This window comes from Thunnus albacares, chromosome 17, assembly GCF_914725855.1.
Source record: "Thunnus albacares chromosome 17, fThuAlb1.1, whole genome shotgun sequence".
NCBI classification, from domain to species: Eukaryota; Metazoa; Chordata; class Actinopteri; order Scombriformes; family Scombridae; genus Thunnus; species Thunnus albacares.
In genome coordinates, this window is record NC_058122.1 from 27,541,039 (window position 1) to 27,809,738 (window position 268,700).

A 268,700-nucleotide genomic window follows, 5' to 3' on the forward strand; every position below is an offset into this window, starting at 1 on the left:
TTAACATTTCTGTGAGTGTACTGAGAAGTTACACTGCTGGTCTTGAAGAACTCAGAGACCCCTCGCGCTGATACACCGGAAGACTGTGAAGGGCCAGAGTGCATCTCATTTTCATGAACATTTTGTTCCTAGACTGAAAATGAAAAAGTAATAATTATTTCCTGGTTAAAAAAAGAGTTTTGTCCTTTCATCCCCATGTCCAAACTGTGTGACTGTCAGCATGTGTGTATGTAATACTGTACGTCAAGGCTGATAATTAGTGTGATTACTGCAAGCGATCACACTATTGTAGCAGCTCTCAACAGTAGAGTTGGCACATGTGCACCTGGACAGCGGTGTATGACTTTTTTTTTTTTCTCACCCATCTTCATCCAGTAAATCACCAGGTGAGTTCCTTTTTGCTTTGCTTGGTAGCATTGTCAAAATATATTACATTTCCAATCAGTTTGAATTGTGCTATATGCCCTTGCTTTTGTCATGATAACGATTTGGTACCGTGTCATCCGATCACAACATCAAACTAAAAGCTATTTTACTGGTATATTTTTTTTTCCTTAAGCCTGTGATCTATTCTTTGAGATTCTCTCCGACTTACTGACCTCTTGACGATTTTGAGTTTTTGTTCAAATTGTTTTCCTGAAGTGAATTTAATTCTGTTGAAATGTGAAAGGCATAGGACTGAAGATGCAGGAATTAAGTTTTGAAATCAGTCTTGCTAACTACTACATCTGTACTGTTGCTAAAATAATGTCTTGTTTCAGCAGCAAGTCAACATTTCTGAGAACAGAGCTGGACTTGTGATTCTGATGCTCCAAATTACACAGTGAGTTTCATTTTACTTTGTTTTATATGACAACATGCCCAAATAACTTAATTTTATGTTGATAATATCCCATCGCTGTCTGTGTAGTGTTGTGTACGTGTAGATTTATTACTCTAGTGGCCTATATGAAACACATCAGCAATTTGCAGCAGTATCCCAGTCCTTCAGTGTTGCATTCCTGGATGGATGCAACGCTGAAGTGTGCCATTTACACTTCTACTACTACTACAGTTTATGATACACATTGTTTTTGTTTTGCAGGTGGTTCACAGGGATAAACACTGAGAGGCAAGCCGTCCTTTCACTGGAGATGGAGAAAGATGACATCAGTCAACCCTTGTGTGTTCCTAAAGAAACTAATGGACTTTTGAATGGGACAGCGAACCCTCTCACCCACCCACACAATCAGTCTGTTAGCCACACTTTTCAGTTACTCACTGAGTTAGTCTTGGTTACTCATAGTGACTCAGTCACTCAGTCACTTTCTCAGTCAGTCATTCGCTCATTACAAACTTTTATAAACACACACTTGGACAATCTGGTTACAACTTGCATTAGAGGGACATTAATTAGGGTTTTTTAATGGAAAATGCCATTTTTAAAAAACAAACAGACACTGATATTAGATGCAGTTATTTGGTTACAATAATGTGGTGAGCATTAGTACATGGCAACAGTTACAGATCTACTGTACCAAACCATCAGATTCTTAGGCTACAGACAAACACCCAGTAAAGCTGTCCCATTGATCTTTAACCATATCATTTTTACAGTCCAGTCTTCCCAGCATTTTTTGACATGCAACAGTTAGAGGAGCATGTTGATATATTTTGTATTTAATTTGTGTACAATGTTCAGACAGACTACACTACTTGTTTGAATATTTACATTTTAAATGACTCGTTTAACTACCTGAATAAACTCCATGCTTTGTTCTATTACTTTATAATAGTGTACAAATGTTTAGCATCATTAATTTATAATGTTAATAAAGTGAGACATGGTTTGAAAGAAACACTTTGAAGTTGTATAATTTGTATTAACATTTGAAGTCACAATTCAAACAGCTGTTTATTCACTGTTGTAAATACTGTCTGAGTAATTATGTCAAGTAACAAGGTTTGTGGAAAAAATATTTAAAATTTAAACTCACCGTAGTCCTCGCTGTTAGCAGTCAGTTAGTTTAACACAGTGGTCCGAACTGACATTTCTGCTGCACTTATTTTATTGCTCTACTAGTGTCTTTGACAAAGCAAATCTACTCAACAGTGACCTGTTCCATCTTTGGTTAAAGCATGTCTCAGGTTAAAAAAACATAATTTCAATAATCATTACTTCATATAAACATTATTTGAAAGTAATTACAAGCAACTGTCTACAGATTTTTCCAATTAATGTATGAGATTTACTGTATGTAAATAGTATCTGACAGTAATTACAAGCAACTATCCAACATATCCGTCTGACACTCTTCTTCAGAGGGATATTTCTTATATATTGTGTGTACACTGCCATCATTCTTCAGAACCTGCCACTTATAGGGTGCTTGAGGCTAAGAGAGCTACTGTATTTAGGTCTTGATGCACAACATATTGGTGTTGGGGCTACGTATCAAATCAAATGGTGATAAAAATGTATGTTTGTTGTATCCTATGTTCCAGACTCCTTTAACTTGATGGTTGGGGTTCCTGGAACATACAATAGTTGTATAGAGGATTAGGGAAGATCCATGGAGTAAATTGCAGAGACCAGTCAATGCTGTGTGAAATTGGCATGTAGAACAGTTGGGATTTCTTGACAATAAGAAAACTATAGAAAATCAGCAGCCATATCTTTTAACTCACATTTAATGGCAAACAACTGGTTCAATCTAACCATGTGAGGTAGTGGAAAAAAAGAAGAAAGTTATGTGAGTGTGGACAATGTGAACAACGGCAAGGGTTAAATAATCTTGTTTGTTTAATCTGTACAAAAAATTAAATGTAAAAATGTCATGTTTTGTTTTTACAAGCAGTTATTTTCGGGCTCCAGGAGGTGACTTTGCCCGGCCAGGTTGGCCATTTCCTACAGCGACAATATTGAACCTGTTATGTTGATCTTTTGGTATAACGGCTACATAATGTTACACAAAAACCCTGCTGTTAAATTCTTATAATTATCTCATTTTCATTTCCCTACCAGGGACAAATAAAATTAATGAATTGAATTTATCTTCAGATAAATGGTGCTCTTGTTTTTATATAAAACCTGTTATTACAAAAAAAAATGCTATCTCTGTTACCTCAAGACATGAAACTGTTATCTGTACAAAATAAATAGTAGGCACTAGTTGTGAGAAAACACACAGTGAGGTGTTGTTTAAAGTAACAGGGATACTGTTTCTCTAAATGCAAGCTGTTTTAAGTATTTCCAAATGTGTTTTTAATGCTCTACACACCATAAATAAAATTCTTTTCACCTCCATTGTATTTTGATGGCAGCAGATGTTTCAGAGGTGAATATCTCAAAATAAAAATTTACCCATCACACAGCAATTTAAGTTTAAGATGACCAATTTATTTTCCAGGAGTAAGAAAATGCAAATGTCATTTCCTTTTTATACAAATATATAAAAACATATTTGAGCATACAAAATAAATCGGTTTAGTAACAGCTTGTAGAGCTCACATATAGCCCCCTGCACCATATCCAGGTTGGACTGGACGTGGTTTGATGGTACGAAGGATCTTGATTCGATTGGGGTCCCAGACACAATCCTCCTCCAAACCGCTCTTCACCATTCCACACCCGGGAGGTACCCAGGCGGTGTCAAACACCTGGCCGTATCTGGGGTCGTGCCAGTTCTTCTGACGTGGGTGGCCCTGATAATTGATGGCGATCACTCTCCCCACGTTGACGGAGACCTTAATGACGACTCTGTCATGCTCAGGGTGATCAATGGGGTAGCGGCTAGCTTTCTCCAGATCTCTGCTGAGGTAGATGCCCGGGCCGAGCATCCCACCCGTAGACTGGCGAAAACCTGAGGCCAGGATGGCCTGAGCACTTGCGCTGGTGGTGCCGTGGTACATGACATACTTTCTACCATCAACTGGTGCTGAGAGGCCCAGTTGACCTACCCCCTCAGGCAGAGTAAAATCATCTTCAGCCCACCGGAACCGTGTTTGCTGGTACATGTTGGTCTCAGAGTTACTGTAGGAAAGAGAAATGTAAGAGATGTAATTTCCTTTTCATACAAATATATAAAAATATATTTGACCATACAAAATAAATCAGTTTGGCAACAGCTCGTATTGCTCACATGTAGCCCCATGCACCATATCCAGGTTGGACTAGACGTGGTTTGATGGTACTAATGATTGTGATTCGATTGGGATCCCAGACACAATCCTCCTCCAAACCACTCGGCACCATTCCACACTTTGGAGGTACCCAAGCGGTGTCGTACACCTCGCCATATCTGGGGTCGTGCCAGGTCTTCTGACGTAGGTGGCCCTGATAACTGATGCGGATCACTTTCCCCACGTTGACGGAGACCTTAATGACGACTCTGTCATGCTCAGGGTGACCAATGGGGTAGCGGCTAGCTTTCTCCAGATCTCTGCTGAGGTAGACGCCCGGGCCGAGCATCCCATCTTTAGACTGGCGAAAACCTGAGGCCAGGATGGCCTGAGCATTCGCCCTGGTGGTGCCGTGGTACATGACATACTTTTTACCATCAGCTGGTGCTGAGAGGCCCAGTTGACCTACCCCCTCAGGCAGAGTAAAATCATCTTCAGCCCACTGGTACATGTTGGTCTCAGTGTTGCTGTAGGAAAGAGATTTATAAGTGTAAAGATTTCAGAGGGATTTTCAGATTTCATGCAAAGAAACTAAACATCACTGCAAATAAAAAATAATACAGGAAGGAAACAAGACAATTAGGACATTATTCAGACATATAATAATATTCAAGGTTAATTTGAAGTTACATTCTTCTTGACGATCTGTTTAGCCTGGCTTAGCACAAAAACTGGAACAAACAGAGGAAAACTGTTAGCTTAGCCGTGAAACAAAACTAAGAGAGAGGTAAATGCTAACGTTAGCATGTTAACATCATCACAATGTCAATGCTAACATGCTGATGTTTAATGGGTAGTTTAGTGTGTTTGTATGGCAAAATTTGCTAATTAGCACCAAACACAAAGTGCTTTTCCTCATTGACATTTTTGGTTTTTAGTGAAATGTCTCAACAACTATTGAATGGACTGCTACAAAATTTCATACAGATATTCATGGTGCCCAGATGATGAATCCTAAAGACTTTTTTGATCTCCTGACTTTTCCTCTGGTGCCACCATCAGGTCAGATTTAAAATTTTTCCAATACTTTGTGACTACTAAACATCAGCTTGTTAACATTGTCACTGTCAGCATAGCATGATGGTGTTAGCATGTAGTTCAAAGCACAGCTGGGCTTAAGTGCAGCCCATTGACTGTATATAAAGATCATGACATGACGTCATGACAGCTCCCCAGAAAAGAAGCCAAAACGGCGGCAGGAAGTGGAGACGAGTCATCCATCATTATATACAGTCAATGGTTCAGCCTCACAGAGCTGATAGCATGGCTGTAAACTCTTTGTCTTGTTATTCCAAGATACAGACCAAAATTCTGGTGTTGTGTTTACTGGGTCCAAAAGTCATGATACACAGATAAAATGGAAACTCTAAACTGTTTGTAGCTCTTATAGATCGGTGACCTGGTCAGGGGGTTTTTTTTCCAGTAGAATATTATCTCATGTCAAGTATAAAAAGTAGTCTTATTTGATGAATTAATGAATGATCAACTCTCACCATAACTAAAATGTTTTTTCCCATTATTTATAATTATGGAACTGCCACCCTTCACATTAAGAAATACTTTTCTCTTTATATGATGAAAGTTTTTTATGAAGTTTTTTCATAATATTAGGTGTTTTCATTGTGACAAATGCATCTGATGGACTCAGTTCTGATAGACTGTCTGCATACCGATAACAATCACATTCTGGTTGCTAAGTAAGAGCAGAATTTCAAGACTTGATCAGTTCATTCAAACATTCATGCACATCCTATTTTTATGAGCATCTTGTTATGATGACTTGTTTTTCTTGTTGTTTGAGATAACTTTTCTCATTATAGCGAGACAGTTTTCTCATTGTAACATGTTATAACAAAAAAGTTTTATAACAAAAAGGTTTTCTTGTTATATCGATAAACTGAGCAAATTTGTTTTTTGTTGTGGTGGCAGCAGTTCAGAAAAAGCTGCTTTCATCAGTCAAGAAGCTTTCAGTTGAGTCAGACTTGACAACATGATCTACTAATAAAAAAGAGGGGTTAAGACCACTCTGTCTGACACAGTATTTTTTGGACTTTCTGTAAAAACCCAGACTCTTTATGGAAAAAAAAACAAAGTGTGTGTTTCACGTACCTGTCTCCCGTCTTGTGTTGGTCCCTGAGTGCAGGTAGATTGTAAATGACTGTTCACTTGGAAGTGGCCTATATATGGAGCTTCTGCTTTGGGAGGAAATGCCATAAATTTGCATCTGTCTTCTTTCACTTTCGTTTCTTCTTCTTGCATTGCTGTATGACTTTCGTTTACAGTCAGGTAGGAAATATTTAAATGCTGTACACGGGTGTGGCCACTACAGCAGTGATGTGTTCTGTCCTGCCAGATAGTGGCATCAGAGGTTTTAGGGTCTTATATCCTACAGCATTTTTTAAGTGGGTGTTTAATAGTGTCTCAAGTCATGTCCTGAACATTATAAATACTAAATGTTCTTAGAACAGGCATCTTCCCATATGTTTTCAAAACAGCTGTTGTAAAACCTTTATTAAAGAAACCAAACATTGATAGAAAAGTACTGACTAACTATAGACCAATATCCAACCTTCCGTTCATCAGTAAGATACTTGAAAAGATAGTTTCAGTCCAAATAAGTTCCTTTCTCAAAGAAAACAATATCCTGGAGGAATTTCAGTTGGGCTTTTGAACAAACCACAGCACTGAAATTGCTCTCACAAAGATAATCAGCGACCTCAGACTGAGCTATGATGACATAAGATCTCAGTTCTTATCCTTTTAGACCTACTTACAGTTGCAGTCTGAGAAATATGACAATAGCTATCGAGTTGCACAAGGGAGCTGCTTTGGTCCATTATTATTCTCACTGTACATGCTGCCACTTGGTGATATCATCAGCGAGCACAATGTATCTTTCCATAGTTATGCAGATGACACACAACTGTACATCTCCACAGAATCAAATGATGCTGCAGCTATTAACTCCATCACCAACTGTCTATTAGCAATAAATAAATAGATGAGCAATAACTTCTTAAAGTTAAATGAGGATAAAACTAAATCCTAATAGTCGGCCCATTTATAAATCAAAAAGATGCTGAGAAGCTAATTCATGCCTTCGTCTCAAGCCGGCTTGACTACTGCCATGTACTTTTTACTGGCCTCCTGAAAAAAGCCACTGAGAGACTTCAGCTCATTCAAAACTCTGCAGTCTACTTACCAGAACCAAAAAGAGAGAGCACATTAGTCCAGTTTTATCTAATCTGTACTGGCCTCCTGTTACATTTAGAATTGACTTTAAGGTCCTCCTCCTTATATACAAAGCCCTAAACGTTCAAGGACCAAACTATATCGTCAAATCCCTTGTTAGCTATTTGCATTCTATGTATTTTAGTTTCACTTTATCAAGTGGGTTTCATTTTTATTTTTATTTTATTTTTCATCTTGTATTACATCAATGTTTTTACACGCTTTTATGTTCTTTTATGTCCTTTTCATGTAAAGCACCTGGTACATGTAATTACTTTTGTTGTGAGGACTTTAAGCTGCATAACTTGTATGAAAGGTGATATACAAATAAAGTTGTTATTATTATTATTATTATTATTATTATTATTATTATTATTATTATTATTATTATTATTATTAAGTTATTATCTGAGCATATTATCTCCTTCCAGGCCTCCCCAGTTATGTTTTTCCCACAAGAAAAAAGGAAAAAATAATAATGTTGCCCAGTTGCTAATATACAGTGACAGATGAGCTACGTAACAGTGGGAAACATTTAATCAAAGACATCACTAGCAAGAAGAAATGGGTTTGACAACTGAGAGAACACACCAGAATCACATTCCTGTCATATTCGCTTAGGTTTCCATTCTGCTGGAGCAGCTGCTTTTCATTTCCATGACATAAAGCAGCTTGTAAACTTTATTTGGTCCAGGTAATAAAGATAAGGGGGGCAAGGAGCAAGAAAGTGAATAGGAGTTGTTAAAGCTTTCAGTTAAAATTGATACTGAATTTTATGACATAGGCCTATTACTCATATTAGGCATAGACTAGCCTAAATGATTTTATGACGTTTTTAGTTTTAGAGGTTCACACATCAAACATCAGTCTGTGTATGAATAGCATACTTAGGACCTGCAACTTATCTAAGACAGAGGAGATAGCATTCCTTGACTTCAGTACCTTGCTTGATCTGTACCTGTTGTAAGTGGATGGAAAGCATTTAAGTCATATTAGATCCGTGCCTAATACAAACTATGAAGAGACAGATCTACTGTGTGCCAACTTGACCAAATAGCCATATTTTTGATTGATTTTACACCTATTGCTACTCTAAAAAATCATGACAAATAGATATTTTGGGGCCATTTAAAAAAAAAATCCTCCCACCCCCTAAACTTTCAAAATGAACAATATTTACATATTCATAGATTCTTGATTTTATTGAGGTAATTTCACTTTTTTGTGGAAAAAACATATAAGACACAAATAATCATTCACAGCAGAGTATTTTTTATATACAGCCGCAATTCACCGCAAAAAGTTAAACTATTCCCAACTTTTAGTGTGGCCACACTTCACCGCAGAGGGCAGGTATTCCATAGAGATTGCATGGCACGCACTTGTGTGGTTTCAGCATAATGACCCCAAACATACATCAAAAAGAACCCAAGAGTGGATGAGAAGAAAACATTGGACCGTTCTGAAGTGGCCCACTATGAGTCCTGATCTGAATTCCATTGAACATCGATGGAAAGAGCTAAAACTTGCAGTTGGGAGACGGCACCCATCAAACCTGAGAGAACTGGAGCAGTTTGCTCAAGAAAAGTGGGCCAAACTAATGGTGGAGAAGTGTAGAAACCTTATTCAGATTTACAGAAAGCGCTTAACTGCAGTTATTGCCTCCGAAGGCTGTGCTACAAAAATTTTGTGTTAAAGGTACCAATATTTTTGGCCATTTTCATTTGTTTTATTGTATTAAATAATATGTTAAGTTGTAAATCAAAAGCAAAGTTTCAGTTATATTCAATGTGAAATAAAGAATGATGGATACTATATACTTCTGTCAGTTTCAACTTATTACAGAAAAAAAAATAGTTTTTTTTAAAAAAGGAAGGGTACCAATATTGTCTTAACTATTACTTTAACTGTGTTTGTTGATTTGTGCTATATGTTATGTGGTTGTTTTGATTTTAGTCTTTCATTCTGTTTTTAGTGCCTGATTTTATTCTGTACAGAACTTTGGTCAACTTGCGTTGTTTTTAAATGTGCCCTATAAATAAGTGACTTGACTTGACTCACCCTGTTAGAAATAAAACACTCACTCTGAATAATGAGCATGAAATGAACAACTATCCTTAATGTGGTTTTACTTCTGCTTCAAGTAGTTTGTCTCAAAACACATCACACCCGAATTTAGTTTCTTAAGCATGAGATGTTACCTTAACTGAGTGAGGAATGTATGGAGAGAGAGGAAAATTTTGTGACTAATGCTGCATTCAGATTGAAATTAGACCATTATGCCCAAAAGTTCCAGTGTGTTTCACTCTTGTCAGATTACACAAGTAGCTCTAAGGGCTGGTACAAATCATTTAGGTTAGAGAATAGGTTCGGGTTTTTTCTGTCTGTCTTATTACAATACTAATGTGTTCATATATATGGGGAAATGGGTCTTGGTCGCTGTAACAATACTTATTCTCCATACTGACCCTGAAGATATTCTATCTGAACGAGAGTACACTGCAATCAGAATCAGATCCCCAAGGAGTAATTGGGTCGTTTTACAGTTGCTCACGTTCTACAATAGAAATATATATAAGCACAGAGAAAATATAAGTAAAATGGAAAATAAGAAAAACAATGTAAAAATATGTGCATCATACTACAATATACAGACAGGTGACAAATTAAAGGAAAAACCAACATAAAGTATCTTAGTAAGGTGTTGGGCCACCAGGTGCTGGCATTGATTCTACAGTCTCTGAGCTCTACTGGGTTCACTGGCTGCAACTCATCTTCAAATGTGTACATTTCAACTATCCTCATTACCTACAACAGTTTTTGGTACAATATTCCTCATTTTATCAATATAGACACTCTACATGATATTCCGCCTCCTTTCTTACAGTCAGAAAAACAATTGGAAAGAGAAATTTATGTTAAAGGTTCCTTCAGACTGCAATAACTTACCATCAAACATATGATCCTTGACATCATTTCACATGTTTAAAAATGGTTTGACTTCTTATTTTGAGATAAATATGTCTCAGATGATGCTATATCTATATTCAATATACAATACACTGTATATTCTTTATTCTCTGTTGTATTTTTGCTGGACAAGCATTTGTTCATGGCCTCTCTGTGGCCATCTAGTGGTTGTATTTACTCATGTACTCATCTCTCTAATGCTTTCTTCATAATGAAGGAACATGTCACCCAGTGCTGCAGTGTGACTTATTGATGTGTTTTTAATAGTTTTTGGAAAACAACACAGGCTCAGAGGAATAAGATATATCAGGCTTTGGGTGAACACATAATACTTGTTAGTAGATCAGTTCATTGTTGGTTTGGATCCAAAAATGAGATTTGTTGACAATAAGGAAGATATAGAAAATAACCAGACTCCTTTAACTTGATGGTTTAGGTTCCTGGAAGATATAATAGTTGCGTTACTGATTAGGAGAGATAGACGTAGATTATACTGCAGAGACCAGTCAATGCTGTGTGAAATTGGCATGTAGAACAGTTGAGATGTCTTGACAATAAGAAAACTATAGAAAATTGGCAGCCATATCCTTTAACTCACATTTAATGGCAAACAGCTAGTTCAATTTAACCATGTGAGGTAGTGGGAAAAAGGAGACAGTTATGTGTGTGTGGACAACATGATAAACCTGAGCAACAAAGGCTACAGATGATTGTTGTCACCCACTGCTTGAACTGAAAGATGAACACAAAACTACATAACCTACTTGTGTCACTGAATTTCCAGAGATGTACAATAACAAACTGGCCTTATATCGAGACTAAACAAAAAAGATGTTCTCTTCCACAAAATATCAGCCTGCAAATGCAACTACGAGATTTTTTACAGAAACACAGTTTGAGTCTGAATCATAGTGATCTACTGCTAGCAACATTAGCAGAATGCTATCTCAAGATATCAAACTGTTTTCTGTGCAAAATAAGTAGTAGGCACCATTTGTAAGGAAACACAACAAGGGGGATTGTTCAGAGTAACAGGGACACTGTTTCTTGAACAGCAAGATTCTTGTAAGTATTTGCAAATGTGTTTTTAATGCTCCACGCACCACAAATAAAATTCTTTTCACCTCCATTGTATTTTGATGGCAGCAGATGTTTCAGAGGTGAATATCTCAAAATAAAAATTTACCCATCACACAGCAATTTAAGGTTTAACATGACCAATTTATTTTCCAGGTTACAATGACAGAGTAACAAAATGCAAATGTCATCGCCTTTTTATACAAATATATAAAAATATATTTGAGCATACAAAATAAATCAGTTTGGTAACAGCTTGTAGAGCTCACATGTAGCCCCATGCACCATATCCAAGTTGGACTGGACGTGGTTTGATGGTACGAAGGATCTTGATTCGATTGGGGTCCCAGACACAATCCTCCTCCAAACCGCTCTTCACCATTCCACACCCGGGAGGTACCCAGGCGGTGTCAAACACCTGGCCGTATCTGGGGTCGTGCCAGTTCTTCTGACGTGGGTGGCCCTGATAATTGATGGCGATCACTTTCCCCACGTTGACGGAGACCTTAATGACGACTTTGTCATGCTCAGGGTGATCAATGGGATAGCGGCTAGCTTTCTCCAGATCTCTGCTGAGGTAGACGCCCGGGCCGAGCATCCCACCTGTAGACTGGCAAAAACCTGAGGCCAGGATGGCCTGAGCATTCGCCCTGGTGGTGCCGTGGTACATGACATACTTTTTACCATCAGCTGGTGCTGAGAGGCCCAGTCGACCTACCCCCTCAGGCAGAGTAAAATCATCTTCAGCCCACTGGTACATGTTGGTCTCAGTGTTACTGTAGGAAAGAGATTTATAAGTGTAAAGATTTCAGAGGGATTTCATGCAAAGAAATTAAACATCACCGCAAATAAAAATAATACAGGAATGGAACAAGACAAATAGGACATGATTCAGACACATATACCAATATTCAAGGATCATTTGAAGTTCTGTTCTTCTTGAGGATCTGTTTAGCCTAGCTAAGCACAAAAACTTGAACAAGCAGAGGAAAACTGTTAGCTTAGCTGTGAAACAACACTAAGAGAGAGCTAAATGCTAATGTCAGCATTCTAAAATGCTTACAGTGTCAATGCTGCCCTGCTGATGTTTAACAGGCAGTTTAGTGTGTTTGCATGGAAACATTTGCTAATTAGCACCAAACACAGAGTACTTTTCCTCCAGCGCTACCATGATGTTGACATTTTTGTTTTTTATTGAAATATCTTGACAACTATGGTGATCTCCTGACATTTCCTCCAGTGTCAGGTCGAACCTAGAACGCAAGTTAGGACCAACTTAGCTTAACCCTCGTGCCTCACAAGGGACCTAAAAGGCCTTTAATGTTTTATTTTGATTATTTTGACTGTGATTATGCTGTAGCCATGACTTTTGGTAAAGTGGGTATTTTTTATCCAATTTTGGAAATCAAACCACAGATCCTGTATTAAGTCTATAATACACTGCATAGAAACAATACTAACTTTCAGCATGTTAGGGCCCCTTTGAGGTCCCATTTAAACCCATTAAAACCACATTTTTTGATCCCATGACCATTATAGCATAAATTCATGCGTTTTGTTTTTATAAGACTTTCAAACTGAAGCCCTGACTTCAAAATTGTAGTTTTTCCTATTTTCCAGCTGATTGAGCAATTTTCTTCACACACATTAGCATTTCTCTCCACTAGGGGCTATGTCAGGGGCATTTCATGCATTATCAAGTTTTGCAGGACATTGAAGCAAATTTATTTATCTGAAAATTGTGTTGTGTTAGTATTGATATGGATGTCCAAGGATGGTGTATCTGTATGTATAGAAAAACTAGTGTGTGTGTGTGTGTGTGTGTGTGTGTGTGTGTGCAGCTAAAAAAGATGTAATTTATATTCAATTCAATTTTATGGACATAATGCCAAATCGTAACAAAAGTTATCTCAGGGCACTTTTCACATAGAGCAGGTCTGGACCATACTCTTTAATTTATATGGGCTGCAGCTTACATTACTCCTTTGTCCCTCTCTCTCTCTCACAGACACACACATAAACACCTTACCCCCCCCCCTCCCCCATGTGGGTGTGAAACAAGAGAGCAAGTGATTCCCATTGTTGTTGTTCGAGATAACTTTTTTCATTATAGCGAGACAGTTTTCTCGTTGTAACATGTTATAACAAAAAAGTTTTCTTGTTATATCGATAAACAGAACAAATTTGTTTTTTGTTGTGGTGGTAGCAGTCCAGAAAAAGGTGCATTCATCAGTCAGGAAGCTTTCAGTTGAGTCAGACTTGACAACATGATCTACTAATAAAAAGAGGGGTTAAGGCCACTCTGTCTAACACGGTATTTTTTTGACTTTCTGTAAAAACTCTCTCTCTTCTCTCTTCACAGAAAAAAAACAAAGTTTGTGTTTCACGTACCTGTCTCCCGTCTTGTGTTGGTCCCTGAGTGCAGGCAGATTGGAAATGACTGTTCACTTGGAAGTGACCTATATAAAGAGCTTCGGCTTTGGGAGGAAATGCCATAATTTTGCATCTGTCTTCTTTCACTTTCGTTTCTTCCTCTTGCATTGCTGTATGACTTTCGTTTACAGTTAAGTAGGGAACATTTAAACGCTGTACACGGGTGTGGCCACTACAGCACGTTGATGTGTTCTGTGCTGCCAGATAGTGGCATCAGAGGTTTTAGGGCCTTAAATCTGAGCAGGGAATTCCAGGGACTTTCCAGCCTCCCTGGTTATGTTTTTCCGACAAGAAAAAAATAATAATAATAATGTTGCCCAGTTTCTAATATACAGTGACAGATGAGCTGCATAACAGTAGGAAACATTTAATCAGCAACATCACTATCAAGAAGAAACAGGTTTGACAACTGAGAGAATAAACCACAATTACATTCCCGTCATATTTGCTTAGGTTTTCATTGTGACGGAGCAGCTGCTTTTTATTTCCAAGCAGCTTGTAAACTTTATTTGGGCCAAGTAATAAAGATGAGAAGGTGAATGAGCAGGAGCAGGTCCAGAAGGAGGAGAAAAAACAACAATCTGTGTCTGTGTTGATCATTTAATCTAATAATAATAGTAAAACACTTTTTTATATAACATGTTTCAAAACACCACTATAAAATGCTTTACAATAAAGCAGACCACAATAAAAAAACACACACACAAAAAGACCAAAACTAAATAAAACACTGTACAATAATTCACCAAAAAATATATATTTAAAAAGTGATTTAAAAGAAGAAACCTGATCTCTTCAGCCAAGTCACTGTAAAGTCTTTGTTGTCTAAATCTGGACTTTGGACACATTTCTGCGGCTCTACTGTATCTGCAAGCATGATTTGTGACATCACATCGAGTTTGGAGCCAATCACGGTCCAGTATGAAACTTACAAAAGTATGATGTGGAAACTTGAAGCCTCCAGTTCACAAACACTGAGAGTTTACAGTGAAGTTGGAGTTGGAGAAATAATCATTCAAAGCAGAGCATTTTTTATATACACTATCTTGAATTACAGGGAAATAAGAACACGCAACATAAAAACAGTAGCACATATGGTGAAATAACCAAACATTAAAGATAAAACATGAACCAGCAGCAGAAAAAACATAAAATCAAATGCATGAAAAACAGGAAAATAAAACCAAACGCAGTAAAACGCGCAGCATAAGACACATAAGAGACATAGAAAACAGGACTGATCCGGTGATTGAAGTTGTTTGCGTTAAGCTGAGTCACTCACAGTTCATTGTGTTCTGACATGTTTGAACAATAAGCAGAATAAATGTTACTTTACCTGTTCAACAAGCAGGTGAGGGTGCAGTTTAGTAAGAACTGAAACGGTTCCAGATCTGAGGATTATCAGTAATCCAGAAAGACGCTGAGGATGCTACGTCAGAGCTGTGAGGTTATCTGAGAATAATACACATCCTCCGGGCCAATCAGAATCAAGTATTCTCTGCAGCCGTGGTATAAATATATACAAACCCAACATAATTATCACTGAGACATATGGAAAATCCCCTCTGCCTGGTCTGTTCTGCTCCCTGAGTTTCATTTTTACTCAACAGTTTTAACTCTGAAAGTTATTTTGATGAATGATTTATAAGAATTAAAGCTCATAAATCAACTTATCACAGCTGTATTGATAACCGCTCATACTGTATGTCACCTCATATTACAAGAAACAGCAGTACAGAAAAGTGAGGACTTGTAGGACATCACATAGTTTGTCCTGTGCTGACAATTTTATTTTTCAGCTGTAAAATGTCCTGCTGTAATCTCCTCATTACAATTAAACCAGATTTAAACCTCTAATAACAGATTTTTTTGGCCACTTTGGGGAAACAAGCTGTTAGTTCTGGCATGTTACACTTTGAAGTTTGTTGAACATGTTTACAACTATTTACACATCCAGCACTCACAGAGAAACACTCATCTAGTTGTGTTTGTGTCCAACTGGTGAATATAAGTCCGTTATTTACTCTCTTTTAGCTCTGATTTGGCCTCCACCACCTCCTGAGAAATATATCTGTCTCTTTAGCTGCTACATTTTGCACATGTATCATGTGTGTAGCTGCCTTATAAACACAATTATTCACACTTTTGCGTGGTTGACGCCGTCTTCTTTCACTGAGCTGTGACTCACCCTGTTAGAAATGAGAAACACTCGTGAGTAACGAGCATGAAATGAACAACTAATCTTTAACGTGGTTTTACTTCTGCTTCAAGCTGTTTGGCTCAAAACAAAGTCTTTTAGTTTCTTAAGCATGAGATGTTTAACTGAGTGAGGAATGTATGGAGAGAGAAGAAAAAAGAGGGAGAAAGAAAGATAGAGAGAGAGAAAGAGAGAGCTGGTTTATGACTAATGCTGCATTCAGATTTTAATTAGACCATTATGCACAAAAGCTCAGGCGTGTTTCACTCTTGTCAGATTTGACAAGTAGCTCTGAGGGCTGGTCCAGATTATGTTGGTTAAAGGACAGGTTCAGGTTTTTACAAGTTTTGTCTTAATACAAGACTGATATGCTCATATATATGAGGAAATGGGTCCATACTGACTCTGAAGAATATTTATCTTGAGGAATATCTCCTAAGGACAGTCTGGTTCAAGGAATATCACCAACTCAATGACTTGTCTGTGAGGACAGAGGAGAAAAAGGCAGGAGTTCCAGTCTGATCTTTTATTATGGAATAGCTGAACCAGTTTATCTGATAACAGAAGAAAAGGCATAACAAAGGATATTAATCCAGACATAATAATTCCTAATTCAATAATTATTATTAATCCAACAAAGGTAATTTAACTTCAAACACAGTTCCTATGTAAATGTAGAGATATAGAGATAACTTTACCACAACTAATCAGTACAACAAATAAATCATAAATTAAAGCTGCAAGCAGCGTTGAACGGGCCTTCGCACCCTTGTGCACGTCGGGGCGCGGTGCAGACCACGGGCTTCTGTCACGGGCATGTAGATGTCTCCAAACCTGGGCTGACAGGTCTGACTTTACAAACATGTAAAGTTTGGTGCAGACTGGAGCATGTACAATAAATTTATAGCAACTTCCTCTGTCATGGTGAAACATCAGATCTCAACGGTGTGAGGATGAGAATTTTCTGCAGGGTGAGACATGTCTGCCTTGCTCACACCTGTGTCATCAAAATCATGCAAATTTTGGGCCCATTCACTTGAATTTCAATTAGTAAATTGAAAACGTTTGAGTGTAAAACATTACAAAATTAATTTCCTAATTTTCATCAAGTCTATTTTTTAGAAAAGTAAAGACTTTTAACCCACATGACCTGGTCAAAGTTTGATTGACATGTGTACTGTCAGGTGTGTAGAGACAATAAGTAACTGCAGCTGGACACAGAAAAATACTCATATATTTGAATGGAGAGTGTGAGTGAACCGCTTGGTGCTGGGTCCTAATAAAGGAAAAACTGCAGTACAGAGCTACAAATTTTAGTCACTAAACTCTCACCCTCACTCCATTTTTTCCCTTCCCCTCATAGGTCATCCCCACTACTGATTATACATATAAGACCTACAATTATTGTAAAATAAATGATAATAACCCTAAACTTCTAAAGTACATTATATACAAACTTTAGTTTGTATATAATGTACTGTATGTATATAGACCTTTCTGCTATATCCTATAAACTGAGTTACATTCAACTGTCACACCCATCCCCTCCTCCCTGTCAGACTGAGAGAAGGATTTCGGAGCAGTCTTCTAGTGGAAATATCTTCATAAATCCCATGACTTTGGTCAAATCTTACATTCAAAATCACATTTTAGTAGGAATTTTTGTCACGAATCCATTGATACAGGTTTGAAAGTGGTCAGACTTATAGTTTAGACGTCAGACGCCTCAGTTTGGCATAAAGTTCATGCCTAGAGATTGCCTCCCCATTGGTTTACATTGTAAGGTGTGATGTGGCACTGCAACTTTCGGGGCTTATAATATCTAAACTGTTCGAGTTATTGCAAAGCTTTTAATAACTTTTGTTCAGCACAGTGTGATAAGTCATGTATTAAAGTTTGAAGCTGATACCATTAACGCCTTAGGAGGAGATAGCGTTTATTCAGGGTCCAAAATTGGCACAAAGTCATACTTTGCTGGGTGTATTGTGGACTTCCTGTTGGTCAGGGGTGTCAGTGTATGATTTGTAGGTGTTGTTGAGATGAACAATTGAGTTTTGGTTCGATCTTTCTACGACATTCCTACGGGCTGTGGCCGCCATTTTAGATACATAGGTGGCGCTAGAGAGCACATTTTGACACTTTGGGGGTTAATTTTTACATTTTATCAAATTTTTCAGCAAACCGCATGTGCGTGCCAAATTTGGTGAGTTTTTTGGGCATGTTTAGGGGGTCAAATTTAGGTGGCGGATTAATAAAGAAAGAAGAAAGAAAGAAAGAAAGAAAGAAAGAAAGAAAGAAAGAAAGAAAGAAAGAAAGAAAGAGAACAGATACAAGAGGGTCTTCTCCCCTTTGGGGCTCAGGCCCTAATTACTGAAACTGCTGTAAGTGCATTTTAAACCAAAGGAAACTTACACATCATTTACACAGATCAAACTATTGGAGGGATGAGACATCCACGTGAGGCCAGCCACATTGTTTGTTCTCAAGAGTTTGACGCAGGTGAGCCGGCCGCCTGCATTGATTCTGAGGCTCCACCCATCCAGGAAGTAGCGAGGCGGGTAGAGGAAGGTTAGAGTGGGAGGGGATTTTCCACAGACCATGAAGATATTCCATCTGAACCAGACTACACTGTAATAAACACTTCAGCTGAAGCTAATATGATACTTTAGCAGTCTGAGTTAGTTAAACGGAATCAGTATCTTTCAAAGTTACGTTCTGTTCAGAACCAAATTCAGCTTTCGTTCCCCCAGAAACGTTCCTCGCTGAGCTGCAACGTTCTTGGTTGTTGTGTGTAAATTGGTTGTTGGTTTTGTGTTGAAGTTTCTTCTCCCCTCGAATAGTGTTTCCCTCTTGTTAGAATTGTGTTTCCTGCAGCACCACCTCTGCAATCAGGGTTAGGGCTTAGATGGTGGTTATGGTTCAGGTGCATGAGGTTGGGTGTAGGTTTCATTAAGGAGGGAAACATATGGTGAACGTATGCAATACGATGAATTTACATACAAGCATCATTAATTCATATGTCCCCATGTTCTGATTATTTATTTATGGTCACACAGATTTACATCTGGGTACTTAGATATTCAGAACAACATATATATAAGTCACAGACACATATGTTGTACAACCACAATACTGTGTCGCATTACACACACAATACAGTACATCATTACACTGGATAGATGAGAAATATATAAAAATATCCAACTGCATCAAGTTTTAAGTGGATTTCATCCCTGTGAGGAAAATAATGGAAACCAGTGGCTGCCTGGATCAAAAATCTGCTACTGCAGTAATATAACGTGTAATAAATGTGCTCAAACATGATCTCAATAACTTTGTCATTTAAAATCTCATGTTCTGTTTTTAGGAGTGACTTTTATAACCTCTTGGCTAACTCTCACGCATGTACAGCAATGTTTAATTATGTGCACCGTTCCTGTTAAATTCATCCTCTGGGGAATATGAACCATCCATCGATCCATTGAATAGCTAGGCGTCGAGATGTTTCAGCCGCGGCGCCATCATTGCTTAAAAATAAAGTAGAAGATGAAGAACAAGAGGAACGAGAAAGAGAGGGCGAATGAGCGAAAGGGGAAGTGTCTATTTTTAGATGTTCATTCATTTAGATCACTGGCACTTCTCTGCAATATGCATGAAATCAGACTAATCTGGTGGAAAGTGTATTCGAAGGCGAGCAGAGATGGAGCAGAGGAAGATTAATAGGGTTGTTGGAGTGTGCTGCATATATATATATGTGTGTGTGGTGTGATTACTGCATGACTGGAGACACATAATGTATGGAGAGGTAATCATTTCCTTAGGTTATATAGAGGAACTCTGTTTGTTTGCATACATAATGCATATATATGTGTGTGTGTGTGTGTGTGAGGAGGAGGAGACGTGGAAAGAAAGCTTATCATATTGAATTATACTTATATTTATTTTCATTGGGTATATCTTCCATTAGCTTGGACCCACTGCTGACTGGCTGCCTGCTCTGGTCAGATACATACGGAGACTGAACTTTAACATTTATTTGACATTTATTAACTCACATAATTTACTGGTTTATATACGTTTCATATGAGAGAGAAGTTCCTCCGTGAGCTGCTCATCCCTGCAGAAGCACTAGAGCTGAAACCATGAGTCGATTAATCCGCTACACAATTAATCGTCAACTATATCGAGTAATTTTTTTTTTTTTAGGGAAAAATTCTCTGGTTCCAGCTTCTCATGTGAATATTTTCTGGTGTCTTTAGTCTTTTGTGATAATAAATTGTGTATCTTTGGGTTGTGGACTGTTGGTCGTTTTCTGACATTTTATAGGCCGAACAATTAATCAACTAATCAAGAAAACAATCAACAGATTAATCGATAATGATGTAAAATGTAGTGGTACAACGTTTTCCTCTGAAGTGGAGGTAAACAGTCATAGATATATTTTTTTATTTTTAAGTGCTTTTGGGGCCTTTTAGAAGTTATTTCGGGGTACAATGAATTAGAATAGTAACATAATTCAATATTTTTCATATCTAAACATTAAATCTGTTTGGGGCCCTTTTATTTAGGGGCCCCAGGCAGTTGCCTACTCTGCTTAATAGTAAAGTCCATCCTGTCTTCTCTAGTCTGACGACTGAGTTGTATCATCATGAGAGTTTCTTCCTGATGCGTCTCTTCTTCTTCTCTGGTTTACAAAGTGCAGCGACGTAATTTGCTCTAAATGACAAAATCTTTTTTTTTTTTTTTTTTAAAGGTCTTTATTATACAAAATTTGAAAACATTCAAATGACATCAGTCAATCATAGCAAAATAAACAATATAAACAAAAATCTAGAGGACATTATTCATTAATACAAACACATTGTTATTGGAGGAGAAATTAGTTTTCATGTATTGCTTCATGTATTTCATTTTCAAATATAATAAATAAGAGTTTAGAGTTATTCAATTTGGATTTGCGGATATGAAATTTTGCTAAAATAATGATTAAGTTATTCATATAATATTCTTTGATTTTATTGCCATTACACAGACTCAATATTATCAATAATAAATCTACTCAAGTCCTTCCACAGCCTTTTGGTTCAGCGTCAAAACAAATGAACAAGTGTTTCTAGAAGTACATCACATATGATGATTTGCTGGGTAATAATCTGTGTATGATTTTACATGAGACGTATAAATGATAAATGCTTTGACTGAACTGTTGACTCTCTAATGGCCACATGAGGGCCTCTGAGTCCTCTCTGCTGCCTGCGAACCTCCAAACCTCTCTCCTCATTTCAAGCCTTTGCCAAAATCCCTCCTCCCTCTTCCCTCCTCCCTCCTCCTCCTCCTCCTCCTCCTCCTCTCTGCCTGCCAGTAGCCCCTCTCAGGCCGCGTAGGGGAGCATTCACACCCCGCTGTCGGCGTTTAGCGGATGGGGCTCTCAGCTTGAGCCGGAGGGAGGAGGAGGAGAACGATGAACGGTAACCCGTGTGCCCGCAGGCTGGCCCGGCGCTCCAAGTCCGCCCTGCTGGTGGCCGCTTTGGCCGTCCTGCTGGTCCAGACTCTCATCGTGTGGAACTTCAGCAGCCTGGACTCTACCGGCGGGGACGGAGGCGCCAGGAGTCGGGAGAAGAGAGACGAGCGAGCCGCGGGGCTCAACAAAGCCGACAGGGAGCACCCGCGGAGGGGGCTGCACAAGAGGGGCGACCCGCCGCCGCCGCTCGGAAAGGCGGCCGTCCGGCACAAGCTGCAGGCGGTATGTTTGAATCACATCTGCTTCATTATTCATGGGGAACCGGGTTGTGTGAGTTTAATTGATATTTCTACACGTGTGTCTCCTCTACTTCCCGGAAAATGAGCGTTTATCGCCGCGGGGAGCTGCAGAGAAGATGCTCCGGAGCGGCTGCAGCTGCTCGCCTGTTGTTTTGGCATTTGCATCAACACAGTTCCCCGCTTTGGTCCGTTGTGTGGAGAGATGGACCAGTAGGCCAAACTTAATTCAAAAACCCGGCAATTTAACGCGTTCATTAGTGGGCTGCAGGTCAGATACGTACACCCATTGTACCACAAACAAACTCTGAACTCTGAACCAGAATCAGTTTCTTTGATTCACCCAGTTTTACAAAACATACTCTGTAGAAGAGGACAATTATCTAGCGACATGAATGGAAAAAATACTGATGTTTGCTTAATAAATGGAGCTTTATGGTTTATATACACGCCGAATGGAAGAATGAGACGAGTATTTAGTTAAAATGTCTCCAGTCACGTTCTGCAGTAAATGTCAGGTTGCCGAAAAGAAAGTAAATATATAATCATCTAATTTATTAACGGAGTTTGGTGTGACATTTCTCCCCGCAGTGACAACAGTGTCTCGCTTTCTAATTTGTTAATTTTAATGTAGAAGATCAATATTCCTTTATTTTAAGCCTCAATTTCAGCCTCACATATTAAGATAAATGTGCACAGCATAAGTAACTTTAAGGATTAAAGCAGTCGAGTGAGTGGTTGTGTTTTAGGAGGTTAATTAAATCTTTCTCTTGGTGAAATCAAGGAACTTAACAGACCCTTTTAGTTCATATATTAAGAGGTGTGTGCATAAATTAGGAGAGGCTGTGGTGATTTTTATTTATAAGGGGAAAACATTATGAAGCCTGCAGGTCGGCGCTCGCCAAGTCACAGCAAAAAAAATGTCTGATTTTCTTCTCTCTATTTCTTCAACTTTCCCTACAAGAACAAATGTGTTTCTGTGCTTCCATTTACATCATTTTATTACCAACTGAAGCTCAGTATGTGCTCAGTAAATTCTCCAAGTCTGCATGTGTGTACAGTCAGAACTGGAAGCAGCAAACGCAGGAGGTGATGATCTGGACTCTGCAGGAGATTCAGAAAATTATGTTATGTGTGTGTGTGTGTGTGTGTGTGTGTTGTTTTACCTGGTGGGATCCAGGTGTTCTCTTGTGTAGTAAAGTGAGCGTACTGTAAATGCTGCTGTGTGTGTGTGTGTGAGAAAGAGAGAGAGAGAGAGAGAGACATTAGCTGTATTGTAGGGATCCATTTTTACGTCCTTTCATTACAGATAACTGGATGCCCTGTGATCTTCCCTTTTGAGTGTGTGTGTCAGTGTGAGTGTGTATGCGTGTGTGTGTGAGAGAGAGAGAGAGCGCGGTGATATGTCCTGACAGTTATTGGCTTTTAAAACCGTAGAGATACATGCCAGCGCTTTTTATAGGACGAGAGTTTGGAAGGTAAAGAGAGACAAGAGGGAGAAAGACGGAAAAAAAGGAGAGAAAACCGGATATAAGAAGGTGGATGTGAGAGTTAAACGAGTGATTTACAAAGATCCGAAGTCGTAGCCAAACAGGGAAATAAAGAACCGCAGTGTGTTTATGAGTCTGTGAGGAGAATACAAGACGAACTGGTGCTGGATTGGTGAATATCGTCTGAAGAATTACACTTAAAGAGCCGATTTAAGAGCAAAAAAAATAAGACAAGACACCTTTTATCAAGCGTGTAGGAGGAACCTTAAACTCTCAAGTGATCACATGATTAACCACATGTGCTCTGAGCAGGAAGACAAGCACAGACAGGCTTTACTCTACCTTATAGTTCATTCTTAAAAAATATCCTTACATTTTATTAAAAAATCAAATGTTGATTCGTATAAGCAAAAAGAACAAGCAGCTAATTCATTCATAATACATAAATATACAAATAGCAGTGAAATGATTAGAAACTGGCTTCAATGGAAACTAAAAGAGGAGAAGGAAAGAAATTCTGAGGTATGTTAAAGAAAATATTATGAGCAGAATTTAAAAGCTTTATTCTTATTGTTTGCAACCCTGATCAATGAAAAAAAAAACATTTAACAACGAAAAGCATCAAATTACCACATCTGAGAAGCTGAAACCAGTTAATTTTTGGCTTTTTTTGAGTTAAAATAACTGAAATGATTATTCAGTTTATCAAAATAGTTGCAGATTAGTTCTCTGTCATCAACTAATTGTGTAATTGCCTAATTGTTGCAGCGTTAGTGGCAGATTATTGCCGATTATTGTCTTGATCGATGGTTTTGTCTACAAAATGTCAGAAAATAGTGAAAAATTAGTGTTTTAGTCACTCAGAACCCAAATATATTCAGTCACTATCATATATGAGCATTAAATCATCATTACATTACATCATCACATTCGAGAAGGTGAAAACAGCAGATTTTTGGCGTTTTTTTTTGCGTAAAACGATCAATCGCTTATTAAAATAATAGTCCATTAAATTTCTGTTGATTAATTCTTTCAGCTCTAATCAAATGTTCCAATCAAATGTAAATAACAGGCTGAAATGAGTCTGTTCTCCGTTACACAGCACACACTGCTTCAGCTAATCTATTGTTTAGATTATTTAATAATCTACTTATCATGTACTTATCGTCTGCAGCTCTCTGACGTTTAACGGCAAGTTTAAGTCGTAAGAAATTTGCTAAATTGTTTTTATTCTTAAATTTGTGAGTAAAAGTGACTTTTATCTTTCACTTAAGTCCAAAATGTAACTTCTAGCAGTTTGATAAACAGACTGTTTGGATGTTTGTTCTTCTCTGAGCAGAATGATCAATGTGTTTGTTTGTTTTTTCATCTGCTGAAATCTCAGTTTAACATGCGTGACTACGAGCAGGATGTTGTGACATCACAACTAGTCTGGAGCCAATCATAGTCCAGTATTCAACTGACACACGTGTGATGTTTGAGACATTTTGTGTTCCAATGAGAAATATTTGTATGTTATATACAATATTTGTATGAAGGAGGAGATGTCATTTACAGGATGGAAAAAAAAATCATATCAGACTCAAATTATTATTCAAAACCAAGTATTTTTATGTCTTTAAACATGTCCATAGGGAATCTTTAAAAGATGCTGTTGTAGTTTCTCAGAGCTTATCCAAAAGATGTTAATTTAAATATCATTAAAAAAATGAAGAAACCATCAAACATGCACATTTCTGAAGCTGGAAACTGAATCTTTGGCTCAAAAAGTTGCTTAAAAAACATCTGAATTTTCTGTGAGCTGGTATCTGCTGCTTTAATCTGATTTATGTCACTGCAAGTTGAACATCTTTGGGTTTTGGACTGTCGGTTGAACACAATAAGATATTTGAAGGCATCACCTTTGAACTCTGTGTAATTATAGTGGAAACTTCACTATTTTCTCACATTATATAGACATAAAAATGATAATCCATGCATTAATTGATAATAATCCAGTGCAGCCTTAATAGGAGCATGTATATATTTCTGTTAGATTCGTTAGCAGCGATGTGACATTGAAGTGAACCAGTGAAGGTTGTGTGAAGGTGATAAACTGTGTGTGTGTGGAGGAGGAGGAGGAGGAGGGTCGTGTTTACTGACAGGATGAAGCATCGTATTTCCAATAAAAAAGACTGAACATCATCTGAAGACGCTCAATAAAAACTCAGACACCTCCTCATATATACTGAGTGTGAGACCTTGAGAGTGAGGACATTTTGGTCGGTCCTCACAAACCTTCAAAGGGCAGTTTGAAGGTCAAGACTTAGACTTAGAGTTCAGGTTAGGAGCGGGTTTATGTTCAGTTCAGGGTAAATGTTGGTATTATGTGTTTAGTTGTAATTGTTAAAGGAGACATATTTTGCTTTTTTTGGTTTTCTGTTAGAGCTGAAGTGAAACTGGAACTTCTCAACAGTATGTCATGTCGCTCACTTCATACGTATGTTTAGATAAGACAGTTTAATATCGTTGTTTAGTCAATATTCATGTTTTTTGCAGCCTTGAACGAACATCATTTCCCATAAGTCCTAGATGTTTGAGAGCTAAAAGTCACAGCTGGACAGAGAAAAGTTGAAAAATGACTTTAGAAGAAAGAGTTGGGGACAAAACCAAGTTATGGTGACATACATACCTGCTAGGGATGTGCAGAGGGACCAGTATTTGTATCTGTATTTGTTGAGACAGTAACATTATTTGTATTTGTATTCGTATTAAAGTGGAAAGAGGCTTAAAAATCCTGTTTTTGTTTTTATTATGCCTCTAATTGTAGAAAATTAAAGTGTTAGAATAAGTGAACAAACAGAGACAGCACAGCGTGTAACGTCTGCGTAGGGAAGAACTTCAGAGGTGATTATTGCTTTGCACTTTTCATTTATTGCTTTTTTTTTTTTTACAAACTAACTTTGTGGAAAAGAGAAGGGGAACAACAGGTTATGAAGTGTTCCCTTGGGAGCACGTCACTTGTGTCAGTAGTTCAGCTTTATCTCTGAGGAACACCCCCCAACTCCAGGAGTGACGTCCAAATTAGGAAATGTGCGTCATGTAGCAGGTGGATGTGACTCCCCTCACTGAGACCTGCTGATAGACGTCACAGCGGAGCAGAGGAGAGACACTGAGATAGTGATGTAACCAACCTGAGCGCTGGTATTTAATATGTTTTGTTTTTTTTTCTTCCCGAAAACAAATAATTTGTGCTTTACCAAATAATGTATTTGTATTCAGGCACACCCCTAGTACCTGCGCTGCCATGTATGTACTATTAATGCAGGTTGTAGTTTTGTCTGTGTGTGCAGTGAAAACGTTTACGGAAAGTAAAGTCCAGGAACACACTTCAGTTTTTTCAGAAAGACAGATAAAAGAAACACTGAGTGAAAGACTGTGTTAAGTTACAGACGCTAGTGGAACGAGGCTAGACAGGAAGTGCGTAGCTCACGACTTCGGCTCGCTATAATGTTTTTATGTCGGATGTTAAACGCGGTGAAAGTTCCAAAACTTGAAGTGAACGTATGAAGAAATGCTGCCTGAAAGATAGGAGCCAGGGTTCTTCAACCTGCTCTGAACGCTTAGTTTCCTCTGGAGGAAGCTTCCTGAAGCTGACCAATCAGAACAGAGTGGGCTCATCAGGAGGCGGGGCCTTAAAGAGACAGGAGCTGAAACGGCCTGTTTCAGACAGAGGCTGAACTGAGGGGCTGCATAAAGGACCAGTAGAAGATAAATAAGGACTTTTTAACTGGAAATCATGCAAAGATATTCCAGTAGAGCCCCAGAATATGAATATAGAGCTGGAAATATGCAGAATATGTCCTCTTTTAAGGATATATTCTGTCATATTCATATACATATTCATATTTAAGGTTTGGGTAAGGCGCTACGTATGTCAGCGATGGTCCTCACAAGGAGAGAAGGACAAACTTTCACTGCAGCCTCCACAGTCACACATTCACACTAAAGATTCATTAAAATACCAGCAGTGTTTAACTTTCCAGCAACCAAACTGCAGGAAGGGAGTGTTTACAGGTGTGTGTGTGTGTGTGTGCGTGCGTGCGTGTGTGCGTGCGTGTGTGTGTGTGTGTGTGCGCGCGCGTGCGTGCGTGCGTGCGTGTGTGTGTGTGTGTGCTGACTGTTGATGTCCAGTTAAGTGTGTTTACAGCAGTTGTGGACGGCGCCACAGTTGCACAACTCTCACATTCATCACACCTTTGAGGGGAAGGACGCACACACACACACACATGCATGCACACACACACACACACACACACACACACACACACACAGCTGATTCACTTCCTAACAGCCAGGTCAGATCAGATTAGAGGATTGGTTTGGATCAGGTTTCTCTGATGGGATTTATACTTTCTAATCTAGTTTAGATTGTCCAATAATCCCTAAATAGTGTGTGTGTGTGTGTGTGTGTGTGTGTGTGTGTGTGTGTGTGTGTGTGTGTGTGTGTGTTTGTGTGTGTGTGTGTGCTTTTATACCTCTAGCTCTGTGAGGATCAATTTTAGAGCTGGAAAGTGAGGAGCCACTTCTCCAAAGGCCAGTTTTAAGGTTAATACTTGGTTTTAGGGTGAAAGTTAGAATTCGATTTGTGGATCTTAAAGTTCCGGAAAATTACTTTAGAAAACTCATCAGCAGCGTCTCCGTCCTGATGTCTGTGTGTTATATTTCATGTGTTATATTTCATGTGTCATGAAGCACCAGGTCTGATATATATCAGAGCTTTCAGAAGTGTCTCATTTGTAATTACGACTTGAAAGTTGATGTGAGTGATGTTTACAAGTCAGAATCTTACTATTACCGTAATTCCAATATAGAGCTGCAACAATAATCAATCAGTTGCCAACTATTTTGATCATCAGTAATCGTTTTGAGTCATCTTTGAAGAAGAAAATTTCCAAATTCTCTGGTTCCAGCTTGTCAAATGTAATATTTCTTTAATGTTTCTTTAGTCCTTGATAAATGAAATGTCTTCATGTTGTGGACTGCCGGTCGGGACATTTGAGGACATCATGTTGGACTGTTTGGGGAAACAGACATAAATGACATTTTTCACCATTTTCCAACATTTTATAGACCAAACATCTGATGGATTAATCGAGAAGATAACCATCATATTAATGGATGATGAAAATAATGCAGTCAGGATATCTCTGCCTCTGTTGCATCGATTTCATCCTTTTTCTGATCATCATCAAGTTCCCTGATTTCAAGTAAGTGTAGATCACTTTAAATTCCATTCACCTCTGCTGTAATGGTCATCGGATTAGAGACAATTTAGAAACGTTTGTTTTTTGGGGGGGGGGGGTTTGGTAAATTTGGTAGAGGCATCATATGTGTGTGTGTGTGTGGTCTGACGGCGGTGCACACGATGACTGTTGAATGATTATGAAAACGATGTGGATGTGACGACTGATTGGAGCGAGTTGACGGGTTTGGATCAGCTGGTGTTGATTAATCGATGATCAGAATAGTTGCAGATGGGGCCGCAACTAACGATGCAACGATTATTTTCATTATCGATTAATCTGTCTCGAATAATCGATTAGATGTTTGGTCCATAAAATGTCAGAAAATGGTGATGATCAGTGTGTCTTAAAACCCAACATGACGTCTTCAAATGATTCGCTTTATTCACAACTCAAAGATATTCAGTTTAATGTCATAGAGACAAAAGAAACCAGAACATATTCACATTTAAGAAGCTGGAATCAGAGAATTTTGACTTTTTTTTTTTTTATTCCGTTGTAAAGTTTGTGCTTCTTCCTGACAAAGACTAAAAATCGATGCCATTTTGTGGGAACAGTCTTCATGTGTGGTCTGTCCAGTCTGTACTGGTTTCAGATCAGGCTGCAACCAGTGGTGGAAGAAATATTCAGATCCTTTACTTAAATAAAAGTAGCAATACCTGAATGTAAAAATACTCCATTACAAGTAAAAGTCCTGCATGAAAAATCCTACATAAGTAAAAGTACATAAGTATTATCAGCTAAATTAACAAAGCATTAAAAGTAAAAGTACTAGTTCTGTAGATATATTCAATATGTTTAATAAAGTACATTATTAATACTGATCAATCAATGTTTAAGCAGAATTTTACTGGTTACTTTGAACTACTTTATATACAGTTAGCTAGTTTAGTCCCGTGGTTCCCAACCTAGGGGTTGGGCCCCTCCGAAGGATCAGCAGATAAATCTGAGGGGTCATGAGATGATTAATGGGAGAGGAAAGAAGAAAAAACAAATCAAACACAAAAAGTTACATCTGTTGTTTCCCAAGTGCTGGAAAAGTGAAGGTGGTTAGCTCCAAAGTTAGCAACGATAGGTTAGCCTAACGGTGTCTGAGTTCACTGTGCACTAATCGATTAGTTGAAGATTATGTACGATTTCAGTCGACCAAGATTTTCTTTGGTTGGCCACAGCCCTAAGTCTTATTATTTATTATTTGATTATCAAAATTTTTGCAGAATAATTTTCTGTCTGATCAATTAATCAACTAATTGTTGCAGCTCCAGTCTTCAGGTCTGTCCACAGATGATGATGTAATCCTCGTTTAAGACAGAAATAAATATTTTGTGTGGAGAAAACACTAAAATCTGATGTATTTGTAAGATTTGGCTGATTTTATTACATGAAAAAAACACTTGAGCAGAGAATAATATCAATCTGGCAGCAGATGCTCGGTTTCAACCGTCTGTCTTGTTTAATTATTGTGTGAAATATATTTTGGTGTTTTGGAAGAACAGATAAATATGTGATTGATTTTTATTATTTCTCCTGTTGTCATGAAGCATCAGAGAGATGATGATTCCTGCTGGCATGTTAACGTCTCTATTAGCGACTGAGAACAACAACCAGAAAGCTGCTTTATGAGATAATTCTGGTTAAATCTGGTATAGATAGATTCAAATCCCCGCTGTAATCCCGGGTCATCCTGCGGGTGCCGGAGCTACTTCAGCCAGGTTTCACAGCACTTCCTGACAGTCCATCTAGCTTACTTTCCCTCCATCTGCCTCTGTTTTTTCCTTTTGTCCTCTCCGTCTATTTTCAGCTTTTCGTTCAGACGGATAGCTTCTATTAATTTCCTTTGGGAGACGAATGTTTTTCTCCTTCTCTTTTTTTTTCATTCTGGAGCAATTTTTGTGGTCCTGATTAGATTCTCTGTTGTTTTCTCTTGTTTCATCTTCAGATGAAGAGTGAGAGATGAAGGAGATGATGATCATACAGTTATAATGATGGTGTGAAGACAGACGTTGACTCATGTTGTTAATTAGTAAAATCATTTGAAGCCGCCGATGATGATGTGACAGTATCGTCTTGTCCTTTATTTATTCAGGACACTTTACTGTGTATTTGTGTTCAACGTTGTGGTTTTTTAGGGGACACTAATGGAGTGAAACTGTTTAGAGCTGCAACGATTAGTCAATTAATGAGTTAGTTTCCAAGTTTTGAATTAATCTGCAACTATCTTGGTCATCAATTAATCATTTGGAGTAATTAAGAGGAACAAATTCTGTGGTTCCAGCTTTTAAATGTTGATATCTTCTGGTTTATTTAGTTCTTTATGACAGTAAACTGAATATATTTGGGTTGTGGACTGTTGGTTGGGAAAAAACAAGATCGATTAATTGAGAAAATATCAACAGATTAATCAATAATGAAAATAATCATTAGTTGCAGCCCTAAAATCCTCATCACTGAGCTGAAATGATTAGATCAATCATTCAATCATTGTGTTTTATGTTGTTGTAAACTGAATATTTTTGAGGTTTGGAGTGTTGGTTGGACAAAAGAAAAGAAGTTTTAAGACGTCACCTGTGAGTTGCTCCCTGAAGTAAAGAGTCAAAGTTAAAACAGAGAATTATCAGAGACTCTGCAGCTTTACGGAGCTTTATAGTGAGTTTCAGCTCATTGTTTATCTGTTCTGGTTCACTCTCAGCGTCTCATAGCGTCGTTTTCAGAGAAAAAGCTGTAAAAAGCCGCTGTACACTACCTGCTCAGTACCAAACAGACACAGTTAGCTGTAGACTAGCTGGTGAACATAGTGGAGCATTTAGCAGCTAAAGAGCCAGATGTTTCCCTCAGGAGTTGGTAGAGAGCAGAAACAGAAGCTAAAAGAGAGTGAATATTGGACTTATATTCACCAGGTGGACAGAAACATGACTCCACGTGAATGATAATGTTGCTCCGTAACTGCTGGATGTGGAAGGTGATCATAGTAGCAAGCAAGCAAAGTTTATTTATGTAGCACCTTTCACAAACACCAGTTACAAAGTGGTTCACAGTCAAAGAAATAAAATAAAATAAAATAAAATCAGAATAAAGAAAAGCAAATATTCCAGATAAAATACACAAGTAGAGCAGATAATATGGAGAAGTTAATATAAAATATCACATGTCTGAACAAATGGGTTTTTAGCTGCTTTTTAAAAGAGTCTACATTATCCAAGGACCTTAAGCTTGTTGGAAGACTATTCTAAAGTGTAGGGGCTGCTGACTGGAAGGCATGATCCCCCTCGGGTCTTAAAATGTGTACGAGGTCCACTTAGAAAGCCCTGTGTGGAGGATCTAAGAGCTCGACTGCTGCTGTAGGGGTGCAGAAGGTCACTAATGTACTGTGGAGCCCCAAAATGTTAAAATGAATTCTAAAATTTACTGGAAGCCATTGCAGAGAGATTAAAATAGGAGTTGTATATGACCATCTGTTGGATAGTGTTAAAAGCTGAGCAGCAGCGTTTTGGACAGTTTGTAAACCTTGTATGGAAGATTTATTAAGACAGGTAAAAAGAGAGTTACAGTAATCCAAACGTGATGAGATAAAAGCATGAATTAACATCTTGATACCACAAAGACAGAGTTCGGCTGTTTCTCATGTGAAAGAAACATGGTTGAGTTAGCGTCTTAACATGCGCCTCAAAACTCAGTGAAACAGTGAAAGAGGTTTTCCTCGCTGTAATCATTCCTCCGGTTCATACTGGATATTAAAAGATCTTTCAAATGTGCTTTCAATGGAAGTGATGGAGGATTTACAGTCTTTTGTGTTTCCTCGGACAGTGTTTCCCTGTTGAGCTGCAGGTGGAAGTATAGTAACAAAAAGAGGAACTTTGGTACTAAGAAGACTGTAACGTTGAAAGATATCTACTTGATTTGACTCATTTGGACAAACTGTAGAGAATTAGGAACACATCCTTTTTTAAAAGCTGATGATACGTCACAACATGTTTCTGCTGGAAGTTAATAAATCAGTTATTGCAGGTTTAAGAAAACAATCTTCATCAGTGTGAAAATGGCCTCTAATCAACAGATGTCACAGCAACAGGTCTCTTCCCCTCGCTCTCTCTTCTCTCTCTCTCTCTCTATCTACTCTACTCTCTGTTAATGTTAATGTCTCTCGCCCCGGGCGCCTGAGGGGAACAGCCTCTCTTGTCTCTTTGCTGTCGCCTTTATCACGGAGCAGCAGGAGGTCTGAAAGCAGCGTAGACGACTTCAATAAGAACCTGCTGAGGAGGAGAGCAAACCGACTCACACGAGAACACAGTTAGCAAGAAAGCAGTGACTCGCTATGTGTGTGTGTGTGTGTGTGTGTGTGTGTGTGTGTGTGTGTTTTAAAGAATGATGTCTTTGTAGGTAAGCGGTGGTATTTTAGCTGTGGCCGGTCTCCATGGAAGGGAGGCTTCTGGGAAAAAACGCAGGGCTCTCTAGAAGGATCCGTGGAGGAGACAGAAACGCCAGCTTGTGTTTTTTTCTGTCAAACAAAATTACAGCCTGAATCGCTGGAGGACATTTTCACAGTATTCTGTGAGCACTCAGTGGTTTTATTTAAGAGGAGAAGTGAACGGTAATAACAGTACGAGGGCTGCAATTATTCATTATTCCGTCAAGTGTCTGCCGAGTATTTTTTGGTTCATCTAGATTAGTCTATAAAAATATAACTAAAAACATAAAGATGTGCAACTGAAAGATGGTCATGACCAAGATGGCGTCTTTATGTGTCTTGTTTTGTCCAAAAACCCCAAAGATGATTGATTTAAATTAGAGCTGCAACAATTAGTCGATCAACAGAAAATTAATTGGCAAGTATTCTAACGATAAAATAATCTTAAATATAGTAATTTTTCAAGCAAAAATGACAAAAATTCTCTGGCCAAGCTTCTCATATGTGATGATTTAAGTCTTTCTTTATCATACATGACAGGAAACTGATCATCTCTGAGCTCAGAACTGTTGGTTGAAAAAAAATGTATTTTTATGAAAACGTCACCCTTGAGACATTAAGATTAATCAACAATGAAAATAATCAACAAGAAGGAATTGTACGGAGTAAATCAAAGTGAAACTGTATCAGTCAAGTAAAACAGTCTTTTGTATTTAGCAGCAGGGTCTAAATTAGAGCTACAACAATTAACAGAAAATTAATCAGCAGCTGTTTTGATCATTAATTAATACTAGCCATTCTCTGTGTCCAGTTGCTGAAATAATAAACTGAATAAACTGAATATCTCTGGGTTTTGGACTGTTGTTTACATTAAACAAGCAGTCTGAATACCTGAACACCACACTGTTGCACTGGGTGACATGTTCCTTCTTTAAGTTCTTTGATTAATTAACAGTGTAGTATAAAGTCCAGAGGTTGGGATGTGAAGCACAACAAAAGCTGTTGAAACTGTAAACAGAACCGTGTTCCTGCACATGCTCAGTAGCGTCTGCCTTACACAGAACTACTCTCCAGAAACTGAAAACACAATGCTGTTATTAGTCTTAGGAGCCGTTTCTAAACATGAAAACTCTTCATGATGAAGGAACATGTCAGCCAGTGCAGCGCTGATATATCAGCTTTGATACACACACACAATACTAGTTAGTAGATCAGTTCATTGTTGGTTTGGCTCCAGTGTCCTAAATTAACGTTTGGACTCACCTGCTGAGGAAAAAATCCACCAGCCAAGCATATAATCATATTTTTTTAATGGTCAAAATAATAAATTTCCTTTTTGTGTCACATACACATTAGTTTCAGTGCATTCCATTGAGATATAAGTCATTAATAGCTATTTAATTAACGGCAGCTAGCAGCAGACCTGCCATGTCTCGTACGGTAAACGGTCTGTGGATGGCGCCTCTTCATCTCAGACCGTCTGGAGCGCTCCTACCGTTTCACAGCACTGTTTAATCGACGTAAAAAACTCATATGATGCATGTATCTACACTGCACTGCGACAAACATGAGCCATCATGCGAGATATTTTATTACATGACTGTTTCAGTACAAACATCTACTCACCAGTGTGGCGGATAGCCTTCCGAGATTTAATCGCCAAACGTTATTTTCGGACCCTCTTTGGCTCCAAACATGAGATTCGTTGACAATAAGAAAAATATAGAAAATTGGCAGCATTATCCTTTAACTAAACAAAACAAAAAGCTAGCAAAAGAAAATACTATGGAACGCTAACATAATCTACTAGTCTACAAATGTATATTATTGTGTCAGTCTGTCCATCCAACCACATAACTTACCGAGCACGTTCCTGCTCTCCACTGGATCAACCATTGTGAATTTAAAGTCCTCGTCGCCGTCCTTCTAGCGCCACCCGCAGGACAAACTTCACATTTTTAGCTCTACTATTAGTTTGGCTCTTAGAGCAGAAAATCCTCCGTATGTTACTGCGAGTCCTTGTAATTATCTCTCTCTGTACAGTGAAGGTTTTATTCCTGGTTTCCTCCATACTTGTACAGTCACAATAATAGCAGGACACACACACACACACACACACACACACACACACACACACACACACACATTCCTCTAAGCTGATATTACAGATGAGATAATGAAAGGTTGTTTGAGGAGCAGGTGGCAAGAGCTGATATTGCTGCTTTCCCACAGGCACTCTGATAGTGTGTGTGTGTGTGTGTGTGTGTGTGTGTGTGTGAGACTCATGTACAAACAAACAGACGCACACACACTCAAACACACTCTTTATCCCTGGAAAAGACAGATATAGGGCGATCTGTGGGATTAAAATACCCATCGAAGTCATGTGGCTTTGCTACTGAAACACACACACACACACATATAAATATCACCACCTGACTCTGGGAGGTCAACGCCACAGTTGTCTGTGTCTCAGGGGTCAAAGTTCAAGTTTGTACAAGTTTCCTCTTGTGTCTTTTCACTTCTCTGTTATTTTTTCCTAGAAAGTGAAAGCTGGTGAATCTGATGAACTCACTGCAAGAGGAAGTCAGAGATTATCTACAAATTGAGTGTTTTACTCAACAAAATAAATACTGTAGAACATAAAGAGCCGGACAATCGTGGATTAAATGAGAGAAACCATTTCTAATAAAGAAAAATTACAGCAGAATCTCCTTCTTGTGTCTGTAGGAAGTCGTCAGGTTTGGTGATGCAGTGTGTAAACGTGGTTGTATATCGTTGTAATACTCAGAGACAAACATTTGAAATGATTTGTGTAAAAATCATCTATGTTTGGAAAGATGTAGGAGGCTCAGCAGCTTGTCCTGATATACATCCAGGTTGAAATCAACCGGAATTATCCTTTAATTTGGGCTAAAAAAAGCACCTACCCATAAGGAACAAATATTTAGGAGTTGTTTAAAGTCTCCTATTATGCAGCAAAACATTGAAGTTGCATGAAACTGAAAGTCAAAAGTGCTTCTATCTGCGCTGAAAGTCCACACTGGAAGATGAAGAATCAGAGTCATAAATAGTCTCAACTGTCAACATCTGTTTTGTGTCTTTGTAGTCTTGAGCCGATAAATCATACAATCTTACAAATAGATAACAGCACACACTCTCAGACAGTCTCTCCCTGAAGGCGTTCCTGACGTTGCTCTCAGTTTTTCAAAAAAAATGTGTGACAGATGTGACAGAAATAGTTGTGTTAGGAATTAAAACACACCTGACCAATCACTGCCTGCGTTAGTGGAACAACTCAAGTTTCAACTCAGTTTCTAAAGCCGCGTTCAGACGAACCGACACATGGTCGTCTGGCAAAATACTCGAACCTGGCTCAACAAAAATAATTGTGTTAAACGCACAATATGTAATTTCAGCCGCCAGGGGTCTCAATCAAAACAATAACAAAAGACGAAGTGTGATGACGGTGTGAAGTAGCAAGGGATCATGGGAGTTGTTGTCTTCGTTGTTAAATAACCAGCTTCACCGGGATAGGATTACTCCAGTGTCCATCATTCAGGATGTTTTTACCGGCAGAGGTCTCCTCCTCTCCAGAACAAACGGACCTGGAGATTACAGGTAAAAACACTGAATAAAGCTGTTTCACCTAAAAAAAAATCAGTGTTTCTCCGACGATGTTCGGCGACCACCGGACGTCCGGTACGGGCTGTTAGCCGAACTGCTGCTAACACTTGTTCGGGTTATTTCTCTTTTAACTTTAGATCCAGACGTTCGGTCGGTTTCTCCCGGTAGCTGAATTATCCGCAGAGGTCTCCTCCTCTCCAAAAACACACGTACACGCAGATTAAAATCGTTAAAATGCTAATTAAAGCTGTTTCACCTAAAAAATCAATATTTCTCCGACGATGTTTGGCGACCACCGGACTTCCTGGAGGGGCTGTTAGCCGAGCTGCTGCTAACGTTTGTCCAGTTTATTTCTCTGATAACTTAAGATCCAGACGTCCAACGACTAAAATCCTTCTTCCAGTTAAAAGATATAGTTAAAAACCACCTAAATTTATCATGAAAATGTGGCTTAAAACTGAATGAAAGCCAATTTATAACAGTTTGTGTGGAACAACCACAACGCCGATGTATTATCTTGTATGTGTGTAAGTTACTCTTTGGTAGACGCCATTGTAGCGGACAAACACAGCGCCGCCGTATGCATCTGGTGCGTGTTTACTCTTTGGTAGAGGAGGTATGACGCCATTGACATGCGACCAAATGTAACGGACCGTTACTTTGATTAAATTACAGATTTGTCTGTTGTTTGTAGTTGTTTTTAGACATTTTAATGTGGAATAATTACATATTATACCTTTTAACTTTCCAGAATTGTGAAATCCTGTCTCGGTTTTGGCGTCTGATAAAGCTTCAAACTCTTGAATCTGTTATTCAAAGTGGATTTTCTGGATTGTGTTCTGTTGTCTCGATACCTGAAGCACTTCTTTTTGTCACAGGGTTGTTTTCAATCTGAACGCCCTGCTAATAGCCTCCAGTCTCTTATTAATCTACCGACTAAAAGATTTTTATTTATAAAACATAAGTTTAGTGCAGTTTAAGTGTTGGAAGAAATAAATAAATAAAAGGAAAACCTCAGTGTGAAATATTGAAAGCAAACGCATCTGAAGTTTAAGATAAAATGCTGCTCGACAAACTCGTTTTTTTATAAAAATCCACCTCAGCCGTCCCTCAGAACTGTCAACGGCTGAGGTCAAAGTTCAGCTCTCAGATATTTGTGTGTGTGTGTGTGTGTGTGTGTGTGTGTGTGTGTGTGTTTGTGTGTGTGTGTGTGTGTGAGCAGGTGGAGCTGCATTCCAAACTTTCAGCCTGAACTGTTATTGTGAAGCAGAGACACAACACTGTCATTCAGACCAGAATAAATAAAAAGACTCTTTCTCACACACACACACATCATATTATTATACTACTGTACTATTATACATGTACCTGCATGTTGGCAGTTTTAATGTTTTCTACAGACTAAGAGCTTCGTTTTCTCTGAAGTGGTTTAAGAGTCTTATTTAAAGGTTATTAGGATTCATTTTCTGGGCACTGTGAACAATAACTGTCGAGACATTTCACCCAAAAACAAAAATGTCGACCTCACCAAAGGCAGAGCGAGGCTAACGATGTTTAAGATCTTAGAAACATTATGTTTTCAATCAGCATTTTATAGGAAGGAAGTTGTGTGGACCAGACTACCGTAGATATCAATATCTTCTCTTTTGGAAGCATAGACTGTATAAAAATATGGACGTAGTTACCATGACGTCACCCTTTCGTTGGTTTCTGAAGAGCGGTTTTGAAGCTCAAAGCGAGCCGCTCCGGCCGTCGCCATCTTGGCAGTGTGTGACGCTGCCTAACTCCCAGCCAATCAAAAATGGGCAAAGAGGCGGGCCGAACGGCTGAAACAAGCCACCTAGCGGGTGGCGGACCTGTCACTCAAAGCAGCCATGTCCTTCATTATGCAGAACTTTACGGCTTAATAAATCCTTAAACGGGTGAGTTATAAAAAAATTCACCCCCCGTACAGTTGTCATGAAAGAGGAAATTAACTACAGAGACCAAAACCGTTGTTTGTACCAGACTGTAAACATGTTTATTTCTGCTGTAAAGTTGGACATTTTAACATGGGGGTCTATGGGGATTGACTCGCTTTTGGAGCCTCAAGTGGTCGTTCAAGGAACTGCAGTTTTTGGCACTTCCACATTGGCTTCATTTTTCAGCCCCAGAGGTTGCTGCTTGGTTGGAAGGTTTTTGTGATGTTATTGTTTGATTTTTGCTTTTCTCTGACAGGATGTTTATCACTCCCACCGCCCTAAAGAGAAACTTCACCTGGACAGCAACAACAATGAGAACTCCGTCCCCAAAGACTTCGACACCATCGACAGCAACAGCAACCTGGGAGCGCGATCCCAACGCCAACGTGTGCCGGTCGCAAACGCCAAACACAAACTGGATAAAGTCCAAGCGCAAGGTATGCTGGGAAAATCTGCAAACGAAGTCCTCAAGCACCCTCCCATCCAACCCAGAGGGACGGGACACAATCACAATCGCACCCACATCCGTAAACCCCACCCGCAGCTGCCCACCGTCCCGGCGCCGGCTCAGGGCTCCAATCAGGATCCGCCGTTCTACCCGTCGAAGAAGGCCGCCACGGCGCTGCCGCCCAGGCTGGAGCCGAGGAAGGAGCAGCCTCAGTGCGAGATTAACGGGAAGGAAGCCATCTCTGCTCTGTCCAGAGCAAAGACCCGCGAGTGTCGGCAGCAGATAGTGGAGGTCTACTGCAAACACAAAGACCGGGCGCTGATGCCCGAGAAAGTGCCGCGCTACTGCCCCGTCGAAGGTGAGATCAATACACACAATACACAGATAGAGATGATAAACATGACGTCATTTATGGACAAAACTTTGTGTCAAGTATCAAATTGGTTTCTCATAATGAAGAGAACATGTTTTTCCTTATTACGATACAGTTTTCTGATCATATCTTTCATCGTGACAAACATGGGTTCGGTGTCTCCGATAGCGACGCGGAGTGGACAACATCCATCAGAGAGTCTTTACGCTGATAAAAGACACAACTCTGCTGCTTTTGAAACCTGCTTCTCTCGTCATTTGTGGTGTTAAAGCAAAACAGAGCAACTGCAGGATTTCTTAATAACAGATATATTTGATTTTTAGAATTCAAACTGCATCTCATGGACATGAACCATCAAGATAAATGAGCTGTGTAAGCGGCGTGTATACTGTATGTAACCATGGAAACAGGCATGCACATCAGCACGTAACAATCAGGAAGTGAAAAGCAGTTAAAACAGCACTTTGCTGTGCTCGTGTCAGTCCTCATGAACACTGAGTGAAATGTAATGACCACATCATAATTATCCATATATATAAATATACATGTATAAATATATGGATATTTATAACTAAATGTATAGATTATACTGTAATAATAATAATTTCTTCATGAGACAAAATTAATCTGCAACTGTTTTGATAAACGATGAATCATTTCAGCCTCTCAGATGTGACGATTTTCAGTTTTTCTTCATCATATACGACATTAAACTGAACATCTTTTGGTTTTGAACTGTCAATCAAACAATAATCAAGCAAAATATAAAACATCACTGTGGCCTTGTGAACACCAAGCACACTAACTACATGATTAATATAGAAAATAATTGGCAGATTAATCAATCATGAAAATAATCTAAGTAGTTGCAGCTCGATTATTGATTTATTTTGTGTCTTTTTCCTCAAATTAAATTTCAAATTTCTTATAAAAAAAAATGACTCAAAACGACGATTATTCAAATAGTTCAAATAGGTGATTAATTTTCTGTCGATTTGGCTAAAAAGGAAGATGAATCTTCTTCTTCTAGCTTCTCAACTTTAAAGCGTCTCCAACGTTTCTTTGACGCTGCTGCAGTAAAAACTGAATATCTTTGGGTTTTGGACTGTTGGTCACCTCAGACTGTAGAGGAGCGTTTAGGTTAAATTCATAGAAAAAGGGCTGATCTTACATGATGATATATGATATTTCCAAGTTCCAGGCAGCCTGTAGTTATGGGAGTATTCCAGAGTATGAGCACGCAGAGTTAGCTTACATGTATTAACCTATGATTTAAGGACTTTTCTTGTGAACATGACCGATGACTGAGCCAGACGACAAATGAAAGGGTGACAAGCTGGAAGGCAGAAAGTCAAGGAATGGGGCAGCGGCTGCTTTAAAGTGGCAAGATTGCATTTTTTTTTTCTTCTTTTTCTTCCAAATTTACCCTTTTTTTTGAGAAACATTTTGAACTTGGCACGTGCCACAAGCCGTGGAGAGGCATCCCGTTGGCTGCCAGCTCTATTTTCAAGAACTGAAAGCATGAATGGACAGAGTGAGGCAGCTCGCCACGAGGATGATACTCCTCCTCAGCGTAATTACACCCTAATTAAACAAGCAGTTTGTAGTCTTATTTTTGGAATGGCTGACTAATGATTTACTTGTAGTCGTGCTCTCAGAACCACCCTGAGCCGTTTGAGGTTTAATTTATATGATTATAGGTTGCTTTGATGATACACTAGTCATTATATCCGCAGACTGAAGCAGAAACAGATGATTTGGTTCGTGTTGAGTTTGACTGACGTTTGCTCTCCGGCTTCACAAGAGGGTTTCTGAAGTAAACTTGGGTGTTTCTGAGCTCATGCAGGCCCCCCTCCCCCCCCCCCCCCCCCCCCGTCTCCTTGCCTGAGCCGCCAGATTACAGTTATTTCTCCTCAAACTCCCAATCCCAGCATGCCCCACGGCCCGGGACGGTCACTAATTAGGCCAAGCAGGCCTCAACCGGCGCCCTCTTTTAGAGCTAGCATGATGATGGAGAGGCATTAGGCTGTCAGAGGGTTTTTTGTATATACAAGAGGCAGATTTAGCTCTTAGACCGACCACAGGGGGGAAGATTTCCAGGAAAGACAGAAGTGAAGATGAAGGACGAGAGCGGAGAGTGACGCCGTCTTTCACCTGATGAGCTGGAGAGAATATGCAAGAACATTTTTCATATTCTTCTCCTAAAGCCGTCAGACTTCCTGTCAGGTTTGTAGTAAATCTCTGGTTTCAGCCTGATGAACGTCACCTGTTCATGAGGAGCTGAACCTTCCTGAGACACACACACACACGCACACACACACACAAACACTAGGGATGTGCCCGAACACAAATACATTATTCGGCAAAACACAAATTATGGGGAATATTTGTTTCATACAAATATTTTAAAAACATTTGTTAGTTAGAGGTCTGTGATCTGGGAGACTGCAGAGACCCGGTGTGGGGACCTCCTTTATAAGGTAGTTTATTTATGAACACTTATTGTAACGCGTAATAAAAACAAAAACAGGATTTTTAAGCCTCTTTCCACTTTCATTCGAATACAAATACAAATAATTCTGCTGCCTCAACAGATACAAATACTGGACCCTCTGCACATCTCTAACACACACACAGAGCGATAAATGACTTTAAATAATAACAGGAAGTGAGGAAACACCAGATAAAAGATTAGAAATAGATAAAAACTCAATGAAAAAAAAAACGTCCATATAAGGCGACCTGTTCTTCTCTGTTTCACCCAGAAAGATTGAAAAGAAGAATTTAAAACCAGCAGACACATTGATCAGCGTCAGTCGTCGTATTAAAGGAGCTGAAACTGTTAGAAAACATGAATCCATCAGAGCAGCTGTGACAGAAATAAAGAAGTTAGACGCTAAAAAAAACGTCTTTCTAAAGCAAAAACACACCAATGAGACTCATACGAGAGGCGTCATGTGACCATCAGAGATATTATAGAGAATATTACAGCTGATGCTACACTGTCAACATGATGCTGTTTATTACTGACAGAAACATCTGCACTTTGAAAAAAGGATGACGATGATATGGTGACCAGAATATTAATTTTAGTTGATTTCGGTATCATATGTAAACTTTGATTTAATTCGGATTAAGACATTATGATTTCAGGGTTTTTTTGTCTGTACATGACTCGTAGGTCAGCTTAAATCACTCGTACGTGACTCTTAAGAACAAATCTGTTGGTTCGACTGCTTCTTGCATGAGGCCTGTTGACACCCCCCCCCCCCCCCCCGGAAGTTTTCATGTTGGAGAGACTGTGTGTTCATATTGCTGGCTGTTGCTTCAGCAGGTGCGTCTTTATGGGAGAAACTCTTAAACTCTTAAAAAAAAAACAAAAAACCTGCACGACATCTCTAGCTGTTGCTAGAAAGCACGAGTGACTCTGAAGTCAGCTGGAAGAGGTTTCTGTCATTTAACAAGACCAAAACGCAGCTTTTTTTTTTTTTTTTTTTTTTTTTTGGCCTGCAGACTAAAAAGCGTGGTGGTGGCTGCAGCATCATGCTACGGGGATGTTCCTCCGCCGCTGGCGCTGAGAGGCTTGTGAGGGTAGAAGGAGAAATGAATGCAGGACATGTGAGAAACCTTGTCACTTGGGCCAAAGCCACACAAGAATGAGGAGTCCAGATCTCAGTACGATCCAGAGTTTGTGACAGAGCTTGAGCAGTTTTTTTGCAAAGAAGAACGAGGGAAAAATTGACCAGAGGTGCAGAGACGTGTCCGAACCGACTCGAGGCTGCTGCCAAAACTGTAGGATATATATTAAACACTGACTGAGAGGAGGTGAAGACTTCTGCAAACAAGTATTCTGTCTAGAATTTGTCATTAAATCTCCTTTTATTCAATGTTGAAATACAATAAAACATAAAAACTTGCAGGGGGTGATGAACACTTACTTCACTACATGAAAGCATGAATTAAGAATCACTTTGAAGGATGCTTTGTGTCTCATCAGCTGATACCTTCGTCTCCTCCTCCGTGCAGGTAAGACTAATGTGAACGTACCTTGGGATGAGGAGCCCTCCTCGGATTCCGCCGCTCGCCCGGCGCCGGTGCGGATCGCCTTCGTCCTCGTCATCCACGGCCGAGCCTCGCGTCAGTTCCGGCGTCTCTTCAAAGCCATCTACCACACCTCCCACTACTACTACATCCACGTAGACCAGGTCAGACTTTCACATATCGTTCTGTGTGAACAAGAACGTCTGCTGGGATGAGTTTCCGTTTAATTTCCATCATGTTCATGTTAGCTGTAACACAGGAAGAGCACTGATTGGTTCCTTGGTGTGCTATAATGTTAGCTGTTAGCTCTCAGTGGGATCAGCAGTACCATTCGATAAAGGCTGAGAAGATAATTGTACGATGTAACCTTCCTGTGTTTCCCTCTCAGAGGTCCAATTACCTCCACCGAGAGGTGTCGCTGCTGGCCAGCCAGTACCCGAACGTTCGGGTGACTTCCTGGCGGATGTCCACCATCTGGGGCGGGGCCAGCCTGTTGACCATGTACCTGCGCAGCATGGAAGACCTTCTCAAAATGTCCGACTGGTCCTGGGACTTCTTCATCAACCTCAGCGCTGCGGACTACCCCATCAGGTGAGAGACCGGGTCAGACAAGAGGAAGCAGGAAGTAAAGTTTAAACTGAGCAAATATTTCAGGTGAGATGTGTTTGATGTTGGTTGTCGGGAGAGCAGCTTTACAGAAGCTAAACGTGAGGAGCAGCTGTTGTTTCTAGAAGCCTAACAGGTAAAACTGTATCGGCCTAAATTTAACAAAAAGATGAAAAAGAGCTTTTTAAAGATACAACATACTTTCACACTGTTGGGAGATTCTGTTAATCCAAGCAGAAGAGAGTCTTCATGCTTCCATTAAAGCAGAACGTAACACACACACACACACACACACACACACACTCTCTCACCTGTCAGGCTGCTGGAAGCATCAACAACAATCTTTTGTCCAGCAGATATCATGTTTCTCTTTGTTGCATCATCTGTAGCAGCAGTAAGTTTTGGCTACTTGACAGATTTGTATTGTGTGTGTTCAGAAGCTGCTGCAGGTTAAACCGAGTGAACCGAACACTCTTAACAGACTCACTAAAAAACACACTGAAGAAACCTGCTAGCCTAGCAACATTAAGGCTATAAAACAACCCATAATGCAACACTCTTGGCTCTGTAGGAGCCTGTGCTACAGCTGTACTGTCTCCATTCAGAGAGAAGATCTGATGTTGTGATAATTTAATTGTCTCGTCTATGAACTCTCAGGATAAAACATCATCTTTAACAGAATTTCTCAGGTTTTGTTCTTTTGCTTAAAGACAAAAAAGGCAGAAATTGTCTCTGAAACGGACGCAGCTGAAAGGTTTTGTTTTATGTCCCTGTGGAAGAATGTAGGAGATTAACCAATGATGTCAACGTTCCTGCCAAAGCCACATTGATTTATTAAAACACTGTGTCAGCTAATGGCCACTAACCAGTGTCCTGGCAGCCCGGCGGGCCTTGTTTGGTTTGTTTAAGGTCTTATGGATCAGGTTACGTGGCCGATAGACCACAAGTGCATTGAGTGTGAATGGATCGGGGGGGGGGGGTCTATAGCTTTGAAGCAGAGCCCTTTTTTAATGGCTGTCTTGCTGCTTGGGGATTTGAGGGAAGCGGTATTTGTTGAGGAAAGAGCTCGGCTCGGTGATCAGCGGAGAGATATCGACCGATGATGGTTCGCAGTAAAGAAACGAGGTTACATACGGAGGTTCGTGTTCGGCTCGTCGGTCTGTTTTAATCGGTGCAGAGATGTTGAGGATGACGTCCAGCAGGTATCCTACTCAAAGCAGCTCTGGGCTTAAAACAGATCCACGTGCACCTGTAGGGCTGCAACTAACAATTATTTCCATTATCGATTTATTTGTAGATTATTTTCTGGATTAGTTGATCGGTCTAAAATGTTCATCACTGTTTCCCAAAGCCCGAGATGACGTCCTCAAATGTCCACAAGATATTTTTATTTAGTAATCGATTAATGGACTAAGACTATTAAATAAATAACACACAGACAGACATTACATAGTGTTACAGCAAGAAGAACACGTTTTCATTTGGGCTCCTTTAACCCTCCTGTTGTCTTCGGGTCAAATTTGACCCGTTTTCATATGTTTTTATATCAGAAATATGGATTTCTTTCATCTAATCGCCTGAAAATCACATGGATGGTTCCATACCACACACTTAACAAGTAAAAGTAATGATCACTACTTTATTAAAATTTATAGCATCTGTAGACGTTTGTCCTCCAGAGTAAAAACTGACCTGAGAGGATAAAAGTTTCGCAGTCGTCGGGACGACAACAGGAGGGTTAAAACAACCATCGCAACCAAACCAGAGATGAAACTTTAGCAGATGTTGAGCTTTGAGTTTTCATATTTCCTGCAGCTCTACAGGGGTTAAACTGGGTGTTTGGTTTAGAGCTGAACGTATTCATCGATTGGCAGGAAATTAATTGGCAACTATTACAATAAATCAAATAATCGTTTTTTTTTTAAGAAAGAATTCCAAATAGTGTTTTTGTTTCCTACTTTCATGCTTTTCTTTGTCAAACATGAACTGAAACTCTTCGGGTTTTGGACTGTCAGTGACGTCACTTTGGGCTTTTTTTCACTATTTTCTAACAATTTAAACACAAAACAGTCGACAGAGTGAGTCAGCAGATTAATCAATGATGAAAACAATCGTTAGTTACATCACTAAACCTCTGTGAGCAGCTTGTGTTGCTGCCTTGTTGAAATACGTTACTCATCCTGAACTCTTTCCCCAAAACTAAACCAGACTAACGTTTAACCTGAACCAGCGTCTGAGGAGGTTCAGACGGTGAAATGTTTGTATCTTCAGGGTTTTTCTTCATCTCTCTTACTCTTCATCGCTCTTCATAAGAATGGAAAAAAACAAACACACTGATCTTCTGCTGTCCTCTCTCTCATCAGAGCGACTGTTTGAACACGCTTCCAGCTAAAATCCATAGCAGAGCCGCAGCGTTAGCACAGCGCCGTCAATACATGACGTCACCGAGCCACAACATGGAGACTGAGTCAATGCATCTGTGTGTGTGTGTGTGTGTGTGTGTGTGTGTGTGTGTTTGTGTGTGTGTGCGTGTGTGTGCGTGTGCGTGTGTGTGTGTTAGTACTAGCTGTCAAGAGAAGGTCACAAAAACTTTTAAATGTCATAAACAGAACATCAACTGGATGATAATTCAATATCTGACAGGACGACGGACAATTTGTCAAACATTGATTCTTTATTTTCAGCTAAATGTGACTTTTTTTTGGCTTTTGAGCCTTAAAAATGAAGCAATATCCTCTTGTGACAGGTTGCAAGAAGATCAACTAAAAAGTGATTCTATGTTGTTTAATTCAGTTTTTAGAGGAAATCTGTTCAGTGTTTTACAATTTAAAAAAAAGGAGAATTGGAGAAAAGCTGTAATTTCTGTCGCAGAAATATGTTTCTTTTCTTCTTTTCTACCTTATTAATCATCTCACGATTCGTCAGATTTGTCTCACAACCACTGAGCTAAAAGAAAAGAGAAGATTCGTACTTTTACCTGAAAGCTGTAAAGACATTTATGAGTTAAATCATCCGTGGTATCAAAGCCTGCAGAACATAAGACGTTTAAGTTTTCTATTTCTGGAGGTGAAAATGTGAAACGTAGAGTCTGCAGCTCAGCTCTGACAGTCTGAAAGGTCATAATTTGCAGGGAGAAAAAAAAAAAAAAAGTCTTTAGATGAGAAACATTTTATGTGATACTTTAAACTTCTAGAAATTCAGCTTCCTTACATCCACCTCACAGTTCATTCTTTAAAAACATCATGCAGAAACATGAGTTTATGGCATTTGTGTGAAATCTTTAATATCTCCAGTAGACAGTAATCTTTTTATATTTACAGTATATAAACGGTGTTGCTGCTGAGAAACGAGCTACAAAATACAGATTAGAATGATGGAAAGTGACTGCAAACAATCAATGCGGCTTTTCTCTTGTTGTTTGCTGATGTATACAAAAAAAAAAGTTCAAATGAAATGTAAATAATAGGTTAAACTTTTATAATCCCCCCAAAACATGTCATCAAGAAGCTCTGTTTCTGCACCGCAGTAAGTCATTTGATAATTAGCTTTTATTTTGAAGTTTGCAATTAAGAATAAAAGAAGTTTCTCAGTTTGATGAATTCAGTTAGATGCACAACCAGCAGCAGCTCCAGTCAGACGTGACGCCTGCGCTTCGTCTCAACCACTGTAATCAAATGTAATCAGAGCGACGCGTGCGTCTGTCTGCCGTCCCGTCTCCTCGTTAGGACCGACACCAGAGCTGAGCCGTGTCGTGTCGTGTCGTGTCGTGTCGTGCGGCGTGTTCACACAGCCGCTGCCTCGGCTTCAGGGCCCGCACGCTGCAGATTAACCGTTTCCTCTCCAGCTTGGAAGAGGAAGCTTAAATAAACTCGGTCCAGCTGTGACACGGAGCGGCTCTGAATGGAAGAGAGACACGTTGCATCCTGGGTAGATGTGTATCAACAACCCTCCTTTTTAAACACTGTTTAAATAATGTGCATGAGTCCGTTTTATGTCTTTCTTCTTCTTCTTCTTCATGTGGCCAAACACAGACGACGGCACATTAAAGTCTGCGGTTCTTTTTTGTGTCTTGCGTCAGAGCCGGAGGTCTCATGTTGCACAGTGTCAATATGGACGAAGTAGATAAACACTCAATAAAAGTCAATAAAAGTCTCTGTTGATATTTCTGCTTTGTTGTTTGGATCTAAACGTGACGTAATAAATGGTTGACAGTGATCGTGTGAGATCAGATATGATTATTGATCAGCCATGCAAACAGCTCTGACAAGACAAACAACTACGACCCGCGAGGGAAGGGTCATGTGACCGACGGAGACGGTCGAAGGTGATAGGAGGCTCAGTAGATAATCTAAAATAACATTTATGGTCCCCGGAGGGAAATATGTCTGCTTATGTCAATCATAACCACACAAAGTCTGAACAACAGCCATCAAACATCTGGTGCAAAAGAACAAATCATACAAAGATAAAAGACGGACAAAATAAATAAATCAATAAATAAATAAATAAATCCAACCAGCAGCAGAGATATTGTACATGCTTGTGTAGTTGTAACTCAGTCAAAGAACAACAACACGACCGCTGCTGGAAAACGAGTAAAACCGCCGTAAAGAGAAACACGTCAGTCAGTCTGAGCACCGTCAGCCCGGCGGCGTGTTTTCCTGTGATGTCACATCTCCAGCTCGATCGATCAGATCAGGGTTTAGATCATCTGTGATGATTATTGGCTGAGTCGCGGATGATTGACGGCTGTCGTCTGTCTCTCCTCAGGACCAATGAACAGCTGGTGTCTTTTCTGTCCAAATACCCCAACATGAACTTCATCAAGTCTCACGGCAGAGACAACGCACGGTAGGAGAGTCCCCTTTTTCCTCTGATGATGATGATGATGATGATGATGATGGCTTATTCTCTCTAGTTTGGAAGTAGTATTAGTTTTTGCAGTTATTGTAGATAAATGATTGGTTCCCAGCCCTCTAGATTATTTTGATACTGCAAAAAATGCAAAAAAAAAACTTGAGATATTCAAAAATGTTCAATTTAAAGGGTTTCAATCCAAAAAAAGTTTGCTCTAAATGTGAAACATGGAGGTTAAATTATCCAGAAACTGATGTTGTCGCAGCTGAAAACATCAGCTTGTGTAGTTTTGGTGTGAAAGGAAACTAAATACCAGACACACAGATTCTTTTACAGTCCAACTGCCTTTAATGAACCACTGAAGCGTATGAATACAGACTCCAAGAGAAACACACTGAACAGTTCACACAAACACCTCCAGTACAGTCACACTTCTCTGTCTGCAGACGCCTGTTTCCTGCAAGATAATCGATAATATTTCCATACATGGAGTCAGTCACGTCCAGTTCTTGTATTTACTTCCCTTTTCCAACGATGGTTTCTGTAGAATCGGGGTCACCGCGTGTCAAACACTTCAGATAACCTTTTCTATTTCTCCTTTCATAACGGACGAGACGCTAACAAGGTTCAAGACATCCGACCTAAAACAGAACAGTGTGGTTACAACATGTGAAAGGTCAAAGCTGATCACATGTCTACACTGGATCATCAAACAGTTCACTTCTAATGTCATTTTTCCCTCCACACTCATTAAGCTTATCTCTTTTTTTTCTCTTTTTTTTAGATTTAGTATAATAATAATTCTATATTAGCAGAACTCCTTTTATACATACAATTTATTCCAAATATACAGACCAGTCCTCATACATGTACGGAGGATTTATGAAGACAAATAAAGAAAAACAAAAGTAAAGTTAAAAACTGAGCGTGAACGGAAGCTGTAGATGTTGTAGATGGTGTGTTTATATAAGAGAAGAAGAACGGTGGAGGACTAAAAAAAAGAAACTAAATAAATTATAATAATAATAGAAAAAAATCTAAATCTAAATGTTTTAGTCTGTGAAGTCAAAAAAAAATTAAACTGTTAAAGAAAAGAAAAAGAAAAAGAAAAGCTTCTTGATTATCAACTAAAGTGACTTTAAAAACTGTAAAACTATTTTACAATCATTAAAAATGACTGATGTACAACTCTAGATTTATAATATTTAAATCTGTTTAAGTCACAGATGATTCATCTGCTGCCTGTTATATGTTCTGGTTGTAGCTGCAGTTTGTTGGAGCTGCAGTATATTTAGATTTATTGGTTCAAATACGTCGTCAGGACGTCTTTTTCTCAGAGTAAAACTACGCCTGACTTCTCACATAAACTAATATTATATAATTTTGGTTTAGTCTTCATTGAGTTTCTCGTGTAATTTAGTTGCATCCAGTGAAATTAAATGTATTTTTAGGTTTAGACACAGATTTAGTCTTGAAGTTCCATTAACTGCACAGTCAACAGGTTTTAACAGCTTTACTTTAGTTGTTTTAGTTTGTTTTTTGTTCATTATTTATTTTAGTTAATTAACTGTTTTTCTCTCTATAGTTCAGCTGTAAATGTGTCTCTTTAAATGATTTTAATCATTCCCAACTGTCGGCTCAGTTTCATCCGTAAACAGGGTCTGGACCGTCTCTTCTACGAGTGTGACACCCACATGTGGCGCCTCGGGGACCGAAAGATCCCAGAGGGCATCGCGGTGGACGGAGGCTCTGATTGGTTCCTGCTCAACCGGGTCTTTGTGGATTATGTGGTGAACTCCCGAGACGAGCTGGTCAGCAGCATGAAGCGCTTCTACGCCTACACACTGCTGCCTGCCGAGGTGACACACACACACACACACACACACACACACACACGCAGGAACACACACAGACACACACACACACAGGAACACACACACACACTCACACACGCAGGAACACACACAGACACACACACACACAGGAACACACACACACACACTCACACACGCAGGAACACACACACACTCACACTCACACACACACACACACACACACACACACACACACACTCACACACATCCTCATACACACACACACAGGAACACACACACTCACACACACTCACACATACACACATCCTCACACACACACACACTCACACACACACACACACTTACACTTCAGTAACCCTTCAGTCGCTCCATGAAGATACAGAGAAAGTCTTGTTTCCACTTTAGTAAGAATTTAGCCAAATATAAATAAAATGCAGATATCAGATGTTTGCAGCTTCTGTCTCCGAGATGAAAACATTAATATCAACTGTAAAATCAAAGATAATCAATAGTTTTATTTATCTCTGGACCAGAAACAGGTTTATTTACTGTATAAAGGGTCAAAAACAGATATTTAGCATCAATAAAACAACACAGCTGAACTCGGTTTATTTCTTGCAAGTAAATATTGATTAGAGCCGATACAATCAGTCAAATAATTGATCCGAATGATCTGATCAACAAACATCTACTACACACTTGTCATTCTAAATGTATCCAGAGAAAAATAAATAAGATGAGACTCATTCATAAAGCTAAAAATCATAAAAGGCTTCACATTGAAAACATCAAACACACGTGATAGTAACAACAAAATACAAAACATAAATATTAATGTTTAATAGACTTATACACCTGTCTGATACAACAGCTCTGACATAAATTCTACTTTTATGAAGCTTATATATTTTTAGTTTTTGTTGACGTTGTCAGAAAGCTGATAGTTCTTTATTGTTGAGGTCATAGTGGGTGATGCTGGACTGGAGTGTATTATATTGAAAGGTGTTCTGAATATTTTGTCCATCTCATGTCAGCGGCGCCCAGAATGAGTCTGACGTTTCTGTACAACTAAAATATGAAATACATTCCCTCTCATCAGGGTGGCTCAGTGATCCGCCAGCTAGCGGCTAAAAAAGGTTCGACTGTAACCAACCAACCAGTCACTGAGACGACAAATTCATGCCCTATTAAAACAGAGCAACATACAAATAGACACACATATTGTAGCTGAAGCAGTGGTGGCAGCTGCAGCCACAGGGGTGATCTCCTCCTCCTCCTCCTCCTCCTCTCTCTCTCTCATTAAGAGCCAGTGGTGGTGGTGCTCTCTCTCCCACATCTGACAGCTCCACTGGCGATGACTCTGCAGGCTCAGGCTCGGTCACAAATCCAAGTTTGCTTTGCAGAAACTTTTTTTTTTTTAGCAGGTAGCTCATTCATTTTGTTAGCTAGCATGTTAGCTAGCTAGCCCGGTACCTATGTAACACACAGTAATCTAGCAAACACTTAATTCATAATCACATTTTATTGGATGTCAGATTGTGATTAGATTTAAAGATCCAACATGTTAGAATAGATTTACCGTAATACCTGGCTTAGACGTTACCACTTTATTACCATAACACCTGAAAGTGGAAGGACAAAAACCTCCAGTTGTCCCTCCTGTTCCAGCACCAGTTCCTCATATATGTTAAATATTAGGAACACTCCGCTCCAGTCCACCATCACTCACCAACACCTCAATCATAAACGTAAAGTAGAATTATCACCTTTCTGACAATGTCAACAAATATAATTAGATTGCACAGGTGTTCCTAATAAAGTGCTCTGTGAGGGTTTGTTGGCCAGAACACAAATAGTCTCCCAGCTACATGTGAGTCAGTGTGGGCTCTCCACCAGTCCAGAGGATAATGGTGGTGGTGGTGGTGCACCAGGAGAATCAATCAGGAGACAAATGTGTTTAAAACTTGTCTGTCTTTCTCTCCACCTACAGTCATTTTTCCACACCGTGCTGGAGAACAGCGCCCACTGTGAGTCCATGGTAGACAACAACCTGCGGCTCACCAACTGGAACCGCAAACTGGGATGTAAATGCCAGTACAAGCACATCGTGGACTGGTGCGGCTGCTCGCCCAACGACTTCAAGCCCTCCGATCTGCCGCGCTTCCAGGTGAGAAATGACTCAAAAACATGTTTCTTCTTGTTCCTTCAGTTGGATGTTTGTTCTTCTTCTCTGTGCAGAATGATTGAAGTTTCTCACCTGTAATCTGAGTTTAACACATGTACCTACGAGCAGGATTTGTGACATCACAACTAGTTTGGAGCCAATCGTGGTCCAGTATATCTGGTGTCCAGCAGGAAAGAGAAGAGAAGATATGGGTGTAATTTTAAAGCAGCTATATTCGATATTTTTTTATAATAACAGTCTGATGTGTCAGTGTGTAATGTGTTGGTTGTGGCTCGTAGTGATGAACCTACAGAGAATTATCAGAGACTCTGCAGCTTTACGGAGCTTTATATTTATGAGTTTCAGCTCATTGTTTATCTGTTCTGGTTCACTCTCAGCGTCTCATAGCGTCGTTTTCAGAGATAAAGCTGTAAAAAGCCGCTGTACACTACCTGCTCAGCACCAAACAGACACAGTTAGCTGTAGACTAGCTGGTGAACATAGTGGAGCATTTAGCAGCTAAAGAGCCAGATATTTCCCTCAGGAGTTGGTAGAGAGCAGAAACAGAAGCTAAAAGAGAGTGAATATTGGACTCACATTCACCAGGTGGACAGAAACATGACTCCACATGAATGATAATGTTGCTCCGTAACTGCTGGATGTGGAAATAAGCTTCAACATATCAGCTGAAAAGCTGATGATTTGTCAGTGTTGAGTTCACTACAAATGGATAAAACATCAGTTAATGTAGGTTTAAGAATTTTAACAATGTAATCAAACTGTCCATATCAGAAAATAACAGTATGTTGGATTTTTTTTCTTTAAAAAACATGATTACTTGCTTTTCCAACCACACTTGGCTACATAAATAATGTTCATCTCATTTGAACCTCTCAGTAGTCACGAAGCTTTCCACAGCTGATCATTTTGTGGATTTTTTTTTATGTAATATAGCTCTATAAGCCTGGCAGAGGACAGACAGATTACAGTCATCACGCTAGTAACTCTGGACCTTCATGCAGTCTACTACCCAGCCTCTCCTCTCGGGGCCACGGTGGCCTAGGACCAGAATAGCTTCGTATTCACAAATTAGCAGTGCTGCTTTCACGTACAGAAGGCGGTCCTTGGCTCCCTGTAACGGCAGACCTAAAGACAGCGTCTGTGGTCGAGCTACCGATGGTTTCTATAAGGACAACTAATCTTGGAAACAGCTGTAAGCTGAGGCGGAGAGTATTTTTAGAGCTTTGTAGCGAGTTGCCGCTGAGGTTTCTAACGTTGTCATTACCATAATGCCGGGGTTGGCCTGCTAGAAAGGCGGCTCAGAGTCCTGGAAGACAGAGTTCAGGGTCGCACATGTACAGTATGTATAGTACAGTGCACACACTACTGTTACATTATTTAACCAGTGAGACTCTGTGAGATTAGGAATTAGATATAGAAACGATCAGCTGATTAATCGATATGATATCTATGATGAGATAATCGATTACTCATCTTTTGGTCAAATGACAAAATGTAAATGTAATTATTTGTTTTCATCTTCTCAGATGTGAGTATTCACTGTTTTCACTGTCTTGTTGTGCTACATATCACAACTTTTATACGACATTGTAATATAACTTCAGTATAAAGTCCAGAGGTTGTGATATGAAGCACAACAAGCTAGTGAAGCTGTAAAGGGTTCCTGCACATGCTCAGTCGCGTCTGCCGTACACAGAACTACTCTCCAGAGACTGAAAACATGATGCTGTTATTAGTGTTTGGAGCCGTTTCTAAACAAACTAACGTGACCAAACTCTTCATGATGAAGGAACATGTCGCCCAGTGCAGCGCTGTGACTCACTGATGGGTTTTTAATCGTTTTTTTTTAATATATCAGGATATACACACACAATACTTGTTAGTAGATCAGTTCATTGTTGTTTAGATTTGTTGAGCCTCCTTTAACTTGATGGTTGGAAGATACAACAGTTGTATAGAGGTTTAGAGGAGATCCGTAGAGTAAACTGCAGAGATCAGTCAACGCTGTTTGACACTGACATGTAGAGCAGTTATCTTAGACCCTCGTCACAAGAACGTTCTTTGCTGTGGAACGTCTCCTGACCCCTAACGCTAACCTGAGAAACTCTCAAACCACAGAGCTTTACTGTTGCTTTACCATGACAACCAGCAGCTGCTGAGTTTTCATCAGCTGCGGCGTTACTGCATATGAAACGTTTATCAGAATCAGAAATCAGAAACAATAATATCACCGAGTAAGTTTGCACGTAAAAGGAACCGGTGTTGAGGTGCATAACAATCAAAAACTAGAAGGTAAGAGAAATATACAGTTAGCACAAAAGTCAGTGATCATAAATAATATGAATGAAGTTTTACAATAAAAATATGTTCCAGGAACGTGTTCAAGTATAAACAGTATAAACAGTTCATGTAATATGCAAATGTAGTAACTATGTTGGTGGGTTCACAGGTGTGCAGTTTATGACATTGTTATGTTAATATAACATGAGAGTCCGTGTCAGTGGGGGTCCCGGGCTAAGAAACTGTTCTTGTGTCATGAGGTTTTGGTTCTGATTGGCTGCAGCCTCTTGCCAGGAGGGACTGTTTATATTTAATTAATATAGTAATTTAAATATTTGGTACTTCTTCTACCTGAAACATTGTGACATTATATTAAAAATTTCAGCTGTAAACCACAGCTGTAGAAAGAGAAATGTTTCATATATGATTGTAAATTAAATGTTTTGCAGTTGAAAAGACAAACAAAGTAATAAGAGAACATCACTTTGGGAAAATGTGAGCAGCTGTTTTCACAATTTTCTAACTTTTTATAGACTAAATGTATAATCTGTCCATCAAAATATTATAAAAGATTAAGTTTCAGCTTTATAGTGAATGAAAAAGAAACCCAAACAGTCAAAAAAGAGACAGAATAAAGTCCAAATCAGCAGCTATTCAACCTGTTACATGCAGAACAGTGAAGGCGTTTTATATAAAGTCATTCCTGAACCTGTAACTAGTGGTTTCCTCTGTTGTCTTTAGCCGTGTAAGAGCTCAGAGCCAGCCTGCTCAGTCCTCATGGTCCTCATTAGTTCAGGGTTTCCTGGATCATTTCCTGGATCGCTGGTGCTGCCGTAGCCCACCGAGAGCCGGTTTGGTGGAGGTCACACCCTCCTGATGACATCATAAAGCACGCCCTTCCTTCCTCAAGGCTGCTGGGCCGCATGACGAGAGTGTGTGTGTGTGTGTGTGTGTGTGTGTGTGTGTGTGTGTGTGTGTGTACAGTCTTAACTCTTAACTCAGTTTGAATGTAGTAAAGGAGACTCTCAGATACACTTCATTTGAGTTTTTGTGTAAATGTAGAGACAGACAAAATGATGACGACACAACATCAGTAACACACAAAAACATAATTGTCTATGAAGTGAAAATAGACAATTCTGGGCTACCGTAGAAACATGGCGGTGCAACATGGAGGGCTTTATGGAAGAAGACCTGCTCCCTCTGTAGATATAAAGGCTCACTGTAAGGTAACAAAAACACAACGATTCTTATTTTCAGGTGATTATACACTAATTAAAACATACTTATGTCTGTTCTGCTAGATGCCACTAAATCCTACAAACTTCACCTTTAAGAACTCTAAGGAAGCTTTATCTGTGTCCACTCCACACCCGCATTAGCTCAAACACATCTTTGGCATTTCTATACCAACAATTATGTTATTTATCACCAAATATACAGCCTGCTCCGATATCAGACCAAAGGAAAGCCTGTTGGGACGTGAGATGATGAGACCAATTTGTTTCCGTTTATTAACAGTTGACTTCAAATTAATTTTTAATGATCCGTTTGTTTCTCTACTGACTTTGTGACCTGCTCTCTGTGATCATATACAGCCAGCATATAGACGACAGTATGAACCAGAAGTTATGAGACAAAACTGGAAACGGATTCACTACAGCGGTGGTTTAGTGTGTCAGATGTGTCTTTCGAGGGATTTTTGTGGGGTTTTTTTCTGCTTGTTGTTGATCAGCAGAGATTGTCAGTTCCAGTTTTTTTTTGTCTCCAAAGAGCTATTTCAGGAAATACGAGGAGAGCCGGTCTCCTTTGATATGCTGTGTGTGTGTGTGACTGTTGCCAGGGAGTTTGCTGTCGTTGCCATGGCATCACAAGGTTTGGAGCTAGTAAGAGATGATGAAAACTCAAATCATAGTTTTTCCTCTGTGTGCGCGTGCAGCATGTTGAGCTTGTATGTGAGACGTCTCGTACTGCAGCGACGGGTTTTAACACGTGTGTGAAACTACATGCAAGGTTATTTTTGGCTCAAACAGTGACCACAGGTCACACCAAACATGTAAAAGGTAGTTCAGCAGAGCTTTCTCCCTCCTTCTACTGCCTCCCACCACAACACTGAGTGACAAGGTGCCCAGGAGCAAGGAATTAAACCTGGTTTTAGATACAAACTTCATTTGAACTTTAAATGAGTCACGAGACTTTGACCTACAAATCTTGAATTTACATGTTTTTTCTATCTTTTATTGTTTTTGAGATATTAGAGTGTGAGTTTTAAAGTCTTTTCTTGCTCCTCCTGTGATTTTATAATGAGTGTGTATTGCGGAATGTTTCACAGCACTGAGGGAGTGACATCACCAGGAGCAGTTGGAGAGGAGGATTTTAGAGTACGCTTCTTGTGAAATCTCCTCATAAATCCCATGACTTTGGCCAAATCTAACATTAAAAACGAATTTTAGTAGGAAATTTCATGGCGAATCCATTGATACAGGTTTGAAAGTGGTCAGACTTATAGTTTAGACATCAGTAGCCTCTGTTTGACACAAAGTTCATGCCTCCCCATTGTTTTACATTGTAAGGTGTGATGTGGCACTGCAACTTTCAGGGCTTATAAAATCCAAACCGTTCGAGTTATTACGAAGTTTTTAACAAATTTTTTTCAGCACAGTATGATAAGTCATCTATTAAAGTTTGAAGCCGATACCATTAACCCCCTCGGAGGAGACAGCGTTTGTTCGGAGGCCAAAATTGGGGCAAAGTCTTATTTTTAAAGGCTGATTGCAGACTTCCTGTTGGATTTAGGTCAGGGGTGTCATGATTTGTAGGTCTTGATGAGACGAATAATTGAGTTTTGGTTTGATCTCTCTACGACATTCCTGCGGGCTGTGGCGGCCATTTTAGTTACATAGGTGGCGCTAGAGAGAACATTTTGGCACTTTTGGGGTTAATTTTTACATTTTATCAAATTTTTCACCAGACCTGATGTGCGTTCCAAATTTGGTGAGGTTTTGCGCATGTTTAGGGGGTCAAATTAAGGGTTTAAGTGGCGTAATAATAAAGAAAGAAACAAACAAACAAACACGAAAAACAATAGGGTCCTCGCCTTTTGGGCTCGGTCCCTAAAAAGCTCTTTTCTAGTCTGATCGACCACTCAGAGCTCTTAACAACACATGCCAGCATTCACTCATTCACACACACATTCATACACTGATAGCAGAGGCTGCCATGCAAGCTGCCGACCCGCTCAGCTTCCTATCCAGAGCGCCCCGCAGTGTTTCTATGCTCACCCATTCACACCGAGCAAGGACACTTCAACATGCGGGCTGGAGGAGCCGGGGATCGAACCACTGACCTTCTGATTGGTGGATGACCCGCTCTACCACCAGCACTGACTCATCAGACATGTAGACATGTGGTCCAGCAGGTATATCGGATGTAAACACAGGATAGTGAATAATAACTGCGATTCATAAACCAGTCCAGGAAGAGTTTTACCCACCACAGCGACTGTTGATGGAAATGACTGGAAACTGCTCAAAATCACACATATGTATCTTATTGCAGGTGTTTATTTCCCACCGTGTTGTGATTTTAACCTGTTGTTGTTGTTGTTGTTGTTGTTGTTTTTCTACTTTACAACTTATCTGTTTTATGATATCTTCTCTGTCTTCTATTTCCATTTTATCTTTCAATTTCCTTCTTCCAGTAAATTGCTTTGTAAAAGCTGGCTTGCTTATAGTTTATAAGTACTATAAAGTGATTTAAGCAAATTTATGATGTTTGATTGATTGAATTTGATGTTACAAGACAATCAGTAAAGTATTAATCAATTAAACATTAATTTTGGGATCAAACAACCTGTGTAAGCACCACAATAAGAGAGGAGACGTTCAGATATTATAGTTTGTGACTTGAATAGTGAAAATATTTGCTCCTATTACTTATTTAATATTTGTTATTATAATGTTTAGTGGGAATTATATACAGTATGTAATGTGTTATTCTGTTTCTTTAAGTGATTACAGTCATTAGCCTCCTAACTATGTCATTGAAATTACTGAATGTAGCAGTACAGAAAGTAATGAGATAATTGCTGTTTGCTGCAGATTTATTTTCACATTTGGCTCTTTGCTTTGTATGAAGTGGAACTCAGGTTTCCCATCTGGAAAAACAGAAATAAGCGTCACCACAAGCTGCATCAGTGCTGCCAGTGTTTCCACTCATATTTATTACATCGCAGTTTATTTCTCTCTCTTAGAGCTTCTGTAAATATAATGACTTAATTTTATTTTGTTTGGCATTTCCTTTGTGGCTTATTTCTTCTTCTAACTGTAATCATCCCTCCTTGTCTCCTTCTGACTACAGCAAGTGTCCAGACCCACCTTCTTCGCCCGGAAGTTCGAGGCCAGCGTCAGCCAGGAGATCATCAGCCAGTTGGACTCCTACCTGTTCGGAGCGTACGCCTCAGGCACGCCGGGCCTCCAGGCCTACTGGGAAAACGCTTATGAGCAGGAGACGGACGGCCCCGCCAGCCTGTCGGACTCCTCGCTCAGCCACTACCACGCCTTCGCTCGTATGGGACTGAGCCGCGCCGCCGGCTCGCTGCAGGGCCATCCCAACGACAACAGCTGCAGGTACGAACATGGATGTATTAACAGAGCTGGATATGGGGCGTGACAGACAGTCCTGCTGTTTTCTCAGAAACCAACAGCAGTACCAAAAAATAATACCATTTACCCCATTATGAGACCATACCATAGGAGGCAAACAAGACACCTCAAAGAGCAGAAAAAGTTAGTTTTAACCCATTTAAAAATGGTTCTGGAAGGGACAAAAGAGGCTATTACAGGATCCTAAAAGGTCTTAGAAGCACTTCTAGGGGTTGTTGAAGGGGCTCCAGGGTCCAATGGATTCTTGGATGTTATCAAGGGATGTTTGGAAAGCTTCCAGGGGTTCTTGATGGGTTCACATGTGCTTAAATTGATTACAGTTTGAACAATATCACTGTAATGATACCAGTGTTACAGCGCATAAGACCATCTCACCACTAAATCAACTAGAATCTGGCTCCCTGAGACATAACCTGTAATGTTGGTTGGGGAGATTATGCTTTCACACCCAAACCTGTTTGGTTCGGTTTGAACAAACGCTGGTGTGTTGGTCCGTTTGGTTCGGTTTGTTTAAGCTGGTTTGAAAGCTGTCAATCAAACTCTGGTGTGTAGTTTAGTCTGGTTGAATGGGACCCTGGTTTGTTCTCTTTACGATTAATTACGTCTAGTTGCAGTTTCAACTATTTATTTTCATAACCTGCTCCTTGTGACACCAGAGAAAAAAACGCGAGGAGTTGCTTGATGGTCTACGGTCATTTCCAAGAGAGTCTTCGGTTACAGTGTTTTTGGGAAACATTAAGAAGGTTCACAAGATGGATTTTAAGATAATTTTAGCCTTAAGATGTTTTTGGGAAACAAGATATAGAATTGAAAGACAACAATGCATCATGTTTTTCTTGGTCTGGACCAAATGAAGTGGAATACAGGCCTGAAAGTAAAGTCTGTACTAGAATTTGTCTTTATTAAAAACTACAATCGGCCTCATACAGGTATCAGTCCTCACTTAGTTATTGGATCTGTAAAGTTGCTTTTTGCTAAGAGAATGTGCACAGTTGGTGTAGAGAGACGAGGACTCTGGCAGATGAAATGTGTGTTTCCACTAAACTCACCACCACTGGTGTTTGTGTGTTCACCAGTCCAAATTAAATATGAAGATAACGCAAGCTTGTACTGAGGTACAATCAGGCTTCAGTTTCTGCACTGACTGGATTTTTCCAGCTGTGTGTGTGTGTGTATGTGTGTGTGTGTGTGTGTGTGTGTGTGTGTGTGTGTGTGTGGGGTGGAGACCAACAGTAGGTACAAGGAGGTTCTTGTTGTTGGACTTCGGGTGGGGATTGGTGGCTAGAATGGGTGGGGGCAGCAGAGTGTGTGTGTGTGTGTGTGTGTGTGTGTGTGTGTGTGTGTGTGTGAAGGGGGGAGGAGGGGAGTTAAAATAAGACTAGTCTGTTCCCTCCAACCTATGATTTCAGTCAAACAGCATCTCAGAGCACGTCCACGCTTCTGTCCACATGAGTACTGCGAGTACTCGTTTTCTCACAGATTGAAATCTCTTCTTCCTCCCACTCATTTGGTTTGGAAACAACAAAATTATGCATTAAAGCTATAAATTAATAAGATGTTATATGATTAACATTTTAACTAGAGCTGCAGCACTGAGTTGATCAACAGAATATTAAAGAACAGGTTTTTATTTTTCTCCTTGTCAACAAATCTCATGTTTGGATCCAAACCAACAATGAATGATCTACTAACAAGTATTGTGTGTGTGTCAAAGCCTGATATATCTTATTAAAAACACGTCAGTGAGTCACAGCGCTGCACTGGGTGACATGTTCCTTCATCATGAAGAGTTTGGTCACGTTAGTTTGATTAGAAACGGCTCCAAAGACTAATAACAGCATCACGTTTTCAGTCTCTGGAGAGTAGTTCTGTGTAAAAAACATCATGATTAAGCAAAATACAAAGAAAATAAAAGACAATAAGAAAAGCAAAATGAACAGATTTCAATCAGCAGACAATAATCATGTAAAAACAAATAATTACAATTATGAAAGATGAGAAAAAGAATTAGATATGACATTTTCTTTTGAAAGATGAAGGTTATCGACAGATGTTGCTAAAAGATGATGAGAGAGAAAATGGCACAAGCGAAGAAATAATTAATAATTCTACTTGAGTAAATGTGCTGAAATACTTTGCTGCATTGAGAAAAAAAAAAAAAAAGTCAAAATGTGAGAAATAAGATCATTGTGTGTGTTTCAGGTACGTGGCCATGAGCCACCCGGTGTCGGTCCACCTCTACTTCCTGTCCGACCAGTTCCAAGGATACCTGGTGCGTCACATGGCCACCAACAGAGCTTCCACCCAGCTGGAGAGCCTGGAGACCTGGGTGACACCCAGAGACCACTTCACCCTGGCCAGCCCCCCCTTCCCCAACAACCGCCTGCAGCACGTCCAGGTCAGACACACACACACACACACACACACACACACTTAACTGACCAACATGGCCTTTTGAAATCAGTTACTTGTTTCAATAGAAGCTGTCACTAGTTGATATTATCCGAGCATATTTAAATGTCATGTGCATTATATTTAGTTTTTTGTGACAAACTTGATTATTTTTTCATCAGTTTTACACCGTTAACGCAGAACCTCACAAGCATTTATTACACTTTTTCATGTTTTTTTTACGTTATTCAAAAAAATGTAACCCCTAAATTCCACCGGGTGCGTGTGCACCGCGTTCCGGCTCCGACGCGGCTGCCGGAGCTGATCGCGGCCGCTCTAGTCAATGTTTCTGATTCCACCGGGTGCGTCGCGGCGCATTTCAGAAGCGTCCCAGAAGCGGCTCTCCGCTCCGCTGCGCTAAAGATAGGCGCCTCGTTTATTTTTTTTTTTTCAAGCAGCACAGAGCAGATGGAGCTGGACAGGAAGTCAGACACAGAAACAGCATTGAGCATCCGGTCAATTTTCAAAATAAAACACACTGTGCAGACTCCTGGTCGTATTTCAACAATAAACACAATTAAAACAGACGAATAAAGAAACTATTTAACTACGAAGAAGCACAAAGATCAAGGAAAATGACCAAATCAATGAAAGCTGAGCAAGTTAACAAAATTGGACAGCTTAGTTGCCCTGCTACTGCAGTAATTACGGTAGCCTTAAGGCACTCTATAAGCTTTGACCAGGCTGCTGTAATTACTGTAGTAGGAGTGCAACTGACTTTAAACGGCGGAAGGCTTCCCCGCGGTGAAGACGCTCTGCTTCTGACACGCTCCCGGTGGAGTAGGGCGCTGTGCAGAGGACGGAGCAAAACCACGTCGGAGCCGGAACGCGGCGCACACGCGCCCGGTGGGATCCCAGGGTTAATGTATGAACATGAGCTTTTAGGAGAGATTGAAAGGAATTCACACAGCAGCAGGATGAGTTTCAACAGGAAGTCTGTTCAGAGTTTGAGAGCCTTTAGTTTTACGTTGTAGGATCTGAGGTTGAGTGTGTTTACGTTGCTGCTTTGAAAACAATAAGTAAAACCTAGAAATCAATTCTAAAATCAGCTGGAAGCCAATATACATATTTAAGTAAATGTTTCCAGACACCCCTGCAGCTTGAGACTAGAGCTGCAACGATTAGTCGATCAGTAGAGAACCTGTTTTGATAAATCAAGAAATCGTTAAGTCATTTTTCAGACAGAACTGCTAATCCTTTCATTGTTGAATATTTTGGGTTTGAACAAATCGTTGTGGGCATTTCTTTGTGTTTGCTGATGTTTTATAGACCAAACGATTAATTGAAACAATAATCAGCAGATTAATCGATGATAAAAAATCATTCTGAGTTGCAACCCGATTTGAGACCAGTAGAGAGATGCAGTCTGAGTCTCTTCCTGTTCTCCAGGTGGGGATGGACTGGGATCCTAAGGAGCGTCTCTTCAGGAACTGGGGTGGTTTGCTGGGACCGGAGGACGAGCCGGTGGCCGTGCAGCGCTGGAGCCGAGGCCAGAGCAACCTGACGGCCACCGTGGTGTGGATCGACCCCACCAACGTCATCGCGGCAACCTACGACATCCTGGTGGACGCCTCCGCCGAGGTCACCCACTACCGGCCACCGCTCACCTCGCCGCTGAGGCCCGGCGTGTGGACGCTGAGGGTGCTGCACCACTGGACCCCGCTGGGCCAGACCAGCTTCATCGTGGCTCCGCTGGAGTTCCACCGACAACAGCCGATACAGCAAGGTGAGCGAACCGAACACGAGAAACCAGATTACCAGCAGACGTCAGAGCGAGGCAGGAAATTGCAGAACATGTTCACCATTTCACTCCAGCATCAAGGAAATGGATCAATTCATCAAGTCAGTTATTATTTTATTTTATCTGTAAAGCCCAATATCACAAATTATCCTCAGGGGGCTTCACAATCTGTACAGCAATATAACATCCTCTGTCCTTAAACCCTCGATTCAAATAAGGAAAAACTCCCTAAAAAACCCTCTAACGGAAAAAAATGGAATAAACCTCGTGAAGAGCAACAGAGGATCCCTCTCCTAGGACGACAGATGTGTTATAATAGAAATATAATATATATGAAGAATGTGATCAATAGGACACCGAGCAACCTTCAGGTGCCGCCAAAACAAAATATGAGCTCAGCCACATGACCTCTGTCACCATGGAGACCTGAGAGGAGGACAGACCACACACACACACACTAGTGGAAACTCACGTCATCATCACGATACATGAGCAGTTTTTCTGGAAATTCATATGAGGAAGTGGTGAAACTTTAACCTCCTTAGTTAACATTTATAAGAAGTATATGAACGTTATGAAATAAACAGCAGATATAAGTGTATAAACAGATAATGAATGACAATATAGTAAAACAAAATATGTCTTCATAGTAGAGGTAATAATTGTTGACAAATACAGTACATTAATAAACACATATATGCTTATATCTACTTTATAACGTATTTAACGTCGCAGGTTGATTAAGTTGCATCTTTAACAGTAATCGATATTTTTCACCATTTTCTGACAAAGTGATTAATCGATAATGAAAATAATTGTTAAATACTTGCAGCTTAAATTTTATATACTGCTTATAAATGCTAAATTTGAAGAGTTATAATAAAGAAGAAACAAAAAAATTCTTACCACAATGTCCCTTCTTCTGGAGCTTTCAGCCACATTTCATGACGAGCCGGATCAGCTCTACCGGTAAAGACAGACTGAAAAGTTCAGACTAACAAAGGATCGAGCGGCTTCACCTGTAAACTCCTGCTGACATATCGCAGTTATTTTGCGGATGTATCTTATTGCATCTTAAAGTCTGCTAAACATAGGCACAAAGTTGGAGTATCAACCTTCAAACTCTGCACTGCAAACACCTGTTGAAATGATATTCAAAAGCTTCAGAGGGGTGACTGTAGTTCATATGTCAATAGCACATCTAATACTTGAATTACACACACACACATACATATACTCACAGAGCAGAGGCCCTGCTGTCACAGCTGTCAACACCATGGATCCATATATTTATAGTGTCAGTATCCAGTCACTCTCACTCAGCAGCACACAGGGTCACCTCTTTTCGAATTAGCCTCCCCTGGGTTAGCGTTTGATTTGTTTGACCTTCCCAGTCCTCCGTGTGTGTGTGTGTGTTTGTCATAAGCTACTTTTGGTGACAAATTTCAAAACACAAAGACCAGTTAATTGAGGACGGCTTGTCCAATTTGGGACAAATGCAGTGTCCCAAATCGGTAAAATGCTGATTTTTGGGTCAGTGGTTACGGTTAGGTTTAGAGTAAGTCTCCAGGAAATGAATGTAGGTCTGAGTGTGTGTGTGTGTGTGTGTGTGTGTACACACAAGGGATAACTGTAAAGTAAAGCCCAGTGCAGGAATAGACAGTGAGGTTTTTATGGGCTGGTGCTGTAATGTGAAGGTGGTATCTGATGTCATTCATGCCTGATCTATGTGTGTGTTTCTCTGTGTGTGTGTGTGTGTGTGTGTGTGTGTGTGTGTGTGTGTGTTTGTGTATCTTTGTGAGACCAATCCGAGTTTTTAACCTTGGCAGTGAGGACATTTTGTCTGCTCTTCACACTGGGACAAACCTTCCAACGACTGTTTGAGGGTTTTAGTTTTAAAGTTAAGGTTAGATTGGGTTTATGTTCAGTTTAGGGTTAGTGGTTGGAGTTAGGGGTCAGGGTTAGGGGTCAGGGTTAGGAGTTGGGTTTAGGATTGGGGTCAGGGTTAGCGGTTAGCGGTTAGGGATTAGGGTTAGGGGTCAGGGTTAGGAGTTGGGTTTAGGGTAAGGGGTTGGGTTAGGGTTAAGATTAGGGGGTAAGGGTTAGGAATTAGGGTTAGGGTTAAGGGGTAAGGGTTAGGGGTTGGAGTAAGGGTTGGGATTAGGGTAAGGGTTGGGATTAGGGTAAGGGTTGGGATTAGGGTAAGGGTTAGGGGTTGGGGTAAGGGTTAAGGGTCAGGGTAAGGGTTAGGGGGGTAGGGTAAGGGTTGGGATTAGGGTAAGGGTTGGGATTAGGGTAAGGGTTGGGGTAAGGGTTAGGGTTAAGGGGTAAGGGTTAGGGGTTGGGGTCAGGGTTAGGGGTTGGGGTTAGGGTTAACATTGGGGTTATATTATTCTTATTGTCATCAAATCTCATGTTTGGATCCAAACCAACAATGAACTAATCTACTAACTAGTATTGTGTGTGTGTGAATCAAAGCCTGATGTATCTTATTCCTCTGTTGTTGTTCCAGAAACTATTAAAAACACGTCAGTGAGTCACAGCGCTGCACTGGGTGACATGTTGCTTCATCATGAAGAGTTTGGTCACGTTAGTTTGTTTAGAAACGGCTCCAAAGACTAATAACAGCATCATGTTTTCAGTCTCTGGAGAGTAGTTCTGTGTAAGGTAGATGCTACTGAGCATGTGCAGGAACCCTTTACTATTTACAGCTTCACTAGCTTGTTGTGCTTCATATCACAACCTCTGGACTTTATACTGACGTTTTTTGAGAAGTTTACAACATAGTAGGGATTATTTTAATTATCGATTAATCTGCTAAATATTTATTAACTTGAAATGGAGTCATCATTTTATCTATAAAGTTAATGTCTGGGTTTTGGGGCTGCTGGTCGGACCAAACAAAAGACATTTAGTTTACTATCATAGAAGACAAAGAAAACATAAAAGCCTCACATTTGGTATTTTTGCTTAGAAAAAAAACAAACATTAATATTCTGTTCATTGATTAATTGAGTGATTGAGTTTATAAACTGTGCATAAATGCCAGTCAGGGGAACTTAAAGTAAAGTGTTACCAAGCAACACTATATGAGGCAAAATGACCTGATTTTCTTTTTCCAACGTTCTCGGTTCTGGTTCTGTTTTTTGTTGAATGGCTGAAGAGCTTTAAGTGTGAAAAGAGCTTTTAAAACTGATCTTAAAATTCTCCTTCTTTCCTCCCTTCATCTCCCTGCTCGTTATCCAGAAGCGTCTCTGCGGCTGCACGGCGGCCCGGCCAGGAACTCCTACATGGAGCAGAGTTTCCACGGTCTCAACCCGGTGCTGCAGCTGCCGGTGAGCCTGGGCGCCGTGGAGGAGGCCGAGGCCAACGCCAGCCTGACTGGGGCGCCGCTGCGTCGCTGGCTGGACCGTCTGCTGGAGGGCCACTGGTCCGCCGCGGACGTGTGCTCGACGGGCCCCAGCGCCTGTCCGGTCATGCAGCGATGCCGCCTCACCGCCTGGAGCTCCGCCAGCCCCGATCCCAAGTCTGAACTGACCCCGCCCAGAGAGAACGGACGGATCAGGTAGCAGACGGACGGACTGAGGGAGGAGAGGAACACATGAAGGAAGGCGTGGGGCTCGTGTCCTGTTTAGTGTCTGATATTTATTTATTTAAAAGTTTGTGAACGATGATGGTGAGGTGGGAGAGAAAGGAAACGACGGGACGAACTTTGGAGGCAGCGACGGGAAGAAGAGACTCAGATGTTGAGGGGAAGAAAAAAAAAAATCCTCCTTCAGTCTTCATTCAGTCTGCTGCTCTCACTGTTACGTGGGACTACAAAGCTGTATGTCAGAAGAACTTTATACCTCTTGTTGTACGAGTGTTTCCCTGGATCAGGACGTGTGTGTGTGTGTGAGTGTGAGTGTGAGTTTTACATGTTCAGATGCTGAAAACAAACGCGGTTGCTCATTTTTAGGCCTGTTATTTTGACAAAGCTTTGATCAGGGGTTAGTTGGGGTTCAGTTTCATGAGATAAATAGTTTTTTTTATTCTGCTTGTATTTTATTTACAGAAAAACTTTTCAAAACAAGATCACAGTTTAATCCACGGCTATGCGGTTTTCTCAGTCATAGTTCTCAAAACTCACAGAAACATCCTGGAAAATAATTAGTTGCCCTAGAAAACTTTTTATTTTTATTTTAAAAAAGGTGCAACAAAATGACATCGAGGTTGCACAAATGTTCATCCTCTAATATGTATTTTGTCAGGTGTCCTCAGTGTTTTCTGGCTCGTCTACTTGTGAATCCTCCTCATTGCTGGTTGTGACCATTTCAACCATAAAAACGACATCTTTCTTCATTTAAATTGAATCATTTTCTGATGTCTGAAGAGAGGTACGATTAATTATCAGTTCACAAGATAAAAAAAGCAAAGATTTGATGAGAGGAAAGACTTTTCCTGTTGTGTTCATCATCACATGACCTCCAGGTCAGGAACCGTTTCCTTAGTGAAGTCACCTGACACAAATTGGCAAAACTTTTAAAATTTATAATTGATGTTTTGTGTAGCTCACAATCTGTTTTCAATGTTATTATGTATGATTGTTCACCAGAAAAACATCCCAAACAAGTATTTGTTGAAGAGCAGAAACTATTATCTTATTTCCTTAAGATAACATTCTGTGTAACGACCTTTGTTTTGTTTTTTTTTTGCTCTGACGCCTCATCGGTTGAGAGTCAATTATCCAGAAATAATTCAAGGTTTGATATTTTGAGATAATATCCAGAAAGGTTGAGTCAAGAGTAACTGGTATATTTGAGATAATGCTGTAATTAAATCTCGGGGTTAACAAGCCTCGTTAGTTTCTTTGAGATAAGATTCCTCAGCTGTGATTCAGAGATAACGGGTCTAAAAAAAAAAAAAAAAAAAAAAAAAAAGCTATTAGCAACCACAGACCTTCTCATACGGAGCCGCGCTGGTGTCGGGGAGGAAAAAATTCACATAAATCATTCCTGTAAAATGACTCATTTCTGAGCTCAATATACTTATTTAATTCCTTCTAATTTGGTTATTTGTATGTTTGAATTAGAAAGTTAACTTTACCCTCAACAGAAAAGCTTTAGCAGCATGAACTTGTAAAAAAAAAAAAGGAATTAAAAAAACTTGTAGATTTGACTTTTTGAAAAGGTTTATAAGCTGTAATTAACAACTTTATTAATGTTTCTATTTCCAAACTTACAACATGTTTACAACTATTAACACTGACTATTAACAAGCTGCTTCATCAATAACTAATATTTCTATTAAGTCAACATGTCTGCAGTCATTAATTAAAGGGTTATTGGTTTCTTAACTGGCAACCCAGAAGATGTTCTTATCAATGAGTTTATAACTGATCTATAAAACTGGACTCATCTATTTATTAACAATTAATATATCCATTAATTACAGTTTATAATCTTTGTTTTATTAGAACATGGTCCCAAAATATGAATACATGAAGGTAAAAATACAAGTCCTGCATTCAAAATTTTATTCAAATTACCTTTTAAAGTACTTAAAGTACTTATTTTACAGAATGGATCCTTTTAGTATCAGTACATGTATTATATTATTGGATTATTATTATTATTATTATTATTATTGATGGAAGCAGCAAGTTAATGAAGCTCGTTGAGGCGGAGCTGACTTTAATCTACATCTATTCTGATAATCGATTAATCGTTTTAGTCATAAAGACCAACATTTGCATCATTGTTAATTGAATATTTTGGACAAAACAAAAACATTTGAAGACGTCACCTTCAACTGTCGGAACATTTCACTTATCTGACATTTTTATGAACTAAACGATGAATCGATAATGAGAATAACTGTGAGCTGCAGCCCTGAAAGAGCAGTATGTTTTACCAGCTGCTCCTCTTGTTTTGTATGTAAAATGTGAATCTGCAAAGCTGTCAGATAAATGTAGTGAAGTGCAATATTTTCTTCTGAATATAATATTTACAGTACTTGAGTAAATGCTCCACCAATCGAACTAATTAATTAATTAAGAAACGTTTCCTCCTCAACACCCCAACGGCTCTGTTCCCGTGTGTGTGTGTGTTTCTTTCTCGTTTTCTTTCTGTGCCATGTCTGAATCCTTCAGACCGCCTGAGACTTGAAGTGTGAGACGACGTCCGTTATGCTGGAACTCAGAAGACATTCACTTCCTTTTTTCCTTTTTAATTCATTATTCTTTTATCTTTTTTTTTTTTTTATTATTTTAAATCTGCTCTTTGCTGTAGGAACTGATGTGACTGCATCAGACTGTACAACTGCTGCGTGAGTTATTTATTCAGAAGTTTATTTAAAACAAATTAGTTTGTTTTTTTTTTTTTAGTCAGTGACTAATATTTTTAAAAATGCTGATATTTGGTGCAGCGGGTTAGATTTGTGTTTTTTGGATAAAAAAAAACGTCTGCCTTTGTTACTAAAGGCCTTCAGATGGTAAATGTTTGTATCGGTGGGTTTTTGGGTTAAAACGGCCTCCTCTCCTCTCTGCTCTTTGACTTTTCTACTTTTATTTCAGCTGCAGGTTTATTATCGACAGCACAGGAACATTTTTTTTTTTAAAAGCAAGAAGGTTTATTTAAGTTTTTCTTTCCCTTGTTTGGTTTGTTTTTCTTTTTTCCAGTCAGACATTTCTGAGGCTAATACAGTTATTATTTATTATCCATTAGTTATATTGTAGATGTCTAAAATATAATAGCAAAATACCCATCAGCATATTTATATAATACTATATATGTCTGAGTCTACTCAAAACCTCAATGGATGTTTAATTTATGATGATATGAAGCAGAGAAAAACAGAAAATATTCATATTTTTTAAGCTTTCAACAGCAAATTTATGGTTTATTACTTAAATTGATTGTAAAAAAAAAAAAAAAAAAAAAAATCTGAATCTACTAATTGGTGAGTCATTCAAGCTTTAAATTTTAGACATTACTGCAACATAACATTCATTAAGTATTTCTGTAATGAAAAACATTTGTGTGTATATTGCTGCATTAATTTATATGGAAGTTACGGAGAGCCAAATGTTTCACATTTCAATATTAAGGCATCATAGGGGGAAAAAAAAACTTAATACAGACAAAATAAATGCAACATAAATATATTCAATTTCACAATTTAATGGTTATATTTCATTTTGTCTGAACTTAATGATTTTATTCATAATGTCCTGTTTATTTGAGTCTCTATAGAGAATAACCAGAACTAGCTGTTGGGTAAGAAATTACTTTGATTAAACTTTTCTTAATTTTTTATATTTAAATATCATCATAATACATATATGTGTTAAGTTGATAATGTTTATGAATTTCTGTTTTCATATTAATCATTCAGTTTGGATGTAATAGTAGTGGAGGAGAGGCCACCCAAAACATTTAGATGCACCTTTTAGATTTCCATGCTGCTCAGTGACGGAAACATTAAACATTGTGCCAAAACAGCAAATATTCACTGAACCTGGGCTGCACCAGCGAGGATGAAGGTATTAAAGTTGCCCTGTGTAGATGTTTATGTGAGAGCAACAAACAGTTTGCAATAATGCAAACAGATAAGAAAACAAGGAAACAAAAACAGCTACAAGTATTTGCTGCATTACTTTAAAACTGTTTAAAATTGAATTTAGGTTCAGGTGTGTTTTGGAACAGATTGGGTTCTGAAATTTAAATGTTTTATATACGACACTCAGCCCCTCTAGATGTCGCACTATAGCACCATCATCTCAGACCAAAACAAATGAGCTCGTCATTTACTCAATAAAGTTTGGAAAAAAAGAAACAGACAGCTCAAACTAGGCAGAGCAGATCAACTACGGATCAATATTCTGTTACTGCGTTGCCTGTTTCTCCCCTCAAATGCTTTCAGAAACATATTGCAGTGAACCGATCAGCTGTAATATGAGAAAGTTTGTTACGTGGCGGCCATGTTGGAAACGGACTCGGGGAGGCCAGGGAGGGACAACAGGGAGGGACGCCGTTAATCCTCTATATCTTTACACGGCTGATAGTTGACGTCTAGCGGGGCTGAATGTTGTATGTTGCACCTTTTAACTTAACATAATTACTATGGATATCATTTTACAGTAATTACATGCTACACATTTATCTCAACCAAAACTGAATATGTCAAACATAATCACAGATTATCTAAATTTATTAATTGTAATTTAAAATGTAAATGCAGCAACATAATCTCCTAATCCTTAGTGGTGCAATCCATTGTTCATTACTATAAAAAAAATATTATTGAATTATTTAGAAATAAACATTTCCTGTGTGTTTGTGTTGTTGCCGTATGACAATATTATTGGGACCAAAACTGGAGGCCAGTGAGGTTTTCTGACCATGAGGGTGAATAAACTGTTATTCTGTGACAGTCAGCACTTAATGTAAAAGACACGAACGGTACGTCATATTTATTCTAAAATGATTGTGACTATTATATATATATATATATAATTTATTGTTATTTGAAATGATGGACGCACGTTGCAGATGTTACCAGATGTTTGGGTCGAAGGGTGAATACAGTCTGTAACGCACAGGACCAAAAACACGCTTAAAGATTAGTGACTTACTGCCACTAAATTAATGGATTAAAGTGAACGCATGAGGTGAGGTCAGATTATGTTTGATTTCAACATTAGAATGAAAGCATCAGAAACCAAAAAAAGATCCTCACTAATGGATTCTCTAAAGGGATTATTTAAGATACAGAATACTTTGGTGACAGGTGTTTGTCCCCCTTTACAGTAGCATCAGAACAAAATGACTGTTAGGTGTTTATTATTAACTTTACGGCCAAATAAAGTCTATATTTATTCAAGTATTCAACTGTAAAACACGAGAAGCTGTTATTTTGATGAGCTGTGAGGGTTTATCGGTCGATAAGAGGATGCAGTTTTCTTGTTTTTGTGCCGCGTTTTAAAAACTGTTTTTTTTTTGTTTCTGGTGCTTTCGTTTTAATGCTGAAATACAACGGTTAAAATTTCCCTGACCAGGTGAAATAAAACTATTATTTAAATTTTAAAAACACTAAAACATGTTTTAGTTTCAAATGAAGCCATCAAGTAATTTGATTTAAAGTTTGAATCCTTAAATTTCACCAAATTTTTCAAATTTTTTGACAGTCGTCATGACATTTAAACATCTGATCTATTTTTAGCAGTTATGGCAGTCTACGGCTTCCATATTTACGTGATAAAACAACAAATTCAGCTTTTATTTATTTATTTTCTGTTCCTCCTCGACGTTAATGCCATAGATTTGAAAAGTCAGAGCCATCTTATGTCCGATATGTATTTTTCATATGACGAGTGAGTCGATGTAAATCAGTATTTTGTTAAATTCATAATAGATGTATAGTTTTTAAGTTGAAGGTGTAGAAGCTCTCTGGACGCCTGCTGTGATGGTTTTTAAGAGGATTTTTAAAAAAAAAAAAAAATTGTTTGAAAGTGTTTTAGATGTTGATAAAGATTCTGGAGGATAATCTCAGCTGACAGGTTTGATCTTTCCAGACTTCTTGTTTTTGCCTCACTTTATTTGCTGTTTTATTCCTTTTCTATCAACCTGTTTTTGTTTTATCCCAGTGCCATTTCTTTGTCTTATCGACTGTTTTCTGTTATTTGCTTCTCTCTCTCTCTCTCTCTCTCTCTCTCTCTCTGGGGGTAGTGCTGTGCCTTAGTTGTACTCCTGTTTTAGGAAACCCTCTCTGAAAGCATCGAAAACTGTCTCAAATGTCCAAAAACCAAAAAAAAAAAAAAAAGAAAGAAAAATGTTGTGAATGCCTTATAAATGACCTTAGTGGTTTTGAAGTACATTTCTGAAAATAAAAAAGAATCTCCCTTTATGTTGTGGATTAATATACATGTGGATGTATCAGTGTTTCACAAACTGAGGTCGGGTTGAACTTTAACAGTCCTTAAAAAGGGGACATATTCTGCTTTTTGTGCTTTTCTGTCCTTTATATCCTGTTATGATGTCGGATGTTAAACATGATCAAAGGTTCAAAACATATTTTAAAAAAAATGTTGGCTTTAAGTCAAAAGTCAAGGCTTCAACCTGCTCTGTTTGCAAAGTTACCTCTACTTCCTCCTCACACCGACGTCAGATTGTTCACACATGCCCACAAACAGTCGTCCATTCTGTAGCCTCGGTTACTAAGGTGGTTGCTAAGGTGTTTCCATGTGGTTTTTCACTTTGTCCACTCTCATGTTTCGGACCAAATTTCAGCTCCAACATGTACGGATGTATTTGAGAAGTTGACATTTGGAGTAAAGAAGGAGAACAAGAAGTGAAATCCCGCTACTACGGAGCTGGAGGAAGCTTCCTGAAGCTGACCAATCAGAACATAGTGGGCTCATCAGGAGGCGGGGCCTTAAAGAGACAGGAACTAAAACGGCCTGTTTCAGACAGAGGCTGAACTGAGGGGCTGCATAAAGGACCAGTAGAAGATAAATAAGGAGTTTTTAACTGGAAATCATGTTAAGATATTCCAGTAGAGCCCCAGAATATAAATATAGAGGCTGGAGATGTGCAGAACAAGCAAGCACGCTCCCATTCTTTAGACATTAAAGCAGCTTTAATCAATATTTTTATAATATATGAGATGACAGTGTTTGATGTGTTGGACATGGCTCGTAGTTATAACCTACAGAGAATTAATACAATAAATATAAGTAAACACCTCTAAAATATATTTAAATTTAATTTAAAAAACACCCAGTAATTTCCTGAATCAGCTGGACACTGTAACTATTAACAAACAAACAGGAGGAAAAGCAATTTCGGGGACTATTTTCAGTGGCGGATTAATCCTAATTTAGTGTTAGTATTTGTGAAATGGTGTGACTCACTGATGTGTTTTTGGACATCAATGAGACCTCATCAGACTTGTCCTTTAATAGCTTTAATACACTTCAGAGTTTTCTTGGAGCAGCATCTAGTGGCTGTTAGAGGAACTGCAGCTTATTTAAAGTGCTGTTCTGGATTTTATCTATAAATTCAGGCCTTCGGTATAAATGATTACATCTATTGATTCACGTCTTCCCTGCCTTGTTTTTTTTTTTTGTTTTTTTTTACTGATTTTACTTAAAAATGTTCCTGAGTGATCGTTCACACAAGCTTCATGTGTGCAGTGAAGAGCAGCCACAGCCAGAGGTGATGGATCAATCATCAATACAGCTGATCGAAGGCAGGCAGCAGGACGGACAGAGTTAATTATCACGCAGCATGTGACACGCACCATAACTCAGATACAGAAGCTTTTGGTGTAATATTTTAATCACAAGTGTCAGAATTGTGTCTGCTTTTTTTTATTTATTATTGTAGCTTTGGTGGCGCTAGGCTAACAGTTTCCACCTGTTCCCAGTCTTTATGCTAAGCTACGCTACACACATCCTGGATTTACTGCGTCTCTGCACTGTGCAGGAGGTGAAACTGATATTTATTTTTAGCTGATTCTGGAAGTTTTACATAAGAATTTTTTTAAAAAGTCAGATCTCTCCTTTAATTCAGTCAAGTATTTAAATTATAAGTATTTAAACTGCATTTTTAGACCATCATGAGTCACTAAAATTATTGAAATGCAGGACAGCAACTAGAATAATGAACAGTGATCTCAGTAGAATCAGGTTAAAAGGTTTCCAGTAGATATTCAGTGTAGTGCAGGTGGGTTTTATTTATATTGACATCAGAAGTGCATTTAAATGTTGATCAGACACCAAATTAATTTATGTTTTAATCATTTGATTTGTCAGAGACTCTTTAATTATGTTTTCTGTCATTTTTTAGTAACATTTAGACTCAATATCTCTGCAACGCTGCAAGGAATAAAGCTCTGGTGGGGAAATACATAAATAAATTGTTTATTTTTCTATTTTCATCAGCCTAAAATCAGTCCAAACTTGAAAATATGAGGTTTACAAATACTGGAGTCATCATATTTTAAATAAAAGAAGAAAACCTCCAGGACAGACAACAGACAGGACCTCCCTGATTTTACATTTATTCTCTTGCATTATGTTTAAATATACGCTCATAATGAGAAAGTCTAATCCTGTTTACAGCAAAGATCTTAAACAAATGTCCCCAAACATAGAAACCTTCCATGTGTTTCTATCTGTGTTTACAGAGGACAGAAAAAAAGGTTCTTTCCAGCTCTTAGACAGTGTTTTAACTGATGGCTGACGGCATTTTTCAAATTAAAGCAGCATATACAGTATTTCTTCAAAAACACTAATGTAATTTATTTGTTTATTTATCTTTTTTGTTTTAATTATGCTCACTTTTTCCTCTATTAGCTTGCGACTGTATGAATCTGACTTGAAATATAAATATATAAAGAATATTTATTTATAACAATGGAGGCAGAGTCAGAGCTCTGCTGCCCCCTTCTGTTCATTATTACAGTTACATCAGTCCGTTGATCGATCACTTGTAATGTGCATATTGTTGCTGCACATTGTGATAATTAATTAATGTTAAGATATTAAATGTTTAAATTGGGGGTCGCGTACGTCATATTATATTCTATATGTTTTGCCTCATTTAGTTCTTTGGTTAAAAGAGTTTTAACAGTCAGAGATGTTTTGTCTTTTTTCTCTTACAGGTTGATCAGAGGAAATTTTGCTTTTTTAAAAGAAAGTGAAGCAAATCTTTACAGTTTACAGTGAAAATTATCTTATATCTATGTTAAATCAGGTTTTCTTACTAAATTACAAAAACTACTTTTAATCTTTTTTTTTTTTTTTTTTTAAATCTGTAACTTTACAATTCACATATAACGGCACTTTTGCTGCTCTTAATTTCCAACACAGATTCAATTCATAATTTTATGAGGCTATTAAGATGTTTAATGTTACATATTCACCCAAAGTAAAATATTAAAGGACGTGTTTGTGTCTTAAAACAACAGTCAGTGAAACCTGTTTTTCTTGCTGTAATCATTCCTCCTGTTCATACTGACCATTAGAAGATCCCTTCATAATGACCTTACAATGGAAGTGATGGAGGACAAAACCCACAGTCCTCCTCCTGTGCAAAAAATGTATTTAAAAGTTTATCTGAAGCTAATATGAAGCTTCAGCGTCCAAATGAGTCAAATCAAGTAGATATCTTTCAACGTTACAGTCTTTTTAGTGCCAAAGTTCCTCTTTTTATTACTATACTTCCACCTGCAGCTCAACAGGGAAACACTGTCCGAGGAAACACAAAGAGGGAATTTGATGCTAAAAAGACTGTAAATGTGTCAGATATTCACTTGATATGACTAACTCAGACTGCTGAAGCTGAATAGAAGCTTCACAGAGACTTTTAAACGACAAAACTGTGGATTTTATCCTCCATCACTTCCATTGAAAGCACATTTGAAGGATCTTTTAATATCCAGTATGAACAGGAGGAATGATTACAGCGAGGAAAAACCTCTTTCACTGTTACTATGGACACCTGACTGCTGGTTTAAGACACACTGGAACAATGTGAACTTGTCCTTTAATCTGCAGGTTAACTGTAAACTACCCTCACAATTCATTTGTAAATTAAACTCACCTGTTGTTTCACCTGCAGACGTCGGTTCATCCTCTGAAAATAAATGTTCCTTTTCTTCCTCACTTGGAATAAATTGATTTTATAAACTGTGGTGAAAAAGTCAAGAGTTTCTCCTACAACACATGAACCTTTCTCACAGCAGAAAAAGCTGAGGTGTAACTGACGTCATCATCATCATCATCAGTCTTTATTAGTGACACCTGTGTGACAACATGCATCCAACACATCTGCTGACATAAAGATGATTCAACTCTGACTGGTTATTTAGATAAAAGACACGTCAATTATTTACAAAAGGCAACACCAAAGGAAAAGGACTCAGTGTTTGAATCAGAAAATAAAGAATTAGTTAAAAATTTCAGATTTTTATCTTCTTGTAGCTAAAATATTTTAATTTTTGTTATAAGAGACTTTTGGAATCAGTTGATACTCATGAAAGAAGGAATCAGGACACATCTTTTTTTTTTTAATATATATTTTAAGAAAATACTGACAGATGATACTAATATTTATGTACATACAAGTTTTAATAACAGCAGGATTTTACTGGTTGAGGAGGAAATAGTATATACACAGCTGGAGTGGTTGACTGATGGGACAGATGTGGGCGTCTGTGGCTCCGCTTCTCACTTCTTGGACAACTTGGCTTGTTTGTTTTTGGGAGGAGCCCACTTCAAACACATGGTGTCCACTGCGAAAGAGACGAGAGACGACACACACACACACACACACACACACACACACACACACACACACACACACACACACACACACACACAGTCAGGTGATTCTCAGAGGACGACTGTACGACTGCTGCTGTGCAACATGTTCCAGATGAAAAGAAAACCAAAGAATCCTTCAAACTGTCCATCACGTGAAGCAAGTAAACTGATGCATGCACTGTTACTAGATGATTCACAAAACACAAACTCACTATAATAACTCGACGTTTTGGTCGTCAGACGTTGTGTTTGTACTGAGCAGGTAGTGATCAGCTGCCTGCTGCAGCCCAAAACGCTGCTACAAGAGCGCTGAGAGTGAAGCAGAGAGCAAAGTATTTGTATTCGAATAAAAGTGGAAAGAGGTTTAAAAATCCTGTTTCTCTTTTTGTTTTTATTACGCTTTTAATTTTAGAAAATTAAAGTGTTACAATAAGTGTTCATATGTGTCAGTAGTTCAGCTTTATCTCTGGGGAACACCCCCAACTCTGGGACTGATGTCCAAATGAGGAAATGTGCGTCATGTAGCAGGTGGATGTGACTCCCCTCACTGAGACCTGCTGATAGACGTCACAGCGGAGCAGAGGAGAGACACTGAGATAGTGATGTAACCGACCTGTGCGCTGATATTTAACATGTTTTTTTTCTTCCCGAAAACAAATAATTTCTAAAATATTTGTATGAGACAAATATTCGTTAAAAAAACCCCACTATTTGTGCTTTGCCGGATAATGTATTTGTATTCAGGCACATCCCTAGAAGCAGAACAGTAAACAATGACAGCAGCGATGCTGATGTGTTTTCACAGAGTCCAACAACACCAGGACCAGTAAAATAACTTAAAACTAGATATTTATATTCAGAGTCATGTGTGAGTTAATTTACAGGAGCTTCTGACAGCAGAAGGGTTGATATCTGTAGTTGTAATAAATATCAAAGAATGAAATGCCTCAACACAGAAAACATACATTATATTTATTGCACATAAATAATAAAAAACATAAAATACTGGATAACAAAACATAGAACATAATAACTGTCTCTCTACACTTCAAGCATTCAGAGTTCACTGTTTGTTTCCGTTGATGCTCAGACACAAACAGGAAGTCATTTCTGGTCCTCGTGTTCTAACTCTACCGTCTTTCTCTAAGAAGTCTGGTTCCCATTTGCTCACCAGTAACTCCAGTCAACGATGCAAGCTCACTATAAAGGAGCTGCAGAGTCATCAGTACGACCAACACATCAGACTGTGTTACTATCTATCTATCTATCTATATATGATATCTGCTTATTAAACGCCTGCACTCACCTGTGATTGGTGGTTTCTTGTACTGGGCGCTCTTCAGATGCTCCTCCACCAGTTTGGGCGTCACACAGATCACATGCTGACCTTTCCAGTATTTCACCATGTTGAGCGACTGCAGCGTGCTGATGATGTCACTCTGCGTGATGCTGGTCATCTGACTGGAGACAAACAGGAAGAGGAGGAGGTGCTGACATCAGCATCACAGTCTGACAGGATGAAGGTGGGTTGAAAAGAGAAGAGGAGGGCGGCTGGCGTCTGATGATGATGATGATGATGATGTAATGGGTTATCATGTGTCTACCTGAGGTCTTTGATGGACAACGTTCCTCTGAAGTCTCTGAGGATCTCCAGCAGGACCCAGGACCAGTAGCTTCTGTAACTCAGCTTCCCCAGATCAGACAGAGGCTTCTCTGGAGAACCGACGGCGCTCTCCAGCTTCGACAGCTCGTAACCTTCACAAACACACAAACACACACAAACACACACGGTTTACTGTCTGTCACACACACACATTCATGTTTCACATTTCTGTGCAGGTAAAAAAAACAACAACACACATTTACGCAAAAAAAAAAACTGTTGAGTGAGGAGAAGCTCTCTGAACTCGTCGACTTAACGAAGTAGAAAATATCAAACTGTTCTGATTGAAACCACAGAATGAAATAATATGAGACCCTGGTTAATCTACCAATTATTATTATTATTATTATTATTATGTTTTTGTCTATAAAATGTCAGAAAACAGTGAAAAATATTTGTTATAGTTTATAGTTTCTCTCATCCAATCATGTTTAGTCTAACAGTCAATAACCCAAAGACATTCAGTTTATCATCATGTCAAATTAAAAGCATTAAATCATCACATTTGAGAATATGAAAACAGCTTATTTTTTTAAATTCTATTCAATTTATCAACTGACTAATCTTTGCAGCTCTAACAAGTATTGTTAGTATCATTATTATTCATTAGTATCATTAGTATTAATTAGTATTAATTAGTATTGACTAGCTGTGGCTCCTGTCGTTCTCTCACTTACTGAACGCTATGAGGAACTTTCCGTAACCTCTGCGCTGGTACGGCGGCAGCGTGAGAATACACGCCACGTTATTCCCATCTGGAGACTCTTTCTCCTGCAAAACAAAACCAAACAGTTCAACAACAACAACAACAGTTCAGAGCAGCAGTGGTTGTGGTTTCAGTTAAATGCTGCTGAATTAAACCACAGCATCAGTGAACTGCTCACACATGTAAAGGATGATTTATGCAATTAAAATGTAACATGTTGAAATTATTCAAACACTACTGACACTATGGAGCTGTGTTTGAAGATCATCTTGCATCTTTTTTTTGAGCAACACGACATTTCACTGATTAGACAGCTGGTGGCAGTAATGAGTCAATGAACATATGGATGTAAACAATCAACAAACAGTTGTTTATTTCCACATCCAGCAGTTACGGAGCAACATTATCATTCATGTGGAGTCGTGTTTCTGTCCACCTGGTGAATGTAAGTCCAATATTCACTCTCTATTAGCTTCTGTTTTTACTCTCTACCAACTCCTGAGGGAAATATCTGGCTCTTTAGCTGCTAAATGCTCCACTATGTTCACCAGCTAGTCTACAGCTAACTGTGTCTGTTTGGTGCTGAGCAGGTAGTGTACAGTGGCTTTTTACAGCTTTTTCTTTGCAAACGACGCTATGAGAGCGCTGAGAGTGAACCAGAACAGATAAACAATGAGCTGAAACTCACTATAAAGCTCCGTAAAGCCGAGAGGAGCTGCAGAGTCACTGATAATTCTCTGTAGGTTCATTGAGAGAATCAAACACTGGCGAGTACGAGATTGATTCTGCAAATATTTTTCAATCTTCTCGCCTCAAAATCAAAACACCGAACCTCTCGAGTCGCAGCCGTCGATGCCAAGACTTACTTTGGAGAAGTAGCCGACGATGTGCGCCCCGTGTTTGTTGACTTCAGTGAGGATGTAGAAGATGAAGGGCTCCACGTCAAAATAAAGCGTCTTGTGGTCGAGAAACAGCTTCGCTAGTAGACAGAGATTCTGACAGTAGATCTGCAGACAGAACGTCAGTCGGTCACTACGAGATCATCACAGTTTAATGTCTCTCTTTACAGAACTGACTGAATGAATCTTTATTATTTAACATTAAACATCTTCGGGTTTGTTCACCTTGTGGTCCCGACCGTCCACTTCATACACGGAGATGTTGCTTCTTCTGTAGATCTCTTTGCCTGGAGGCTGCTTCCACTGACAGTGTGACTGGAGAGACAAAGGTCATCAGAGGTCAAACCTCGTGAACAAACATCACTTTGTGTTTCACAGGTAGACAATAAGACAGAATCAATAATAATATGATTAAACAGTTTTGGGACTTTTAGAGCCTGTTTACACCTGGTTTTAAAATGTGTTGGGACGGCTGAGACACGTCGCCGTTCCTTTCACGCGTCTCCATGGTGACCAGCTGACCGCTTGTGTTTCAGATTTCGTTCCTGCCTACATCACTTAAAAGGGCCCTGCGCACAGTTACTAACATCACTAGCTAACTGTCTTGTTGGTCATTTACACTTGTGATCCGCGTTTTAAAACCAAGTGTAAACAGGATCTTAGTTGCCATGTGAACATAAACCATATTATTTTGCTCTGAAGGCTGATATGTAACATGTGGCTTTGTTACTAGACCCAGTCTGAGCCTCTGATGTCCACTAGAGAAAATATCTTCTTTGTCTACACTGAAGTAGCATTTTAACACAAATCACAAGCTCAGACAAAGACGGCAAAGACTAAACTTCTTCCTGATTCCACGAGAGGCACAAACTGTGTCTACGACTTCCCTACGTCCTCAGAATGAAGTGAAAGCTGGACTGACCAGGTGATGCCTGAAGGTTTTCTCGTACTTCATGTATTTGAGACAGTACTCGCAGATCCACAGCTTGGGCTGCTTGCCGTAGTCCTCAGGAAACGGCGAGAAGTACCAGGCATCGATCTCAAAGTTTCCTATCTGGATCTTATCCACGTATTTTACTTTTGTGATCTGAGGGAGAGAGATGTGGAAGATGGTTTTTAATCACACGAATACATGAGCCAACTGAACTAAATGATGAATTCAAGGTTATATTTGTTTTCTTCTTTTGTATCTTTAAAAGAAACCGTCAAACGCGCCATCTTACCGCCTCATGTTCCTTCTCCAGGGCAGCTGTTGTCGGGTCCATCTCTGCATACGTCTGCAAATAAAAAGTCCGTTAGATAAACACCAACCAGTACAGGGAGTGACACCACACACACACTACTGAGTTATCAACAATGTCTCAACCTTCTGCACGTGGTTGATCTCGTCATGTTTGCGCTTCTGGTTGCGGGTGATCTTCCTCTCAGGCTGTTCACCCAGGTCTCCGACGCCTCCGATCTCCGTGCTCTTCCTCACCGCATCCTTCACCGTCTTGGTGAGCGCCAGACGGGCCTTACCCACCCACTCATCCAACCGTCTGTTGACTGCAGGCCGAAGAAAAGGAGATGAAGATGAATGCAGAGCGAGTGAGTAGAGACAGTATGAGGGATTTAAGACGGATATAAAGGGAAGGGGAATGAGGGTGGAGCAGGGATGATGGAGAAGAAACACAGGATATCAACTCTGATTATGTAAATATATAAGATTTAATTGTGTGCATTGCAGTCGTGAGTATAACAAACACTTACATCCTACATAATGAACGTAAAACTCCTCTCTGCCCTCCTGCTCATTCAGTCTGGACTGAATAACCTCTGCTGTGTCTGAAAAAGAGAGCAAGATCCATCAGTTAATGAGAGTTTTCACCAGTAATTAGTGCAATTAATGCACCAAACTCCATTTAAGATTTCTGCCACTTTAAAACCTCGTCGCTTATTAGCAAACATACTTACTGTTATTCGGCTGAAAAAATGTTGCTCAACATGTGTTGAAGCATGCTTTAAATTCGGGAATAGTATAATCTTCCAAACTGCAACTTTAGCCTGTTTACTGCAGTAAAATATCAACTTTTCAGAGTGAGCTAGCCTGTTGTTAGCACTGTTATGGTTTTATGATAAACGCCGAATTTTCCAGAAAGTCCAAAAGATCTTTCGCACGTTAAAATAGTTGAATGAATCGTTGGGTTTAACCGCCACTTACAATAGAATTAATTAGGCGTAAATTTTAAATGGAGTTTGGTGTAAAGTTCTCCCCAAAACAAAAGAGAACTGAAACAGGGGTGAAACACGCAGAACTGAGTCTTAACTCACGCCATGTCTTGTCGGCCCGTTGACATAAATACGTCTCTCCGATTTCTACCGACACCTCTTGCTCCCTGCCGCAGCCGAGCACCCCTCCTCGGTCCGGGGTGTGCTGACTACTACAGCCCCCGGCTTCTCTGGCGCGTCCAATGGCCTCCGTCTCGTCTTCCTCCCCGCCGCTGCCGTTAGAGGAGCACGCAGCCGGGATACTACCGTCCAGATCTCCCCGCTCGCTTTCCATATGACTCGAATCCATGTCTACGTCCATCCCGGACTCGGAGTCCTTGCTGTTGTTATTGTTGTTGTTGTAGCTCTTGTGGAACTCGGTCCCGCCAGTCATGGTCTCAGTCGTTTTGAAGACAACCGCACGCCCCTGCGACCCTGCGCAGATTACAGCGAGGGGCTGGTCCTCAACCTCAACAACAAACTGCCAAGATGGCGTCGGTGGTGCGTTTAGGTTCCGCCTCTGGAGCAGCGAAGACTACATATCCCATGAGTCTTAGCGCCAAAACCAACAACTAATATATAAAATAAACTGCAAACTTGCAAGAAGTATATTATAGTTATGGGTATATTTCTACTTTCTATTCTAGTTTTGGTTATTCTATTTATTTTTATATTAAAGTTAATCAATTTAGTTATTATATTATATCATTTAGCCTTTAATTGTATTTGTGTTTTACATTGTTTTATTTTGATTTATGTCAAATGGCTGCTATAACACTTTTATTTCCCTCTGGGATTAATACTCTATCTATCTATCTATCTATCTATCTATCTATCTATCTATCTAAATAAATAAATAAATAAATAAACAAATAAATAATGAATATTAAACCCAATAAAGAAAAATAGCACATAACATTTGCTTTATCTTCTTTACAATAAACTTTGATTTGTCAAATTTGCTGCCAAGTAGACAATTGTAATTCAATGCTGCTCTGATTCCTGTCTCTCCCTCTCTCTGTGCATTCAGTTGTGACTGTACTTATTAGAAATTATTATTCTGTTTGTGGTAAGCACAACTTTATTTAACGATATGTGCCATATAAGCACAAGATCAACTGAAATAATAAAGGTTTTAACACTTTCAGGACCCCCGACCAGATAGAACCTCAAGATTATGTAAAGTTAAAATAAACCTGCCTTTTATTTAATATAAATGTGCAGTGTTTGGTTTTTTACTCTTTATTTTGTCACATTTATACAATCTATATATTTTTTATTGTTAAGATGTTAAATGAATAACAAAAAACCCCACATATGTAACCTTCAGGCACCTGTAATTGCAGTTTACTTCATGCTTTTTGGTGCATATGAGTCTCATTTCGTTGACAAATTTTTAATTTATTTATTTTTTGATGGTGAACCCGGGGCTCTAGTTGCCTGTTTCTCTCAGCTACTGATCCAACTTTGTTTAAACGACAGTCTGGGTAAAAGCCTGTCAGCTCTCTGTCATTAAAACGTTAGAGCTTGCTGGTGATATTTGGTGGCATCCTTGAAAAGAAGAGTCAGGTCCCTACCAGGCAGTGTTTGTCTACTGTAGTGTTTATCTGCTGTATTGCCAGCTAACATTCCCTATAAAATTTCAGTTGCATCATATGTAGCGTCATTCTCAACAGGGCTGCAACTAACAATTGTTTTCTTTATCAATTAATCAGCCAATTATTTTCTCTCTTAATCATTTGGTCTTAAATTCAGGAAAAAGTGAAAAACGCCTGAAACAAAAAGACGTCTTCAGATGTCACACAGTCCAAAACACAAAGATACTGTTTACCATCATGTACGAAAAAGAACATTAAAATCTTCATATTTGAGACGTTAAAAACAGCAAATTTGCTTTAAAAAAAATGAGTGAAAAGATGAATCAGTTATCAAGATTGTTGCTGATTAATAGTTGCAGCTGTAAATTACAACACATGCTTTAAAAAAAATAAAAAAAGATATTAAAGCTGCAATAATAAAATAAAATCACAGGAAACACAAACACACCGTGACACTGACATCCAGAGACATTTTTAATTTGTAGTTCTTTCAAGTCATATTGCATCAGAACAAAAAACAACAACCATCTGTATCTGAGATTAGTGTGCGTGAAAGTGCATATCAGAGACCAGGAGAACGGCGGGAGAGTACGGCGGTCGTTTCTGCTGCAGGGCTGTAATCTACGCAAACCGATGATGGAGGCACACGTTCGTTTGTTCCCTCCTGTCGCCCTTTGTCATAGCACCTCCTCTCTCCCCCTCTCCCTCTCCACCGCTCTCTGTTGGTAGCCCCTGCCGTGACCCCGGCGGGGCCCGCCTCCTCTGCCGCACAGGTTATTGGCCCCTCCCCTGCTTCTGGAGGCTCGGCCGTCCCAGTGGTAGCGTGCGGGTGCACCGGGGGCCCCGGCGTGCGGGCCGGATCGATAAGGTCCCCTTCTCCTCCCGCGATGACCGTGACCGCCCGCGACGTCTTTTAGGCATTCGGTTTCCAGACTTTGTTCGTCTGGAGAAAGCTGCGTCTCTTGTTGCGCGTGGACTTCCTTCCCCGTCTTATTCCGACACGGTTCTGCGTCTCCTTGCGTCTGTTGGCCGTAGTCACCCTGAGGTTTGCCTCTCATCGGTCCGTCAGAGCAGTCTGAGGACAGAGAGAGTTTGTCCAGGTGTTCTGTGATCGGGGCGGCCCTCCAGTGTTGCGGTCTGGAGGACCCTCTGCCCCCTCTCCTCTGCCCCCTCGCCTGGCTCTGACGCCTCTGGCTCTGACCGCCTCTGCAGTGTGACGGTCCGGGAACCAACAGCTCCGCTCGGACGCCGGTTTCATCGGAGGAGACGTTAGAAGCGGAAGGTAGCGGAGAGCCGGGAGAGACGTCTGCGTCCACCGAGTTTCCGTTTTCAGGAGCTGACGGAGTCTGAAGATGTTGACACCTTGTTTAACATCTTCAGGCAGCAGATATACATGAATGTAGACATATAGTTATTGATTCATGCTCACCTCATTGATATGGATCAGAAAACGATTAGATTCCGCCTCCGGGTCGATGATCCCACCTTTACGCCGCTGTCTTTCCAAAAGCTTCTGAAGTTCAAACCACTTACGTTGAAAATCTGAACCGATGGCTGCTTCATCCAGCTGAGTGAAAAACCACAAAGTCTGTTAATGTCAAACGGCTCCAGAACGGCCACTAACAGACCTCCAGGTGAAACTGATCATCGGGAGCTGGTCTTACCTCGGGCAGCTGGGGAGCAGGAGAGCACAGGAGCTGATCTACGTCGTAGCTCAGAGGTTCCCGACACACCGGACACACCACGGTCAGCTCCTGTTACGAGAGACGACGTGAGTATTTAAAAACAGCTTTGTTGAAATACGAACAGAGCTGCTGATATCAGACCTGGTGGTCGTCTCTCTCTCTGGTCTTGTCCTCCTCCAACTCCTTCTCCCTCTGGCGGAGCTCCCTCTCAGAGTGGCGGACGTAGCGGCCGAGGCAGTGGGAGTGGAAGTAGTGGTAGCAGCTGGTCTTAGTGAACGTCTCTCCCTCCTGGAGAAACATGCAGCACACACGGATCCCGTCGCAGTTTCAGCTGATCACAGATGCAACATTACTGCTGTTTGAAGCAGCGTTAGTGGATGTTTTTTGGCCACTAGGGGGCAGCAGAACAAGTTTCAATCACAACAACTTCATATTATCACTTTATGAAGTTGTTTGCTTCCTATTTATCCTTATTATTTCCTGTTTGTAGTTGTGTCAGTTAGACTATTTTAGTGCTTTAATTATCAATTAATCAGTCGATTGTTTTCTCAATTAATCAATTAGTTGTTTGGTCTATAAAACGTTGATCACTGTTTCCCAAAATCCTAGATGATCATCCTCAAATGTCTTATATTGTCCACAACACAAATATGTTCAGTTTACTGTCATAGAGACGAAAGAAACTGAGAATTTTTACATGTTTTTCTTTTTAAAAAAATGACTCAAAAAGATTAATCAAATGTCAAAATAGTTGGCAACTAATCAATTAATAGTTGCAGCTCAGGACTCTTACAGAGAACATGATGCTATAAACATCTCAGAGAGTCTGGTCGTAGATGTTGAGGAGTGAAAAGTTAACAGGAGAATAATAATAATAATAATAATAATAATAATAATAATAATATCCAACATGTTTCTCCCCTTCATGGAGGTGAGAGAAGAAACACTTCATAATGTGACTGATGGGAAAATGTGTTGATTATTTTAAGAGACACATTTGGACTCAGCAGCGTACCTTAAACCCGTAGAGACAAATGACACAGTTTCCATGAGGAATATTACTTTCAGTCAGGATTTCTTTTGCTTTCTGTCGGAGAAAAAAAAGAAGGAAAACAGAAATATAAGAAGATATCAGGAGACTAACAGTATTAATGATCATATCATCTACTTATACTGTATCCTGGTTTGTAAATGGTTTGTGTTTTATTGTTGAGTTTATGTTTTAAAATGTAAATATAAATAAATGATAAACATTATATAAGTGACCTCAATGAGCTGATACAACACTGGTGAACCCAGACAGGACTGAGCCTCCAGCTGCAGACACTTCTGAACACTAAGAGAAAGAGGTTGAAAATGATTATTATTAAATATTATAAAGTATATAAAAGTAGTGATATTTATAAAATGAGACACATAATCAGTTGATCACCTGCTGAGCTTGTCATCAGAAAGCCCTCGCGGGTTGTGAATGGAGATGGCCGGAGAAGACGAAGGATACTGAAGATACAAGAAGAGGAAAAGACATGAATTATGTTCAGAAACGTTAATGTTGTGAGTCGTGGAATAAAAATGATGATTGATGATTGTAAATAAACCACAATGTGACGTTTGTATCTTTCATTTCATAGCATTAATACTTTTTGTCACAGTGTTTCTTGTGTTTTTAATCAGAGCGAGGTCGGAGGGCAGCGTACCTGCTGATCGAGGGTCAAAGTCAGCGTGAGCCGGACGAACTGGGAGACGGAGTCCTCGGCTGTGGAGGGATACAGGACCAGGCTCACCTCCCAGTCTCTGGAGGACACAAACACACCAGCAGCTTTAAACAACACTGAAGCTTTAAACACTCAAAACATCTGAGAACGTAAAAACACGACATTTACAAATTACTGATAATTAACTGAAAAGTTTCATTAGATGAAAAGATTTGTACATACAGTCAAAATAATCCGCAATGATTGATCATTTATTAATAGTTTGAGTCATGTTTTATCCATTAATGCCAAACATCCAGCTTTCTAAAGATCTGCTGGTTTTGTTTGTCTTATGTGATGAGAAAGTGAATATCTTTGAGTTTTGGACAAAAAGAATAATTATTCACTTTTGAATAATTGTGAGGCATTTTTCACTCCCAAACAATTAATTAAACAAGAAAATATTCAGCAGATTAATCGATTATGAACGTAATTGTTAGTTGCAGCCCTAAATGCATTTGAAAAAATGACTTATTATTATTCATTACTTAGTATTTGAATATTATATATTCATCTGTTAGCAAGAAAAGTCTAATTATTAACTGCCAATAAAGAATTATCCTCATTAAAAAGCTTAAATTATGTTGAAAGCTGGAATTTCACTTTACAGAAATGTGACCTGACAAACACTAGACATTCCTCCTGTTCATACTGGATATTAAAAGATCCTTCAAATGTGCTTTCAATGGAAGTGATGGAGGCCAAAATCCACAGTTTTGGCATTTAAAAGTCTGTGTGAAGCTTATATTCAGCTTCAGCAGTCTGAGTTAGTCATATCAAGTGGATATCTGACACATTTACAGTCTTTTTAGCATCAAATTCCCTCTTTGTGTTTCCTCGGACAGTGTTTCCCTGTTGAGCTGCAGGTGAAAGTATAGTAACAAAAAGAGGGACTTTGGCACTAAAAAGACTGTAACATTGAAAGATATCTACTTGATTTGACTCATTTGGACGCTGAAGCTTCATATTAGCTTCAGATAAACTTTTAAATACATTTTTGCACAGAAGGAGGACTGTGGATTTTGTCCTCCATCACTTCCATTGTAAGAGCATTATGAAGGGATCTTCTAATGGTCAGTATGAACAGGAGGAATGATTACAGCAAGAAAAACAGGTTTCACTGTTCATTTGGGCTCCTGACTGTTGTTTTAAGACACACTTGACAAACTGTGAACCTTTAACTCTACAAAATCATAATTTAAAGCCGAAGCTAATGAAGCAAAGTGCTGATATTTCAGCTGTCGACCCTCACCTGTCCTCCCTCCTGGTGACCAGCAGCTCATCCAGGTAGATTGACTGCAGCACCTCGATTTCAGACAACACACTGCGGAGGAAAAAGAATATAACATTAGTGAAGGTGTCTTCTTGCTGTGCTGCTTTCTAAACACACATCTAGCTAACGTTAGCTCGTCTTAGCTGCGGTGTTGTGATGCTAATTAGCTGCATCACAGCTGCGACATCCCGTCAGATTGAACTCAGAGCTCAGTCTCTGTCTCTGGAGGTATCAGCTGTGGTTACAACACGGTGGGTGTCATTAAATTTTAAGAGAAGAAATCAGACATGCTGTCAACAAACTCACTCGCTCTCCGCTGCCATGATGATATTTCTGTTAGCTGCTCCTTCTTCTTCTTTAGTGGTTATTGACGGTTGGCAAACAGGCTTAGAGGCGCATTACCGCCACCAGCCGGACTGGGGTGTAAAACAAGGAGACTATGCAAGAAATGAAAAAAAAAAAAAAACTCCAGATCTTTTTTTAAATTTTTTATTTATTCATTTTTTTTTTTTTTTAGGTAAATCAGTTTCTTTTAAAAACGTTTTTGTTAGCCTCTTCTTCTTCTTCTTCTTCTTCTTCTTCTGTTTCTTCTTCTTCTTCTTCTTCTTCTTCTTCTTCTTCTTCTTCTTCTTCTTCTTCTTCTTCTTCTTCTTCTTCTTCTTCTTCCTGTATTGCGGCGGTCGGCAGCCAGTTTAGTTTATTCGCGCATTACCGCCACCTTCTGCTCCGGAGTGTAAATCAAACAACAGATTTACAATGTATATTGCTTCAAAAACAATAACAAAACACACACACACACACACACACACACACACACTAAGTTATAAGTTATAAATTGAGGTTATAAGTTACATTTTATCCTCCATGCTTTACAACCTAGTCCTAAAATCTCCATGTGTGTCAGCCACCCTAACAGTACCCTGACTTGTGCTCTCTCATCCATGCTTAGTAATCCTTTTAATGTGAATATCTGCACCTCTAATTCCCTCAGATTATTCCTCATCATCATCTCTCTCTGTGTTTCATACCTCCTACAACTCAGAACTACATGCTCCACTAACTCCTCTTCCTGACATCCCACACACAAGCCTGGTTGGTGTTTTCCTACCATTTTCAGTGTTTTATTTAGTGCACAGTGCCCCAACCTTAACCTTATCAACTGATTTTCCTCTCTGTGTGTGTCCATTACCCATCCTAGTAACATCAACACCTTTTTGAATTTGATATAGATGTCTCCCTTGCCACTCTGTACACCACCTTTCTTGCCACATTTGGTTGTTTTTTTACTCCCAGGTTACACATTTAACCTCTGCCTTACTGATATTAATTTGCATTCGTGTCAGAACCCTTAAGTCCAGAAAAGTTATTATCTTATCCATGAACAAACGACCAAGTAGACCATTAGGATGTTTCGAGCCAAGCCAGGCTGACCATCCCAAAACCTCAATGATTATGAGTCACTAATAAACACTGATGATAACAGTATGCATCTGTACATTTTCTGTGACTAATATTTTATCTATTTGAAACTCAGTTTTTAATTGATTTTGTTGGGTAATCAACTGGTCTTTCAACAAAACAAGAAATTTACATTCTGTATGTGATAATTAATTATTACTATTTTATATTAATATCAATGTTGTGTTTTATTAAAACGGTGTTGCAGTTCCTCACTGTGACCACTGAAGGGCGGTTAAAAGTTAACCCAAATCAGAGGCGTGAAAGGTAAACAGACACAATATAAAAACACTTCAGGTAAAAACGTTAATCATAAAACCATAAAGCAACTCGAATGAGGAACTATAACTATCTATATGTGTGTGTTTTATTAACTGTTGGGGGGCAGTATTGAGCATTTTAGCATACAGTCTGCCACCGGAAACTCAAAGAAGAAGAAGAAGAAGTAAACCCGCGATAAGCAAGCAGGGAGCACTTAACGTTATTTCATATTTATAATTGAAAGATTAAACAAATATGGTAAAATATTCCTTTTTTACATCAATAACACCTTTCTAAGACATGATGCGCGCGCTCTTGTAGACGTTTTTTGACGTTACCACGAGACAAAACAGTTCAAAGTTTAAATGTTTCATCGACACAAGCTAGTTTTGTAGCTTCTGAACAGCCTAGAAAAGATGGAGGAAATTGTGATGGAATCGGACTCAGTCGAAATGTCGGGATCGATAAGTCAACCCGGGGTCGCTGAGGTTTGGGATACTGTCACTGCAGCTCTGGTGAGTTTGCTTTATAACCGGACACCTGTAGCTCAAACACACAGCAGACAACACGGAGTGAAACGATGTCGCCAAAGTCCGTTTAAAGATCTAATAATTTAATGTTTTGATGCTTTTAGTCATGTTTTAACCTGGTGGGAGGTGATCAGACACTGTTTATTAATCAGAAGGGTTATTCGGGGTACATGTCATCCTCTTTTCCTTTTCTCTTTGTGCTCCTGTTGGTCTTTTTCTGTCTCTGAGGCTTCTTCTACTTTTCACAAATCCACAGTAAATACTAATATAACACAATGCTCATTTAAATCTCTCTAAATATATAATTTGTGCTATCTGACCAGAACAGATTTGTGTCAATAACAACACTTCAGCTTCAGCCATGAATGAAGGAGGCTACTGTCTATTATGTTTGGATTATGCTTCACATACAACCCTGAAACTGTTTTATACAAACAAGAACATGTGTGTTCACTGTCTAAAACCAGCTCTAAAGTGTGTGCATGTGTTGTAAAGTGTCCTGTAGGTGAAATATTGTTGGCTTTGAATGCTTTAGTTTGCCACTGGAAATGATCAAATGAACCTTTTATGGGGCCCCAATTAGCCGTTGGGCCCCTTTGAAACCACCTCCTGTCCTGTATGAATTTGAGCAGAGCTGCAACAATTAATTTTGATAATCGATCAATTGTTTTAGTCATTTTTTAAAAGAAAAATGTCCAACATTTGCTGGTTGCAGCTTTGCGAATACGAGGATATGAAGCTTTTATATGAAAGCTGACTGTTGATCAGACAAAACAAGACATTTGAAGTCGTCGCATTTAACTCTAAGAAATTATAACGGGTGTTTTTCACTATTTTCTGACTTTTAAAGACCAAAAGACTAATTAATTAATCAAGAAAATAGTGAAAATAATCATTAGTTGCAGCCTTAGATTTGAGAAGTTTAGCTTATTTTTGTTAACGTGAAAATTTATAGAAAAATGTTTTGAATCTCAGCGAAGTCTGATACTGAAACATATGGTTTTGGTATCAGATTAACAATTAAACCTTTTGTAGATAAAGATCAAGATACTGCTGTGTGTCAGAACAGAATCATTGATCTCTTGTTTTGGCTCGGTGTTGTTCTCAGGTGTCTCCCGGCTGCTCGGTGTCGGAGCAGAGTCTCTCGGACTCGCTGGCCCTGCTGTGTGATCAGGGTCTGGGCCAGCTGCTGGGCGGCTGGCTGCTGGAGACTCTGCAGATGCATCTGTCCTCCTCCGTGGTGCCTGAGTTCTGGTCCGGACTCAAACAGCCGGAGAACGAGCTGGAGGAGCGAGACAGGGCCTGGGTTCTCCTCACCACCTTCCGGACTCTGTTGGAGCGACTGGAACCCTTCTTAGGCGAGTAGCAGAAACACTTTTCACGGTTCAGTACTGTGTGAAAGCATCAACAGTAACATCTACTCTCTCTCTCCTCCTAGTTGGTTTGGAGAGGCTCGGGACATGGCAGGACATGGGCCTCGGCGGTCTCCGTGGCCCGGGGCCCAGGGGCCTCCAGGAGCGGGCCTTCACCATCATCAGGGCCCTCCTGCTCTTCTCGCCGTCGCCTGTTCTCCAGGAGCGAGTGCTGGAGTTCTACAGCAGGACCTTCTCTGTGTATATAAACCAGGAGGGGGAGGCCGAGGACGGGGCCGAGGTCACCGACGGCCCCGAGGGAGGGGTCTGTCCTGGCTGTGGGGTCCCAACGCACCAGTGCTGGTGTCAGGAGGCCCTCAAACAACTGCAAGAGCTCAGCTACATACTGTGAGTATGTTCAGAGAGCTTCAATCCTCCTCCACCACGTTGTCCGCCTCACATCAAGACTGTCATAAAACATCTGACTGTTCGTATCTTTCCTGCGGTGGCAGATCCAAGCTGCAGCTGCTGGAGTGGGTCAGCTCCGAGGCCGTCACCTCCATCCTCCACAAGCTCATCGAGCAGCGGATGGAGCAGCACTGCAGGGGCGAGTACGAGCGCTCCTTCCTGCTGGAGTTCCAGGAGGTAAAACATCCGGTCTGGATGAAAACTCTGAATCAGCTGGTGAGTTTCTTCTTCATTTTTAAAACGTTGTGTTCTGTGTGAGCAGTGGTTGGAGCTGGTCCTGGGCTGGCTGAGCAAAGTGTTCGCCAGCGAGGCGGACGGAGACGCTCCGCTACCCGCTCTCACTTCTCCCAGCGCTCCCAGTACTCCCAGCATCCAGGCCGGCCAGTCTGCCAGCTCCGTGCTGAAGCAGTGGAGGTGCCACATGCACCAGTTCTTCTGCAGGATCTACGTCAACATGAGGATCGAAGAGCTCTTCAGCATCATCAGAGGTGAGACGGAAACAGAACTTCAGTTATTAAAGTTCATTTCTCTGTTTGACTGAAGAGTTTCTACACAGTTGTAGAAAACTGTATTTTATCAATCAACAAATCAAACTTTATTGCTACAGCAGCTCTTATACAGAAGTGCTTTACAGACAAACTGATAATAATACAGAACAAACTTGTCCTGTCATTCCTCCACGCTGGTGAATCTTCTACCTTTTTAAGTACCAACGTTAGTTTCACCAAGCTGAAGGCAAACACTACGCTAACTGCACCCTGCTGCTGCGCTGTCGATGGCTTCTGGGGATTTTTATGGTCCCATCTAGTAGATAAGAAGGAATAAAACCTTTTTTAAAAACAGGAAAGCCATAAAAACATCCTGATCAAAAGCCAAACGAATGAAGTTTTAACACTGTTCCACTATCTCGGAGCATAAAAACTAAAAGCTGCTTCACTAAAAGTGTTTCTGCTGCACTTTGGAACAAATAAAAGACTTCAGAGTCGTTCTGGTTCGTATATTAACAACATGTCAGACAAACAGGAAGAGCTTTAAAACCAGTGTAACCAGTGTTCTCTCCTTCTGGTCCCAGTCAGCACTCAAGCAGCAGAGTTAAGCTAACAGTTTCCCCCCGTTTCCAGTGTCTGTGCTAAGCTAAGCTAAGCTAACTACATTTGAACATCTTCTCATCGGACTCTCAGTACAACGGCTAACAAGTAGATTTCCCAAAACATCATATTTAGTTTTGTTTTTCTATTTTTCCTGCTTATTTCTGTTACAATTAATAATAAACATGAGAATAATCTGTTATTGTTCATTGCTTTGCTGCAGCTGCTGCAGCTGGAGAGCAACGTCAACATTTCTTTAGTTTATCAGAGTTTAACTGTAACTCAGCTGATGTCCGACTGAACCCATCATTACGTCTGTCGTCCAGATCAGACTATTCTAGTCGATCTATAAAGTATAGATTAATATGCACAGTTTCATATCATGTCTTTATTTCCACGTTTCTTTTAGATTTCCCAGAATCCAAAGCTGCCATTGAGGATCTGAAGTTTTGTTTGGAACGAACCAATCAGAGACAGCAGCTCCTCACGTCGCTCAAATCTGCCTTCGAGAGTCGTCTGCTGCACCCGGGTGAGGCGTTCAGACAGTAAACCTCATGAAACCTCAGCAAACACAGACGATATCTAATATTTTAGATATTTGAAGGTTTAGTGTTTATATTCTTCAGTATTTCTACCGTGAAAAGATTTTAAAATCATTTCAATTTATTTGAAGTCTTATTAAGTTTATTTCGTGCCGTCAGGTGTTCACACATCTGACATCCTCACCGTCTACATCTCGGCCATCAAGGCCCTCAGAGAGCTGGACCCCTCCATGGTCATCCTGCAGGTCGCCTGCCAACCCATCCGCAAATACCTCAGGTCCGTTCATTATACACATATTTATTTATTTATTTATTTATTTATAAGTTCATGTGGAGGGAAATGTTGTAATCTTGCTCGATATAAAGTTAAACTGCTTTAGGTTACAAAGAGTTTTACAGCAATAAAAAAACTAAATAAATGAATGAAAAATACAATATTAGACGTAGAAACACAACACAAGTAAATCAGATGAAATAAGGAAGCTGTTAGAGTCGAGTGGTGCGTTTCAGGACTCGGGAGGACACGGTGAGGCAGATCGTTGCCGGTCTGACCGGAGACGCCGAGGGCTGCACCGATCTGGCCTCCGAGCTGTCCAGAGGAGACCCGGTCACTCTGGAGATGCAGGACAGCGACGAGGAAGGCAACGACCCGGAGGACTGGACCCCAGACCCGACCGACGCCGTCCCCGGTCAGTGAATGCATCACGTGTTTAAAGTCACTGCCTCTGTCTGCTGTTTGGTCAAACCGAAGCAGCTCAGACGTATGATCCTGAAACGTGTATGAAATAGTTTTCTACATGGTTTAAACTTCATTTAAAGAGTCTGACGTGTGGTTGTTAACGTTTGTCAGATAAGACGGGTTCGAAGCGTCGTTCGTCAGACATCATCAGCCTGCTGGTCAGCATCTACGGCAGTAAAGACATCTTCATAGACGAGTACAGAGCCATCCTGGCTGACAGACTGCTGCACCAACTCAACTACAACACAGCCAGGTACCACGTCAGCAAACACACACCCGAGCAGCAACAACACACCCGAGCAGCGAACTGAGCAGCGTTGTGTTGGCGTGTGATGTGAAAATGAGACGCTGTGCTGAAAAACACTGAAAAAAGTCAAAGATACAAGACTCTAGTCCCAGAATGCTTTGCTGTAAGAAACATCCAATCAGAACGCTTTGAGTTAAAATCAAACAAATAAACACAAACAACAAGAAACACAAGCAGGGAGTCATAGAAGGACCTTTAACTGAATAATAAACATACAGAAATATGAGAGAAAACTAAAGTCACACTGTTAACAAGCTGTTTTTAAAGGATTTAAAGGATGAAAACATTAAACACAGTGAGAAGAGTGAGAAGAGTAGTTTGATATATTTGGACCTCTGGTTGTGAAGATGAAGAGCAGATGATTGTCCGGTTGAGTCGGAGTGAATCTGAGAGTTAGATTCAAAAATAAACCCTGAAATCATCTTGAATATTTCTCCTACTTGACATTATATCTTTATATATAAATATAAAAGTACAGATTAGACACACAGCTTCAGATTCTGATGTGTTTCTAACAGCATTAGATGGAACGATCGACGTGTTTATGACACGTGACCGTTTATCATCAGGAGATGTTTGCAGGGTTAAAAATGACATTTAATATCCATTTATAATATGAGTTTAATCACATTCGGCTGACGTGCGACAGCGTCCGTGTTTGGTTTGTTTTCAGGTGTATTATTAATTACCCAGTCAGATATATCAGATGTTGACATGAAACTAGTAAATACGATAACTCTGATGGGACATGAACGCAGCATTATAGCGTGTTTACATCATCAGACAGTTCAAGATGGATTTATGATTGAAGAGTTGGTGGTTTGAGGGTTAAATATAGTGTGTATTGATAATAAAGCACCGTACAGTTATTACAAGTTAAAACTGGAATTATGGAAACTAATGTTGTGAAGTTGGAGGTTGAGCTTCAATAACTTTATTAGAAAAATGATAAATTGATGAATTCTAAAGCAGCAGCAGCAGCTTTGTGGGAATATTTTGTTCCTGATTGTAGAGACAAAGTGTTTTCATATGAACTCAGCTGCTGAGGCTCATGGGTATTGTAGTATTTGAAGTACTGTACTGTGGTGTTTCCAGGGAGATCCGTAACGTGGAGCTGCTGAAGCTGCGGTTCGGGGAGTCTCACATGCACTACTGCGAGGTCATGCTGAAGGTACGTTTTTTAACATCGAACGCTCCGCCTGGCGCTCCTCGCGGAGAGAGAGATTCACTGACCGCGCCTCCCTCTCCGAACAGGACATGGCCGACTCCCGCAGGATCAACAGTAACATCCGCGAGGAGGAGTCGAGGCTGAGCGAGGAGGAGCAGCCGCCGCTGTCCCTGTCGGCCATCATCCTGTCCTCCGAGTTCTGGCCGTCGCTGAAGGAGGAGAAGCTGGAGCTGCCGCCGCTGGCCTGCCAGGCCATGGAGGCCTACACGCACCGCTACGAGAAACTCAAGGTGCCGCTCGACTCCCGGCCGCACCGGCGGTGCTTTCACATGTGTTTTAAGGAACATTTCTTTCAATTCACTTCAATGCAACATGAAAATCAACCTGCAGAGTTTGTTGAATGTGTGAAAACTGCTGCAGATAGTTTCCACCTTCACTGGCGGTGCGTTCAAGGACACGACAGCAGCTGCTCTGTCAGATTTGGAAGCAGAACAGCAACGTTTCTGACAAACACGCTGCATCTCACACAAACAACCGACCGTCCTTGAACACACCGCTACAAAAACTTTACTGTTCTTTTACTTTTTATTGTAGTTACACTTTTTGTTCTGTCTGTCTGGCTCTTATAAGGTCATGCTCGCTGACATTTTGAGTTCTCTCTCTGTAATTAAACACACATCACGTAGGTGCAGAGCTATTAGAAGACAGCGGAAAGAGAATAACACCCACACACTCACTGCGAAGCCACAAAAACACTTTGACCTGACGAAGATCTGACGAAGATCTAAATCTGTTTTTATTAAAATGTGAATTGTGGCTTTTGGAGTAAGTGTGCAGGAGTTCATCATTTATTTCTCACTCACTATTTTTACACTGATCTGTATTGAAACTGTATTTTCGGTCTCAACTATCAGCTGTGGTGCCGTGTCGTGTCGTTCTGTCGTTCTTCTTCTCTGACGGCGGTTCGTGTGTCGGTGTGTGTTTCAGGCCATGAGGACGCTGAGCTGGAAGCCTCATCTGGGTTCAGTCACTCTGGACGTGGAGCTGGAGGACCGAACGCTCAGCAACCTCACCGTCTCCCCGATCCACGCCGCCATCATCCTGCACTTCCAGGAGAAAAGTAACATGGTTTCATTTTTAAGTCTGACGTCTCGGGTTTTGTTTTTCCATCTAAAGCAGAGACGACGCGTCAGTGGAAGCTCCCAGACTTTGATGTGCATCCTGTTGTCTGTGTGCGAGATGAGTCACCGACATATCTGCTAAATACCAGAACACACACACAAACACACACAAACACACACACACACACACACATTGAAATCCTGCAGCTGCTTCACAGTAAATAAACGTGATTCTGGTTCAAACACAGAATCATCAGTCGGTGTCACGGAGTCGATTTTACATAAAATGAAACTTAAACTAAACAGTTTCTACAAAACAACAGCAGCAGAATATTTGAGTTTATGATATAAGTCATTAAAATCAGAATATTTTATAATAAATCACGGGGTTCATTTGGTCCCAGTCTTTTTCCAGCCCTCAGCGTTAGATCACAGCTGCAGCAGGAAGCACACGGAGTAACTTTGATTAATGGTTCCATGTTTACACCACGAGTCTGACGACTGCTGAAAGTATTTCAGAGGAAAGTAAACTCTGCTTCAGCTGCATCGTCTCTCTGCTTCAACTGGAAACTGTTGATGATCTGTAGAGTTAAAAAAAAACCCGATTAGCTTTAATTTGGGCCTTGAACTCATCACCCGGCTCTATAATAATATAAATGTTCTGTAGAGTAACGTTGCTTTACACTAAATTCACAGAATGTTTGATCATTAAAACTGGTTTAAAGATATGAAAACACTTATTTATAGATGTAATTATTATTCTTAGAGATCTTCTTTTTAAATGATGCATAAGATGAAAGAAGTAAAATAACCGGGGCGGCTGTCGGTCGTCCCATCAGGTTCGTGGACGCTGGAGGAGCTGAGCGGGAAACTGGGCGCCCCGAAGGAGCTGGTGCACAGGAAGCTGGCTCTGTGGCAGCAGCACGGCGTGCTGAGGGAGGAGGCGGGCGGCCGCTACTACGTGGTGGAGACGGGCTCGTCCAAAGAGAAGATGGAGAGAGGCGTGATGCTGATAGACAGCGACGAGGAGAGAGACTCCAACACCACCACGCAGTCCGAGCAGAGAGAGGAGAAGCTGCAGGTCGGTTCAACCGTCACACGCTCATCACACAAATAATCATAAAACCAATAAAACACAAATGAAATAAAAACTAGATCAGATATTCTAAGCAGTACTGTCCTGGTGTGTGCAGTTGTTCTGGGCCTACATCCAGGCCATGCTGACCAACCTGGACTCCATGACGCTGGACCGCATCCACTCCATGCTCCGGATGTTCGTCGCCACGGGACCCGTCGTCACGGAGATGGACGTCAACGAGCTGGAGGCCTTCCTGCAGAGGAAGGTCAGGGAGCATCAGCTGATGGTCTCCGCAGGCGTCTACAGACTGCCAAAAGCCAACTGAAGGAGGAGGAGGAGGAGGAGGAGGAGGAGGAAGAGGAGAAAACTGTTGAATGGTGTGACGGTGCATTCACACGCTGTGGGAAATATCGCTTACGTCAGTTTTTACTGTCACTGTTTGTTTTTCAGATGAATTCTGATCAGTCGCTGACACAACGATATGTCGAACCGGAGTTTCCCACGTTACCTGAATGCAGCATCGTTTTATGAGGGCTCGTCTTCTTCTTCGTTGGTTGACGCTGCATCTGGGAATGTTTTGTTGTTGTGAAGCCTATTGGTGTTGAACACTGATGTATTATAATTATAAAAGCTCTTTACTGTCTAACGTGTGTTTGTCTGAACTGAATCGTCTGCTGCACGTTTCCTTCCGTCTCCCATTTTTTTTCATTTCATTGCAGAAGCGTGAAAAGTTTCCAGCTGTGGAGTTCAGCAGTTATTATATTAACGCTGCAGGTTTAACATTTATCTACAGTCTGAAACACAGAATCTGTCTCTGAAGGCACATTTAAGACTCTTTATTCCCAAACGTTGCTGCATTTTTTCTGCAGCAGCTGGATGCTCTAAAGCAGATGTTCCCCCTCAGTGCCCCCCCCCCCCCCCCTTCACTGACACCCACCGTCATGCTACAAATGTGTTTATTTGAATTGATTCATGTAGTTTAACACTGATAGTTACATAAAAATTGACTTTTTTTACAGTATTTATTTCATATAATCATTAAATCATCCCTGAGCATCGATCAGCTGCTTTGAGTTTAATATTTTAACTGTTTATTCATAAATCTAAACAATCCATTTGAATTATTATATTGGTTAAATTAGACATAACAGTTTACGACATTCAGATATTTAAACTATCATTTATCCACAACTTTATACAAACTGTTCAGATGTTTCTACACTTAAAGCTCGTTTTCATTCATATTAAATCTGAACAGGAAGTTTTATTTTGATAGTTTAGCTGCTTCAGAGTTTATAATGTGACTGATAAGAGCAGCTGACTGAAACATTCATTTAACAGCTTTTACGTCTCCGTCAGTCTGTGATTATTCAATGTTCACTTCAACTTTCAAAACAGAATGAGACGTGAAGAGTTTACATCGAGGTTTGATGAAGAACAGCCGTGATGTTAAAAGTCCGTCAGTGATCCAAACTGCATTTTTCCAGAGTCACAGTTTAAAACATCCCTCATTTATTAACTCACCTGCCATCAAATAAACTTTACAAAGTTCATTATCATTCAGTTTTTCCCAAAATCCCAACATGACCTGCAGCGTATGAGCTGGTCCCAGTGAGTCTCTCAGACTGAAGACTGGTTTCTCCAAACTCGACCAGTTAGAAGCAACTTTTATCCTGAAGATGTTTGTCAGTTCGACGCCTGATGAAACATCTGAGGGTTCAGTTAAATGACATGTTCACAATTTATTCAAGTACCTGAAAACAGCAGTCAGGTGTCCATAGTAACAGTGAAAGAGGTTTTCCTCGCTGTAATCATTCCTCCTGTTCATACTGGATATTAAAAGATCCTTCAAATGTGCTTTCAATGTAAGTGATGGAGACCAAAATCCACAGTGTGTCCACACAGTCATTTAAAAGTCTGTGTGAAGCTTCTGTTCAGCTTCAGCAGTCTGAGTTAGTCATATCAAGTGGATATCTGACACATTTACAGTCTTTTTAGCATCAAATTCCCTCTTTGTGTTTCCTCGGACAGTGTTTCCCTGTTGAGCTGCAGGTGGAAGTATAGTAACAAAAAGAGGAACTTTGGCACTAAAAAGACTGTAACGTTGAAAGATATCTACTTGATTTGACTCATCTGGATGCTGAAGCTTCATATCAGCTTCAGATAAACTTTGAAATACATTTTTGCACAGAAGGAGGACTGTGGATTTTGTCCTCCATCACTTCCATTGTAAGGTCATTATGAAGGGATCTTCTAATGGTCAGTATGAACAGGAGGAATGATTACAGCAAGAAGAACAGCTTTCAATGACTGTTGTTTTAAGACTCTAACCTTTAACTCTTGTATTAACTGCTGGAACACAAATCAGGAGAAAATCTGGGATTAAAGTGTTAAATTTGTAATTAGTGAAGCTTCGACTTGCTTCTTTGTGTGTAAAAGTGTTGATCCTCCTCATTAGAAGCTTTTATTTGTACATGAATTATATTATTGACACAGACTCTCTCTGGATTTATTGCTTTATTTGGAGTTTTGGACACATTTGCTACACAACAGATTTACATTTTAAAAAAAAAAAAAAAACACACACACACAACATAGTAATGACTGACTGTTGAACGTTTGGGGGCTCGTCGTGTCGTGTCGAGGTTACACACAGCGTAGTCGTGGATTACTGGCCTCATCTTAAGGCAAACAGACGAACGTCACTCTTCACACCTGTTAGTGCGTCTAAGTTACGATTTAGTAGCGACTGTAACCAGAGTTCCCTTTCAGTGGTCAGATACTTACACTGGATTAAAAACAAAACAACAAAAAAAAACATGTCGGCATGTAACAGTGGTTTCACTAGTGCAAAGTTAAAGGACCATGACGCTGTTTTTTTTGCATGTTTTAGCTCGTTCACCACGATCACACTTAACGTTTACGACCACAGCGGGCGACAGGATTCTAGATTTAATGACGTGTTTGATCCTTTTTTATACAGGCTGAGAAGAAGAAGAGATGTGAGACGTCTCGTGTCTGATTACATCACGGTCGAGTTATCGTCGTGCGGCTTTTCACGTCAATCTGCACTTAGAGTTAGACTCTGTGAAGGATTGTCTCGAACCAAATATCACCGGCGGTGGATAAGAGCGTCAAACACACGGATGATTCAGGCACGATGTAAAGTTTGTTAATAGTTTATCGATCTGTAAATGGATTAAATTTAACTTTATGTCATCAGTACGGTTCATTTTCTCACTTTTCAAGCTAAAAAAAAAAAAAAGCCCCAAATTTGATGACGTTTACCTTTTTTCTGATGTTAAATAAACTAAATGATTCACTGAGAATAAAAGTGAGGTTTTAGTCGTTTCTAGAGTCTCAAACAAGCTGAATAAAACTGTAGTTTGTCCTTTTCTTTACGTGGAAAATCGAACATGTCTGAAGGTCACTAAGACTAATAGTCTGGAAAATATGATTATGTCTCCACACAGAACTTCATGACAGTCTGAGCAGAGACTTGTGGAAACTACGGTTGAAATTTTAAGTTGATTTTGATCATTAATAAGTCAAATTTATCAAATTTCAGCTTTTCTTTGTCTCACGTAGAAATAAACAGGATATTATGTTGATTCTGGTGTGTTTGGCCTGTTTTCTGATGTTTAATCAATAAAATGATTAACGGAGGATTTAACTGTTCTTAGAGCTGTGAATTTCATGACGACAGATTTCTTGTGTTTTAGTGGGAATGTTAGCTAAAGAAAAGGTCAGAGGTCATCTGAAATATCAAGACTCATCCTCTGGCAGACGTTCATATGTCCTGAGGATCTGGGATGTTGGTTTGCAGATTTCTGGCTGTAAAGGCGAGAAGAGAGAAACCGACTCCTCCGTCCTCCCAACAACTAAAACCACCTGAAACACTGCGGCTGCGTTAAATGTGATCTTGTAGTAAAAGAGGCTGAATCAAGCAAAAAAAAAAAAAAAAACAACAAAACCCAGCAGACTGGTCCTTTAACTCGGCATGCAGTCAGCGCTGACAGACTGAATCCCTCGGCCTCGGTGACCTGCAGCCTGTTTGTGGTCTAACTTGGCATAGTAAATAGTGAACCGCACAGTTTCTAACATTCACATCTGCAGTTTAAAACACTTTTCTCTCCTAAGGCACGGGGTTTCCCAATCTTGTTTGAATGCTTTTTTCTTTTTTTTTTTTTTTTTTTTGTGCGAGCGGTAAGCGACAGCGCCGTCGTGGCTTTTGGTGTCTCGTTTTTGGGTCTCAGCAGCATTTCTTCCCTCTCTTCCTGCGGTCCCGGTCTCTCTGCGCGTTGATGTTGACCGTGTCTTTCTCCCGCTCTCGTTCCCTCTCGGCTCGGTTCTGGCTCTGCTTCTTGGCCCGGAGCACCATGTGGGTGAAGGCCATGAACATCTGAACGCAGGAACAAAAACACAAAAACAATGAGACTTCAGAAATGTCTGAACGTGATCTTTTGACCCCTGAAGTTTGCAGCAGAGGAAGAAATGTTCTGATCCTTTACTGCAGTAAAAGTACAAATACAGCAACGTAAAAATCCTGCATGTAAAAGTACATAAGTATTATGAGCTTGATGTAGTTAAAGTATTGCAGTAAAAGTACATAAGTATTATGAGCTTGATGTAGTTAAAGTATTGCAGTAAAAGTACATAAGTATTATGAGCTTGATGTAGTTAAAGTATTGCAGTAAAAGTACATAAGTATTATGAGCTTGATGTAGTTAAAGTATTGCAGTAAAAGTAGTGGTTTGGTCCCTCTGACTGATATATTATCATATATGACATCATTAGATTATTAATAGTGAAGCATCAGTGTTAGAGCAGCATGTTACTGTTGTAGCTGCTGGAGGTGGAGCTAGTTTACACTACTTTATATACAGTTAGCTAGTTTAGTCCAGTGGTTCCCAACCTAGGGGTCGGGCCCCTCCAAAGGGTCAGCAGATAAATCTGAGGGGTCGTGAGATGATTAATGGGAGAGGAAAGAAGAAAAAACAAAGTTCTGATACACAAATCTGTTTTCAGTTTTTGGACTTTTTCTCTAATCTTTGATTTTTGCTGAAATATTGGATCATTTGAACATTTATTGAAATGAAAGCATGTGAGAAGTTTAGAGGGAAAAATCACTATTTGGTGGAGCTGTTAACAACTCATAGACATGTGAAATGTGACCCCGACTACACACTGCTTTTTGTAAGACGTCAAAAGCCAAAAAGGTTGGAAACCACTGGTTTCATCTTTAACAATGTGTTGTATTTTAAAAGCTTGTTATATTATCCATTGTGTCAAATCTTCATCTGAAAAGTAACTAAAGCTGTCAAATAAATGTAGTGGAGTAGAAAGTACAATATTTCCCTCTGAAATGTAGAAAGTAGCATCACATGGAAATACTCAAGTAAAGTACAAATATCTCAAAACTGTACTTCAGTAAATGTACTTGGTTACTTTCCAACACTGGATGTTTGTGTTCTCAGATATGAAAATCTAGAAAACAGTCTAACTTGTATAAAACATTGAGTGTCTGAATTAAAAGCAGCTTCTCTGCAGACCAGATTCAGGCTGAACGGGTCTTTATAGTTCATACATTAAAACTAAATTACTTTATTGGTTTATAAATCTTGACGTTACCTCTTCTACGTTTATGTTCTCTTTGGCACTCGTCTCGAACACTCGAACTCCCACCGACTCCCCAAAACGCATTGCATCCTGGGTATCCACCTGCTTCCTGGCAGGGTCGTCGTTCTTGTTTCCCACTGAGAGAAGCAGAGAACATCACATCTTCATTTCTGTACTTTTAGGACGAATTTCAGAAGTTCTGCTCGAGACGTTTTGATAATATACTCATGAAAAACCCCTCTGAAAGTCCACTCTTTGTTTTTGAGGCTACTGTTACTATTTTAACTTTTATTTTCAACTAATCTCTCAGACGGCAGACCTGAGAGGAATCATTCATACTCATTAATGTGTGACGGGACCTTCCACTGGAGAGCAGATCAGCTGATTAAAGGAAGTGAACAAAATAACCGTCAAACTGAAACTATGAACAAAAACACTTGATGGAAATGCATCAACTCATCAGGAATAACGAACAAATGAAACAGATGAAACAACAACTGACAAGTATTTTCATTAATTAATGCAGATTAATCTGCTGATTATTTTCCTCATTTAATTGATTGATCATTTGGTCTATAAGATGTCAAAAAATATCAAAAAAAGGCCCGTTATAGTTTCCAAGGTGACATCCACCAAGAAGCCAAAACCAACGATATTTTTATAACTATCATATATATATATATATCTTTAACAAATCCCATGAATGAATTTATCCTACAAGAAGAAGATACAAAACTACGATTAATGATTAAACTAACAACAACTAACAACAACTAACAACTCAGTGAACTCACCCAGGATCTTGCAGACGCTGTCACAGTTCTGGGAGATTTCATTTAACCACCTCTTAACATTTACAAACGACTCCGGATTCGTCACGTCGTAAACAATAATGACACCATGTGTGTTTCTGTAATACCTGCAGACACAGAATGAATTATCATAACACACCTGTACATTCAGTTTAATTTACCAGACGAGATATAAATGATGAACTGGTATCGTGATCTGGAGTTTATTACGTTGATGTGATGGTTCTGAATCTCTCCTGTCCCGCCGTGTCCCAGATCTGCAGCTTGACTCGCTCCCCGTCGATGTCCACTGTTCGGATCTTAAAGTCGACGCCGATGGTGGTGATGTAGCTGCCTGCAGGAGACCAGACGACCTTCAGAGAACATACAGACAACCAACAGACAACCAGCAGACAACCAGCAGACAACCAACAGACAACCAGCAGACGACCAACAGACGACCAGCAGACAACCAGCAGACAACCAGCAGACAACCAACAGACAACCAGCAGACAACCAACAGACAACCAACAGACAACCAACAGACAACCAGCAGACAACCAGCAGACAACCAACAGACAACCAGACAACCAGCAGACAACCAGCAGACAACCAACAGACAACCAACAGACAACCAACAGACAACCAACAGACAACCAGCAGACAACCAACAGACAACCAACAGACAACCAGCAGACAACCAACAGACAACCAACAGACAACCAGACAACCAGCAGACAACCAACAGACAACCAGCAGACAACCAACAGACAACCAACAGACAACCAACAGACAACCAGCAGACAACCAACAGACAACCAACAGACAACCAGACAACCAGCAGACAACCAACAGACAACCAACAGACAACCAACAGACAACCAACAGACAACCAGCAGACAACCAACAGACAACCAACAGACAACCAACAGACAACCAGCAGACAACCAGCAGACAACCAACAGACAACCAACAGACAACCAGCAGACAACCAACAGACAACCAGCAGACAACCAACAGACAACCAACAGACAACCAACAGACAACCAGCAGACAACCAGCAGACAACCAACAGACAACCAGCAGACAACCAACAGACAACCAACAGACAACCAGACAACCAGCAGACAACCAACAGACAACCAACAGACAACCAGCAGACAACCAACAGACAACCAACAGACAACCAGCAGACAACCAACAGACAACCAACAGACAACCAACAGACAACCAACAGACAACCAGCAGACAACCAACAGACAACCAGCAGACAACCAGCAGACAACCAACAGACAACCAACAGACAACCAACAGACAACCAACAGACAACCAGCAGACAACCAGCAGACAACCAACAGACAACCAGCAGACAACCAACAGACAACCAACAGACAACCAGCAGACAACCAGCAGACAACCAACAGACAACCAACAGACAACCAGACAACCAGCAGACTGGACTGTATCTGAGCGGAGGCACATGACCTGAACGCATCATATTAAGATTCAGCTTGTCGGCACAAACGTTTAGCAGAAAATTATTTTTTTAACAACCTGAGTTTCATTTTTTTGGCCAATAAGATAAAACTTTACTCTCTGACCTCGCTGTTGACATAAAGCATCATTCAGCAGATTTCTAACATCACTAAACTAAAAGAGTAGAGGAAGCGTAAACCAGAGTAACTGTATGTTGTAAATGTTTACTACATCCAGCAGAGTTCATCTCATGAGTAATAAACGCTCTTAGTTCTAATAAACTGTCTCTTGCTTCCTCACACAGATCAGCACTTCTTCTTCTGCTTCTTCTCGTTAATGTTTTCCTTGATTTTAAACATACATCCTTATTTTTGTCTGAGTCGCACGAATCATCCAGCACTTTTTAAATTGTTGCTTTGCTGCAAAAAGAATTTCATTTCCTCTTACGAGACGAAAGATCTGAAATGACTTCTGACGGGTAGGTTTGCTAACGCTGTACGTTAGCTAGTCTGTTTGTTTGTTACGCTGAACCATCTGAGACGTCGTCCTTGGAAACTGTTAAGAGAAGGGAAGGAACTTTGGACGAACCATCTATCACAGTCTATCAGTCTCGAGTACGTCCACGCAGCTGGATTTTCGAGATCATGCGGCAATCCTCGCAGGACGCTGAAACGCATTAACTTGAAGCCCGACGAGACGGATTCTCGCGTGATCTGAAGAATCCAGCCGCGTCGCAAGGTAACAAATACTGTGATGTGTCAAATCATCTGTACTTGGGGAAATAAATCATGTTCAGGATAGCGATGGTTCAAAGAAGTTACCAATTAGTGAAATTCGCTTTTGTATTATGGCTGTTTCCAATTAAAGCCCACACACACACACACACACACAGAGGTGTTTTCACTTATTTTGGCTAATTAGACATCTCTCTGCCTCTGTCTCTCGTTAGTTTTGTTGCAGCTGTTCGTGCAGGATGTATGTATAATGTATTTAGTGTCCAGAGCGTCCCAGTGTTAGCCAAAATAACCAAAAGCACCGGTGTGGTGAGCAGAAGCTTTAACTGGAAGTTACAGGAATTTGTTTTTGGGCAAAGTGGATGCAGCTTTGTGGATGTGAAGCGATCACGTTTCATCTCCTCTGGTACCATTCGTAGTCCTCCAAGAGTCCATCCGGGAGCCATTTTTATTCTCACTGCATGTGCTCCCACTTGGCCGCATCATTCACAGACATCTCTATGCAGATGATACCCAGTTATACGTACCAGTAAAACCAGAGAAACCTCGGTGGACTGTTTGAGTTCCGCCTCATTTTTGAGCTACAAGGTCGTCCAATTTTGTTTCTATCATCTTTAGAAATATCATCAAAATCCATTCAAGTCTGAGCTTTAGAGACACGGAAACCATCGTACACACTTCCTCTCCTCCCGTTTAGATTTATTTTGTAATTATGTTGTAAATCGTTTTGTAATCTCGGGTTCTGACAGGAGCTATAAAAATAAAGTTTGTTATTATCATTATTATTTTATCCAATCCATCTTTTTGGAGAGGATATCTGTCATTCTATATCAAATTTTCCACATTCATGTCCACCTTTCCACCAAAATATGAGCATTCTGTCCAATAATGTGCCTCCTTCTGGAGCTCCTGACAGGTTAGAACAGCTCTGCTAAACCCTGGAGGAGATGAGATGACGTGATTTGATAAAATACTTGTAATTCTCTGCCTGAAAGTAAAGTCTAATGTGTGTCACTGAGGTTTCTGGATAAGTTTTGTTGGATTTCCTGCTGTGGCAGACGCTGTAATGACTCACCAGAGAAGGAGTTGTCTGCAAAGCGCAGCAGAAGGCTGCTTTTCCCCACATCTGAGAGAGAGAGAGAGAAACAGAGATCAACAGGGATAAGATTAACAAATAACTCAATCTGAGGAAAATAATGTGACCAATCGGAACCAGATAAACTAGTTTTGTCTCAGGTTTAAATCTCAGAAAGACGAAACCAAAGACAGCTTCGTCCCAGGAATGTTGAAAGGATAACAAAAGCGAAACAAACAAGAAACAAGGGCAGAGGTGAAACTCTTAGAGGAAATGAGTGAGCTTGAACAGTGCGATTTAAAAAAAAAAGAAAAAAAAAAAAAAGAGGCTCACACATCCCTAAAGCTGAAAATTGCCCCGTTTGAACCAGTGGCGACTTGTTCGAAAACAACTAGACAAACCAGAATCCAGCAGCAAGGTGAGAATCAAAGAGTAATTCACAAAACGATACGATCATTTCTCAAACGCATCTTTAAAAATGCAGAATTCTTGCATATAAACTTGTAAAAAGACCGAACACCTCGTATTTACGGTACTGCTGACGTGTTAAATACTCATCCTGGAGGAAATCATCATAATTTCACACTTTTATGAGTCCCGAAGGCAACAAACGTCACTTTCTGGCCATCTGATGAGTCAAAAGTATTTTTGAGCACATTAATAAAATAACACAGCTGGTTAAATCATTTGAACGGATCGTTACGAGGCTGAACCATCATGGAAAACATCTTCATAAACTGAAACCTGTGACTTCTGCTGACAAATGATACCAAACAATATCTTTACTCAAATACTGTACTTAAGCATGATTTTAAAAAAAGGTACTTGTACTTTACTTGAGTATTTCTATTTGTTTATACTTCCACTCGACTGCATTTCAGAGGGAGATATTGTACTTTCTAAAACTCATTGTGTATCGTGTTTCAGATGTCTATGAGTTGTTTGCAGTTCCCCTCACGTGGTTTCAAATAACTAACCGTCTGAGGCCCGAAGAGGTAAAAACTCTCACAAAAAATGCAAAGATTACAGAGAAGTTCTGAAAAATGAAACCAAGTTTATGTAGCAGAACTTTGCTTTTTCTTTCTTTCCTACCGGATCATTCATCTCGAGACTGCTCAGATTTATCTTGTGACCCTCTCAAAGCGGTTCAAACCGGCTCCACCTCAAACAGCTACGACTGTAAAAACGCTGCTGATGCACTGACTCATCAGTGTTGATGTTGTACTTCACTGAATATATTCAATATAATCAGTCATGGCAGGATTTTCTGCAAGATGAGTACTTTTACTTTAGTACTTTAAGTAAATTTAACTGGTAATACTAATACACTTTTACCTAAATAGGATTTTTCATGCAGGACTTTAACATTTTTATTGTAGTACTGATACTTTTACTGAAATAAAGGATCTGAGTATTTCCTCCACTGCTGGAATAATTAGAGGAAATACTACAGGAAATACACTAAAGAAAAACAATATCATGAAGTATCCACCTCGTACATAAACAGTATTTCACAAGTTAAATGTAAAACAGAGTGCAGAGTTGATTAATGACGACTGGTCACTAATGTACTAATCTTCTTCTACTGTGTTAAAACTGCAGCTCCGTCTCACAGTAGACAGCAGTGACACAGTGAAGTCTAATCAGTGTGCGAAAACATCTGAATGCCGGCAGGAAGGTGATCTAAACGACTCAGCATTTCCTGCAGCAGGTTTAAAAGTACAAGACGACTTCTTTTTTTTTTTTTTTTTAAATGTTCTTGGTCATAACGTACCAGAACATTCAACAGCCGAGGTTCTACTTGTTCATGGCGAGATTTAATATCAATTAATCGGCAGAAAACTGTGAAAAAAGCTCAAAGTTTCCAAGATAAAGTCTTTTTTTTGTCTGACCGACAATCCAAAACCCAAAAATATTTAGTTTACTACGATGTTAGACGAGAGAAAGCATCAGATCTTTGTATTTGAGAAGCTGCAAACATCAAATGTTTGCACAAAAAAACAAACAAAAAAAAAACTCAACTCACATCCCAGCACAGCTGTTAACATCTATGCAGACGACACAACAGTTATACACTTCATATCGTATAACAGGAAACACATTAAACAGGTTAATTCAAGCAGTTACTGCTGCACAGACAATAATCTGCAGCTCAATACATCCAAACCTATTAATCATCAACTTTAGACACAAATCGCACTCATCAAAGAAGCAGCGAAGCAACCAGAACACTTCAAACAGTCAAAAACCAACAATCCTCATCCAGCTCCTCCAGGAGGTTCAATGACTCCAACCAGGACGTTTCACAATCAATCAGTCTGAATGGAAATGTTGTTCTGTGTTGTTACTCACTGTACTGGAACCAGTTTCCACCAGCTGCACTGTGTTGTCATTTAAGTAAATTTAATTCCAATAATTAAACCAAAATAACTGCAGATGATTAAAGGACCAGTGTGTAGGTTTTAGTGGCATCTAGTGGTGAGGTTGCAGATTGACACCAGCTGAATGTGTTTGGTTTGTCTGTTCTGGGCTACTGTAGAAACATGGCGGCTCTGTGGAAGAGGATCCGCTCGCTCCGTAGATATAAAGGCTCATTCTAAAAAGGTCAAGTCCGTTCCGCTAGATGCCGCTAAATTCTACAAACTGCACCTTTAAGTTTCTGTCTAAACTCAGCTCTTCAAAAAAATACCATAACTGTTAACAGCAGCTGAAATCCGATGAAAATAAATCTATTTATGTTCCGTTTTATCTCAAATTATTAACTGGAACTCTGATTCGATAAGAACTGTAAGAACAACAAGAAAGTCTGAATCCATAAAATCTAAAATATTCCCGGTGTCGGACGCACACGACTGACTTCCAGAGAGAACAACCGACAAAATCATCACATCTCGCCTTCGACTCGTCCCGCAACCAGGAGTCGCTTACTGACAGCAGAGCTGGAGGTGAGAGTGTGTGTGGAGAGCAGCTGAAGTTAAATAAACCATTTTCACAGCGACGCATCAAACTAATATCATCTTTAACGTTATTTCCCTCCATCTCTGCTCTGAAAAAGGTTGCGTCTCCTGTTTTAGACGCTCAGATTCACTATTAGGAACATCTGAGGTGGTTGTGGAACACTTTTCAGTAAAACGCGGTCCATCACCAGCAGCCGCTACGACGTCAATAACAAACATAAAGCTGTTGTGTTTAAATGTTAAATGAATCAAAAAAGCACTAACTGGAGTCTCCAATGATGAGCAGCTTAAAGAGATGATTGTAGTCCTTCCCCGCCATGTGGAAGGCTTCTCACTGAAATCCCGAGTAAGATCAGTTTCATAGGAGGTGATATTCCTTCTCTCCCACTTTGTCTTTATGTTTGTTTGTTTGTTTGTTTGTTTGTTTTTCCTCCCGCCTCTGAATGCTACCAGATCAAAACAGCACAAGAGTTTGTCCAAAAATCATTCCCAATTAGCCAATTAGAGGACATTTCCACATGAGTTTCTGCTCTTTCTGTAAGTCGTCGGGTGTTTTTTTTTGTTATCCTGGAGTTTTAGTTCACATCACCGTCTTTTGGTTTCAAAGTGAAACCGCAGCAGGCAGCAGAACATGCGGCGTTTCTGGAGCATGCCGCACTTATGATTCATGCTTGACAGCTGAGAGAGCGGCAGCGTGCTTCCACTTTAGTTCCAGTTCCACCCGATGAGACTCCTGCGAAGAGGGCTGGAGGGGGGGGGGGATTTCCAACTTATGGCGACTCATCGATTTTTACATTCACAGTTCTGTCGGTTGTGTTGTTGTTGTGCTTTCTTTCTCCTTCGGGATGCGGAGCGTCTTCACAGAGATCTGTGCGTTTAAAAACAAAACAAAACACTGAACATCACACATCTAACCCTCCATGATGAGATGGATTTGACAAGTGATTATAAATCCAGTTATTGCCCTGAACTCATTAAATCCATCCTCCCCCTCCTCCTTTTTAAAAAAAAAAGAAGCGAGAAACTGAGCCGTTCCTCTTTTTCACTGCAGCTCGGTCAGTAGTGGTTACATCTGCTGAGGTTCCTTTGCGCTGATCCTTTACTTTCACTTCAGTTCCTGTGTTGGTTGGGTAAAACCGTTCCCTGTTTCATTACATGAGGATGAGGCTTCTTGCTTCTTCAGCCCACGTTTTCAAAAAAAAAAGCTGCAGAGCAAAAAGACAAGAGAGAGACGAAGACTGTAATAAGAGGTTAGACAATATCACAGCACATCAGTCACACAGCTCACAACTGTGATTGTCATTTAATGTTTGATTGTGGTCTGCAGTGTGTGTGTGTGTGTGTGTGTGTGTGTGTGTGTGTTTGTGTGTTGCCCCTCCTTACCTTCCCCTCCCTGCTCCTCAAACAACAGCTGAGTCACTAAATATAACTTCCTCATCCTGCTTTACTCCATATCCACAGCCACCCATCTTATAAGTTAGCACGAACAGAAGCCTCCCTGACAGCCTCACTGTGAGCTAAATGAGGGAAGTTAACCAGCAGGAGCTCGGTGAACTGAGGTTGGGGCAGTTTTCCATGAAAACAGGAAAGGCTGCTAATGCCAGCGTTTTATCCCAAGGAGGGAACACCAGTCGCAGCTTAAAAAAAATGTGCAATTTACTGATTATTTGCACATCAGTAACACTGCACAATATAATTACAGATCTTGTCCAGTCTTGTATTGGCTTTCCTTCAAATTCGGCTTCCAATGAATCCCTAAAACTGCCTCTGTTTCAATAAAAACATCTATTTTCAGCATTATTTACTGCCGTTTGCGCCAGGCTGTGTGTTTATACAGCAAATCATTCACTAAAATAAGTATTTAGTGTGATAAACATAACTGATAATTAATGTTTCAGAAAACGTCTCGAGTCATTAAATATGGAGTACGACCACTTGCTGATAAACAAGTCGATTTTTTTTTTTTGCCAAAATTGTGAACGTAGTTTGGCGCAATTATTCCTCCAAACGCAAGAAAAAAGCATCGATCAGTAGCTACAGGACAATCATTCAATAAATAGATCGATATTAAATTGACTTGTCTAACATGTCATAAATGAACATCAGTATCGATCATTGAAGTGTGGAGGTCAGTTTGACCCTCTGCGGAAACACTATCCAGTAACTCACCTTGTGTGGAAGAACGCTGCGACAAACTTCCCCCGGAAATCCCTGATTTTTCGGGAAATCGCTTTAATTAATGTCGTCGTCGCTCTTCAGTTAACCGTGTGAATATGTAAATAACGACTCAAATAGACGTTTTTCGGTTCGGCTCACATTGGGAACACGGACACGGTGTTTTCAGCTCGTTGAACTACAGTTTACGTCCAACGGTTATAGACGTTAACGGCAGCCAGACGTTCGCCGTAGGTGGCAGTTAACGCTGGAGCCGCAAAAACAGCGATTTAACTACGAATTTCTATAAGTTAAACGCTGACAATATCAACCGGAATAATAAAGAGGTCGTAAAAAATCACATAAATGCTGAGTTGTGGTTGATAAGATGTGCGCTGCTGCCGATAAGCAAGAAAAAACCTCAAAACGTCCAGATTTGTTATCCAGATTTGAGTTGCGGTGTCTGGGCCTGAGCCTGGCCTGCCTGCCTGCCTGCCTGCAACACCGAGACGTCAGAAAACTTCTCAGCCCTCGCAGAAAGTTTATAACAGCTCATGTAAGAAACTCACTTTGGTCATTTGGTGAAGTCGGTGCTCCTCCGGTGGGTCATGTTTACAGATCCGCGGTAGACGTTGTTTTTGTCCCGGTGGTGTCCGCTCGGAAAGTGTCCCGCCGACCACACCTGACTGTCTGCAGCTGATGACCCACTCTCATCATCTGATGCTGCCTTCACGTCATGTGGGGGAAATTCAACATCTCGTGCTGCCTTCGCGTCATGTTGGGAACAGCGTTGCTGGATAGGAGATGTTAAGATTATCGTATTTTGAGGAAATTTATCGTACGCGAGTCATAAAGAAGAGAACAAAGAGGCGTAAATGTGTAATTTCAGTAAACACGGTCTGCTGCTGCTGCCTGTTCCGGCTGCAACACGTGCTGCATTCACGGACGTGCCATAAAGTCGGTCACAAATATGAATCAAAATATCGTATAAAAGGAGGCATATCGGAGGAAAAATGCACGCTAGAAGCTATTTAGATAGTGTGACGTTTAGATGTTGCTCTGGAAATCCAGGCTACTATCCAGTTTGTTGTGTCTTTCCCCTGTGCTGTAGATGTGAGTTTTTTATTTTCCCACAGCACTGGAAGGCAGCAATAGACGCAACTTGTGGGACGCAGCACGTACAGGTTGCCCTGAACTAATACCAAGTGTAACAAAATGATCAAATCATCGTACATTATGGGACTTTTGGCATTATTGATCGAGCATCGTACAAAATTATCGTACCGATACGGTAATTATCGCTGTGAGGGGAAAACTGCCATCATATGATGATGCCTTCGTGTCATGTGGGAAAAACCGACACCGCGATTAAATGAACCAGAATCTTTGACGCATTTATTTCACCATTTTATACATTCAGCTATTTTTTTAGACTTGAATGAAAAATTATATGTAAAAATCATTATAATATTATAATTAAGTGTAAAAATGTCATTACGTGGTTTGATAAATATAACATTGAATTAATTGTAATTATTTATTTATGTATTTCTATTTATTGTCAAACTCAGATGAGTTTTTGTATTTTAGTTGGTTAAATAAAGTTTTGGTTTTTATAAAAAAATAAATCTTGACACAAGCTAAATATCCTCTTATTTATTTTTATTTTTAAAACAATGTTTAGTTCTTTTAAGGTAGTACACAAATCATACAACTAAACATAACAAAAGGGTCAAAAACATTTAATCAAGGCATATAAACATCCATCATCTTGAAGGATTTTTTCAAAGGTTTCAAAATCTTAGTTTTGATACTTTAAGTGTATTTAGTGATAAAACTGCAGGACATTTTACATCAATTTATCTGAGAGACTCACAGCTGTCCTTCATGTTTTAGGGTTTAAACAGTTTTAACTAAAACTGTTCAGTTATAGTTTGATTTTACATCTGTGACTCATGTGTGAGATGAAACCAGCAGTGAAACCACACCCAACACCCAGTTTCACCATTACAACAGCAGCCCTGTGTCCAGTCACACTCAACAATACTGAGTAATTGAGAAATATTCCCGTCACACACACACACACACTCATAATCACACACTCACACACACACGGAGCTCCAACATGTTGAGAAAATAGCAGAAATGTATTGGAGTTCTTTCTGTCACAGTTTCATGAGTAAACTAGTAGAATAATCAGCTTCTATTGGAGATTTAAGGCATTAAAGTAACTAAACTAGTAACTTAAACTGCACATCGAACTAAACTGAAACCAGAAAATTAATCTGCAACAATAAACGATTATTTAAATTATGTTTCAAACAAAACACATTTGCTGCTTCCAGCATCTAAAATGTGATTCATGTGATAAAGGACTGAATATTTTTGTGTTTTTAACTATTATTTGGACAAAACAAGACAGTCAAAGATGTTTTTGCACTCTGGGAAACTGTTTTCCATGAACTGATGTTTTATTGGGTAAAAAAAAAAAAACCTACAAAGTATTTAGTAGATTAATCTGAATGAAGCCACAGACGCCTGCTGAGAAATGACATCACAGATGAATCATTCATCAACATTTATGACTAGAATCATTGATAACAGACTAGAATCTAAGGCTGCTGAGTCATTTTCATTATTGATTAATTTGCTCTATAAAATATCAGAAAATGGTGAAAAACGTCTCCAAATATCTTGTTTTGTCCACAACAAAGATCTTCAGTTGACTGTCTGAAGAAACCAGAAAATATTCATTTAAGAAGCTGTGATCAGAGAATTTCTTCTTAAAAATGACTCAAAACAATTTATCGATTATTAAAAAGAGTTCATTTTCTGTTGATAACTGATCGATCAATCGTTGCAGCTCTACTAGAATCATCAGTGCATTTGATCATTTCTGAGAGTTTATAGATAAAATTATGAATATCTTCCTCACGCCGTCAGCATCACTGCGTTTCCGCTCGTCTCAACGTTTAATTTATCGTCTTGTTTACACTCAGAAATATTAAAACCAAAGACGCTGATGTTCGTCTGCAGGTTTCATTCATAATAAAAGAATCTGTCGGCGGTTGAAGACGTTCGGTTTGTCGCCACCGAAACAACAAAATTCCACACAAATAAAATGTACAATTGCCTTTTATTATTATTAACCATATTCAACAAAGAAATTAACCACATGTTGCAGTTTCTGCTCACATTAAATGGAAATCATGTATCTGTCACATGATAATAACTAAAATACAGACAGCTCATATCTACAGGTAGAATGCAACAAACAGTACAGATACAGAGAAACATTGTTAGTTTTATTTAACTGTGTTTGTGTGTTTTTGTTTGTACGTTTCTTATTCAGCTCATAAAAAGAAATGTACAAGCCAGCCGCCTTTGGTCGTCGCTGCTTAGAAAACAAAAACACCTCGTCGGTTCCCGTGTTGGCGTCTCTCTCGGAAACCGACGCGAGTCCCCCCCCGCCCCCCCCCCCTCCCCCGGAAACGATCCCGGATGTGCATCTACCGAGCGCTGGCTGTGAAGTCCGTGTTGTGAGTCCAGTTTCCAGCCGACAGGAAGTGAAGTGAAGCGTCTCCCCCGTCGTCGTCGGCTCATTTCCTTCGTCTGCTGCTTGACGAGCGGCTGGGCGACTGTCTGCTGCCGCTCCTGATCAGAGAGGAAACAAAGAAGCGTCGTCACCGAGGACGTCGAGTGTTCAATCGACTTTATTAACATGGCAACCTGCAGCTTTCATGCAACGTTAAATGAATAAAAACACATTTGACTGGAGGCTCCAACATCAACTGTATAAAGTCAGAATGTTTACATGCACATAATCATCATCTGATTAACTGGACATTAGGATCAAACAATGTGACGAGTTTCATTATGATAATGAACCTCAAACACACTTTGATCCTCATATTTCTAACGGCAGACGTTCATCAGCAGTTTTCTGCCTCAGTGCAAAAACAAGATATTTTAAAAAAACACTTTTAGACGTATAGCTGATACGAGACGCGGCTGCAACTTGTCCAAAGGTCAAAACCTGATATCTAGACAGCCGACTACTCAATATGAGATTAGTTTCATTATCAATTCATTTGCCAATTATTGTCCTGATTCATCAAATTAATCATTTTGTCTATAAAATGTCACATAATAGTGAAAAAATGCCTGTTTTAATCTCCCAGAGTCGAAGGTGAAAATATTCACTTTACAAGGATATAAAACACAATAAAGCAGCAAATCTTCACGTTTGACAGACTGGAACCAGTTCAGCTTCCAGAATCAATACAACCATTAACTTCATTATCAAAACAGCTGCTGATTCGTTTCCCGTCGATCGACTAATCGTTAAAATGAACTAAACGTTGCAACATGACGTCTGTAAACTGTGACGCTCGAACCTTCGATCAGCAGCTCACAGTCAACAAGAACCAACAACGAATCCTAACGAGGTTTTCTGTTAACGACAAACCTCTTCGTTTATCTCATCTGGTTTCCAGGTTCAGGAATCAAACTACATTAAACTGTAAACTGATCAACTTTTATTCAACGTCTAGACGACAAGAAGCTGCTTTCATTCATTTTTTTCCAAACCTCTGTTCTGGTTTAAACTGGTGCATGTAAACAGACCGGCAGGGTTCTGGTTCTGGTTCTGGTTCTGGTTCTGTGAAGGTGTGCGTGAGTATCTACAGACCTGCGGCCGGGCGAGGACGGCGCCGCTCTCATGTATCTTGGAGGAGAATAACTGAGCGAGCGAGAATCTCTCAGCGAATCAGCAGGAACCCTCTGAGGCCGAGCAGGACTGAGAGGAAACACAGACACATTCAGACACCAGCAGCTGCAGACGGGAGTCCGACAAGGATCAATTCTGCTGATCAATACCACTCAATCATATCTGTAAACATCTAAAAAACATCTATAAACAACTATAAACAACTCGTCCTGCTCACATTAACTCATCCAGTCATATTTAGATCGATGTTAAGTGTTTAAAAAAAGGAGCAAAATGATCAGTGGAGCTGCAGCGATTGATCCATCAGCAGAAAATTGATCTGCAACTATTTTAATAATCGTTAGTGATTTTTCACTCTTGAAGATCTTTATGTTCAGTTATTTATTTCATCTTTGACTCTGGGAGGTTACAACAGACATGTTTACAGCCTGTCTGGTGAGATCTGACTGTTTCATAATGACATCAGCTGATATTCAGTTTACTTCAGTTTATTTAAAACACCTCAACTTTTAAGCGCTCGGCACAGGATACGTCCTGGAATAAACAGAGCTTTAATCACTGAAGTTGTTTCAGTCACACAAACAACCTCGATACAAAACATCAGTCATGGAGGAGATTTATTCCCTCATCATCATTTATACTCTGATCAAGTTGAGTCATCTTTGTTTTAAAAAAAAAAAAATGTCATTAACGTAATTTTTCAATCTTTTTCTATGTTTGTGAACGCAGCTTGAACTAAAGAGTTAAATTTTACATAAAGTAAATCTTCTAATGTCGAACCTGTGATTGTGTTAACAGTTCAAGATGTTTCTTTTCAATTTCACAGAATTTATACAAAACAAAAAAACTTTCTCTTGACTATTGTTCACGTAGCAGGAAGCTGATCTGTGTTTAGACAAACTGCACCGTCAGTAAACACCTGAAGACTCAATAACACTTTTAACCAAACATCTACATGTTGTTATTTAAACCTGTCGAGGGACGACGGATGTAAATTAGCATTTCTTGCTAACTCCAGCATGTTTACATGTTGTATTTTATACTTTGATGTTCATTAATGTTGCTCAGTCTGTATCAAATAAACAAATAAACAAAATAACATGAATAAATAATTACCTCTTTTTCTTTGTGTCCTTCTCAGTCTCTGATGAGGAGGATGAAGAAGCCGAGCTCTGAGCTTTGGTGGTCCTGTTAACAGAAATTAGCAGAGTTATATAATTAATTGATTACTTTATGATTCATCTGATTAATTATTTGATTTCATAGATAAAAATCTGCTGCATGTCTAGTTTTAAATGATACACCAGACCATAAACAAACAAACAAAGACGTCATTTATCTTCCCGCCTCCAGCTCACCCTTTTTCTTGCTCTGCTTCAGAGTCGGAGCTGTCTGAAGAGGAGGACGAGGAGGAGGACGAAGATGAAGACGAGGAGGAGGAAGAGGAGCTGGAGCTGCTGCTTCTGCCGCCGCCTTTCTTGTTAGCGTTGGCCTCCTTCCCGTTGACGGCGCTCTCGCTCCTGACCGGCTGCTCTGGCGAATGAGGGGCTGCTGGTGGCGACTGCTTCCTGCTCGGACCTCGTGATGACTGCTTGGGTTCCGATTGGCTGCCGGCCGGCGACCTCCTGGAGGTCACGTCGGAGCGTCTGGACTCCGACTGCTGGGAGCCGCGCGAACCTGAAGACGGAGCCTGCGAAGAGGAGGAGGAACGATGTTTCTGCTCCTCTCGTCTCTTCTCGTCCTCTCGCTCCGTCCTCCTGTCTCTCTCCGTCGGCGCTTTCGTGGCGTCTTTCCTCTCGCGGGCAGGCGAAGGCGAGGACGAAGAGGAAGAGGAGGAGCTGGAGGAAGAGGAGGAGGACGAGGATCGGCGGGGTTGTTGGGGAGCCTCTTTTAGGCGCGCTTGCTCCTTTTCCCTTTCTCTCTCTTTCTCTACCTCCCTCTGCCTGATCCTCTCGCGCTCCCTCTCTCGCTCTCTCTCTCGGGAGAGCGAGCGACTGCTCCTCCTCCTCCGCTGAGGAGACGGCGAGCGGCGAGACCTGAGACACAAAACACACAGTTGATTTTCAGAACGATGTTTTAACTGGACAACAAAAACAAAGGGTGACGTATGAAATGACCCAGTTAGTAACAGACTGGATGTTTTATCTGATCATATTAATATTTCCTCTTAAAAGACAAACAATAAACAGACGTTAGACAACATAAATATGAAGAGCAGACAGGAAGAAAATATAACTTTCCTTAAAGAGTCTGTGCTGTTGATTGACACCCAGAGCTGAAACAAGTACTCGATCAATCAGCAGCTCTTTTGATAATCGATTAATTGTTTTACAGTCATTTTACAAACATTGTTTTTCTATTTCTAGCTTTTATTTGCTGCTTTCTGTCAAAGCAAACTAAACATTTTTGGGCTTTAATTGAACAAAACAAAGCTTGAGGAAAGTGACATTTAACAGACTGAATGATTAATAGATTAATCAAGTAAAAAACGATCAGATCGATTGATAATGAAAACCGCGAGGGTGATCATGGTTTCCCAAAAGCCTCAGGCTGCATTCACACCAAATCAGGCGGTGCGGCGGAAACGCCAGTCGTCCCGTTCATTTGAATGCGGCCAGAAAGTTGAGCCAGAGTCAACTTCTGGAGAAACGCAACCTGACGTCACAGCGGCTGAAGGCTGCGGTGGCCAATCACAGCGGGAGATCAGACTGACAAGAGTTGTAAACTCTGCCGTGAGGGAGGACAAAGACGTTACTAGGACGAGGGGAGGACGTTTCTCTTCACTTGATAATGTTAAAAGTAAAGTTAGATTTTGCTGTCGGCTTCTGACTCATTTAAAAAACAAAGACGAGAGAGAGAGCAGCTGTGGTCGAGCGAGCTAGAGAGTGAATGAAGAGAGGGAGCGCTGGTAGCGAGAAAGCCGGTGAATCAGATCAATAAAAAGGTTATTTTCTGATTGTTTCACAGCGGTTACATTGTAGAGCACAAATAAACACACCCACACCCCCCCGCCCCCCCAGCACACCTCCGCTCGACCCTGAGGCTGAGCGCAGCACCACCTGATTTGGTGTGAATGTGCAGCCTACGACGCAAACATAAATGTCTTGTTTTGTCCAAAACCTGAAGATAAATACTGACATTTAAGAAGAGAATCAATCCAAAATATCAAAATATCTGGCAGTGCTTTTGTTTTTCGTTTTCTGTCGATTGACTTATTAAAAGACTGATCGTTGCAGCTCTAATAACCACTAGTAGTAATAAACTGAATCCTTATTCAGGCAGAATAGTGACTTGTTGGAGTCCTGCTCATGTTTGTAAGAACCACTAGTTGCATCTCTGTAATAAACCAAATGAAAGGACATCAGGGACGACAGAAATGTCCCAGAAGGCCTTGAGTTCAGATACAAAGTGATTTGACATCTTCTCGATAAATTGAACTGTGAATATGTGCGTGCAGGTTTTTATCTCACCTGCTTGGGGGGCTGCGCCTCCTCGGGCTTCTGGATCTGGATCTGCTCCTCCTGGTGACCCGTTCTCTGTCTCTGTCTCTGTCCCTCTCTCTGTTCCTCTCTCTGTCCTTCTCGCTCTCCCTCTCTCTCTCCCTCTGCCGGTCTGACCAGGCCGGAGGAGGGGAGGCTCTCCTGGATCGGGGCGGGGCTTCCTGATATTGCCTCGGCGGAGTGCGACGGGCCGGGGAGGCGGTGGAGGTTTTCTGGGGCGGAGAGCGTGACCTCCTGGCTGACGGGCTAGACCTCGGCGCCGGTCTCCTGGCTGCCGCGTCCCTGTCCCTCCCTCTCTCCCGCTCCACGGCTCTCGCCTCGGTTTCGGCGGGGGAGTACCTGTCCCCTCTGCTGGCGTCTCGTCTGTTGGAGGGGGAAGGAGGCGGGCTCGGGCTGTCCATCTGTGTGGGACTGTATCGCTCTTGACCTTTCGTCCGGGGCGGGTAACTCTCAGACGGAGCAGGAGCTCTGTGTGGCGGTCTTTCCCTCTCTGACGGCGCATGTTTGCCTCCTTCTCTCTCCTTCTGGGATCGTCGAGGGGCGTCGCCCTCAGAGGCGGAGGCGGGACTTTCCTTTCTACCGTTGGCTATATACCTCTGAACCGCCGCTCCGATGGCAGACGGCGCGCTTTTCGCGGGGCTACCTTTCTCCTTCCCTGCCGCCTTCTTCCCTTTGCCCTCGTCTTCGGAGGATGAGGACGAAGAAGAAGATGAGGATGAAGAAGAAGAGGAGGAGGAGGAAGAGTCGCTGTCGCTGTCGCTGCCGCTACTGCTGCTGCTGCTACCGCTGCTACTGCTGCTGCTGCTCTCTCTCTTTTTCTCGGCCTGTTTCGTCTTTTCTTCCCGTTTCTCCGTCCTCGGCGGGCTCCTCGTCTTCTCCCGCCTCTCGTTCGCTTCCGGTCTTTCGCTCCTGCTTTTCTCCGCGGGTCTGGATCCGTCTCGCCTGACGGCCTCGTCTCTCCTTCGCTGCGCGTCTTGCTCTCTCTGCTTGCTCAGATGCTGCCTGTCCCTCTCCTTCGCCGCGCTCTCCCTGTCTTTCTCTCTCCTCCTCTCGTCCTCCCTCTCTCTTTGACGCCCGTTGACGGCGGGCGAGCGAGAGGCGGGCGACGGAGAGGCTCGCGGCGGGTGCGCGTCTCTCCTCCTGTCGTTTTTCTGTTGGGGAGGAGGAGACGCCTCTCTCTCCGGTCTCTTCCCCGTCTCTTTCTTTTTCTCGCCGTCGTACGGAGCCCTCGGGTGCGGATCTCGCTCCGTCCTGCGCTCCCTGTCTCCGCTCCTCTCTCTCCCCCTCGCCCTCTCCGGCGGTGGAGGAGGAGGCGAAGGGGACGAGGAGTCGTGTCTCGTCTTTTTGTCCCATTTGTTCCTCTCTCTCTCCTGATCGGCGTCTCTGCTCCTCGCCCTCCTGGTCTCCGGTTTAGGAGGAGGCGGAGGCGAAGGAGACGGGGAAGAGGAGGAGTCATGTCTGGTCCTGTGGGGAACGCTCTCCTTTCCTTTGTCTTTTTCCCGCTTTTCTCTGCTTCTTGAACGCCTCCCTTTCTCCACCTCTCCTCTGCTCCTCGAACGCCTCCCTTTCTCCATTTCTCTGCTTCTTGAACGCCTCCCTTTCTCCACCTCTCCTCTGCTCCTCGAACGCCTCCCTCTCTCCATTTCTCTGCTTTTTGAACGCCTCCCTCTCTCCATTTCTCTGCTTTTTGAACGCCTCCCTCTCTCCATTTCTCTGCTCCTTGAACGCATCCCTCGCTTGTTGTCTCTGCTTCGGGAGCGTCTCCCTTTTTCTTTCTCCATTTCTCTGCTCCTCGAACGCCTCCCTCTCTCCCTCTCGTTCTCTCGACTCCTCGATCGCCTCCCTTTCTCCATCTCCCTGCCTCTCTGTTTCTCCTTTTCTTTGCTTCTCGAACGCCTCCCTTTCTCCCTCTCGTTTTCTACGCTCCTCGAACGCCTCCTCTTCTCCATCTCTCTGCTTCTGGAGCGCCTCCCTTTCTCCCTCTCCTTCTCTCTGCTTCTCGAACGCCTCCCTTTCTCGCTCTCCCTCTGTTTGCTTCGGGATCGCCTCCCTTTCTCCCTCTCTCCGCTCCGTGAATGTCTGCTTTTCTCCGTCTGTGGCGCCGGCGACGGAGACGAAGAGTCGTGTCTCCTCTTGGCGGACGTCTTGTCCGTCGCGCTCGTCCGCTCTTTTTCTCTCTCGACATTGAGCCTCTTCTAGATGACAAAGGAAGGATTTTTGTTGGTTTTAATATCACAATTTAACGTTCATGATTTGTTTGGGATGCTATGAGGAGGTGAAACATCGTTACCCCTTCTCCTCCCTGACGATGAGGGCTCTGCTCCTCGTAGCCTCGTCTCCTCCTGTCCGGTGATCTCCCCTTTCTTCCTTCATCAGCTTTTCTCAACGTTTGGTCCTGCTGACGTGACCTCAGTGGAGCTGGAGACGGGCTGTTGATATGAAACAGGACATAAAAAGGTTCAGTATGGCAGAGCAAGAAGTCTATTATCATAGAGAGGCGATCAATCAATCAAATGAAAGACTTTAAGACATTTAAGGCTGCAACTAACCGTTATTTTCATGATCAATAAATATGTTGATTATTCAAATCATTGTTTTGTCAATGATGTTAAAATAAATAGTGGAAAAACGGCATTCAGGATTTCTCAGAGTTCACTGTGATGTCTTTACTTTGCTTGTTTTGTCTGATTAACAGTCCAAAAGCTTAAGATTCAATTTACTGCTGCAAAGAAAAACAGGAAACTGTCACATTTAAGAAGTTGGAACCAACAAACGTTTTTAGCATTTTTGCTTAAAAAAAATGACTGAAACAATTGATCAAAATACTTGCAGGTTAATTTTCTTTGGAATAACTAATCGATTCATTGACTAATCGTTGCAGCTTTTAAAACATTGACAGTGTTCTTCGTTAAACACACATGAAGCAACACGAGTAGTTTTGTGAAGTGAGAGAAGTTCAAACTCTGCACACCGGATCCACATGGCGAGCCGGGGGCTAACGTTAGCTAACCTCCCAGCTAACGTTAGCCCCCGGCTCTCCATGTGGATCCAACCGGAGCACCGAGCCCCGGTTTGTTATTCAGGTTAAAGAGGGAAGAAGCAGCTGATCTGACGGGCAGCTTGAGTGAAACACCGGGACCGTCGGGGTGAGACAGTCTGTGGAGGGAAGCGCAGTCAGACGGCAAAGGAGAAGGCGACATATCAGCCTCCCATAATCAGCCGATATTTCATTTCAGAGCTTTTATCGGCCGATGACGTGCCGATAATAACGTGCATCTTTATTTTACACCAAAACATTTGAACTCTTGAACTCTGTGACATATTTTATTTTATCCCAACCGTCTGTGGCTTCACTTGCTCTGGAGTTTTATCCCCGCCAGACGTTTCTGTCCAGATATTTTGGAGCCGATTGTTGGTGAATAACCTTAAAAACGTGCTGCTCCACCGTACAAGGACTTAAAACCAAATCTGAAACCAAGTCTGATGCTGCGATACAAACTGGGTCACCTTTAACTCACAACTCTAGTTTCTGGTGATATTTTGGTTTCATACCTGCGAGCGGAGCTGGAGGAGACGCTCCTCTGTCGCTTTGTTTTCGGAGGACTCGTGCTTTCACTCTGCTTTCTCTTCTTCTTTGAAACTTTGTGCTTCTCGTCGGAGGAACTTTAAAAAGGGGAGACGAGCGGAGGAGAGTTAACGAGGTTCTCAGGTTTGATGAATATCCAGGAAAATTTAAAAAGCAACACTTTTAAAATCTACGTTTGTCAGACAAAAGAACCATCCGGTTCCCTTCTGTGTCAGGACAAGAAGAAAGCCACACTACTCTGTTGAAAGCTGAAGAAACAAGACACCTACCTGTCTTCTTCTTCCTCGTCTTCTGACACGTCACTGAAATACAAAATTCTTCCCGTTAAATCTCACCTTCAAAAGTGCAAAACATGAAATACTCAGATGTAGATAAAGAGCTCAGTGGTGGAATACCGTTTCTTTTTCTTCTTCTTGGATTTCTTTTTCTCTCTCTGCGGAGACGGGGAGGGACTCTCTGAGCTGCTGGCAGCGAGAACAAGAAACCGTCAGACCCGACTCTTCTTCCATTTGAACCTTTTCTACTCTTATTAAAAACTTTCATTTTCTCACCTGTCTTTGTTCTTGTTTTTCTTTTTCTTCTTCCGACTGCGTTTCTTTGGAGGTGAATCTGAGTCGTCTGAATCTTCCACCAACCTGTGAGTCAGAAACAGAAACAGACGCTGAGATGAAGCCGATATATTAAACTGTTGCTTGACTGTCACATCAGTAATGAAAACATGATGGAAAGCTTTGTTTTAGCTCCTGTATTTAAAGTAAGGCAGGTTTGAAATCGCAAACTACAAACACAAACCAAGAAACTTCTGGTGTTTTGCCACAAAATGGTCAGAATAAACATATATTTATAATTTAAAGTCAATAGACTCTGTTACTTTACAAGGTTTCTTCTACTCACGTATATTTCTGCTGCTGCTGCCTCTCTCTCTCCAAACGTTCCTGCTCTCTCTTCTCCTTCTCTTTCTCCTTGCGGTCGGCGTGGAACGACGATCCGTCTACGTAGTCGTTGGAGATTCCGAAAGCGGCGCGAAGACGGTCGTTCTTCTGCTGGTTGGCCGCCGCCAGAGCGTGAGTTTCTGTCACCCTGAGAGGAGAAACCAGAACCAGTTTTAATATCTGGCTACAATGACCTTTTAATTTAATTGAACTGCTTTCATGGAAACGTAAGGTCACGTCTGTTTTGCGTTGTACTCACGTCGGTCTCTCGGTGGTGGCGGGAGCCGGCTCCTGCTTCTCCTGCAGCATCATGCGGAAACTGTTCACCTTCTCCTCGATCTCCTCTGCAGAATACCTGACCGTCCAACACAGAGAAGACAGTTCAACACCGTTACAGAAGTTACTACGACAACCTCGCCGCCGTCCCTCACTAGCGAGCTGCTGTAAGTCAGTAAACAAGTTCATCCCCCCCGTGAAACCTGTCAGAGTGATTTAAGTAGCGCTGAAACAAGTCGTTGAACATTTTGAGAGGTGAACTTTTTGGTTTAACATTTGTGTTTTAGAGCTTTAGCTGCAAACTTGGGGCGTCATTTGTCATAATTTCTTTAAATTTAATTGACTAAATCTTAAATTTAAAAAGAGTATCTAACAGATTGACAAATTACAAAACAAACTGGTAGTTGTGGGTCTACCCCTCTTACCCCTGCTCTTCCATCATGTCCTGCAGCTCAGCACACTTGACCTCCAGCTGCCTCTTCCGTTGGTGCTCCAGGATCTCGGCGTTGGGCTGCCTGTTGAGCTGACTCTCCAGCCTCTCGCGGTCCTTCTCGTCCCGCTCGCCGCCCCGCTCGTCCCGCGGCCGTTTGACCCGCAGGCTCGACAGGTTGCGCTGCACGTAGCCATTGGTGCCGCTGCCCCGCGGAGTCGTCAGGCCGATCCCATTGTACATGGCTCTGACGAGATAGAACAGAGATGCGATCGGTTATTGAACTGGTGGTGGAAGAACAGCCGGTGTTAGTTTACAGATCAATCGTGGAATCGATCCTCTCTGATTTATTACTGTGAGAGTTTAACAGACAGGAATGAAGTGGACAACGAGGTGCTGAGTTAAATCATTGAGGAGCAGCAGCAGCTTTCTTTCATTGTTTGATGATTTTAGCTGGTCAGTCACGCACACACACTCTCTCTTCATGAAATTTCAAATTATCCTCTCTGGTCAAACATACGGGCTTCCAGAAAGTTTTAATTTTAACCAATGTGCACGTCACGCTCTTAATCCTAACACTCCTGAATCAACAGCCCAAAGTATGTAGCTAAAGAACAACTGGTTACTAAAGATGGAATAACAATACAACACGTTATATTAATGTAGAATTTATCATCTTACATTGCACACCTGTGAACGCATCACATCTAACATGGTATGTTACATTAATGCAATTATTTGTATTCTTTGTATTATTACTTACACATTAAATACACTGTTTATACTGTGAACATTTGCGGATCCCCAGTCAATATTTAGTATGTTATTATTTACACTCAACAACTTTCTTCACATAGAACAGATTTTTACTTATTCATTATTGGAAATTATTTATCTAAATATTTCTACCACCTGTTTTTTTGTGGTAGCTGAACTTTTCTTACTTTGCATAGATTCTTGTTTTTTTTCTCTTAACTTCTATTTTTTGATTGTTGTGCATCAAAACACTGAGACAAATTCTTTCTACGTGCAAACTTACTTGGTAATAAATCTGTTTCTGAAAGAAACCATCAGCATGTGACTGTATGATGATTTTATTCTTAGTCTCTTGACATATTTTAAATGGTATAACTACTATTTTTGAGCTGTTCCAGGTGGTTTTACTGACTATTTAGACATACTGTGACTACTTGTTGTCAATGTCATTATTTGTAGTTTTAATGTTATCGATTGTTTGTTTTTATTCCCTTTTGCCTTGGATTTCATTACACTATTGTTTAGCATTATGTTCACTTGTGTGTACCCCAAAACGAGTAGCTGTTAATAGTAGCTAATGGGATCCAAATAAATAACAGCAAAGGCTCCTGCAAACTACCAGCTAACCATTTTTAAGTACTATACTAAAATGGCTGACTTAAAACGAAACTAATAGTGGATCAAGATCATTGTCCTGATTGTATTTCTGGCTCTAAACTGTATGAAGGCGGTTGACTGAACAGCAGAAACATCTTCCAGCTTCATCAAACCGCTGTAACATCAACACAGACAGACAGTTTTAAGTTGAACACAGTTTCAGCTCGAGTGAGGACCCGGTTACTCGACCTAACACAGTTGCTGGACGGTCCAATAAACTTTAAATGGATAAATATGTCTCATGTCAGATCTTACCACGCATTCTTATTCATTTGTTGACATTTATTACACCACAAATTGCGGTTTTTCGCGCTTTAACACGTGCGCAGAACAGGCCTGTTGCTGCGTGTTTGTACGCAAGATTTATGATGACTAAGGCAAAGACAAACAACCGAATAAAGCATCAGGACTTAATATATGAGACTAACAGGACCGCGGACTGAAAGGCGCTGTTATAATATTTAGTTTAGTTTTAAAACGCGGTGGATTTATACATTTCTGAAGGCCTAACCACACTTAGGCGTAACGAACAATCCCTGCCCCTGCTAGCTTGCTAGTTAGCTAACGCATTTCTTACGTACCAGTGTTTTCCCCGGGAACGGGGAGAAAACGGCGTCAGAAGTCTTTGACGACGGAGGGTTTCCTGCTTTCTATCAGACGCCGAAACTGACTGACTTTATAATAACTGCTTCTCTTAAAACGCTGAAAAAACAAAGATATACGGCTAGTTAGCGATCAGCTAGCTGGTCTTGTCTCCAACCAAAGGAAGAACGAGATGAAAACCAAGTGACGTCATACGTGCGAGACGCAAGTCGAAAGCGCGATGTGTTCAAGTGCCAGAGGAAAAATGAGACTCGAATGAAAAAATTCAAATAAAATCAGATTTTTGGTAGTGCAAGTAGTGGAAGAAGTATTCGAATCCTTTACTTTAGTAAAAGTACAAATATAACAACGTAAAAATACTAAAAGTAAATGTCCTGCATGAAGAATCCTACTACAGTAAAAGTACATAAGTATTATGAGCTTGATGTAGTTAAAGTATTGCAGTAAAAGTAGTGGTTTGGTCCCTCTGACTGATATATTATTATATATGACATCATTAGATTATTAATAGTGAAGCATCAGTGTTAGAGCAGCATGTTACTGTTGTAGCTGCTGGAGGTGGAGCTAGTTTACACTACTTTATATACAGTTAGCTAGTTTAGTCCAGTGGTTCCCAACCTAGGGGTCGGGCCCCTCCAAAGGGTCAGCAGATAAATCTGAGGGGTGGTGAGATGATTAATGGGAGAGGAAAGAAGAAAAAACAAAGTTCTGATACACAAATCTGTTTTCAGTTTTTTGGACTTTTTCTCTAATCTTTGATTTTTGCTGAAATATTGGATCATTTGAACATTTATTGAAATGAAAGCATGTGAGAAGTTTAGAGGGGAAAATCACTATTTGGTGGAGCTGTTAACAACTCATAGACATGTGAAATGTGACCCCGACTACACACTGCTTTTTGTAAGACGTCAAAAGCCAAAAAGGTTGGAAACCACTGGTTTCATCTTTAACAATGTGTTGTATTTTAAAAGCTTGTTATATTATCCATTGTGTCAAATCTTCATCTGAAAAGTAACTAAAGCTGTCAAATAAATGTAGTGGAGTGGAAAGTACAATATTTCCCTCTGAAATGTGGAAAGTAGCATCACATGGAAATACTCAAGTAAAGTACAAGTATCTCAAAACTGTGCTTAAGTACATACTTGTACTACTGTCACTCTGCCTCACAAAAGCAAACAGTTTTCTATATAAAATTTCTATGCAGAATCTAATCATTAGAACACAAAATTACACCCAAAAACCCAAAGATAAATAACATAAATGACAAAGAAATGTAGGGTATCCTTAGAAATGAGAGGTTGGAACTAGGTCCATTTTTGTTTGGAAAATTACTTCAATGATTAATTGGTTATTGTTTCAACTCTAATTGGATCCTGTAGCACTGTGATTTTCTAGTCACACCTTATGTTGGTGAAGACTGTCTCCTTGTGGCACAACAGAGAACTGTAAGTCCAGACAAGAGCTCCATGAGAAGGTGATAGTAAAGCGTTCTAGCTTCCAGTTTATAAAGCTGCACATATATGCCAGAAAATAAGCCCAGACTTTAGGTAGAAGCATTATGATCTATTTTTTAAATTACAACACTGTAACGTACACAATAAATTTATAGACAAAGAGAAATGCCAATTCTTCTACAGTTAACATAGAGAGTACACAGGAAGTACATGACAATCTGCAACTAAAATATTACTGATGTTTTTTACATTATTAATTTTATATTCAATGTTGCTGTAACATCTAAGACTATTAAAAAATGAAAACCATTGGCCATTTTGTTTTTTGAATATATCAGTAAAATAACATTGTTTTACCTTAGGATCATGTTGTGCTCAAAATAAAACAAAACATGGAAAATATTCAGGTTTATAACAGTGACAAGTGTCTGTATTGATAAGTTTTATAAATCAATCCAAAATATTATCAAGAAAATACATTAATCCACAAGAATCACGCTTGGAGCACTATTTTAAATCTTTCACGTCGTCTATTTAGGGTGTCTGATACGTTGTTGTTTTTCTAAGCTTTTGTTTCTGTTGTACTGAAAAGTATTAAAGAAAACTTTTTTCCCCCTCATGTATCTTAATGGAGTGGACAAAATATTAGGCATTCCAGTACATCACCACAATCCACAAAAACCGAAGATGTTTAAGTTTTGCAAAAGTAGAATTTATTGCAAAGCTGTTGTATTGGATTGCGTTAGATTGAAGTGCTCAGTGAGTGTACAAGGCTTCAACTGACCAATTTAGTCAAATCAAGTGGATATATTCCAAAGTTACAGCCCTTTTAGTAATTTCCCTCTTTTTGTTACAATCCTTCCACTGCGGCTCAACAGGGAAACACAAAGAAGGAAATATGAACTAAAAAGACCTTCATATTAGCTTCAGATAAACTTTTAAATACATTTTTTTGCACAGAAGGAGGACTGTAGATTTTGTCCCCTATCACTTCCATTGTAAGTTCATTATGAAGGGATCTTCTAATGGTCAGTATGAACAGGAGGAATAATTACAGCAAGAAAAACATGTGTCACTGCTCATTTGGGCTCCTGACTGTTGTTTTAAAACACACTTGAAAAATCGTGAATCCGTCCTTTAAATAAACCAGTCTTCTTTTTTTAAAAATGCTTTATTGAACAATACATTTAAAAACAACAGGGCAAGTCAACCACGGTATTAAGAACCTGGGCATGCAAGAAACAAAAGGAAAAACCAAAACCATACAATAAAACTACTGAAAAATTGAAAATAAATTAAAATATATAAATTGTAAATAATACAACAAATAATACAATAAATAAAGTTTAAAAAGATAAATTAACATAAATCGGTCTTCAGTTTAAATCAAAAGTTAGTACATTCAGGGTCTATTAATTTGTAAAATTGTACACATTTCAGCAGTTATTTTTAGATAAACTAGTCTTTGCAGCGCGAGCAGAACTTATAACAAAACGACAACAAAACTACATTTCCCAGACTGCTGCTGGCTGGTTGTGACGCAATTTTTTGAGATAAAAACATCCTGCCAAAGTTCGACCGTTAGTGACGCTGAAGCCAGTCGAGCAGGAGGCGTGTGTGCTGCTGCTCTGCGGGCTCGTTTCCTCACCGAAAAACTGCAACGAAACTCACAATAGAAACCCAACCGACGCTGGTTTAGTTACGATGGCTGACGGCGACAACAAAAGCGCAAATATGCTAGTGAGTATTAACCTAACCCTGTTTTATTATTACCAGCGAATTTAAAGGACATTGCTGCGGGTCTAACGTTAGCGTAGACTGCTAATCTGGCGGTGTTCACGCAGTCGAGGGGGGCCTGTACTTGTTGGTTATATCATTTAATGATACATCCGTCAGAATGATCGGTTGTGACGGTGACCGTTGCAACCGTTAGCTAGCTCCCCAGCTAGCTAGCTAGTTAGCTGGTTTAATACGCCTTCACCAGCACTACGCTGAAGTTGGCTTCTGATTCGTAGTAAAGGGGAAAATAACGTTAAATAACGATATTAAAGGCTGATTCTGTTTATGCAACACTTTTGAAAAATGTTAGAAATCGTAGCAAACGTCTTAACGCTGTTTAATTTCACTTTCAGATTTGTGAAACCTTTTTATTTTCAGTTTGAAAACTGAAAAAGGGCGATTTCACTGAATACCCTATATAGACTTGTCGAATCTGGATTTTCAAATCCCCGTGTTTTAATAGGTCTCTGGAGTCTCCTTGTCAATCTAGTTCAGATTTGACAAATCTAAGTATAGTGGTTTTAAAAATCTGGATCTGTATTAATGTGATCTGGATGCGTAAAAAAACGCGGTGAAATCGCTCCTTTTTCTGTAGTCACAAGCAAAATAATCTGAAATAGGGTTTAAACAACGTTAAGGCTTTTTCTACGATGTCTAACACTCTTTCCGAAGTGTAAATGGTGCGAAAACGGAGAATCAGCCGCTAAATATCATTATTCATGCTTCCCCTTAACGTTCCCCTTAAAGACGAATCAGAAGCTAACTTCCGCGTCGTCGCTTCCCCCTGTAACCTTGCTAGCAGGCTGCTAACGGTTTCAACTGTCGTACCTGAGCTTGAAAAGCAGAAATCGAGCTATAATGACATTTCCCCTCGACGTAACCTGATGTTATACTATCATTTTCTTTTCTCTTGCATGGAGGCACATGCTGTGTGTTCGTACGAATAATGGAAAATGCAGATATCGTTGTCTTGCTTATCGCTAAAGGCACACACCCTAGAACAAGACCCGAGACTTCAGCAGATCGTTACTCCTAATTTCGGTCTGCGTTGCAACACACTAAACATTAGCAGAAAATTTCCACAAAGATCTGTGACCCGACAAACCCCGCATAAGTCGATACCTGGCCGAACAAACAGACTTGTCACGAACCGGTTGATAGATTTTAAATCAAGATCATTCAAGAAACGCCTTATTGGGGCTGCAGCTTAAGTGTTTTCAGTATCGATTAATCTGCCCTCTTATTTCTTGATTAATCGGTTAATTGACTGAACAAAACCCAAAGATATTCAACCTGCTATTGTTAAAAAAACAATTAGAGCTTTTTTTGCCTTGAATAGTAACTTCAACAGTTAATCAAGTAATTATCCAAATGGGTTATTTTCCTGTCTACAGGGTAATAGTTTCCACTTTACTTTAAATGATAGATAATGTATGTTTGCCACAATTTAAGCAGATATTAAGTTCCCAATTATTTTGAAGGTGATTACAGTATGGAGTTAATGAAGGTTATCTAGAACGGCTGCATGTCCCAGGAGGAGCGCTCGTCCTTGATTTCAGAAGAGACATCCATGTGCTTCATTCCATGAAGCTGCTGCAGCACAGACATAGTTCACCATCACATTAAACTGATATTTGTATAGATTTGAAGTGAAGTAACAGACAGGTCAGTAAGGTGGTTGTATAATCTTGTGCGCAGGCTCAGGAAACGGCCCAGCTGGAGGAGCAGCTGCAGGGCTGGGGTGAGGTGATCCTGGCCGGGGACCGCGTGCTGCGCTGGGAGAAGCCCTGGTTCCCTGGAGCCCTGATGGCCGCCACCACCCTGATCTTCTTGTGAGTCCATTTTACTGTGTGCTGAGTCAGAGTTACACACACACACAGAGCTGGGCACATATTTGGCATAGCGCACATTTCATCCCTTTAAGCAATGTTACAAAGACAAGAAGCTGCTAGTGGTTCAAAATAGTCCACAGGTTGGATGGAATTAGTTTTAAAAGACCCAGATTGAAGGTTTTGTTAAGCTGCTCTGTGTTTTTTGGAAACACTAAGCCTGAAGAAGGAAACAATGTGGATTAAAACAGATTAGATTTTGTTCAATGAGCTTAGGTTGCAACATTCTTTGGTGTGTCGGAGTATTTCTTGAATAACAGGTGAATAATCCAACAGGAACATAAAGAGCACTAACAGACTGTTTCTGTTTGGTTACTGAATGTCTTTTTGTTAACATACTGCATTCCTATTTAATCTAACGCGCACACTCTCCTCTTTATCTCCGATCTACTGTCAGTGTTTTTAATATCACACCCCCAGCGTGCATGTGAATGAACGACAGACTTTCTCTCAATTCATGCGTGAATAATTCAAAACGCTCCTTGTTTCCAGTGCGAGCACGTTTTTAGTGAAACAGGTTTTCTAACCGTCTGCTTCGTCTTCCTCCAGGATGATTTACTACTTGGACCCATCAGTGCTGACCGGACTCTCCTGCACCGTCATGCTGCTCTGCCTGGCCGACTACCTGGTGCCCACCCTCGCACCCAGAGTCTTCGGCTCCAATAAGTGGTGAGAGCCCGGAGACGCGAAAGTGCCATTTAAATAGCTTTTTCCATCACACCATAAAGTCATATTTATTCCCCACCAGTAAAAATAAGTTCTTGTTTTGGCTCTTAAAGAGGTTTTTCCATGAGTTTCTGCTAGTTGTAGAGTTTGATAGTGTCCCAGTCAGCCCACTGTGTTTGTTTTATTCATTGTATTCTGGCAAAGCTTGATGAGATAAATCAGTGACGTTCTTCACCCAGACATCAACGTGAACCTTTCCAACACCTGCTCAGACAAATATATCACCTACTGAGATGTCATTGTTCTACACTTCTCACCAATCATTGGTCTAGAAATACACTTTGAGGAGTGAGAGAGGCTTTAAAATGTGTGTCATCAAGCTTCAGTCAGACTTATTGTTTTTGAGAGATCATGTTGATGAGTTATTGATCTGGATCTTAGGAGGAAGGATCAGTCAAATCTCAGGGGACAAAATCTACCAAGAACAAGATCTTGTGCTTTCTTTACAGGCCTGAGATGAACACTGACAGTTAGACCAACATACAAAGTCCCTTTTAGAGGAAACAGCACATGATACTTTTCCACTTGTTTCACACATTCTCTGCATGACATAAAAACGCAGACTGGAAAACAACTTGAACCAATTTATAAAGAGAGAATATAGAAGCAAACGTCATGGAGTGAAGCTGGAGTTCGTTAGTCAGTGTTAGTGATTATTAAGGCTGCAATGAATGATTTTTTTATTATCAGTTCATCTTGAATCAAATCAAAACTTAATTGTGCACCTTTGTTGCATAAAAGTAGAAATTCAGCTCGCAGCGTGATGATCAACATCACGTCATTTGCATCATTATGCGTTTCTAAAAAAGAAAAGAATAAATTGAAGAAGTAAAGTCATTGATTACTGGCCTCTGTAGCGTCTGCCTGAAGGAGGGAACTGAAAGTGATGATTCATGGGATGAGTCCTCGTCGTTGAACTGCTTGGTCATGGTGTTAGTAGTGTCAGTCATAGTGGAAAGATGTCACATGTTGTTTCCTGACGTTGCACTGCCGAGTTGGACTATTCTGGAGAGTTTGGCCTTGGTTTTGACCGTCAGGTATTCAAACCAGGACACAATGTTGAATGTAAGAACGCACTCTGAGGGACTGATACTCTGTTTAGTTCCCAAAGTTTGTGCAACAGAAAGAGTCTTTCTGCCCGTTATTTTTATCTTTTTGTCTGTGAAATGTGAGAAAACGCCTGTTGTCAAAGGAGACGTCTTCATTTGTCTTTTTGTTTGACCAACAATCATAAACCCAAAAAAACATCAGATTATCATCTTTGACATTGAAGAAGCTGAAACTAGCAAACATTTGACACTTTTGCTTATAAAATGACTCAATTATCAGAATATTTGCTGATTCATTTCTTTTTGTTGATGCATTAACGGACCAATCGTTGGTTGGAGATTGTTGTGCTGCTCTTCGGTTAAAGAGACATTTCAGTATGACTCTGTTGGAAGCGAGGAGTCTTCTGGTCATTACAGAAGCGTCTTTTTGCTGTTCCTGATATGACAGAGTGGAATCTGAAACGGCTCCTATAGTGAGTCCAGCTTCTTCATGGAGCTTTGACATTACACAGCGCTCAGCAGACGGCCCCTTGACTCAGCTCTGTGCATTTGATGATGAGAACCAGACACCCAGGACAGGATAGAGTAACAGGCTTGCAGTTGGCACAGCGTGTTGGACGTCTGTCCTCCAAGCGGACGCCTTCAGCCTCTCAATATATATAACCCTGCATCAGCAGAGCATGACTCGCAGCCTTTTTGCACTGCTGCACATTCCACAGGCAGCAGGTACGCTCGGCCCGCTCAGTAAAACGAGTGAATCATTTAGATAAATAGTCATGAAGAGTTTTCACGGTGTCTCTACACGTTGCGTTCAACGGTGTCCTGGAAGGTTGAAAGCAGCAGCAGCAGCAGCGTGCTGACAGGGTTTAGTTATGGAGGAAATGAGCTGGGGGGGGATGGGCACCGACTCTCACTGCAGCGTTTTTGAAAGGCAGTTTTATATTTTTAGACTGAGGCCAGGAAAGTGTAGCTATTGATCTGTAGAGTGTTGATTTATTCTTCACGGTGATACCGCGGCTGCTGCTGCTTACTCACGGCGCCCGCAGCAGAGTCAGATTAAAGCAGCAGGTTTAACGGGGCTCACGGGCCCCGTCTGGCTCCCTGACAACAAGGACTGAAATAGGGAATGATGGCTAAGCAGAAAAGGAAGGACGCTCCTCGCAGCTGCCTCTCTTCCCTCCAACAGTCACCACTGACAGTGTGTTTGATCCTTTTTAGTCTTACAGCACGTTAACATTCAACCACATTCAACCACGTTCAACCACAACCTCACCAGCTCTTCATCCGGGCTTCCGTAGAGGCAGCGGCTTTCCACTGTCACTGAGGATGTGGAATAATCATGGCAACTAACAATAATCTTCACTGCTGCAATAATCTGCTGACTTTTTCAATTAGTTTTGTCTATAAAATGTCAGAAAAAGTTTTCTGTCAATCAATGAATCAACTAACGGTTGCAGCTCTACTAACAAATCTATAATATGTCAGAAAAACCCCCCAAATAATCAGTTTACTATAATAGACGAAGAAAAACATTTCTTCACATCAGATGTGCTTAAAAATTACATAAACGATTAATCTGTTATTAACATAGTTAATTTATTGCCAAGCTGCTTATCAAATGAACATCTTCTCAGCTGTGATGGAGATGATACAGAGTCACACAGTGAAGGAATCTGCTGATCTTTATTTGTCTTTATTTGGTGAAGATATTGAAGCAGCAGCAGCTTCAGTCGTCATGAATGAAGGAACGTTTATATATCTGACACTTTTTTTTTTTTTTTTCTCTCGGGTATAAAAGAGCAACTAACAAGTGTTGATGTGACAAACCACACTCTGCTTATCTGCTTCCTCTCCGTGATGTTTTAAGTGTTGACTAATTGTCAACAGCAACATGCTTTTTGGCTTTTTGGCCTTTTGCCTCCACTGAACGTCTGCCAGGAATCTCACGCTTCCTTGTTTTGAGTTGTTTTTAATCGACCTCTTCGTCTCGTCTGCAGGACCACCGAGCAGCAGCAGCGTTTCCACGAGATCTGCGGTAACCTGGTGAAGACTCAGCGTCGCGTGGTGGGCTGGTGGAAGCGTCTCTGCGCCCTCAAAGAAGAGAAACCAAAAATGGTAAAAAAAAATCTAAATGTTAAATCTTGACTGATTCCCGCAGTAACAGCTGGACGTTACTACTGTACACATGAAGCTGCAGAGACTTCCTGTCTGTTTTATTACAGTGGAGAGCTCTCTCTTTCTCTCTCTCTCTCTCTGCTCCAGATATAAATACTCTCAGCTGATTTGGTTTTGCTGCTCCACTTAGCAGACCTCTAACTGGGTTACAGGCTGCGTTAACCGGGTTTCTCACCGCATGCCTTCAACACTGCTCCACACACTCGCATCACATTCACTGACTCAACCACAGCTTTGTCGGCTCTAGGGATGGGAATCAAACCGTCCCATCCGTCAGAACCGTATTCCTCCGACGTTATCGATTCCTCGATGACGGGTCATGTGACGCTGATGGAAGAAGGCGGTGCAGCCTCCAGACTGTCTGCAGCACAAACACACTAGACTTATCTCATCATTCATCTTCAACAAGGGCAGCGCTTATAAACGTGGTAAATAACGACCTGTGAAGTCTGCTGTGAACTTTCTACAGCGAACTGCAGCAGTAACCAATCAGATGAGAGCAGCTGACCAACACACACTGCAGCATTAAACACATTACACCAACTCTGAGGTCAGACAGAGAATAAAAAAAATAACTCTGCTCCACTGCTGCAGACGTGATGTTAGCTTGTTGTTCTCATACCGACAGCAGACTGTAAGATGCTTTCAAATGAACACAGTGAACTTCTGGCTGCCAGTTATGTTTCATATATTCATCAGCAGGCAGTAGAGATGATAAAACTGATCAGGAATCAATAAAGAATCAAAAGCAGAATCGATGATGGTATTGATTCCCATCCCTGGTTGGTTCCTTTGATGTCGAGTGATAAAGTTTGTGTGTGTGTGTGTGTGTGTGTCCTCCGCAGTACTTTGCCTCAGTGATCAGCAGCCTGTTGGCCGTCGCCTGGATCGGACAGCAGGTGCACAACCTGTTCCTCACCTACCTGATCGGTAAGTAAATCACAACATAGTCATTTTTTTTTTATACTCCTGCAACGGTTGAAATGAGTCACGTTCTCCAGGTTGAACACGTTTTTGTTTTTACTTGTCCAGACAAGATAAATGTGGAGGGTTTAACGTATTAACGGCACCGTCGTGTGAACAAGCAGCAGCAAGAAACCAGAAGGTTTCCATTATAATCAAACTGCTGCTGTTGTTACTACCAGCGTCGGACGGGTTCTTGTGTGTCCTGCTGCTTGTGCCGACTGTTCTCACCCACACAGGAAACACTTCATCAGATAAGATGTTAACTTCTGAAATGGGATAATTAATCGTGTGGAATGTCAGAGACGTTTTCCACACAGACGCAATTTACATTCATTTCACTGAAGAAGAAAACAAACGTCTATGTTTCTCTACCGTCTTAATGTCCATGTTGTTAGTAGAGAAACATTTCTCCTGTTCATCTGAGAATAATCTCCACCTTCATCACATGACTACATTTATTCATTGAGTCTGTAAAGTTCCATTTTTTTATACCTTTTTTCTTCAGTTCTTCTGTTAATAATTCAAAATACAACGTTGAACATGTTCTGCTGAAATAAAACAACAAGCAGAATAAACTGAGTTCAAACATTTGACTTCATTCACAAACAATGTGAAACAACATAGTTTGGTTTTATATGAAGCTGTAACTAACAACTATCACCTGGATTTAATTATTGATGAAATCGATGTTTTTTTTTTTTTTTTTTCTCCAACCAAAAGTTCAAAGCACAAAGATTTAATATCATCAATAAAAACATCAAATCCTGCCGTTTTGAGATGCTGGACCTCAGCAATGACTGAAACCATTAACTGATGATCAGAATAGTTTCAGATTAATTGATCGTTTCAGGTGTAGTTTTTTTACATTGATGCCACCGATCATCTCTATGGATTACTGAGCGGATTGAATATGAAGATCAGATCATCAATACGAGGCCTGTCTAGAGAGCAGCTGATCTCTGACGATGTGACGACATTCACTCATGACTCTGCAGAAACAGGAAGCTGTGCTCGTTCTTTGTCATCAGCTGTTCTGCTTCTGCCGGGTGACGAGACAAACGCCGCCATTCAAGTGATTTTCAGTGTCTCTCGCTGCCGTCGGTGTCAGCAGTTTGCAGCGGAGTGAGGAGACTGGCTGGCTGTTCCAGGTCACATGACCTCGGTACCAGGAAGTCAGCTGATTCTGGGGCTGTGAGTCAGAAATGCAGCAGTAACATAGATCAATACCTGATCCCTGAGAAACTAGACAAAAAAAAAATTCCCTTCATTATTAATGACCTGCCTCGGGGGGCGGAGGGGTGGGGGTGGGGGTGGTTGTGCTGCAGGACGGGACTAAAACGTGAGAGAGCAGCAGTGAGAGCTGAGATCGTCTCAGTCTTTCTGTGAATCGTCACATAAACGGAGGACAAACCCTCCTGTCAGCCGCGGAGCTGCACAGCGGCGTCGCCTCGGGCAACGCCACAGCCTGCGATCCAGCGAATCAGCGGCTCTGCTGCCGGCCGCGTCGGAGCCAATCATCAGTTAAATAAGCTGAGACATGTCAAGCATTCATCTGACAGTGAAAGCATGAGGCAGAGGGCGCATGACTCCCAACAACAAAGTCTTCTTTTATCTTTTCATCTGAGATCAAGTTGCTCTCGAGGCTCGCTCACTTCTCCGACTGCTTTCATGTTTCTGGGCCTTTAATTACAAAGTGTTATGAATGATTTATATATTTAAAAAAAAAAAAAAAAAATGCTTCCTGTTCTCCAGCCAGCCTGCGTCTGAGCAGGTGTCACTCAGACCTTCAGCTCAACCAGTCCACTGAGGTTTAAGAGTTTTCTTCTTGTTCCTCAGCGTGACGTCGGAGGCCAGAAAACCTCCTTTTTGATAAGAAAACGAGGAGTTATGTTTTGTGATATGGCGTCTTATTTTGTCAGTTGCCTAGCAGCAGTGTTCTCATGATAAACAAACACATAATTGCATCATGTGCTCGGCTTCCTTTTGTCAAAAACAAGTTTGTTGTGAAGGCGGCTCAGTGTGTCTGGAATTAGTACATTTATTCCAGAGTATAAATCAGATGTAACTGTTGGATATTTCAGTGATGATGAGAGTTGGTTCTTCTTCTCCTGAACTTCACTTTTTTACTAGTTTGTTTCAGAGTGACGCAGATTTTATGACATGTAGCTCATGTTCCTGTTTTGTACCAGTCACATTCATAAACACGTCTCACAGCATATTACATAAAATCATCATACACAGTTCAGTCATTATCACAGTTCAGACGCAGGAGATTCAGGAAGTTTTCACTGTTTTCACCTTTTGCACATGTTACTGTAGATTTAATCTAAATGGATAAACTTATTGAGTGTCAATCGATTCGTCAAAAACAGCAAAGTGGAAACAAGTGTTTTGAAGTTTTTTTTCAAATGTTTTAAAAATCAAAAGTGAAATCTTGATTCATACGAGTGATGGATTAATGGACCGTTTGAGCCGGAGGTGATTTTATTGTTGCACTTCTAGACAGACGAGAGGAAAACAGAGTGACGATGACACAGAACAGATCATTTCTACAGTTTATCTCACAATCGCTGCGACAGAAGAAACATTTATTGTCTGTTTATAACTTTACAGAGATGTGAAATCCTGTTTAAGCATCTTTATAAACCTTCAAACTCCTGCATCTGTCACTCAGACTGGACTTTCTGGATTAGTTCATTGTTTCATTGATACTTGAAGCTCTTTGTGTGTTTTGTTTGTTTGTTTGTTTTTTTAACACAAAGCTGTTTTGGTCTGAACTCACTTCTCTTCAGTCGAGATCATTTCAGTAACTTTATTTGACCTCCTGCCTGTTAAATCTTCACACCTCCAGTTTGTTTGCTGAGATAACGCTCATCATCATCATCATCATCATCACCATCAGTGTTGTTTTCACAGGCTGTGTAGGAGTTCCTGTGATGAGTAAACATGTTTAAATATATCCCTGACAAATTCCCCTTTTTTAAAATATGAATAATTAAATGTTCGGTACTTCGCCTCCATGTTTGACAGCCTGTTTGTTTGTTTTTGTTTTTGCTTCCTCTTCACCGCAGTGAGCTTCCTGCTGCTTCTGCCCGGCTTGAACCAGCACGGCATCATCTCCAAGTACACCTGCATGGCCAAGAGGGAGATCAACAAACTGCTCAAACAGAAGGAGAAGAAGAATGAGTAAGAAGAAGAAGAAGAACGCGTGTTTGGGATGAAGAGGAGGGAATCTCTGAAAGTTAAAACCACAACAACACGGAACGGAAAGTGGAAGGAAGTTTGTTTTTGAAGAAAAAAAAGAGAGAGAGGAGAGCAAAAAGATGTCTCCTGCTTCCTCGCTCTCTGCCACAGAGCAAAACACACTTTTTTTTTTTTTTTTTTTCCTCCCACCACACACACATTGGATAAGTTTCATTTCTCCTCCCACTCTTTGACATTTCAACCTCACTTGATTTACCATCATTTTATTTTATTTTTTTTTCTTTTGAATTGATCTGCCATGCATGCAGCCGCCACATGAAGGTTATCTGATGTTGCCACGAGTTCACACACACACACACACACAGTCTCCCTGTGACATGTACGCACAGTTGAAATCCTTCTGTTTCTTAGTTTGAGCGTGCTTCGTTTTAAAGATGTCAGTAATGCTTTTAAGCCATTCCCTCTACTTAGACAAAGTGACTACTGAGCAGTTTTTGTAGCATTACTGCATCATTTTAACCTCACATAGATTCCTTCAGTATTTTGTCTTTTTGTTTTTTCAGGACAGTTCTTGTTACAAATGAAGAGGTACTTTTTTTTTTTTTTTTTTTTTTTTTTTTTTTTTTGTTTTTTTTTTTTTTTGCTTCTTCTGCTTTGGTTGTATTTAAATATAGCGCTGAAAACAAAACTGGATTCAAAGCAGAGCTCGTCAGGAGTGAAACTGTTTCTAGATACAAGCCTACTGCTGTACCGCTGCTAGCTGGACTCTGTGGTCTCTTAGCTCTTATACGACCCCCCCACCCACCCCCACCCCGCCCCCCCCACCCCCCGCCGCAGTGTTACACTGGTGTGGGCCGTCTCTGTGTAAATATGACTCTGTTCCTGTCTGTCATCCTTTTTTTTTTTTTTCTTCTGTTCCTGTTATTTATCTGCGTCTTTTCCTCCTCAGTCTCCTCATTTCTGGTCTGATCACTGTCTTTCAACTCATTTCATTATATGTGTTTATTGGACATCTTTATGAAAATGAATAAAGTTCGATTTAAATTAATTTTCACGGGACCTTTTTTTGTGTGTGTGTGTGTGTAGTTTATTTTTAGATGAGTGTTGTGGTTGAGCAGCATGAAAACATCAAAACACTTCAACTGAAGTACAAATAGTCAAAAATAGAATAAATTCATTTAATTCCATCTTCTCCTGTCTACATACAGACAGCTGTTGTAGAGCTGTGGAGCAGTTTTTCAATGAGCAGGTCGCTGTATTGTTTCTCATGCGATGCAGCAGTAAACAATGTCAACAATGCAGCGTTTAAAATACTTTTATGAGGAAGGAAATGGATTCATCACGTGTGTTAGAGCACCAGGATGCACACAGTGAGTCACAGTGAACAGGCCTCAGTTCACATTAATAACACTTTGAATCCTTACTAGTGAATACTAGTGAAGTGGTGAACTGACCCGAGGATCACAACGTAACTAAGTACATTTACTCAAGTACGTAAGTATGATTTTGAGGTACTTGTACTTAAGTATTTCTATTTAATGCTACTTTATTCTTCTACTTTACTACGTTTATTTGACAGCTTTAGTTACTTTGCAGATTCACATTAATAACAGAAATATGATCAGTAAGTGTATTATGATTTATTATTAATATAAAGTAATGACACATGAATCCATTGTTATAATCATTCTGCATAAGGAATATTTCTACTTTAGGTACTTCTGGTAGATTCTGATGTTAATACTTCTGATTTAAAGTAAAAGTTTGAATGCAGAAGTTTCTGAAGTATTTCTACATTGTAGTTTTGCTTCTTTGACTGATGTCAAATATCTCAGTCGAGTTATAAGATGTAGAGACGCAGCTGTGGAATGAACCAATATCCTTCAAACTGTTGACCTTCCAGCAAATGCAATAAAGTTGCATTTTTACTATGATGGTGAAAAGTGAAGCTTTGTTTGCTCAAATATCTGTACGCTGAAACTTTTCACTTGGTTGTGTTGTTCAAAACAAGAAAAACATACAAAATATCAAAATATCTTTACCAGATTCATGGTGTTACCTACAGACAGTAGTGAAAAAAATATTCAGATCCTTTACTGAAGTAAAAATACCAATACAGCAATATAAAAATACTCCATTACAAGTAAAGTTCTGCTTTAATAGTGAAGCATCAGTGTTAGAGCAGCATGTTACTGTTGTAGCTGCTGGAGGTGGAGCTAGTTTACACTACTTTATATACAGTTAGCTAGTTTAGTCCAGTGGTTCCCAACCTAGGGGTCGGGGCCCTCCAAAGGGTCAGCAGATAAATCTGAGGGGTCATGAGATGATTAATGGGAGAGGAAAGAAGAAAAAACAAAGTTCTGATACACAAATCTGTTTTCAGTTTTTGGACTTTTTCTCTAATCTTTGATTTTTGCTGAAATATTGGATCATTTGAACATTTATTGAGATGAAACCATGTGAGAAGTTTAGAGGGAAAAATCACTATTTGGTGGAGCTGTTAACAACTCATAGACATGTGAAATGTGACCCCGACTACACACTGCTTTTTGTAAGACGTCAAAAGCCAAAAAGGTTGGAAACCACTGGTTTCATCTTTAACAATGTGTTGTATTTTAAAAGCTTGTTATATTATCCATTGTGTCAAATCTTCATCTGAAAAGAAACTAAAGCTGTCAAATAAATGTAGTGGAGTAGAAAGTACAATATTTCCCTCTGAAATGTAGAAAGCAGCATCACATGGGTACAAAAACATACTGTAGTACAGACTTGCTCCAATGATGCACATCAATCAAAGCAGTAACTCCTGTTCTTCTGCTCTCACACGCTGATCTTCACATGTCTTTCTAATTTCATTTAGCTGCATATCTTGAATGACTGAGAATCTTTTGTTTCCCTTCAGGCTTGTTTCCAGTTTTCACAGCATGTTCTTAGAGAGAGGAGTCTGGTGACGCGACTCTGCTGCAACAACTTCATCATGATCATTCAGAGTTTTATTCCAGATGGAGAATTTTAACAAATGAGCCGATTTACAGCAACATCTTCACCTCAGTGTTCGTCCTTTGAGGAAAGCATCATCACATCAGAGAGGAGGAGGAGGAGGAGTGTTGTGCAGTGTATAGTTGTATAACTGCTGTGTTAGTAGAGTCTGAGTGCAGAGCAGTCTGTCTCCCTGCGTCTCGCCACCCACAGCAGCTTGTCTCTGGACCGTCTGCTGGGCTTCACTGGACCAGTCTGCTGCTTCTGTTCACCTGCAGACGAATACAACGAATCAATACTCTCCATACAACACAGTTTACTTTTTACTGTAGAGAAAGAGAAAAGGTAAATGATCTCAGAAATGGCTCAAGATTAACAATATTATATGAATATAAAACCATCAATGTAGGATCTTTATTATTATTGGGTTTTTTTTTTTTTTTACATTTGTAGGTGATATAATGTTATCATGCAGTGTTAGGATCTGTCAACATAAATAAAATCCGCTGTCATATATATGTAATAATAATAAATATATTTAAAAATCAATTGATAAACTGTTTATGGATAAAACAACCAGATGATTTGTTCTGTCTTTTTCTTTTTTGCTTATCCAGCAAAGTAAAAAAAAATACGTGACAGATCTCTGACAGATGGAAGCAGCATTATATTTTATTTATTTATTTGGTTACATTTAAATAACGTACCTACAACGTCACGTCTCAGGACGATTTAACATCAGCTGCACATCTTATTCACACTGAACTTGGGGGGGGAAATGGATTCAAATACTCTGCTGCGTATAAAATGGAATGAGCTACAAAGAATGTGAAGTTACACTTTAATTTCACTTGAAGATTTTAAAAGGTTTTACTTATATATTTACAATCACACCTGTAATTAATTTTGTTAATGTGGAAATAACGTCTAACATGTGTCTGAGAATTATGCGTCTGTCTTTGCTTAAAGTGTTTGTGTTTAATCTTGTCCACAGGTCTCTACTGATCTCAGTGCGACGACCTGTTTAAATAAAGGATTAAATAAAAATGATCTGACTCGATGCCGGTATAAACATTTAAAACACGTTAGAACACGTTCTAGTCCTGAAAGCTCTTATTAAAACAACTCTTTGTTAATACAGATGTTTCCAATTCTGATGTTACTGTTTTTTTTTTTTAATAATAATCACACTCATAATGAGTTCTACATATTTATATTATAATTATATTGACTGTGTGTTAACTACAAACATAATTTAATGTCGCAGTTCCTGCTGTGACCACTGGAGGGCAGCAAACACTAGCAAGTCAAAAACAGAACAAAGGTATTTATTGCATATTAAAAGTGAGCCTATTATACTATTAACATGAATACTGTATGACTATTGATACCTGTATAAATAATAATGATAAATATATTTCTTATTCCACTGAATAGTGCAGCGTTGTAGTTATCATGTCTATAAATGTGATGGACATGGTTGAATAAGATTTCTATGTAGAGCTGCAACTATCGATTGTCTTCATTACTGAATAATCTGTGGATTATTTTCTTTCTACAAAATGTCAGAAAATTGTGAAAAATTACGGTTATAATTGTAAAGAGTTGACATTGATGTCTCTAAATGTCTTGTTTTGTCTGAACGACAATCAATAACCCAAAGATATTCAGTTTACTGTCATGTTTGACCAAAAAAACGCATCAAATCATCAAATTTGAGAAGCTGAAACCAGCAAATATTTGACTTTTTTTGCATAAAAAATAACAGAAATTATTATTCAATTATCAAAATAGTTGCAGATTAATTTTCTGTCAATTAACTAATTGATTAATTGACTAATCGTTGCAGCTCTGGTTAGTTTTGTTTACCGTAATTGAACCAAAGTATCCTCATTAACTGACAATCATGTATCAATGTGACACATAAAAACACTTTAATGATATGAAGAATAAAACTTAAATTCCAGCTTTCAGTTAACTTCTTAGTCTTTTAATTCAATGTACACGACTGTTGTTGTGACCTCAATGGTTTTGGTGAAATTGAGCCCGTTCACAGTCACCTGTACAGCGACCAGGTGACCCTGCTGATCATAAACATTGACCCGGTGTGGTCTCTACATTCCAGTAACTGAGCCTCTAAAAACACAGGAGTAGTTCTGCAGAGTTCACACTACCTGTCAGGATGTCGTGCTGGTGCCACTGTGTTGGTCTGCCGCTGGGCTGGTGTGGTGAGCCGTCGCTTACTGGGAGTCTGTGCTCTGTCATGTAGGTGGTCTCGTACTCAGACGGATCCGGGGGGTTGGTGATCTCTCTGACAGCCTGGCCGCTGCAATACCGAGCCCAGTTTTCTACCTTCATGTCGGCTCTCTGGAGAAAAGACGCAGGTCAAGGAGGGTGTGAGGGTTAAAAAAAAAAACAGGTTTTAGTCACCCAAAACTCAACATGCAACTCAAAAATACACACAATGACAAACATCCAAGGTTCATAAAACAGAATTCAACTCAAACATTCAACTGAACATGAACAGAATGTGATGAATCAAATGAAGCTCAAGTTCAAGTTTATTATTTGTCCCAGGTGGGAAATCTGTGCTGCAGCGAAACAAAAACATACAATACGCCACAGAAACATACAACAGTTTACACAGATGAGTAAATATCCACCTTAAACCCCCAAAATCATCACTAGAAATATGATGCACAACATCCATCAGGTCATGTGCGTCATGTAGCAGGTGGATGTGACTCCCCTCGTTGAGACCTGCTGATAGACGTCACAGCGGAGCAGAGGAGAGACACTGAGATAATGATGTAACAGACCTGTGCGCTGGTATTTAACGTTTTTTTTTTCTTCCCGAAAACAAATTATTTTTAAAATATTTGTATGAAACAAATATTCGTAAAAAAACCCCTCACTATTTGTGCTTTGCCGAATAACGTATTTGTATTCGGGCACGAGTGTTGAAGTGAGGATGTAAACTTGTGTAAAATATGCTGCAGATCCACAGAGTTTTGTCGCTTGTTTGTGTTTGAGTGAGAAAAGTATTGTGGACATTTGAAGGCTGTAGTCACTGAACGCTTTCTGTGTGAAAACAATGCAAATGTGTCACAGTTTGATCCATAATTGTTGCTGTTGTGTCGACTGTGTGAAGAGTTTTGAAGACACAGTATTGAACCATGCAGGTACCAATCATAAAAAACTGTAATACAGTCATGTTAAAATGTCAGAAAAAAACTAAATAAAGCCTTAAAATGACCTAAAAATACATTTCAGAGATGCAGATTGATTTTGGTGTTTTTCTGAAGTCATATTTGGAGTTTTGCATCATGCTGCCACTTTACTTTTTTTCTACTGGATTTGGATTTTGTTTTGCACTTGTCAACATCATTTTGAAAGTTATATAAATGAAGTTTATTATGAATGTAACTTTACCGGAGTGATGTGTTTGGGCGTGTGCACATCTGCGCTGTGTGACTGCAGCGGGCCCCGCAGCGCTGTGATGTTGTCGCTGAGGTCCAGCTGCGTCTGATGCTGCGAGGGGAAGCTGGGATCTCTCAGATGGAAGATGAGAGGACGTCCGTCAGCCGACCGGCCGCAATAACTCTGACAAGAAGAGACAAAAGAGACGAAATGAGATGATCATCCTCGGTAGATTCTTTTCACTCCAAATCAGTTATTAACTAAGTCATTTCGTCCTGTTGTGCATTGCTACTGTGCTTTTATGATTCCATCCAAATTTTATTTATTCTATTCTACATTTTTATTCATAATTATGTGCTTGTTTTTATGGGATTGTTATTTTCATCCCTCTGTGAAACACTTTGTTGTCTTTAAATGTTCTCTTTTGAATAAACGACTTTATTTCATATTTTTGTAATTTATTTACTTGCTTTTTTTTTCTTGAATTCATATACTGGTATTTATTTTTTTTGCAGGTTCCTGTCTGTCTGCTGCTTCAGGTTACAGCCAGTAGCTTCCCAGTTTGATCACCTGTTGTAGATTTTCCCTCATTTTGAAACAAGAATATGATGTGATGTCTGTCAGTGCTAAAGAAGATCTGATTGATAAATAAATAAACAGTGTTGGAGCAGAGAACTCTTTCACTTTCTGTCCTTTAGGGTTCATTTATGAGCTCTGAACCAGCTCTGCCAGTTTCCACACAGAAGTTGAGTTAAAACTAGGGATGTGTAGAGAGCCCAGTATTTGTATTTGTTGAGGCAGCAAAATTATTTGTGTTTGTATTTGTATTCGAATAAAAGCGGAAAGAGGTTTAAAAATCCTGTTTTTGTTTTTATCACGCTTTTAATTTTAGAAAATTAAAGTGTTACAATAAGTGTTCATGAAGTGTTCCCTTGGGAGCACTTCACTTGTGTCAGTAGTTCAGCTTTATCTCTGAGACCTCGTTGAGACCTGCTGATAGACGTCACAGCGGAGCAGAGGAGAGACACTGAGATAGTGATGTAACCGACCTGTGCGCTGGTATTTAACATGTTTTTTTTTCTTCCCGAAAACAAATAATTTAAAAAATATTTGTATGAAACAAATATTCGTAAAAAAAACCCCACCATTTGTGCTCTGCCGAATTACGTATTTGTATTCGGGCACATCCCTAGTTAAAACATGCAAACCTTTACATAATCTCTGACTCGTGCACGTTAAAGTGTTGGACACATCAGATCAGATATGTGAAGTTGCTGCGGACGTCCTGTGTTTGCTGACCTGGGTGTGGGTGGTGGTGTAGCAGGGTGCTGTGTCACCCAGGTTCAGGGTGCTCTGATGCAGATGCCTCGGTCTGGGGTTCTTTGCTTTTCTGTGGCATCGCGGACCGTGGCGACTCGACCTCTGCTCGCTGTCCATCACACTGTTCATGTCGTCACCTCTCAGGGCTTCTTTTCTTATCAGGAGACAAACAAGAAAACACAGAAGATGATGCACAGATGAATACAGTACAAAACCATCTAGTAAAAGTATAAAAAATACATTTTTGAATTATTTATTTAATTTAAAGATGAACCACAAAGGCGAAGATCATATATTCAGTGGTGGAAGAAGTAAAAGTTGAACTGGAGCAATGTAAAAATACTCCATTAAAAGTAAAAGTCCTGCATAATAAAATCTTACTACAGTAAAAGTACATAAGTATTATGAGCTTGATGTAGTTAAAGTATTGCAGTAAAAGTACATAAGTATTATGAGCTTGATGTAGTTAAAGTATTGTAGTAAAAGTACATAAGTATTATGAGCTTGATGTAGTTAAAGTATTGCAGTAAAAGTACATAAGTATTATGAGCTTGATGTAGTTAAAGTATTGTAGTAAAAGTACATAAGTATTATGAGCTTGATGTAGTTAAAGTATTGCAGTAAAAGTACATAAGTATTATGAGCTTGATGTAGTTAAAGTATTGCAGTAAAAGTAGTGGTTTGGTCCCTCTGACTGATATATTATTATATATGACATCATTAGATTATTAATAGTGAAGCATCAGTGTTAGAGCAGCATGTTACTGTTGTAGCTGCTGGAGGTGGAGCTAGTTTACACTACTTTATATACAGTTAGCTAGTTTAGTCCAGTGGTTCCCAACCTAGGGGTCGGGCCCCTCCAAAGGGTCAGCAGATAAATCTGAGGGGTGGTGAGATGATTAATGGGAGAGGAAAGAAGAAAAAACAAAGTTCTGATACACAAATCTGTTTTCAGTTTTTGGACTTTTTCTCTAATCTTTGATTTTTGCTGAAATATTGGATCATTTGAACATTTATTGAAATGAAAGCATGTGAGAAGTTTAGAGGGAAAAATCACTATTTGGTGGAGCTGTTAACAACTCATAGACATGTGAAATGTGACCCCGACTACACACTGCTTTTTGTAAGACGTCAAAAGCCAAAAAGGTTGGAAACCACTGGTTTCATCTTTAACAATGTGTTGTATTTTAAAAGCTTGTTATATTATCCATTGTGTCAAATCTTCATCTGAAAAGTAACTAAAGCTGTCAAATAAATGTAGTGGAGTAGAAAGTACAATATTTCCCTCTGAAATGTAGAAAGTAGCATCACATGGAAATACTCAAGTAGAGTACAAGTACCTCAAAACTGTACTTAAGTTCAGTACTTGAGTAAATGTACTTAGTTAATTTCCACCACTGACAGATGAATAGTGCAAAGTAAGCATAAAATATGGTTTTGAATTATTTATTTAATTTAAAGGTGAACCACAAAGGCAGAGATCATATATTTGTCTTCGTATTCAGCACATGTTGCATTTAATCAAAACTTAACAGAGATCAACAGAAACCACACAACATTTACTCCCCTCAAACAGAATAAAGAATGAAGACTAAATTTAATCCACATGAAGTAAATTAATGACAACACCTTCATCGTCTGCTCTGTTACTCACCTGAGATAAGTTGAGCTGCTTATGTGGAAACTTTGCTGTCATGGTGACGAGAAAACAAGAAAACCACAGTGTGGATTTCAAACATAAACACTATAAATCTGTCCTAGTTTCCTTTAAGTGTTTTCTAATAGCTGTAAATGTAAGAACTTTGATTATATCAGTCATGTCTTAACACATTGATTCTGGCACTGTGAACAGTCACAGAGTATGTTATTTCCCCCTTATCCTTATTCAGGAGCTCAGCCTTTCAGCATTGTTTTTGATTTCATGTTCAGATTTTGTAACATGTTCTTGTAAAACACTGCTCACACTCACATAGTCCCTGCTCGTACACAGATTTGCTCTGCCTCGCTCAAAACTGCTCAGCTGCACTCAGATATATCGTTGCTGTCTCCCTCTTTTTGTATTCAGGCTACTTGTGTGTGCTCGTAAAACATCTGCTCTCAAATCTTTATTTGGGAACCGTTCATCTCTCTCTCGTTTAACCTTCATATAAACACTCTAGAGACCTCCATTTTTTTGGTTAAAACAATATTTTATTATTTATTGTTTATTGCCTTAGATACACACATAGGTACAGGAAGTAAAGCTGTGTGAACACAAGAACACATTGTAGCATTTTGAAACAAAGAAAAAACAGACGACAACACTAAGAACAATAGTTTCCCTAAAAGAATAAATAGATGATCGAATAATATCTTAATTCCACAAAAAATACTAGAGAGCTCACTCAAGACATCCTCCATCAGGCCTGTACACTTCACAAAAGCAATAAATGGTCACATATCCTGTTTTCCTTTTGATATATAAGTATTTTTCTCTGAGGGAAGTTTTGATAGCATCTGCCTGGTCCACTGTTTAATACCTGCTCTGCTTGTCTTTTTCCATAATCAGTCTATTGACATGCAGAAAACAAAGATATTCATGCTCCACTTTAATATAATTGTATCCTTCTTGAGTTTTCTATCAGATTTTATCTCTGTTATTATAATAATGTTAGAATTATAATAATTATTATCATTATTTACATGTATTCTTAATGGTACTCTTTACAGCTGCCACTTATTGTTGTTTGCAAATAATAATATATAAATGTTTTGCTTCTTGTGCCTGTTTTTTGGGTTAAATTAAACAGAAAATAAAGTTTTATTTATTTATAAAAAGAAATATGCAAAAGAAAAATGCATTTTTCTACTGCAGTTGTTATAAGGACGGGTTCACAATTCACGTGTCTTAAACCATCAGTCAGGTGTCCATGGTAACAGTGAAAGAGGTTTTCCTCGTTGTAATGTTCATACTGGATATTAAAAGATCCTTCAAATGTGCTTTCAATGTCAATAATTTTAAGTGAAAAGAAAAGAATGAAATAAAATAAAATAATACTAATAATCATAATAAAATAAATTAATACTAATGTAATAAAAATAAATAACAATAAATATTAAGGTAAATGAAAGCTGGTTGTGAAACTAATAGATAAAAGGGACTATATGTCATAATAGTTCTCCTTACTCAGCAGAATACTTGATAATGCTTACATTATGTTTCTTTGTCTCGTTTTATTTATATTATATAATTTTGGCACTAAAAAGACTGTAATGTTAAAAGATATCTACTTGATTTGACTCATTTGGACGCTGAAGCTTCATATTAGTTTGATATAAATTTTTAAATACATTTTTGCACAGAAGGAGGACTGTGGATTTTGTCTCCCATTATGAAGGGATCTTCTAATGGTCAGTATGAACAAGAGGAATGATTACAGCCAGAAAAACACGTTTCACTGTTCATTTGGGCTCCTGACTGTTGGTTTAAGACGCTCATGATAACCTGCCCTTTAATCCAGTAATTTAATCCATGCAGAAGCCTCAGCGCGCCCTCCTGCGGTGCGTGGCGGAGCTGCAGCGGAGGACCGTGACGGGACGCCGGTATCCATCTTCATATTGATCCTCCTCCTCGATTCAGTCTGTCCGTTAACAACAGACTGATTTATAGGTTTTATTTAAGGTTTTATCTGTCGTCGAAATGGCGTCAAACGGTAAGAAAAACAGACAACAATCTCTCGCTATCAGAAAATATCCTCACCGAGGATGTAGCCGGTGGCCAGTGACGTGACTAGTTAACGTTAGTAACTGCCGTTGAGAGGACGTTAGGTCTCAGCTAGCTGCTAATTAACCTATATCTGTTTAAATTACCGCCTTAAAGACTGCAGTTTAAATCATAGCATGTCATAGCATCGCATGCCGGGTTGAAAGAAATGCTTCTGGTTAGCTAGCAGCGATATGTGTTGTTATTATAAACCAAGCCGGCTGTGTTTGGTTAACGGTTAGCATTTAGCTCAAAGGGCTAATTCCCATGTAAGTCAACACATCCGTGCCCCTCTCTGTTTGTTAACTGCTAGCTTGTGCTACTGTCCCAGTTTCTGACGCCGGCCCCGCCTCTCAGCGTTCAGACTGCGGGCTTGTTCTGACGGCGGCCCCGCCTCTCAGCGCTCAGACTGCGGGCTTGTTCTGACGGCGGCCCCGCCTCTGAGCGCTCAGACTGCGGGCTTGTTCTGACGGCGGCCCCGCCTCTCAGCGCTCAGACTGCGGTTTATTTTGGATGATGGAGACGATTTTAGTGTAACCCAGATCTATCTTGGGGCTGCAACTAACGATTATTGTCATAATCGATTAATGTGCCGATTATTTTCTCGATTAAGAAATAATTTATTATTATTATTATTATTGTTATTATTATGATTATTATTATTACTATTATTGTTATTATTATTATTATTGTGTGTGTGTGTGTGTGTGTGTGTGTGTGCTTGATGTTCATTTTTAACAGTTGTATTTCTTTATTTTTAAATTTTGCTTTAAAACAATTTGATCATGTTAATCAATTACTTTCATGTTGATGTTTACATTAACCACCTTGAACTGCCATTGTGAATAAAAAGTGCTAGTTATACAAATAAAATGGACTTGACCAATCGATTAGTCACTTTGGGTAATTTCAGCAAAAGTGGGACATTTAAGCATTGCACTTCAATACTAGAAGATAACTCTAAATTGAATTACCAGCTATATATTTATATATATATATATATATATATATATATATATATATATATATATATATATATATATATATATATTATTATTATTATTATTATTGACAAAAACAGAATAAACAGACTAAATGACAACAGACATCATAGGTAAAGTAAAACACTAAACATGATTTAAAATGCAAATGAAAAGAAAATAGGTTACATTGCAATATCAAGGTCTGTATGTCTTTTATATCTGTGATGGTCCTTTAGAGTCACAGAGGTCCTTGACTTTGTCTCACATAAAGCTTAAATGCATTTGAGGAAGGTATGCTCTTCCACTCGGTTTTAACCTACAAACCTTTTAATTTTATTGGATAAATTTCAAAACCATAAAGCAAATTTACAGGTAAACAGCCTAACTTCTTGGTATTCACAAAGGAGGTCAAACAGTACATTGATTCAATTTAATTTTGCTCTAATCTAAAGGCTGTAAAAACTATGAATACATGTTTTTTGTTCAAAAGTCTTTATTTTGTAGAAGAGGAAATTATAACTTTTTTATGTCAATAAAGAAGAAGGAAAAAAATACAGGACAGCTGATAACAACAGAAAGTAGTATATAAATATAAAAAATAAGGGATGAAAAAAAAAATAAATCAATACAATAAGAGACAAATAAATATTCAAAATAAGTTGAAAATTAAATAATTATAAGAATAATAAAAAAGTTAAAAAGAAAATCTTTTAAAAAAAAGGTGATTAATTTCACCTTGGGAGTTTCATCAGATATATTTCTGTAATATTTTAAGAACCAGCAACAGCAATGATTGTTCATTAACAAGTACAACACTACCTGTTCATGACCAATCATTGCTGTTGCTGTGACATCATTATTTTGGACATTTTGGGGAGTAAAACAGACTGGTAAATGAATTTGACCTTAAAAAAAAACATCATAGATTTATTTAAATATTAATCTCCAGCTACAGCAGAGTCAATATTTGATCTCAGTTCAAAATAAGAAAACACAGTGTTTTCTTTATTTTTCTGGAAACTATATTTTTTTTGCAATGTCCCACTTTTGCTGAAGGTGTTCATGTAAAGTGGGACACTTTTCTAAGCATGTTTCATGCAGTATTCCAGCAATATTATATATATGTTAGTTTAATAATGTGGCTCAGGACTTTAAAGCTATTGTGGCGTAAAGCAGAGGTTGCTACTCAGTCAGATCAAGAATATCAATATTTGATACCGATCATTTGATTGGATTTGAACCAGTCCTGTTTGATACATGCTTTTAAAAATCAAGATTTTAATATTAACACTGTATTTTATTTATTCCACAGACTATTCCCAACCGTCTTCCCAGGGGTAAGTAAAGTAATACTCGATCATTAACTGTTAACATAAATCATAGCTAAACCTTAAAATGAAGATCGGGACTCTGTGTGGGGGTCACTTGATTTGCGGATAGGGTCACAGGAGATTTCTAAGACTCACTTGTTCATATTGGTTTAGTTTTTGAATATATCATACTTTCAGCCTCCATTCTCTTGAAAGTACCTAGAATATAAATGTATATCATAAGCAAATCAACATGAGAACTTTGTAACTCTCTCATTTCTGGGTTCATGAGAATGACCCTAAAAACTGTGTGAAAGTATGAGAAACCATGGAAATAATTGTTTTAACAATGTGATAATTTAATTCTTATATTGTGATCTTTATGGAACATTATTGAAAGATAATAACTTTTTATTATTCTGTATTCTTTAATCTATATTTGGATCCTCATTAGCTTCCACAAAGTGGTTGCTAGTGTAGGAATTTGTGCACTCAAATAGCTTTATGATTTTATGGGGAATTATGAATTATTATTGAGCACAACTCCAACATAAAATTATTTATCCAGCGACATAACTCATATTAGAGCAGGTATAATAATAGGGAAGTAGTCCTCCTTGTTGGCCACACAAGAGAGGTCAATTAGAATTATTTATTAATTAATTTTAACTATGATTTTTCAAGGGTATAAGGTCTTTTTAGGTCTTTTAAGTGACTGAGATGCAAGCACAAGAAAACACCAACAAGTTCACTTTAATTACATACACATTTATTACTAATACTACACCTACAAGTATTAAACACTACAACATTTAACAAACAAGACACAAGAGGGAAAGGGAAACTGGAACACAAGGCTATGGCTAGTGAATGATTCAAATGCATGATGCAGAGTTATCTATTGGGTAGTTTGGTATGAGAGACCTGGTAAACAGATGAGATGACTGTTACCTGAGAAGCAGTGAGACAAATCAACGGTACAACAGCTTAGTTCTGAATTACCAATTGAAGTTACAAATTATGTAAGCACCAGGGTATAAGCAGTTGCTGAAGGCTTTGTATGAATACTTGCTAGCTCCCTGGTGCTTTTAATCAAAGCAGAATGGTACTAAACATGATTGTGTTGTCATGGATGATGAGATTATGTTAGTGGTACATTTCTTGGCTTTAAGGCAGTGGAATAAAAATCTGTACTGTCTGCCTTCGAAACATGCAGGGACTTTACCCTACACTAGTCTTGCTGGAGTCCAAACAACATGAACAACAATAAAACAACAATTTAACATCACATTGATCAATAAAACAAGAGAAAGCTAAACAAGTCAAACATAGAAGTCAGAATATGAGTGAAATAACTCTGAAAAAGTCAACAAATTTTTCAAAATAGAAACAAGAAGAAAATAAAAACCAACAAAAAGTTCCAAAACCGCAAAAACTAAAAGTAACATCTATGTAAGATTCATCAGAATCAGATCTGTTTATTGTTGGTGTACAAGCCTTTTTTAAAATTTTTTTTTTTTACTTCTTGCAGTTATGGGTCCTATGGTGGAGGTGGAGGTAGAGGTGGAGGTGGTGGTGGTGCTAACCAGGGCTATGGTCAGTCCTCTGGCCAGAGTTACAGCCAGCAGGGTTACGGAGGGTACAACCAGAGCTCTGACAGCAGCCCCGGCTCCTACAACCAGGGAGGATATGGCAGCTATGGACAACCTCAGTCAGGTAGAAGAATGCTCAGACTCAACTGTCCTTTTAAATCACAGACTGTGGTGTCTATATATTTAATCCCATGTCCTGTCTCCTCCCTTGTTTCCCAGGAGGATACGGTTCTCCACCCTCTAACCAGGGTGGAGGTGGGTATAATCATTCCAGTCAGTCCTACAGCTCTGGAGGCTACAGTGGCAGCAGCAGCAACCAGCCCTCCAACACGAGCTATAACCAGCAGTCATCTTTCTCTGGTTACAGCCAGCAGCAGCCTCCTTCTTCATCCTCTGCAGGGTAAGACTCCACCAGTCGCTGGTTCTCTACTGACTTCAGCCCCTTTTGGACAGAAGTTGTGTTTCTTGGAGGATGTGAATGATGACGTATGAGGAATAACCTTCTGTGACTACACTCATCTTTCAGGATGAGTTTATTTAGAGCCCAGTTTCTAGTTAATTCAAAACGTGGATGTGAATTATCATTTGAGGATTTGAAGCATTCATTTTCAGATAAATCTTTTGCCTTTTTTCTGTGATATTGTACACAGAGAAAAAGAGGAAGACAGCACAGCAGTCTATACGTTTTTACAAACCTAACTGTAACTGAAAATAAAGTTTTTTTCAAAAAAACATTTTTTGAAGATTTTTTTTTTTTTGATTAACTGATTTGTCTATAAAATGTTGAATTGTGAAAATCTGGCTTTCACAATTCCTCAGAGTCCACTAGTCCTACAACGTAATGATAATTGCTGATTCATTTTGTCGATTAATAGACTAATCGTTGCTGCTCTACTTGTGTTGATTGGAGCACCTTTTCCAGTTGTTGTCCCTAAAAGCGGTACAGAGAAGTGTGAAAGTTGCTGTTGAAATCTAGTTTAAGATATGCGCTTTCTGAGTGCTTTCTAATTTTTCACTGCATCTCTTCTCCCCACCTCCCAAAGCTATGAAGGAAACTCTCAGGCCCCTGGCTACAACCAGCCACCAGGCGGTGGACAGGGCGGAGGTGGCTATGGGAGCAGTGGAGGTCAGTCTGGTGGATATGGAGGCAGTGGGAGTCAACAACCATCCCAACACGGAGGGGGTCACTACAACCAGCCTCCGAGCTACAACTCCCCCCCTCCACAGAGCTACAGTCAGCAGAGCCAGTATGGTCAAGGTGGAGGTGAGGGATGGGTTTATATGAAATTTTTATTGATAAGTTGATGAATTAATTGAAAAGAAAATTAAAACTACTTTGATCATGGAGGAATTTGGTTTTAGTCTCTGAATAAACTGAATGTTGATTGGACGAAACAAGACATTTAAAGATGTAACCACTGACTCTGGGAAATTACAACATGCATTTTAACTATTTTCTGACATTTAATAGACAAAACAATCAAGAAAATAAATCTCAGATTAATTGATAATGAAAATAATCGCTAGTTGCAGCCCAAAGAAAATGGATATCAGTGAGGTGTGTTGATTATTGGCTAGAACATTGTTGGAAAACAAGTTGCTATTGAGTTTTGTCACATGTCATTTTTCAATATTTTGACCACCACAAATTAATTTTGTTCTCCATTTCATTCCATTCACCTCAACAAACACAATGTTTGGATAAAAACAAATTAAACAGAATGACTAACAGTGTTACATAATTTGTGTTTTTAAATATCGTGGTGTCATTTAAAGTGTGTGTAGCACTCCAGAGCAGGTAATTCTGTTGAGGTTTGATTGTCTCAACTCATTTCGTTCAGGATACGGAGACGACAGCCCACCGATGAGTGGAGGAGGAGGAGGAGGAGGAGGAGGAGGGTACGGCGGTCCAGACGGAGGTTACGGAGGGCAGGATGGCCGCGGTGGCAGGGGCCGTGGGGGTGGATTTGGAGGCCGTGGTGGCGGTGGATATGAACGCGGTTTTGACCGAGGAGGCCGAGGTGGACCAAGAGGAAGAGGAGGAATGGGGTAAGTGTTTAGAACTCACCCATGTGGAACTGTGAAAAGAGATAATAGAGAAGGTACTGTTCCAGGTGTTGTCCGTGGTGAGTTGTTGTTATTTCCCCTCCCACTCGCTTTTAAGGGAAATTAATCCCAGGGAGTCTTAAATTCCCACAAAACAATTCATCAGGTTTCTGTCTGTTTTCAGAGCCGCATGTTGACTCCATACATGCACCTTTATTAGGTGGACACATAAGAGGGGAGACCCAAAAATTTCTGGAATTGTTAAAAAAAATGATTATGAACCTTTCTAATCCCCTTCAAAGTTCTCTCCTTCAGATGTGATACACTTGTCCCAGCGCTCCTTCCATCCCTGGAAACATTTCCTTTAGTTGTCTTTTGTCACTGTGTCCAAGGCCTCCTACGACCCCTCCTGAATTTCTTCCACGGTGGTGAATTTTCTCCCTTTCAGTACCAATTCCCAACCCTACACCTGTGCTATTGATGGCTTCCGGGAATTTTTGGGTCCCACCTCATATATACATATTAAAAGTATATCTGCGTTTTATAACACCACCCAAAATTTGGTTCTGATCTGATACCAAGAAGTATCTCAGTAAAATAAATAACATAAATACATAGATCATGACACATTTCTGTCCTCTACAAAAAAGGTGTCATGTGTGTCATGACCACTAAGACATCAGGCATTTTTATTACTCTATTAATCACTTTCTCAAACAGAAGAACATTTTAGTGATAAATAACAAACTTGTGTATTGTGTGAATTCTCTGAACTGACGAGGTCATCACTGTGCATGTACTAAGAAGAGGAATGTGAGACGGATCAATTTTATCTTTTTGTATTGTAGTAAACACAGACAAACTGTCTCTGCCTGGATGTTGGGGCTGGGCGGTATGCATGAAATCACTATCACAATATTAAAAATAATATATTCTTTTTTATCTTTTTATCTCAATATTCAATGCTGTGTGCAAAATCATATACAAAATAATCAAATCGATGCTCGGTAAACAATTAATTGTTCCACTCTTCAAATGAGTGGAATGTATTTAGGTTATTTTTTAACTACAGTTTGTTCAGAATCATTAATTTAATACATTAAAATCAAGAAAAATATCTTGGACAACTTAATTAAAAGAAAGAAAGGAAAAAAAAAAGCTTAATTGACCTTCGACTCCCAAAAAATTCCCAGAGCTTACTAAAGGACCTTGTTTATATGCCTAAAACGTAGTTGCCCAAGAACAACACCAAGGTAGTGTTTCAAGTCACCAGTTGTCTTGTAAACTTGGTATATTTCAAAAATGTTTGACATCATAGTGGAAATGGGTTCGGAGCTTCTTTGGGCTCATTAAGATAAGCTCTTTATGGCTGAACGCTGGTCAGAAAACATATCCTCAAAGTCCACAGTATGACTATTACTGTCAGAAGTAAGAGGGCAGGTGTATACATGGGTTTCTGTATGAAATCTTTCAAATTACAATCATTTGACAGGCAACTGAAAAAAAATGGAAGACCGTGGTTTCAGTGATTCTCTTCACAGCAGAGAAAACGTTGGAGGAAATGAAGGTAAAGCCAAAGTGCAACCCATAAACAGATACGGTTGTCTGTAAGTAAGATTTTTAAACTTCAACAACATGAACACAAAGCTTTTAATATCAAATATCTGTCTCATTGTAAAGGTTTAACAAAAAGAGGCAACTAACAAACCCTGCTTAAACTGAACTGCAACATTTAACCATGTAATGGTGGTTTTCAGTGGTGATTTAGAGACAGAACATGGTGCTGTGTGTTACTAAAGCAAGTCTTTCTCCTGTCAGTGGTTCTGTTGCCACTTTCCATTTCTATAAACACAAAAAGCTTCTGTTCAGCAGACTGTGCAGCCTCCCGACTGCCAGTGATATGAAAAAAAAAGAGTTGGGCACTCAAAGTAAAAAAGAAAATTACTTTTACAAATGTAATTTTAAGTTCTTAATATGTAACTGAAAGAAGGAAAAATAATTCAACTCCTGCGTATGGTCAGATTTTGACATTACAAAGTCAGAACTCAGCATTGCATGGAGAACCAGGTTATAAACATCCACGAAACTGCAAATTTTATTTATTTTAAAATTTGTGTTGTTTTTTTTACAGAGAGAAAGCTCTGTTACACAGAAAAGGAAAACTAAACAAGAAGCGTCTCTCACAGGTTGAGAATGAATTTATGGTGGCTGTTTGTGTGAAGCTCAGAAATGCAAAACCTGAGACTTGATTACAACACAGTGTGGCTACGAGCTCAAAATGATTAATGCACCATTTTGGCATACTTAAAACTGGGTATAATCAATATAAAAATCATAGTAACACTGTCAAACACTGTCTGATCTGTCAGTGTATAATGTGTTGGTCGTGGCTTGTAGTGATGAACCTACAGAGAATTATCAGTGACTCTGCAGCTCCTCTCGGCTTTACGGAGCTTCATAGTGAGTTTCAATTCATTGTTTAGCTGTCTGGCTTCAACTTCACTGTCTTGGTTCACTCTCATAATGTCGTTTTCAGCCGCAGCAGGCAGCTGTTTTCAGAGAAAAAGCTGTAAAAAGCCGCTGTACACTACCTGCTCAGCACCAAACAGCAAACAGACACAGTTAGCTGTAGACTAGCTGGTGAACATAGTGGAGCATTTAGCAGCTAAAGAGCCAGATATTTCCCTCAGGAGTTGGTAGAGAGCAGAAACAGAAGCTAAAAGAGAGTGAATACTGGACTTACATTCACCCGGTGGACAGAAACATGACTCCACATGAATGATAATGTTGCTCCATAACTGCTGGATGTGGAAATGAGCAACTGTGAAGTTCAGCACATCATTTTAATGTTCACAACTCCTAAGCGGACAAAAAATAATTTAATGCAGGTTTAAATGGTCTGTACTTCAAATTGCATTTCTGTCCAAACTTGAGAAGGAAATGCATAAATACAAAAAATACAGATAAATATTTTTTGGGTTGGGGCAAACCTGTTTAAACCCAATAAATTGTACAGGACAATACAGACACAGAACAAAGACTTTACAATAAGAGCATAAATCATATGGATTTGCTTGACCTGAGGTGGAATCATAAAAACAGACTTTGGTATGGTAAGTTGTTTTTGTTTTTATCACAGAGGTTGCACAATATTTCATTTATTATTATTATTATTATTATTATTATTATTATTATTATTATTATTATTATTATCATCATCATCATTATTATTTGTAATCTCATAATGTTGGTGATGGACTTATAGACAAACTAGTTTGCCATTTCATTGTCTGTTCCCTCATCATGGATTTGAATCTCCTTCCCTACCATTACAGTCTTTAAACCTCAATCTCATCTTCACAGTATGAAGCACAGAGCACTAATGTCTTGCATATCACTTGAATTTCTTCCTGTGTTGTTTAACAAAAGCGTTTTCTTCATGTAGTGGTACAATTATTTGTTTTCTGGGTATTCTTGGTTAAAGGTTAGAGTTGTAACTTTGAGAATGGAGAAACATTTTAGTGTAAGTAAAAAGCCGCTTGTGCTTGCATCTTATCACACCTCTGGTATTATGAAGTGTATGTATATGAAGGGCAGAACAATATTTGGAACTAACTAAGTGTTGATGAGTAAACTAAAGACAGAGGTAAAAAAAGACAAATTTGAAACAGACATTCAACAGCACAACAAACGTTTTGTAATTTTAGATTTTAAGCCTTCGTACTGAGATCTGTGAAAGAAATTCAGATAGCTTGGCCAGTAAACCTTTAAACACTTTTAAAAGATCAGGCTGTTAATATTCTATATTTCTGCTATTGTCAACTGATCCCATAAAAAGGCCAAAGTCAACAATACATTAGTCCATCACTTAAAGGATATGTCTGGAGATTTTCTATATTTTTCTTATTGTTAACAAATCTCATGTTTGGATCCAAACCAACAATGAACTGATCTACTAACAAATATTGTGTGTGTATCAAAGCCTGATATATCTTATTCCTCTGTGCTGTAAACCTCTGTTGTTGACTAAAAACTGTTAAAAACACGTCAGTGAGTCACACTGCTGCACTGGGTGACGTGTTCCTTCATCATGAAGAGTTTGGTCACGTTAGTTTGTTTAGAAACGGCTCCAAAGACTAATAACAGCATCATGTTTTCAGTCTCTGGAGAGTAGTTCTGTGTAAGGCAGACGCCACTGAGCATGTGCGGGAACGCTGTTCTGTTTACAGCTTCGTTAGCTTGTTGTGTTACATATCACAAGATCACAACCTACAGTTTGGCTCTGCACATGAGATTGTTGACAATAAGAAAAATATAGAAAATTTATAAGGCTTTCCTACTCTGTATGTGGCTCTTAGCTCCTTTGCCCATTGGTTCCTACTGAGTCTTTAAAAATAGCTCACAAATAGTATAATTTAATTCTTAAAAAATGTTCATTCATTTTCCTAAAACAGCTGTTCACTGTAGTTTTAATCAAAAGGACAGGAGGATATAGTGCATTTACTGAGTGACAAATTAAAGGAAAAACTGGTCCAGATCTGAATGCTTGACCCCTACAGTGAGGGGATCTGGTGGCTCTGTTATGCTTTGGGGAGTATTTTGCTGGCATGGTTTGGGTCCACTTGGCCCCTTAGAGGGAAGGGTCACTGCAAATCAATACAAAGTTGTTCTGAGTGATCACCTTTATCCTGGGATGAAACATTTCTATCCTAATGGGAGTGGTCTCTCCTAGGATGACAATGCCCCAATTCACAGGACACAAGGGGTCACTGAATGGTTTGATGAGTATTAAATGATGTGAATCATATGCTATGACCTTCACAGTCACCAGATCTCAACCCAACTGAACACTTATGGGAGATTTTGGACTGATGTGTTAGACAGCGCTCTCCACCACCATCATCAAAACACCAAATGAGGGAATATCTTTTGGAAGAATGATGTTTGTCCCTCCAATAGAGTTCAGAGACTTGTAGAATCAATCACTTTAGGTTGGTTTTTCCTTTAATTTGTCACCAGTCTGTATATCAGGCTTTGGATATGCACACAATACTTGTTAGTAGATCAGTTCATTGTTGGTTTGGGATAGAGCTGAAACTATAGCCTCTTTCACACGTAGTTCCTGGTAAATTACTGGAATAACCTTTCAGGAACTGCTAGTGATTTTCACTATTCAAACATGCAACTACATTCAGGGACATTTCCATCTTGCATCTTTTCACACATGCCATGGTTATGCCGAAATAAATGGGGCAAGGGACAGTCCAGCAGACAGCAGTAATGCAACACTTGCAGATGCCAACCATCATAAAACTCAACAGAAGAAGAGGGCAAAACTCACAAAACTCAGATCGAACTTTCAAACTAGGCAGTCCTGATCAAATATGAATCAAGATTCTCTCACTGCATTGTCTATTTCTCGCCTCAAATGTGTCAAACATATTTTGGTGTACTGTCTAGCTGTAATATGAGAAAATTTGTGACATGGCTGCCATGTTGAAAATAGACGAGCCAAAACTAAGCACCGCTCAACTCGCAGTATGTTACCCACATGTCAAGTCTACAGACGTAACCCTTTACGTTCCCTTCCCTGCAATATTACTACTTTCATTCACAACACAGCTGTACCGACATTTTCCCAGAAATATTACTAGGTCTTGAGGTGGGATATTGGCAGTACAGATTTCCTTGAATATCGATCCCTGCTCCTGTTCACACATGACCCCATGCAGGAAATGTTCCTGAACATTTCAGGGATAGACTGCATGTGTGAAAGGGGCTCATTAGTCAGTTGTAAGAAAATTAATCATTTTTTGATAATAATAATCAATCATTCTCTCTAGCAAAAATGCCAAACATTTACTGATTCCATCTTCTCAATTATAAATATTTTCTCAGTTTTATATCATTGCAAACATAATAAATTTGGGTTTTGGACTGTTGCTCAGACAAAACAAGACATTTGAAGACTTTGGGCTTTTGGAAACTGTGATGAGCAGTTTTCTGACATTTTATGGTGCAAATGATTAATTAAAGCAATAATTACAGACTGATTGATAATGAAAATAATCGTTAGTTGCAGCTTTAGTTTGGGGTTTTTTGGGGTCATGGGGTTGATTGACAATAAGAAAAATATAGAATATCATTAGACTCAGCCTTTACGTTTGATGTCAATATATTGTTTTTTCCCTCCCATTAAGTGTCTTTGTGTTTGGAAGAATTAGCCAAAAATTGTTTCCCCGGCAAGTAAACCGTGGTCCACACACTAACATGCCACAAGACATTACCATCACCTGCTTTGTCACCTGTTACCACCACCTTCCCAACCAGCCCTTACTGTGTCATACTCTGCTTTAATCAATCTTTGAATCTTCTCCTAGGCTCTTATCCTCTCTCCAGGCTGGCTTTCTGCTCTTAAGCCACCATTTGGGAAATTGCATAACTGGGGGAAGGCAGTCCACAGACAGTTAATAGTGTTGTTGTAGTTGGAGGGAAGAATAATGAAACAATAATTTGGGAGGACATTAAAAAAGCCTCAAAGAACACCTTTTTGGGTTTGTTAAGAGTAAAGGTTGCCTGAGACCTAAAAATATCCAACACCTGCCCTGGGATCAAAGGATGTAATGTTTGGGTTGGTTAATTGACACAAAACCAAGATATATGATGAAATAACATGGGTATGTAAAAGTCACAGAAAGACTTGATAACATTTTTGGTTACTAAATGGCCAATTTTCATCTGCGTGTGAACATATTTTCCATAAAGACAAGGTCTTTAAACTGGCCTCTTGTCCTCAAGGTTTATTCAAGAGATTGAGAAGGGGTTCAGTAGGACAAGAGCCAAATGAAGAGGGGTGGGTTTTATAGAGAGACAGTGAGAGTGAAGGTTACCCACTACCTGTTGAGAGAAATCGCTGTCAGCGCCAAGCCTTCAATGTGTGTCGTTTTTCTCCTCCTCTTCATCAGAATGGGCGATCGTGGAGGATTCAATAAGTTTGGTGGTAAGTGACAAAAAACACTTGAGCAAAAAAGGTTTGTTGAGTATGAAGAGTCAAAGCTAAAAGGAGGGGGCGATCAGAGTACTTAAAGCATGAAGTGGGCAAAAAGTTGTGGTAATTTGAAGTCACCTAAGTAGAAGGAAAAAAATTAGTTTCACTATTAGACTGATATTCCTGATTATTACAGAGGAATGTAAACACATACAGAGAAACATGTGATTATGTGGAGCATATTGAAGTTTCCAACTGTTGGAAAAACATGAATATGACAGAGGAGGTCGAACTTATTGTTGTTATTTTAACACCTCAAAATGCTCCCCAAAGGCAGTGGTGGAAAGTAACTAAGTACATTTACTCAAGCACTGTACTTAAGTATAGTTTTGAGGTACTTGTACTCTACTTCAGTATTTCCATGTGATGCTACTTTATACTTCCACTCCACTACATTTATTTGACAGCTTTAGTTTCTTTTCAGATGAAGATTTGACACAATGGATAATATAACAAGCTTTTAAAATACAACACATTGTTGAAGATGAAACCAGTGGTTTCCAACCTTTTTGGCTTTTGACGTCTTACAAAAAGCAGTGTGTAGTCGGGGTCACATTTCACATGTCTATGAGTTGTTAACAGCTCCACCAAATAGTGATTTTTCCCTCTAAACTTCTCACATGCTTTCATTTCAATAAATGTTCAAATGATCCAATATTTCAGCAAAAATCAAAGATTAGAGAAAAAGTCCAAAAACTGAAAACAGATTTGTGTATCAGAACTTTGTTTTTTCTTCTTTCCTCTCCCATTAATCATCTCACCACCCCTCAGATTTATCTGCTGACCCTTTGGAGGGGCCCGACCCCTAGGTTGGGAACCACTGGACTAAACTAGCTAACTGTATATAAAGTAGTGTAAACTAGCTCCACCTCCAGCAGCTACAACAGTAACATGCTGCTCTAACACTGATGCTTCACTATTAATAATCTAATGATGTCATATATAATAATATATCAGTCAGAGGGACCAAACCACTACTTTTACTGCAATACTTTAACTACATCAAGCTCATAATACTTATGTACTTTTACTGCAATACTTTAACTACATCAAGCTCATAATACTTATGTACTTTTACTGTAGTAGGATTTTTCATGCAGGACTTTTACTTGTAATGGAGTATTTTTACATTGCTGTATTGGAACTTTTAATTAAGTAAAGGATATGAGTACTTCTTCCACCACTGCCCAAAGGTAGAGTAATGGTGCATAATGTTTGCTATGGCATGGCCTTACAGGTAAGAACTCTCAAAGTGATGGAAAAAGTCCAGCAGAGGGAGCTGCATGCAAACATCATAGCCTTTGTTATTTTGCATCTTTGATGTTTTAATCTGATGGATGGGTCCTCAGTGCTTTCATTTGGTCTTCTTATGTCTCTATATGAGTCATGAAACCAGCAGTGGTTAACGGGGTAGTCTGTCAAAATCAACAAAATAAATGTAATAAGAAAAGCAATACTGACATTAAAACTATAAACCGAGAAAATGCTCAGTGCTCACATTGTTTTAGAGGGTGTTACATATGAATGGATGAAATCATATTTATGTTCATCAGGTGAAAGAAATTACCTCATACCAGCGTGGCTGTCAAACTTGTTGAGGGAAGTTTCCAAGAGATGACAGTTGAAAACTGGTTTGCTCGATTAACCCAGATATGATATCAAGTGCCAGTAACTTGATACGGTGCTTCCTGTACTGTAAATGGAAAGTCTTTGTTTCTCGACAACTGGTTAGTCCATTTGGAACAATAGACCAGGTGGTATTAAAACTTAATCACATTAATTAGTAATTACTTTATTGTGTATGTAAACCAAAAGTCCAAAGGTTGATAAACGAATGTTTGGTTTAATTAGTCTGACGGTGTGTTAGAGGTTTACTTTTTACTGAAGGAAGGTTTATGTTTGTGACTGAAGGTGTGATCTCAGGTCTGTGGTGGGGGCATAGAGATACTGACATTAATATTTATATTATTTAGCTTGAGGTTGCTATAATTTTTCAAATTTATTTATTTATTTGTCACAAAAACCAGAAGATGAACGAATCAGTGACGATCTTAAGGATTGTATCAGGCTGATCCAAACATATTTGAATGAATCAGTATCAGCTGAAATAAGTAACTTTCCTGTGTTTTGTTCTCCTCAGGCTGCTATTGTTGCAGCACTGCTCTCCTCTATGACAGCTTAGCTCTACAGTGCTGAATTTCACTTCACATACAAGTGAAGATTAGATTGTGTGAATGTGAAAAATAATTTGAACTCACCAGTGCAACTTACTAACTACTTCTAACACCAGAATTGCTGAAATACACAGATTCAGTGATGCTAACAAATCTGTTATGGAATCTCTTGTACTCTGTCAGTGTATGAAACATTCAGCTAGTAGATTTTCATTTTTATCTGGCACTTATTGTTGCTTTTGATGGGTTAAAATGTCAAACCTTCACTGGCGGCAAGTAATACCAGTTGTGGATAATTAACATTCATTTTGTGAGTAACTTGATGGCAAGCCAAAATTTAACTTTGCTTTTGTTGGGTTTGTGTGCTCTCTGCAAGCAGGTCTACTCAGCCAACAAATTGTTTGTCATGTCAAGTCAAATTTATTTATAAAGCACATTTAAAAACAATCCATGATGATCTAAGTGTTGTACAAGCCAGAGCAGGAAGCTAAAATCACAAATACAAGAAACACTGACATGAACAACAAAGCACAGAGCTCGTTGGCACAAATAGACAACGCATGGGGATTAGGCACAACCCAAAAATCAGCCACATCAGGAGAATTCAAACACCAGTGAATAAAAGTAAGTTTTGAGCCTAGTCTTTAAAGAGTCAATGGAGGGGGCAGATCTGATAGGGGGGGAATGCTGTTCCACATTCTAGAGGCTGCAACCTCAAAAGCATGGTTATCCCTGAGCTTAAGTTTAAATCAGCCAGGAGCCCAAAGTCAGCCGACCTGGGGGACCTGGAGGTAGAATAAGGAGTTAGAAGGTCTGCAATTTAGGACATTTAAGGCTTTATAAACAAACAGAAGAACCTTAAAATCACCTCTGAACTGTACAGGCAGCCAGTGGAAAGAGGCCAGGATTTGGTCCCTCTTCCAGGTACCTGTCAGGAGCCTGGCTTCAACGTTCAGGACCAGCTGCAGTCGGGACAGGGACAACTGACTAATCCCAGTATACAGAGAGAGTAGCAGTAGTCCAAGCAGGAGGATATAAGTGTGTGGATTACTTTCTCCAGATCTTTGAAAGAGAGAAACGGCTTGATTTTGGCTAAAGTATCAAGCTGGAAAAAGCTGGTTTACTATTGTTTGTGAGGGAAGAAACTCCACTGACACCACTGCACAATCATGAGTAAACAGTGTTTATGTAGTTCCCACACCACTCCACACCAACAGAGTGAGGAGTTTCTCTAGTAAAATGATTTAAGTTTCAAGTACTTTTATTGTCACATGTACAGCAACTCAGTGGGTGGCAACATTGAAGGCATTGAAATTTAGCTTCTTTGAGCTCAAGTCCCAATTAGAGTATATTATTGATATTTACAATTATAAAAAAGGAGAGAGAGAAGAGACAGATAAGAGAGATGAAATAAAATTACCTGCTGTGATGTGTTTTTCAAGAATAAAAACACATCACAGCAACAGTTCTAATTTTTGTAAGACTGTCATTGCAGCGTCAAGCATTGTTTCAAATTATGGAAAAAAGATGCCATTGTCATAAAAAATCCATAGATATGTACGATAACTTTATAAAACCTATCGATAATGGTCCTTCACTGTCCATACAAACAAATTCAAATGCATCCATATATTTAATGTAAAGTATGGTTATTGTAAATGAAATTAATTTAGCAATCACTCAGTCCTAAGTGAAACCAAAACTTGAAATCCTAGGACACTCAAACAAGATGAAATCTAGAGTTTCACTTGTGCCAAGTTAGCTGTACATATTAGTCATGATGACATGCTGTGTGGTCACTTCACTGAGGGATATTCTTCAAAGTAAAGAAGAATCATCGGTTTGTGAAAAAAGGTTTCCCCTGGATTCACAGTCACTTCTTGCCAGATTTGTTATTGCGGTGGTTCATATATGGTGCTGCAAGATGTTTGGCTGCAGCTTCTGATGACAATGCAAAGTTTGTTATAAAGGAGGAACACTCAATCCAGTTCCTGAAGTTCTGGTTAATCAAGCTGCCAGTGACTCAGCACTCAGTCCATCTTCAAAAAGGTGAAACTTGTTGTTATGAGCGTGTATGAACATGAAGTGTGCTCATTATTTATCACTTGGTTGTGATAAATAACAAAACTCTTGGAAATCTGTCATGTTCTCAGAATAACAAACATTGGGTTCTTATTCCCATGATGTTGGGGAAATTTCCATGAAGCCATTGTTAAGCTGTGTGATGACTAAAGTAGACAAAGGAATGAATGGAAACATGCATCACCATGACAGTTGATGGTGGACATACTGAAAAAAGGGATTGTGTTGCAATCTGTTGGATTCCAAGAGTTGTTTCAGTTTCTGTGAACAGGAATGATTTACTGTCATGCAGCATCAAGAAATACGCCAATGCAAATGCATCGAATTGTGGTGCGTTTAATACAACAAATTCAAGAGCAGACCTGTGTGGCTCTGCATGAAGTGTCATAGCTCTGGCTCTGTTTACTTGTTGGATCAAAAAAAAAACAACCATAAAAAAAAACAACCAGAAACAATGAAATTGGTTGTGAGAATTATGGTGATTATTCCAATGCACAAAATCCAATGAAAATCAGTTTCTCAATCATTTGGGCAATCTTGTTTTGTACACTTGATCTTGGGACTTTAAGATAACATCAGGTATTTATTGTCCTCTGTGTACAAGTGCTGTGAGGTGTGTATGTCATGGAAAATGTGATGGTAAAATGTGTGTTTTGGCGCAAACCAACTGTCATGGTAAATACCTTAGATTGATTGAAAGATTAGATTGTGGAAACTTTTGGAGAGAACTAGGAGTGAATGAAAGGAAGTTACAGTGTGTAAGATTAATGTTTGTGGTTCATTATTTGTTTTTTTTTTTTTTACACAACTGACATTATTTTGCCCTCTTTAAGGACCAAGAGACCCGGGATACGGACATGGAGGACCCGGCTTCAGTAAGTATTGTGTTTTATTTTTGTCCTGCCAGCAACAAAACCTGACCGATTCGTTTTAGAATTGTTTTCAGATTTTAATGATTACTTTAAAAGCTCATATAGGGTTAGTGACCCTATATGTGAAGCACTTTGTAACTCGTTTTTGAAAAGTGTTATACAAATATAGATATTATTATTATTATTATTATTATTATTATTATGATATAGTGGTGCCTGTTTCTAGACATTCTCTTCTGGAAGGCATTCAATGCTGCAGACATTAAAGGAGACTGAAACAGTCACGTCAGGAATGTAAAGAAAGAGCTACAGAGGCAAGTTAAAACTCTGGCAACACCATCAGTGTCTTCTAGGAGAGACTGTCTGTCTCAATGTGCACCATATGTAAATGATTATCTTGTCTCATCCCTCTCAATGACAGCAGGCGTTTCACTTGCCTTTGAGTGTGATCTTTTGAAACAGCTACAGTATAAACACTTTTGCCTTCAGACGTGGTCTAGCAACACAAACTAGTTCTTTTCTAGCATATCCTGGCCCTAAGGCTTTAAAAACAGCTAAATCATCAGTATGTTTGTTTGTTCCATCCAACACTTCTGTAGCGTTTCCCTGAGGTGTAATGAACACGGCAAAAGAAGTCTGTTAGTCTTGTTCATTTAAACTGCACTCATCAATATTTTTATATGATCAATATGTAAAATGACAGTGTGTAATGTGAAAAGATGTCAATTTGAGCAACAAACCTTTACCTTCTTTTAGTGCATTGTTTAGATTTTTTGGCCTCCAAGTGGCCAAAAAAATCAATGAATGCAACTTTAATAAGTTAAGTATGAAATTATACATTGCTTAGTTTTAATGCAGTTTAGTCTTTATGGGTCAGAAATCCACAGAGGGATAGGTGACGGACTAACATGTCGATATGCACATTGTCCAGGTAGCCTCTTGCTTGTTTCTTAGCATCTCTTCATATCATCCTCTAACAGTGCAAGACCAGGATAACTCTGATAATAACACCATCTTCGTGCAAGGCCTGGGAGACGACTACACTGTTGAATCAGTGGCTGACTTTTTTAAGCAGATTGGGATTATTAAGGTACCTCACCATCACTGCATGTTCAGTCACGGCTAAATAGTACTCCTTGGGAAATAGTACTCCTTGTTGGCCACACAAGAGAGGTCAATTAGAATTATGATGGTTATTAATCTTAATTATGATTTTGTGAGGGTATAGGTCTTTTAAGGTTAAGTGACTGAGATGCAAACACAAGAAAACACCAACAAGTTCACAAGTTACATATATATTTATTACTAATACTGCAGCTACAAGTACTAAACACTACAACATTTTACAGACTAGATACAAGAGGGAAAGGGAAACTGGTACACAAGAAGAGTACTTTGAAATTCTCCTCTCCAACTGAGAGGCAGAGAGAGAGAATAGGAGGGGGGGGGTTGAATGCAGCTCATTTTTGTAGGATACAGCAGAAAGGTCTATATACATATAGTACATTATATACAAACTTTATATTAAGTTTGGTGTTATTATCATTTATTTTACAATAATTATAGGTCTTACATGTATAATTCAGTAGTGGGGATGACCTATGAGGGGAAGGGAAAAAATGGAGTGAGAGTGACAGTTTAGTGATAAAGTGCTGCAGAAAAATAAAATCAAAACTAAAATTTGTAGCTCTGTACTGCAGTTTTTCCTTTATTAGTTCCCGGGCACCTGGCGGTTCGCTCACACTCTCCATTCAAATATACGAGTATTTTTCTGTGTCCAGCTGCAGTTACTTATTGTCTCTACACACCTGACAGTACACATGTCAATCAAACTTTGACCAGGTCATGTGGGTTAAAAGTCTTTACTTTTCTAAAAATAAACTCAATGACAATTAGGAAATTAATTTGTTTTACATACAAACTCATCGAGAGTTTTCAATTTACTAATTGAAATTCAAGTGAATGGACCCAAAACTTGCATGATTTTGATGCCACAGGTGTGAGCGAGACAGACATGTCTCACCCTGCAGAAAATTCTCATCCTCATACCGTTGAGATCTGATGTTTCACCATGACAGAGGAAGTTGTTATAACTTTATTGTAAATGCTCCAGTCTGCACCAAACTTTACATGTTTGATAAGAGTCCAGGCCTGAACACATCTACATGACAATATTCCATCAGTGATGCAAACTGGCTGAATAGCACCCGATATGAAATTTCAGTAAAGCAGCCCCAGCAGCAGGCAAAACAGTGGACAAAGGAAGTGATGTTTATCTCCTTCTTGCACTGTCTGAAAACAGCCCAGGTATGATGACATCTACATGCCCGTCACAGAAGCCCTTCCATTGCACCGCGGCCTGACGTGCGCGGAGGCACGAGGGCCCGTTCAAGGCTGCTTGCAGCTTTCATTTCTGCTGCAATCTCTTGCCGATATAACAAAAGATTTAAGGTCAAGCCCAATAAACATAATGTTTTTACACACTGCCTCCAGCATTCATTTTGTCCCTGAGAACCCTGCCATATAATTTTAATTTTAGGGTCACAGAATATCCTATTAGAGAGATATAAATTTAATTTATCAGGCTAAGCCCCTTGAGATTTATTCTCTTTTTTAAGGGCATCCCAGTTATGTTTTATGGTCCTCCAACAGAATCTCTCACCAGGATCTTGCGCGTTGGTAATCTTTCCCACATATCATTCTGATCATCTGCAGATCTGTCCAGATAGTCGTTCTACCATTTTTTGTTTAGTTTTATATTCTATGATATATTCAAATTTTAGCTTTTTAAATACAAATTCAGAGTTTCAACAGTCAAATACACTACCTACTGACACACACATCTGCCCATATTTGTTAGCATAACTGGATCATTTATTTGTGTATTTCTGAATTGTCCTATCACGTAACATCATCCAATCACTGCATTGTCCCTGTCTCTTCCTGTAGGTCAACAAGAAGACAGGCCTGCCGATGATCAACCTGTACACAGACAGAGAGACGGGGAAGCTGAAGGGGGAGGCCACGGTTTCCTTCGATGATCCTCCCTCAGCTAAAGCTGCCATCGACTGGTTTGATGGTGAGTGTTTTATCCTCATCAAGTCATCAGGGCTCAACAAATATAACAGAAACTCCATGACCTCTAAAAAAAAAAGTCATGTAGGGTAACATATTTTCAACAAAGGAGAAGGACATAGAGGCAGTGTTTTCAGTGATATTTTGTTTAAAATGGTTATTTGGTAAAAATAAATTATTATGCTACAGAAGTGATTTGACAAGTTATGACAAGTTAAGATGTTATGATTCTTTTTTCCACCTTGGAAACTAGTTTCAACACTTGTCCTCATTTCCAACCATTTTGTGACTTAAGGCTTGTTTGTTTCTCACCGTCTTATGACACTTGTTGTCTGTCTGTCCTCAACAGGGAAGGACTTCAATGGAAATCCCATCAAGGTGTCCTTTGCCACTCGGAGAGCTGACTTTGGAGGCCGAGGGGGCATGAGGGGAGGTCGAGGACGAGGAGGTGAGCCCAATTTTTTAAACTTAGTTTCTGATGGTTGGCATTTTTGTAATGTCAACATGAGATGTTTTCAGAAGTTCAGTCAAATTTACACAAGGTCCATTTTGTAGCTGAGCTCAGTCTGTAATTAATCTCTCTTATTAGTATTTCTACATTTGCAATACCATCCTATTTGTGGTTACAAGACACTCTCATAGTCACAATAAGTGCGTTTCCATCCACTATCATGTATTTATTTGCATTTTCTTCTGCTGGTTTTCTGAAAATTTGGTAATAATATTTGCACTACATTTGGATGGAAACTTGGCTACTGAAAATTTATTCTATAGCTGAAAGTATAATATATGAAGAAAACTGTTAGAAGAGCTCTAATTTAACGTAACACCCACAAGGACACATACCTTTAATAAATCCCTGGTAAGCATCATCACTCACACTTTGTACACTGACACAAGATCTGACTGGTTTGTTTGTTTGTTGCTCTGCGTAGGGCCGATGGGTCGTGGTGGATTTGGAGGAGGTCGAGGTGGAGGTTTCCCAGGAGGCAACGGAGGAGGTGGTGGAGGAGGAGGCAGTGGTGGAGGAGGAGGAGGAGGAGGAGGAGGACAGCAGAGAGCCGGAGACTGGAAGTGTTCGAACCCGTGAGTCCAATTATCACTTCTAGAAGGAACTCGATATGAACATTTTGTACAACTCTGTGTTTCCTACATGTTAATACTGCAACATTTTCTAAATATCTCAATAAAATTTTACATTATTTAGGGTTGCAACTTACGATTATTTTAATTGTGGATTAATCTGCTGATTATTTTCTCATCTTATCATTTAGTCAGTTAAATGCTAAAAAATACTGAAAAAATGTTGCTCACAATTTCTCAGAGCCCGCAAGGATGTCTTCAATTTACTGTTGAAGAAGAAGAAGTTATTGTCACAGCCCCACCGCTACACACTGATTGAGAGGGGTTATTTTTATATCAGTCTATATTTAAATCTGTGTCCAAAAACAAAAAGGAGTGTTCATAAATTCCCACACACTGTATTGTGTTGTTTGCATTCAAATTCATAACATAACTTCTTGCTAATAAGAAGTTGCTTTGTTGTAATGGAACACTTTAACTTTAACGTATAGATGCAAATGTATGAGAGAAGAAAAGTTTATATTTTGCGGTTATACACAGATGACTGTTCTTTCTGCACATTTTCCCTCCAGAAACTGTGGAAACCTGAACTTCTCCTGGCGTAACGAGTGTAACCAGTGCAAGGCTCCTAAACCTGAGGACGCTGGTGGGATGTCCCCAATGGAAAGAGGTTAGACTCATTAAGGTTTTATACATTATATATTTGTTTCACCTGGTGTTGACATTTCTCCTTCCACCTCTATACAATGGAGGTGAATGTACTGCATCTCACTGTGAAACGTTTTCATTGGAACTACTTTCTGCTGGAGAAATAGTCCCTACGAAAACCGTTTATTACACTTTTTGTGGATTATCCAGAGTAACATGGACATTGTGGTAACACTGTCTATGACGCCCATGTCTCTAATACATTGTAAACATACTGTTATAATCTGCTTATAGCACTGTATAATTATAGTTATAAGCATATATATCATATATATTCATAATACTTTATAACAATAATCATAACACATTATAAAGCATTTTATCATGACTTATAAGGTCAAGTATCATAATACTTCATAATTGTATTTGTCACTTGCTGACATTTCTTTTTAGCAAGGATCATAGTGTATTATAATTCTCATACAGTGAATAGCACAATATACAGCAGATTATAATGCATTCAATATGTTTATAATGCATCATAGACATGGGCATCATAGAAAGTGTTACCACTGTTACCAGAGAAGAAAGAAAGAGTCGGGTTGGAGGGAGAGATCTCAAACTGGAATATCTCATAAACTGGACAAATAAAAACCAAACAATCTGCATAGACAGAAACTACATGTGAAGGTGAACCAACCAATCAAGATTTGATATTAATAAATAATTTGATGAGTAATAATTCAGTGCCAAAGATAATCTACTTTTAACAGAAGTAATTTGACTTTGGCTTTCTTACTCACAGCCAATAATAGCAACTCATAACCTGTATTAATACACCTGAGAAATATTGTCATCAGTGTGAGTCATCTGTTGTTAACCTCACACCGTCACCCTGCAGCACATTCTTGTTCTCATCTCAGGGTCACATATTGCAAAGGTGACGGTTTCTGTCAGAGGTTTACAAATTGTCACCTAATCGTCACTCTCTCACTCTCGCTCTGCTGTCAGGTGGCTATGGAGGCGAGCGCCGAGGGGGGTTTGAACGAGGCGGCTTCAGGGGCCGAGGCGGCGACCGTGGGGGCTTCAGAGGCGGCCGAGGTGGTGACCGGGGAGGATACGGCTCTGGCAAAATGGATGGAAGGTCAGATACTCTCAAACACTCTCTGGTGAAAACATGTTGGTGTCCAGGTTTTTATACATCAAGGGTTCACATATCGACTGGGAGTGTAAAGATTACAGATGACAGATACATATCAGTGTCAGTGACACATAAATACACAATCACAGATCAGACTCAGATTCTGTGTAAAACTAGTGAAAGAACCAAAACATCCTGCACACTGTTCACACATATACTCAAAAAAACACAAGTGAGAAGTTAATGTTGATGTTGAGCTATGTTTACATTTACATATATAGGACAGGTGTTCTCTGTAAGATTTACCTGCTGAAGGTCTGAGGGTTTTGGTTCTCTCGCAGTCAGAATTCATGATCTGAATGAGTGAGTGATGTTTGAAGCTTTGTGACGTCATCAGTCACATGGTTTTCTTCATTTGACACAAACTCTGACACATACTGTACTGAAACTGTGCGCTTCCCATGACTGAAACAAGCCTCAGAGCTTCGCTGTCATCCACCCATCACTTGCAGAACATCAAGATAAGATGTAAACTGATTCAAACAAAAATCTGTGTCTTTAATGACCAAAATGTTTTCACAGGGTTGGTTTTGTCTGATAATAAGTGTAATATTTCTTTAATTCAGGCCTTTCTTCTTTTTCTTCTTGTATTTAAGTATTTTTCCATTATGTAACATAATGTCGGCTCAATACGTCAGTAAATAATTTGTGTAAAACCCTTCCTGTACAAACACACACACACCTGTTCATCCTATAGCTGAAGTTCATTGGTCGTTCATGAGGTAATCAGTGTATTGTTATTTCCAGGGGTGACCGCAGACAGGAGCGGCGAGGTCGTCCCTACTAAACCACCTCCTCCCACCTCAGTGCAAAGAGCAGTATGTGTACCTCTGTCCACACTGGGCCCAGCCCCACCTTTCACCTTTTACATAACTCTGTTAGCTCTCACTTTGATCCTCTTGATTCACTGTGTAGAAAAATGTGACTATCATTGTTCTTTATGTTTGCTCTTTTTAATGTGACTCACTTTATTAACATCTATAAACACTCTTTATTCTGCTCAGTGGGGCCTCATTTATAAAAACAGTCTCACGACCAAATTCTAAGAAACTTTATGCCCGAAACCTTTCAAACAAGTCTAGTTTAACTTAATTATTGTCTATCTATCTGTCAATCTTACTATATTATTATATTATCTAACCACCAGATTTAAGTGAAATTTTATGGAAGGTTCAGCTCTTCATGTCGTTTTTTGTTTGGATTCAGTAACTTTTTAAAAGTATGAGATGGCTCAACATTCATTATTATCTCATGAATGTCTGTTGTATCCTGTAATATCTTTGTGTTTTGCGTATTTTGTTGCAGACCATGTCTATTATTTAAATGAATGTGGAGTTTAATGTTGCTCTGGCAGAGGAATGAGCTGTCATTCTAGTTCAGAAGTGAAAGAAAAAAATTAAAATTTCCACCCAAGCTGTAAACGTCAGAGCTAATTCATGTTTCAACTCTGACCTGCTGTACTTAGTGTAGAGCAAACTGTTTTACAGTGTAACAGATGATTATGAGTGACATTTTAAGTGCTTTTATCTGTGTTTGCCACTCTGAGGTTTGGCAATCTGGAAATTCAAAAACCACTCTTAGACTTCTTTGTAAATGTGTAGCTACCAGTGAGGCCACATCCTCAGAAATTAAGTTAGTAAGTAAACTGTTATCATTACTGATAGTAATGATGGCCAAAGTTCAATAAAACAGGTGGTTTAAAGAATATTTAAAGTAAAATCTTACAATCAAGAAGATATTTGTAAAACCTTTAACTTTCATTAACTATTTTGATAATCAATTAATCATTTTGAGTCATTTTTTTAAGGAAAAAAAGTCCAAATTCTTTAATTCCAGCTTCTTAAATATGGATATTTTCTAGTTTCTTTAGTCCTCTATGACAGTAAACTGAATATCTTTGGGTTGTGGACAAAACAAGACATTTTTGGACGTCATCTTGGGCTTTGGGAAAAAGTGCATTTTTAACCATTTTCTGACATTTTATGGACCAAACCACTATTCAATTAATGAAGAAAATAATCAAAAGATTAATAGATAATGAAAATCATTGTTAGTTGCAGCCCTAGTTATTTATCTTTCATCTAACTGTAGATTAGATGATTTTTTTCTGGTTGTGTCAGATCACTGCAGAATAGAAAACATGCAAGAATCACTTTTTCTAACATATTTGTTCTAAGGTGGAACGTATGAGTGATTTCAGAGAACTTTTGGTGTTTTTCAAGGTTCAGTTCACAAGAAATTCACAAGACGTCTCTGCCTGACTTATGAGTCATGTACAAACGGTCTGCCTTCCTCCTTTGCAGGAAAAAACACTTGTTTGTGAAGTATAATGCCTTCATCTCAAAGAATTCCGTTCATCATATTGCCATAATGGCATTGATTGGTTTTATTGACATATTTTGGCAATATTATGTCAACTTGTACAGTTCAGTAGTTGCTACAGAAATTGTCTCACACCAACAGCCTCAGAGTCTTCATGCAGGCTGCAACTAACGATTATTTTCATCATTGATTAATCTGAATATTATCTTCTAAATTAATCGATTGATCTTTTGGTCCATGAAACATCAGAGAACAGTGACAAATGGGCCTTTGTCCAAAAAATCAAAATTATTAATTTAAGACAAAGAAAAGCCTTAAATTCTCATATTTGAGCTCCTGGAACCATCACATTTTTTGCTTAACAATAAATCAATCAATTAATTGATTAATCTGCTTACTGTTGCAGCTCTATTGGATCCTCTCATGTGTCTCCAGGACTTTTCAGTCTGTTTACTGCCTGCTCTCCAAGTCATGGACTCTTGCTTTATCGAGATTTTTTTTAGCATCTAACTTTTCATGCCAGACTATTCTCTTTATTTGTGTTACAATCTGAAGCTGCTGAATATGTTATGTTTTTGTCTGCTGACTTCTGACGTGAAATTCATTTTTTTATTCTTCGGGAAACTTGACCACAATCATTTTATGTTTCCATTCAACAATTTTTTCTGATGCACTTTTATTGAAGTATTACCTGCATCAGATATGTGACATCACGTTCTTTGTCAGGTCAGAGTGCGAGGAAATTTCGTTGAACAGAAACATCATGTGACCGTACCTTTCTAAAGAAATTTGCAGGCATTGATTATTCTGATAATCACATTTCACAAACCTGCACCTCCACATGAACAGGTGACGTTCATCAAGCAAACGAGCAATTCAAAACAAGTTTATACTTGTTTAGTTAAGAGAGTTCATCCAACTGAATCCAACTTCAAACACTTGTAAAACCAAACTGATCAGAATTCAGTTTAGGATAAAAAGATAAAAATATGAAACTGAACTAAAATCCTCCCTGCAATATTAAACATGTCGACAACAGGTTGTTAAAAAGGAAACAAAACAAGAAAAACATTTTCTCTTTTTATGTACAGTGATTTCTGTGTAACTTAAGTCACCAGTCAGGGACTCACGTTATCTTCACACCTGTCAAATAAAGTCCTCACTCGCCAGATTACCAGATGCAAACTTCTTTCTCACAAGATTCAGTTACACTGTTTGCTTTCTGGTCAAAGTATTTTCACTCTGATCTTTTGTCACTTTTGTAAATGAGGCTCCATATGTCTGTCGTATTTCGAATGTTTTTGTTGAGACAGAACTCTCTACTAGTGTATTTATTACTCATGAGTTGGTTTGTATTGTGCATGTGCTGGTTTTCAAATAAAAGTGTTGATAAAACCAAATGGTGACTCTGCAGATTCTTATTGTTATATTTTGTGCATCTGTCAGACATTTGGTTCAGAAATCTGCTGCTGAATGGTCCGGGTATCATCGGATAAATCATAATTCATTTGTAATTCAAAAACCAAAAAACGGCAAATCTGTCATTTGTTTCAAAACAAAAAACAAAAAAACGTTTTTGGTGTCAGAATCAAATAACGAAAAACCAATCAAACCAGGCCCGTTTTTGGTTTCTGCCGATTCATTTTATTGTTATTCCTTTTTGGATTGAATATCGAACAGGTCTGCGGACATTCAGCCAATTCATTTTTGCGTTTGAAACCAAAAACAGAAGTCACATGGTTTTTTCACATGGTGTCTTCACCATAGCAACGGTCGCTGAGGATCATGGGTAGGCTAATGTAGCCGCTTCCATTATCGTACAAAACTGACAAAAATACTTGATTTCTAAACCAAAATTGCACGGTCTTTTGAATTTGGTTTTCTGGATTTTCGTTTGGAAACAAAAAAGGAATAGATCACATGATTTCGTTTTTGGTTTTTGGTTTAAAATGAAAAAAGGAAAAAACCATGTGACTTGCGAGGTCCTGACCAACGCTGCTTGCAGCTTTAATTAACCTTAATATTTAAGGAAATAATTAAGGAAAATGTTTATTGATAAGGCTGATTGGGTGGATTCCTTGAATGTAAATCACTTCAGATTGTTTCTCAAACGTTACTTTATCTTACTAAAAAGCATCCTCAAAGATCAGAGACTTCATTATTAATACATTTGATTCACATAATAAAACCATTACTTTGCATATGAGAATTCGAATTTAGGTTTATTTCTAAATATGTTGTTGCCTGCTGATAAATGAGATGTGTTTGTTGATTTGTGTCTTTGAAGGGTTGATTTTTTTTTTAGTGTTTGTTTCCTGAATTTGTTTTTTTTTAATTGTTCATTTCTGTGGTTGTTACAGTTTGTTTTCGTTGTATAAAAAAAAGAAACTGTTGGGCCTTTAATTACCTGTGAGGTGCAGCTCTTCTGAGGTAAATGTACAGCTTGTTCTTCTGTTGGAGCATGAACTGACTCCTTCACTTTTTAAATCATTTATCATAAATCGTCTTACTGGTTTATCCAGCTCGAGATCTGCATTTTTTCCCCCTTGTTTACTGGAGGCCATTTTCCGGTGCTGTGATAAGTTTCCCAAAATGACTCTGCACTTCTACATACCTGCACATGTAACTGCACTTTAATCTCAGCGACACAGACTTCCTTGTTGAGTTCAACACCTCTGAATGTTTGTGGCCTGTAACTGGCAGATCCGGTTTGTCCTCACAAAAGAAAACGTCATGAGTGTTTCTAGACAAAACACAACCTTTGACAAATAACAATCCCCTCTCAAAAACCCTATTATGGATGGTCAACCATTATGTTAACCGTGTACAGAACAGTATGTTTCTGTATCACAGCTGTGCAGAATATACCTAAGATGCCTTTTTAATGGCTGCACTATTAAATCAAATAAATAAAAGAATTAAAGATTTCTTGGAAGTTTTCATGTTTTATTGTTTTACAAAATTGAATCAAAGTAGATTTAATATGGCCTTTTTTCAGTAATGGAAAGTAACTAAATACACCTTTGTGTCATGATTCTGTGTCTCCATGACCTGCTGCCACTCTCTCTCCCTGTGTGTGAGTGGAGAAAGGTGTGCTGGAATCAGAGCAGAGCCAAACCAGCTGCACGTCATCTCAATAATCAAATACTCAGCCCTACCACTTCAGCCCTGCCAGATCGTAGCTTCTGTGCCAGTCAGTCTACATTTCGAGCCAATTTTATGCCATCACCAGTTTTCTTGTCAATGCCTGTTTTGCCCTTGCCTGATCCTGACTCCCGTTTCCCCGCAATCTAATCTGCTCTTTCTCAATCCCCCCAGCTCGTCCCGTCAGTCCTGTTTCTTTGCCCTGGACCCTCACTCTTCCCAGTTTCCAGCCTAAGCCCCAGCCCCAGTTTCCCAGTTTCCAGCCCAAGCTTCCTCAGGCCTGGATTCCCTTTCCCTAGCCTTCAAAATGAATACTTTATTCTTGTCATATCCCTGTCTCCTCGCTGTTGAGTGCCTACACTTGGGTTCACCTGCTTTGGCCCACACAACACTTTGAGGCATTTGTACTTTACTTGAGTATTTCCATGTGATGCTACTTTATACTTCTACTCCACCACGTTTCAGAGGGAAATATTGTACTTTTTACTCCACTACATTTATTTGACAGCTTTAGTTACTTTTCAGATGAAGATATGACACAACGGATAATATAACAAGCTTTTAAAATACAACACATTGTTAAAGATGAAACCAGTGGTCTCAAACCTTTTTAGCTTTTGACGTCTTACAAAAAGCAGTGTGTAGTCGGGGTCACATTTCACATGTCTATGAGTTGTTAACAGCTCCACCAAATAGTGATTTTTCCTTCTAAACTTCTCACATGTTTTCATTTCAATAAATGTTCAAATGATCCAATATATCAGCAAAAATCAAAGATTAAAGCTGCAAGCAGCGTTGGTCGGGACCTCGCACTCTGGCCCATCGGGATCAGATCATTTTGCTTTTTAAAAATGAGGGATATTTCTTACAAGTGTGGTGTGCTATTATTTTGAAAGTTTGATTGACAGGATGAGAATTTTTTGCAGGGTGAGACATGTCTGTCTTGCTCACACCTGTGTCATCAAAATTATGCAAGTTTTGGGCCCATTCACTTGAATTTCAATTAGTAAATTGAAAACTCTTGATGAGTTTGTGTGTAAAACAAATTAATTTCCTAATTTTCATCAAGTCTATTTTTAGAAAAGTAAAGACTTTTAACCCACATGACCTGGTCAAAGTTTGATTGAAATGTGTACTGTCAGGTGTGTAGAGACAATAAGTAACTGCAGCTGAATACAGAAAAATACTCATATATTCATACAAAGTTTGTATATAATCTACTGTATGTATATAGGCCTTTCTACTGTATCCTACAAAAATGAGCTGCATTCAACCCCCACACCATTGGCGGCTGGTGACTCAAAAAACTGGGGAGGACAGGAGGAAAACCAACATGGAATCTTACAACAAACTGCATCAAACTATATCGTTGTCCCCCACCTGATGAAATCGGAGGGGTGGGGGGCAATTTTATATGCCAATAAAACAATTTGCTTTTAAAAACAAAAACCCCTGAGTGGTGTAAAGGCTGCTTCTTTAAAGACATTTAGCATTTACATGTTGTTTCTAAACAAAGAAGAGCTCATTTTAGCCGTGGACTGGTTCAGATGTATGATTTTACCAACAAAGTGAAATTCAAATTTATAGTATTGTTCTATTGTGACAACAGATTTATGTTCTCATCAAAAACAGACAAGATATCACATGATTTCCACGTGTTTCCTATGTATTTTCTTAGTATACAGAAATATATAAAGTACCACAAAGCTTATAATGTGATACAGGAACAGATCAGTGCTGAATACATGAAAGACTGAACACTAAAAACATTCACAGATCTAAAAGTGTAGGTTCACATCAGAAAGTACTAATGCATGTGTCAAATACATGACTTACACACTCTTATCTATGTGCACGACATACAAAATATAGTCTACAAAGCTGACATGTTAACACTAGGGGTGCAATGGATCACAAAACTCACGGTTCGGGTGGTATCACGGATTTGAGTCATGGATCGGATCATTTTTAGGATCAGCAAAAAAAAGGGGGGAGACAAATAAAACTTTGTTTTCCATTTATTCTATAACACACTTACAGCAAGAAATAGCAATGAACTTTTGCCCATGGTCTTAAATGAAAACATTCGGGACAAACAACATTTAAGATGTCCAATGTTTAAATAAAATAAAATAAAATATATAAAATATTCAATGCTCAATTATTGCAATATGAGGCATGATACCTTCCTCTTTTAAACACAGTAGTGAATGAAACAGCCTGTGTCCACATCATCAAAACTCGATGATTAGACATGACTTATAAACATGAACATACGTCTTTTCCTGCAGCTTGTTGAACGAGCCACCAAACAAATATTCAACGCTAACATCAGTTAGCAGCTAGATGCTAATTAGCAAGCAGCCAGACCTCCTGCACACTAATCATACAACATCAGGTGAATGAACAACCACTCAATTAAAAACGGGATCAATTCCACATGAATGAGTGAGTCCAGACATCTCACTGTAACTTCAACAGGCAAACTACCCACAACACATTATATATATATATATCTGCTGCATTCTTGTTAAGGAGCCACATTCACACAATAGCCACACAGAGACATTTAACCATCAGAGATGAATTTAGCGACTAAAGAGACAGAGAGAGAGGAGCTGTATCTGACTCACGTTATCTGATGTCTTCTTCTTTCTATCATGGAGATGAAGTATTCATGTCATAACATCCATTTGTGGCTGTTGGTCATCTTGTTTGTTAGTTAACAGAACTTTATGGCTGCTGCTTTACCAGTCTGATATCATTAGCAACAATGACAAACAAGCTAACTCTCCTGGTTGTTTCTCTGGTTGCTTCTCTCTCCAGCTGCTTCCTGGCAGTGTCCTGCTGCTGCTGCGCTGCACAGTCCAGATAATTTCTCCCATTAGCTTAACAACAGTCCTTAACAGTCCTTCCATGGATGTATAAAGAGTCCTTCACGCTGCTACAACAAGCCAGCTGATGCATTGGCTAACGGAAGGAGCTATCTACTGCTGCTACTCTGCCTTACAGTAGAGGGAATTGAAGATGTAATCTGAAAACTATCATTGGACCAACTCAATGTCAATATTGCATTCTGGTTGTTGATTGGTTAGGGAGGCCGTCTTCCCTTGGAGCGTCATTTTACGTGTCTCTTCCAAAGAAGAGAGAAAAAATATGATGTGAATAATACTGAGATTTGGTAATGGTTTATTTCAACCAAATATTCTCTTTTATATTTTGATCTCCCTCTTGCCGCTCAAATAGAGGAGGATCAACCTCCTCTGCCTCTATGGACCAGCCTCCACTGTGTGTGGCACACACACCCCTTCTTTCTTCCCTCCTCTCTCTCTCCCTCTCAGTTGGAGAAGAGAATTTCAGAGTACTCTTCTTGTGAAATCTCCTCATAAATTGCATTACTCTGGCCAAATCTCACATTAAAAATCACATTTTTTGTAGGAAATTTCATGGTGAATCCATTGATACAGGTTTGAAAGTGGTCAGACTTATAGTTTAGATGTCAGAAGCCTCTGTTTGACACAAAGGTCATGGCTCCTCATTGCTTTACATTGTAAGGGTGATGTGGCACTGCAACTTTCGGGGCTTAGAAAATCCAAACAACTTTTTTTCAGCACAGTGTGATACGTTATGTATCAAAGTTTGAAGTCGATACCATTAAGTGTTTGTTTGGAGGCCAAAATTGAGGCAAAGTCTTATTTTGAAAGGCTAATTGCGGACTTCCTGTTGGATTTAGGTCAGGGGTGTCAGCATATGATTTGTAGGTCTTGATGAGATGAATAATTGAGTTTTGGTTTGATCTCTCTATGACATTCCTACAGGCCGTGGTGGCCATTTTAGTTACATAGGTGGCGCTAGAGAGCACATTTTGTCACTGTGGGGGTTAATTTTTACATTTTATCAAATTTTTCACCAGACCTGCTGTGCGTGCCAAATTTGGTGAGTTTTTAAGCATGTTTAGGGGGTCAAATTTAGGTCTGATGTCCCATAATAATAAAGAAAGAAAGAAAGAAACAAACAAACAAACAAAGACACAAAATACAATAGTGCTATTCAAATCTATCAGTTAATAGAGCTTGAAAAAAGTATGACCAGGTGCAACATCAAAATGCTGCATACTCCTTAATTCATCAATAATAGTAACATTATAATAACAATATGGATGGAAATCTGTTTAAAAATTAGTAAAATAGTACACGTGTTCTGTAGTAAACTGACAAAACTATGCAAGAACACCTGCAAGGTGTATGAACATGTTAAAGACGTCTGACAGCAGGTCTGACAACAGTCTGAGTGTCAAATTCAACCAGATTACTTCAGAGACTCCATGAATGCTGCCAAGTGACATTTACATTCAGGCATGTCAGTGTTGTTCCTGTCTTCTTAAGGTCTGTGGGGTCACCTGCGTGCTTGATGTAATATTACACAACCAGTCGCTCCTTCCATCCCTCCTTGTTTATTTTGACAAACTGAAAAAACATGTCAAGATTAACTGATACTTAAATAAATAAACAAAGGGCTAATTAGAACTCCTAAAGAGGTTTTAGCAGTGGTGGAGGAGGTATTTAGACATCATAGTTGTACTTGAGCACTTGAGTAAATGTAATAGTTGGATTTGTTTCTTTGCACTGCAGGGTTGAAGTGACGCTGTTTGACATGTTTGCTGTGAGGGAGGTGGAGCAGGTGATTTGCGGTAAGGTGTTGGGCGTGTTGTCAGGCAGGTAGAGAGAGGTGTGTGTTTGTGTTTTAGGGAGGGAAGGTAAAGGAAGCTTATTTATGCCGGAGCAGATCTGATATGAACTTACTGTACAGTGATGGCTCTCTACAAAGTGATCTGTGTGGCAACTCTGCTGACTCTACTGATACAAGGTAAGCTTCCTCTTCACCTGCACACACCTGAACTAATGACATTTATAATGAACACTGGGAAGGAAATAAAATCATCTAATTAAGTAAATATAGCTGTAACACAAATATAGCTGTAACACAGTAAAATGTACTCAAGAAAAGTAAAAGTACACAGCAGACCCTGTCAGTGTTACAATATTGATGTATTAACACGAGTACAAGTTAACATGTTAAGTGGAAGAATTACTGAGATCTCTTACCTGAGTAAAAGTAGAAATACCACAATAAAATCTCACTAAACTAAAAGTATTGGCAGCAAAATGTACTTAAAGTATCAAACGTAAGAGTACTCATTACACAAAGATGGTTATGTAGATTAATTATGTATCATTAAAATATTAATACTGATTCATTGATATATACATTTTAAGCAGCATTTTGATGTCATCGAGTTTGAAAAAAATTGAACTTTACTGTTAAAATTGTAATTATATGTTTTATGTATAAAAACTGACTTGAAACGTGTAACTATAACTGTGAATTGAATATAGTGCAGTGGAGAGGAAGTACAAAGTAGCGTAAAATAACAAGTACAAGTACCACAAAATTGTACTTAAGTACAGTAATTGAGTAAATGTACTAAATTACTTGGATTGCTGGATGTTAATGCATCAAAATAATAAAATTGATCAAATCAGGGTAGAACGAAAGAAAGAAAAGTCTTGTCCAAGTTGAGTAAAATCTCAAAGTCCAAACATTTTGAAGATAAAACATTTCTAAAGGACAAAAACAACAAACTGGTTTTATTTAATGTTTAACTAATTTTAAGGAAGTTTGGCAGTAGTTAAGGAGAAATTAATGTAAATGTGAAATCTGAATCTGCTAAGTAAGCAGAAACTATGGGTGTCAGATAAATGTAGTGGAGTAAAAAGTACAATATATCTGCCTGAAAAGTTTCCTAAAATAGAAAACTGTGTAATAAATATACTCAGTAACTCGTCACCTCTGATTTTGTGGCTCTAAGAATCCAAAAATGGAAATGATTTTGTACAGGACTCTGTTCTGAGGGCTAAAAAATGAAATGATAACATACTATTTATAGCAGATAATCATGTGAGGGAAGCAGCAGCTCATGCTTCAGCTTAGCTTATTTGGTTAGCAAATAGCTGTCATTCATCCTGTCACTGACTGTAAAGAGTCACTATAAATCACAGGATCTGATACTGTATTCATGTCCTAAGGTTCTGGAGAATCTAGGAATTGGGGGATTTTTTTTGACGTGATGACAGTTTACTTTTTACTTTATCCAATTTAAATTTCCTTGAACACACTGGGTTACATGTTTTATGGATGGACACTGGCAGGCAGCACTTGGTTAAGGTCAGAGAAAGATCATGGTCTTTGTTTAAAACAGAAAAATTCTGCAGTGACATGAAGCACGAGACACAACATGTTTATTAACGTTTAACCAAAAAGCCACCATTTTTCACTGACATTTGCTTTTGTTGTCTAAACCTAAACACACACAGGAGTCAGGACACAGACCTTGGTCTCCAGTGTAGGGCTACAACAATGTTTATTTTCATTATTGATTAACCCGCGATTCATAGATTAATTGTTTTGTCTACATGATGTCAGAAAATAGTGAAAAATGTCTGTTATAATTTCTCACAGTCAAAAGTTAAGTTTTTAAATGTCTTGTTTTGTCCGACCAACTGTCCAAAACCCAAAGATAATCAATTTACTATAATGAAGGAGAAGCATTGAGATATTTACAAATGACTAAAACGATTATTCAGTCATCAAAATAGTTTCAGATTATTTGGTTTGTCAATGAATTAATTGACCAATTGATCAATTAAGTGTTGCAGTTCTACTCTAGTGTCAACATGTGTAGAATAAAACCACGTGAGAAGTTTAGAGGGAAAAATCACTATTTGGTGGAGCTGTTAACAACTCATAGACATGTGAAATGTGACCCCGACTACACACTGCTTTTTGTAAGACGTCAAAAGCCAAAAAGGTTGGAAACCACTGGTTTCATCAGTCATCAGTAGATTTTTCTGTCAGCAAACAGCCGTCTCTCCTTTGTGTACTTCATGACATATGGTGGTGGTTTTAAACTAAAAATAGTGCACACCTTAACAGAAATATGTTCCGTGTTTTTTTCCTATCTGCTCTGGACAATGTGGGTTTACTGGTGCACTATAACAGGTTTGATGGGACACCAGATGGCACGTACAGGTCTGTTAAAATAACATGACGGGTATGAGAGGTGGCTGCTTAGAGAGAGATATGTGAAGTATGTCAACATCCAATCATTGCACTGATAAATAACACAATGCCTATTGTTTGTTAAGGCTGTGTGTGCTGTCGTTAGATTGTACAGGTAGGTGTTATTTCCTGCTACACATTCCCCATGGTGCAATGGGATCAGTAATTACACTGTAGGATTTTTTTCTCCTTTTTTTAAAGATAGTAATTACACTTTTTGTGCATTTTCTAACATCAAAAATGTGCTGACTCTGTTCTGAATTTTGGCCTAAACCATTTTGGTTTGTTTGTTTACTTTAATGAAACATGTTTTCAATTCCAGTTTTAACCCTCAAAACGGCCTGTAGCCTATATGTTCATTAATAATCCTCATGTGTACTGTAAGTCTAACAACTGAACCTTAGATGTGGCTCCATTGGCACTTTTCACTTTCTCTCTGATTACTTTTCTTTTGCTCAATGAACTTTCATTATAATTTTACTAGGTAACAACAGTAGATTATAATGTCAGGGGGGAAGATAAACAGCTACACATGCAGGTAATTAAAGATATGAAAAAAATAAACAAATAAATATTCCAATTAAGAAGAATAAGTGATGCCAAAGCAAAAGTAAACAGAGACAGCTCAGCCCATTACAACGGCAACTCATAAGACTCTGGATTACATCATGTGGGGGTACTTTAGAGGGCAATATCACATTTTCTTCCACTGAAAGAGCACCCATCAGGGCACTTCATCCCAGATTGTAAAATATAGAGGCACTCTATAGAGCATTTCATCTTGATTTATTATAAGACAGTGATTACAGAACTTTGGTATGTTTGGTATGCTGACTTTTGTTATGCACCTTAGACATTTTATCATGTTTGCTCTACTGTAGGGTCACCTTAGAGGGGCCTTTCAAAGTATTTTTTTTGTCCTCTGGGGAACCAGGGGTGACAGTTGCCCCATCACAAACGTCCTCCCATGGGCATAATACATGTCAGTATATCACACAAAGTATCAGTGAATATAAATGCTGAATTGTTGTTTCAAGAGCTGTTTGTTTTCTGTTTTTCAGAGTCTCACTCACAACTAGATGGTAAGTCACAGTTTCCACTTGTTTGCATTTTAAAGAGGGACTTTGGCACTAAAAAGACTGTAACGTTGAAAGATATCTACTTGATTTGACTCATTTGGACGCTGAAGCTTCATATTAACTTCAGATAAACTTTTAAATACATTTTTGCACAGAAGGAGGACTGTGGATTTTTTCCTCCATCACTTCCATTGTAAGTGCATTATGAAGGGATCTTCTAATGGTCAGTATGAACAGGAGGAATGATTACAGCAAGAAAAACAGGTTTAATGTTTATTTGAGCTCCTGACTGTTGTTTTAAGACACACTTGCTGCGTCTCCCAGCAGACTCCCAGGATCATAATCTTTAACCCACAGTTGAAGGTTATAATCCTGCAAACAGAAACCACAGTGGTAATTTTATCGTCTGTCTCTCTATAGTGTGCGGTCGTCCTGCGCTCAACACCAGGATCGTTGGAGGACAGGCGGCACCTGAAGGCAGCTGGCCCTGGCAGGTCAGTCTGCAAAGATCTGGATTTCACTTCTGCGGAGGATCCCTCATTAACAAAGAATGGGTGCTGACGGCTGCTCACTGCTTCCCAGGGTGAGCAGTTAGAGTAGAGCTGTGATGGAAAACAACATGCCATGAGACCCCTCCAAGGGGGATGAATATGAGGGGTCTCAAGATGATTAACAGGACAAGAAAGAAGAAAAATATTGTTCTGCTGCTCAAATTTAGATTCCTTTTTTTTTCAAGCTTTGTCTTGTGAAATTCTGGAATTTTACTTCTTCAGGCCTCCAACAATTATTCAAATAAAAAATACAAGAGGTTTAGAAGAAAAATCTCTGGTTGAACTAAGGGTTGCAGGCACACAATGCTTCTGTTCGGTCAACAGCCAAATGGACGATTGCTCTAAGTGACAAAAGAGGCACTTTACCAAGAATTTGAGCTGCATTTTAGGGCTTAATTTAGTCCTGAGTACATTAGAGCTAACCAGAAGGATATTTGAGTGGTCTAAGTGTCCAGCTAACAACAGCTAATAAGTTATGTCTATTAATGCATAAATGCTGCCTTCAAATTAATAGCATTATCATCTTCAAGGTAGAGTCAATCATTCTGGAGAAAGATTGTTCATTACACTTTTTGTCAAATTCAGCGACTATCCCCTCACAGTCCCCAAGCTGTCCATTCTGTATGCATGCTGAGAAAAAATCTGGTGTTCATACACAGCACTGGCTCTGCAAACAGGAAACAAACGAAGTGGCTCAGACCGAGCCACACAACACTATTCCAGCCAATCAGCAGCAGGGGGTGTTGGTGCTCATACACAGGACAGGGGGAAGTCAACAGAGCAGCTGTCTGTGTGAGGACATGACAGTCTCCCGCCTCCAGCAGCCGTGGAATGGTGGGGGTGGTGAACTGGAGAGAGAGAGGCCGTGGCCAATTCACATAGAAAGTGTTTTCTCACGGAACAGATACGCCTCCATCTTATTAAATGTTTCAATCCACATTGAATCTGAGACAGTCTCATGGAGACCCCCCGCGTTCTTTACGCTCCAAGTCAGTTTGTGTTGCGTTTAGTGAAGCGTAATGTGAGCAGGCAATTGTTTACATCACACAAATGTCCTGCTGAATATGTGTTTTCAACTTATTAACCATATCAATGAATCAATAAATAGAAACACTGTTGATTTCTTCCCACGGAGCCGTCATGCAAACTATTTTGGTTCAGTAAATGTCTTCTGTCAGTCAGCCTGGTGAAGGCAGTTTGTCTGGCCGCTGTCCTCTCAGCTCTCCAGGAACTGCAGCTGACAGACAGCTGCTTCTGTGGACAGAAATGCTGAACGCTGGTCAAGTGAAAAGCAGGGAGGCTGCAGAGAGGCAGAGAGTGTGGAGGGACTGTTGTGCTCATATGAGGCAAAAAAAAATTCAGAAATCACTCTACAGCTGACCATGGATGTATAAAGAGAACTGGATACAGGAACAGCACCAGGCTTTGATGCCAATTTGATATATTTGGCAACGTCACATGATACTATTTGGCCCAAAAAGACTTTTTCCCACAGACTTACATTGTTGAAGAGATGTCTGTAAATCAGTGGATACATTTTTTCACAGCGTCACAACCTCACAAAATGACTTGTTTCTCAATCAGAATTTGATCCATTTGGTCGGATCACATTTCGAAAGTCTACAAGACCCACACGTTTGAATCGTTTTATCATCATTCAAGTTATACATCCCTGCAGCTGACGTATTACTCTGTATTCCTCCATATTACTCTTTTGGTCGTTGCCTTGGTAATTCGTGTCCATGAATTTGGGGGTGCGGAGCTTCTGAAGGAGCATGAAGGGAAGAGTGTATTTGTTCGGGTCTTTAGTTCAAAGATCAACAATCTTTCTCCAGAATGACTCTACTGGGACTGGGACTCTACTCTACCTTTAATGATTAAATACTGCCCTCAAATTAATAGTATTATCATCTTAATTCCATTTGTCTTTGTTCCCTCTACGTGTGGAGTTAAATCAGTTTAATACAGTTCACAATTTTTAGTACAATCTTGGACTGAGATTCAGGGATAAACCTCAAGTTTAACAATGTAATATTTCTCTTAGACATACAGCATATACCACAATAAAAGCTTGTTGTGCTGTAAAAAAAACAAACAAAAAACCCCCAAAACTTTGATGATACTGCAGATGTCTTTCAGTTCCTAAAAATTCAGCTTGTCTTCTGGCAGCTGGTGCAAAGAACATGGCCCACATGTAGAAATTATTCATTGTAAGGACCAGTTTATGTAATTTGTGGGTAGGACTCAGTAAATTGAGACTGATTGTAATTTGAGGATGTAAATTTCTAACTTGTGGGAATTATATCTCTTTGTTGCTACATGGTCTTAAATGGATTTGCGTCTGCTTGCGACTGAAGTGGTCTCGACTGCAGCTCTGCTTCTCATGTCTTTGCATTGTTTTATTTCTCTTCTAATCTTCAGCCAAAGCACAAACAATTTGGTTGTGTCTCTCGGTCGCCAGACTCAAGAAGGGTCCAACCCCAATGCGGTGTCTCGGACAGTCTCTCAGATCATCAATCATCCCAGCTACAACCCTAGCACTAGTGACAATGACATCTCCCTCCTGAGGCTCTCCTCACCGGTTACCTTCAACAACTTCATTGTGCCAGTGTGCCTGGCAGCCTCAGACAGCAGCTTCTTCACCGGCGTGGACACCTGGATCACCGGTTGGGGCAACATCGGATTTGGAGGTAGGTCATACAGCAACCAGGGCGCATTTATTACTTTTGCTTTCTCAGATGTCTCAGTGAGCAATGAAAACTTCATGTAACTTAAAATTTTCTAGTTATATTTTTATCATAATCTGCATGTAACAATTCTATCACACCCCACATTACAAAAGTATTGGACAGATTAAAAAACATACTGATAATTTATCTATTCTAGGAACGTTCTGATGATGATGTGAGATGAAAGGTCATTAAAATCAAAAGGTTTCATGTATCAGAGGAACATTAACATGTTCAGTAAATCTCATGGCAAACTGAGGACAGGTCAGAGGTCACCAGAAACATTATGATTGACATGAGACAGACAGACAGGTTGACTGATGTCAGAAACCTTAAAGATCCCCTCCAGACATGTTTTAGGCAATGTTATAGTCAAGTCACCAAATTTCGAGTCCAAGTCGAGTCTCGAGTCCCCAGTGTTCAAGTCCGAGTCCAAGTCCGAGTCACCAAAGAAGAGTCCGAGTCGAGTCTGAGTTGAGTCCCCATTACCTGAGTCCCAGTCCCAGTCTGAGTCATCAAGGTTGAGTCTGAGTTGAGTTCCAGGATGGGCTCTAGTGCTCCACTCTGGGACGGTCAAAGAGCTGACATAAAAATAAAAAAGGTCTACATCAAACAAAATGACATAGCTGTCACTAATATTAATGATGCACCAATTGCAGTTTTCATGGCCAATTCTGATTTTTGCCGATTCTGATTTTCTGTCTTTATAAGAATTAAATAAGATTTTTTTGGCTTTTTGGACTTGAAAGTTTTACAAATTGCGAGCTTTGTGTTGTCTTCACTCACACTAAAGAAATTCCACACCAACAACATTTTGTGTGTGTGTGGCTGCACTGTCTGTGCTGCAGCTGCTGCTGTGTGCATGACATGAACCATAATGGCTATGTGCGGAAAATTTGACCGGCGAAAAGTATATATAAAAATAAATGGGAAAGATCTGCCAGTCACTCTTGGCCGATCAGCTGAAAACAAGCTGTTTTAGATCAGTGTCCGATCGATCGGTGCATCTCTAATTAATATAGTTAATATCTTAAACCAAATTAGAAGGACCTATTACAAAAAAAACTAACAAAAACAGCAAACAAAAAACCTTTTTACTTCTTTATCAATTAATAAGTCCGTGTCCGAGTCTCCAACTTCCGAGTCCGAAAGCTTTGAATAATCTGTGTCTAACATGGTTTTAACACAAATAGTTCATTAAGCTTGATAGAAATTCTTAAAATCACATCTCCTCCTTCTCTCTCACTGTAAAATCCAGAATCTATGAATATGCAAATATTTTTCTTTTCAAAAGTTTTCCTGCCTCATACAAAATGTCTCCTACTTCGCTGTAAAGTCTATTCTCAGTGTATGTGCACTGGAGGCTTCAAGTCTCCACATCACACCTGTGTAAGTTGCATACTGGACTACGCTTGGCTCCCCTCGGCTTTATGGAGCTTTATAGGGAGTTTCAGCGTCGTTTTGGGCTGCAGCAGCCAGCTGTTTTCAGAGAAAAAGCTCTAAAAAGTCACTGTACACTACATGCTCAGCACCAAACAGCAAACAGACACAGTTAGCTGTAGACTAGCTGGTGAACATAGTGGAGCATTTAGCAGCTAAAGAGCCGGATATTTCCCTCAGGAGTTGGTAGAGAGCAAAAACAGAGCTAAAAGAGAGTGAATATTGGACTTACATTCACCAGGTGGACAGAAACACGACTCCAAATGAATGATAATGTTGCTCCGCAACTGCTGGATGTGGAAATAAGCAACTGTTTGCTAACATGTTAGCAACAACTACTTTATAAGGTGATAATATGACAGAAGTCATGTTTACAGACTCTTCTTCTGAAAATAAGTGGACAAAAAACATAATGTCAAGCAGCTTTAACCAAACTGAAACAATAAACAGACCCAGAATAGAACCCTGAGGAACCTCACAAGTAATTATTAATATTATTAATGAATGATAATGTTGCTCCATAACTGCTGGATGTGGAAATAAGCAACTGTTTACCAACAATTTCAACATATCAACTTAAAAGCTGATGATATCTCAGTGTTGTGTTCACTACTTGTGTCTGATGAAAACTAGTGAACAAAAGAAGCGGTATGAGTCCTTTTCAAAGCGTATCTCACCATATGTGTTGTTTATTAAACTGATTTTGTGTCTCTTTAGTTCCTCTTCCTTCCCCACAAAACCTAATGGAGGTGGAGGTTCCTGTTGTTGGGAACAGACAGTGTAACTGTGACTATGGAGTGGGCGCAATCACCAACAACATGATCTGCGCTGGGTTACGTGCCGGAGGGAAGGACTCCTGTCAGGTGACCATTTAACCACCTGTTCTTTCTTCATATTTCCCCTCCTGCAAAGATTCTTTCTCCTGACCCACTCCTGAATGTTTCTCTCCTCAAAGGGGGACTCAGGTGGTCCGATGGTAACAAAGACAGGAAGTGTCTGGGTCCAGGCTGGAGTCGTAAGCTTTGGAAAAGGTTGTGCGGAGCCCAATTTCCCAGGAGTCTACAGCAGAGTGTCCAGGTATCAGTCCTGGATCAACAGCCAAATCACCAGCGACCAGCCAGGCTTCATCACCTTCACGTCCACTGGGACTGACAGTGACCTCAGTGTCAGCTGTTCCGGCCTGCCGCCACCTCCAACCACCCTCCCTCCAACAACCACAGTCAAGCGTGAGTAACTGTCATGTCCAGGCTTTGTGAATAGATCTGCCAGATTTTTAACCACAAATTTGAAAAGCTTTGAGATTACACATTTTTCCACACTGAGTGACAGTTTCAGATCTATTCTGCCTCTTCATTGAGGATAAATGATCTTTACACTGAGGGAAATATTCAAAACAAAGGCTCCATGGCGGCACTATTCTAACACAACAGAGATATTCCAGATGTTTGTGCATCATTTTGTACAAATTTTCCCAAAAGTCAGCCTGACATGTTTGGTATCTTTGGGAAAGTTTGGATCTCTGCTAGAATTTAGAATAAAGTTCTGTGGGTTTGAAGGATGTTTAATGATTAAAATGATAGATTTATCTTCTCTGGTCTTTTTAAAAAATCTTTCATTGTCTGCCTTTTGCTTTTCTCTCCAGCTGTGGTCTGCGGTAGCGCCCCAATGAATCCACGTATTTTGGGAGGAAGCTCGGTGGCGACTGCTGGCATGTGGCCGTGGATGGCGAGCCTTCAGAAGAATGGAAGTCATGTGTGTGGCGGGACTCTAGTGGCTGTGGACTCAGTGCTGAGCAACGCCAACTGCTTCTCAAGGTGAGTCTGATATATCAAGTTAGACAGACGGACTAACACATTGTTGGTTTTCAAGTTCTTCTCAGTCCTAATTGAGTCGATTTTTCCTCCCACAGTTCACCTACAGCATCTGAATGGACTGTGGTCTTGGGCCGTTTGAAACAGAATGGATCCAACCCCTTTGAGGTGACACTGAATGTGACAAATATCACCCTAAGCAACCTGACTGGGTCTAATGTAGCAGTGCTGCATCTGGCAGCCCAGCCCACCCTGTCCGACTACATCCAGCCCATCTGCCTGGACAACGGACAGACCTTCACTGTGGGCTCTACATGCTGGGCTGCTGGCTGGAGCTCTGGGCGAGGAGGAGGTGAGTCCTTCACATACAGACTGACACAATAACGTTAGCTCTCTTTATCATGTCAAACACTTTGGACATCTGGGTGATTCCCCTCATCATTTTCCCATTTTCTTATGTTTCCCAACTCTAGTGGAACAAGCTCTGCAGGAGTTCCAGACCACAGTGGTAAATTGTGGGAATGCATCAACCAGTGACAACATTTGTACAGGATCTTTTACACTGGAACAGGTGAATAATGACAATAATGAGTAATATATACCATTTGTTGATATAGTATTTCTCTCTATTTCATCAAGGTATTTGTGGGACTTTAAACATCAGAAACGTTAGGTTCCAACAGTGGTAGAAAGTAACTAAGTCCATTTACTCAAATAGTGTACTTAAGTACAGTTTTGAGGTACTTACTTGAAACTCACATTTCACATGTCTATGAATTGTTAACAGCTCCACCAAATAGTGATTTATGCAGGACTTTTACTTGTAATGGAGTGTTTTTACATTGCTGTATTGGTACTTTTACTTAAGTAAAGGATCTGAGTACCTCTTCCACCACTGGGTTCAAAGTTGTGGAATTAAATTTCAGTTTTGCTGAGCACTTAAAAGACTTCTCATCCATGTCCAGATATGTTAGAATATAAGAAAACATTCATTTGGAATCCTTATTTGAAGGTTTTCTTACATCCTTACCAATAGTGGCACTAAATATGTAATATTTGTCCTGAAGGTGACACTAGAAGAAAGGTTGGTTCATTCGCCAACTCCCTCTAAACAGACACTCAGTAGTTTACTCTTTAGCAGCACTGGACAATGTAAGAGAATTAGATATGGCACTGCCGCTCAGCCTTGCTGCCAATTTATCCTAGTGGCCATTTGCAGAACTGCAGCAAAAAAATATCCTGCAGCCCAAAAAACATTTTCCCCACAAATTATAAAACTGTTGACAGGACACCTCAAATTTTAAATAAGGTCAATTGTTGTATTTGTAAAACTTTGCTAGAGCCTAGAAAAGTGTTGTAAAATTTGTTTCATCATCCCAATGTAAAGTCTGTGGGCCAAGCAGGCACTCACTGGCGGGGCCAGTAGGAGAAACACTACTTGTGTGCAGTTTTCATTCAATTGAATAGGCACCATCTTTGAGTCCGGTATCCAGTTCCTATAATAAATACCTGGCATATAGTCTATAGATGTGACACATTGCATTATGAGATTGTTAGCAGAAAGTAGCGTATGTGCTATGGACCTTTTTTCATTCTGTGTTGGGAATTTTTGAGACTCTATATAGAGCACAAATTTTACACTCAGAATTCAGACACTCACTGAACATTCACTTTATAGTAAAGAAGGATTTGAGGATTTGATTTCAGACACAGCACACACATTCTTCCTCTTAGAGAAAAGATGAAGTAAAACTCACTTATTGTTCAACTGCCCTGAATGATCTTGCTGTACTTGGTCTATAAAATGTCAGAACATGGTAAAAAAAAAATGTCCATAACTTTTTTTTCCAAAGCCCAAGGTAACATCCTCAAATGTCTTGTTTTGTCCACAACCCAAAGATATTCAGTTTATTGTCATAGAAGACTAAAGAAACCAGAAAATGTGCACATTTAAGAGGCTAGAATTTTGACATTTTTTCTTAAAAAATGACCAAAAGCAAATAATCAATTATCAAAATAGTTGACAATTAATTTTTCTGTCAATCGATTAATCGACTAATCGTTGCAGGTCGACAAAATTTACATTTTGGCCTGAAGGTGGCACTAGAGGAAAGCTTATGCAGTGTTCAAAATGAAAATGAAATGGCTCATTCACGTTTACTAAAAATATGACTTTTTTTAATACATGAATTTTTCATTTATATACGAAAAACATGAATAATTTTAGTGGATTTCATGGAAACAACATCACCGTTGTCACAAGCAGGGCCGAAATAACACTTACCACCTGAAAAACATTTTTTAAATGAACAGTTTGAAATTACTGGATGTATAAGACTATAGACTTGCACTGTGAAAGAAACATCTGTAAATCAGCGGATACATTTTTTGAGCGTCACAACCCCATCATATGACTGATTTTACTATCAGAATTTGATCTATTTGGTCTAATCATATTTCAGAAGTCTAGAAGAGCTGCAGGATTGAATTATTCTATCCCCATTCAAGTTAGCCAGAGGGCTAAACTAGAAGTTAGCCATCTCGGCCGGCAGAGGTCTCTAGTGAGCATGCTCCATGGGAGCATCGGGCCCTAAGAGTGTGCAAAGTATGTTTCCAGGAAGTGGCTTTTTGGGCTTCATGCACCACTGACCAATTTAGGATTGAACAGGGCCCCGCCTCCGACACTGTATCAAGTTCTCTTTATACATCTATGGAAGCTAAACACAGCATACGGTTAGCCTAGCTTAGCTCAAAGACTAGAAACAGGGGGATGAGATAGCCTGGCTCTGTCCAAAGGTAAATAACAGCACGAATTAACTTCAAAATTATATCATAATACTGATTTAATGTTTGCTGATTTCACCAAAAGGCAGATTTGCAACCATAAAAATAAGAGGCAGATATTGTTTTTTTAATAGTTTCACAGAATGCTGTGACTGAATGTCCACTCCAGTCATTTTTGAAGCTACATGTTGGACTTGAACTAATCCGTCTTTTCTGGTTGTTCAGGGTGATTCTGGGGGTCCGATGATGTGTCAGATAGACGGCTCTTGGTTCCAGGCAGCTGTGTTGTCAGGCAACAACACCACCACCAATCAAACACGAGCAGATCCGGTGATGGTCCTCACCAAACTGAGCCGCTTTCAGAGCTTCCTGGCTCAGACTGTGGGAGCATTCTTATCTCCAGCCTCCACCAACAGCACTGCACCTAACAGCACTGTGTCCACTAACCAGACCACCACGACCACCAGTGGGGGCTCACCTGCTCACCCCTTCTTCTTCTTCTTCCATCTCTTTGTCTTCTCTGCGTTCCTCCACCTCACCTTATAGGAACCTACCTTTACCTCTAAAGAGGTTTACATGATGTGACGGGCACAAATGAATGTGAACAACCATGAGAGACAATATAGGCTTAAAGCTACATTAACTAATCTATGACTCGATTCTCGATTACAATTAGTGTGTAATATGTAATTGGGACACAGCTCATGTTTTGTGGCGAGGCAAACCTTTCAGGATTTTTTAGAATTTTTAGTTAAAACGACACCTCCAGCTCACTTCTCTACTCTATTCCAACAATAAAACATGATTTGTGCTGTTCGTGTTGGACACAGTTTTATAATTTGGTTATTGTTGACCTTTTTTCTTTTTTGGCCAAATAAGAGATTCTGGACGCTAACTGCTTTCGGTCTATGAATGAAAGGTATAATGTGGGTGTAAAATGAAGAATTATTTAAGCTCCACTGAACAAATGATTGTATATGTAGCCTTGCAGTTTTTTGAAGCTATGTGGTTTTTTATTGTTATTTTTTAATCATCACAACAATGAAATATGTGTAATCTTATATGATTTTCACTTTCTGTAGTGTTTAGACATGAATGATTGTTAAACAGGTTTTCCTGCAGTCTTTAACAAATGGACTGAAAAATCTTTAAGAAGCATATTTTAGATGTCTGATGAACACAGTGACAATGATTTGCCTGTCCATCACCTACCTCATAATATCACAGAGCTACTGTACAATAACAGAGGTTACTACCTGAAAAGACAAAGCACTTAAACAGTATTTGCTTTATAAATACTTAAAAGCTGCACTTTAAATTGATGATTATTTTGCCTTGAAAGATAAATGTCAATTTCAAGTCTTACCAAGCACTGTCACACAAAACTGTCCAGTAAATGTGAAAATTGTAAACAATTTTCCCGTTTGTCATGTTGTCATAATGACCTGCTTTAAACTGAAGTAAAAATTTTTACTTGATTCATTGACATATTTTTGTGGTGTGAGCCCACATGCTGTTGCTCTGTTTTATTTCTAAAAAGCGACACGTTAATATAGCAGTTAATTTGTTTTGTTTACACAAATAAAGAAATGCACAGAAAAAGTGATTGTATGTGTGTTTAATCTAATACACAGCCTACATTTACGACTTCGCACTTATCAGGTTTGAATGTAGCAGCTAAATATAGGATGATTAATACATTTGTTCTTGAATTTTTGATCTGTGTTTTGATCAAGACATGAATATTTATGTTTAACAATAAGACTAAGAGTTTATAGAGCCATGCTAGCGTCTAGAGGTGGACATGAATGTCTGTGCCAAAGTTCATGGTAATCCATCTTTTTTATTGTAGCGTACCACAAGATGTTTATTTCATTATGTAGTCTTTTTATTGTTGTCTACAATGGTTTAAAATTATTTTTTGGAATTGTCCACATGGTCCACATTAATAATAGTTTGCTTGTATAATCTTATGTAGCTCTGTGGAATATATGCATGTATTGACACATCAGAGTCCTGAGGTCCCACCATCACATTGCTCTAAACAGAGCAACATAGAGAAACAGAGTCCTTGAAGGACTTACACTTCAGAAGGAGGATCTCCACGAGACTACACGAGACAACAGCAACAGCAAAGAAAGGAGAGACTCTCTACCAGTGGCACACTGGCTGCATGTGTTTTCTTTAAAGAGAGAGTTGAAGTTGAAGCAATCATGGAACAAAACTGGCAAACACTGAAGTAGGAAAGGGAACAACAGAAGGTCAAAAGTAAAAGTCTTTAAAAGAAAGTAAAAAGTTTCCCAACTAGCAGGACCTCAACTAGCAGGACCTCAAAACTGTACTCATCTGCTGATGTTGACACCATTAGACAAATGTAAAATTCTTTCAGCAGTTTGAGCTTCCAACCCACTATTTCGATCTGATCCAAAGTGATAGACCAACCGACACCAACACTGCTAGTGTAGCGAAAAGTAATGAAGGAGGATACCATCCGCTGGTAAAAACAAAAAAAATGTTTGTTTAATTTTTAACATAAAAGGTCAAAAGACAAGTAGTCTGGTTTAAGGTGCTAACCATGAACTGCAACATCCACAGTTTGAGTCTGGCCAGAAACCTTTGTTGCATGTGGTTCCCCATCACTCTCCACCCTCTTCTGTCATCTCTCTCCTGTAAACTTATTATTGAGGCTTTCCAAAAGTCTAGTATCTGTTTATGTTCTAATAAGATGCAGCGTGCTCTACTGTTGTCTGTCTGATCAAATAATTTCATTTTTGTTGTTCAGAATCTCATCTGTACCTCAGGATATGAGTGAGTTACAGACGTGGCAAAAATTATTGGTACCCTTGCATTTTATTAAAATAATGCACCATTCACCCTGAACAGTGTTGAAATTAAAATATATTTTATTATGGTACCCTTTAGGAGTTGTAAGAAATAATTGATTTGTAGTGATACTTTAAGTAGACTATTGTGTTGTAAATAGTATCATAGGTGTTTTCAATCTTATAATCACTCATGCAGCTGGTTTAAAAGGAAAACATTACTCACTCTGCTGTTTTGTGCCACTGTGTGCATCACATTGAACATGGAAAACAGAAGGAAAACTAGAGAGTGGTCTGAAGACATTAGAAAATAGTCAAGCATGGTCAACATAACGGTTACAAGACCATCTCCAAAGAGCTTAATGTTCCTGTGACCACTATTTACAATATTATTAAGAAGTTTAAGGCCCAAGGAACTGTAGCCAACATCTTTGGACATGGTCGCAAGAGGAAAATTGGCCCGAGATTGAACAGAGGGATTGCTCAAATGGTTGAGAAAGAACCAAGGAAAACTTCAATACAGATCCAAGCTGATCTTCAAGTTCAAGGTACAGTAGTTTTAAAGCTGTATCTTAGTCACAGATCATGGGTCTTGCAGCAGGATAATGACCCCAAACATACATTGAAAAGCACTCAAGAGTTGATGAGAAGAAAATGTTGGACCGTTCTGAAATGGCCTGCTATGAGTCCTGAAATGAATCCCATTGAACATCACTAGAAAGAATTGAAACTGGCAGTTGGGAGACGGCACCCATCAAACCTGAGAGAACTGGAGCAGTTTGCTCAAGAAGAGTGGGCCGAACTACCAGTGGTGAACTGTAGAAACCTTATTCAGATTTACAGAAAGTGCTTGACTGCAGTTATTGCCTCCGAAGGCTGTGCTACAAAATATTAAGTTAAGGATACCAATATTTTTGGCCATTTTCATTTGTTTTATTGTACAAAATAATATGTTAAGTTGTAAATCAAAAGCAAAGTTTCAGTTTATTCAATGTGAAATAAAGAATGATGGATACCATATACTACTACTGTCAGTTTCAAATTAATACAGAGAAAATTTTAAAAAAGGTGGAAGGGTACCAATATTTTCAGCCATGTCTGTATGTTTAGGACTGCCACTAAAACCTGTAACTGGAAACCACTGGTTTCATCTTTAACAATGTGTTGTATTTTAAAAACTTGTTATTTATCCATTGTGTCAAATCTTAATCTGAAAACTAACTAAAGCTGTCAAATAAATGTAGTGGAGTAGAAAGTACAATATTTCCCTCTGAAATGTAGTGGAGTGGAAGTATAAAGTAGCATCAAATGGAAATACTCAAATAAAGTACAAGTACCTCAAACTTGTACTTAAGTACAGTACTTGAGTAAAAGTACTTAGTTACTTTCCACCACTGCCTTTGGGGAGCATTTTGAGGAAATAACAACAATAAGTTTGACCTCCTCCTCCTTTGACTAACTGTTAAATATTATTAGTTACTTTCCACCACTGCGTAAAAGTAATTATTTCAATCTGTTACTTGTAGCGTTTAAGTCAAATTATGGCAATAAAATGGACCCGAGCATGAAACATACTGTGGTGAAGAGTCTCTGAGAGTATTACACTACCATGAAGTTTTCATGGTAGTGTACCTTGTTCAAAAACAAGAAACAATAGCAAGTGTAAAACCCCAAAACTGAAGAGAGTTCCAGTTTAGTTTAATGTAACAATTTTAGCACTTATATTATTTTAGCATTTCTAGCATCTTACTGGCCTGTGAGCTCCTGTAGTCTCATAAATGTTCCTTTTGTGACAAATACAGATGTTGTTACATTTGAGATGTAGCTAAAAACAAACTGGGATTAGCAATGGCAGCAGCTCTGTTGCCATGGAGGCAAAAGGGTCCCTAGATGGGTCAAAATAGATGCACGGCAGTGCAAACGTGAAAATCAACATGCTGAGGGGATGTTACTAAATGTGTTTGACAGAATAAACCAGTGCAGAAGACATACTCATATCTCTTACTTAAATAAAAGTAGCAATGCTACAGTGAAAAAATAGTAAATTACAAGTCCTGCATTCAAAATCCAGCCTTGAAGGACAGGTCCACTATTTTTTTCAGTGTGTCTTAAAAGAACAATCAGATGCCCATATGAACAGTAACAGAGGTTTCTCTCACTGTAATTATTCCTCCTGTTCATACTGAATATTAATTAATATAAAAGATCCCCTTCAAATGTGCTTTCAATCATTTTGTGCAAAAATGCATTCCAAAGTTGATGTGAAGCTTATATGAGTGTAACTTTATTTTGTTACTGTACTGCTGCATATACTAGGCCTATGTTTCGTTTCAGTTTTCATTTTTTTCTGTTTACTGTATTGTACTGTGTTGTGTGACCATTGCAGGAAATTAAATGTGTTTTTCCTCACATTACAACACAAAAAGTACTGAAATTCATTCAAATTTATTTGTAAGTCCGTCACAATGTGGTCATTGTAATTTTTTTTGAAAGCTGATAACTCTTCTTATTGGTTTGGTTCATTTCTTTATATGTCTACATTTAACTTTAAGCTTTATCTACTGTAAATACATAAATGAGATCAGATTTATTGAAGGCAAGTGTGGAAGAGTAATTTCCTTGTGTAAATAGTCGACATTTGATTATTTGTTTGTGATATTTGATTAAAGGCCACAAGCCCTATTTTTATTTTCAATTTTAGGTTTGAGACACCATTGTTTCCAGACCGAATTATTGTTAAATCATTGCCAAAATGTCAAGGTCAATAATGACATCATTGGGGGAGGAGCTTTATTGGAAGTGACATTATCGGGGTAGGAGCTTACAATGGAAGTCTTGAAAACATTGATAGAAAATTCCTGAATTTGCCTAGAAATAGGCTCCACCTCGACATTGCTTTGTATTGCATTTGATACACAGTAAACCTATTCACATTGAACTTTGCCAGTCTCAAGTGTATTTCTTTGAGTCTTTGAACTTGATTTTTGTGACTTCTATGTTGTGGGAGACCTGAAGATTTATTGGCCAATCTAAAGATCTTCCACCACATAACTTGGCGAGCCAGCCAGGAGAGGGCATGGGAGCCTGGGGGCTTGGATAGAACATCTGTTAACCAGGACAACATGGTGGCCACCAATACAGGTAAGCAGAACCTTTTACCAAATTTGTTAAAATTGTTGTTTCTGACTTCAGATCGTACCTGCCCAGGCAACAGGTAGCTGATGCCTCTCCTCTAAAGAATCTAATGATATAATAAAAACTGTATTTAACAAAATAGCAAAAAAGAGTTAACTGTAGTGCATGCATGATTTGGGAACGCTTGGTGATGCGTTAAAGGATGCTTTGGGATAGGCAAAGGAGTAATGCTCTGGTGTGTGCTGAATGATGCTTTAGATAAGGTAACAGCTGCTATGGTGTAAAGCTTTGAAACAGTGTGAGTAATTATTAAATAATGTTTTAAAAGAGCTTGAATAATTTTAAGAAATAATAAGCTTAGTGAAAGATAGTATGTTTTATGTTAAATTGTGTGGTTTGAAAAGTAACCAAATTATATTATGAGTACATAACTGCAACAACGTTTAGAAAGTAGTTGCAAAATGTTTGGATATTGCTAAATTGTGAGGAGAAAATTTCTCGGGAGCCCAGGGGGATGGAAAGTTATTAAGTACATAATCTGAGATACCGCTATTTTTAGGGCATTCAATTAAAAATGACACATCAATTGTACAGCAGTGATCGCCAACATCAATATTGTATGAGCCTGTAATACGCAGACAACAAGAACCACAAGCAATGTATACCAGTTCTGAGGCTATGCCAGGTGAACAGCAGTGTCCTACAGCAATTTATGCAGAACTGATAGAGGAAGCTAAAAGAGTGGAAAGAATGACAGCTGAACAAAGGCTGTATGAATTGAGGAAGAAGGAGAGGGGAGAAAAAGAAGCCTAAGGAGCAAACAGTAAAAAAACAACTCACACATCTACACCGAGTGAAGGGGCCGAAAGGAAAAAATAAAGACAAAAAAAGAAAAAATGAAGAAATGAGACAAGCAGCAGTAGTGAGGCGGACAGAACCTATGATACAGATGAAACCAATGAAGAATTTGATGAAAGATTGGTGACTGACTTGATGAAGATAGAAACCAAGAAAAGAGCCAGGAAAAGACAGTAAGAAAATAGAGAAAGAAATAGGAGAGACTTTGCAGTCACACTAAGGATGTTGGATGAAATGGAGGAACAACTGTGAGAGTCCCAAAGACAAACTGAGAAAGTATTAGAGTCACAATTGTTTGAGGAACAGATGGAGAGATCAAGAAGGGAAGTGTCTACAACAGATGACATAATACAAGAGGCACAACAACGGAGAGCATTAATGCAAAGGGAGGTTGAAAATGGAAAAAGAGAAAAAGGAAGCTCTAAAGAAACTGCAAGAATTGAAAAGTGCGAAGAAATGATACCAACAGGTTATGGCACACTCCAGGTGGGAACGAGAAGCCAGACTGCAGGTGAACGAATGAGACATCAGAGCCTGAGCAATGTACAGGCGGATCAAGAGGTAGAGGAGATAATGAAGCGCTGTAGCCTCTGCAATCAGCCTAAACAGTGCATTGATACAGTATGTAGATGACCTACTCATCTGCAGTGCATCAAAAGAGCAGCGTGAGAGAGACTCATTAGCGGTACTAAGAGCACTGGCTGAAGAGCATTGCTAAAGTTAGCAAAGACAAGCCACAGCTCTGCCAGCAGGAAGTAGAATACCTTGGTAGGAGATTGTGTGGTGAGAACAGGTACATTGCCTCTTCACAAATTGAAGCTATAACACAGGCACCCAAACCACAGACTGTCTCACAGATGCTTTCCTTCCTGGGCATGGCAGGGTATAGCCAGCAAAGAATTTGTGATTATGTATTAAAAACAGTGCCACTCCAAGCAAGAATCAGAGCAACAGGACAAGGTAGTGGTTCAGCTGAGCTGGTATGGAAAGAAGGAGCTGAGGGTGCATTTCAGGCTATTAAAATTGACATGCAGAATGCACCTGCCATGGGCACCCTAATTTATGCAAAGCCATTTTTACTGTATGTAGCAGAGAGGGAGGGATATGCTGATGCAGTCCTGATGCAAGATACACCTATGGGTAAGCAACCATTAGCCTATTACAGTACAAAGCTTGATACTTTAGCACAAAGCCTGCCACCCTGTTATCAAGGGTTATCTGCTGGATCCTGCTCAATAACCACAAACTTCCATATGTCGTCCACCTTCTGGACGATTTCGTCACCATCATTCCACAATCCTCAACCCCATTGTATGGTCTCTCCACCCTCAAGTCTGCTTTCCTCCAGCTTGGCATTCCCCTTTCCCTGGAGAAAACAGTAGGACCCAAGATGTCCCTCGAATTCCTCAGCATCATGCTAGATTGACTTCCTTTCCTCCTGGAACAGCATTTCTTTATATTTCTTTATGCCTGTTGAGGGCAGGAGGTGATGAATTTTGCCTCTAATAGTTAGAATTTTATCATTAAAAAAGCTCATAAAGTCATTTCTACTGAGAGCTATAGGAATACATGGATCATAAGAGTTATGACTCTTTGTCATCCTGGCCAAGGTGCTGAACAGAAACCTAGGGCTGTTCTATGAGTAATAGGCGGCTCTGGCATTACAGAGGTCCTTCCTATATGTTTTAAGACTATCTTGCCAGAGTAAGTGAGACTCTTCTAGTTTGGTGGAACGCCAAATCATTTCAAATTCTCGTGATGTTTGCTTTAATTTGCGGGTTTGGGAGTTATACCATGGAGCTAACCTAGGTTTTATTATTTTCCTTTTTAAAGGGGTGATGGAGTTGTGTGTTATTCACAATGAGCCTGCGGCACTATCAACAAGCTTATCAATTTGGGAGGGACTAAAGTTAACATAAGAGTCCTCTGTAGTATTGAGACATGGCATTGATTTCAGTACTGATGGAATTGCTTCCTTAAATTTAGCTACAGCACTATTAGACATCTAGTAAAGACATTTTTGTCTAATGGCATGTAATCCAGTAATAGGAATTCAAAAGTTATTAAGTAATGGTCTGATACAATAGGATTTTGTGGAAAAACTATTAAATGTTCAATTTCGATACCCTAAGTCAGAAGAAGATGGAGGGTGTGGTTAAAATAGTGAGTGGGTTTAGTTACACTCTGAGAGAAGCCAATTGAGTCTAATAATAAGATAAATGCAGTGCTAAAACTATAATTATCAATGTCCATATGAATATTAAAATCACCTACTATAATTACTTTATCTGTACTAAGGACTAAGTTTGATAAAAACTCTGAGAATTAAGATAAAAATTCAGAGTATGGGCCAGGAGGACGGTACACTATAACAAATAGAATTGGCTGTTAAGTTTTCCAGGTTGGGTGAGAGAGACTAAGAACAGAGCTTTCGAATGAGTTATACTTAAGTTTAGGTCTAGGGCTGAGAGTAAATTCATTTAGGCTGACATATTCTTCATGATACAGCCAGGTTTCAGTAAGACAAAATAAATCAATATGATAATCTGAGATTAGATCGTTTACTAATACAGCTTTAGATGACATGAGATCTAATATTTAAGAGTCCATTTAATTCTTCTGTTTTGTTGTACTATTGCAGTGGTGGTGTTAATTTTTATCAGATTTTATAAATGAATCCTCTTCTGTTTACTTTAGATTTAATTGATTTAAGTGGTTGGGGGACGGACACAGTCTCTATGTGGTTTTGGGTGGGTAACTGCTCTAATTGAAGCACAGAGAAGTGTGTAGGACTGCAGCTCTGCCTACTGGTCACAACTCTAGGTTGTCATGGTTTTCCCCCTAAACTTTATTTAAAAATGCACAAAATGTCATGCCAGCAGGTGTATTCCATGTATACCTTTTATGATTGGTTGGTTTGTAGACCTCTATGTAGGTTGTGGCAGCAGTCACATTTACATAATTTGGTCTTAAATTTCTGACTTTCTGTATTTCCCTCAGGCTGTCTCTGGTCAGCAAATCAGCTGTTGGGCTCATATGTTTTAGTGACATTTCGTGAGTCACAATGTGATGTAATTGGAGTCTGATATCAATTAAGATATATCATTATTATTATCATCATCATCATCATCATTATTATCATCTCCACTGTTGTTATCCCACTGATATGTGTATCACTGGAGCATATCACTGCAAAACTTTCAAAACTGACAAACTGAATGAAGCATGAGTGATGTTTGAAGATTTGTGACGTCATCAGTCACATGGTTTTCTTCATTTGACACAAACTCTGACACATACTGTACTGAAACTGTGCGCTTCCCATGACTGAAACAAGCCTCAGAGCTTCGCTGTCATCCACCCATCACTTGCAGAACATCAAGATAAGATGTAAACTGATTCAAACAAAAATCTGTCTGGTGTCTTTAATGACCAAAATATTTTCACAGGGTTGGTTTTGTCTGATAATAAGTGTAATATTTCTTTAATTCAGGCCTTTCTTCTTTTTCTTCTTGTATTTAAGTATTTTTCCATTATGTAACATAATGTCGGCTCAATACATCAGTAAATAATTTGTGTAAAACCCTTCCTGTACAAACACACACACCTGTTCATCTTATAGCTGAAGTTCATTGGTCGTTCATGAGGTAATAGGTGTATTGTTATTTCCAGGTGGTGACCGCAGACAGGAGCGGCGAGGTCGTCCCTACTAAACGACCTCCTCCCACCTCAGTGCAAAGAGCAGTATGTGTACCTCTGTCCACACTGGGCCCAGCCCCACCTTTCACCTTTTACATAACTCTGTTAGCTCTCACTTTGATCCTCTTGATTCACTGTGTAGAAAAATGTGACTTTATTATGTTCTTTATGTTTGGTCTTTTTAATGTGACTCACTTTATTAACATCTATAAACACTCTTTATTCTGCTCAGTGGGGCCTCATTTATAAAAACAGTCTCAGGACTAAATTCTAAGAAACTTTATGCCCGAAACCTTTCAAACAAGTCTAGTTTAACTTTACTATTGTCTATCTATCTGTCAATCTTACTATATTATTATATTATTATATTATCTAACCAACAGATTTAAGTGAAATTTTATGGAAAGTTCAGCTCTTCATGTCGTTTTTTGTTTGGATTCAGTAACTTTTTAAAAGTATGAGATGGCTCAACATTCATTATTATCTCATGAATGTCTGTTGTATCCTGTAATATCTTTGTGTTTTGCGTATTTTGTTGCAGACCATGTCTATTATTTAAATGAATGTGGAGTTTAATGTTGCTCTGGCAGAGGAATGAGCTGTCATTCTAGTTCAGAAGTGAAAGAAAAAGATTAAAATTTCCACCCAAGCTGTAAATGTCAGAGCTAATTCATGTTTCAACTCTGACCTGCTGTACTTAGTGTAGAGCAAACTGCTTTACAGTGCAACAGATGATTATGAGTGACAAGTGTTTTTATCTGGTTTTTGTCACTCTGAGGTTTACCAACCTGGAAATTCAAAAACCTGTCTGATTGTTTTCACTGTTAGACTTCTTTGTAAATGTGCAGCTACCAGTGAGGCCACATCCTCAGATATTAAGTTTCCTGTTACTAAGAATTTTCTCTGAGGTTCAATTCACAAGATGTCTCTGCTTATGCTTATACTAATGAGTCGTGTACAAATAGTTTGCCTTCCTCCTCTGCAGGAAAAAACACGTTTGTAATGTAAAATCAATATTCTGCTCATCATATTGTCATCATGGCATTGACTGATTTTATTGACATATTTTGGCAATATTATGTCAACTTGTACAGTTCAGTAGTTGTTAGAGAAATTGTCTCACTCCGACAGCCTCAGAGTCTTCATGCAGGCTGCAACTAACGATTATTTTCATCATTGATTAATCTGAATATTATCCTCTAAATTATTCAATTGATAGCTTGGTCCATGAAACATCAGAAAACAGTGAGAAATGGCCCTTTGTTCAAAAAAAATCAAAATTATTAATTTAAGACAAAGAAAAGCCATAAATTCTCATTTTGAGCTCCTGGAACCCCCACATCTCTCAGCTCTCTAAGTCATGGACTGTTTCCAGCATCTAACTTTTCATGCCAGACTATTCTCTTTATTTCTGTTACAGTATGATGCTGCTGAATGTGTTATGTTTTTGTCTACTGATTTCTGACGTGTGAAATTCAACTTCTTACTCTTTGGGAAACTTGACCACAAACGGAACTGAATGGCTCGCCTCACAGTTCGGTCATCTTAGGTTTCCATTCAACAAATATTTCCAATTCACTTCAGTTGAAGCTTGACCAAAAGTTAATTGAGGCATGTGTTTCCTGGTTGGGTGTGATGTCAAGCCAGTTTTGCAGTTCAGAGTTCACTTTTGTTCAGCTCTGACTTGGTGGATGTACTTGTTGAAACATCATGTGACCGTACCTTTCTAAGGAAATTTGAGGCATTGATTATTCTGAAGAAAAAGGGTGTGGTCACAAACTGATTGGCTAAGATGGGAATGAACCCAGCTGCCCTCAATTACTATTTGAGAGCTAGTCCCCAACAGGTGATCTAAATAACCCTCCAACCAACCCAGAGGGATTTCGTCATACAACTATATAAATTCGGAACAGGGAAATGACAAAGTCCCATGAATGGGGTGACTGCTACACAACAAAGGGTCAGTTGCACTCATACCTTGCAGACAAATGCCCCACAGGATGTCAAGTCTTGCCGACACAGATGATTTATTGTATCGCGAGTCCACCGTGAGATGTTGATATGTCTGTGTCTCATGAGGGCTCTGTAGGATAGCCAAATATTTTAGCCATTTGTAATCAAGAAACTTATGACATTACCACTGATGTATAACTTGCCTTGTCATATCCTTACATTTGCTTATGTGGTCAGGGGTTTCATCTAAGGGGTCAACGTAAAGCGCCCACTTCTCCTTTGGATAGATGACCTTCATAATACATATGAAGTCATGTAAAGGGGATGAATTATCAAATTAAAAATCATGCTAGAGTACCACACAAATGTCTGGACACTCCTACACATGGTTCAATCTGCTCTATGGTAGTGAATGTAAATTCTCACCACAAGTGTCCAGTGCCGTTTGTCACAGACTGGTCCTATGGGGACATCGTAAGATGAATGAATGAATACTTGTGTGTATTGCAATCATGTATGAACAGATTTTGATAACAGTCAGCTTGTTTAATCCCTTGAATGATCCTTGCCACATTGCAGTCATTTGAAAGGAGTCAATAAGATAAAACTCTGTTTCCTCTTGTAACTTCACGACAGCATGAATGAATGCATTCACACCGTAAGTGACAAATGTGGAGTTACATTTTTGCCAAAAAAAATATTTAAGCATGTAAATGAAAAGACTTTATGCATGCAGATACCTCACTCTCTATTTCCCTTCCGGGGGCCAGATTTTGCAGGTCTGTGGCAAATATCTTGTATGGTCTAACTTTGCGGACAAGGAGACTTGTGGACTCGGTGTGAAAGTGGGAGACCTAGGAAACCTCAAGGGGCTGGGCTGCAGTGCTGGAGAAGGAGTGGAAGTGGCAGTGGCAATCCATTTAGCAGGGCTTCGTGGCTGTGGTTCCACATATTTCTTGAGATGGTCAATGTTGTTTTTTTTTGTTTTTTTCCCCCCAATGGTGTTTCCTTTTGGTGTTGTTAGATCAGCACTTTTACCATCAATATTTGATATTGTGAATGGACCCAATAAATCAGCCTCTAATTTCCCTCCCTTTCTTTGTTCTTGACAAATATTTTTCCATAGCACTCAGTCCCTTACCACAAAGCAGTCATCCTCCCCCTTTGATAACTTCCTCTTCCGCACCCTTCCTTGTTCTTCTATAATATTGACCTCCACTTTAGCGTACACATCTTTGAGCTCTGTAGTTCGGGTGCATGGCTCCTCATTTTCAATCAGTGCATAAAGATCTGCAACACTAGTGTAGATAAATAAGCAAAAGACACACAGCAGAGAAATGCATATGTTACCAAAGCAGTTCCTATTGTAGGTAAATGCCATCATACCTGCCACTTGTCTGGAATTTCAGACAGGTAACAGGCCTCCCTTCCATACATGAGAAAATAAGGAGAATATTTAGTGGTTATTTGTTTTTTAGTGCATAGTCCAAAGACAGTTGGTTTGATATAACTGTCCAAGTCACTTGGGTGATCCTGCACCATCTTTTTCAAGGCCCTGAAATTGGACAAATATGGTCAGTCTCTAGAGAGACAGACACACAAAATATAGATACACAAAATGTAGGAAGTTGTATTTTCACCCTTGAATGGTGCCATTAAGCTTTTCCACCAAGCCATTTGTTTGCGGGTGGTATGGTGCACAGAGGCTTCTGTCAATGCCAAGCTTGGAACACAAATCCAGGTTGAGCTAGCACAAGCATTGAATCTGAAAATGAAGAACATACATTTTTATGCAATACCATGCTGTTTTTCCCAGTGTTGCTGTGTACAAAAAAAGAGTAATATCACATCTCAGAATTCAACTTACTTTGTTGACAAATTCTTTTCCTCAGTCAGAATTCCTTTTGGTGCACCATACTTATAGAAAAAATCCAGAATGTAGTCTCACTTCCTTGGCCCTCTTATTTTTTAGTGGATAGACCTCTAGCCATTTAGTGATATAGTCCACCATGACACAAATGTATATGTGTCCATTGTTTGAGCACTTCAACTTGCCCACAAGGTCCATCCCCACAAGTTCAAAGGGCTCCGACACCTTAAATGCAAACAAAGCATACCATCAAGTAAAAGACTTCTATGTTAAACATGTTTTAATTTAATGAGATCATTCACCTCGATGGGTTTATACTGGATTTCATCCTTTATAGATGCCCTCTTTTTTTGACAGTCATCACATCGGGAATCTAATAAAGCAAAACAATTGAGACACTCGGATATGAAATGTGTAAATATTTCCATAAGATCCATAGAAATATGGAGAAATAATGTACTCACCCATTTTGTGATGTCTGCTTTCATAACAGACCAGTCATACCGTTGAAGGATTGCATGCATGGTCTTGTCCACTCCACAGTGGGCCCCGATAGCACTGGCATGAAAGATGTTGTTTGCTTCATGTGGAGTACAGACTACCTTAGCAAGATGATGCTGCTGCTCATCACGCTTTCTGTGGCACTGGTAATACAGTTCCCCATCTAGGGATTTTATTGCCATAAACATTTGAAATGACATTTAAAATTCAATAACGCAATATATACAGTGCTGTTGTGTGGTTTGCCTTACTTATTATTTGCTAACTCTCTGCCCTTCATTTAAGAATGTAACGCTGATTCTTGGTGAAGTTAGGAGGGTAGATGTTTTCCAGTTTAAAGTCAAGGATTTCCTTCACTTTCTGAGGGTCCATTGCTGGTTTCTTTACTAATCCGCTATTCAGTTGCCTACTCGATTGTTTCAAGCCACTATATTGCTCCTGAGCAAAATTCCTGTGGAGAGGATGGAATGACCTGCCAGCAGTCCTGACCTCAACCCCACTGAACACTTGTGGGATCAGCTTGGGCATGCTGTTCATGCCAGAGTGACCAACACAACCACGTTGGCTGACTTGTGACAAATGCTGGTTGAAATATGGGACGCCATCCCACAACAGTATGTGACTAGGCTGGTGACCAGCATGAGGAGGAGGTGCCAGGCTGTTGTGGCTGTGTATGGTTCTTCCACATGCTACTGAGGCAGGTTTGTTAAATGAATAAATTGTTAAATTGCCAATATGTCTTGTTTCTTCAAACTTCAATCATCGAATCCACCAAACAAGAGTCAATGTTAGAATAAGCTGTTTGGCATTGGCACAGAAGATTTGGCATATTTTTCATGGGTGCAAGCCACATACTCAGCTCTGCTGCTCATCCCACAAATGCATGTTCCTTACAAATGTGGCACCATTTAAAAGGGAAATAAACAGGCTTTCCAATGGTATAAGATTTATTGCCAAGAAGCATTGTTACAACAAAGAAATAATCTACCAAACACACATTTCCTTACTTTTGTGCTATGTTTATATCAGTGAAGCTTGGCACACAACTTCATGGCTTGATCACTGCATATGCACAGCTGATGCACATGACACTTTAGATGCCATGTAGATTGATTATGATCTGGCCACTACTGACCATATACCCTTTTCTATGTTAAATTTTGGCAATATACCTAGTCTATCATCTATTGATAGCAACATAAGTGCGGGGAAATTAGACTGGTCTAATTTAACACATTTCTCAGACCGACACCCTGTTGGATGTATTGAACTACCAAAAGTTGCTACTGTTTGTTGTGATATGAACTGCAAGAACCTGCAACATAGTAATGAGTTAAGTTTTATGTATGATTCCATTGTGGAGTCCCTCCTTATCTCCAGCAGGCCTTTTTATAAACATAAGTCTAATGTGTACCATGCTAAACTGGGTTGGAATGACAAGGGCTTCATGCTGAGGCTTGAAGGGCTTTTAAAGCATGGGTAGAATCGGGTAGATATAAACACGGTCCCTTATTTGAACATAAGAAACATGCAAATGCAAATTTTAAATATGCCCTTCAATTTATTAAAAAGAACGAGAATACAATGAGATCTGACTCACTTGCGAGGAAGTTGCAAAATAATAGTTGTAATGATTTCTGGAAAGAAGTCAGAATAATAATTGTAAAACATCATTACCATCAAAAATTGAATCGAGTAATTGATATTGAGTAAGTGGCTCAGAAAAAAATTCTCAGTTGTGGCAGAAACATTACTATGATCTGTTCAACTGTATTAAAAGCAAATCATTTAATGTGGGCAACACAGACAATAATGAAGATGTGATTGTCACCCCACAAGAAGTCCAAGATGCTGTCATGAAGCTAGGAGATAATAAGGCATCTGGTATGGATAATAGAACTGCTGAACATTTAAACCTTGCTAGTAAAGAAACTCTACCCTTTTGTTTGCTATTTGTTTTACTGGGCTATTAGTCCATGGTATTCTACCTGACTCTATTTTTTCTGTTTATACTATTGCCTGTCATTAAAGATAAAGCCGGTAAACTAAACAGCTCAGAGAATTACAGGCCTATAGCCTTAGCCAGCATTCTGTCCAAAGTGCTGGAGAGAACCCTACTAAATAGGCTGGAACAGTACATCCTGACTTCTGACAACCAGTTTGGCTTTAAACGTAAACATGGCACTAATATGTGCATTTGCCAAAGCCTTTGACCGTATAAATCATGAAAAACTATTTAATAAATTGAATTAAATTATTTTGAAAGAGGTGTTCCTGGATTTCTAATTAGAATCCTGGTTTTTTGGTACACTCAACAGACGATGCAAATTAAATGGGGAAAATCTGTATCTGCTCCATTCCATGTGAGTAATGCAGTTCGACAAGGCAGCATTTTGTCTCCTTTTCTTTTTAATATCTATATGGATGATCTGTCACTGCAGTTGAAAAGATGTGGAACAGGGTGTATAGTTGGCAATTCTATCATTAACCACTTTATGTACACAGATGATTTGGTGATTTTCTGTCCATGTAGTGCTGGTCTTCAACAGTTGTTGAGGGTATGGTCACAATATGGTATAGATTTTGACATCAAATATAATGCAACTAAGAGTAATATTATGATATAGAAGTAGAGAGGACAGAAAAATAGTATTTCCTGATTTCTTCCTGTATGGCATTGCCCTTAATTAGTGTAATGAAGCTAAATATTTGGGCCATTATATAACCAATGATTTATCAGATGATAGAGACATTTACAGACAGTGTTGAAAGTTGTACGCACAAGCAAACATGTTGGCTCACAAATTTAGTATGTGTTCAGTAACTGTGAAAATCTCTTTTTTTAAAGCTTATTATTATATTGTAATTTAGGCCCTGCAGAAATATTTAAAAAGAGAGAAACACGACAGCTAAGCCTAGTTATTAAGGTTCCTCATTGTTTCGGCGTCTGTCCAACTGAGCTCAAGAATTTAAATCCACTTATAAAACGGGTAGTTAAAATCTCACAATCTGATTGGTTCATAGCCATGATATAATGAGTGTATACTATAGCTATGACATTTAACAGACCTTTTACAGTTCTGTTTTTAATTATCACTCTGTGGCCACTGTCAAAATGTTACTTGCAACCTGTAAGCAAGCAGGGATGACGCTGAACCAAACCAACCACTGTCTCTGCAGCACCATGGTGCAAAAGCTTTCAGATGCCTTGAAGCAAGAAAAATAGTGGTATATTGTGATTACATCACAGAGAAGGGGGTTGTCGGGCCTCTGCTGCACTGGCTGAACAATACCTCTATATATTGCTTAAATGTCTCATGAGGTCAGGGTCATTTTGAAAAGTTGTCTGCTCTCAGAACTCTTGACACTTAAGAACACAAACATTTTTTATCACATACTGTATCAGTGTTATTTGACACTGCACACTTACACGACTGTTGATTTTGGCTGTACGACAAAAAACATCCCTGCCAGAGTTGAAACCAGACCTCTGGTTGACAAGATGTTTTCAACTGACGCTGCCAAACTGTTATCTGTTGTACAGGTGATGTCAAAGACTCAAACACTCATATTATTACCCCCAATATTTAAGGAAATAATTAAGGAAAATGTTTATTGATAAGGCTGATTGGGTGGATTCCTTGAATGTAAATCACTTCAGATTGTTTCTCAAATGTTACTTTGTTACTAAAAAGCATCTTGAAAGATCACAGACTTCATTATTAATACATTTGCTTCACATTATAAAACCATTACTTTGCATATGAGAATTAGAATTTAGGTTTATTTATAAATATGTTGTTGCCTGCTGACAAATGAGATGTGTTTGTTGATTTTTGTCTTTAAAGGTTCTTTTTTTTTTCAGTGTTTGTTTCCTGAATTTGTTTTTTTTTTTGTTTTTTTTTTAAATATTTGTCAATTTCTGTGGTTGTTACAGGATGTTTATTGTGGATCAAACTTTACAAATTTTGGGCCTTTAATAACCTGTGAGATGCAGCTCTTCTGAGGTAAATATACAACTTGTTGTTCTGTTGGAGCATGAACTGACTCATTCACTTTTGACATCATTCATCATTAATCTTCTTACTGGTTTATCCGGCTCAATGTTTTTTTTTGTTTTTTTTTCTTGTTTTCTGGAGGCCATTTTCCGGTGCTGTGATAAGTTTCCCAAAATGACTCTGCACTTCTACATACCTGCACATGTAACTGCACTTTAATCTCAGCGACACAGACTTCCTTGTTGAGCTCAACACCTCTGAATGTTTGTGGCCTGTAACTGGCAGATCCGGTTTGTCCTCACAAAAGAAAACGTCATGAGTGTTTCTAGACAAAACACAACCTTTGACAGATAACAATCTCCTCTAAAAAACCCTATTATGGATGGTCAACCATTATGTTAAGCGTGTACAGAACAGTATGTTTCTGTTTCGCAGCTGTACAGAATATACCTAAGATGCCTTTTTAATGGCTGCACTATTAAATCAAATAAATAAAAGAGTTAAAGATTTCTTGGAAGTTTTCATGTTTTATTGTTTTACAAAATTGAATCAAAGTAGATTTAATATGGCCTTTTTTCAGTAATGGAAAGTAACTAAATACACCTTTGTGTCATGATTCTGTGTCTCCATGACCTGCTGCCACTCTCTCTCCCTGTGTGTGAGTGGAGAAAGGTGTGCTGGAATCAGAGCAGAGCCAAACCAGCTGCACCTCATCTCAATAATCAAATACTCAGCCCTACCACTTCAGCCCTGCCAGATCGTAGCTTCTGTGCCAGTCAGTCTACATTTCGAGCCAATTTTATGCCATCACCAGTTTTCTTGTCAATGCCTGTTTTGCCCTTGCCTGACCCTGATTCCCGTTTCCCCGCAATCTAATCTGCTCTTTCTCAATCCCCTCAGCTCGTCTCGTCAGTCCTGTTTCTTTGCCCTGGACCCTCACTCTTCCCAGTTTCCAGCCTAAGCCCCAGCCCCAGTTTCCCAGTTTCCAGCCCAAACTTCTCCAGGCCTGGATTCCCTTTCCCTAGCCTTCAAAATGAATACTTTATTCTTGTCATATCCCTGTCTCCTCGCTGTTGAGTGCCTACACTTGGGTTCACCTGCTTTGCCCCACACAACACTTTGAGGTATTTGTACTTTACTTGAGTATTCCTATGTGATGCTACTTTATACTTCCACTCCACCACATTTCAGAGGGAAATATTGTACTTTCTACTCCACTACATTTATTTGACAGCTTTAGTTACTTTTCAGATGAAGATTTGACACAATGGATAATATAACAAGCTTTTAAAATACAACACATTGTTAAAGATGAAACCAGTGGTTTCCAACCTTTTTGTCTTTTGACGTCTTACAAAAAGCAGTGTGTAGTCGGGGTCACATTTCACATGTCTATGAGTTGTTAACAGCTCCACCAAATAGTGATTTTTCCCTCTAAACTTCTCACATGCTTTCATTTCAATGAATGTTCAAATCCAATATTTCAGCAAAAATCAAAGATTAGAGAAAAAGTCCAAAAACTGAAAACAGATTTGTGTATCAGAACTTTGTTTTTTCTTCTTTCCTCTCCCATTAATCATCTCACGACCCCTCAGATTTATTTGCTGACCCTTTGGAGGGGCCCAACCCCTAGGTTGGGAACCACTGGACTAAACTAGCTAACTGTATATAAAGTAGTGTAAACTAGCTCCACCTCCAGCAGCTACAACAGTAACATGCTGCTCTAACACTGATGCTTCACTATTAATAATCTAATGATGTCATATATAATAATATATCAGTCAAAGGGACCAAACCACTACTTTTACTGCAATACTTTAACTACATCAAGCTCATAATACTTATGTACTTTTACTGCAATACTTCAACTACATCAGGCTCATACTACTTATGTACTTTAACTGTAGTAGGATTTTTCATGCAGGACTTTTATTTGTAATGGAGTATTTTTACATTGCTGTATTTGTTCTTTTACTTAAGTAAAATATCTGAGTACCTCTTCCACTTCTGTTTTTTTGACACTGTTCGACAAAATTGTGAAAATAGATCTCTATAATAATTAATTACAAATACAAAATACATGTTGACATATGTATTCAGCCCCTTCAACCCTAAACTGTCACTGATGCAGCCAAATTTGTTTAAGATGACTCATAACTAGTTAGAGATCACCTGTGTGTAAATTGTTCTATAAATACTCATGTCAGTATCATGGAAAAACCATCACGATTGTAGACAAAGAAATACTGAAAAGGTGGTTGTGTAAGAGGGAGTGATGGACCCAAGTTTGGCAGGTTACAATGTGTGGACTGTGACGTTAGTCCCATGTTGTTGACAGTTCTTCTTGGTTTTACTGTTCCAAAGTATTCAGAATCTGATTAACCTGACAACGGCTAGAGTCCATTTGTTCATGGGAAGCCAGATGCAGTTTGACCAGTTCATTCCTGAGGAGACAGCAGGTCTGTCAGACACTACTCAGTGGAGATGGATGGAGTCCAAAGGTGAATTTTTTTGTTGAACATTGAGCGGCTCTGCAATACCGCCATAGACTGTAAAAAATAATGGTCATAACCACTGTGATGTCAGTCAATCAATCAATCAATCAATTTTTATTTATATAGCGCCATATCACAACAGAAGTCATCTCAAGTCAGGGTAAATGCTAGATTGGACTGGCCAGAGGGACGAACTCTTGTGAGTGCAGTTAGGCTTAGGGTGAGGGTTAGGGTTAGGGTTAGGGTTAGGGTTAGAGTTAGGGTTAGGTCAAGGTAAAGGTTAGGGTTTGCATTTTGACCATTGCCATCTTAGATTTTTGGAGCAAGAAGTGACAACAGCTGTGTCTCAATTCAGAGGCTGCATCCTTCGAAGGCTGCATTTGTAGACCGAATGCGTCACAGCGGCGTGACCAAGGCTGTCTCATTTCAAAGGCCCCCCCAAATGCAGCTAAGAAATGTGGCCTTTTCTTGAACTTGGAGGATCCAATGGATGGATCCTTCACTGTCCAACCTATCCAAGAACGCATTTTGCACTGACTGGCAGCAGTGATGGTGGAGATTTTGAGCCAGGCGAAGCTGTAATTTTTCGCTGTAGTACTAATATGTTAATATGTCACTTCATTAAGTTTTAAGATTTTTTCAGGTGAGAAAATAACAATTTAGATTCTCACTATGTGGCCAGTTTATCCAAATATCACCTATTTGTAAATCTTCTCGAACGTTTTTGGACATTTGAGGAGCCGCTGGCAGGGTGAGACCAGCCAGTCATCTCAGCTGTTAACAGTCCGACTCCGGAGATGATCAACCAGTCGACAACGGTCATCCCTAACTGATCTGTGCAGCTCTTTGATTATTTACCGCTGACTCAAATGTCTCCACAGCATTTTGATTGATATAATTCCTTTTGGAGGATAAATGTTGGTCTCACAGATGAAATCTAACAATGTCTGAATGTAAAATGAATTTGCATATTTTACTAGACAGAACAACAGTGCTGCCTCTGGGGCTCTATATATACAGATATCACCACATTTACTTAAATATAAATGTATTAAAATGAACAGATCATTCTATATTAACTCTTGTTTTATTTTATAAAGCCACATAACAGTTTGGATTTTTATTATAGATACATTACAGACTGAATAAAAATGCAATGCATCTCTCTGTCAGTGAGGTTATTATTTTGTGTGAGGGAAAAATGTTGGTGGAGCTGCGAGCTTTGATTATTTTGTCACAGTACAGTCAGGTATGTGTGTTGAAGCTGAGCTGCAGCTGTCAGCAGGTACATTGCTGCAGAGAGGCAGAGGTGAAGACAGCAGAGAATGGACAGGCTTTTCTCTCTATTCCAGAGATTGGTTGAAAAATAAAAATATTGAATGAATTAAAATAAAGTAATTATTTCTATACATTGATTATTTCATTTAGCCTACAGCAGTCTTTACAACTATTTACAACATAAATTAAAAGTACATAAGAAGTAGAATAACAGGCTGTCTGCAGGTCCTTAAATTCAATTTCATAAATATGAGGCCTTAGAAAATAACATTAAAAACATTAAACGTTCTGGCTCCATTTCTACTGGCTGTTTCCCGATTGTCAGCTTTGGGTATTGTTGGGAACAGCTAATGACGCAGCTGGAAATCCTCTGTAGACCAGACTGGTTCTGGCCTTCATGGTCTACCAAATCTTTGTCCTTCATAGACCGCGTAGACCACGTCCTTTGAAGGATGCAGCCCCTGAATTGAGACACAGCTCATATTTGGACGAGCGAGTGAAGCTGACCCTAACGCTAGCTGCTAGCTTGGTTAGCATGGTGCATTTACAGTCCATGGTTAACTGTGATAATGCTAATGGTGATTTTCTCTCACGAAAAACAGACTTAAAACCATTAGAACAAAATGTACTGAGGCTGCCAAAAAAAAACTGAACATCTGACTCCTCAGAGGGTCTTTTATTACAACCAAACACTCACACTCACACACAAGACTTTTTTAGGCAACCAAAGTGTCACACACTGAGATAGCGATGCTACTGCTACATCTATACTCTGTGAATCTGGGGTTACGCCATGGTTACGTAACCTAACCAACATTGCTGCTGTGGTAGTAACTTGCCTGTGATGGCACCCACCTGTCACTCAAAGTGGCCACGCCCTTAATTACACATAACTTTAAGCCTTAATAAAATTTAAATGGGTGAGTTATATAAAAATTCGCCCCCCATACAGTTGTCATGAACAGGGAAATTGGCTATAGAGGCCAAGAGAAAAACACGTTGGTTCCGCATGTGAAACTTTCATGTGCAGGGTTGAAAGTCTTGGCCTGTCAGGGATTTTTGAAATCTTTACTTCCTGCTGTGTTCAACATTACAGGATAGGTTCACATTTTAACCTTTTAATATAATACTCACACACCCATAAATACACTGAAAGACTTTTGTGTTTCCCTGCTGAACAGCAGTGCAGGGATAGTAAAACAAATCTAGTGTGAAATTTCATACTAAAACAGACAGATTACATGTATACAGCGTCTGTAATTCCCCAAAACAAAGTCTGGAAAATAATAATACAATAATATAACATTGCAACAAGACAATTCAGTCACACTCAGCAGTCATCACACACACATTAATTTAAACTGTCAAATATTATTAAATCTATCAGTTAGTAGAACTTTAAAAAAGTATGACCAGGTGCAACATCAAAATACTGCATACTCCTTAATTCATCAATAATAGTAACATTATAGTAATAATATGGATGGAAATCTGTTTAAAAATTAGTAAAATAGTACACGTGTTCTGTAGTAAACTCGTAAAACTATGTGAGAACACCTGCAAGGTGTATGAACATGTTAAAGACGTCTGACAAAGAAGTCTGACAACAGTCTGAGTGTCAAATTCAACCAGATTCCTGCAGAGATTCATGAATGCTGCCAAGTGAGATGTACGGTCAGGCATGTCAGTGTTGTTCCTGTCTGTGGGGTCACCTGAGTGTTTGATGTAATATTACACAACCAGTCGCTCCTTCCGTCCCTCGCTGTTGATTTTGACAAACATGTCGAGATTAACTGATACTTAGATAAATAAACAAAAGCACTAATTAGCACTGATTTAACAGTTTGAACCCCTAAAGTGGTTTAGGCAGTGGTTGAAGAAGTATGTAGATCCTAAAAATATCAATACATAATGTAAAAATATGTCCAGAAGTATCATCAGTGAAATAAACTTAAAATAAAAGTAAAAGTAGTTTGGTGAAATATTGGATCACTCGAAGACGAGACGCAACTACACACTGTGTCATCCTTTTTAAGCTTGTGGGTTTTTATGCAAAATCTTAATCTACAAAGTAACTAAAACTGTCAAATAAATGTAGTTGAGTAAAAAAAAAGTACAATGTTTCTCTCTGAAATGAAGTGGAGTCAAAGTATAAAGTAGCATCACATGGAAATACTCAAAGTACAAGTACATCATAATTGTATTTTAGAACTTGAGTAAATGTAATAGTTGGATTTGTTTCTTTGCACTGCAGGGTTGAAGTGACGCTGTTTGACATGTTGGCTGTGAGGGAGGTGGAGCAGGTGATTTGCAGTAAGGTGTTGGGTGTGTTGTCAGGCAGGTAGAGAGAGGTGGGTGTTTGTGTTCGAGGGAGGGAAGGTAAAGGAAGCTTATTTATGCCGGAGCAGATCTGATATGAACTTACTGTACAGTGATGGCTCTCTACAAAGTGATCTGTGTGGCAACTCTGCTGACTCTACTGATACAAGGTAAGCTTCCTCCTCACCTGCACACACCTGAACTAATGACATTTATACTGAACACTGGGAAGGAAATAAAATGTTCTAATTGAGTAAATATAGCGGTAACACAACAGGAGTGCAAATCCTTTAAAATGTTCTCAAGAAAAGTAAAAGTACACAGCAGACCCTGTCAGTGTTAAAATATTGATGCATTAACACATGAGTACAAGTTAACATGTTAAGTGGAAGAATTACTGAGATCTCTTACCTAAGTAAAACTAGAAATACCACACAATAAAATCTCACTGAAGTAAAAGTATTGGCAGCAAAACGTATTTAAAGTATAAAATGTAAGAGTACTCATTACACAAAAAGTGTATATATATATATATATATATATATATATATATATATATATATATTAAAATATTAATACTGATTCATTGATATGCACATTTTAAGCAGCATTTCAATGTCAAGTTAGAGCAAATTTTAACAACTTTACAGTTAAAATTGTAATGATATGTTTTATGTGTAAAATACTGACTTGAAACGTGTAACTATAACTGTGAATTGAATGTAGTGCAGTGGAGAGGAAGTACAAAGTAGCGTAAAATAACAAGTACAAGTACCACAAAATTGTACTTAAGTACAGTAATTGAGTAAATGTACTAAATTCCTTTCCACGACTGGATGTAATAATAAAATAAAAAATAAAATTGATCAAATCAGGGCAGAACCAAAGAAAGAAAAGTCTTGTCCAAGTTGAGTAAAATCTCAAAGTCCAAACATTTTGAAGATTAAACATTGCTAAAGGGTTAAAATCAACAAACTAGTTTAACTAATTTTAAGGAAGTTTGGCAGTAGTTAAGGAGAAATTAATGTAAATGTGAAATCTGAACTACAGGCGTCAGATAAATGTCGTGGAATAAAAAGTACAATATATCTGCCTGAAAAGTTTCCTAAAATAGAAAACTGTGTAATAAATATACTCAGTAACTCGTCACCTCTGATTTTGTTGCTCCAAGAATCCAAAAATGGAAATGATTTTGTACAGGACTCTGTTCAGAGGGCTAAAAAATGAAATGATAACATACTATTTATAGCAGATAATCATGTGAGGGAAGCAGCAGCTCGTGCCTCAGCTTAGCTTATTTGGTTAGCAAATAGCTGTCATTCATCCTGTCACTGACTGTAAAGAGTCACTATAAATCACAGTGTCTGATACTGTATTCATGTCCTAAGGTTCTGGAGAATCTAGGAATTGGGGGATTTTTTTTTGACATGATGACAGTTTACTTTTTACTTTATCCAATTTAAATTTCCTTGAACACACTGGGTTACATGTTTTATGGATGGACACTGGCAGGCAGCACTTGGTTAAGGTCAGAGAAAGATCATGGTCTTTGTTTAAAACAGAAAAATTCTGCAATGACATGAAGCACGAGACACAACATGTTCATTAACATTTAACCAAACATCACCATTTTTCACTAACATTTGCTTTTGTTGTCTAAATTAAAACACACACAGGACTCAGGACACAGACCCTGGTCTCCAGTGTAGGGCTACAAATAATGATTATTTTCATTATTGATTAATCTACCGATTCATTGATTAGTTGTTTTGTCTACATGATGTCAGAAAAGAGTGAAAAATGCCTGCTATAATTTCCCACAGTCAGAAGTGAAGTTTTTAAATGTCTTCTTCTGTCTGACCAACTGTCCAAAATCCAAAGATAAACAATTTATTATAATGAATGAGATTATTCAATCGTCAAAATAGTTTCAGATTATTTGGTTTGTCAATTAATTGATCAATTAATTGTTGCAGCTCTAGTCCGGCATCAACATCCAACTCTTAGATACTGTAAATGTTCCTAAACTAAAGAAAATAAAGTAAAATAAAACCACGTGAGAAGTTTAGAGGGAAAAATCACTATTTGGTGGAGCTGTTAACAACTCATAGACATGTGAAATGTGACCCCGACTACACACTGCTTTTTGTAAGACGTCAAAAGACAAAAAGTTTGGAAACCACTGGTTTCATCAGTCATCAGTAGATTTTTCTGTCAGCAAACATCCATTCAGAGGAGCCCTCTCTTCTTTGTGTATTTCATGACATATGATGGTGGTAAAAACTAAAAAAAGTACACACCTTAACAGAAATATGTTCCGTATTTGGTTGGTTTAATGATACACGTCAGGGTCCCTTAAAATAACATGACAGGTGAGAGATATGTGAAGTATGTCAACATCCAATCATTGCACTGATAAATAACACAATGCCTATTGTTTGTTAAGGCTGTGTGTGCTGTTGTTAGATTGTACAGGTAGGTGTTATTTCCTGCTACACATTTCTTCCTGTCATGTCTCACATGGTGCCATGAGGTCAGTAATTACACTGTAGGATTTCTTTTTTTTAAGTCAGTAATTACACTTTTTGTGGATTTTTTTTTTGCCGTCAAAAATGTGCTGACTCTGCAGGTTTTGTCACTCTGTTCTGAATTTTGGCCTAAACCATTTTTGTTTGATTGTTTAGCTGCATATTTACTTTAATGAAACATGTTTTCAATTCCAGTTTTAATCCCCAAAACGCCCTGTAGCCTATATGTTCATTAATAATCCTCATATGTACTGTAAGTCTAACAACTGAACCTTGGACGTGGCTCCACTGGCACTTTTCTCTCTCTGATTATTTTTCTTTTGCCCAATGAACTTTAATTATAATTTTTATAATGTAACAACAGTAGAACATAATGTCAAGGAGGAAGATAGACAACTACACATACAGGTAATTAAAGATATGAAAAAAAACAAATAAATATTCAAATGAAGAAAGATAAATAGTGCCAGAGCAAAAATAAACAAAGAAATTTAAGAAAAGAGAAGAAATACAATTATACAACCATCAGTAAAGTAGTCCAATAGTTTTAAAAGCTTGTTTGTTCTAAGACTTTTCTTTATTTTTTAGTTAATTTCCTCCCTCAAACTAAAAAGCTGTGTCCATTAATGACTAAATTATGCCAATACTGCCCTCATATTAATAGCTTTATCACCTTTATTATATTTTTATCAGTTTAATACAGTTTGCAATGTTCAGTACGATCTTGGACTGCGATGCAGTGATACATCCTGTTTTCACATCATTTATAAAAACAGAAATGTTATGGTTGTAGTATTTAGCTGGAAACAAAAATGACAATCACAAAAAAGTGTCCTCCCTCTTCTAGTATGACCTCATTTATTTTGGATCTTGGTATAATCACAGCTGAAAACCCCCAAAATGAATAAAAAACATCATAAGTATGAAGGTCTTAAACATCCTGCTTGAATCCTTTTAAATAATATTTGGAAAGATGTACAACTTTTATTTAATTTAATTACTGACCAAACTTTATTCCAGATGTTTTTCCAACAACAAATAGCTCTGGTAAATGGTATAAAAGTTTATAAACAGGGGAGAAAAATATAAAGGACACCTGATACATTCAGTGGGTCCCATCAGCAGAGAACAATGATGCATGTTTGGTAAAACATTTCTAGTTAAGATGAACATTTTACACAGTGGCTCAGAATATAGAGTAAGGAAAACAACACCTCTGTAATTAAAAAGTATTCATTTTTTAAACATCTATTTAGCAAACATCTCTGAAATATAACACAGGGAACGTTTTAAATGTTTCTTTCTCAAACACATCTGTAATAAAAACAAGGAACTATTAACATTTTGAGAATTAGCTGTTTTGAGCCGTCTTGTCAGGGAAACGAGAAGCAAAATTGGTGAAATAAAAGGAGAATTCTTTAGGCCATGAGTTTGTAAATGTTAATAGCCTCCCTTCCTTCCCTCTCAATGGACGTCAGCAGAGGTTCTGAGAGCCTTCCTTCTCCACATCTGTTTGTAAACTGGGTCTTGATCAGCTTCAGTTTGGAGAATGATCGCTCAACTGATGCAGTCATCACTAGCAGCTCAGACTGCACTGACCCAAAGACAACAGAACCATGTAAACTAGTGAGTAGAACTGTACCAGAACCAACTGAATGGAACAATGTTACAGCTACAACAACTACAACATGTTTTTAAGGGTTCTTTATTTTCATGATGGTCAGCATACACTCATTCCTACCATAATTGTAGAGGAGTTCTCCTTCTTTAGGCTCAAAGGTAAGTATGACAGTGTTATTTAGACGAGTGGTCATTTTTGGGTCATCTGCAAACCTTGGAGGAGTAGGTCATGACCTCTCTCTTTCAGAGCAGTTCATCTCTCTGTCTGCTAAGGATGACTGAGCAACGCAGCTGTCCTGATGAGGCTGGCTGTCTCCTTGGGAAACTAAGGTTGTAGAAGAAATGCTGTGCTCTGTTTCAGATGGCCAGACTGTCTCTTCTAAGAATATTTTGCATGTTACCTGAATGTGTGAACAATGGTTCACTTAGGTCGGTGTAGTTTCTTGTTCAGGATCTAGTACCCAATAGAATCCTCACACCTGTATGGATGAGTAAAGGATAACCTTATTTGGACATGTAGTAAATCTCGAGGGTCTAGTGAAGGATCAAATACTCCCCACCAGGAGGTAACCTTCAGAATTGAGAAGCATTAAACAGTGTTTCACTTGTACTGCTAATATCTGTTCTCTTCTAGCTTAGTCTAGCTTCAATAAATCCATGTCTCCTGAAACCTTTGTCAGTTAGGAGTTAGACAGTTCTAAATATTTTTGTTCACAATAATGGCCAGTTTACTCCATCATAAGGGCATTTTACAGGCAAAGTATCTCATGTTCTTCACTGGAAGGGCACTTCACCATGTTTTTCTCCCATGCAGGGCACCCTATAGGGCACTTCACCATGTTTTTTGTTATTGAAGGGCACTCATCATGGCATCATGTTTTCTAACACCTGGGGGCACCCTAGAGGGCACTTAATCCCTTTTTTCATTGAAAGTGCACCCAATTCTGCACTTAAGTTAGGGGAACCCTAAACGGCACTTTTTCCACTAGAAGGGCAGCCATACAAAACCTCCAGCTCAGCCCATTACAAGAGCATCTCATAGGGCTCTGCATTACATCATGTGGGGATATTTTACAGGGCACTATCACATTTTCTTCAACTGAAAAGGCATCCTTGAGGGCATTTCATCCCAGATTATTACATATACAGGCACTCTATAGAGCATTTCATCCTGATTAACCATAACTAAGACAGTAATTACAGAACAGGTGTGGGGGCACCTTAGAGGACATTTTATCATGTTTGCTTTATTGTGGGGTTAACTTAAAGGGCACTTTTGCTTTTTTTTTTGCCCCCTTGAGCCCACCATTGAACCTACCTGTTCGATGACGGTGAAAAGCCATTAAAAGGAACCAATAAATTATAGGATGGTACAGCACTTAAATTTTGGTTATTGAAACCTTTCATGATCATGATGATTTCTGAAGCAATGCCATCCAAAACAACAACTCTTTTGTGACTGGAATTTTTCTCTCTCTCTGTTAGCTGAGAGAAGAGACGGTAAAATGAGTGTCACTCATATTTTAAAAATCTGTGTTTAAGTGAGTTTAGTAGTCAATATTGTAGTATTGAGTATCAGTGAATATAAATGCTGAATTGTTGTTTCAAGAGCTGTTTGTTTTCTGTTTTTCAGAGTCTCACTCACAACTAGATGGTAAGTCAAAGTTTCCACTTGTTTACATTTTAAACATGTTGTTGGATAGAAAGGTTGATAATCTGATTGTTGTTGGTATTTGCTGTCAAAGCCAGAATTACAGTCTTAAAGGACTGGTTCATTATTCTTCAAAGGCATCTTAAAACAACAGTCAGGTGTCCACAGGAACAGTTAAAGAGGTTCTCCTTGCTGTAATCATTCCTCCTGGTCATATTGGCTATTAAAAGATCTGCCACATTTACAGTCTTTTTAGCATGAAATTCCCTCTTTGTGTTTCCTTGGACAGTCTTTCCCTGTTGAGCTGTGAAGGAAGTATAGTGACACAAAGAGGGACTTTGGCACTACAGTTTTTGTAACATTGAACGGTATCTACTTGATCTGGCTCATTTGGACGCTGAAGCTTCATATTAGCTTCAGATAAACTTTTAAACACATTTTTGCACAGAAGGAGGACTGTGGATTTTGTCCCCATCACTTACATTGTACGTACGTCATGAAGGGATCTTCTAATGGTCAGTATGAACAGGAGGAATGATTACAGCAAGAAAAACATGTTTCACTGTTCATTTAGGCTCCTGACTGATGTATTAAGACACACTTGGAAAATTGTGAACCTGTCCTTTAAGAGAGCAAGTAGAAGCAAAGAAACATTTAGACTAATATTGAAATGAGATTATAGTTTCACCTCTTGTTATCTTGAGAGCCTCCCAGCAGACTCCCAGGATCATAATCTTTAACTCACAATTGAAGGTTATAATCCTGCAAACAGAAACCACAGTGGTAATTCAGGGAGGGCCGAGCATTGCTCACTCTGTGTTTTTATCGTCTGTCTCTCTGTAGTGTGCGGTCGGCCTGCGCTCAACACCAGGATTGTTGGAGGACAGGTGGCCCCTAATGGCAGCTGGCCCTGGCAGGTCAGTCTGCAAAGTTCTGGATTTCACTTCTGCGGAGGATCCCTCATTAACAAAGAATGGGTGCTGACAGCTGCTCACTGCTTCCCAAGGTAAGCAGTTAGAGTAGAACTGTGATGGAAAACAACATGCCATGAGACCCCTCCAAGGGGTCGCAAGATGAATATCAAGGGTCTCAAAATGATTAATAGGACAGGAAAGAAGAAAATTTATTGTTCTACTGCTCAAATTTAGATCTCTTTTTTCTAGCTTTGTCTTGTGAAATTCTGGAGATTTTCCTCTTCAGGCCTCCAACAATTATTCAAATAGAACAATACAAGAGGTTTAGAAGAAATGGATTTGTATCTGCTTGACTGAGGTAGTCTCGACTGCAGCCCTGCTCTTCATGTCTTTGCACTGCTTTGTTTCTCTTCTGATCTTCAGCACCAGCACAGCGGGTTTGGCTGTGGTCCTCGGTCTCCAGAGTCAAGAGGGGTCCAACCCCAATGCAGTGTCTCGAACGGTCTCTCAGATCATCAATCATCCCAGCTACAACCCTAGCACTTTTGACAACGACATCTCCCTCCTGAAGCTCTCCTCACTGGTTACTTTCAACGACTTCATTGTGCCAGTGTGCCTGGCAGCCTCAGACAGCACTTTCAACGACGGCGTGGACACCTGGATCACCGGTTGGGGCACCATCGGATCTGGAGGTAGGTCATACAGAAGCTGGGGCACATCTATTACTTGTGCTCTCTCAGATTCAAAAATGCATCTCAGTGAGCGACGGTAACCTTTTGTAACTTACAGCTTGTATTTATATTTTCAACATAATCTGCATGTGACAATACTATCACACCCCACATTACAAAAGTATTAGACAGATTAAACAACAAACTGATGATTTATCTATCCTAGGAACATTCTGATAATGACGTGATATGAAAGGTCATTAAAATCAAAAGGGTTCATTTATCTGAGGAGCATTAATGTGGTCAGCAAATTTCATGGCAAACTGCCGACTAGACTTCACTAGATTCTGAAATAACATTTGAAATGTTGTCCTTATTGTTGCACAAGAGGAAAGGTCAGAGGTCACCGGAAACATTATGATTGACATGAGACAGACAGACAGGTTGACTGATATCAATAACTTTAAAGATCCCCTCCAGACATGTTTTAGGAAATAACAATAATTAGCTTTGAAAAATGAATTTGTGGGTTTTTCCACACAAAAAGCTCATTTACCTTGATAGAAATTCTTAAAATCACATCTCCTCCATCTCCCTCACTGTAAAATCCAGAATCTATGAATATGCAAATCTTTTTCTTTTCAAAAGTTTTCCTACTTGACAAAAGATGCCTCCTACTTCACTGTGAGGTCCATTCTCAGTGTATGTGCACTGGAGGTTTCAATTCTCCGTGTCACACTTGTGTAAGTTGCATACTGGACTACGACTGGATCTCCTTGGCTTTCTGGAACTTTAAAGCGAGTTTCAGCTCATTGTTTGGTGTTCTCATAGAGTTGTTTTGGGCCGCAGCAGGCAGCTGTTTTCAGAGAAAAAGCTCCAAAAAGCCACTGTACAGTATCTGCTCGGCACCAAATGGCAAACAGACACAGTTACCTGTAGGCTAGCTGGTGAACATAATGCAGCATTTAGCAACTAAAGAGTCAGATATTTCTTTCAGGAGCTGGTAGAGAGCAAAAACTGAGCTAAAAGAGAGTGAATATTGTACTTACATTTACCAGGTGGACAGAAACACGATTCCAAATGAATGATAATGTTGCTCCATAACAGCTGGATGTGGAAATAAGCAACTGTTTGCTAACAAGTTCAACATGTCAACTTAAAAGCTGAAATATGTCAGTGTTGTGTTCACTACTTGTTTTTGCTGAACACTAGTGGACAAAACAAGTGGTATGAGTCCTTTACAAAATATATTTCACCATATGTGTTGTTTATTAAACTGATTTTGTGTGTCTTTAGTACCCCTTCCTTCCCCACAAAACCTAATGGAGGTGGAGGTTCCTGTTGTTGGGAACAGACAGTGTAACTGTGACTATGGAGTGGGCGAAATCACCAACAACATGATCTGCGCTGGGTTACGTGCTGGAGGGAAGGACTCCTGTCAGGTGATCATTTTACCACCTGTTCTTCCTTTAGATTTCCCCTACTACAAAGATTCTTTCTCCTGACCTACTCCTGAATATTTCTCTCCTCAAAGGGGGACTCAGGTGGTCCGATGGTAACAAAGACAGGAAGTGTCTGGGTCCAGGCTGGAGTTGTGAGCTTTGGAAGAGGTTGTGCGGAGCCTAATTTCCCAGGAGTCTACGCCAGAGTGTCTGAGTATCAGTCCTGGATCAACAGCCAAATCACCAGCGACGAGCCAGGCTTCGTCACCTTCACGTCCAATGGGACTGACAGTGACCTCAGTGTCAGCTGTTCCGGCCTGCCGCTACCTCCAACCAACCTCCCTCCAACAACAGTCAATCGTGAGTAACTGTTATGTCCAGGCTTTGTGAACAGATCTGACCGATTTTTAACTACAAATTTGAAGGCTTTTAGATTAGACATATTACCACACTGTGCGACAGTTTCAGATCTATTCTGTATCAGCTTGTTCCGCCTCTTCATTGAGGATAAATGATCTTTACACTGAGAGAAACATTCAAACCAAAGGCTCCATGCTTCTTATGGCTGCACTATTCTAACAGAAGAGAAATATTCCAGATGTTTGTGCATCGTTTTGGACAAATTTTTCCAAAAGTCAGCCTGACATGTTTGGTATCTTTGGAAACATTTGGATCTCTGCTAGAATTTAAAATAAAGTTCTGTGTGTTTGAAGGATGTTTAATGTTTAAAATGATGGATCTATTTTCTGTGATCTTTTTTAAAAAACATCTTTCATTGTCTGCCTTTTGAGAATTAGCTATTTTGAACAGTCTTGTTAGGGAAATGAGAGGCAAAATTGGTGAAATAAAAGGAGAATTCTTTTGGCCATGACTTTGTAAATGTTAATAGCCTCCCTTCCTTCCCTCTCAATGGACGTCAGCAGAGGTTCTGAGAGCCTTCCTTCTCCACATCTGTTTGTAAACTGGGTCTTGATCAGCTTCAGTTTGGAGAATGATCGCTCAACTGATGCAGTCATCACTAGCAGCTCAGACTGCACTGACCCAAAGACAACAGAACCATGTAAACTAGTGAGTAGAACTGTACCAGAACCAACTGAATGGAACAATGTTACAGCTACAACAACTACAACATGTTTTTAAGGGTTCTTTATTTTCATGATGGTCAGCATACACTCATTCCTACCATAATTGTAGAGGAGTTCTCCTTCTTTAGGCTCAAAGGTAAGTATGACAGTGTTATTTAGACGAGTGGTCATTTTTGGGTCATCTGCAAACCTTGGAGGAGTAGGTCATGACCTCTCTCTTTCAGAGCAGTTCATCTCTCTGTCTGCTAAGGATGACTGAGCAACGCAGCTGTCCTGATGAGGCTGGCTGTCTCCTTGGGAAACTAAGGTTGTAGAAGAAATGCTGTGCTCTGTTTCAGATGGCCAGACTGTCTCTTCTAAGAATATTTTGCATGTTACCTGAATGTGTGAACAATGGTTCACTTAGGTCGGTGTAGTTTCTTGTTCAGGATCTAGTACCCAATAGAATCCTCACACCTGTATGGATGAGTAAAGAATAACCTTATTTGGACATGTAGTAAATCTCGAGGGTCTAGTGAAGGATCAAATACTCCCCACCAGGAGGTAACCTTCAGAATTGAGAAGCATTAAACAGTGTTTCACTTGTACTGCTAATATCTGTTCTCTTCTAGCTTAGTCTAGCTTCAATAAATCCATGTCTCCTGAAACCTTTGTCAGTTAGGAGTTAGACAGTTCTAAATATTTTTGTTCACAATAATGGCCAGTTTACTCCATCATAAGGGCATTTTACAGGCAAAGTATCTCATGTTCTTCACTGGAAGGGCACTTCACCATGTTTTTCTCCCATGCAGGGCACCCTATAGGGCACTTCACCATGTTTTTTGTTATTGAAGGGCACTCATCATGGCATCATGTTTTCTAACACCTGGGGGCACCCTAGAGGGCACTTAATCCCTTTTTTCATTGAAAGTGCACCCAATTCTGCACTTAAGTTAGGGGAACCCTAAACGGCACTTTTTCCACTAGAAGGGCAGCCATACAAAACCTCCAGCTCAGCCCATTACAAGAGCATCTCATAGGGCTCTGCATTACATCATGTGGGGATATTTTACAGGGCACTATCACATTTTCTTCAACTGAAAAGGCATCCTTGAGGGCATTTCATCCCAGATTATTACATATACAGGCACTCTATAGAGCATTTCATCCTGATTAACCATAACTAAGACAGTAATTACAGAACAGGTGTGGGGGCACCTTAGAGGACATTTTATCATGTTTGCTTTATTGTGGGGTTAACTTAAAGGGCACTTTTGCTTTTTTTTTTGCCCCCTTGAGCCCACCATTGAACCTACCTGTTCGATGACGGTGAAAAGCCATTAAAAGGAACCAATAAATTATAGGATGGTACAGCACTTAAATTTTGGTTATTGAAACCTTTCATGATCATGATGATTTCTGAAGCAATGCCATCCAAAACAACAACTCTTTTGTGACTGGAATTTTTCTCTCTCTCTGTTAGCTGAGAGAAGAGACGGTAAAATGAGTGTCACTCATATTTTAAAAATCTGTGTTTAAGTGAGTTTAGTAGTCAATATTGTAGTATTGAGTATCAGTGAATATAAATGCTGAATTGTTGTTTCAAGAGCTGTTTGTTTTCTGTTTTTCAGAGTCTCACTCACAACTAGATGGTAAGTCAAAGTTTCCACTTGTTTACATTTTAAACATGTTGTTGGATAGAAAGGTTGATAATCTGATTGTTGTTGGTATTTGCTGTCAAAGCCAGAATTACAGTCTTAAAGGACTGGTTCATTATTCTTCAAAGGCATCTTAAAACAACAGTCAGGTGTCCACAGGAACAGTTAAAGAGGTTCTCCTTGCTGTAATCATTCCTCCTGGTCATATTGGCTATTAAAAGATCTGCCACATTTACAGTCTTTTTAGCATGAAATTCCCTCTTTGTGTTTCCTTGGACAGTCTTTCCCTGTTGAGCTGTGAAGGAAGTATAGTAACACAAAGAGGGACTTTGGCACTACAGTTTTTGTAACATTGAACGGTATCTACTTGATCTGGCTCATTTGGACGCTGAAGCTTCATATTAGCTTCAGATAAACTTTTAAACACATTTTTGCACAGAAGGAGGACTGTGGATTTTGTCCCCATCACTTACATTGTACGTACGTCATGAAGGGATCTTCTAATGGTCAGTATGAACAGGAGGAATGATTACAGCAAGAAAAACATGTTTCACTGTTCATTTAGGCTCCTGACTGATGTATTAAGACACACTTGGAAAATTGTGAACCTGTCCTTTAAGAGAGCAAGTAGAAGCAAAGAAACATTTAGACTAATATTGAAATGAGATTATAGTTTCACCTCTTGTTATCTTGAGAGCCTCCCAGCAGACTCCCAGGATCATAATCTTTAACTCACAATTGAAGGTTATAATCCTGCAAACAGAAACCACAGTGGTAATTCAGGGAGGGCCGAGCATTGCTCACTCTGTGTTTTTATCGTCTGTCTCTCTGTAGTGTGCGGTCGGCCTGCGCTCAACACCAGGATTGTTGGAGGACAGGTGGCCCCTAATGGCAGCTGGCCCTGGCAGGTCAGTCTGCAAAGTTCTGGATTTCACTTCTGCGGAGGATCCCTCATTAACAAAGAATGGGTGCTGACGGCTGCTCACTGCTTCCCAAGGTAAGCAGTTAGAGTAGAACTGTGATGGAAAACAACATGCCATGAGACCCCTCCAAGGGGTCGCAAGATGAATATCAAGGGTCTCAAAATGATTAATAGGACAGGAAAGAAGAAAATTTATTGTTCTACTGCTCAAATTTAGATCTCTTTTTTCTAGCTTTGTCTTGTGAAATTCTGGAGATTTTCCTCTTCAGGCCTCCAACAATTATTCAAATAGAACAATACAAGAGGTTTAGAAGAAATGGATTTGTATCTGCTTGACTGAGGTAGTCTCGACTGCAGCCCTGCTCTTCATGTCTTTGCACTGCTTTGTTTCTCTTCTGATCTTCAGCACCAGCACAGCGGGTTTGGCTGTGGTCCTCGGTCTCCAGAGTCAAGAGGGGTCCAACCCCAATGCAGTGTCTCGAACGGTCTCTCAGATCATCAATCATCCCAGCTACAACCCTAGCACTTTTGACAACGACATCTCCCTCCTGAAGCTCTCCTCACTGGTTACTTTCAACGACTTCATTGTGCCAGTGTGCCTGGCAGCCTCAGACAGCACTTTCAACGACGGCGTGGACACCTGGATCACCGGTTGGGGCACCATCGGATCTGGAGGTAGGTCATACAGAAGCTGGGGCACATCTATTACTTGTGCTCTCTCAGATTCAAAAATGCATCTCAGTGAGCGACGGTAACCTTTTGTAACTTACAGCTTGTATTTATATTTTCAACATAATCTGCATGTGACAATACTATCACACCCCACATTACAAAAGTATTAGACAGATTAAACAACAAACTGATGATTTATCTATCCTAGGAACATTCTGATAATGACGTGATATGAAAGGTCATTAAAATCAAAAGGGTTCATTTATCTGAGGAGCATTAATGTGGTCAGCAAATTTCATGGCAAACTGCCGACTAGACTTCACTAGATTCTGAAATAACATTTGAAATGTTGTCCTTATTGTTGCACAAGAGGAAAGGTCAGAGGTCACCGGAAACATTATGATTGACATGAGACAGACAGACAGGTTGACTGATATCAATAACTTTAAAGATCCCCTCCAGACATGTTTTAGGAAATAACAATAATTAGCTTTGAAAAATGAATTTGTGGGTTTTTCCACACAAAAAGCTCATTTACCTTGATAGAAATTCTTAAAATCACATCTCCTCCATCTCCCTCACTGTAAAATCCAGAATCTATGAATATGCAAATCTTTTTCTTTTCAAAAGTTTTCCTACTTGACAAAAGATGCCTCCTACTTCACTGTGAGGTCCATTCTCAGTGTATGTGCACTGGAGGTTTCAATTCTCCGTGTCACACTTGTGTAAGTTGCATACTGGACTACGACTGGATCTCCTTGGCTTTCTGGAACTTTAAAGCGAGTTTCAGCTCATTGTTTGGTGTTCTCATAGAGTTGTTTTGGGCCGCAGCAGGCAGCTGTTTTCAGAGAAAAAGCTCCAAAAAGCCACTGTACAGTATCTGCTCGGCACCAAATGGCAAACAGACACAGTTACCTGTAGGCTAGCTGGTGAACATAATGCAGCATTTAGCAACTAAAGAGTCAGATATTTCTTTCAGGAGCTGGTAGAGAGCAAAAACTGAGCTAAAAGAGAGTGAATATTGTACTTACATTTACCAGGTGGACAGAAACACGATTCCAAATGAATGATAATGTTGCTCCATAACAGCTGGATGTGGAAATAAGCAACTGTTTGCTAACAAGTTCAACATGTCAACTTAAAAGCTGAAATATGTCAGTGTTGTGTTCACTACTTGTTTTTGCTGAACACTAGTGGACAAAACAAGTGGTATGAGTCCTTTACAAAATATATTTCACCATATGTGTTGTTTATTAAACTGATTTTGTGTGTCTTTAGTACCCCTTCCTTCCCCACAAAACCTAATGGAGGTGGAGGTTCCTGTTGTTGGGAACAGACAGTGTAACTGTGACTATGGAGTGGGCGAAATCACCAACAACATGATCTGCGCTGGGTTACGTGCTGGAGGGAAGGACTCCTGTCAGGTGATCATTTTACCACCTGTTCTTCCTTTAGATTTCCCCTACTACAAAGATTCTTTCTCCTGACCTACTCCTGAATATTTCTCTCCTCAAAGGGGGACTCAGGTGGTCCGATGGTAACAAAGACAGGAAGTGTCTGGGTCCAGGCTGGAGTTGTGAGCTTTGGAAGAGGTTGTGCGGAGCCTAATTTCCCAGGAGTCTACGCCAGAGTGTCTGAGTATCAGTCCTGGATCAACAGCCAAATCACCAGCGACGAGCCAGGCTTCGTCACCTTCACGTCCAATGGGACTGACAGTGACCTCAGTGTCAGCTGTTCCGGCCTGCCGCTACCTCCAACCAACCTCCCTCCAACAACAGTCAATCGTGAGTAACTGTTATGTCCAGGCTTTGTGAACAGATCTGACCGATTTTTAACTACAAATTTGAAGGCTTTTAGATTAGACATATTACCACACTGTGCGACAGTTTCAGATCTATTCTGTATCAGCTTGTTCCGCCTCTTCATTGAGGATAAATGATCTTTACACTGAGAGAAACATTCAAACCAAAGGCTCCATGCTTCTTATGGCTGCACTATTCTAACAGAAGAGAAATATTCCAGATGTTTGTGCATCGTTTTGGACAAATTTTTCCAAAAGTCAGCCTGACATGTTTGGTATCTTTGGAAACATTTGGATCTCTGCTAGAATTTAAAATAAAGTTCTGTGTGTTTGAAGGATGTTTAATGTTTAAAATGATGGATCTATTTTCTGTGATCTTTTTTAAAAAACATCTTTCATTGTCTGCCTTTTGAGAATTAGCTATTTTGAACAGTCTTGTTAGGGAAATGAGAGGCAAAATTGGTGAAATAAAAGGAGAATTCTTTTGGCCATGACTTTGTAAATGTTAATAGCCTCCCTTCCTTCCCTCTCAATGGACGTCAGCAGAGGTTCTGAGAGCCTTCCTTCTCCACATCTGTTTGTAAACTGGGTCTTGATCAGCTTCAGTTTGGAGAATGATTGCTCAACTGATGCAGTCATCACTAGCAGCTCAGACTGCACTGACCCAAAGACAACAGAACCATGTAAACTAGTGAGTAGAACTGTACCAGAACCAACTGAATGGAACAATGTTACAGCTACAACAACTACAACATGTTTTTAAGGGTTCTTTATTTTCATGATGGTCAGCATACACTCATTCCTACCATAATTGTAGAGGAGTTCTCCTTCTTTAGGCTCAAAGGTAAGTATGACAGTGTTATTTAGACGAGTGGTCATTTTTGGGTCATCTGCAAACCTTGGAGGAGTAGGTCATGACCTCTCTCTTTCAGAGCAGTTCATCTCTCTGTCTGCTAAGGATGACTGAGCAACGCAGCTGTCCTGATGAGGCTGGCTGTCTCCTTGGGAAACTAAGGTTGTAGAAGAAATGCTGTGCTCTGTTTCAGATGGCCAGACTGTCTCTTCTAAGAATATTTTGCATGTTACCTGAATGTGTGAACAATGGTTCACTTAGGTCGGTGTAGTTTCTTGTTCAGGATCTAGTACCCAATAGAATCCTCACACCTGTATGGATGAGTAAAGAATAACCTTATTTGGACATGTAGTAAATCTCGAGGGTCTAGTGAAGGATCAAATACTCCCCACCAGGAGGTAACCTTCAGAATTGAGAAGCATTAAACAGTGTTTCACTTGTACTGCTAATATCTGTTCTCTTCTAGCTTAGTCTAGCTTCAATAAATCCATGTCTCCTGAAACCTTTGTCAGTTAGGAGTTAGACAGTTCTAAATATTTTTGTTCACAATAATGGCCAGTTTACTCCATCATAAGGGCATTTTACAGGCAAAGTATCTCATGTTCTTCACTGGAAGGGCACTTCACCATGTTTTTCTCCCATGCAGGGCACCCTATAGGGCACTTCACCATGTTTTTTGTTATTGAAGGGCACTCATCATGGCATCATGTTTTCTAACACCTGGGGGCACCCTAGAGGGCAATTAATCCCTTTTTTCATTGAAAGTGCACCCAATTCTGCACTTAAGTTAGGGGAACCCTAAATGGCACTTTTTCCACTAGAAGGGCAGCCATACAAAACCTCCAGCTCAGCCCATTACAAGAGCAACTCATAGGGCTCTGCATTACATCATGTGGGGATATTTTACAGGGCACTATCACATTTTCTTCAACTGAAAAGGCATCCTTGAGGGCATTTCATCACAGATTATTACATATACAGGCACTCTATAGAGCATTTCATCCTGATTAACCATAACTAAGACAGTAATTACAGAACAGGTGTGGGGGCACCTTAGAGGACATTTTATCATGTTTGCTTTATTGTGGGGTTAACTTAAAGGGCACTTTTGCTTTTTTTTTTGCCCCCTTGAGCCCACCATTGAACCTACCTGTTCGATGACGGTGAAAAGCCATTAAAAGGAACCAATAAATTATAGGATGGTACAGCACTTACATTTTGGTTATTGAAACCTTTCATGATCATGATGATTTCTGAAGCAATGCCATCCAAAACAACAACTCTTTTGTGACTGGAATTTTTCTCTCTCTCTGTTAGCTGAGAGAAGAGACGGTAAAATGAGTGTCACTCATATTTTAAAAATCTGTGTTTAAGTGAGTTTAGTAGTCAATATTGTAGTATTGAGTATCAGTGAATATAAATGCTGAATTGTTGTTTCAAGAGCTGTTTGTTTTCTGTTTTTCAGAGTCTCACTCACAACTAGATGGTAAGTCAAAGTTTCCACTTGTTTACATTTTAAACATGTTGTCGGATAGAAAGGTTGATAGTTTGATTGTTGTTGGTATTTGCTGTCAAAGCCAGAATTACAGTCTTAAAGGACTGGTTCATTACTCTTCAAAGGCATCTTAAAACAACAGTCAGGTGTCCACAGGAACAGTTAAAGAGGTTCTCCTTGCTGTAATCATTCCTCCTGGTCATATTGGCTATTAAAAGATCTGCCACATTTACAGTCTTTTTAGCATGAAATTCCCTCTTTGTGTTTCCTTGGACAGTCTTTCCCTGTTGAGCTGTGAAGGAAGTATAGTAACACAAAGAGGGACTTTGGCACTACAGTTTTTGTAACATTGAACGGTATCTAATTGATCTGGCTCATTTGGACGCTGAAGCTTCATATTAGCTTCAGATAAACTTTTAAACACATTTTTGCACAGAAGGAGGACTGTGGATTTTGTCCCCATCACTTACATTGTACGTGCGTTATGAAGGGATCTTCTAATGGTCAGTATGAACAGGAGGAATGATTACAGCAAGAAAAACATGTTTCACTGTTCATTTGGGCTCCTGGCTGATGTATTAAGACACACTTGGAAAATTGTGAACCTGTCCTTTAAGAGAGCAAGTAGAAGCAAAGAAACATTTAGACTAATATTGAAATGAGATTATAGTTTCACCTCTTGTTATCTTGAGAGCCTCCCAGCAGACTCCCAGGATCATAATCTTTAACTCACAGTTGAAGGTTATAATCCTGCAAACAGAAACCACAGTGGTAATTCAGGGAGGGCCGAGCATTGCTCACTCTGTGTTTTTATCGTCTGTCTCTCTGTAGTGTGCGGTCGGCCTGCGCTCAACACCAGGATTGTTGGAGGACAGGTGGCCCCTAATGGCAGCTGGCCCTGGCAGGTCAGTCTGCAAAGTTCTGGATTTCACTTCTGCGGAGGATCCCTCATTAACAAAGAATGGGTGCTGACGGCTGCTCACTGCTTCCCAAGGTAAGCAGTTAGAGTAGAACTGTGATGGAAAACAACATGCCATGAGACCCCTCCAAGGGGTCGCAAGATGAATATCAAGGGTCTCAAAATGATTAATAGGACAGGAAAGAAGAAAATTTATTGTTCTACTGCTCAAATTTAGATCTCTTTTTTCTAGCTTTGTCTTGTGAAATTCTGGAGATTTTCCTCTTCAGGCCTCCAACAATTATTCAAATAGAACAATACAAGAGGTTTAGAAGAAATGGATTTGTATCTGCTTGACTGAGGTAGTCTCGACTGCAGCCCTGCTCTTCATGTCTTTGCACTGCTTTGTTTCTCTTCTGATCTTCAGCACCAGCACAGCGGGTTTGGCTGTGGTCCTCGGTCTCCAGAGTCAAGAGGGGTCCAACCCCAATGCAGTGTCTCGAACGGTCTCTCAGATCATCAATCATCCCAGCTACAACCCTAGCACTTTTGACAACGACATCTCCCTCCTGAAGCTCTCCTCACTGGTTACTTTCAACGACTTCATTGTGCCAGTGTGCCTGGCAGCCTCAGACAGCACTTTCAACGACGGCGTGGACACCTGGATCACCGGTTGGGGCACCATCGGATCTGGAGGTAGGTCATACAGAAGCTGGGGCACATCTATTACTTGTGCTCTCTCAGATTCAAAAATGCATCTCAGTGAGCGACGGTAACCTTTTGTAACTTACAGCTTGTATTTATATTTTCAACATAATCTGCATGTGACAATACTATCACACCCCACATTACAAAAGTATTAGACAGATTAAACAACAAACTGATGATTTATCTATCCTAGGAACATTCTGATAATGACGTGATATGAAAGGTCATTAAAATCAAAAGGGTTCATTTATCTGAGGAGCATTAATGTGGTCAGCAAATTTCATGGCAAACTGCCGACTAGACTTCACTAGATTCTGAAATAACATTTGAAATGTTGTCCTTATTGTTGCACAAGAGGAAAGGTCAGAGGTCACCGGAAACATTATGATTGACATGAGACAGACAGACAGGTTGACTGATATCAATAACTTTAAAGATCCCCTCCAGACATGTTTTAGGAAATAACAATAATTAGCTTTGAAAAATGAATTTGTGGGTTTTTCCACACAAAAAGCTCATTTACCTTGATAGAAATTCTTAAAATCACATCTCCTCCATCTCCCTCACTGTAAAATCCAGAATCTATGAATATGCAAATCTTTTTCTTTTCAAAAGTTTTCCTACTTGACAAAAGATGCCTCCTACTTCACTGTGAGGTCCATTCTCAGTGTATGTGCACTGGAGGTTTCAATTCTCCGTGTCACACTTGTGTAAGTTGCATACTGGACTACGACTGGATCTCCTTGGCTTTCTGGAACTTTAAAGCGAGTTTCAGCTCATTGTTTGGTGTTCTCATAGAGTTGTTTTGGGCCGCAGCAGGCAGCTGTTTTCAGAGAAAAAGCTCCAAAAAGCCACTGTACAGTATCTGCTCGGCACCAAATGGCAAACAGACACAGTTACCTGTAGGCTAGCTGGTGAACATAATGCAGCATTTAGCAACTAAAGAGTCAGATATTTCTTTCAGGAGCTGGTAGAGAGCAAAAACTGAGCTAAAAGAGAGTGAATATTGTACTTACATTTACCAGGTGGACAGAAACACGATTCCAAATGAATGATAATGTTGCTCCATAACAGCTGGATGTGGAAATAAGCAACTGTTTGCTAACAAGTTCAACATGTCAACTTAAAAGCTGAAATATGTCAGTGTTGTGTTCACTACTTGTTTTTGCTGAACACTAGTGGACAAAACAAGTGGTATGAGTCCTTTACAAAATATATTTCACCATATGTGTTGTTTATTAAACTGATTTTGTGTGTCTTTAGTACCCCTTCCTTCCCCACAAAACCTAATGGAGGTGGAGGTTCCTGTTGTTGGGAACAGACAGTGTAACTGTGACTATGGAGTGGGCGAAATCACCAACAACATGATCTGCGCTGGGTTACGTGCTGGAGGGAAGGACTCCTGTCAGGTGATCATTTTACCACCTGTTCTTCCTTTAGATTTCCCCTACTACAAAGATTCTTTCTCCTGACCTACTCCTGAATATTTCTCTCCTCAAAGGGGGACTCAGGTGGTCCGATGGTAACAAAGACAGGAAGTGTCTGGGTCCAGGCTGGAGTTGTGAGCTTTGGAAGAGGTTGTGCGGAGCCTAATTTCCCAGGAGTCTACGCCAGAGTGTCTGAGTATCAGTCCTGGATCAACAGCCAAATCACCAGCGACGAGCCAGGCTTCGTCACCTTCACGTCCAATGGGACTGACAGTGACCTCAGTGTCAGCTGTTCCGGCCTGCCGCTACCTCCAACCAACCTCCCTCCAACAACAGTCAATCGTGAGTAACTGTTATGTCCAGGCTTTGTGAACAGATCTGACCGATTTTTAACTACAAATTTGAAGGCTTTTAGATTAGACATATTACCACACTGTGCGACAGTTTCAGATCTATTCTGTATCAGCTTGTTCCGCCTCTTCATTGAGGATAAATGATCTTTACACTGAGAGAAACATTCAAACCAAAGGCTCCATGCTTCTTATGGCTGCACTATTCTAACAGATCTGTATCTTTGGAAACATTTGGATCTCTGCTAGAATTTAAAATAAAGTTCTGTGTGTTTGAAGGATGTTTAATGTTTAAAATGATGGATGTATTTTCTGTGATCTTTTTTAAAAAACATCTTTCATTGTCTGCCTTTTGAGAATTAGCTATTTTGAACAGTCTTGTTAGGGAAATGAGAGGCAAAATTGGTGAAATAAAAGGAGAATTCTTTTGGCCATGACTTTGTAAATGTTAATAGCCTCCCTTCCCTCCCTCTTAATGGACAACAGCAGAGGTTCTGAGAGCCTTCCTTCTCCACATCTGCTTGCAAGCTGGGTCTTGATGAGCTTCAGTTTGGAGAATGATTGCTCAACTGATGCAGTCATCACTAGCAGCTCAGACTGCACTGACCCAAAGACAACAGAACCATGTAAACTAGTGAGTAGTACTGTACCAGAACCAACTGAATGGAACAGTGTTACAGCTACAACAACTACAACATGTTTTTAAGGGTTCTTTATTTTCATGATGGTCAGCATACACTCATTCCTACCATAATTGTAGAGGAGTTCTCCTTCTTTAGGCTCAAAGGTAAGTATGACAGTGTTATTTAGACGAGTGGTCATTTTTGGGTCATCTGCAAACCTTGGAGGAGTAGGTCATGACCTCTCTCTTTCAGAGCAGTTCATCTCTCTGTCTGCTAAGGATGACTGAGCAACGCAGCTGTCCTGATGAGGCTGGCTGTCTCCTTGGGAAACTAAGGTTGTAGAAGAAATGCTGTGCTCCGTTTCAGATGGCCAGACTGTCTCTTCTAAGAATATTTTGCATGTTACCTGAATGTGTGAACAATGGTTCACTTAGGTCGGTGTAGTTTCTTGTTCAGGATCTAGTACCCAATAGAATCCTCACACCTGTATGGATGAGTAAAGAATAACCTTATTTGGACATGTAGTAAATCTCGAGGGTCTAGTGAAGGATTAAATACTCCCCACCAGGAGGTAACCTTCAGAATTGAGAAGCATTAAACAGTGTTTCACTTGTACTGCTAATATCTGTTCTCTTCTAGCTTAGTCTAGCTTCAATAAATCCATGTCTCCTGAAACCTTTGTCAGTTAGGAGTTATACAGTTCTAAATATTTTTGTTCACAATAATGGCCAGTTTACTCCATCATAAGGGCATTTTACAGGCAAAGTATCTCATGTTCTTCACTGGAAGGGCACTTCACCATGTTTTTCTCCCATGCAGGGCACCCTATAGGGCACTTCACCATGTTTTTTGTTATTGAAGGGCACTCATCATGGCATCATGTTTTCTAACACCTGGGGGCACCCTATAGGGCAATTAATCCCTTTTTTCATTGAAAGTGCACCCAATTCTGCACTTAAGTTAGGGGAACCCTAAATGGCACTTTTTCCACTAGAAGGGCAGCCATACAAAACCTCCAGCTCAGCCCATTACAAGAGCAACTCATAGGGCTCTGCATTACATCATGTGGGGATATTTTACAGGGCACTATCACATTTTCTTCAACTGAAAAGGCATCCTTGAGGGCATTTCATCACAGATTATTACATATACAGGCACTCTATAGAGCATTTCATCCTGATTAACCATAACTAAGACAGTAATTACAGAACAGGTGTGGGGGCACCTTAGAGGACATTTTATCATGTTTGCTTTATTGTGGGGTTAACTTAAAGGGCACTTTTGCTTTTTTTTTTGCCCCCTTGAGCCCACCATTGAACCTACCTGTTCGATGACGGTGAAAAGCCATTAAAAGGAACCAATAAATTATAGGATGGTACAGCACTTACATTTTGGTTATTGAAACCTTTCATGATCATGATGATTTCTGAAGCAATGCCATCCAAAACAACAACTCTTTTGTGACTGGAATTTTTCTCTCTCTCTGTTAGCTGAGAGAAGAGACGGTAAAATGAGTGTCACTCATATTTTAAAAATCTGTGTTTAAGTGAGTTTAGTAGTCAATATTGTAGTATTGAGTATCAGTGAATATAAATGCTGAATTGTTGTTTCAAGAGCTGTTTGTTTTCTGTTTTTCAGAGTCTCACTCACAACTAGATGGTAAGTCAAAGTTTCCACTTGTTTACATTTTAAACATGTTGTCGGATAGAAAGGTTGATAGTTTGATTGTTGTTGGTATTTGCTGTCAAAGCCAGAATTACAGTCTTAAAGGACTGGTTCATTACTCTTCAAAGGCATCTTAAAACAACAGTCAGGTGTCCACAGGAACAGTTAAAGAGGTTCTCCTTGCTGTAATCATTCCTCCTGGTCATATTGGCTATTAAAAGATCTGCCACATTTACAGTCTTTTTAGCATGAAATTCCCTCTTTGTGTTTCCTTGGACAGTCTTTCCCTGTTGAGCTGTGAAGGAAGTATAGTAACACAAAGAGGGACTTTGGCACTACAGTTTTTGTAACATTGAACGGTATCTAATTGATCTGGCTCATTTGGACGCTGAAGCTTCATATTAGCTTCAGATAAACTTTTAAACACATTTTTGCACAGAAGGAGGACTGTGGATTTTGTCCCCATCACTTACATTGTACGTGCGTTATGAAGGGATCTTCTAATGGTCAGTATGAACAGGAGGAATGATTACAGCAAGAAAAACATGTTTCACTGTTCATTTGGGCTCCTGGCTGATGTATTAAGACACACTTGGAAAATTGTGAACCTGTCCTTTAAGAGAGCAAGTAGAAGCAAAGAAACATTTAGACTAATATTGAAATGAGATTATAGTTTCACCTCTTGTTATCTTGAGAGCCTCCCAGCAGACTCCCAGGATCATAATCTTTAACTCACAGTTGAAGGTTATAATCCTGCAAACAGAAACCACAGTGATAATTCAGGGAGGGCTGAGCATTGCTCACTCTGTCTCTCTGTAGTGTGCGGTCGGCCTGCGCTCAACACCAGGATTGTTGGAGGAGAGGCGGCCCCTAATGGCAGCTGGCCCTGGCAGGCCAGTCTGCAAAGTTCTGGATTTCACTTCTGCGGAGGATCCCTCATTAACAAAGAATGGGTGCTGACGGCTGCTCACTGCTTCTCAAGGTAAGCAGTTAGAGTAGAACTGTGATGGAAAACAACATGCCATGAGACCCCTCCAAGGGGTCGCAAGATGAATATCAAGGGTCTCAAAATGATTAACAGGACAGGAAAGAAGAAAATTTATTGTTCTACTGCTCAAATTTAGATCTCTTTTTTCTAGCTTTGTCTTGTGAAATTCTGGAGATTTTCCTCTTCAGGCCTCCAACAATTATTCAAATAGAACAATACAAGAGGTTTAGAAGAAAAATCTTTCTCTCTTAAATGGATTTGTATCTGCTTGACTGAGGTAGTCTCGACTGCAGCCCTGCTCTTCATGTCTTTGCACTGCTTTGTTTCTCTTCTGATCTTCAGCACCAGCACAGCGGGTTTGGCTGTGGTCCTCGGTCTCCAGAGTCAAGAGGGGTCCAACCCCAATGCAGTGTCTCGAACGGTCTCTCAGATCATCAATCATCCCAGCTACAACCCTAGCACTAATGACAACGACATCTCCCTCCTGAAGCTCTCCTCACCGGTTACTTTCAACGACTTCATTGTGCCAGTGTGCCTGGCAGCCTCAGACAGCACTTTCAACGACGGCGTGGACACCTGGATCACCGGCTGGGGCAACATCGGATCTGGAGGTAGGTCATTGAGAAACTGGGGCACATCTATTACTTGTGCTCTCTCAGATTCAAAAATGCATCTCAGTGAGCGACGGAAACCTTTTGTAACTTACAGCTTGTATTTATATTTTCAACATAATCTGCATGTGACAATACTATCACACTCCACATTACAAAAGTATTAGACAGATTTAACAACAAACTGATGATTTATCTATCCTAGGAACATTCTGATAATGACATGATATGAAAGGTCAGTAAAATCAAAAGAGTTCATTTATCTGAGGAGCATTAATGTGGTCAGTAAATTTCATGGCAAACTGCCGACACGCAGATTTATATTCCTTTGAAACTGAGTGTGATCATGGACAGTGAATTTAGGTTAGACAAACAGATAAACTCAGTGGTCGAAACGAGTTTCTTCCAGCTAAGGCCTTTATCTAAGGTGAAGTCCTTTTTATCACTTAATGACTATGAGAGGGTCATACATGCTTTTATCTTATCCCATGCAAGCGAGAGCACATTTCCCCTGTACTAGCATCCCTCCACTGGTTCCCAGTACGTTTTAGGATTGATTTAAAGATTTTACTGTTTGCCTATAAATCACTGAATGGACTATCTCCAACCTACCTCTCTGATCTCTTACAACCACACATCCCATCAAAGTCACGAGCAAAAACTGAGCTAAAAGAGAGTGAATATTGTACTTACATTTACCAGGTGGACAGAAACACGACTCCAAATGAATGATAATGTTGCTCCATAACAGTTGGATGTGGAAATAAGCAACTGTTTGCTAACAAGTTCAACACGTCAACTTAAAAGCTGAAATATGTCAGTGTTGTGTTCACTTCTTGTTTTTGCTGAACACTAGTGGACAAAACAAGTGGTATGAGTCCTTTACAAAATATATTTCACCATATGTGTGGTTTATTAAACTGATTTTGTGTGTCTTTAGTACCCCTTCCTTCCCCACAAAACCTGATGGAGGTGGAGGTTCCTGTTGTTGGGAACAGACAGTGTAACTGTGACTATGGAGTGGGCACAATCACCAACAACATGATCTGCGCTGGGTTACGTGCCGGAGGGAAGGACTCCTGTCAGGTGATCATTTTACCACCTGTTCTTCCTTTAGATTTCCCCTCCTACAAAGATTCTTTCTCCTGACCCACTCCTGAATGTTTCTCTCCTCAAAGGGGGACTCAGGTGGTCCGATGGTAACAAAGACAGGAAGTGTCTGGGTCCAGGCTGGAGTTGTGAGCTTTGGTTTTGGTTGTGCGGAGCCTAATTTCCCAGGAGTCTACGCCAGAGTGTCCGAGTATCAGTCCTGGATCAACAGCCAAGTCACCAGCGACCAGCCAGGCTTCGTCACCTTCACGTCCAATGGGACTGACAGTGACCTCAGTGCCAACTGTTCCGGCCTGCCGCCACCTCCAACCACCCTCCCTTCAACAACAGTCAATCGTGAGTAACTGTCATGTCCAGGCTTTGTGAACAGATCTGACCGATTTTTAACTACAAATTTGAAAGCTTTTAGATTAGATATATTACCACACTGTGCGACAGTTTCAGATCTATTCTGTATCAGCTTGTTCCGCCTCTTCATTGAGGATAAATGATCTTTACACTGAGAGAAACATTCAAACCAAAGGCTCCATGCTTCTTATGGCTGCACTATTCTAACAGAAGAGAAATATTCCAGATGTTTGTGCATCGTTTTGGACAAATTTTTCCAAAAGTCAGCCTGACATGTTTGGTATCTTTGGAAACATTTGGATCTCTGCTAGAATTTAAAATAAAGTTCTGTGTGTTTGAAGGATGTTTAATGTTTAAAATGATGGATGTATTTTCTGTGATCTTTTTTAAAAAACATCTTTCATTGTCTGCCTTTTGAGAATTAGCTATTTTGAACAGTCTTGTTAGGGAAATGAGAGGCAAAATTGGTGAAATAAAAGGAGAATTCTTTTGGCCATGACTTTGTAAATGTTAATAGCCTCCCTTCCCTCCCTCTCAATGGACGTCAGCAGAGGTTCTGAGAGCCTTCCTTCTCCACATCTGTTTGTAAACTGGGTCTTGATCAGCTTCAGTTTGGAGAATGATTGCTCAACTGATGCAGTCATCACTGGCAGCTCAGACTGCACTAACCCAAAGACAACAGAACCATGTAAACTAGTGAGTAGAACTGTACCAGAGCCAACTGAATGGAACAATGTTACAGCTACAACAACTACAACATGTTTTTAAGGGTTCTTTATTTTCATGATGGTCAGCATACACTCATTCCTACCATAATTGTAGAGGAGTTCTCCTTCTTTAGGCTCAAAGGTAAGTATGACAGTGTTATTTAGACGAGTGGTCATTTTTGGGTCATCTGCAAACCTTGGAGGAGTAGGCCATGACCTCTCTCTTTCAGAGCAGTTCATCTCTCTGTCTGCTAAGGATGACTGAGCAACGCAGCTGTCCTGATGAGGCTGGCTGTCTCCTTGGGAAACTAAGGTTGTAGAAGAAATGCTGTGCTCCGTTTCAGACGGCCAGACTGTCTCTTCTAAGAATATTTTGCATGTTACCTGAATGTGTGAACAATGGTTCACTTAGGTCGGTGTAGTTTCTTGTTCAGGATCTAGTACCCAATAGAATCCTCACACCTGTATGGATGAGTAAAGAATAACCTTATTTGGACATGTAGTAAATCTCGAGGGTCTAGTGAAGGATTAAATACTCCCCACCAGGAGGTAACCTTCAGAATTGAGAAGCATTAAACAGTGTTTCACTTGTACTGCTAATATCTGTTCTCTTCTAGCTTAGTCTAGCTTCAATAAATCCATGTCTCCTGAAACCTTTGTCAGTTAGGAGTTAGACAGTTCTAAATATTTTCGTTCACAATAATAGCCAGTTTACTCCATCATAAGGGCATTTTACAGGCAAAGTATCTCATGTTCTTCACTGGAAGGGCACTTCACCATGTTTTTCTCCCATGCAGGGCACCCTATAGGGCACTTCACCATGTTTTTTGTTATTGAAGGGCACTCATCATGGCATCATGTTTTCTAACACCTGGAGGCACCCTATAGGGCACTTAATCCCTTTTTTCATTGAAAGTGCACCCAATTCTGCACTTAAGTTAGGGGAACCCTAAATGGCACTTTTTCCACTAGAAGGGCAGCCATACAAAACCTCCAGCTCAGCCCATTACAAGAGCAACTCATAGGGCTCTGCATTACATCATGTGGGGATATTTTACAGGGCACTATCACATTTTCTTCAACTGAAAAGGCATCCTTGAGGGCATTTCATCCCAGATTGTTACATATACAGGCACTCTATAGAGCATTTCATCCTGATTAACCATAACTAAGACAGTAATTACAGAACAGGTGTGGGGGCACCTTAGAGGACATTTTATCATGTTTGCTTTATTGTGGGGTTAACTTAAAGGGCACTTTTGCTTTTTTTTTTGCCCCCTTGAGCCCACCATTGAACCTACCTGTTCGATGACGGTGAAAAGCCATTAAAAGGAACCAATAAATTATAGGATGGTACAGCACTTACATTTTGGTTATTGAAACCTTTCATGATCATGATGATTTCTGAAGCAATGCCATCCAAAACAACAACTCTTTTGTGACTGGAATTTTTCTCTCTCTCTGTTAGCTGAGAGAAGAGACGGTAAAATGAGTGTCACTCATATTTTAAAAATCTGTGTTTAAGTGAGTTTAGTAGTCAATATTGTAGTATTGAGTATCAGTGAATATAAATGCTGAATTGTTGTTTCAAGAGCTGTTTGTTTTCTGTTTTTCAGAGTCTCACTCACAACTAGATGGTAAGTCAAAGTTTCCACTTGTTTACATTTTAAACATGTTGTTGGATAGAAAGGTTGATAGTCTGATTGTTGTTGGTATTTGCTGTCAAAGCCAGAATTACAGTCTTAAAGGACTGGTTCATTATTCTTCAAAGGCATCTTAAAACAACAGTCAGGTGTCCACAGGAACAGTTAAAGAGGTTCTCCTTGCTGTAATCATTCCTCCTGGTCATATTGGCTATTAAAAGATCTGCCACATTTACAGTCTTTTTAGCATGAAATTCCCTCTTTGTGTTTCCTTGGACAGTCTTTCCCTGTTGAGCTGTGAAGGAAGTATAGTAACACAAAGAGGGACTTTGGCACTACAGTTTTTGTAACATTGAACGGTATCTACTTGATCTGGCTCATTTGGACGCTGAAGCTTCATATTAGCTTCAGATAAACTTTTAAACACATTTTTGCACAGAAGGAGGACTGTGGATTTTGTCCCCATCACTTACATTGTACGTGCGCTATGAAGGGATCTTCTAATGGTCAGTATGAACAGGAGGAATGATTACAGCAAGAAAAACATGTTTCACTGTTCATTTGGGCTCCTGGCTGATGTATTAAGACACACTTGGAAAATTGTGAACCTGTCCTTTAAGAGAGCAAGTAGAAGCAAAGAAACATTTAGACTAATATTGAAATGAGATTATAGTTTCACCTCTTGTTATCTTGAGAGCCTCCCAGCAGACTCCCAGGATCATAATCTTTAACTCACAGTTGAAGGTTATAATCCTGCAAACAGAAACCACAGTGGTAATTCAGGGAGGGCTGAGCATTGCTCACTCTGTCTCTCTGTAGTGTGCGGTCGGCCTGCGCTCAACACCAGGATTGTTGGAGGAGAGGCGGCCCCTAATGGCAGCTGGCCCTGGCAGGCCAGTCTGCAAAGTTCTGGATTTCACTTCTGCGGAGGATCCCTCATTAACAAAGAATGGGTGCTGACGGCTGCTCACTGCTTCTCAAGGTAAGCAGTTAGAGTAGAACTGTGATGGAAAACAACATGCCATGAGACCCCTCCAAGGGGTCACAAGATGAATATCATGGGTCTCAAAATGATTAACAGGACAGGAAAGAAGAAAATTTATTGTTCTACTGCTCAAATTTCGATCTCTTTTTTCTAGCTTTGTCTTGTGAAATTCTGGAGATTTTCCTCTTCAGGCCTCCAACAATTATTCAAATAGAACAATACAAGAGGTTTAGAAGAAAAATCTTTCTCTCTTAAATGGATTTGTATCTGCTTGACTGAGGTAGTCTCGACTGCAGCCCTGCTCTTCATGTCTTTGCACTGCTTTGTTTCTCTTCTGATCTTCAGCACCAGCACAGCGGGTTTGGCTGTGGTCCTCGGTCTCCAGAGTCAAGAGGGGTCCAACCCCAATGCAGTGTCTCGAACGGTCTCTCAGATCATCAATCATCCCAGCTACAACCCTAGCACTAATGACAACGACATCTCCCTCCTGAAGCTCTCCTCACCGGTTACTTTCAGCGACTTCATTGTGCCAGTGTGCCTGGCAGCCTCAGACAGCACTTTCAACGACGGCGTGGACACCTGGATCACCGGTTGGGGCACCATCGGATCTGGAGGTAGGTCATTGAGAAACTGGGGCATATCTATTACTTGTGCTCTCTCAGATTCAAAAATGCATCTTAGTGAGCGACGGAAACCTTTTGTAACTTACAGCTTGTATTTATATTTTCAACATAATCTGCATGTGACAATACTATCACGCCCCACATTACAAAAGTATTAGACAGATTAAACAACAAACTGATGATTTATCTATCCTAGGAACGTTCTGATAATGACGTGATATGAAAGGTCATTAAAATCAAAAGAGTTCATTTATCTGAGGAGCATTAATGTGGTCAGTAAATTTCATGGCAAACTGCCGACACGCAGATTTATTTTCCTTTGAAACTGAGTGTGATCATGGACAGTGAATTTAGGTTAGACAAACAGATAAACTCAGTGGTCGAAACGGGTTTCTTCCAGCTAAGGCTTTTATCTAGGGTGAAGTCCTTTATATCACTTAATGACTATGAGAAGGTCATACATGCTTTTATCTTGTCCCATGCAAGCGAGAGCACATTTCCCCTGTACTAGCATCCCTCCACTGGTTCCCAGTACATTTTAGGATTGATTTTAAGATTTTACTGTTTGCCTATAAATCACTGAATGGACTATCTCCAACCTACCTCTCTGATCTCTTACAACCACACATCCCATCAAAGTCACTCAGGTCTGCTGACCAGTCGCTTTTAGTTGTGCCACGACCTAGGGTGATCGTGCCTTTGCTGTTATAGCCCCCAAACTCTGGAACGAGTTGCCTCTACATATTAGACTGGCTCCCACACTGCCTGTTTTTAAATCCTATTTCAAAACTCATTTTTATTCCTTGGCTTTTAACTCGGTGTGTTAAAACCAAGAAATGTCTCATTTTTCTGTTAAACCGGTCTTTGTGGCTTAATTGTGTTTTCATGGCCTTTGTTATTATGATTGTACAGCACTTTGGTCAACTGTTGTTATTTTTAAACGTGCTTTATAAATAATTTTGATTTGATTTATCACACCCCACATTACAAAAGTATTGGACAGATTAAACTACATACTGATGATTTATCTCTCCTAGGAACATTCTGATAATGACGTGAGATGAAAGGTCATTAAAATCAAAAGGGTTCATTTATCTGAGGAGCATTAATACATTCAGCAAATTTCATGGCAAACTGCCGACTAGACTTCACTAGATTCTGAAATAACATTTGAAATGTTGTCCTTATTGTGGCACAAGAGGAAAGGTCAGAGGTCACCGGAAACATTATGATTGACATGAGACAGACAGACAGGTTGACTGATATCAGTAACCTTAAAGATCCCCTCCAGACATGTTTTAGGAAATAACAATAATTAGCTTTGAAAAATGAATTTGTGGGTTTTTCCACACAAAAAGCTCATTTACCTTGATAGAAATTCTTAAAATCACATCTCCTCCATCTCCCTCACTGTAAAATCCAGAATCTATGAATATGCAAATCTTTTTCTTTTCAAAAGTTTTCCTACTTGACAAAAGATGCCTCCTACTTCACTGTGAGGTCCATTCTCAGTGTATGTGCACTGGAGGTTTCCATTCTCCGTGTCACACTTGTGTAAGTTGCATACTGGACTACGACTGGATCTCCTTGGCTTTCTGGAACTTTAAAGCGAGTTTCAGCTCATTGTTTGGTGTTCTCATAGAGTTGTTTTGGGCCGCAGCAGGCAGCTGTTTTCAGAGAAAAAGCTCCAAAAAGCCACTGTACAGTATCTGCTCGGCACCAAATGGCAAACAGACACAGTTACCTGTAGGCTAGCTGGTGAACATAATGCAGCATTTAGCAACTAAAGAGTCAGATATTTCTTTCAGGAGCTGGTAGAGAGCAAAAACTGAGCTAAAAGAGAGTGAATATTGTACTTACATTTACCAGGTGGACAGAAACACGACTCCAAATGAATGATAATGTTGCTCCATAACAGCTGGATGTGGAAATAAGCAACTGTTTGCTAACAAGTTCAACACGTCAACTTAAAAGCTGAAATATGTCAGTGTTGTGTTCACTACTTGTTTTTGCTGAACACTAGTGGACAAAACAAGTGGAATGGGTCCTTTACAAAATATATTTCACCATATGTGTTGTTTATTAAACTGATTTTGTGTGTCTTTAGTACCCCTTCCTTCCCCACAAAACCTAATGGAGGTGGAGGTTCCTGTTGTTGGGAACAGACAGTGTAACTGTGACTATGGAGTGGGCACAATCACCATCAACATGATCTGCGCTGGATTACGTGCTGGAGGGAAGGACTCCTGTCAGGTGATCATTTTACCACCTGTTCTTCCTTTAGATTTCCCCTCCTACAAAGATTCTTTCTCCTGACCCACTCCTGAATGTTTCTCTCTTCAAAGGGGGACTCAGGTGGTCCGATGGTAACAAAGACAGGAAGTGTCTGGGTCCAGGCTGGAGTTGTGAGCTTTGGAAAAGGTTGTGCGGAGCCTAATTTCCCAGGAGTCTACGCCAGAGTGTCTGAGTATCAGTCCTGGATCAACAGCCAAATCACCAGCGACCAGCCAGGCTTCGTCACCTTCACGTCCACTGGGACTGACAGTGACCTCAGTGCCAACTGTTCCGGCCTGCCGCCACCTCCAACCACCCTCCCTCCAACCACCCTCGCTCCAACCACCCTCGCTCCAACCAACCTCCCTCCAACCACCCTCCCTCCAACCACCCTCCCTCCAACAACCACAGTCAAGCGTGAGTGACTGTCACGTCCAGGCTTTGTGAACAGATCTGACAGATTTTTAACTACAAATTTGAAAGCTTTTAGATTAGACATATTTCCACACTGTGTGACAGTTGCAGATCTATTCTGTATCAGCTTGTTCCGCCTCTTCATTGAGGATAAATGATCTTTACACTGAGGAAAATGTTCAAACCAAATGCTCCATGCTTTTTATGGCTGCACTATTCTAACAGAAGAGAAATATTCCAGATGTTTGTGCATAATTTTGGACAAATTTTCACAGTAGTCATCCTAACATGTTTGGTATCTTTGTAAATGTTTGGATTCCTGCTAGAATTTAGAATAAAGTTCTGTGGGTTTGAAGGATGTTTAATGATTAAAATGATAGATTTATCTTCTCTGGTCTTTTTTAAAAATCTTTCATTGTCTGCCTTTTGCTTTTCTCTCCAGCTGTGGTCTGCGGTAGCGCCCCAATCAATTCACGTATTTTGGGAGGAAGCTCGGTGGCGACTGCTGGCATGTGGCCGTGGATGGCGAGCCTTCAGAAGAATGGAAGTCATGTGTGTGGCGGGACTCTAGTGGCTGTGGACTCAGTGCTTAGCAACGCCAACTGCTTCTCAAGGTGAGCCTTATATATCAAGTCAGAAAGTATTGACAGACAGACTAACACATTGTTGGTTTTCAAGTTCTTCTCAGTCCTAATTGAGTCGATTTTTCCTCCCACAGTTCACCTACAGCATCTGAATGGACTGTGGTCTTGGGCCGTTTGAACCAGAATGGAGTCAACTCCTTTGAGGTGACACTGAATGTGACAAATATCACCCTAAGCACCCTGACCGGGTCTAATGTAGCAGTGCTGCATCTGGCAGTCCAGCCCACCCTGTCCGACTACATCCAGCCCATCTGCCTGGACAACGGACAGACCTTCACTGTGGACTCCACATGCTGGGCTGCTGGCTGGAGCTCTGGGCGTGGAGGGGGTGAGTCCTTCACATACAGACTGACAGAATAACATTAGCTCTCTTTATCATGTCATGAAACACTTTGGACATCTGGGTGTTTCCCCTCATCATTTTCCCATTTTCTCATTTTTTCCAACTCTAGTGGAACAAGTTCTGCAGGAGTTCCAGACCACAGTGGTAAATTGTGGGAACACAGCAACCAGTGACGACATTTGTACAGGATCTTTTACACTGGAACAGGTGAATAATGACAGAGTAATATATACCATTTGTTGATATAGTATTTCTCTCTATTTCATCAAGGTATTTGTGAGACTTTAAACATCATAAACGTTAGGTTCCAACAGTGGTAGAAAGTAACTAAGTCCATTTACTCAAATAGTGTACTTAAGTACAGTTTTGAGGTACTTACTCTGACGTCTTACAAAAAGCGGTGTGTAGTTGGGGCCACATTTCACATGTCTATGAGTTGTTAACAGCTCCACCAAATAGTGATTTTTCCCTCTAAACTTCTCACATGCTTTCATTTCAATAAATGTTCAAATGATCCAATATTTCAGCAAAAATCAAAGATTAGAGAAAAAGTCCAAAAACTGAAAACAGATTTGTGTATCAGAACTTTGTTTTTTCTTCTTTCCTCTCCCATTAATCATTTCACGACCCCTCAGATTTATCTGCTGACCCTTTGGAGGGGCCCGACCCCTTGGTTGGGAACCACTGGACTAAACTAGCTAACTGTATATAAAGTAGTGTAAACTAGCTCCACCTCCAGCAGCTACAACAGTAACATGCTGCTCTAACACTGATGCTTCACTATTAATAATCTAATGATGTCATATATAATAATATATCAGTCAGAGGGACCAAACCACTACTTTTACTGCAATACTTTAACTACATCAAGCTCATAATACTTATGTACTTTTACTGCAATATTTTAACTACATCAGGCTCATAATACGTATGTACTTTTACTGCAATACTTTAACTACATCAGGCTCATAATAATTATGTACTTTTACTGCAATACTTTAACTACATCAAGCTCATAATACTTATGTACTTTTACTGCAATATTTTAACTACATCAGGCTCATAATACGTATGTACTTTTACTGCAATACTTTAACTACATCAGGCTCATAATAATTATGTACTTTTACTGCAATATTTTAACTACATCAGGCTCATAATACGTATGTACTTTTACTGCAATACTTTAACTACATCAGGCTCATAATACTTATGTACTTTTACTGCAATACTTTAACTACATCAGGCTCATAATGCTTATGTACTTAAGCAGGATTTTTCATGCACAACTTTCACTTCTAATGGAGTATTTTTACATTGCTGGTTATTGCTATTGGTACTTTTACTTAAGTGAAGGATCTGAGTACTTCTTCAACTACTGGGTTCAAAGTTGTGGAATGAAATTTCAATTTAGCTGAGCACTCCTCATCCATGTTCAGATATGTTAGAATATAAGACAACATTCATTTGGAATCCTTATTTGAAGGTTTTCCTACAACCTTACCAATAGTGGGACTAAATATGTAATATTTGTCCTGAGGGTGACACTAGAATAAAGGTTGGTTCATTCGTTACTCCCTCTAAACAGACACTCAGTAGTTTACTCTTTAGCAACAGTAAATTGAGGTTTCAAACACCTATGAATCATCATCATTTTACGTCATCACAGGTGTAGAGCATGGACCATAGACTGTAAAAACTATGGATGTAGCCATTGTGGTCTCACCCATTGGTTTGTGAACTGCCGTTTTGAAGCCTCGAGTTTAGCGATTTAACTGTGGCCATCTTGGATTTAACTGTCGCCATGTTTACTTTTTGGAGCCAGAAGCAACCATATTTGGATGAGAGGGTGGAGCCGACCATAGTGCTAGCTGCTAGCTTGGTTAGCATGGTGCATTTGCAATCTTTAAATGAACAGTTTGACATTTCTGGATTGACATTACTCCCTCCCTAAGATGGCAAAGTCATGACCTCCCCCCCCCACTCTGCCTCTGATTGGCTAGTACTTGTTGCCTCATTGGTTGGGTTGGTTAGGTTTAGGCATGAGGAGTGAGATTCGTTTGGGTTAGGGTAAGAATATCAGGGTAAGCCAATCAGAGGCAAACTAGGGTGGGTTATGACTGTGCCATCCTAGGAAAAATATTGCTTACATTGTGAAAGAGACGTCTGGAAATCAGCGGATACAGTTTTTTGAGCATCACAACCCCGTCAAATGACTTGTTTCACGACCAGAATTTGATCCATTCGGTCTGATCACATTTCAAAAGTCTGGAAGAGCCGCATGATTGAATTATTTTATCCCCTTTCAAGTTAGCTGGAGGGCTAAACTAGAAGTTAGCCATCTCAGCCGGCAGAAGTCTCTAGTGAGCTTGCTCCATGGGAGCATCGGGCCCTTAGAATGTGTGCAGTTTGTTTCCAGGAAGTGTTTTTTTTGGCTTCATGTGCCACTGAGCAACTTAGGAATGAACAGGGGCCCGCCTTTGATGCTGTATTTATACATCTATGGAAGCTACACACAGCATACGGTTAGCCTAGCTTAGCTCAAAGACTAGAAACAGGGGGAAGAGCAAGCCTGGCTCTGTCCAAAGGTAAACAACAGCACGAATTAACTTCAAAATTATATCATAATACTGATTTAATGTTTGCTGATTTCACCGAAAGGCAGATTTGCAACAAGAAAAATAAGAGGCAGATATTGTTTTTTTAATAGTTTCACAGAATGCTGTGACTGAATGTCCACTCCAGTTATTTTAGAAGCTACATGTTGGACGTGAACCAATCCGTCTTTTCTGGTTGTTCAGGATGATTCTGGGGGTCCGATGATGTGTCAGATAGACGGCTCTTGGTTCCAGGCAGCTGTGTTGTCAGGCAACAACACCACCACCAATCAAACACGAGCAGATCCGGTGATGGTCTTCACCAAACTGAGCCGCTTTCAGAGCTTCCTGGCTCAGACTGTGGGAGCATTCTTATCTCCAGCCTCCACCAACAGCACCGCACCTAACAGCACTGTGTCCACTAACCAGACCACCACCACCACCACCACCAGCGGGGGCTCACCTGCTCACCCCTTCTTCTTCTTCTTCCATCTCTTTGTCTTCTCTGCGTTCCTCCACCTCACCTTATAGGAACCTACCTTTACCTCTAAATAGGTTTACATGATGTGACGGGCACAAATGAATGTAAACAACCATGAGAGACAATATAGGCTTAAAGCTGCATTAACTAATCCATGACTCGATTCTGTCTTTATTGGCGACCACTAGGAATAGAGAAGTGAAGTGTGCTGGGTTACATCAGAGTGGTCTTTTAATTAAAGTCTCCTCCACTCAAAAATCTGGTTCCTACAGTTGAATGTTTTAGCTTCACTGTGCAGAATGATGCATGTGCAGAGTTTGACACTAGAAAGCTGTTTTTCTCATTCAGCTACTGAAAGTGGGAAGTTTCTCTGAGCTCATTGTAAATGTAATTTTAAGGGGCGGGACTACAAGCATGAATTGTGACATCACAAATAATTTGGAAGCCAATCATGGTCCAATATTCAACTTACACAAGTGTGATGTGGAACAAACACTGAGAATGGATCTTACAGTGAAGTAGGAGACATCTTGTGTCCAGCAGGAAAACTTTTGAAATGAAAAATATTTGCATATTCATAGATCCTGGAATTTTTAATGAGGAAGAAGGAAGAGATGCCATTTTAAGGTTTTTAACAAGATAATTGAACTTTTTTTTGTGGTAAAACCATATCCGACACAAATTATTATTCAAAGTAGGGTATTTAATATACATATTAAACCAAGAGGAATAATTACAGGGACCAATAACTCTTTCAGTGTACATTTTGGCCTGTGAATATATTAAGATAGAATTTAAAAATGTGAACCTATCCTTTAATTTGGTCACTTTTCTAGTATGAACACACTACACACTCAAAATCTGATTACAATTAGTGTGTAATATGTAATTGGGACACAGCTCATGTTTTGTGGCGAGGCAAACTTTTCAGGATTTTTTAGAATTTTTAGTTAAAACGACACCTCCAGCTCACTTCTCTACTCTATTCCAACAATAAAACATGATTTGTGCTGTTCGTGTTGTACACAGTTTTATAATTTGGTTATTGTTGACCTTTTTTCTTTTTGGCCAAATAAGAGATTCTGGACGCTAACTGCTTTCGGTCTATGAATGAAAGGGATAATGTGGGTGTAAAATGAAGAATTATTTAAGCTCCACTGAACAAATGTTTGTATATGTAGCCTTGCAGCTTTTTGAAGCTATGTGTTTTTTTATTGTTATTTTTTAATCATCACAACAATGAAATATGTGTAATCTTATATGATTTTCACTTTCTGTAGTGTTTAGACGTGAATGATTGTTAAACAGGTTTTCCTGCAGTCTTTAACAAATGGACTGAAAAATCTTTAAGAAGCATATCTTAGATGTCTGATGAACACAGTGACAATGATTTGCCTGTCCATCACCTACCTCATAATATCACAGAGCTACTGTACAATAACAGAGGTCACTACCTGAAAAGACAAAGCACTTAAACAGTATTTGCTTTATAAATACTTAAAAGCTGCACTTTAAATTGATGATTATTTTGCCTTGAAAGATAAATGTCAATTTCAAGTCTTACCAAGCACTGTCACACAAAACTGTCCAGTAAATGTGAAAATTGTAAACAATTTTCCCATTTGTCATGTTGTCATAATGACCTGCTTTAAACTGAAGTAAAAATCTTTAAAATTTTTTACTTGATTCATTGACATATTTTTGTGCTGTGAGCCCACATGCTGTTGCTCCGTTTTATTTCTAAAAAGCGACATGTTAATATAGCAGTTAATTTGTTTTGTTTACACAAATAAAGAAATGCACAGAAAAAGTGATTGTATGTGTGTTTAATCTAATACACAGCCTACATTTATAACTGCACACTTATCAGGTTAGAATGTAGCAGCTAAATATAGGATGATTAATACATTTGTTCTTGAATTTTTACGTGTTTTGATCAAGACATGAATATTTATGTTTAACAATAAGACTAAGAGTTTATAGAGCCATGCTAGTGTCTAGAGGTGGACATGAATGTCTGTGCCAAAGTTCATGGTAATCCATCTTTTTTATTGTAGCGTACCACAAGATGTTTATTTCATTATGTAGTCTTTTTATTGTTGTCTACAATGGTTTAAAATTATTTTTTGGAATTGTCCACATGGTCCACATTAATAATAGTTTGCTTGTATAATCTTATGTAGCTCTGTGGAATATATGCATGTATTGACACATCAGAGTCCTGAGGTCATACCATCACATTGCTCTAAACAGAGCAACATAGAGAAACAGAGTCCTTGAAGGACTTGCACTTCAGAAGGAGGATCTCCACCAGACTACACGAGACAAGCAACAGCAAAGAAAGGAGAGACTCTCTACCAGTGGCACACTGGCTGCATGTGTTTTCTTTAAAGAGAGAGTTGAAGTTGAAGCAATCATGGAACAAAACTGGCAAACACCGAAGTAGGAAAGGGAACAACAGAAGGTCAAAAGTAAAAGTCTTTAAAAGAAAGTAAAAAGTTTCCCAAATGAGAAATACTCAACTAGCAGGACCTCAAAACTGTACTCATCTGATGATGTTGACACCATTAGACAAATGTAAAATTCTTTCGGCAGTTTGAGCTTCCAACCCACTATTTCGATCTGATCCAAAGTGATAGACCAACCGACACCAACACTGCTAGTGTAGCGAAAAGTAATGAAGGAGGATACCATCTGCTGGTAAAAACAAAAAAAATGTTTGTTTATTTTTTAACATAAAAGGTCAAAAGAAAAAACTCAGTTAAAAGACAAGTAGTCTGGTTTAAGGTGCTAACCATGAACTGCAACATCCACAGTTTGAGTCTGGCCAGAAACCTTTGTTGCATGTGGTTCCCCATCACTCTCCACCCTCTTCTGTCATCTCTCTCCTGTAAACTTATTATTGAGGCTTTCCAAAAGTCTAGTATCTGTTTATGTTCTAATAAGATGCAGCATGCTCTACTGTTGTCTGTCTGATCAAATAATTTCATTTTTGTTGTTCAGAATCTCATCTGTACCTCAGGTTATGAGTGAGTTACAGACGTGGCAAAAATTATTGGTACCCTTGCATTTTATTAAAATAATGCACCATTCACCCTGAACAGTGTTGAAATTAAAATATATTTTATTATGGTACCCTTTAGGAGTTGTAAGAAATAATTGATTTGTAGTGATACTTTAAGTAGACTATTGTGTTGTAAATAGTATCACAGGTGTTTTCAATCTTATAATCACTCATGCAGCTGGTTTAAAAGGAAAACATTACTCACTCTGCTGTTTTGTGCCACTGTGTGCATCACATTGAACATGGAAAACAGAGGGAAAACTAGAGAGTGGTCTGAAGACATTAGAAAATAGTCAAGCATGGTCAACATAACGGTTACAAGACCATCTCCAAAGAGCTTAATGTTCCCGTGACCACTATTTACAATATTATTAAGAAGTTTAAGGCCCAAGGAACTGTAGCCAACATCTTTGGACATGGTCGCAAGAGGAAAATTGGCCCGAGATTGAACAGAGGGATTGCTCAAATGGTTGAGAAAGAACCAAGGAAAACTTCAATACATATCCAAGCTGATCTTCAAGTTCAAGGTACAGTAGTTTTAAAGCTGTATCTTAGTCACAGATCATGGGTCTTGCAGCAGGATAATGACCCCAAACATACATTGAAAAGCACTCAAGAGTTGATGAGAAGAAAATGTTGGACCGTTCTGAAATGGCCTGCTATGAGTCCTGAAATGAATCCCATTGAACATCACTAGAAAGAATTGAAACTTGCAGTTGGGAGACGGCACCCATCAAACCTGAGAGAACTGGAGCAGTTTGCTCAAGAAGAGTGGGCCGAACTACCAGTGGTGAACTGTAGAAACCTTATTCAGATTTACAGAAAGTGCTTGACTGCAGTTATTGCCTCCGAAGGCTGTGCTACAAAATATTAAGTTAAGGATACCAATATTTTTGGCCATTTTCATTTGTTTTATTGTACAAAATAATATGTTAAGTTGTAAATCAAAAGCAAAGTTTCAGTTTATTCAATGTGAAATAAAGAATGATGGATACCATATACTACTACTGTCAGTTTCAAATTAATACAGAGAAAATTTTAAAAAAGGTGGAAGGGTACCAATATTTTCAGCCATGTCTGTATGTTTAGGACTGCCACTAAAACCTGTAACTGGAAACCACTGGTTTCATCTTTAACAATGTGTTGTATTTTAAAAACTTGTTATTTATCCATTGTGTCAAATCTTAATCTGAAAACTAACTAAAGCTGTCAAATAAATGTAGTGGAGTAGAAAGTACAATATTTCCCTCTGAAATGTAGTGGAGTGGAAGTATAAAGTAGCATCAAATGGAAATACTCAAATAAAGTACAAGTACCTCAAACTTGTACTTAAGTACAGTACTTGAGTAAAAGTACTTAGTTACTTTCCACCACTGCCTTTGGGGAGCATTTTGAGGAAATAACAACAATAAGTTTGACCTCCTCCTCCTTTGACTAACTGTTAAATATTATTAGTTACTTTCCACCACTGCGTAAAAGTAATTATTTCAATCTGTTACTTGTAGCGTTAAAGTCTAATTATGGCAATAAAATGGACCCGAGCATGAAACATACTGTGGTGAAGAGTCTCTGAGAGTATTACACTAC

At 39.4% G+C, this 268,700-nt stretch overlaps 12 protein-coding genes and 1 long non-coding RNA gene across 19 annotated transcripts in view; 6 read left to right on the plus strand and 7 right to left on the minus strand.

The window, feature by feature from the left end:
* gig2e (grass carp reovirus (GCRV)-induced gene 2e) overlaps positions 1-13,992 on the minus strand; it is an 18,538-nt gene extending 4,546 nt beyond the window's left edge. Inside the window, exons 1-6 of the mRNA XM_044331368.1 lie at positions 13,831-13,992; positions 11,709-12,215; positions 8,280-8,350; positions 6,271-6,319; positions 4,122-4,628; positions 3,491-4,012 (exon numbers count right to left, since the gene is read on the minus strand). Coding sequence (XP_044187303.1) covers positions 3,491-4,012; positions 4,122-4,628; positions 6,271-6,319; positions 8,280-8,350; positions 11,709-12,199 — 1,640 coding nt within the window. The 5' untranslated portion in view covers positions 12,200-12,215; positions 13,831-13,992. The remainder of the gene's footprint in view (positions 1-3,490; positions 4,013-4,121; positions 4,629-6,270; positions 6,320-8,279; positions 8,351-11,708; positions 12,216-13,830) is intronic.
* A 7,138-nt stretch (positions 13,993-21,130) lies between these two features.
* LOC122966740 (xylosyltransferase 1-like) lies at positions 21,131-69,055 on the plus strand. Its single transcript, XM_044331062.1, has 11 exons — positions 21,131-21,812; positions 38,851-39,400; positions 43,442-43,620; positions 43,845-44,047; positions 48,833-48,913; positions 50,562-50,778; positions 52,745-52,921; positions 59,579-59,847; positions 62,086-62,281; positions 63,724-64,060; positions 67,322-69,055. The coding sequence occupies exons 1-11, from the start codon at positions 21,531-21,533 to the stop codon at positions 67,642-67,644; spliced, it is 2,814 nt and encodes a 937-aa protein (XP_044186997.1). The 5' UTR covers positions 21,131-21,530; the 3' UTR covers positions 67,645-69,055.
* LOC122966786 lies at positions 64,285-77,862 on the minus strand. The gene is made up of 3 exons (XR_006398460.1): positions 77,662-77,862; positions 64,982-65,038; positions 64,285-64,501 (listed from the first exon to the last, which is right to left on the minus strand). It is a non-coding gene; the product is annotated as an uncharacterized LOC122966786 (long non-coding RNA).
* A 244-nt stretch (positions 77,863-78,106) lies between these two features.
* Positions 78,107-84,393, minus strand: kat8 (K(lysine) acetyltransferase 8). Its single transcript, XM_044331080.1, has 11 exons — positions 83,962-84,393; positions 83,401-83,475; positions 83,018-83,196; positions 82,875-82,928; positions 82,574-82,738; positions 81,877-81,966; positions 81,619-81,759; positions 80,724-80,817; positions 79,988-80,138; positions 79,690-79,844; positions 78,107-78,352 (listed from the first exon to the last, which is right to left on the minus strand). The coding sequence occupies exons 1-11, from the start codon at positions 84,290-84,292 to the stop codon at positions 78,288-78,290; spliced, it is 1,500 nt and encodes a 499-aa protein (XP_044187015.1). The 5' UTR covers positions 84,293-84,393; the 3' UTR covers positions 78,107-78,287.
* A 1,564-nt stretch (positions 84,394-85,957) lies between these two features.
* Positions 85,958-90,644, minus strand: rnf25 (ring finger protein 25). Its single transcript, XM_044331083.1, has 10 exons — positions 90,515-90,644; positions 90,188-90,259; positions 88,879-88,975; positions 88,614-88,681; positions 88,448-88,517; positions 88,197-88,268; positions 87,323-87,469; positions 87,161-87,250; positions 86,926-87,063; positions 85,958-86,842 (listed from the first exon to the last, which is right to left on the minus strand). Exons 1-10 carry the CDS (start codon positions 90,529-90,531, stop codon positions 86,174-86,176), a joined length of 1,440 nt encoding a protein of 479 aa, XP_044187018.1. The 5' UTR covers positions 90,532-90,644; the 3' UTR covers positions 85,958-86,173.
* A 1,431-nt stretch (positions 90,645-92,075) lies between these two features.
* On the plus strand, positions 92,076-100,963 carry anapc2 (anaphase promoting complex subunit 2). Its single transcript, XM_044331063.1, has 14 exons — positions 92,076-92,442; positions 93,566-93,815; positions 93,896-94,217; positions 94,322-94,454; positions 94,540-94,765; positions 95,775-95,894; positions 96,067-96,184; positions 96,418-96,596; positions 96,758-96,899; positions 98,049-98,124; positions 98,208-98,411; positions 99,109-99,241; positions 100,082-100,323; positions 100,436-100,963. Exons 1-14 carry the CDS (start codon positions 92,344-92,346, stop codon positions 100,643-100,645), a joined length of 2,454 nt encoding a protein of 817 aa, XP_044186998.1. The 5' UTR covers positions 92,076-92,343; the 3' UTR covers positions 100,646-100,963.
* A 1,859-nt stretch (positions 100,964-102,822) lies between these two features.
* si:dkey-16l2.16 (ras-related protein Rab-35) lies at positions 102,823-116,039 on the minus strand. 2 transcript variants are annotated; one of them, XM_044331101.1, is made up of 7 exons: positions 115,696-116,039; positions 113,237-114,177; positions 110,016-110,066; positions 106,962-107,085; positions 106,734-106,858; positions 105,952-106,076; positions 102,823-104,722 (listed from the first exon to the last, which is right to left on the minus strand). In XM_044331101.1, the coding sequence occupies exons 2-7, from the start codon at positions 113,289-113,291 to the stop codon at positions 104,573-104,575; spliced, it is 630 nt and encodes a 209-aa protein (XP_044187036.1). In that variant the 5' UTR covers positions 113,292-114,177; positions 115,696-116,039; the 3' UTR covers positions 102,823-104,572. The 2 variants fall into 2 exon arrangements, with proteins under 2 accessions (XP_044187036.1, XP_044187037.1); XM_044331102.1 differs by lacking the exon at positions 115,696-116,039 and adding an exon at positions 115,142-115,336.
* A 2,204-nt stretch (positions 116,040-118,243) lies between these two features.
* srrm2 (serine/arginine repetitive matrix 2) lies at positions 118,244-130,791 on the minus strand. Of its 5 annotated transcripts, XM_044331059.1 has the most exons (16): positions 130,574-130,791; positions 128,575-128,826; positions 128,133-128,228; positions 127,836-128,021; positions 127,493-127,576; positions 127,337-127,405; positions 127,211-127,243; positions 126,908-127,018; positions 125,646-125,784; positions 125,324-125,550; positions 125,018-125,290; positions 123,326-124,984; positions 121,214-121,891; positions 120,972-121,043; positions 119,817-119,924; positions 118,244-118,780 (listed from the first exon to the last, which is right to left on the minus strand). In XM_044331059.1, the coding sequence occupies exons 2-16, from the start codon at positions 128,820-128,822 to the stop codon at positions 118,726-118,728; spliced, it is 4,038 nt and encodes a 1,345-aa protein (XP_044186994.1). In that variant the 5' UTR covers positions 128,823-128,826; positions 130,574-130,791; the 3' UTR covers positions 118,244-118,725. The 5 variants fall into 5 exon arrangements, with proteins under 5 accessions (XP_044186994.1, XP_044186993.1, XP_044186996.1 ...); XM_044331058.1 differs by having other exon boundaries at positions 125,018-125,550; positions 127,337-127,402; XM_044331061.1 differs by having other exon boundaries at positions 123,326-124,948; positions 125,195-125,550.
* A 2,827-nt stretch (positions 130,792-133,618) lies between these two features.
* arl6ip1 (ADP-ribosylation factor-like 6 interacting protein 1) lies at positions 133,619-144,885 on the plus strand. The gene is made up of 6 exons (XM_044331106.1): positions 133,619-133,789; positions 135,527-135,660; positions 136,267-136,386; positions 139,490-139,607; positions 140,513-140,597; positions 143,705-144,885. Exons 1-6 carry the CDS (start codon positions 133,754-133,756, stop codon positions 143,821-143,823), a joined length of 612 nt encoding a protein of 203 aa, XP_044187041.1. The 5' UTR covers positions 133,619-133,753; the 3' UTR covers positions 143,824-144,885.
* A 1,927-nt stretch (positions 144,886-146,812) lies between these two features.
* Positions 146,813-153,283, minus strand: LOC122966775. 2 transcript variants are annotated; one of them, XM_044331103.1, is made up of 5 exons: positions 153,211-153,283; positions 151,536-151,710; positions 150,249-150,419; positions 148,991-149,183; positions 146,813-147,088 (listed from the first exon to the last, which is right to left on the minus strand). In XM_044331103.1, the coding sequence occupies exons 2-5, from the start codon at positions 151,683-151,685 to the stop codon at positions 146,976-146,978; spliced, it is 627 nt and encodes a 208-aa protein (XP_044187038.1). In that variant the 5' UTR covers positions 151,686-151,710; positions 153,211-153,283; the 3' UTR covers positions 146,813-146,975. The 2 variants fall into 2 exon arrangements, with proteins under 2 accessions (XP_044187038.1, XP_044187039.1); XM_044331104.1 differs by having other exon boundaries at positions 151,536-151,705; positions 153,211-153,263.
* Positions 153,284-155,003: 1,720 nt separating this feature from the next.
* Positions 155,004-180,313, plus strand: fus (FUS RNA binding protein). Its single transcript, XM_044331077.1, has 15 exons — positions 155,004-155,248; positions 157,594-157,618; positions 159,123-159,307; positions 159,403-159,583; positions 160,227-160,447; positions 161,025-161,232; positions 168,195-168,229; positions 173,367-173,408; positions 174,386-174,495; positions 176,355-176,484; positions 176,830-176,928; positions 177,416-177,566; positions 178,136-178,233; positions 179,223-179,355; positions 180,160-180,313. The coding sequence occupies exons 1-15, from the start codon at positions 155,236-155,238 to the stop codon at positions 180,197-180,199; spliced, it is 1,671 nt and encodes a 556-aa protein (XP_044187012.1). The 5' UTR covers positions 155,004-155,235; the 3' UTR covers positions 180,200-180,313.
* A 9,285-nt stretch (positions 180,314-189,598) lies between these two features.
* zgc:100868 (uncharacterized protein LOC554458 homolog) lies at positions 189,599-203,009 on the plus strand. The gene is made up of 10 exons (XM_044331069.1): positions 189,599-189,744; positions 193,059-193,079; positions 193,497-193,659; positions 196,049-196,317; positions 198,514-198,659; positions 198,752-199,022; positions 199,439-199,610; positions 199,706-199,959; positions 200,081-200,178; positions 202,617-203,009. The coding sequence occupies exons 1-10, from the start codon at positions 189,690-189,692 to the stop codon at positions 202,935-202,937; spliced, it is 1,770 nt and encodes a 589-aa protein (XP_044187004.1). The 5' UTR covers positions 189,599-189,689; the 3' UTR covers positions 202,938-203,009.
* A 24,342-nt stretch (positions 203,010-227,351) lies between these two features.
* LOC122966781 lies at positions 227,352-264,200 on the plus strand. The gene is made up of 30 exons (XM_044331111.1): positions 227,352-227,489; positions 233,101-233,121; positions 233,962-234,124; positions 234,456-234,724; positions 236,000-236,145; positions 236,238-236,505; positions 238,841-238,861; positions 239,702-239,864; positions 240,196-240,464; positions 241,740-241,885; positions 241,978-242,245; positions 244,581-244,601; positions 245,442-245,604; positions 245,936-246,204; positions 247,480-247,625; positions 247,718-247,985; positions 250,255-250,275; positions 251,101-251,263; positions 251,612-251,880; positions 252,821-252,966; positions 253,059-253,326; positions 255,662-255,682; positions 256,508-256,670; positions 257,019-257,287; positions 259,404-259,549; positions 259,642-259,987; positions 260,427-260,598; positions 260,703-260,956; positions 261,081-261,178; positions 263,773-264,200. Exons 1-30 carry the CDS (start codon positions 227,435-227,437, stop codon positions 264,097-264,099), a joined length of 5,319 nt encoding a protein of 1,772 aa, XP_044187046.1. The 5' UTR covers positions 227,352-227,434; the 3' UTR covers positions 264,100-264,200.
* The last annotated feature ends 4,500 nt before the right edge of the window (positions 264,201-268,700 follow it).

What these genes read in the sequence shown, in the direction of transcription:
- LOC122966740 (XM_044331062.1), top strand. Translation starts at nt 21,531, where the DNA reads ATGAACGGTAACCCGTGTGCCCGCAGGCTGGCCCGGCGCTCCAAGTCC. An exon ending in CCCAACGACAACAGCTGCAG is followed by an intron (nt 59,848 to 62,085) that starts GTACGAACATGG and finishes TGTGTGTTTCAG; the next exon opens with GTACGTGGCCATGAGCCACC. An exon ending in ACAACAGCCGATACAGCAAG is followed by an intron (nt 64,061 to 67,321) that starts GTGAGCGAACCG and finishes CTCGTTATCCAG; the next exon opens with AAGCGTCTCTGCGGCTGCAC.
- kat8 (XM_044331080.1), bottom strand. Translation starts at nt 84,292, where the DNA reads ATGACTGGCGGGACCGAGTTCCACAAGAGCTACAACAACAACAATAAC. An exon ending in ACGGGCCGACAAGACATGGC is followed by an intron (nt 83,476 to 83,961) that starts GTGAGTTAAGAC and finishes TCTCTTTTTCAG; the next exon opens with ACACAGCAGAGGTTATTCAG. An exon ending in TTACGTTCATTATGTAGGAT is followed by an intron (nt 83,197 to 83,400) that starts GTAAGTGTTTGT and finishes TTCGGCCTGCAG; the next exon opens with TCAACAGACGGTTGGATGAG.
- rnf25 (XM_044331083.1), bottom strand. An exon ending in CTTTGACCCTCGATCAGCAG is followed by an intron (nt 88,682 to 88,878) that starts GTACGCTGCCCT and finishes TTGTATCTTCAG; the next exon opens with TATCCTTCGTCTTCTCCGGC. An exon ending in TTCTGATCCATATCAATGAG is followed by an intron (nt 86,843 to 86,925) that starts GTGAGCATGAAT and finishes CAACATCTTCAG; the next exon opens with ACTCCGTCAGCTCCTGAAAA.
- anapc2 (XM_044331063.1), top strand. Translation starts at nt 92,344, where the DNA reads ATGGAGGAAATTGTGATGGAATCGGACTCAGTCGAAATGTCGGGATCG. An exon ending in TCCTGCTGGAGTTCCAGGAG is followed by an intron (nt 94,455 to 94,539) that starts GTAAAACATCCG and finishes CTGTGTGAGCAG; the next exon opens with TGGTTGGAGCTGGTCCTGGG. An exon ending in CCTGCACTTCCAGGAGAAAA is followed by an intron (nt 99,242 to 100,081) that starts GTAACATGGTTT and finishes TCGTCCCATCAG; the next exon opens with GTTCGTGGACGCTGGAGGAG.
- si:dkey-16l2.16 (XM_044331101.1), bottom strand. Translation starts at nt 113,291, where the DNA reads ATGGCGGGGAAGGACTACAATCATCTCTTTAAGCTGCTCATCATTGGA. An exon ending in TGCAGACAACTCCTTCTCTG is followed by an intron (nt 107,086 to 110,015) that starts GTGAGTCATTAC and finishes GGTCTCCTGCAG; the next exon opens with GCAGCTACATCACCACCATC. An exon ending in AGAACATAAACGTAGAAGAG is followed by an intron (nt 104,723 to 105,951) that starts GTAACGTCAAGA and finishes TCCTGCGTTCAG; the next exon opens with ATGTTCATGGCCTTCACCCA.
- srrm2 (XM_044331057.1), bottom strand. Translation starts at nt 128,822, where the DNA reads ATGTACAATGGGATCGGCCTGACGACTCCGCGGGGCAGCGGCACCAAT. An exon ending in CAGCAGCAGCAGAAATATAC is followed by an intron (nt 127,577 to 127,835) that starts GTGAGTAGAAGA and finishes TCTGACTCACAG; the next exon opens with GTTGGTGGAAGATTCAGACG. An exon ending in ATCGTCAGGGAGGAGAAGGG is followed by an intron (nt 125,551 to 125,645) that starts GTAACGATGTTT and finishes TTTGTCATCTAG; the next exon opens with AAGAGGCTCAATGTCGAGAG.
- arl6ip1 (XM_044331106.1), top strand. Translation starts at nt 133,754, where the DNA reads ATGGCTGACGGCGACAACAAAAGCGCAAATATGCTA. An exon ending in ACAAAAGCGCAAATATGCTA is followed by an intron (nt 133,790 to 135,526) that starts GTGAGTATTAAC and finishes TCTTGTGCGCAG; the next exon opens with GCTCAGGAAACGGCCCAGCT. An exon ending in GCCACCACCCTGATCTTCTT is followed by an intron (nt 135,661 to 136,266) that starts GTGAGTCCATTT and finishes GTCTTCCTCCAG; the next exon opens with GATGATTTACTACTTGGACC.
- LOC122966775 (XM_044331103.1), bottom strand. Translation starts at nt 151,685, where the DNA reads ATGAACAGTGTGATGGACAGCGAGCAGAGGTCGAGTCGCCACGGTCCG. An exon ending in ACACCACCACCCACACCCAG is followed by an intron (nt 150,420 to 151,535) that starts GTCAGCAAACAC and finishes TCTTCTTGTCAG; the next exon opens with AGTTATTGCGGCCGGTCGGC. An exon ending in CGCCCAAACACATCACTCCG is followed by an intron (nt 149,184 to 150,248) that starts GTAAAGTTACAT and finishes TCTTTTCTCCAG; the next exon opens with AGAGCCGACATGAAGGTAGA.
- fus (XM_044331077.1), top strand. An exon ending in CTATGGACAACCTCAGTCAG is followed by an intron (nt 159,308 to 159,402) that starts GTAGAAGAATGC and finishes CTTGTTTCCCAG; the next exon opens with GAGGATACGGTTCTCCACCC. An exon ending in AGCAGATTGGGATTATTAAG is followed by an intron (nt 174,496 to 176,354) that starts GTACCTCACCAT and finishes CTCTTCCTGTAG; the next exon opens with GTCAACAAGAAGACAGGCCT.
- zgc:100868 (XM_044331069.1), top strand. Translation starts at nt 189,690, where the DNA reads ATGGCTCTCTACAAAGTGATCTGTGTGGCAACTCTGCTGACTCTACTG. An exon ending in GCTGCTCACTGCTTCCCAGG is followed by an intron (nt 193,660 to 196,048) that starts GTGAGCAGTTAG and finishes TCTAATCTTCAG; the next exon opens with CCAAAGCACAAACAATTTGG. An exon ending in TCCAACAACCACAGTCAAGC is followed by an intron (nt 199,023 to 199,438) that starts GTGAGTAACTGT and finishes TTTTCTCTCCAG; the next exon opens with CTGTGGTCTGCGGTAGCGCC.
- LOC122966781 (XM_044331111.1), top strand. Translation starts at nt 227,435, where the DNA reads ATGGCTCTCTACAAAGTGATCTGTGTGGCAACTCTGCTGACTCTACTG. An exon ending in GGGCACCATCGGATCTGGAG is followed by an intron (nt 246,205 to 247,479) that starts GTAGGTCATACA and finishes GTGTGTCTTTAG; the next exon opens with TACCCCTTCCTTCCCCACAA. An exon ending in GCTGCTCACTGCTTCTCAAG is followed by an intron (nt 251,264 to 251,611) that starts GTAAGCAGTTAG and finishes TCTGATCTTCAG; the next exon opens with CACCAGCACAGCGGGTTTGG.